Source organism: Pipra filicauda, unplaced genomic scaffold (genome assembly GCF_003945595.2).
Source record: "Pipra filicauda isolate LSUMZ 115617 unplaced genomic scaffold, ASM394559v2 scaffold65_size3143899_pilon, whole genome shotgun sequence".
Lineage (NCBI taxonomy): Eukaryota > Metazoa > Chordata > Aves > Passeriformes > Pipridae > Pipra > Pipra filicauda.
Genome location: NW_024104820.1, coordinates 2,696,442 through 2,921,256, shown reverse-complemented (window position 1 = coordinate 2,921,256; position 224,815 = coordinate 2,696,442). Strand labels below are relative to the sequence as shown.

The 224,815-nt window shown below is 38.0% G+C and overlaps 2 protein-coding genes and 4 long non-coding RNA genes across 7 annotated transcripts in view; 2 read left to right on the top strand and 4 right to left on the bottom strand.

Annotated features, from left to right (window-relative positions):
* Positions 1-6,510: 6,510 nt before the first annotated feature.
* Positions 6,511-12,503, bottom strand: LOC120324694. The gene is made up of 2 exons (XR_005566195.1): positions 12,471-12,503; positions 6,511-6,712 (listed from the first exon to the last, which is right to left on the bottom strand). It is a non-coding gene; the product is annotated as an uncharacterized LOC120324694 (long non-coding RNA).
* Positions 12,504-19,150: 6,647 nt separating this feature from the next.
* On the bottom strand, positions 19,151-33,363 carry LOC120324693. Its single transcript, XR_005566194.1, has 3 exons — positions 33,265-33,363; positions 32,129-32,249; positions 19,151-19,272 (listed from the first exon to the last, which is right to left on the bottom strand). It is a non-coding gene; the product is annotated as an uncharacterized LOC120324693 (long non-coding RNA).
* Positions 33,364-46,029: 12,666 nt separating this feature from the next.
* Positions 46,030-49,741, top strand: LOC113987618. The gene is made up of 3 exons (XR_003540595.2): positions 46,030-46,115; positions 46,519-46,666; positions 49,653-49,741. It is a non-coding gene; the product is annotated as an uncharacterized LOC113987618 (long non-coding RNA).
* Positions 49,742-54,816: 5,075 nt separating this feature from the next.
* On the bottom strand, positions 54,817-164,698 carry ITGA8 (integrin subunit alpha 8). The gene is made up of 30 exons (XM_027720540.2): positions 164,477-164,698; positions 164,153-164,277; positions 152,957-153,057; positions 150,412-150,535; positions 148,874-148,935; positions 147,846-147,891; positions 146,757-146,882; positions 145,595-145,639; positions 143,700-143,743; positions 142,673-142,729; positions 142,434-142,486; positions 136,766-136,971; positions 134,422-134,613; positions 121,631-121,676; positions 119,607-119,714; positions 113,742-113,797; positions 113,050-113,204; positions 111,813-111,950; positions 111,283-111,350; positions 110,187-110,334; positions 104,883-104,975; positions 98,484-98,563; positions 95,358-95,438; positions 89,642-89,747; positions 87,677-87,835; positions 82,646-82,771; positions 79,324-79,437; positions 66,925-67,026; positions 58,682-58,804; positions 54,817-57,436 (listed from the first exon to the last, which is right to left on the bottom strand). The coding sequence occupies exons 1-30, from the start codon at positions 164,659-164,661 to the stop codon at positions 57,350-57,352; spliced, it is 3,156 nt and encodes a 1,051-aa protein (XP_027576341.1). The 5' UTR covers positions 164,662-164,698; the 3' UTR covers positions 54,817-57,349.
* A 5,072-nt stretch (positions 164,699-169,770) lies between these two features.
* Positions 169,771-221,882, bottom strand: MINDY3 (MINDY lysine 48 deubiquitinase 3). 2 transcript variants are annotated; one of them, XM_027720541.2, is made up of 15 exons: positions 221,721-221,882; positions 213,387-213,466; positions 211,428-211,485; positions 210,812-210,985; positions 207,184-207,235; positions 205,167-205,281; positions 204,678-204,751; positions 204,149-204,228; positions 198,651-198,721; positions 197,404-197,484; positions 180,929-181,001; positions 180,040-180,112; positions 174,934-175,021; positions 171,701-171,772; positions 169,771-170,821 (listed from the first exon to the last, which is right to left on the bottom strand). In XM_027720541.2, exons 1-15 carry the CDS (start codon positions 221,815-221,817, stop codon positions 170,672-170,674), a joined length of 1,338 nt encoding a protein of 445 aa, XP_027576342.1. In that variant the 5' UTR covers positions 221,818-221,882; the 3' UTR covers positions 169,771-170,671. The 2 variants fall into 2 exon arrangements, with proteins under 2 accessions (XP_027576342.1, XP_039244440.1); XM_039388506.1 differs by lacking the exon at positions 210,812-210,985 and having other exon boundaries at positions 221,721-221,873.
* A 2,333-nt stretch (positions 221,883-224,215) lies between these two features.
* Positions 224,216-224,815, top strand: part of LOC120324695 — an 8,144-nt gene continuing 7,544 nt past the window's right edge. The window contains exon 1 of the long non-coding RNA XR_005566196.1: positions 224,216-224,559. This is a non-coding gene — a long non-coding RNA (uncharacterized LOC120324695). The remainder of the gene's footprint in view (positions 224,560-224,815) is intronic.

Genomic DNA, 224,815 nt, shown 5'->3' with positions numbered 1-224,815 from the left:
AATACCATGTAGACACAGCAACTTTGTCTTTGTATCCTGAGAATCTGGAGGACTTATTTGTAAAGTTAGGTCCTATAAGAGAACAAGGTACAAAAAGGCAATTCTGTTCCCAGAGAAGACCAAATGAGTGAATACAGATCATGTGATCTTACTCCTGCTTGTCATAAACAAAGATTTCAGTATTGTAAATTCATGGCATGTATGAACAGTTATCTTGTATGGAGCATGGCCTGAGGAGCCTAGTGGATTTATAAGAAAACTAATCATAGTTTAGGAGCTGTTAGTGACTGTGAGGCAACTCCTTCTTAAAGAAAGAAGGTTGGCCATGTGGCAAATAATCACATATAGCATCTTTTTTTGAGAACCTGTTTCCCTTTCTCTGGACGTGCATGAACTTAAATTAGCATAAATAGAATGAGCACAGAGCTAGAAATTTATATAAAACCTATTTCTGCCCATAACAAAAGCAAGAGCAATTTGTTACAGAGAGGAAAATGCATTTTTCTGAATATAGTTGTATTCTTTTCCTGAATACAGTGGTATACTTTCCACAAAAAAATAAAACAACAACAAAAAACCCCACTAAAACAAACAAACAAACAAAACAAACAAAAAACCCACCAAAACCAAATCAGACCAAAAAACAACCAACCAACCAACCCAAACAAAAAAACCACCCCCCCCCCAAAAAAAAAAAAAGTACAGATACAACAGTCCTTGCAACATCAGTGGATAACACTTAATGACTGGGTTGGAAAAGGAACGAGATATTGCACAGAGAAGACAAAGTTTGGGTTGGAAGGGACCTTAAAAATCATCTAGTTCCAACTTCCCTGCTGTGAACAGGGACACTTTCGGAAGATCATGTTGCTCAAAGCCTTATCAAACTTGGCCTTGAACACTTCCAGGGATGGGACATCCACAACTTCACTGGGCAACCTGTTTCGGTGTCCCATCACCCTCATAATAAAGAATTTCATCCTAATATCTCATCTAAACCTGCCCTCTTTCAATTTGAAGCCATTCCTCCTTGTCCTATCACTACAGACCCTTGTAAAAAGTCCCTGTCCAGCTTTCTTATAGGCCCCCTTTAGGTACGAGAGACTGCTATAAAGTCTTCCTGGAGCCTTCTCTTCTCCAGGCTTGAACAACCCCAACTCTCAGCCTTTCTTCATAGGAGAAATGCTTCAGCTCTCTACTCATCTTTGTGGCTTCCTCTGGACTCACTCCAACAGGTCCATGTCCTTATTTGGGGGCCCCAGAGCTGTTCACAGTATTCCAGGCAGGGTCTCATGAGAGTGGAGTAGAGGGCAGAATCACCTCCCTCACTCAACCAGCTGATCACACTTCTTATGATGCAGCCCAAGGTACCTCTGGCTGCAGATTTTGAAAACACAAGCTATATATTGTGCCACATACTCCCTGCATTATCACTCTGTATTTCAGACCAGATATATTTACAGACTATGCTGGGCACACAGGGCTTGTCTCCTACCTGAATAAGCTAAATTTATCTATATGATTGTATGGTAGCACTCTCATAAATGCACCCATTCATGTAATGAAGCTGAGCTATTCCTCCAAATAGCTTCTCTTGAAATGATCTTTTCTCCCTTGCTTCAGTGAGCACTGAAGTATCTAATACTGACATACTGGTAATGCCATTGATTCCTGGATGAAAACTCTCTGTGACACATGGGATAGTTGATGTCTCAGAGCTCAGTTCAAATCCTCCTCAAACTTAAGCAAATATCAGTTATACACCAGTCACGTTTTCATGCCTTGTTTGCTGACAATCACTGGCTAGACACCCTTAAAGAAAAAAAAAGAAGACAATTTACTGCAGCCTGAGTAAACACCAGAGGAGAGGTGTCAATAAATAACATTAATACAATAATATGACCAAAGTCAGGCTGTAGTGAGAGCTCAGCTCTGACTCCGGTCATGCATGAGCCAGCAGTGTGCCCTTGCAGCAAAGACAGTGAATGGTATCCTGGGCTGCATTAGACAAAGCATTGCCAGCAGGCCAAGGGAGGTGATCCCTCTCCTCTACTCAGTGCTGGTGAGACCAAACCTGGAGTGCTGTGTCCATTTATGGACTCCTCAGTACAAGAGAGGTATGGGAAGAGTCCAATAAAGGGTCGTGAAGATGATGAAGGGACTGAACCATCTCTCCTATCAAGAAAGGCTGAGAGAACTGGAACAGGTCAATCTGGAGAAGAGAAGGCTCAGAAGGGATCTGATCAATGTATATTAATACCTGAAGGGGGGGTCCAAAGAGCTAGGTTTGTGTCAGTTGTGCCCAGTGACAGGACCAGAGGCAATGGGCACAAAATGAAACACAGGAGGTCCTCTCTGAACATCAGGAAGCACTTTTTTATTGTGAGGGTGACTGAGCACTGCCGCAGGCTGCCCAGAGAGATTGTGGCGTCTCCATCCATAGAGATATTCAAAAGCCACCTGGACATAATCCCGAGCTACTGGCTCTAGGTGGCCCTGCCTGAACAGGAAGGTGGACCAGATGACTTCCATAAGCTCCTTCCAACCTCAGCCATTCTGTGATTCTGTGATTTCTGTCCAAAAAAAATACTTGACCCCTAGCATTGGAGGTGCAGTGGAAACTAGATGGTCGGACCTATTTCTATCCCAAGGTGGGAATTTTTTCCTTTCTACAGCATTTCCTATGTGAAGCTACACACAGTACATTTTTACACTATACAAACAATATAAATTATATTTTAAATTGTACAAACACATTTTCAAACAGTTGACCGTTCACATAATGAATACTAATATACTTGCAACATGACTACCTATTAATGAGGCTCTCTGTACCAATCATTACTAGACAGACATTTTCAATGAGTGCCTTGCAGAGTATACAGATTCCTTTGCAGTTAGGCTTATAGTTAACATTTGCAATTTTTAATTCTTCAGTTTTCAGACACTTTTGAATGGTGTATTGAATATACTTAAGCAAAAAGTTGGGCTAATTAGTTCTTTTCTGTTCTCTCTCACAACTTCTAGTACTGTATTTCTTGTGGTATTATTTCCACAGAGACAAATGTAAGTTATGAAAGCAGTGCTCGGACAGCCAACAACAAATCTATAATGGATTAACAGTTAAATATTTTCTATATAGCAAGTGAATTCATCGAACCAGGAGGTGCAAATGTTTGTAATAAAGGCATATCTCTATCGGGCTATTATCTAGCCTTTCTGGTTGGCAGCATCAGTCTGTGCATTTGAGAATTGCTTTGGAAGTACTTTTATTATTTTTAGAAGAGTTCTTGTTTACCAGTGGAGAAGTTACTTTACATATGGAAGATCACACAAAACTAAACCTAAACCAAAAAAAGAGTGAACATCAAAGTACAAAGCCCTGAAGATTATTTTGCAATGCTCCTGACAAACTGAGACAGCTACAGGTTATGTGGTATTACACATTTTACATGAAAATTATAGAAGCTATTTATTCCTTAATATTTCAAAGAGAAAAGCAAAGTTTTATGGCCAAGAAAACAATTAGTTAATATTCTTAGATGAAATCTAGCAGTGTTTGGGTACTCCTGTTGTTTTAGTTGTAGCCATACTGAATGTGGATACCAAAACAAAATGCTGTCTTTTGCATAAATAGCTTTTACCCTGAAGTTCCCACATGCTGTGCCATTAATATGAGTCAACTAGTGCCTACACATGCTCATAAGGTAAAGAAATGCTTGCCTAAGCAAGATCTAAGTACTTGTTCACGTAGGGAAGTCAGTGTGAAACAGTTGTGTGTGAAATAGATCCCCATACCTGACTGCACATTAAATCCCTTGGTAGACAACTGAATGTGGACCAGCTCGAGGCTTCAACAAATATTAGAGCCAAAAGTAGCTTTTAATGCCCTGTTTCTATATTAAATAAAATTATATGTATCTTGTGGGAGCTGCCAGAATAGGACCAGGCTGAGATAAAAAAAAAAAAAGCTCTGTAAGCATTGCATAAAGGTTGCACAGGAGAGGCTAGTAGGGAGTCTTGAAGTCAAAATGAGAGTTTTAAGAGGCTGGGTTCAGCAGCAGAGACTTGCTTAATGGCCTTGATCTGTCATTACAAGTTCAGTACAGATTTTAGTCTTTGGGGGGAAAAAAATGAAACCTCTTTACAAATCAGTGCAAACCTGGCAAACATTGTTCCCAGAAACCGTAATTTTACTAAGAATTTTGAAACAAAATTTCTCTGAAGTTTCCAAATCAATTGTGTCTTTCTGTGGCTTCCTTTCTTCCCATGTGCCTGTTACCTCTGCTCTCAGACCTCCTGTCACCCAGGACACTTCACTTATTCTCATGGTTTCAGCTACTGCCTCCATTTACCAAAAATCTCATCCATCTTTCTGCTCCAATTTTTTTTACTTCAAACTTTAGCTTCAAGTACATCAGTTTTAAATTGGAAATTATGACATTCTGCTCAAAAACCTTGTCATTTTCCTTATTATTTAAAACCTGTTTATTTTTCCCTCTCACCCAGACTTCTGAACAGCACTTTCTTGGTTTTTTTTCATTTTCTTTTCCCACTTGTTTTATCTCATACATTTATCCCAGTTCATATTTCTAAACTTTGCTTTATCCTAAACATACCTACTGCCACAATTAGTTTTTTGACTGATCAGAATTCACCCCTTACCTTTGTTTGGTGTCAATACACCTGCTGACTCAAACAGACAGTGCTGCAATAGTTTGAATCATTGTTTCTTCATAAGAGCTAGAGACTTGCCATTTTTAAAGCTCAGGTTTTTTTCCAAATGCAATTATGCAGCAGCTTAAAAATAGCTCACAGTTATTGGTAATTTGCAAATACAGAGAATTGTATTGTAATCCTTGAACCTCTGTAAAGTAGAACTTTCAAGGCTCTATCTAAGCTTTACTTTTAAAATATTTCAGGTATTCATTCCACCATATTATACCACCAGTTCTTACTGGAAGTAATTTGGGAAATATTTTAATTTTAACTACCTAGTTAAAAAAAAACCAAAGCATTGAGACAATTATTGATATAATTTTTCTCAAATGACTGTTCTGCTGAATCTGACTGCCACACACATCCCATCAGGGCTTAGTAATCTTTTAGACAGTCACAGCTGTGCCAGCAAATGCAACTAGTTTCTTAGCTCCCAGGGGCCTGGCTTTGAATTAGCTTGTGCTAAACACTGTCCCTCCTACAACAATTAACATGGCGCACATTTCAACATCATTTTCTCCCTTCTGTTGCTAAACTCAAGCTCATTACTAATGTCTTCAAGCTCACAGAGTTTGCTACCATGTTTTTTCACGTGACAAATAAGTATTAAATTCTGCGATATGAGCATGTGGAAACTGCTCATTTTTTTCACATGAATTTATGCTTACAAATGGTTCTGATGATTTACTTGCTGTTATTCTGAGCCTTATGGTTCCCAGAGCTCATTGTCTCAGGAAGCATCTTGGTGTACTTGTGCCTTTTCCTTGTCCTGCTATCTCCCATCATTTTGGAAATAACCAAAAGCCAAACCCAACACCCTTAAGATTTCACCATTCCCTGGAAGTAAAGATAATTGCAGTCCTGCTGTTTTTGGATTGCCCCTGAAGACCCGGAGTGCACTCATTGTCTGTGCATAGCACAGTGGGGTGAAGCAATGGAAATAAGATTGTACATAAAACCAAGTGTCAAAGCTGCATCTGGCAGGGAAGTAAGAAAAGCAATATCAGAAACCTGTTGGAGGAAGGAGATCAACGGACTGATGAACAATAGAAGAGTTTTTGTCGGGTAGGGGAAGAAGAGATGACAGTATTCTCTATGCCAGAGTTTAAGAGAAAATTAAATTAGTCCTTGCTCTAGTGAAAAGGAGATAGCAGCTCTTTCTCTACATGTTTAAAATACAAATGCTAAACTTAAAAATAAAGGGGATTCACCTGCAGACTAAAAAATTGAAAGGTAATTCATTATTATATTTAAATACCCTTCCTTTTTTTTTTTTTTTTTTTTTTTTTTTTTTTTTTTTTTGTGGTCCACTGCTTTTCTTTTCTGAGTGCACTGAAACTAAACATTTTATGCAATCTAGATTCAGCCAAGAAGTTAATTACCATACTGGTAAATATTTATACACTTGTGCCAGGACTTCTCAGGCTCAGGGTTCGCATATCTTCCACTGTGTTTTCCTGTATACTTATTAGAAGTGCACAGAACTCTGTCTGCACTTTGTTTTACCCCTGTGTTTGTCCAAAGCATGTGGATATGGTATAGGCACGTGGTGTGATTCTTGGTCCTGTGCAGGGCCAGGAGTTGAACTTGATGATCCTTGTGGGTCTCTTCCAACTCAGGGTATTCTGTGACATGACTGAATAGTCATTTGAACTGTGATACGTTTCACGGTAAGTTTGCATTATCCTTGATGTACAAGAGATCATATTGACTGAAGCACAAATACAGAACCCAATTCCTGACTGCTAATTAAACCTGACCCCTGTGCTGTTGATTACAAATGTACCGGAATTGAACATTTGCTGAAAATTTTATTAAATGACATTAAAAAAATAGGAGAGCAGTTGTCTCATTTGCTATCCAAGAATCTGCTCTTCCCAATGTTTTGCAGGACTCTTTGTCTGAATCAAATGCTGCCACAGATTTCCAAGGGAGGGGAGCAAGAATGAGAGAAGGAGCATCTGCAGGTGGTTTTGCCTGAATTACTCATCATCTGGAAAAGACAGAATGTAAGTACCATGCAAGATAAACACAGTAATATGAAATACTGAAATGATGGGCAGGACTGTACTATTTATATTCTCCAAAACAGAATGAATGAAACTTTTCTGGGGAAGCCCAGAAGATGACAGGTGAACTCATTACTCATGTCTTATAATGTTGTGATTTTATCTAGCTGGAGAAAATTAGGATAAAAATGAGTGGGTTTGACCCGAGAAAAGTAGACAAAAAACAGGATCGCGTACTTGCAGAGAGTGAGAGGTTCCCAGGAAGCCCTGCATTTGTTCTGGCACAGGGATGTTATTTCAGCACGAGAGTGACTCAGACTAGTCCCAAAAGCGAAGCTGTCAAAATGTGCCCTGAGTTTGTCTGCTTCTGTTTCAGACTGGCTTAGTGCATGCCATTCTGCTTTTGAGATGTGCTGGCTTTGGGTTGAAGGACTTCAGTACCTCTGACTGTCAGACACAGTGTTCGCAGGAATGTTTAGACACACAATTCCCATTAAAATGAAGGATTCAGGCTGGTCATAGCCTTCATAAACACTACTGAAATGATCACCAAAGGAAACTGTAACTCTTTGAATGGTAGGCCTAACTATGTAACCATGGTTGTAACCATGTAACCATGCATGCACATGTATGTGGATGCAAACTATTGAAAACTACTGAAACACAAACTATTGAAAATGAAAATCCGGTAAGACCAACATGGAAGTAAAATTCATTGTAAAATTCAAGCATGCTTTTCTTATATCTCCTCTCCATGAAAAGCATTTCTTTATGTGTTTGCAATGTCACTGTGGAGTGCTGTTCTTTTTCAATCCTTATGTACATATTGTAAAAGGATACATAGATATATATAAAGACACATAAATACGTATATGTATGCATACAATTGTATCTATGCTTGCCACTGGTAGGCACATATATTTATACATGTACACAAGGAAAGTATTAACTGAGTAAAAGACTTTCATTCTTTGTTCACTTTAAAGCCTATGGAGTTAGTTTAATTCTTTAAAAATTACTATACTGTGTAAAGGCACACATACATTACACTTTCAGCAAAAACATCTTGAAAAAACAAAAGCTCATGTTCTTACTTTCCAGTCACTCAGGTGTGCTTCAGAATAGAGTCATGACATTAGAAGCAAAGCACGGCAATGAGTGGAGTCCAGGCTAATAAACCCTACTGGGATAATTAGCATGACCTCCCTGCTATTGCCATTAAGAGACACTAAAATGAGGGAATGCACAAAAAAGAAAACAGAATTGGAAACCACCAGACAGACAAAGATGAAGTCTAGGGACTGGGAAAGTGAGAAGGTGGTTGCAGGAAGTTCCGGCTACAAAAATATTGGGAACAATGGTTTCATATTCTGTAACATCTAGTGATCCCAGCTGGCCCTAATCGTGATGGAAAGGCTTTGTTTAAGAGCTATAAAAAACTTCATTTTTTCATAAACTGTGTGTGTAATCTGGAAAGAGAGAGAATTTGTCTGATCTGAATTATGTGATCTTTGTTCGTATAGTATTCCTTGGTGAATCCAGGGAACAATATGAGAGCCCTCCTGTGGCCAGCTGAACACCTGTAAATTCCCTGACTGCAAAGACAAGACAGCCCACTGGGTCATTACCTAGTGTCTGATTTCTTGTTCAATGGGAGTAAGTTGTTATTATCACACTATTCATTGTGTAGAGGTGTGCATGGCACTCTCAGCAATAAATAAAAGATGACTGGCCTCAAGCACTGATCATCTAAGTTAGTGCACAGACATGGTGAAGTTGAACACAGAGGTAACACTAGCACAGAATATAATGACTTATTATCTGTTGCTGTAAGTCGGCACAACTTCACCAGCACAGGCAAAAGAAGATAAGTGGATTGAAGAAGAAGCCATATGGAATACTTTAACAAAAGGCAGCAGACTTGAGGTGGAAAGGATGTCTCTGAGCACCAGTCTGTCTTCATACACAATGCACTGACATTTACGCCAAGATAGAATAGATGTGAAATTCTGTGCTCTGACTGGGTATTTTTGATAGATCTCTTTGCACAGTGTAGATACTGCACAAGCTACAAAGCAGGATTCTTGTTAATAGTCTCCCACTCCTACACAACTTGGATCTGCCAAGCTAATCCTCATTCACATCAACTTGGTTTACAGAAGTATCAGAACAAAAAAATTCAATAACATAAGAAAGGCTGAGAGATCACGCTTTAAACGTCCATAACTTTCCCAGTAAAAAAATTCCTTTTGCTACAGAGGCAGAAAGAGATTCTATGCAGCCTCTTTAAAAAGTGAATAGCTGGTCTAAGTACACAGAGAACTTAAAAGGTTAAAAAAGAACCACTTACATTATAAAGAATATGAACCAAAATAATCCCTTTTAAGCTAAGAAATTTGACATCAATTTAGCGCTTTCATAATTATGAAAATGCCTTGCCATGAAATAATTATTAATTTATATAATCAAATTAAAGAAGTCATACAGAGAAGCAGCAGCTTAGCTCCTCTGAATAGATGTGTTCTGAGCTTAGGCTGAAGAACCAAGTGTGTGCCCTATGCAATGCAATGCATTACATTGCTGACTCCTTCAAATGGACATAGGCAGCCTTACACCTTGGGAGAGTTCTCAGAGATCATTTACAAAACACTGATGATGATTTTTATAAGCATGAGTAAAAGTGGAGGAAAAGAAAGCAGCATTTAATCCTTTCAGTGCAACATTAATGTGTTACCTTCCATACTATCACCATTTTTTCATGTTTCATAAGTCAAAGCAAAATACTATTTGAATAATCTGTATTTAGTTTTTCCAGCAGCAGCTGGAAACTGCTCCTTGAAATTTTTTAGTTTGATGGTTCTTCCAGACTCCTAAATTTAGCTGTCTTTGCTCTCCTTGTCAGGCATATTCAATGTGACAAATTCTGGTTCCGTACAAGAATTTTAATGTGTGAATTAAAATCTGCAAATCCAAATCAGTCCGAGTGGGGGTCTCTGTTGGTAGTACAGCCAGTTGATCAGTAGATGGTGGTGGTGCACTGTCACCTGATGCACTTGGCCAAGGACAGTACCCAGCTGTTAAACCATTTTTATTGTAGAGCAGTCCAGTAACAGTTTTGGAGATGACTGAATTTTTAATGTATCAGAACATTATAACACTAGGAAGCGAGAAATGCTAAATATCTGCCTCTTACAAATGATGGAAAAGTTGTATTTTATTTCTTTTTTTCCACCTGGAATTTCAGGAAAATTCTAAACTTCCTTTTCCCACATCATTTAGCTTTTGCTGGTTTTCATATAGTAATCAAACCGATAGAAGCAAGGAGAAATATTATAAAGAGTGGGAAGATACCTAATGCAATTGTCAAACTTCAGAAATCCTGCCAGCATAGTTATTTGCCACTTTGCCTCCCACATTGACTTTGTCACAGCAGCATTTTTCTGGAGGAGAAGGGAAAGAAGGAGCCAGTTTTAGTCTCCTCCCTCCAGGCAGGTAGGATGGAGAGGAGGAGCACTGGGGACATCCTCTGCCTATTCATGTACTGGATTCTGGCGTACCTGTATCCCTGAGGCTTGATCTGTTTTTACTGCTGCAGATATTTTAGAGCTTCCTAGGGATGTATATGGCATTATGCATTCTGGAGTCAGTGTGCTTGTCATGGTGATGGACTGTATTGATCTTGGGGCCTATACTGAGAGTAAAAGAGTAAAAAGTGAAGTCTTGGATCAGAACCACAAATGAGTGAATTAGAGCTGCCTTCCTGAGCAGTAAAGTGCTGAAGCTTTATAGCAGGACCTCTGATGGGAGTGACATGTTGAAAGCACTATATGAAATATTGTAGACTAGGGGCCACATAGCAGGGGCGGATCAGATTTCCAGTTTGCCACCCACTGGCCAGGCTGCAGATTTGCCTGTTGCTGCAATGGGAATTAGCAGCCTGTAGTTATAAGTGCATACATATTATGGATGATTAGGATGTAGAAAGCATAGTTTAGCAGTAGAGTATATTTGAATATTGCTAGGCTTCTGCTTACAATTTTAAATGTAATGACTCCAGAACTGGGCAATGATGGGGCCATACTAACACTTCTAGTTTGTGGCTCACACATGCCGTCAGAAGCAATACTTTCTCAGTTCCTAAGTCATACTGACTAAGAAGAAGGAGAGAGAAAGAAGTCTGACTAACTGAACAATCAGAACTAAAAGAGCAATGTCATTTGGGCTGTTCATAAAAACCTATTATGGAGGTAAAACCAGATGTTAAGTCGAAGCTGAATTAGTAGTTGAGAAGAGGGTGAGGAAACTGTTCCTTTTCCTCAAGTATCTGGTGTCAGAAGAAGAATCTGGTGTCAGAAAAGAGAATTGAGGGGGAAATCCAGAAGACTTGGCTTAAAGCATTTTCCAATATTATTTATTCTTATTCAGTTTTGGTTTTGGTCCTACCTTCACCCAGAAACAGAACTGCATCATGAAGGTGGATGAATCTTTACCTCATCTCAAAAGCACTAGTACAAAGCGGGCAGAGAAACAAAAAAAAGTGTGCCCCAGTGCTAGCAGACAAGAAACAAGAAATGACCTTTTCACATTTCCCCAACATGGGTTGGATTACTTTTTCTTTCTCCTTTCCCTCCTCCCTACTTCACTGTAATTTTTCTATCACCTAGAAAGTATAAGAAATGCATGTTTAAAGACGTAATGTAAAGAGTCATTCCCATGCTGCCCCTTTTGGATTTGAAAGCTGGTAAGAATTTATTGCTCAGTAAGTTAAACCTGATACTATGACATTTCTGAGGGCAATGGTTGTGTAAATGCATCCTTATACTGTCTCTGGGGTGCCACTGCAAACAAAAACCACAATCCCCACAGGGTAATGATTTCACATTTATGTGACTGAATACAGAAAATGGAAGATCATAAAAATAATCTTTTATGAACAGTTTCACCTTTATTAGGTCCTGGAAAAATGTGTATTGCTTCAAAACGAAACAGAGCAATGAAAGAGTGAGAAATTTAAATATTTTTTCATGGTACCTTCAAATATTAAAACCAGAATACAATAAAATACAAAGGAATTCAGAAACTTTAACTGCCCAGATGTAATTAATTTTGCACTATGAAGATGCCAGTGCAGAAACAATATAGATGTCAGAAAAAATCAAGTCTTAGAATAAAATTAATATCTTAAAGAAAAATCATACCATGTCTTGCACTATAAGACTTAGTCATTAGTGAAGTTATTAAATATAGCTGTTTAATCATTCAGTATAATTAAAATGATAGGTTAGCCATAGTCATGACAGTTCTACCTTGATTAGAGTATATTATTCCTATAATCTGGTGGTTTTCAATCTTAGAGTCATGAACTCTTCATAAACTGGGCCTAGAACCTCCATGTGGAGTCATGAGATTTTACATGCAAACGGCATTTTTAACCCTACAAAGAATGAAGAAAATTTACCTGTCTAAATTAAAGTATCTCCAGTCACTAGATGTAGCAAATAGTCCTTCAGGGCATATCAAAGTAATGAATATTGTAGGAGAATAAATATGTATTTGCTGTGTGTGTATATATATATATATTTGATGTAGTGTTAATGTTAGTTATCACACCTATCCATTTAACGTGAAATCTACTTTTCTTGTGTAATGCATGACAAAAGATTCAAGGACAAGGCACTGCCTAAAGAAAAATATAGCTATCAACACTGCAATAAAAAATACCAAACTCCCTCTGTTCCTTACCATGTTGTAGGGCATAATACTGCACTCCCTGATCCTGTAGATGATGCCTGTCTGTAAAGAAAGGCAGATAATAAAAGTCAAAATTTAATCCTTAACTTTGACTTGAATTTTGTAATTTATTTTGTGCTGACTGTTTCCTAACTGAGAATGTTTCAAAGAAAGCAGGATGGATTATTAAAGGTGAATTTTGTACTTTCCAAAGCATGCTATGGGAGCTTTCCCGTTGCCTGAAGAGCTAATGAATTTTTCAAGACAATACTTCAAAAAAGATTGCCACTCAGCTGATTACCTCTTTCTGCTGCTGTTGATAGACTTACAAATAGTACTGGGAAGACTTCCAGTGCTTGGAAGGACTCTGCAAGGTTGCTCTTACTATTTTTCTGCCTTGGACTATTCTCAGTCTCTGCAGCCTGTTCTCAGCTAGCCCTGTGATCCAGACCATACATCCCAATTCATTCCCTAGGGAATATGATTCCTATGCTTCACTGCTCTGCCTGTTCAGAAACACTTTCTAACATTTAACCTAAATTTCCCTAAGTGACATATAAACCTTTCTTTTTTTGTCCTATCCAACATGAACATGGCAAACCAACTACTTCCTCCCTCTTGCAGAAGCAATGTTTTACATGTTGGAAGCTTAAGGCTGTCTACTTCCTCAATCTTCCCTCCTTTTGGCCATCAATCTTTCCAGACAGCTAATCATTCTTCCTGCCCTCTTTGGACTCCTTCTGGATCATCCACATCTTTTTCAGAGTAACTGGAGTTGTCAAACATCCCTTGTAATGTGGGATTTCCCATGTTTAAGACTCAACTCTCTCTTGCCTTTATTAAAAACATATCAACTGCTCTTATATTTCCTCTTTATTTTAATAGGTGATATGGGTTTTGAGGCTGCAACATAGAAATCTGCAGCTGCTTTCCTGTCCCATTCTTGAGATCTGCCTTTAGCACCATAGAGTCATGACGTGGCCATGACTGTGACAGAAGTAAAAGTCAGAGCACCCCTAAAGGAGCTGGGGATGTCTGAAGAACAATGCACACCCTGAAGCACTAGGAAGGCATATCAGTGTTTTAAAATTCAGAACAAGAACACATCAACTCTGATATGCTGCCCACAGATATAATCCTCCTGCTAAGGACTCTATAATAAGAGAAGAAATACTTCCATGTTTTGTAGACAATGCTTTTGCTTATACAGCTCAGGAGATGACATTTTAGGTCCATGACTTCTGTTTGTCTTGGAATTCTCCCTGCTCTCTCCTCTGCAAAATGCTATCCAGCCAGTCATGCTCCATCCTGCATTTGTTCAGTTGCTTATACCTGATTACCTAAGCACCTTGTCTTTACTGTGCTTCATCTTTATCTTATCAGAACACCTTTTTAATATGCCTAGATAATTCTGATTTTTTGTCCTGTTTTCCATTATTCTTGTTGTTTCTCCCAGCCTGGGGTCATCTGTGAATTTAATGCCTGCTATCCTTTCAAGTATACAAATTATTTTAAAAAAGCCCTTAAAACTAGAACCAGACCTTGGACAGACCTTTGAACTGTATCTGATATATCTTTAATTTCAACAGAGAATTGCCTGCTCTGTTATTTGGAGCAAGACAGGAACAGAACAGACTCTATTCCTCAGACACCATTTCCATGGAAACAATGAGACACAGAGGTATGAGTTTGCTTCTTCCACTTCCAGATGTATGGAATTACTGTGTTGCTTGTAGAAGCCAATATCAGCTCTTGTCTCTGGAAGGAAGGACTGGAGAGGCGGTCTGAGTGTCTTCAGCCCTGTCCTCTGCAGGAGAAGCACTGGTTCATAAACAGATAACAAATATAGCTGGGCCAGAAGATAAGATCAACCCAAAGGAAGAACCATTTCCTCTCAAAGCTGAGAATAACCCAGCACTAAAACTGTCCTCTGCAAAATATCTGCTACAACAAATAGGAATGGTTTTTCTTGGGGTCTCTAGGTACCCTGAAATATAAGAGAGAAATTACAGCCTTTTTCAGCCTCTAAGACCTGTGACATTCAACTGCGGAAGTCTATCACCTCTGGAAATTTAAACTGTAGTAGATCCCAATTGCATAAGAAGTATTTACTTCAATATCTTCAAAATGTCTGGGATTTCTCAGTTTATGAAGAATTTTGGAGGAATCTTTTAATAATTGCTATGAATATGTATGAATCTTTCCAATCTGGGGTCTATCAGAGGAGTGGGGTTTAGCCTTTAGGAAATACTTGAACCAAACTTACTACATTTTTTCCCCCAGCATTCAGACTGATGACTGATTTCAGTGTCAAAGAAACCTTTGCAGTTGACCTTTCTATTCCTACCAAGGAGACCTCACAGGCAGTGGCAAATTCTGTCATTCCACAAGCTGAAAAAGATACTGTTCATCCTTGTCCAGTCTAAATGTCTTGTCAGGATCAGAAATATACTTCTAATTAATTTAGTCCCAATGCAAAGCTTCTGATAATGAAAGTGGGTGAAAGGAAGTGAAGAAAAGCAACCCAAACTAAGTTTTAAAGTTAATTTCACTCACTTATGTTATTTCCCACTTTATTTCTACCGTTTAAACCAATCGCTATTATTTTCCAGACCATTGCAAAAAAAAAAAAATAAATCCTTGTTTTCCCTTTTAAAATGTAGACTGTGGTTTATACCATCCACTAGCCAATTGTGAGAACAGAGGTGGCTGGAAAGATATGGAATGTATAGTCTGTGCTGATAGAACATGGGCTTGCAGGATTTATACGCACTCAGGGGCCACTTACGGGACTGTTTGGTGCCTGTGTGGCCAGATATGTGAATGTCATGGGCTATTTTTTCTTTGCAACGATGCAAGAAAGTAATAATTCCCACATTTTTCTCTCAGTGTCAGAGGGAAGGTAGCTTTAAGAGCAGGAAGGCTGAGGATTGGGACCTCTAGTTCCTCTAAGGTGATATTAAAAGATTCTTTAACTCCAGACACTTTGTATTACTAAGCTTCTTAAAGATTTATGGCCTTTATGACAATCATTTTCCCCTGTGAAATTTCCTTTCTGCTTAAGTATTTACAGGAAGAAAAAGTTTTCCTTTTTCCCCCCTCAAGTCAGCAAAGCTGATCCTGTGAGGATTTCTGAATGAAAAAGGGAGATTAGTGTTTCAGGAACAAACCTTAACTCACTTTAGAAGCATTTACTGGACTTCCTGCCATGCCTCCTGTCCAGCTGGCTGGGCAGCCACTGCCCTGCCTGCCTTTGTGCTTCAGCTTTATTTTGCGGGAAGGAATTGGGGAAAAAAAAATATCCACAAACAAGCTTTAAGATGCTTTACATCATAAAATCCCAGTAGAGACGTGATTGGTTTTGACTAAAGGAGGGAGCTTCACTTAATGGGATTAAGGAAATTTCGAGCTTCTAAGATCCTCCTTTTCTCTGCCTCTCATTGACAGGGAAAATAAGTTTAATCGTTGTAATTGTATTGCAGGATAATGCATCCAATGGCTTTTGACTCTGTGCCCACAGCTACCTCGGCCTCAGCTGCACAGAAGGGAGACAGCTGCCCTCGAGGATTTTTATAGAGACCTGTTTTTTGCCAAAACAGAGAATATTTATTTTGATCCTTGGGTACACCTTGACATTTGCCTGAAATTAACAGCTCCTTTCTTATGAAATGTTGTCCTGCTGGAGGTGTTTGGGAAAAAAGTGCAAAACATCACCCTTTGTTGTACATTAGCTCTTCACAGAAAATGACTTCAAACTAATTTCCTTTCCTACTTCTTTTGGGTTTGGAGTATGTTTCACTGTGATAGTGATGAATCTGCATAATGGGATCACACAACTATTTTGTTAGTACAAAGTAAGCTGTAGAAAGACAGGCAAACGTGACAATCCAGCTTAAAAATAATGAAACCCCACACACCATTGCAAAAACTACATACATTATGTTTTTGAGACTCGTACGTAGTGTTTGAGAGGGTCAGTCCTCTTTATCCTGTCACCCCACCCTACAAGTTCATAGCTTAGTTTCCCTGAAATATTTGGAGGTGGTATTAAAAGTGGGCTATTGGCTATTTTGAGACTGACAACTACATGATCAGTAGCCCTTTCTTTTTTGGTTTTTTTTTGCAGCATAAGTAATCTGTAGATGTACTTTTGGCATGTATGTTTTGTTAGCATAATTGTATCTTGCAGTAAGTTCATAGTTAGAAAAATAGCCCTACCCATAATGGTTTCTAAAATCAAACAGGTCATAGAGAAATGGTGTACTATTTTAAAAAGCAGATCAATACTTAATTATCTGCCAATACATGTGTAGTTACTTAAGGTTATTTGCTGTTTAACACTGTCAATGACCTTTATATGATGGGAAATTAAAATTCTGTGCCCTAAGGAGCTTGTGAAAGGTTGCATCAAGAGAAAAAGATGTGTTCATTAGTATGCCTTGTTCCAGTTTGAGGCAGAGAAAATATATGTGCCACTCTATGTACTTAAAACTTTTCTACTTTAAATTCTACTGCCAAAATCGGTTTTATATTTTCATTTCTCTCTCAAAGTCTGTCTCAAAGTCTGCAGACCTATCTCAATGACAATCTGTCCTCATGGAGGGGTAGAACTGGCAATGCTGACTGTCCACCAGGATGCTGAACACACCTGGTGCAAGGTGTGTGTGAGCACTGGGGTCCTCACAGGAGCAGCCCACTCTGCTTTTGAACCACCTCCACCATGGACGGCTCTGTGCCCTCTCCCCTCTCCTTCTCCTAAGGGCCTCTACATAAACACACATGATTTCTCTGTATGTGTGTTTAATCTTTGGTGTTTAATTCAATTTATGAAATGATTAAAGAAATTCAGTGGGTTTAATGAGTATGTCAGGTTTTTTGTTTTCCTTGATGGATCTGAAGAGAACTGGATAAATTGTGCTTTTACTTTAAACGTTTTCAATGGAAACTTTTATTTTCAAAGGAAATATAAAGCTCACAGAAACTTTTCAACAAAGTGAGGTATTCTCTTCTAAATAAGTTTTCAGTTTTTCCTAAAGAGTCCAAAATATTTGCCTTAGAAAGATCAAGAAAGTTGAAATTAGTATTCTTTGATTTTGCTGCAAGACTTGCAGGAAGACTCAGGGATTTTTATGAGGAGCTCTGGCATCTTAACTGCGTAATTTTTTGTGTAAATGAAGCTCTTGTTAAATGTTAAGTAAGGTTAAATCATTCTCTGCAGAGATTGCTAAGTAGTTTGACTTAAGTTTGGGCTTTCCTCTTGATTACCTGATTTACTTGTGAATTCATCATTTCAGTACTTCCCCAGTTGCCATAGATCTTAAACAATTTATTGAAATAAGCTAAAATTCCCAAATTAAAAAAAAACAAACAAACACCAAAACCAAAACAAGCCTGCAGCAATATAGAAGAGTAGCAAGAAAAGAAAAGGTTCTGACTGGGGAGGTAAAACCAGAAATTTCATAGTGTATTCTTCAGAGTGTGTCCCACTTGCACATCATTCTTCAAGTTAATCAGTGCTACATAAATACCAAGAAAAAGTAGCCAACCTCCACACTTCTTAAAAAAAAAAAAAAAAATCATTAATTAATTTCATTAATATATTACATTTCACTGCTGTCTCTTCACTGTTCTCTAGCTCTTACCCACCCACAAGCCTGATAGAGGGGCCTCAGACTCCAAAGTACAGCTTGAATGATGCCTGAATCATTTCATGAAGAATTCATCTTCATGCTGGCCTGGTTCCTTGGTACTTACACCACCTAAGCACATTTTTAATCCAAGTATCTCCCAAATGTTGTAGTATGAGACTTGGAAAAATGCCATTTTTGATCTCTCTGAAACCCTCCACGGATTATATGCTTCCCAAAGGAGGAGTTTTGTTATTTAGCTCTTGGTAATGACTCCTGGCCAACAGGAAAAAACAACTTAGGTTATATTCATATGGACAGGTTGAAAATTTGATTAGATATTGGAAAATATCATATCCAAAATGTTCAGTTTCCATAATGCAGCAGTCTCCCCACAACACCAGGAGAGAAGAGATGCAAGTCGAGTCTTTTATGTAGAAAATACTTGGCAAATATACAAGCCTGATGAAACATCCCTTGAGAGGCTAAACAAATTTAAACTTGTAATTCTCTTACAGCCTTAAAGAAGACATTTTCTCCCCTAAATATCATGTTGAAATTCTACTTTTAGCAAATATAAGAAATATAAGTTACATTTTCAAAACTGAAAGAGAAATCTCTGTGAATAAATAAATCTCAAGAAGTATAGCTACAGGGCTAAAAACACAGGCATTTCACCACTTAAAAATTTCAAAAATACAGTGTTTGAGCTTAATAAACACAAAATCATCTGCAAGCCAGATTAGTAAAAGGGTATGCTCTCCTGCCAAACTTCAGGGAAAGCTCGTATTTTCAAGAGTTCATAACTGCATTTTAAAATGTTAACAACTGTTTTCCAGATTTCTCTTTGGTATACAAGACACAGCCCAGAAATCCTTCCTTTTCATCAAGTATGGTTCAAGTATGTTAAGGGGAAAAAACCCCAACTTTAAATATATTTACAGAGTGTTCTTTAATAACACTAAAGTTCTACCACTGAGAACCATTGTAAGATATAGAATGCAAATAGTTATTTTTATTTGTACAAACTGAATAAACAATGTTAATTATATAAGCACCTAGTTTTGCATACTACTTTTCAGCAGTAGATTTCATGGTCAGATGTCATACTCCATGTTAATTAGAAGAGCATCTAGTTCTGTGTAGTGCTTTTTACCAGCAGTTGACGACAAGTCGAGTCCCCTGATCTACAATCAAAGAAATGAAGAAACAAGTTGAGTGACATATAAGCTGATCTACGAAACTGGCAACAAACTTTGGAAAATCACTGAGGGATCTTTAGTCCTAACTGGATCTGCTCACTAGAAAGCAAGTTACATGTGCAGCAAATAGCATAATTCACTCACTTAAACAGGTCCAGTCATGGGCACAGCCATGGTTTGCTCTGGCAGTGATCAATAGCCCTACATGGCTCCAGGGAGGATTTCATTGCCCTGCCAGGGGAACCGAGAGTCTGTCATCCATGAGCTTTGGACATGCCATGCTGGTATTTTTCTTTAACAGTAACAGGAGATAATTATTATACTGTTGAGGTATTCTAAGAAACAGGTTTCAGATGGAAATTTTGCAATTGACCTAAAAACCTAGATATCTAGATACTAAATCTACAGTATTCAGTGGTACAGAAATTCATTTCCCGCTCATCTCTCTGCAAAACAAAGCAGGGAACGAAATCAACCAGTATTGTGCTACCCCTGAACACCTCTAATGGTAATGGCTTTGTAAAACTCTCTTGTACAGTATCTATTGAGTATAAGCATTGTGCACTTCCTACAGCAACGTGTCATGTGTGAAATTGTTTTTTGTTGCATTTTGTACTTCTTAGCCTATGAAAAGAAATATTAAAAAAAAGAATTAAGTTCCTAAAAAAAAAATGAAGTAGTGGTCTGATTCCTTGCTGCAATATAAGGCTGAATCTTCAGTCTTCAATCACCTCTGTGAGTTTATTCATATCCCAGCCTAGGCACGCCTGGGACAGTAATGAAGGAACATCTGTCTATGTAGAGCATGCAATTATTACCCATTACAAAGACACCACTGGAACAGAGATATAATTAATTACAGTAAATTTAGCACCATGAATTGAAGGACTTGACTCCCATTAGCAAACAGGGGAGGGAAGCTCAGCAGGCAGATAACATCTTTTATAGACAGGAATCATATAAATGGCTATTTCACACTTATTTAATCTTCAAAAGCACTATTAGGGGAAAAAAAAGTTGTTCCTGAAAAGTAGATGAGCTATTTGAGGACATCCAGACACTCCCATACAGAGTTTGTGTTTAAGAGAGCCCTGAGCAGCCAGCACATCCTGTGATGGCAGACCTGCCGGGACAGGATGGAGCCCTAAGATGCACAGCAGCGCTTCCAAGATGTACACCTCACCCCTTTGGGTGTGTGTCAAGGTAAGGCTGTGCCAGTCCATGCTCTGCAACACGACCCCTTTGCACACAAAAGGCTCTCTGGGGTGAAGGATACCACCAGGATTTTTTTTTTTTCATAGTCTAAGAAATATAAATTGTAACAAAAGGCAATTTCACACGTGGCACGTTGCTGTATGAAGTGCATAATGCTTATACTCAGGAAAAGGATGCAGGACCACACAGGCACCCTTCCTAGGGTTTAAAATCTTCGGTAAAGTTCTGAAGTAAAAATCAGCATGGGATTATTGGCATATTGATATTCTCTGGAGATAACAGCAGCCACCAGAGTGGGTATGTTCTTGTGAAGATTCCTAAAAACGAGACTACCATATTTGGGGCCAAAGCATTATAACAACTTTCCCTTTATTTTCCAACTATGCAGCAGGACTAAGCAGAAAACAATTTACTGGGAAAACAGCAATGACTTTGAGATGGAAGTGCAAAAAACAAAATTCCAGCCCACTCTACCATAACTAAAAACCCAACCATTCAAAATTTCATCTGTGAAAAGATCTAAGAATTTATGTATGGACTGACCATCAACTGATCCAGCTAGGCTGGAGGCTAAATGTTGAAGTTTCTACACTGAGAACACAGCTAGAAAATATCATAAATGCAGTCTTTACCCAGGACTGTCTCTGAACCACAGGCTGTATCAGAGAATGTAGAGCAGGAAATACTTCCACAGATGAAAAGGTCTGTTACATTCCTTAAAATATTGGCATCTCGTGCTGGAACCTTTTTCCTCTAATAAGGTACAGGTGAAGAGAACAGCACAACCATGAGGAAGGTCCCCTGCACTCTCTCTGCAACACTATTGTCAGGGAAGAACTGACAAATGTGTAACTGCTGAGCCTTTGATCCAAGACTGAGTATTTGATGCTGAGGATTCTGGCAATGTCTGGAGCAAGTAGCAGTACTCTTTTGTATAGGTACTTATTTCATAGCCTGCAGGTGTGAAAACTTTAGCTTAAATCTTAATGGTAACATATAATAAAAACAACTATTGACTTTATCAACATGCAAGATACTTTTAAAAGTTATTTTGAACATCTTCTTTATCTTCACAGATAGCTATATTTCTATTTTGCTTGTGAAAGAATATAATTTAGGTGCAAAATGTTTCACTTAATTCCTCTCTGATACTACAAACTTTTTCTTACTTAAATATGTAATGTAAATTGATTATAAGCACCATCAGTTGCAGAATTATGTAATGTAATCATTAGTTACTCAAAACACACCAACATTTCTCCAAATTATTGTAAGTCATGTAAGGGTCTAAGTTAGCTGCTAACCCTGTGTGGAACTGAAACTTGGGCACCAGGGATTTTGTCACATGGTCTAAGTGTTTGTTAAAAATGACAGAAGGAAGCAAGACATGGAAAAAAAAGATGTAAATTCAGGAAACTAAAATTTAAATCCCACACTTGGTATTAGTCCCCCAAGATTAAACCCATTGTTTCATTTGGTAATTTTCCCAGGATATCAGTTAAAAGTCATTGTAAGTGTTCACAAATGAAGCACACATTTTGAAATGCTGCTGTGTCAGAGTCTCATCTTTTACCCCAGGCAGTGCCAGGCTGTGCATACTAAATTGTTTTGGTATTAGAGATGACACTGCCTTCCTCATCTTTCAGCCACAACTTCAGCCACATCTTTTCAGCCACAACTTCTCCTTGCCCAACTAGAAGAACCACCAGCAATACCAATTGCTGGCCTGGCAAGTGCACTGTCCAGATCAAAATGTCTGAAAAATTAGTATTAGTGATTAAAGGGAAACAGGTCTCCCATGGCAGCATCCACAGAACTGGCTTCTATGTTTTTCTATCATCAAAGGGCTAAACAGTGATCAGTGTCTGACTCCACAACTGTTTTCTTGGACATTTTATAATTCCAATATCATTCCCCCAAGAACCTGTCATAGGGGGTCATGTAAATGAGAAGGTGTATTTAAAAGCCTGGTTTTTTTTATGAAGCACTCAAAATCATGTTCTGTGCCCTACAGACAGTTACACTCAAACACTTCCAGGACAAGTAAAACGTACGTAGCAAAGTCAAACTGGGTATACACAATCACTCGTAGTTTCTTTAAGCGAGGCCACCTCAGAGAAGCAAGAATAATGGTCTAGGAAATGCTGAAGAGACTTTTTTCCAGCCAACATGCACAAATCTACAGTTACTTTGTTCCCAGGAGCCAATTTTCCTGTACCACATCATGAAAATTGTTGCTTAATTTGACCTGAATTTTGGCATACATCTAACACTGCTTTCCTAATGTCACTGTTCATCTTAGACTATTATAAAACATCACTTCTATCTTGTTTCCTCCACTAATTACATTAATATATTCTTCATAGCATAGTTTCCTACAACAATTCAGGAACTACCACTCTGCTAAACCAGAATGACAATCCAGTACAATCCTTCCCAGTCTGAATTTATTTCTGCAGGATTTCACCAGCAATTGCAGCCTTTGCAAATCTTATCTAACACTATCTCATCTCAGTAATGTTCTAAAATCAGATTCATGCACATGTAATTTATATTTTTTCCTTGGCTTTCCTGCAATTTCCATCCCGTAGCAAAGATAGCATTTGTACTTCTGACAGCTCTCAGAGTTTGTACCTTATTTAAAAGTTGTGTATTTGCAGATGGATAAAAAGAATCTCTGCATTTTAATTACAATATTTGCAAGTCCCTTCTGGCAATGGTAACAGCCAGTTTCATCTAATGATACTTTCCCATAAAGACATGACATTTTTACATCCATAGACCAACCTCTATTTATTTAATTTCTGATAGCACCTCTTGCACACATCCTTTTAATGTCCAGTTTTCACCCTACTGCTGTCGAAGGTCTCTATTAATGCAATTTATTGAAATCTACTTTAGACAATCTGGGTTTGCTTTTGCCATTGCTGGTGAATCCCAACAATTTCGTCTAGCACCAGTCCCAGATTTTCTCCAGTTACAGTCATTTTGCCACTTCATATTATCCTGCTTGTTTTAAGGGACCCACCTTGAGTTTAAATCTCTAATTGACTGGAAAAGCTCTTCCAGCCTTCAGGAGCTCTGTATTGACCTAAATGGTTCAACTAGTCAGGCAACTAACCCCAAGCAAGTCTCAAGGTAAGTATGGATGGATGGGAGCCCAGGGGGACAGGAAAGACAGTGAGCTGGAGAAAGAGCTCCTGGTTGTAGGCAGTCTGAGCTCTCAAGTGTCCTAGCTTTTCATGTGCATTGAAGAATTCCAGCTGCTGATACTCTCAATAGGCCAGAAAAAGGAGCAGCTGCAAGAGAGGGAAGAAGGGAAAAGGACTGTGTGGGACCTCCTGACTTGAACCCACACTTCTGGAGTGTAAATTTTTTCCTCCCTTTCCCCTGCTATACTTCACCCATAAAAAATTTGATAACTATGATTTCATGCAGGTGAAGTGAATTTCACTTTTAAAGCTTGAAAGTTGTTTCATTTTCAAACCCTAAGGTTTTACAGTGAAGGAGTGGAAATGAGCTCTCAGAGATTGTGGGTGCGATTTTACATGTGTGTGGTTTTTGGGCACTCAGGTTCAGAAGCTGACTTTTTAATACTGCTGAATGAACTCCAAACTGAGGATTGCAAGCTATCAGGTGAATGCCATAAAATGAAATGCAATCTCTGTAGGAGGTAGTTTGTCTTTTAAATTTTACATCTACCAGTCGTAATAACATCCTTGTAAACCTAAAAAAATTTCAACGTTCACGTTATTTTGTCTTTAAATACAAAACATTAATTAAAACCCTATTCTAAAATTTTAGTTTATTTATTCATGTCTTGCAGAATAAGCTATGAATCCTCAGCATGTATAATGACTATAAAAGAGGAACTGTAATTTCCTATGTAGTTAAATTTTTTCCTGAGTACTTATTGCTTATCTAATGTAGTTCCATAATCTAATTCTTACATTTCCAAAAGAATGTGTTGTTTCAATAACTGAGCTCTTGATTAGATATTTCTCTTGTAAAACAATTCAGAACTTTCTGTTCTAATTTTTTTCCTACAATGTAAGACTGCATAGATTGCACATCTAATTGGACATATTCATGTTTTAACAGATTTCAGTTTTTTCTTCAAAAAGCATTGATCTTTGTTATTATTTAAAATATGTTAATATTTTGTAGACAACTTTACAGCTGATTTAGATGGGTCTGTAAAAAGAACTGTAGCCCTTCATGACAGCATTATGCTTTGGGGACCCTGTGGGAGGCTGGGAAACAAGACCATGGGCTACTGGGACCACAAGTCTGCTCAGACAGACCTTGCTCCCAGTTAGACCAGAGTGCTGCAAAGGCTGCGAATGGCTCTTGGACACAGGAAGCCTATGGGCAGCATAAGAAGAGCCTGGGTTTGTTAGCTACAGTACAATCCAAAGACAGTCAGGAGAGATGAATGTGTGGTGGTCATTGATCCCTGACTGTGGAATTGGCTTGCATGCTCCAACATGGGCTTTGGTTTCCCATCTTGCAAAAAACACAGTGTATGGCAAGACAAAGAGGACTGGTCAAGACATACATCCACAGCTCATACTTACCAGTCTGGATGCAGGAACTTGTTTCAAGTCTGATTATTTAGATGTTGCCTAAGGACTACAAAGCCCTGCTGTTTCTTCCAAATTCCTCATTTTCCCTTGCATAAAAAAAGTTCAGTCCTTGAAAATATGTGGTGGAGTCTTCCACCCCAAGCCGTCCTTGCTGCAGCTCCCAAGGGATGGCCACTGCTCTCTGGCTTACTGATTCTTTATCTAGAGGGAAGCTGTTCTGAAAACACTGCTTAATAAAAACATGACATCTATCATACGTAGTAAAAATGAAATAAAGGGACATCAGAGAGCAAACATAAACACTCCCACAGACCTCCTGCCACTGTAAAATAATTTATGGGGTTGGAGCTAGACTGGCATACTGTGACTTTTAATGTTCCACACTGGCTTACCAGCACCTATACTTTCCTCAGCTGTTTGCACAACAGTCCCAGCTCTAGTTTCAGCTCAATAAGTTACTTTATTTGGGCCCTGCTCTTAAGAAAGTCTCAGATGTGGTCAACTCTCCCTCACTGAATGGAAAATTGTGTTCAGGTATATCAGAATAGCCATCATTAAGCTCACTTTAAGCATTGTGGCTTTTTACAGAATAGTCCCAAAAGAAAGAGTTTAACTGTTACCACCTCATTTTTTCCTTTTTGAAATGTCTCTCACAAATCACTGCACAACAAAAATCCATTTTACACAAATAAGCCCAAACAGAGCAAATAAAAATAGGCTATGTACAACATTTAACATAAACCCCAATACTCATCTACCTCTAAATCTGTAACTTTGTCAAGTCATATGTGAAACTACAAAACTTTCCATCTTTTCTCCTACAGGTGGTACATAATATTACACTTTTCATTGGGGCCCACATTTTTCTTGCCTTATGAGATTTTTTTAATGTTTTTATGGCTCTCCCATTCACAGTTGTTTTTTTTTTTAAAGAATGCTAATAATAGGTCCCTTAGAAAGTCAAGTCTATAGGAAAAAACCTGAATGGAAAGAGCAAAAAGAGGGTGTCCATTACTGTAAAACCCTTTTCTGAGGAACAGCTCTGAGTCCACATGAGAAAAACTCAGGCAATAAGTAGAGGAGTCAGTTTGCATACACTACGTCCCTAAGAAGATACAGCTAGATGTACAGCTAGATGCCAAAGAAATGTCTATTATCTTCTTTTACACACGGAAAAGTTTATGACAAAGAATGAAAGGAGAAAAGTGATACAGAAAGAAGGTGCTGGTGGCAGACTGGGCCCCCAGAACAAGAATACTGGTGTTGCAGTCAGAGATTCACAGCAGGATAACCACAGAGTATATCAAATATTTATGCTGAAGAATTTCTTCTCTGCTGTTTTTTGACACCATCATTGCCATAGACTTTTTGTTCCCATATGGACACAAAATCCATCAAAGGATGTGAGATCAAAAGGTCAACTGAAAGCACTCCTACACTTGAGTGATAAGTGGTTTACGCTAAGACACAACCGAAAGGTGGTTCTAATATATAACATAATATTGGGCTGTTATGAACATAAATCTGATGGATACACAATGAAATGCTCATTACAAAATCTGCATCACATGAATGAACTGCTTTTACTTGAATGCTCTTTCCTAGCTGTGCATGTCTCTTTATTTGTCTATTAAAACGAGGGGTGTGGTTGCCCTGAGAAGCTGCACTGCAAAAGGAGTTGCAGTGTGCATAAAACCCGCTGCTGTATCATTGCACATTTTTCCAGCACTAAAGAGAGAACACTTGAACAAGAGTCTGAAAAGAATTTTGTTCCATTATAAATTCATAAACTTTGAAGCTCAATGGATTCTTTATTCATTTAAATCCACTGCAAAAATAGGGCTGAATCCAGTGTACTTTGGACAGAGGGGGAAATGCATTGGCAACACATCATCTCAGAGAGTGTTTGCTGTGCCAGAAGAGCCTGAGCTGATGGGCAGAACCACGCTACGTAAAGCATATGGGGAGAGGGAAATATTTTAATGAAGTCACAGAAGTTCTGATTGGCAATCTGGATCCAAATCATAAAGTAACCAGCTTTTCAGTAAAATTATCTTGTAATTAAAATCCCCTAAGTTCAAAAGGAAAAAAGAATGCATTCTTAGTGAAAGCCAGGATATTGGAGTGTCATTACCTGAAAATAAGTAGGCTGAAATTTTGAAAGCCTCTGGTGATAAATATAAAAGTCAGCTTGCAGTGAGCCAAGACCAGACTTTCTTGTTGATAATACAGTTAAACAAAGTAATACTTATTTGATTAAGTGTGGCCTGGAATTTTTTCTGTTTGCATCTCTTGAGTCACATAAAAATACATTGTAAGTTAAAAATCAGAATAATTAAAGTAATGGCTATAAAAGTTGCTACTTCTTTTGCCAGGCCATTCAGAGTGTTTTGCAGTAAAATAAACAGATGTTGAAAATATAAACACACTAATATGAAAACAGCCTCTTAACATTTGAAAAAAGAGCCATTTGAGAAAAACACAAAAAATGAAATAAACCATCAGAAAGATGAAAAAAGAGGATAGAAGCAAAAACTATAAATTATGGACCAAATTTGACATAGCTAAACCATCTCTGGTGCAGAATGTGAGGACAGCCACAAATGCCCAGTAAGATGTTGTCTTTTGACAATGTATAGGAGAGGAGTAAAGCACTTACTGATGCCATCCAGTGCTAAAACTCATGAGAAAGACACACCTTGAGGTTGACCTCTGTCATTGCAAAAAGAAGGAAATGAGAAAAGATGAACATTTTCTCCCTTGCAAAGTGAACATTGGCATCCACTCTGCCCCCAGCCCACTGCCCTGCTCTCCAGCAATGTGTCACTGCCACAGCACATGGAGAAGCAATCTTCACAGGACAAACTATATCCTAATCTCCAAAGGAAAGAGATACCTCGAGAAGGGTCACTGCCTGGAGGGGACTTTCGTGTACCTTAGCCCTGCTTTACTCTCTTCCTTTCCCTGCCTTAACCTGCTGCAAAGCTGGAAGAGGGACAGTCTGATCCAGAAAATGTCTGTTAAGAATTCAAGACTAGAAGGGATTGGGAGCAGGTGGCAACAGATCACAGTACTCTTGACACAGAGCACATCTCCACAGCTCCTAAGCTGAGGCCCCTAAGACAAGGGTGAGCTACCAACCTGCTTAGCATTGTAAAAAGCCTGCAGAAAATCTCCTCTGACAGGGACCTCCCAGCATTGTGGATCTGCCACCAGCCATGCCAGTGCACTAACCTCTGAACACTCCAGACACTGCTTGAAATTTCCAGCTTCAGATATTGAACTTAAGAACAGAAAAAAAATCCAAACCCAAATCCAACCCAAATACGTACTTACATAGTTCTTTGCTTTTTTCTTCATAATTTTAAGTCTTCAAATTTAACCACAGAAAGTTCCTGTCCAAGAATAAGCCCTAAGTAATTCTGTGACACTAAACACTCTCACGAGTATCATTCATTCACCTTTCTTTAAAAGAGAAACAAGACTTATTTGTCTCTTCAGTAGTTCTGTGAGGCCTGAGGATCTCACCTCATGAAATATTTAAGCACTTGCTTAACTTCAAGCATTTAAACTCAGGCCAGGCCCAGAGCAGTAACATGAAAATGAGTGTGCAGAGTGAAATGTAACATTTTGTGCAACAGATAAAAACAATGTATTGTTTTCGTACAAACTCTGATAAAGAACAAATTTTTAAAAGGAAATACCAATATTCTGAAATTAAATTAGATCCAGATCTGAGCTTGATTCTATGTTCTGATACACATAGAGAACTCTAATGAAGTGAATAACTGTCATTAATCTGAGTGTAACACTGAAATTAGAAGGCTGTGTGAAGATCAATTAACTGCCTCAGAAGAGAAATTGAGCTGGCAATGTAAGGATTGACTAAACACAAGCATGAAGTTATCCTCATCACTGGTAGCACCAAAGCACAATAGAGTCTTGAAAGACACGTCTGAGCTATGGATAGAAAAACCTGATCAATGGTGTTTTTATAGAAGCTGTTCAAACTTTCGTTAGGAGGAACTTTCGCAGGAGGAACACTGGGTGCTGAGCGTACTGAGGCCTAGACTGAGTGCAGAGTTTCTGGCTTCAGAGTTTCTGGCTTCAGAAATTTAACTCTTCAAAAAATGCTAACAGCACTTTTCGCTGGCAAGTACCTGAATGAAACCTTGAGTAGCTTGAGAATACTCAGGCTAGAGTGCAGTGTCAGAGACATCACTGTACTTTTAAAAAGTCCTGATAGCCTGGGCACACAAAATAGGTTTGCTTCCATTTATACAATGCCTGAAAGATATTCTATTTGAATTTTACACAGTAAATTATCTATAAGGAAAATTCTGGGAACATTTGGTGCTCTGTATTCTTCGCTGCCTTCATGACAGTTCTGCTTGCTACATTTTAATCCATCTTCCCCTCTTAGGATCACTTATTTGATCTCTCTACCCCTAGAACAACTACGGTTACCACATTTGAGGTGGTTGGAGTGAATTATCACACAGTCTGCCTGGGCTTTAGCCATGCATTAACCCTGAGGGAGGGATGGGGGGATACAGCTATGGGGCCGTACATGCCTCCTTCTTCTGTCCCTGGCTCACACTGTACCAGGAAAAGTGCTCTCAGTTGTGGAGCTCCTGGTCAGAAGAGGTACCCAATCTTGAGTTGGTTAATTTTAAATAACCTCTTCCGAAGAATGGTTAGGGAAGATCTGTTAGGTGACTCCAAAAGATTGATCTTCTCATGGTTTGGCACAAAGAGAGACATTGATTACGGTAGAATCCCCACATGCCTAAAATCACGGGGCCAAATTTATTCTCAGTGTAGCTGTACTGGCACTAATGAATTTACATCTGGGATGAATTTGGCCCTTAGCCTGTGAAAATGGAAACCGTATAAATATCTATTGCTGAATTAATGACAATGCTGAGCAGTAAGCAATTTTCCAGTATGTTCCAATACACAGTGGTAGTAAATTGTTTTCCTTCTTTATTGGCAGCCAGCCCCGTTTGATCAGATTGCTAGAAGGTGAGAAGTCTCCAGAAATCATAGTTGCTTTTTGCTCCTCAAACACAGTATCTTTTAGGGCTGGAAAATCTGATTGTATGTGAACCTGTGATGTACCAGCAGAGCAGCCTCCCCTGACAGGTCTGCTTTGCACAGCAGCATCCAGACTCAAAAGGCTGGGGTTGGTGGAGAAAGTAAAATTGATATCCTGACAGAAGGGGAAGAAAGGGACAGCTCCGTAGTGCAGTATGGATTACTTGAATAAAAATAATGGCTGGAGAACAACTGTCAGGAGAGAAGAGAAAAAAATCTGTAAGAAGAGAGTCCCACCAAAACATCGTCTCTGCCTGAGATGGTAAAGCCTGGAAGAAAACCTCACCTCAGCAAGCAGGATAGGTGGAGAAACACTTGTTCCCACTGCAGCTCCATTTTACCCTGCACTCTTGAGAGCAACACCAAATGCACAACTGGCTTTGCAGAAGGTCTGTGTGAGGTGCAGATGTGTTCATCTCCCTGCCCCAAGTTCTCAGTTTTGGTTGGAAGGGGATCTGTTGCCATCTCAGTGGACTTTTCCACTGAAATCAATTTTACTCTGATTGCAAGATACTAGGATTCTTTGAGTTGCTATACAATATACCAAGGGAAGAATAAAATACTTATTCTAAAAACAATTTAATATAATGTTCCCAAATGTTGATGAAAATAGAATTTTAGAAAAAGAAGAATTTCTATCCATAGAAAAAAGGCATTCTAATAGTCTCTGTTTTTAACCTCTTTCTTACCAGCGAAAAGAGTGGCTTCTGTCTCACATTTAACCTTGCAGCTCCACAGAAACTTCAGCTGGAGCACTGAAAACCCATAGTATGTGCTGTTGCTTCACAGTAACCATGCTCACATTATTATGATACAAATGGATGTATTTCACAGCAGTCATCATACCTATAAAGAACACCAATGGCAGTAATATCTCTGAAGACCTCAAACAATATAATGAATTATAAACCATTCTAGCTTTCCTTAATCGGAGTGAACCTTTCCAGGTGTTCTTTAGCCAAATCACTTAAGCAGTGTTCAGGTTTATCTACAATGTTCCATTTGCTAGTTTATAGTTTCCTGTCCTTTGCCCTCTTGAAAATGTGAGATTCAAATCTGCTACTTCTTAATCTTCAGGAATCTCTTCCTGACTCTTGTGAACTTCTAGAAAATGTCAGTGAAAGGATTGCAGATGTGCCTCTCCTGAAAACTTACAGATATACATTATCTGGACTTCAGGCTCTGTTTGCTTTTAGTACACCTAGAGTTTTTATAGCTGATACTGCTGTTATCTCTAACACTGGGCAGGCTCTCACCCTCCCTTTCCTGTCTGCAGACAGCTACAAATGAGCTGCTCAACAAATGTTCTGTTTGCTATCACCCAATATCTATTCCTCACTATCATTTTTCATTGACCCCATGATTATACTTTGTCTGGTGTGTATATATATATAAGATTATTTACCATTTATCACGCTAACCACATATAAATTCCAGAACTGGACAGTTGTAAGACATTATTTTATGTGGAACCAAAGTCACTTATCTGAATGATTTGCAGATGTGATCTCAGAGCTACCTCCAAGTGCAGTGGGAGGAATGGTTACTGTGACCAAGAGCCTTCCCCTCCTGCTGGAGAGGGACCACTGTTTGCAGTGTTAGAGTCAGCCTCAGCCTCAGCTGCTAAGTAGTGTGATAATCAAGTTATGCAAAGTGGGCAAAAGAATCTTTTGATGACATAAATAGGAACACTTATTTTCAATTCCTTTAGGAAAAAAAGAACTAAAGTTTGTGCTTGGAGGACTATACAAAGAAGTACATGGTGGTTTGAGATGCTTCCATTGATGATGAATCTGTCACTTCATATTGAGGTTCTCCATGTGATTTCTGGAGCATGTTGGAAGAGCTGACAGTGCCCTAATTGCTCAATAAACGAGTTTAATGATGTCAGTAGCAATGGGATTATTTTTAGTTTGTTTTTGAAAAGGCTTGATATATTTTACCTTCCTCAGCAGTTTCCTGGAATTCTGTAGCCTGGATTTCTACACAAAATGTAGTGTATATTGTATTTACTCCTTTTCTTGTTTATTCTCAATATTTTGTCTGTTCCATATCTATAATAACCTGCAGTGTTAAATGAGGATGGAGAATGCAAAAAGTGATTAGTAAGCCTAAAATTTTGTCTGCTTTTTAAGAGGTATCTTAAGATATAGTAGATATATTTAGTATACATTATAGGAACTAATTTAAAAATCATGACTGACAAGTAAAATCATTTCTACTCATTGTGATATCCTTCTTTGTAGTTGCCAGTCCAAAAACATCCCTGTGTAGAACTACAGTTCATTGTTTTCAGGTAGGCATAAGCACCAAAAGCCAACTTATTTTATTTAGATAAATGTAATGAATATGTATTTATTTCCATACCTTCAGTGATGGATGTTTATTTGTGCAGCAACAAAGTAGTGATTGCCAGTATGAAATGGACCAATTGATGTAACTTGTGTGCAGCCACACAGCAGACACTAAGTAAATCGCGGGGGTAATATGACTCTCCTGAAAGGACTGACATTTACAAGAACTTAGCCTTTAAATGTTCAGTAGGTGTACAGTGGGATGTCAGCACACCTTTTCATTTTTCTAATTTTGTTCTTCATGGTTCTTCTTTGAGAGAACCTTGCTTTATACTGGGTTTGAATAATAATCACAGATGTGTTGCCATCTGATAAGTGACACGGTTTACAGATTAAGGGAAAATTTATTTTATAGTAATTAAAATGTAGTAAAGTCAAAAGATTTTAAAAGAAGTTGACTCGCAGCCTCATTATACGATTTTTTTGCAGTTCGTCATATTTTATATTCATGCAGTAAATGTGGCTTTTTCCATACAAAAACAGCAACAAAGTTGGTCATAGCCCATCAGATAAACCTATTTTTCTCCAGAAACACACACCCATGACTTTGCTTCAAGGTCTCTGTTTCTCCCTGACGAGAGTCATCTTAAGTTTCATGATAACAAATACGACCTGTGTTTTACAGGTAATATTTAAGCACGGACATTTGATGTGGGCTCCCGCCGGTTGCACTGCGGGGCCCGCACACTGTTATTTTCGCTGTTTAAAATGACCGAGGTCCTTACCGCCCATCCGGAGGGAGAGCAGGGCGGACACCCTGCGGAGACGGGGCTCGGCCCTCGCGTCCCCACGGCCGGGGCTGAGGGACCCGCCATGCCGGGCACCGGGGGCGGCGCGGCCGCCGGGGGGCGCTGCCACACCGGCCTTGGCGCGGCCGCCCCGGCGCTGAGGGCGCGGGTGCGTGTGGGGCTGGGCTGGGCTGGGCTGGGGCTGGGACTGGGGCTGGGCTGGAGCTGGGGCTGGGGCTGGGCTGAGCTGGGACTGGGCTGGGGCTGGGCTGGGCTGGGACTGGGGCTGGGGGGCTGGGACTGGGGCTGGGGCTGGGCTTGGCTGGGGCTGGGACATGGCTGGTGGGGCTTGGGGCTGGGCTGGCTGGGCTTGGGCGGGGGGGCTGGTGGGGCTGGGCTGGGGCTTGGGGCTGGGGACTGGGGGCGGGGGCTGGCGCTGGGCTGGCTGTGGGCTGGACTGGGGCTGGGCTGGGCTGGGGCTGGGGCTGGGCTGGGCTGGGACTGGGGCTGGGGCTGGGCTGGCGCTGGGACTGGGCTGGGGCTGGGGCTGGGCCTGGGCTGGGCTGGGGCTGGGGCTGGGCTGGGGCTGGGACTGGGCTGGGCTGGGCTGGCGGTGGGGCAGGCGCCCGAGGGCAGCGCTGGGCCCTCCTGTGCCCTGTCACTGGGCGGACAGAGCCGTGTGCCCGCAGAGCTCCCCCGGGCGGTGCAGGTTCCCCCTGCCCGGGGGTGGGCGCAGCCCGTGCCTGGTGGCAAAATGTAGGTAGAGGTGGGCACTAAGGACAGCTCTGGGCCTCAGGGCAGGCATCCCATTTTGTTGGTTCTGGTTTGAAGATAAAAGCAAATTCTTTGGTCTCACTGAATCCATTTAGAAATTATTTTATAGCTTAACATAGAATGTTTGTGGAATCGTCAAGGTTGAAAGGGACCTTTAAGGTCATCGAGTCCAACTGTCCACCCAGCACTACCACTGTAACCCCTAAACCACTAAACCAGATCACCCAGCACCAGATCTAGGCGCCTCTTGAACACTTCCCTAAACAGAGGGGTTAAGGGGTGAGAATGGACCTTAAAGATCATCTGGTTCCAACCCTCCTTGCCATGGGCAGGGACACATCCCACTAGACCATGTTGCTCAGAGCCCCATCCATCCTGGCTTTGAACACTGCCAGGGTTGGGGCATCCACAGCTTCTCTGGGCAACCTGTTCCAGTGTCTCATCACCCTCACAGTAAGAATTACTTCCTAAAATCTAACCTAAATTTCCTCTATTTCAATTTGTACCCATTACTCCACATCCTATCACTACAGGGGAGGTGCTCTAGTCCTCTTATCAACTTCATGGCCCTCCTCTGGACTTGCTCCAACAGTTCCATACCCTTCTTATGTTAGGGACACACTTCTGTGGGCTTTTTGCCCTCCTCTGCATTTTTATATCTCACTCTAACTTTCTTGCATTTTTTATTTCTACTCTCAAAGCAAACAGAGAAAGTGCTTTCTTCTGTTTTGAGTGCACTCTTTAGATACCGTTCCAAGTATTTTTATTTACTTTTTTTTTTAATTCTGCATATTTCATCTGTTTCTTATTCAGAGTGAAAACAAATACTTGAATATTATGTCAGTTCCTCTCAACTCTGCTGTTTGACTGTGATTACACAGCACTATCTGAAACATCCTTGAGACAGTGAAGTGGCTCAGAAGTGCTGTTTACAGCCCCTGACAGAGGCCCTGTTCCTCTTACAGCCCCATTTCCACAGCTGATTTAACCAACCACAGCATAAAATGGAGGTTGGGGTCATTTGTGCTACCATCCTGGTCAAACTATATGTGGTACAGAGTTAGAGAATTCTGACTTTCTGGGTATTATATTCACCTCCGAGAGTGAGTTGAGAGACCCACTAGTCCTGGGCAGCTGGCTATCGCTGTCAGCTTGGTTTGTGGCCAAAGCCGTTGTATATCTTTTTATTTTAAATGTAACATTTAAATATTATACATAAATATTTCATAATTATTTTTTTGCCCCTGAAACTTCTTGAAATATCATAAACAGGTAGAAATGAGATCATGTGTTGCTTGCTATTTCTAATATTTAGGCAGTTCTACTGAGTCTTTACTTTAAGCTGCACCAAGGAAGCACAACTTCAAACTTTCTGTAACTGAGATTACCTTTGTGTGAATTAAAATATTTTTATTGATACTACCTACCTGCCATGAGTTACATCATCAAGGGAAGAGCTACTAAATCAGAGTAAACATTTAGAAATATCAAGTTCCGGTGTTTCAATTCTGATTTTTTTCTCTCTTTCACAACAATCATAGCATCAATTAGAGAATCCTGAGAGCTGTCCCTTGAAAGAAATCTGAAATTTCCTACAGTCAGGAAAAGTTTTCTACTTATGTTTTACATTGGAATACCATGTTATATTTGCTGTCTTTTTATGGGGAAACTGTACAGGTGACTGGAGAGCGAGTAGGACTAGACCTTGAGAAGCAAGCTGAGAGCAGATGAGTCAGAAGAATAGCCTTGAAGAGATGAAAATTTAATTAAAAATATTAAGACCTTTTCTTCTTTTTCCAACTTAATATTGGCATGTGATTAACTCAGCAGAGTGTGATGCTCATGTATTTGATAACCTTGCAAAGAAGTTGTATCCATTTCCTATGTTTGACTGGAGTCATGGGGCCTTATAATGAACAATATGGAACTGTAACATAGACCAAGTGCTGGGAGGTGGGTGTGTGCATTAGGTGTGTCACAATGCCACACTACTGTGATGGTGCAACTTCCAGACGGGAGCTGACTCCTCTCCTGCCAGCTCAGAGTGCAGGCAGAAAAAACACGTGTCTGCCTGCACTCCTCTGCCCAAAGCCTCTCCGATTTCCCTGAAGGTAAGCAAATACATTATCACACAGAACATATGGATTGTCCTGTGCATTCTGGTTCACATTTGTGCAAAAGGTACAAATTTCCATATATTCCTGGTTCATCTTTAAAACAGCAAATCTTCAGAGTTTACTAGCTGAAGCTCAGCTTCTAAAACAGACTGTCTTGCTGATGATTTGCTGGAGTTCATGTGCATTTTCCTTCTCCTGTAGTGTCTGGGGAACTGGTACTTCACTTGTTTGAAAAGGCTATTTAGGAACCGAGCAACAGTGCTAAGATAATATGAAGCCATTTTTGTCTTTCGTGCTGAGTGCAATGCAGTATATGGGTTATGCCATCTTGTGCAATGCATGACCACATATTAACATACACAGAAACAAGCTGAACTGGAATTCCAGTTCCCCACACTCCCACACAAATGAAGCCCAACAGAACATGATTTTGCCCTCCTGACTATACCAATAATCATCCCACATCCTCTAGAAAGTTCTTTCAGAGTGCATTTATAGGATAAAGTTTTCCCACTAAAAATTGCTGCAGGAACATTCTTATTCATCAAAACAAGAAATCAAGTGGCTGCTGCTTCTTGAAAAACATGAAGACATTGTTGTGAACATTGTTCTAGTATTTATAGGGGGAAGAAAAAAATAGCAGCCTTTTAGAGAGGTTTAACTCAAATCCCCAAGAGCAGCAGTGTTGCCTCCAGCCTAAAGCTGATGTCGTTTTTGATCCTAAGCCTTGCAATCTGAAGCTATCCTGTGGTTCTGCAGTTGTGTTTGTTTTGGAAGACACACAACAAATAACAAGAGGAAGGATACATGAGTTAGCACAGAGAGCTACAGGGAAAGTTGTTGCAGCTCCAAGGAGGGGGGAACTTTGTGCATGTGGCCCCTGAAAACCAAAAAAATGTCTGTAGATAATATTTGCTTTTTCTACACTTCCTTGGGCAAACAAAAATAAAAGGCAGAGGGAAATGAAGTTTTTTTAAAACTATAGCCCTTGGCTACTACAGATCAGATACTGTTTTAGTCATTTGATCTACTGAGGAGGAGAGCAGAAAGTTTTAGCCTCAAACTCCTAGAGAAGGTTGTAGAGCAGACAGGAAATCCGCACTGTAAATGGGAATCTGTTGTAAGCTAGTTGAAATGTTGAAGTTCTGTTCTGGGGGAGAAAAAAAATATTAGCCATCTGAATTTGCTTCCATCTCAGTTGGATGAAAAGTTAGAATTCACACTCCCCCGTATACCAAGTATTCCCCAAAGTTGAGTTCTGGGAATACCAAAGTGGCCTTATCAGAACATTTCATTTGAGTGAAGTCACAGCATTTTGTCTTGATAAAGTCAACAGACTTTGTTTCAGCTTTTGATCTGGAAGTTCTTTGACACAGAGAATGATGGAAAATTGTTCTTTGGAGGATGTGTTGCTCCCTGAAAAATCCCATGAATTGTTTTTTCAAGCAAGCTGGGGCAGAAGTAGTTAATTGGAATCTAACTCTGCAATGACGGGCAGCTTTCATAGTAATCCAAAAGCCACTAAAGCATTCTAGTAAGGGGCAGTATTAAGAGTGGCAGCTGCTTGAAAATCCTTAGTGCTGGCAAGGAGATCAGTAATGACATTTTATATGTATATATCTACATATATCTATATAGCTATATATGTCTCTCTATATCTTTTTTCTGCTACAGTATCATGAAATCTATTGAAAAACTGACATATTTTTCAGTTGCATTTTAAATAAGCATGATTAAGCAGACAAGGTCAAAGAAAGCTAGTACCTGGGCAATTAATTGTGACTAGTCACTCGTTTTAAGTTGTAACTAGCAGTTGTTATCCTGAAGTCAATTCCTTCAGAAAATGCCAGGATAGCCTTGCCAAGCAGCCAACAGCCAGGGCTGTGGGATGAAAATAAAAGTGTTACAAGAAATAATAATGAAAGTATTACAAGTAGATTAAATGTTCATCAGTGGGAAGACGGTGAGAAAGAGGCCTCAAGGGAATTATAAAGATAGCAAGGTAAGGAACCTGCAAGCAAGGAAGAATGGGATTCTGACGAAGAACAAGTGAAAGGCCATTATCTTAGCCCAAGAAGTTCATCACTGCTAATTTTCATGAAAATAAAATCAGAGGCAGATCCAAATATTCACTAATTATTAAAGAGATGATTAAAAAAGGTTGTGTGACTAAGTGCAAGTGAAATTTCACAGGTGAGTGGGTAAGGGAGAGAGGGACTATTTGCCACAACTGATAAAAACAAAGTGCACAGAACCAGCAAAAAAAGAAGTTTGAGGACAACAATGAATAACTGCAGTTGAGCTCTTAGTGGAAACAGACTAATTTCATGTTCTACAAGCAAAAGACATGAAATATGTACTCTATTATCTGATCTGATACCGAGAGGAGGGCAGTTATTTTAAAGGAGATTCATATGGTTGATAGCAAGAAAGGAAATAAGGACAAGTTTAAATTAAGACATGGGAAACCAGGGAGTAACAAAATAACAAACGCTGTCAAGGAGATGGACTGGATGACCTTGCAGGTCTTCTCAATCACATGCTTCCTGGACTCCTTATGAAGAGAGCAGAGTCTCAGTAGCAGATATTTAAGATATCATGTTAGTAGCCAACCTCAGGAGACTTGTCCATCTACAAACAATCTGCTTTTCTGCAACCTCTTTGTAGTTTTAGAATAATGAAGTTACTAAAATGCAGCTCTGAGTTTCATCAAAGCATGTCTTTAAAATACTGGCAATAAGCAGAGGTGCAGCTTTTCTCTTCTTATTGCCTAAGTGTGGTGGTATCTGAATTGTGAATAATTTTGGTGTTTTTCCAGCTGCTTTGCGTGCTTTTGGCGTAACAGGCATTACTTCTGGAAAACAGAGCTGCGCTTCACCCCCTAATTTCCTTCTCTGTTGGGCAACCCTCTCACTCAAACCTCAGAACCTGCACAAGAAGAATTTTAGAATCCCCCTTCAGGGAGGGTAGGTGACCAGAAGGACCCTTAGCCAACTACTTCTGTCTTTTATTTTCATGCAAAGGCCAAAGCGTTTCAGTACAGTGGGAAATGGTCTTATTAAAATTCATGTCCAGCTCTGCACATGTGTGGACTAATCAACAGTAAAGCAAGTGCTTGTTCTCTCTCATCTGCATTAGCACCAGCCAGAGCAAAGGGTGATTCCATCTCATGGCACATGGTCGCCCTCCATTTAGAGGGAAGATCAACTGTTACAAAGAGACAGACTGGGTCAGAGGCTTTCAGTAGCCCCTATGGCCCGACAGAAGGTGCAGCTCCCAGACTGAAATTCACTGAGGTGTAGAAGGATGCAAAGCAAACCATGCACTTCTAGGACTATATACTCTGAAAACCGTGCTCTCCACTGTGGTGTAAGGCCAATGCCAGCACCAACATGTCTTGCACAGTGAAAGCATATGTAGGACGTCAGTTGACGTTGGCACTGCTGTGTGTTATTAATGATAATGGCACCTGTGGTTACTGACACCATCCTCTGCACTTTTCTCTAGTTCTACTATCATCATCATCATCATCATCATCATCATCAAAGAACTGAGTACCAGGCATGTCTTCTAATGAAGGAAATACAGGAAGTGGTAGACCAATGAAGGACAACAGGAGTGTAGTGTCGGTTTCCTGCAGGAGCCTGTCCCTGTTTTGGTTTAAACAACAGACCTTGATGATCTGGAAGCTGTTTTTCCAGAACCCTTTGGAGAGAGAGGTTTTGTACTAACAAACTCCAGACAACGACTCCAGGCAATGTTTACTAGTCCTGTGGTGCGTTGACTTGCTTGTCAGTGTTTGTAAACTTCAATCAGTTCCTCCTGGGTCTCTGAAAAGCTGCTACAGCCCCCCAGTGGTGCAGTTGACACTCAGCTCCTCCAATCTGTCCCTTGCTGGGACAAATCTCAGTAGTAAACTAATTTGAAACCAGGATCAACTATCAGAGAATTTGTGAGCAAGATGGAGGCACAGGCTAATCAATCTGTTGCAGATAGTTTGTCCAGCTTTAGCTTTATAAACAGTATGCACTCTGCTTCCTACCACTGTGTGAGGGTGTGGGAGACAATGTGTACAAACAGAACTGGAAAAGCCCTTGATATATACTGTCTTGTAATTGAGTATGTCCTAGAGAGGGAAAGAATAAACATTAGCAAACAATTCTGACTTTCTCCTAACCTTTGCAATGAAATCATCCTATAATTTATGGCCTGATTTTTTAAATTACTTTTTATTGGATGAACAAGCTCATGTGTGCATAAAAGTTCATCAGTCAAGAACACATATATATAAATATATATATATATATATATGCACACATAAGTCTTAAGGACTAGGAAAAACAGGCTCCTTTTTTTTATTTTATTTTACCCACAAAAAACCCCAGAAAGTCATGAAGAATACCTTGTGCATGAGTTGGAATTCAGACAAAAGTGGAAAAAACCTGCTCTTTTTGTGTTTTATGGCAGTCTGGTATCTTTTTAAAGTTACATTTTTTGTGTCAGCACTCAGCAGATTTTAGGTGAGATAAACTGCCCATTCTTTTCTTTTTGCCTCCTTTTTTTCCACTGTAGCATCTGGGACCTTAAAACTAGAAAAAAACTCCAAAAAACCCCCCTTGTGATTTATCAGCCCTAATTATATTGCAGTGGGGTTTCAGAGAGGAGATCATTAGCACACCCAGACATAAGGCAGATGTTCCAGTGATGACATGTCAGCAGAAGGAGTGCGTTTCTCTTTTGCCTCCCCCCTCTTTCTTATTCCTTATCTAATCTCATTCCCCTCAACACATTTGTCATTTATATCGGTGTGATGTCTGCTGGTGGAAGTGGAGGGGCAGGAGCAGCTCTGGCAGCTGTGAATCCAGCCCGTGCAGGGTGTCCTCTGCTGTGCCTGGCCATGGCACATCAGCGCACAGCATAGTGTGGATCAGGATGTTAACAAGGGTTAATAAGGCTGCTGTGGATACGCAGGTGAGTGGCTGTGTTTATGTGTCACACCTGAGAAGACCATCCCACCACAGTTAGTAAACATCTCAACTGCTGTCCTGGCTTCGTGTCCCAGCCCTTTCCATGAGGCCGTTCATTCGCAGGCTGCCTGGGTGGAAAAGGCTCAGAACAATTCAGTTTCTGTAGCACATTTATTTAAGCAAAGTATTATTTATGAAGATTTTCCATTAAAAAAAATAGATGTCCTCTGGCATCAGGGAAAGCAATAAAGGCTCTAAATTATGTTCTCAATTCAGAATTAATCTGGGTGACTGGACAAGGGAGTAAAGAAAGGAAGAAACATGAGCTTCAATTTATAAAGAAGCATTTTTTCCCCCAGCTGCCTGGCAGTCTATGTTGAGTAGGGTAGAAACTAGGGCACCTCTGAGTTTGTAAAGGTAAAGAATAAAAAATTGTGATTATACTTAAAATTTTAAAACATTTTCTTTAAGAAAAAACTCCAAGGAACAGAAAAGACGAGAAAGATCCCAAAAACCATCTTGATAAGAAATATTTCCCAAAGAAAAACCAATGGAAACCCAGCCAAATCAGGATCCTTAGAGCATGGTTATATCTAAAATCCGCCTCCTTCCCCCCTTAAACCTATGCTGCATGCAAGGTTTATTTTATTCTTGTCATGGTAAATAATTACATGGCTGCTTTCCATTTTAGGAGTAAAGGCCAAACTTTAAGTATGATTGCACCAGTTTTGTGTCAGTATGTCTGTACACACAGTTATAACACTTAACACATTTACAACAGAAATGTCATACAGAGGCATCCTATCTCCCACTACATTTTGTGTGTTTCTAATATGAGGAAACCAGAAATGGGGTAAGCTAGAATGCTTATCAACTTCCAGTTTTCAATTTCCCTTTCCTTGTTCGTTAAGAAAGCTGTGGAAGGCTTTGAGAAGAGCAGCTGCTCTCCCACACCAGTCAAGATATCCACAAAGACATACTCATCCTCTTTCTTCCAACCCCCACCACATGTGGAGAGAAGGAAGGTTTTGGTGGCAGCTCTGACTTTGTGATGACAAAGGGATGCAATTTTCTTTTCAGTGCTCCTGAGTCTTTTATAGCTTTTATAGTATTACCATTAAAATCAGTGCCTCCAAAGAGGAATTCTCTTTTACATTTGACGAACAAGTCCAAAATTAACTTTTTGTAGCATAAATGCTCACAAGCTTTTCCTGCTCTCTTTGCACACCACACCACCTCCCTGAATTATTTTCTTCAGCATTGGTTTCAGAACAATGCATTTCCCATCTAAATGCATTTGTTTAAAGCAGAAGAGACACCCACAAACTCAGGGCCCAGACATGACTGATCTGGGCAGGGCAACCAATCTCCTGCTAGACAAGGAAACAGGGTTGTCTTTATCATTGGGACTGACTAAAACTGTCACTGTCAGTGGTACACGTTTTCTAAATGTGGGTAAAATGTAATGATTTATCCCTTCCTTGCTGGATGTCACCTCAGTAGGTCAAGAAAAGATTCTGCATTAACTGTTAGGGTTAAGTTAGTACCTCAAAAGGAGGTTGACATGGAACAGTTCCATCTGGAATAAATCCTGTAGTTTCCTGAGTAACCCTGTGTTCTCTGTTGCTAATGGCTCTGGCTTCACATTAGTGTGTTAATAGTGCAGTGTGGGTAACATACTTTTTTGGTCTATCAAGAAGCATTGATGGGAAATCTGCTCTTGTGTACCTGCATCTCAAAAATGAGAGTATAAATGTGTTTGATAAAAGCTGCAACAGTGATGAAAGGCAGAGTTCTTTAAAACATTTGATTTTGTAGGGTTCTTTGACTGCAAAGTAGCTTCAATCAGAATCAGTGTGGCTCACATTGGGTGGATTACCAACTAAATAGACAATATACGACAAATTATGATTTAGAAGCAGGACAACATTGGCACTGAAGTGTCTTCAATGAGTGAGTGTATTTCTAGACGTATCCAATTCTGCTCCTGTGTTATTTGAAGTTTTTTATCAATAATTCTATAGGAAACACAAGCATTACTGTAATACTTATATAAAATATTGATATTGATATAACATTGATAGCAAATTCCCTGTTCAAAAGTAAAGTGTAAGAAGAGGAAGTAACTGCTGTGTGCTGAAGTAAAATAAATTTGGACTGCAATTGAGACACGAATTTTCAATAGTGAGGACAGCTAAATAGCTGGCAAATCAGAATATCTCTCAGATGAATTTAATAATTAATTCCTGCATAACTGGATGCTCAGGAGATGCAAATAAGCACTCAAGCATGAAGAATGGCAAAATCTGAGGTACAGCATAGTCTTTAGATTCATCATGATGGACTGTTAGACCCGTGCTTTCAATAGGGACCACTGGATTTGTTCCAAGAGTGAGCAAGGAGATCTCCATGTGTCTGTGCAAGCTTTTCCACAGTGATTTTCCCTGTTTTCCAACATATTTTCTCCTCTACATCCATTCTCGTGACACATATAACTACCAGGAATAGTTGCTGGAGATGCAAGTCAAGCACACATGGAAATGTTTGAGAAGTCAGTTGCTAGATGCACTACAGATGTTGCTTGTTTGGAACACTGGTAGCTGTTCTGCTCACAGTCCTTTCCAAAAATACACTAAACATCATCAGGAATAGCAAATTCTTTTTTTAATCAATACTTTCACTTTGGTGTAGCTTTGTTCTGTATTAGACACTTCAAAAAGGAAAGAAAAAGTGACTGCAAAGAGAAGCTAGAATATCTCAGGCAAAAAAGGGAAGATCCACAATGGGGAATGGTAGTTTTTGTTCTCCACTGAATGGCATTTTTAAAAACAAGTAGAGTTCAATATTTGTCACAGAACCTTGTCCTGACTCTGGCATGCTGGGGAAAAGCAAAACAAGAACAGTGTGCAGGATATTCTATATACAAACACTCTATGCCTTATGAATGGATAAAAATAAATCCATCACTCTAAATGTTACTGCCTCATAGTTTGTTTTATTATCTTCTCTGATTTTCATTATTCCAAAATTAATTTGTATATGAACTAACAAACTCACAAACTCTGTGTAAAAAAATTAAGAGGCAATAGTTTTACAGATACCACGTGAATTTAAAATAGCTTTGTAAATTTTGCTTAAATAAATATTAATGGTTTCAAAAATTGAGCCTTCTTAAGTGTCTGGATGAGTTTCTTCTTTTAAAACCTTATTTTAAAAATAAAAGCAGATGCAGATAAAACTTGAATTTCAGAACAAGAAATCAAGTTTTTGTTTAAAAACAATTTAATGACAAACTACATCAGCTTGGAAAGGGAGTGGTTTTGAACTGCATATCATTCACCTGTGTGAAAGAAAAAAAGTCAACCCCAACTCTTGAGAACTGAAGTCAGAGGGAAATCCTAGACATGTAAGAGATGTGAGCTGGATCCTCTGTATATGTACTCCCCCATTGCTAATTTACACTGAAAAAAACCATTTTACTTTCTTCATTCCACATGCTCCTCAAAATTTGGAGTTGAGCTTGAAGGTGGAAGATGTCGCCCTCCAACCTAATACCTGTAACAGGTGAATGAAGTTGTGAGGCTGTGGTGGACTCAGTGCCGCTGATCTCAGAGTTAACATCTGGGCAAAGGGTCTTTACCTCTGCCAACATCCCCAATGCCAGCTGACTTCAGTGGGGTCTGCAAGCACTCAGTTTGTCAGAAATATGTACCAAAAATTATGTACCAAGAATTAGCCAATTATAAAATTTGCTGCTACTATTATGGCTGGGGCTTCTTGTAATTAGTTTCAACACAGGCAGAGTTTCTGATGCTGAGATGCTCCTGATGGTGTCCATGAGGCTGAGTGGGTAGCACTGCCATAAATCACCACCCGTGCTCTCAGCAGGGATGCTGTTGGCATCCCTCACTGGAATTTGCACTGGGGCTATGCTCTGTGAACAGCAGCAGCCTGTATCTGTACTTCCCAAGATGAGGAAAGAAATGACTTTGTGGAAGGAACTTCCGCATTACAGGCATTCCAGTTGTTCCTTTGAGCCACAGCCATAACTCTTTCCAGATGTAACCCTTCACTTCTCCCTCTTTACAAGTTTATTTTCCTTGTAAGGAAGAAAAACATGGAAAAGATTTTTGGTTGGTGTAAGCCAAACTGAGATGTACTGAATGTAAAGAATGAAGAAGGCTTTATAGAACATCTGACAACAGCCAGTGAGCTGAGTCACACACACAAAGCCATGGAAGTGCTAAACCCCATCAGATGCTTCTGTCTAGGTGAAATTCATCTTCTTACCTAACATTACATGGGAAAGGAATATGCATGTGCTGGTGCAAACACAGAAAGGGAAATCTTTGCCTAAATTTATGGCTTGAGCAAGGAACTTTGTGGCCTCTGTAGCTCCTGCTGCAAATTCTGGGCCAGACTGAAATCTGAAGGTTCTGGACACATCCTGCTTGGGAGGATTTTATCACAGCAAACATGTATGTAGAAGGCTGTGGCAGCTCCACAACTCTCATTCTTCTCTGTAGCTTCTCTCTGGAGCAGGAAGAAGGTACACAGTGAAAGCACTCAATTTTCACACTTAAATGTTCTTCTGGTGAGAGTATGGTGATAATTCTGAATTTCAGTTAAAGTTTTGGGCATAGGCATATGCCCTTCCAGTCTTTGTGTGAAAAACACTTCCTGCTTTTCATGTCTGGAGGGTCACAGCAGCTGAACCACTTCCTAGGTATGATAAAAGAGTTCCCCAGCCTGAGAGCCCTGTCTGACACTATGACTGAGGGCAGGAATGAGGGGACCACAACTGGATGCTATTTTGGCCTTTTTGGTGAGTAACAGCATCGTGGTTAAAGCTGAAGTGCTGATAAAGGTGCTCTGTCTTTTAACTGAAATCCCCAGCCCGTGCTCTCCTCCCGGAGGAACTGTGGATGGACCTGTCCAAACATGCTCACAGCTCTGCTGTTCACCAGAGAACCACTGTGGAGAGAGAGAGGTAAGTGTAGTCCCCAGAAGAAATTTGGGATTTTTTGGCCTTTAGTCTACTGGATGGAGAAATCATAGCAGCAGTCTCAAATCATTCAGATAGTGTTTCCCCACCCCATTGTACTGACTCCGCTGATGTGGTGGTGTGCTGCCTGCCCCTATTAATGAAACAAAAAATGTGGGTTTAATTTTCCTGAACAAACTTAAAGCACAGCTTGTCAAGGGAGCTTCAGGCAGCTTTTTTCTGATGTTGAAGGTAAGCTGATGAGCCTACCATATTTGTAAGTTTAAAAACAAATCCCATTGGCAAATTGCAAATTTAAAACCAAAGTAATTTCTGATGCCAGCAACCCTGGGCATCTCCTCTGTGCTGCCAAACGTGGCATCATACCATTAACTTTTTCTTCACCCAGAAGCCCTCCTGAGGCTGTCAGTTTGCAGAGTGGGCCTGATGCCCAGAGCTGCAGCCCACTGATACAACAGCATAAGAACAGAAAACACAAAAACCTTCACTTATCAGTGACACCAAAATTCATCTTTGAGAAATGCCAGGAAAATAAGGTAAGGACATGGCAGCAAGTGAAGACGTTCTGTTGAAGCATGAATTCCACTGCAAAACATCTCAGTGTGGAGCCTGCTGTTTTGGTAAGTGTGAGATACAGTAGTTCTCTTCCAAGGACAGTCTGAACTACTGATTCAATAATTCACATTTGAAAGAAAACTCTGCACACATAGATGCAGTAGGCAGGGATTATTCCATATTTTATGTCAACACATAGATATCCTACAGAGTATTGTTTTTTTTTTTTTCCTTTCCCTCACTTCTCTCTTTTTTGGTCTGGTTTATGTTTAGATTGTTATTAAAAACATGTGAAAGTATCACAAACATGAATTTGGCTGCCAAAACTTAGGTTCCTAAAGCCATATGTAGGTATCTAGAGCGGCTGATTTTCAGACATGAGGGTTCAGAGCATGGCAGAGCAAGGCATTGATATACAAATACAGGTGCTCGTTGTAAGTGATTGAGTTTGAAAAATTTTGCCTGGTATATTCAGGAAATTAAACATGAAAATGGTGAATCTCTGAGCATCTGACAAATTAAATGCTTAAATGATCCACAGAATGTGGCAAGGCTGTAAACCTTCCAAGATATTCATTGGGGATCTCAGAGAACATAGTTGGAACTCCAGACTTCTTCAAGTTCATTTATTGACAAGGGACCACATTTAGACTAACTGTTAGCAAACCTAAGACTGATTTAAGAGGAATTTAGGAGCCTTATTCAAAAAAGTAATTTGGACCATATACCATTTGGGGCAGCAGCCTGTGGAGGTATCCAGCAGTGCTGCTTCTACTGCTGCTGTCTGTAAATGCTCACGCTTTACTGCACATACTCAGAAGTGTCTCAGCATGAGCACTTCATTGCCAGAGCTTTTGCAACTGGTGCAGAATAACTTAAAGTTTGTGGGAGGCCCAAAGCCACTGAGCCTGTTTAGATGACGCCACACATGGGCAGGCTCAAGAAAGGACCGAAGCAGAAAGGGACACTGCATATAACAGCCTCTTGGCTACTCTGCTCAACCACAAAGCAGTGCAAGTGAATGCTAGAAGTTATTCAACCTTTCAGGATCTGAACAACCTTTATTTTTCAGAAGAGCATAACTGTGTGATGGACATGTCTAGAAAGAGACATATGCTTCAACCCTCTCATGATATTAGTGTCTTTGATGCAGAAAAGGATGCTGGACACCCGGGAACCACAGGAGAGCAAGCGTCCTTCTGGCACTTAGGGAGAGAGGACCATCCTAGGATGCATGAAAGTCCATGCTTTGGGCCTCCTTGTGCATTTTTGTAATACAGACGATGCAAACTGCTCACTACTATGGGCACAGATCACAACTTTCCAGTCCCAGAATATCACTCCATTTGGATGACTGCAGCCAGAGACCCCCATTACTTCTACCTGCAGCTCTGTAGTCCCACTGCACTGTGGGCTACTGTGAACTGCAGCATGGCTGAGAGCAGAGCAGGCAACACAGGGCTGAGATGAGGTGGGCATAGACTCTGGCTGCTTGTCTACCCTACCTTGCACACCAGTGCTCTTCTGAAAAGTGGCTTTGAGACAGCACCCAGTGCCTCAGCCCTCAGCATGGCAGGAAAAAAAGCCCAACTTGGTGCGTGCTGTTTCCTCCTTGGCACCAGACTCGAATGTTGCTGGATGGGCTCAGGGGAGTTGCTGAAAAGTATAAACCCACAGCTGTCACTTCTACTGGCTGTATAAGACATTGGAGTAACTAGGAGAGATGCCTCGGATTGCCTTGATGGGCCAGATGGCTTCTATTTAGGTATTACGATGCCCAATTTAGGAATCCAGAATAGGAAGTCTGCTTATGGCCCTGGCATGCTATGACCATTGCCTATTATGCTGTTCATAATTGTGTCATTGTTTCCGTATGGTTCTGTTTTATTACATCCATCTGCTGCTCCATATTTTATATTTGAAGTGCAGGCTTTCTGTGGCACAAATTTGCTCAATGCTTAGCACATAGTACAAGCATGCCAACACCCCAATCCTGCACTTCCCCCACTGGTCCTGGTGGAAGCCCTTAAGAGTTGAATGAAGCACTTAAGATAGTAGATCATGTGGAAAAATGTCTCATTACTCCTTAGAGCACCAGCATTTGAGGTGTTTGTCTGCTGGTGTCTGCTATTTAGTGTAGCAAAAATTCAGGACTTGGAGGGCAAATTAAGAGATTGATTCTTCAACCAGTTTTTTAAGCTGTAGACATCCATAGAGTATGTGGAGAAGAAAAGACAGTTTTCATGAAAGCTTTACATGTCATCTTTACATCTGTGACACAAGCCAGGCAAACCAAGGAACTGCATTGTTAACACACAGGCTCCACTGCCACCCTCTTCTACTCCTGGTGTTTTCATGGCAGCTTTTGATGCCAATATGAAATGATCCCCCTAGGTTTCACAAAAGGCCATGCCTAGGCCAAGATTTTCAAGTGTTATAGTTTCTGACTGCTCAGCTTCAGGCAGGTCTGATTTTTTGGAGGGCACCTAGGAACTCAATGCTCTTTAAGCACTCCTTATTTGAGTCAACACACCAGCTTGGCTGTTGCTCAGGGACACACATTTTCATTCCTCCAAAGCCTCTTCCATAAACAGATTCATGGTTGCTTGTGTATTTGTATTCCCATTCTCTGCTGTGCATCCCTTCAGTTACAGAAACAAAGAAGGTGGTGCAGTAGAGCAAAGGTGACTCTACATTTCTAGCTTGTTGCTGAAAAGCTCCAGAGTAATTTCTGAGAAGTTCTAGATGTGACATGTAATTCCTAGATAATTCTATGTTCAAAAGAAACACCAGCTTGATCCTTTTAGTGTTCATGGATCCAAAGCTGAAAAGAGTATTTAATATTAATTGTTCTTCCCACCTGAATTGTTCTACACAGCAGCTTGGAAAACTATTATTTATATGACATTTCAGTGGCTTTATATGTACTGGATTGATGATAATGGAATACGCTCACTTTTTCTGCAGGCTTGAGGTGAATAAATGGCTCCAGTCACAGTACCCACTACTACTTTCCTCAGCAGTTTGGTTTTACTTTATTCTACCAGCTATAACCAGTGCCTCTAATAAAGCAAGCATAAGCTGCTAAAAAATAACCCTGTATGGTTTCATGAGTCCGTGGGGAAAGAACGGGAGCAGTCACATGCTTCTCCAATACAGGTACTTGAACTTGTAGCAGCTGGTCCATGGATGCTGATGTTACTCAGTACTGATATGGCATTTTAAGTTTGCTTCAGCCTTAGAGAAATAGGACAATCCTGGTTTCCACCTGAGGAGCTTATTATTTACAAGATGTACCCAGCACTGTTCTTTGGTGGCCTCACTGCAGATGACAAAGCAAGGAATGAAATGCTTTGCCCAAAACTGTGTAAGTGTGTGGACAATCCAACTGCCCAAGTTCAGCCCAGCACCCAACCACAAGGCCATCCCTTCCCTTCCATATCCCTGATGTACAGTGGCAACAAGCTGGAGAGCCTGGGGTGGTGATGGGGAAGATGTTATAAAGATACAAGGTACATGGGCAGATTTGGGGACTGGTCCTGCCTTAGCAGCCAAGAGGAACAGGCAGAGCTCAACTAGGAAAAGATCACTGGGAGAGGTGATCTGCAAGGAATGGGCCAGGGCATTGTTCTGGGACATGGGGGATAGCCCAGAAAGAAAAATGGTCACAAGACAGTACATGGAGCAACAAGAGCAGACCAGAGAGATGTTTTATATTTGAGAAGGCATATGTGTGTGTGAAACAGCAGGATATGAGTCATTTGGGGATGCCATCCCCGATGTGTACTTGGGTACCTGTGTGAAATGGCAATTAGAAGCTGCTCCTCATGTATCCATTCCATAGCCCTGTGAGAAGCACATAGTTGTTGTATCCTCTCTGACTGGACTGAGCTCAGCCCAAGCCTCCCTGGAGAGGAGGTAGGGAGAGGCCATGGAGTGAGATCAGTCTTTGGGAGACCTGTGGTACCCATCACAGTGCCAAGAAGAAGCTGGTGAAGTCAGAAGTGGGGAGAGAGGGAGAGAGAGCTGGGGAGCTGGTGCCACTGTGGTGGTGGTGGGGATTTACACCTGGAAGCACAAGGAGGATCTGTGAGGTAGCTGGAGGGTAGACAAGCCAGCAGCCTGCAAGAAGGAGCAAGGTAGGAAGAAAAAGGAAGAGAGTGCAGGGAGGAAAAAGGGAGGCCAAGCACAGAGCATCTCAGTCCTATGGCAGCTGAAGAAGCCCCTCTTCTGGGGAAATGTTGTATGCTGGAGTCAGTCTGCATCTTTCCAGGCACTGCTCCTCCTTGGTGCTGCTAACACCCCTCTCTGCCATCTCCCCTTCTCCTGCAAACCTGCCCAGGAGGTCCCTTTGAGGGGCATATTGAGGGGATGGTAGTTAAAAGCTCACCATCTCTTTCTGAACATCCTTGCAAAAGACAACTCACAGTTTTTTCCTGCACTTCATTCCCACTCTCCAGATAAAGCATTTTTGAGATAATAAAATGAGCTCAACGTGATCCACCTAGGATCAGTATATATTTGATACAACATACCAGCTGTAGTGATGACACTGAGAAGTCCACAACATGTTATGTAAGAAGATTTTCTCTTAAAGACATTGCAGTGAGTCAATGTAGTGGAAATCTAATGGCTTCACACAGATGTTGTTTGCTTAAAATGGCTGGAGGGTCAAGTTCAGGCTTACTTTGTTCTACTAAATTACAGAACAAAGACTTGTCTGGTTGCTTAGCGAAATAATCTGTAATAGATACCATAGGACTGATTTTTTTGTGTATATATGGGCATTAGAAAAGTGGGGTGGAGACTAAACATGCCTTATCCTCAAAATCAAGTAGAATAGATTCTCACAATCATATGGGAAGCAGTGAAAAGCTGCAGACATGTTCACGAGATGGGAGATATCCTCAGCATTTTAAACAAGAAGCAGATGCAGAGGAGATGGCATTGATTACCTGCGATCCACACCCGTTGATAGTGGATGAGCCAATGGATCAAATAATATTAAATCAGCTGCAACCAACAGAGCTGATCAAGATGCTCCAGAAATCTTTGAGGCAAAAGGAATATGTCCAAAGGACGTTATGGTGTCAGCATTTTCCCTTCTTGTGGGAGTAACTGCCCTGTCTGATCTGTTAGCAAGTATCTTGTTACATTAAACACAAATATCACTGTTTATAATGTCTAAGTGCTTCATTAGTACCATAATATATTAAATGTAGAATTAAAGAAACAGTAAACTTTGAAAATATCAAGCAAGACACTCACTACAGCCAAAATTAAATAGGACTGTCATCTTCACTACAACAATTAACTTTTCAATTCCATTGCTGACTTAATTGTGCCTCCTTCATCTGTTACTTCAGTTAAACTACTTAAAACTGTATATAAGGACTGAAGCTTCCTACATGCATGTAGAAGCTTCTTAGTGTATGTAGCAACAACTGATCAATAAAAAAAAATCCCACTTAAACACCACTTTACTCCTCGGGTCTGCTGGGTAAGCCAGACATAGACAGAAAGTTTCCACAAAAGATTTGGGTTTTACTGGTTTGAAAGAAATGTCTTTCTATTACCTTCGGGTAGCACAGTCTGTACTACTGCAGTGAAAGATGTCACACAGCCTCAGCAAATACTGAAGTCATTCTGAAACAGCAATGAAGCCAAAAGCTGGAAGAAATTCAAGTGTCATGTCTTTACCACCTCCTTCCCTCTCTCAAAGTCAATGAATATGGCCCTTCATTTAAGAATGAGAGAGATTCACAGTTAACTCAATAGTCCTGTCACAGCTGTAGATATTTTTTCTTTTCGTTATCTAATTACTAGGGAAATGGTTTTCCTTAAACTTTGCATGAGCAGTGAATCATTTGGCCATTGTGAAAAAAAATATCACTGTAGTAGATCATTAGTCTCATTATTTTCTGGGGTTGAAACTTCTCATATCCTGTAGCTGAGCCTTATTTCCAAGCCATCCATCCTACTAATCAACCTTCTTGTTGTTCCTGATCTACTCTGTGATAACATCTATGTGTTTAAAGGTTTGATTTCTCCTCTAGAGCCTCCTACTCCTTCTCTCTGTCATTTATAGTTAATGTAGTATCCTGCAGCCTCCTTAACTGCTTGATATCAAGTCCCTTGTGCCCAGACACCTTGTGTTTATGCTTGTACCCGTGGTGCTTGAAGGACAGGACTTCCGTGGTGTCATGTTCTCCCCAAGAAAAAGAAATCTTTCCTAATTTTAGGCACTGAAAAAATTTAGTCTTCGTCCTTCTCCACAGGGAAGTTTCTTCCTGGTGCACCAAGTCAAACTGTGAATAATTCATCCTACCCCTAGTTTAATTGTGCCATTTACCCATGCTCTGGTAAATGTGTATATATATATATATATATATATGTATATCTGTATATATACCCTCATATACAGGGCACATAGGAGGGGATGACTGTTGGATCCTCAAAAATAAAGTCTTGGTTTTCTTGTAGTTGGCATAGGAGTAGTTGTTACAAAAACGCTATAACATTCTTAGAAGTCTCAGCAGACATCTGAGATAACTCCTGATGCCTCTTCTGTGCCTAAAATGGAAAAAGATTAATCCAGATCTAAGCCTGTGTCTCCTGTGAGCCTTCACTGAAGTCTGCTTTACAAATCTTTACTGAAACACAGAACAATACACAACCAAATGAAATGTGGTTAAGTAGAGAAACATGTTGAAAACAAATGAAACCATCTGAAAAGTGAGTTGAACAATTATTTCCATTCTTCTTTTCTAAAAATCACTGTGTACAGTAGGATAGCATCTTGAATAGTTAAGTGCCCCTCAAATACAACACACAGGCAAAACAAGACCAGTCCTTCAATATTAAAAGCATTCCTGCTGTGTCACATCATGGCGCCTGCACGAGCTGAATTCAAGACTTTTTATTGTCAAGAGGCACTACCATTACACTACATTTTAATATGGATCTTTGCCAACAATCATAAATAAAACACGCACTCATAAACAATTCCTAAACGCAGTGTGTCAGACGGTATTTCATTAAAAAAAAACCTTGCTGCAATGTAGTGGAATACTATAGGCCATGGCTGGTTGGGGTTTTCTTTCCCCTTTGTATGCTTAGGTGATTTGTTGGTTTCAAAAGGCTTTTTAGTTAATGTATGCCGTGCCCACCAGAAGATCCTTCATGCTAATGAATGAGAAATTCACAGCTAAAAGGCAGAGAGAATCAGTGCCATTTTCAAGAGCTGTCTAACGTGGGAAACCTGCAAAAGCTGCCAGCAGAAGATAGAAAAACCTGTAAATGAGTTACAGAATGGTGACAACAAAAAACTAACCTGTGGTAAAATGAAAACTGTAAATATGCAAGTGAAAACATATTCAAATGTACTGATCCCTGTTATGTAAATTCTGAAATTTTCATGAAACAGAAAATGCCACTTGACACTAGATACAGTCTGTTGCATGGATTAAATAACCCGACAGCCTTTCTCAAACTCAGCAAGAAGCATGTGAAATAAAAGATGAATGTCTTTCTGTTTACTAGAGTGCTGTGGTAGTCATAGCAATGGAGTTTTAAAAGACTCTAATTTTTAAAGTACCATTTTGCTTTTCCTGCTCTCTGGACTACTGCGGTGTTCCCAGCCATCAGCAGCTCACCACATACATTGGGAAGCATAAGGCTGAATTACCAGTACACAAAGCTGCATTTAGTAACTCATTATAAGGCTGATGTCACTGAAACAAAAGTTCAGTCACGTAGGGATGTGGCAGAGGTTATCATGCAGCACATTACTGATATACTGGGGGGGAAGATTATGTCAACTGCTTGCTAGTGTCCACATCCAGGATGCAATCTCCCCAGGGAATAAACACTCTTGGCAAGCACTGAAACCCAGAAATCTTCACAAAGCTGTTTGCAATTTGCAGCCAAAGCTATCCACAAACGCTGGGAATAAAGACTACAGTCCTTGACAGCACACAGCTCCAGACATTTCCATGGGGGAAGTTTAATCTACAAGGATGTAGAAATATAAAACAAAGTATTGCTCAAAGTAACTGTTTGTCAGATCATGTGCCTCTAATTTGGTTTCCAGTGACATTACACAGCTGCAGCCAATGGATTCCAGCCAGGCTCAACAGTCACTGAGGTTCTTTATTGTTTAAATTTAGTATCTGAACATGTTTTGTCCATCATTAAAATGGAGAGTAATTGCTCAAAAGTGAACTATAGATGTTACAAATGCAAAGAACTTATTAGGTCACCTAGTCCCATCCTCAGAGCAATGTAGGATTGAAAACACATTGCAACAAATACTGAACAGAGCTGTGTTTGTTTTCATTTTTGTTCAAATCCTTTTTTCTTTATTGTAATCATTATCACTATATTCAAAAGTTTAAAAAACAAACACAAATGCCAGTGTAAACATGCTTCAGGTATATAAGTAATATAAAGTATTGCACATACAAAAGTCCTATGTTCGGTATCTCCTTATGGTGCTATCTCATCAGAGTAAGAGTTGTGCAGATGATGTGATTGCAATGAGCTAGCTAATCTTGTTTCAGAAGCTGCTACACACAACAATTAAATATTTACAAAAGCTAGAAGCTCACTGTCTTTCATGGAAGGACAATTTTGCCTGGAATGCATGGGATACAGAGGTGTGCAAATATGGGATAGGTTTGCTTTGTGGTGATATTTGTCAGTTGATCTCTCTAACCTACAAGGGGTCAGCTCAAACCCATTTAGGTGAAGGAGTCTGTTAATGGTTTTCTGGAGGACTGGGAAGTGGTCAGGCCTCCCCAGCCTTAGAAAATGGAGGTTCTTGCTTGTGTGAAGCACACAGATCTTTCACCTCCATTTTTGGAGGCATATGTCTCCTCCTCTCATTTAATCTCATGGGTACTCTGCATCTGAGAAGCTAAAGACTCCATAAAGGTCTTCTTGCAAATTTGCCTTGCATATGAAGACATAACACAGCTCCTGCTTGGATTGCACAGGTCAGTCTGCATGCAGGAGATGGTAAAACTGTAAAATCTTGTGTCAGACTGACAGAAGTGACAATGCCTCATGGCTACTCCTGTCCTGAAGTATTAGGAAGCAGAAGGGCAGTTTTCTAAAAGTGACAGAATGGATGAGGCCATTTGCCAATCAAGAAGCTGAGACGGAAAGGAAAGAAGAGGAGCTCAGGAGAAGGCAAGTGTGGTGTAGATTTCAGAAAATGAACAATTCCTCATGAAGTTTACACAATGTAGCTAATTTCACACTCACAGGCAGCACTGGAAGACTCAAGCTTTCAGGTACAAATTTGCACATATCAGAGCTTAAAGCCCCTATTGAGATACGGACCATTTGCCGATAGAACAGAAATAATGAAACATCTCTTCAGAACCCTTAACCGGGAAAAAAATAATTCTAAGTGTATTTTTTTACTCTTTAACTCAAAATATTTTTCCTTTTTTATGTTCATGTTTGGTTGGCTGGCATCCTATTTTTCTGCATAAATACAAATTCTGCCCACCTTCGCTGCAAGATTTTGCTTAAGAAATAATTATATTCAGCCCTAAACTTTGCTGAAGCCACCAGTTTAGAATTGTTGTCAGCTTGTAGACTGTAACACAAAAAAAGGCACATATTTCAAGTTACAATTGTGAGTAGCCATTTTGAGGCAATTTCAACAAAGTAACAGAGAAATGGAAAAGAAAATTTACCCCAACCCCAAACCCCGTAAGACTTCACAATATCACCAGTGTGGCTGTGATAACTTAAAACAGTCTTTCAGAAATGACTGCATCCTGTGTTGGCTGTACAGCAAGAGAAGAACAGGGTACCTTATCCCCTGCTCTATGCTGTGCATGGATTTAGTTATCTGGGAGGGATACTGCCAGCTCTGGGCTGAAAGAGATACAACATGTACTTGTTTGTCATATGTCTCATCTTGTAAAGCGTTGCATAGATCTTCTGCTTTGCAAAACTCCTTGTAGCCAAGAAAGTTGTGTTCTGCGTGTACAATGGGTGTACTTTTCTATTTACATGTAAAGTAAGGACATGATTTCTATTTTTTTTACTTTCTTCTCTCAAAATCTATGTTGATTATTATTACAGATACTTATTCCAAAAAGGTGGAAAAATAAATAATTGTGCCCCATCTATAAAGTTTTTTACAGACTACCTTTGTTTTTCAGAAGTACTGTCACAGTACTGATACATTGCTTGTCTCCCTGAGCAATAATTTCATAACAGTTCTTATTCTTAGGGAGGTTTCAAAGGTATTCTGTATGATACAGTAGCATTCAGAAGGTTTGTCCTGGTCCATCTTCTAGACAAAACAGCAATGAAGGCATTCTCTCCTTGAGAGATTTGGGCTTGTTCTGGAACCATCTCAGTATACCACACATGTTCACAGGCATCTGCTGAAACATAGACTGACTGGAATTGGGATAAACATTCTGTTCAGCAGTGAATATCGTTGTAAGGCAGTGAAAAAGCTGCTTTCTTTGGCAAGGAGGCCGTCATGTGGCATGTTATCAGAACATTGCATAGATCAGATTAAGACACCAGGTCAATTGCAGGTACAAAGGAAGGCTGCTGGAAGGAATCCTTCATTTAATCCTCACTGTGTTTCTAGTCTCAGGCAGGATTCTGACTTTAACTGTCGCTCTCTTCCTTTATGCATCAGTAGTCTTGTTATTTGTCAGCTGTTGCCTGTCAGCCATGTCATCTTGAGGAGGTCTAGCTCTGTCAAAGAAGCCACACTGCAGAAAACAATCAACAGAAACAAAGGTGTCATGGTAAGACAACCACAGGAAGACTCAGCTGCAGTTTGATTCTTCACTCAGTCAACCTGAAAGGTCAGACACAACCTATGGCAGGCAGATAGACTGTGAAGATATTGCGTTTCTATTCAAATCATTCCCTATGAAAAATTAGTTCTATGTACAAGGCATTGACTTCCAAAATATAGCTTTAAAAATTCAAATCATATGAAAGATGTCTTTGCAGGAGATGTAAAGTTGGTCTGAATGCTGATACGGACTGATGCTAATGAGAAAACTGCTAATTTCAGTTCAGCAAGACGCTCATTCAGAAAAGGTATTTAGATTGACAAGCAGTAACAATAACAGAGGTGGAATGTGTGTTGGGAAATGTGTACAGGACAGTGTTGTAAGCTAGACTAAAGATCACTAAAGATGAGATCCTCTCAACTGCCAAAAAGTTACCCTTCTAGTCACCAGGTTGAATGTTCACATGAGGTCAAAGAAAGGTACTGCTAAAATTCCTCTCATCCTTGCATGTTTTAGACATAGCTTTTTGCTGCTCTTACCTGACTAGATGAATTTGGGAAGTTAGCAGAGACTGCACACCTAACCATAACCTTTAGGCTGCTAAAGACAGATGAGCCATGTTCTAACTTAAGGAATTATTTAGAAGTTATTTTTAATGTGAAATGAGAGGATGGCCAAAAGCTGCACTTGCTCCCTGTAATATAGCAGTTTCCAGTAACTTATCTTTAAACTTGTGAAGGGAGTGTAACAACTAACACAGAAATAGAAAACTTTAAAACCAGAAGATATGACATACTAACATAAAAGGAAATCTAAAAATTAATTCTCAGAGCTGGGAATGTTGTTCCATGCTGACAAAAACTGGAAATCCCTGAATTATTCAGAGAAAACAAAAGTTAAAGTAACTTCTTTTTGAACCTAAACATCCTGAGAAAGAGGATCATAGGTCTTGGGAAACAGAGCCAAACTCTGTATGCCCATTTATAACTAGACTTCAGTAATAAAGGAGGACTTTGAAAACAAGTTCCCTGCAAAAAGGTCAGTGACACTAGCGTGTCAGAAATGCCAAAACAAAAAACCCACGTGTATTGTTGCTTTTGCTCCAAGCTGCTAAAGATCACAAGATTCCAGCCTTTCTTTATCTTCTCTTCTAGTATCTTTCAGTATCTTTCAGGGTTTTTTTAAGGCAACAGTAACAGTAATAATACAGCATACCTTCCATAAAGCTAGGGTCAGCAGAGCTAGTACTAGTAGTCCAAGAAGTATGGCTAGTATTATAACCCATAAAGGGATTTCAAAGGAGACATTTGGGGTGGACCAAATAACAGATGTTCTGATCTGAAATGAAAAGAATACATTAAATGAAAAAAAGTGAAGCAAGGAAAGCAAATCTGACAGTAGAATACAAAGGTTAGAAGCATTCACTTCAACACCATTTTGCAGATTAGAAATGCACATTCTCTGAAATTCTCCCACGTTGGCTTCTTTTACTGTAAGTTCCTTTCCACTTGTTCATGGTAACTTTTAGAAATGAAATCCACACATACACCAAATTCAGGTCAAATCAGACAAACAAACCATTTTCCCTTAATACAGTGTAGCAAAAAATACCCTTCTGAGTAGATGCTTCAAGAATATTCAAGGAGCAAAGTTCTGCTCACATCCATACTGACAAAGCCTAGGCCAATATAACTGAATTACACTGAACTACTCTGAAACAATGGTTGACTTCGGCCCAAACTCTTAATTCAAACCACAGTAGACACAAGTTACATTTTTTTATTTTAATTTCTGCTGACATACCAGTATACATTTTATCTGATGATTTGCATTTCAGCTAAGCAGTCCAAAAATGAAACTCAAGCAGCAGTTTATTGTCTTTGTGATAAAGCCTAATGCACAGTATGATATGATGTTCCTTAAAAGAAGTCAAGCATACAGACTATTATCTAAGTGGGAAATAAGCATGAAATGCACTCTTTCCTTGTAGGAGGCCTCTAGAAAGCAGCAAGTGTTAACATGAGTTATCAAAGGTTTTAACTGACTTGGTAAAATTCTCTCTTTAGACCTTCATGTGGACAAAGAGTAATAATAATCCTCCTGTTTTTCTCTTCTGGGGCCATCCATGCTGTCCTCCTCACTCTCCCTTACATATCTTTTAACAAATTTATTTTATGCTCTCAGACTCTGCTTGGAAGGTTCCTTGTCAATCTCACTGAATGTTTGCTCTGTCTCTTCTCCCACGGGGGAAGGAATGAATTTGAGCTTTCCTTAGCTCTTTAGTCATGAATATGTCTCTTCAATCTCAGTTTATTTTCTCAAATTTTCCTCTTTGTTGTTAGCCTAGGAAGTTATTTCTCTCTCAGGTTTTCTGTTGGACTTCTCTCATCTACTCCTAGTCTCCCTTAAACAGAGTAAGTATGTGACAGATGGAAGTTATTTTCTTTATGACATGATGAAATCAGTTTGCAAAGCAACTGATTACACAAACTCTCAAATGGTCTTCCTCTTCAGTGCTCAAGGTACAGTTAGGAAATCTACTCTTAAATTTCTTGGCTATTGCCCAGTCCCCGAGCTGCACTCATCGCAAATTCTCTTTCTAACCTTTTTTTTTTTCCTATTGCTATTAACTTACTGCTTGATGCACCCAAAATTTAACACAACACTGTTTTCTAATTTGTTCATTCATGGAACAGCAGCCTAAGTTTGAAAACTGGACACAACTCTCTAATTTAGCTCAAAACTGATTCCATTCCCGTGCCTCTCACTCCTCTCCCTGTAGATGGCCAATTTCAGTTTTTCAGTGACATCCAGCCCTTTCCTCTCTCCCTCTTTCTTTTGCTAGACTTTTTGTTCTGCAAGCACCAGTGGATCTGTCTCCAAGCTACTGTCATGCTTAATTGGAAGACACTTTGGAATAGTCCTTTGCACTCTGCAGCCAACTGCTCCATCCTCTGACAGGGTGTTTGCAAAGATGGCAGTCTGGTGAGCGTTACTGATATACATGTTTTTTTATAGTATTCTTCATTGTTATGGGGAACAGAAATTGGTGACAACTTTATATGTAGTATACCACTTGCCTTCTACCAAAGCTTACCCTGAGAGTTACGCAGAAAATTCCAAGACACTGCTGAGTCCTTCTGCTGTCAGCACTTTAACATTGGCCTGTACCCTGAGGATGAAGTGCTTGCAGTGCTGGCCATACCACCATTGATGTAACAAACACATTCACCTAATATGCATCTCTGGACCAGCTGTAAATACTTATTAGTATAAAATGTTTCAAAAGAATAGCATATACAAAGAATAAATATGTTGGCTAATTAAACTAAGAAAAAAATATTTCAACACATGAAATCTCACCCCTGTGTCCCAACAGATATCGTGCTGGTGCGATCAAGTGATCAACTATGCCACTGTAAGAATACAGCTCCCTTCCCCAGCCTGCTCTTTGGGTCACTTCTTAACCACTGCAGAATTTCATAGGTTCTCTGTATCATTAGATTCAGCAAGAGCAGTGCTCATTTAGTGAGGATAAAATGTTTTTGAATAGCTCTACTTGTGGCTCAGAGTGGCATTTAAATACAAGGGCAGAGAAAATGAGAAAAAGGTCATCTGAACTATCTGCAGAGATTCCTCCCAGAGAAAAACAAGTTAAGGAAAAAGATGAATGCAAGTAAGAGGTTAACTGGCCAGGGAAAACAGAAGGGATGCAGTTATGATGGGATACATGAAGCCTGTAGAAAGTACTGAGCTCAGCTGTACCAGGAAGAAAGCATCTCCCTTCTACTGCTTGAAAATCCTCATGAATGCTGTCCTGAAGCAAGCCTTGAAGACCTGATCACATACAGCACAAGAGCTGGGAAGTGCTGATGAAAATTCATGGGCTCCAAGACAGCAAAACCAGATTGATTAAAAAACCCCAACTCATCCATGCTGTGCACTTCCTCTGTTGGCAAACTCTGAGGTACCACATGGAGGAAGATACAAATTTTAATTATGGTTTGGAAGGAACCTGACACTGTCAACATACAGATTACATATATTAACGTTGTTGTGAAGCTGGAGCAGTAAAGCGATAGACCAGTTACCAAAACCATCTTAACAAATATTTGTAAAACAACAGCAAAAAGCAAACCCCAGCAGTATTTTCGGTCCTCTCAAGTTTGACAAAATGACTCAATTTTAAAGCAAGATCAAACCTGAGGGAAGATGCAAAGATTTTATTTCATCATTTCTGGTACTGATAGCTTCAGCCAAAGTCTTCTGAAATTGTTCATCCTGAATGTGGAAATTATGAGAATGGGCAACTACTTCATGGAAGGGGTTTTCTTTTACATATTTCTTCAGATAGTATTTGGCTGAATCACTCCTGTCTCCTTGGGCTACTCTCATCCAATTTGGGGAACTACTTCAGCTCCACAGGTGCTCTCAGACAGAAGTGAAGTAAACTGCTGCCTGGTGTTTGAATATTTCACACGACCACTTACTGGTAGCACAGCAACAAGACTCATGTGCACCAGTTCACTGTTCGAAATTTGGTATAGTCAATCCAGACTTCAAAGCCTGATTGAGATCCTGCTGAAATCAATGGAAACAGTCTATTTTATCAGGGTCGGTGGATTTCATCAGGTTTTGGACAAAGCTGATAGCAGTGTATGCAGCTACAAGTATCTCTGCTGCCATTCCATGTGTTCTTTTATGTGCCACATCCTAGAGGTTTGCTGTATTTGTGTGTTGTTTTCTTTCCTCAGGCTACGAAAACAATAAGGCAAGTTAGCTCTTATGATAGCTACAGAGCACCTATCAGCATGGATCCAGATAAGAACATGTGGATCTTCCTGAGGATGCTAACCAATTATGAGTGCTGCAGTAACACTCAGCCTTGCTTGTCCTGCCTGCGTTCTGAATTCTTTCTCCCTTCTCCCCTCTTCCTTCTGTTGCTCTGCCTTTGCAGACAGTCGAGTGAAATTTGCAGTGTAATTGCAGTGGCTCAGCTGGAGCCTGACAAATGTTGAAACATAAACAAGAAACTGTAATCTCATAGAAGTGCAGAGCATCATGTTTATAATCCTTAGATTATCAGCAATGAGCCAAACAGACGGCAGAAATTAGGTCTGTCTTGTATCAGGTAGAATGCTGCTGCAAAGCTGCCACGTCTCTCTCCTCTTTTAGCCTGAGTGGGGCCTATGCTAATGAAGTATTTGCCTGCTAAAATCTTGAAACCATCCTGTCACACCCATACCCTTTTTCATGAATCCTTCTTTGTCTTAGGTTTTGAAAGTAAGGAAGGGTTGTGCTAAGTGCTCGAGATTTATTTCCTGAGCAGTGGATTATTTGTAGACATCAGTCTCACTCCTGCCTATATACCAGTAGAATATGCAGCCCCTGGGCTGCCCCCTTTAAACTCTACACAAAGACTTGCAAGGCTACTAATGCAGTTGCTGTTGAACAGTTTGACAGGACAAGTCCTGAACACCCACAGAGTTGAGGCAGAAGCTGGAGGGGAATTAAAAAACAAAGCATCCCTTCAGTTTTGCCTGCCGTGTTTCACCATTTCCACAGAAGACTGTCCCTCCTCCACCCCATACTGTCCACAACAGTATTACATATGATTTTGATTAAAGACAAGTCTGCATTATTCAGCTTGGATTTCTGAAGTTCTTCTCCATGTGGTAGGTTTAGTACTGCAGGATCAGAGCCAGAGAATTTTTTTGGGGGAGATTTATCTGTTTTCATCTAAGGTGGCCAATGTGAAGAAGTGGAATTTTTACACAAGTGTTGCGTATTGGTCGTACTTCAGATGCATGTTTGCTTTCCTCTCTGTTCAGGACAAGATTTTCTTATGCTGAACACTGGAAACAGTGGTTGCTTCTCTGTCAGGAGGATGAAAAGCACAGTTCACAGACTTCAGAGGAGCCATCTGACTTTTGGTCTTCCATACTGCTGAATGTCTCACACCTTTTTGTATGGAAAGGGTGCCAAAGAATGCCATCTGGCTCAGGCACTGAGATGAGGGTGAAGCCAACCCAAGAGTTATGGACAGAGCCTTTGTTTGCAACTGGAAATAAAATCCACACACAGATGCTCTCTGATAGTCTTAACTTCAGAACCCCTGTTGTGGTTCCATGAAAGTCACTTGTTAATCATGAAAGTGTTTCTATAGGGGCTTTTATTTTCCTTTTTTTAAAATGTGACATGCTTAAGCACATTGTAAGTAGATAAAAGAACTATTAATTTTTTGCTGCTGGTTTTCGTACATTTTGAATTCTGCTCCTGATTTTGGTGCTACTCAGTGTGTCCTCAAAATTGTCTTTGATTCCTTTGGAAGGCAGCACAAGGCAGAGAAGAACATATATGGTAAGCTGCTGGTTCAATGGCAGTCCCTTGTGGAAAGATAGGAATTAGGTTTCACTGGTGCAAACATCCAGCATCTATAGTCAGAATTAAGTGCAAGCTAGTGGGATTGTCACAAAGCTGTTTTTTTCTCTCTGGTCCTTTAAAAAACACACTTTAAAATATAAAAATAAGTTCTCTGTAATTTATTCTGCTACTTTAAGAAACAATAGCTAAATTGATTATTATTCTAATGCTACTACTTTTACTGCCCATGATGACCTTTCTCTAGTCTTCAGTAATTTTGGTTACAGAGGGTGAGAAACAGGGATTCCAGCCTTTGAAGCATGATGTTCTTATGTGCTCTGAAAAAATTATCAAAATAGAATGTAAAAGCTCCCTTGAGCTTGGGGTCATAATTAATATTGAAATTTATGCTTACACTTTACAAATGTTTATGCAAATATATGTCATAAGAAATATAAACATGTCTAAAATGAAAGTACTATCACCATGTAATAGCTAAAAAAGGAGGTATAGGCCTTAGTCTGAAACAAGTTTTACTCACTGTAGGACACTGGTCAAAAAAAACCTGTAGGATAGGTTTACATTAAAGTATCCCCCCCGAAGATCCTATCAAACATTTAAGAAAAGCAATTATAATTTATTAAACTCCCAAACTGGCTCAAGAATCATAAAATAAAATAGAACAAATTGCTGCTTATTGTAACTCTGTACTTTTTGTAATAAAAAGTATTTTCAAGTTTCACATGAAATTCATCAAATAAGATAGTATCATTTACTATAATAATACTTTTAAGAAAAAATGACAAATTTCTTTTGAATGATAGAGCTGTTAGCAAGGAAATCCATTCAGTTGTATAATATATAGCTGCAATTCCCAGCATATGAAAATTAATAGAAATACTATTATTGATGTCAGTGGATTCTGGTTTAAGCTCCACTAAATTTCATGCTAATTTTCCATTTGATGCATTTTTACTCTAATGTTTTACTATAAAAGATTAAGATTTTCTTACATTTATATAACTTTTCACACACCTTTGTTATCATGGCCCTCTCTCTGTTCAAGATAAAGACCTACATTCCATGATGATGGAAATAAAGACTTCAGTGCTGCAAATATGACTACATGACTCTGTTGATTACTGAGTATGGGATTATTCATGCCATTAAAACTAAACATAAATATCAACTTGCATAATTGGAACACAGCATTGTATGAGTTAAATGAAGGACATATGCTCTGTTCTTTTAACGATATTATCTTCTCTATATAAACTTTAAAGTGTTAGTTGATTATGAGATACATACTTTTGGCAATTAATTTTAAAATATTAAAATCTTTATTCCTCTTCCATCCTTTCACTGTCTAAAAGAAAACCATAAACTTCCAAATAAATCTTTAGAAACTTTTAAAACACAACTAGTGATCTTTTTCAGAAGGAGCAAAAATATTAAGCTTTGCCCAACTTCAAGCAAATATTTCTTTTTGCAAGTGGAACATCAAAGAACTGGTGCATATAACACATCAAGCTGTAGAGCTGGCAAGTGTCCACTGCCATGTCCACATATGAAACGACATAAAAGCACTATCATTTTTCAACATTTTACAGTTGCCATTACTGGCATTTTGCTGTAAATCATCTGCAGCAAATAACAAGCATTATACTGGCTGGAATAAGAGAATAAAATGCTTATCTGATCATTTGGTAGATCATCTGACACTTGTTGAGAACAGCAGGCTATCACCTGGGATAAAGCACTTCAGTCCAGATGAAGGCACCACTACCAACAGAACTCTGCACAACATGTGTTTCTGGTATGGAACACATGCTGCAAGAAAATAAAAAGAGCCTGAGTATATCTGTCAGCTTGGAGCCTTTGAACCTTTCTGGATGAATACTGCATTAAGCACCAAATCTCTGTGGTGAAGTCATGGTTCTCCTGATGATGGAGGTTGGAGTCACTGTGCAGACAGGACCAAGATTTTACCTTGGGTCTTCCCCGAGCACGTATCAACCATGTAATCTGTGCATATTCAAAACACAACTTTATACCTTGTATCCTCTAAAATACACTCAAAGTAAGCTATAAAGTGTTTTATTCTGTTTTCCATATAAGAAAATATTTTGCCCCTACTACCACATCTCAACAGACCAGTATGATGTATTTTCACCATGATTTAACTTGGAAAAGTTTGAAAAGAGCTTCAAAAAAGAAGGACTGTAACTGATAAATCTTCAAAAAGATAAGAACAATAAGCCATAAAATTTCAGATTACTCATAATAGATCCAATTTTTGCACTCATATTTTACTTATTTCTACCATTAATGACAAAATAGAGTGAATTTTAACCATGGTATTAGATACCATAAGGAGTAAATTCCTTTAAAGTTCTCCCAAAAGTCAATGCTTTGTCACAAGAAAACAAGTAAATCAAACTTATGCCTCCAAGGTTTATTTTTCATATAGTAATTGAGGGCCATACACATCTCAGTCTGCAAATAAGGCAAGTACTTTAGCATCTATCTATCACATCAGTTGGTAAACTTATATATTGCACTTGATGTGCTGTGAGGTTGAAACCCTAGAGAGCTATGCAAACCTTTCTGAAAATCAGAGGGTATCAAAGAAGCTTAATACAGATAAGAGAGGAATTGCTGTAGATAATCCATATGCTTGTGTGAGAAAACTGCTGACTGGGAGAAGAGTGAGATCTCTAAACCTAACAGAAACGTGATTTTGGATTTTGCACAAAAATTTCCTCCAGACTTATTTTACCCCAAACAAAGTAACTAGATACTTGCTTTCACAGTTCTGTTGTTTTCTTCTGGGTGAAAAATCCATCCTGGTTGCAATAAAGCAGTCTGCACATTAGTGCAGCAAGAAGTTATTTAAAAATGTAATCAGTATCATATATCACCACCTTCCACAGGAAGCAATAAAGGTATTTCCTTTAGGTATTATTTCAGGAATTTACACTAGAAACACAGGAAAGGCCAATCTCAATATTTTCATCTACAAAAACTTTCACAGCTGTGATCAGAATGACCAAATACATATACTTCACACAAAGATATAATTTTCAGTTACTTACTGCTATGCTTCCTGTGGGGAGCTTTGCTGGTTGCACCTTGTATGGCATGCTCTTAACTTCGAAGGAAACATTGGAAGAAAGACTATAGAGATCGTTCTTTCTCTGGAATTACAGAACAAAAGAAATTATTAAAAACCACACTTTATATTTAAAAGTATTATAAAAAATAAGCAGAGAAAAAATACAGTGCACTGATTTCCTAAGGCAAAGGTGGTTTCTTTTGGTAAAGAATGTAGGAACACTGGGACCTGCACATGTCCATGGGATAAATAAAGCATAAGGCTGCAATACAAAGGCCACATGTTCAAATGGGGAAGAAGGGTTAGATATGCAGAAAGACACATACAGTTGTTTCTCTTATTTCTCTCTGAAATAGGTGAGTTAGAAGCATGGGCCCAGTTGATGGGGTGTCCATGTTTTAAAACCTTGGCTCTGTTCACCAAGCCTGACAACTGACATGGGTATCTTGAGAAAATTTCCTGGTCTACGTTGAGACCAGGTTGGTAGAGCTTCCTGATAGCATCAAAGAAATGGCTGTGCCTTCCCATCAAAGAACAATAGAACAAGCGTCTTTGCACTTCATTTACACAGGATCACAGAATCACGGAATAGTTTGGGTTGGAAGGGACCTCTGGAGATCATCTAGTCCAAATTCCCTGCCCACTCACCTTGCTTGTTTACTAAATTGTGCCACTGTGAGAGGAATGTATAGCAGCCATTGTTTAACTGGCTGCCTAATAAAATATTTATATAGTTGACATTAAGCATTTCAACAAACCCAAAGACGCAAAGATGGAACAAAATGCGTCTCTCTGTCAGTTCTCTGTGCTTCATTTATGATTGCTTATATTTATAAAACATTATTAGATTAGATTAGATTAGGCATTACTTTAGTAATGCCTAGTTTTTAGTTTAGAATTACTAAAAACTGTTACATCACGTATCTCATGCAGTGACTTAATTAATGCTTTCACCTCATTTGGTGCCAGGTAGGCAGTGACACACTACACCTGACCAACTGTAAGTCTCATTGTGCTGTTCTGACCTTGAGAATAATCTCCCACTCTGCAAAAACCGCATTAAATGATAGTTAAGTGCTGGTATGTCTACTGGAAGAATACCTGCCGGTATTTGTTAGGAACTGACTTAAGCTCTGATATGTGGAAAGTGCATATCCCTTAAAGGAATGGTTACAACATTTACTACAATGGATACATATATTTTCCACACCCATATTTTGAATCCTGTTGAGCTCTTGGCATCATCAATATCTAACTGGAGCTAGTTTTGAAGACTAAGTCCATCAGGTATCAAGTAAATCTTTCAGAGAGAAGATCCTGCACTTAGAACATTCTCTTTTTCCTTGTTTTTTTTTTTTTTTTTTTTTTTTTCCCCAAGGAAGGATGGCTGAATAGTTAACCATTCTCTTCTGGTAGTCAACAAATCTAATTTCATCTCTGCAACTGATTTTTTGGGTGGCACTACTATCTTGTATATCCCTTCCCATGTAAAGTTGGGGTACTGATACGGTTCTCCTTTGAAAGTGCTTTGATATTCACTGAAAAGCATTAGACAGTTAAGTGTTAATATGGTCAATGGAATCCAGATGGCTAGGAGTTATGGCTGTTAATATATCTCTTTTCTATCTCATTATTATTATTATTATTATTATCATTATTATTATTATTATTAAAATTATATAATTTTAATATTTATAATTATATAATTTTAATTTATATAATTTAAATATTATAAATGTTCCATTTTTGCTACCTGTATCAATTCTTTCTTAAATACCATGACCAGATTTGAACAGAAAGACAGAGCCTTGTTAGTAAAGCAGTCTCTCATTTTGTCACCAAGTTCTTATCGTATTTGGAACATTGCTGTCACTTCCTAAATGCCCTTCTGCAAAACTCTTTCTCCTTCCTTCTATTTCTCACACACTTAGGAGTTCTGCTTCATTGAGAAGATTTGGTTTCTATATGATTACTCAACATCTTTTCCTCCCTGGTGTTTTCTCTGGCATTCCCTCTTGCATCAAAGGCATAAACCCTCTCTAAGAATTGCTTTTCCCCTTTCAGCTGTCTTCCTGAAAAAAGGATGAGGTGAGAAGATCCCCTGATAATCTGGGCTACTATTCCTTTCCTTCACTGATGGAGGAAGCTTTGTTAGTGAAAATGACCTGAAAGAAGCATAATCTAAACCTGGGAGCCAATTTGGATGAAGTTGGATGACCATGGTTCAACTCAAAGTTTCCACTCCTGTGGTTTGAAAGAACATCTGGAGACTGTCTACTCTAAGTACAAGCTTAGAGTAGAGTCAACTAAAGCAATATACTCAGGACTACATCCAGTTGGGTTCTGAATATCTCCACAAATGGAGACTCCACAAACTCAAGAAGTAACCTTTTCCAATGTTTGACTATCCTCGCAGTAAAAAGTGTTTTTTCTTATGTTTAAATGGAATTTCCTGTATTTCAGTTTGTGCTTCTTTCCTGTTACTGGATATCATTGGGAAGAGCCTGCTCTGTCTTCCTTACTCCTTCCTATCAGATGTTTATACACACTGACAAGATCCTACCTGAGCCTTCTTTTCTCCAGACTGAACAATCCCATCTCTCTCAGTTTTTTCTTATATATCAAAAGCTCCAAGCCCTTATCCATCTTTGTGGCCATTGGTTCCAGTATGCCCATGTTTCACTTGTCCCAGGGAGCCCAGGATTGGACTCCAGATGTGTCTCACCAGTGCTGAGAGAAAGAATCACCTCCCTTGACCTGCTGGCAACGCTCTTTCTGTTGCAGTCCAAGAGGCTGTTGACTTACTTTGCTGCAAGGGCACACATAGTGGGCCACACATGTTCAACTTTGTGTCTAGCAGGACTCTGAGATCCTTTGTTAGAACACAGCCTTCCAGCAGGTCAGCCCCCAGCCTGCACTGGTGCATAGGGTTATTCCTCCTGTGGTATAGCACTTTGCATTTCCCTTCATCACTCTTCATGAAATTCCTGCTGACTCAGTTCTCCCACCTCTCAAGGTTCCTCTGAAGGGCAGTACAAACAACTGCTGTATCAAAGACTCTTTGCACTTTTCTATCATCTCCAAACTTGCTGAAAGTGTACTCTGTCCCATTATCCAAGTCATTAAAGATGTTAAACAGTATTGGCCCCAGTATTGATCCCTGGGGTATACCACTATTGACAGACTGACAGCTGGACTTCATGCTGCTGATCAAACGCTTGAAGTTCAGTCAGTTTTGAATCCACCTCTCTTCATTCATTTTGACAGTGTCAAAAACCTTGCTAAATTCAAGATAAAACCCAATGACTTCTCTTGCCTTGTTCACCAAGATGAACCTCATTTTTCTTATTGAAGACTATCAGGTTTGTCAAGCATGATTTCCCTTTCGTAAATCCACACTGACAACTCCCAATCACCTTCTTGTCCTTCAGATGTTTGCAAATGGCTTCCAGGGCTTTTTTCTCCATCCCTTTCCCAAGGTTGGAAGCTGACTGGCCTATAGTCCTCTGAATCCTCCTTCTTGAAGATAGATGTGACATTTGCTTTCTTCCAGTCCTCAGGAACTTCCCCCATCACTATGATTTTTCAAGGATAATTGAGAGAGGTCTCACATTGCCATGATACCTCCTTCAGCACTTGTAGGTGTCTTCCATCAGGTTCCTTGGAATTTTGTATGTCCAATTTGTTTAAATGTCCCCCTGACCTGATATTCCTCCATTGAAGGTAAATGTTGATGGCTACAGGTTTCCTCTCTGATTGCAGAGGCCTCAAATTACTGTATGCAGATTTTACCAGTAAAGACCAAAGCGATGGAGGCATTAAGTAACTCAGCCTTTTCCATGTCCTATTCAGCAGAAGACCCATATTTTCCCTAGTCTTCTTTTGGCTGCTAATATAGAAGCCTCCCAATGCCCTTTAAGCCCCTTGCTAGGCTCAGCTCCTGGTGGGCGTTTACCTTCTTAACTCTGTCCCTGCATGCTCAGACACTGTATCTATATTCCTTATCCAGCCCCTGCACCGGGTTAACTGACTCTTCTCGCACCTCCTTTATGTTTCACAGAATTGTAAAGATTGGAAAAGACCTCCAAGACTGAGTCAAACCTTTAGCCAATCATCACCTTTTTATGTTTGATTTTTACCATGTCAGGATGGACAGTTCATGAGTTAAAGGAGGTGATGGTGATCCTGGAGAATCACTGATTCTTCTGGACTCCTCTTTTTTTTCCAGGATCATCTCACACAGAGTTCTTCCAAGCAGATCCCTGAAAAGGCTGCAGGCTGCTCTCCTGAGGTCCAGGGTCTGGTATTTGCCTTGTCCATTCTGTCTTCTTTTTAAAAACTACTTTTCTCTGCAAATATGTGAGTGTTTACTGGTGATATAAAGCCAGCACATTTATTGCCTTCTGGAACTCATTTGGCTATGCCATAATTTTGTTCTTTTAAAATATTGAGAGCAGCTGAATGGTTACTATCAGAATATTCAACCTCTCCTCGGGGCTTAAACTAGGAAAGAGCAACATGAAAAAAACAGTCTTAAATGACTACATAGGGATAAGCAAATCAGCTCTTTAACACAGATGGCATCTAATGAAAGGGAACTACTTTTTCTATCAACATTGTTTGAAATAAAAAATTGGACTTTGTAAATAAATAGTTTTATACACTTTCATGGTGCTGAGCATTTATGAGATGATATTCAGAAAAATAATTTTTCCTTATCACATTAATTATTTTCCATTTTCAGACTCAGGCCATTTTTCATCTCTTATTCTTCAGCACTAGACTTCTCACACAAAGTTCCAGCATGTTTCTGTGGTTGTGCAACAATTTGCATTCAGAAAAAAGTGTGAATAAAGCCTTATGTTTTCAATTCTAAGCAACGGATATTAAGTAGGATTCTGGATATGATTTTTATGGTTTATAAATGTAATCTGTAATGGGGAGAGTAGGATATGTTATATTATTAAAGAAGTAGGCATTAGATATTCAGCCTGATTGGCTAAGGTACAGTAAAGGCATTAACTCTCTTGAAATTTCATATAAAGGAAACATAGCATTTGTGGAAAAATAAATCCTTTCACCTACTAGACATGGCTTATTTAATTTTCAGCTTATATCAGCAATAAGAACATCAGAGTAAGGTACTTCCTGTGGATTAATGCTTGGCTGGGGTTAATAAGCTTGGGTTGTGACCACAGTTATCAACTCGGCTCAACCCTTGATTAGGCTCCTGGAAATGCTGGAATACAGGAATGAAGAATATAACAGACTAGAGAGCATTTTCCTGCATTTAAAGACTTATGCATTGGTGCAAAGGGCTTCCAAACAATGACTGTGGTCAACATCAGTTGCAAACAGGATTCTTACTTATGCCAACACCTTGGAGATACAGGCAGCTGTCTCTCCTACAGCCTTGTTTATAATTCTCAAGCCAATTGTAAGAAACAGCATTTCTTTACCATATCATTTTTTAAATAGCATATGTTTAAATATTCAGTGTTTACTGGAAGCAGCAGGACCTGTGGTTTGAAATTCAAGCTGAGGACTTATGGCTCAGAGGAAGGGGAAGAAAGAATTTGGTATTTGTGTCTGTGTCTAATGACCAACAGTAGGGAGCCCAGCCCTAGTACACTGACCTTTTGAGGTTCCCCTCGTGTTAGAACAAGCAGAGCCTGCTCTTGTACACGTCGCCGAGACAGTAGTTTGCAATAATCTGGGAAGCAGGCAAAGCACGGCCATCCCCTGTGTTGCCTGGGTGGTAGATCCTGCTGGTGTATCTATTAAGGCTTCTCTCTCCCTGCATACTTTTGTTTTACAAATAGATTTTTGAACTGAAGCCTTTGTTTTCTTAAAAGTTGTGAGACAAAAAAGCAGCCAGAAATGAAGGAAAATATTCCCAATAAATATTCGGTTTAGTGTTTCCCTAAGTACAATTGGGACAGAAATTATGTGAGAAGTGCTGGAAAATCTTCGACAAATCAAAGGACAGTTTTCCAGATTCCAGTGGAATGCTGGTGCTTTCTGCAGGAAGCACAAGTACAGACCCCGAATTCCCCCCAAAGTATCTTTAAGGCATGTGGTCATCCTGGTCAGAGAGCAGACTGAAATGCAGGGACAAATCTGGCTCACAGGAAGCTGGACTGAGGGTAGAAGGAACAAAACCTTTAGCAGCTTAAAGTCTGACAGATCATTACTGTTCTGCAGGTTTGAAGAGTTCAGCTTCTGGAGAGACTCCCCAGAATGATTCTGTTCCATTGCCTCTATGGAGAATTGTTCAACCTCACAGAATTTTTTTCTGGTTAGATGTAGTCCAGTGAAGCACCCCTAACAGAAGGACACATACTTTCTCTATGGCAGGCTGCGTGCTGTGGTGGAATTTTCCCCCCAAGAACTTATGTCTACTGCATATGGAGTTCAGTGCTGTTATAACAATATTGGCCATACTTGATTAAAACTTGTTTCCCTTTGTGTCTGCTGGAATCTGGCACACTTAAAGGAGTAAGCAATAGCTTTTAAATATATGCTTTGGGAATTCATTAGCTTGCTCTCTTTGACCGATACCTCCTAAAACCTGAACTACTGCCAATAGAGTAGCTTACATAAATGCTGAGAGTAGAGGTCATATAACTACTTGTTCTTGTATTAATCTGTTTAAAAATGTGTATATGACTCTGCACATGGTCAAAAAATATTTGTGCTATTTGTAACGAGAGGGTATGCCCACACAAATGTATCTGTGACCAAAGACAAAATTCTGAAAATCAACACATCCTCCTCTCTATCATTAACTTTTTACACTTCACATATTATATCTTTTATATTCATTTAAACAGATTATGTTAAATTATAATAGAGACAGATATTTTCTTGTGATTCCAGAGGACTTCGGTATACAGATTATAATGGTTATTTATTTAAGATGTTTATTTCTTCATACACCTAACATTACCTATACTTTAGCACAACTAGCAAAAGTCTCATGTTCTGCTCTTGTTAACAATTAAAATATTTTAAATAACAATGACTGAAAACAAAACTAGCCCACACCCAAAAAACCTCATTAGTTCAGTCCCATGCAAATATCTCTTTCTTTGTAGCCTTCATTCCACATAAACAATGAAATCCAGTATAATATAGTATTTTTGGCCACACACAATTTTATTTTTTACTTATTTGGTTTTTCAAATAACAACAGTTGTTTGACGTAAAGGCAAATTTTGTTGGGCAGTTCATCAAATTTTTGGCTTTTAATTCTCAGTCTGAATTAAAACAATCTACTTAAACTCCCATATATGGCTTATATATGTCAATGAATGAGGGAACAAGATGTCTCTCTCACTAACTTCTCTGCTTCCCCACTTCCATCCATGGACAGGGAATTTAGGTTGGCTGCAGAATTATTCTTTGAAAACACTAAGCAACCTTCCTTTGACTGAGATGTTTTCCACTGGGCACAGAAATAGGTTCTGTGCTGGGGGATACTGAGGACAGAATTATTGTTCCTTGGGGTCATATCCCACTTATAGGTGGAATAATTGCTCCCATAGTAAAGATGAGAGGAAGAAAAGTGATTGAATAAAGGATCTCATACAAGAGCTAGATCTCTCAGACCACCTTCACCAATTCACTTCTGTTCTGAGTTCCAAGTCTCTGCTAACAACGTGTCCTGCACAGTCTGTGTGGCCCCACTGCACAGGCTGTGTGCATTCTGCCTCCAATAGCCTTTGTGCAGCTAAACTGAATCCTTGTCCCACAAACATTGCCTGGGCTAAAGAACTTCTATCACACTAAAGAATCTCTGAGTTCACCAGTAGTAAAATATGGGGATTCTCAACAAGATTTCTCATCATGGAAATACAATTAGAGCATTCACTCTAACAGTGACGACAGCTCCAGGTCCAGGCAATGAAGGCAAAGGCAGATGAGAGGACTGGAAGGACTTGTAGCTGATGGTCCAAAATAACAAGGCGTTATATCAGGCTTTTCCTTATTTTCTACACCTTTCCAGATGTCTCAATTTGTTTTTATGTTCCTGCAAAAGTGCAACTTCAGCAGAAGGGAACACTATCGTTTTTTAAAACAGGCCTCTCAAGCTGAAGAGAAATTAATTTTGAGTCTTCTAGTCACGAATTCTCTAATCACTAGACTGCCAGCTCTAGCTTCTCACACTGAATATTGAATAAAAAAAGTCCTCCTTAAGTCTTTCAACTAGTTCCACAGGTATCTCCCAAGTAGTCTTTGGATTCTGCGTTCTGAGAGGGTGGGCATATTCCCACTTAATCCTGATTTGGGTGCCTATCCCCCTGATAAGGGATAGCCCTCATGCACCACCCTGATGATTAGAGCAAGTCAATTTGTCTGAGGTACCTCATTGTCTCCATGCACTGAATAGGGAGCCTAGGTATTTAGTTCCAGGTTTTGGATACCAATCTGAGGCCAGGCACTTAAGGTACAGCTGTTGCAGCACACAACACCTTTATTTTGTCAAGCATATATTTCCATTTTTAGGCACTTAAAAGAAACAGGATCAGTGCATGTTCAGAAACACTGAAATAATCAATATTTAAGAGAGAAGCCAAAACATGACTTTGGGTACTAAGAGCACCCTACTGCAGTGTGGCTGCTGTGCTTCTCTTGCTTTTCAACTTTTTCTGATTTAAACTAGATTTTTCTCCCTTCTACCTATTAAAGTTCATGCAGTTAGGAGGGCCAAATTCACATATCTAGAACTGTCTAAAAGTCAAGAGAGAAACAATACAATTATATTCAATAACATTAAAAGAAGATAAAATAAACTTCAAACCTCTTGGGAACTTCACACACCCTCTGTAGTCTTTTTACATAACTGCCTCCCCAAGCTCTCCCAGAAAGAGATTTGTATCATTGTGAGGAATTTTCAGTACAGGCTGAAATAATAGCTAAAAATGAGCTGAGTTCCAAATCCCACAGTGTTATAAAAGTTCCAAAGAGCTTGGAGCCTGAAGGATGTCAAAAATCAGACAGATGGTACAGATTCATCCCTTAGAAATTCATTTTCAAAACAGATGTTTTACTAGACAACTCCCAAGTCTTATATTAAAAGATACCCACCAGAGTTCAAAGAACGCTGGGCCAGATCCCCTCAGGTCTCCCTCTGATGACTCAGAAATATCATGATTAGACAAATGGGGACATAATGGAGCCCCCTCAGAACACAACGTAACATGACCATGTAAGGTTGTTTCTCTTTTGCACGAATCAGGCTATTATTTGCTTGATCAGCAAGTCTGAATCCAAAAGTCAGCTTTACTAGAGGGTTCATATTTACAGCCAGGCTTTGAAGTTAATCCAGAAAAGTCTGTGATTCTTCTTGCCCTTTGCACAATGTCTGTCTCTATCTTTGCTGGCTGGTTGGGAAATTTGGGCTGCTTTATTTACTCAAACATGTCTAATCATTGCATGTCATTTATCTGTTATTTGTTATGGGAGTTTGAGTTTTAAGGTGACAGATTACAACTGTCAAGAGACAAGGGGTCAGCTGTTGTCAGTTAAACTAAGTGGAAGAGGAAGGAGTCACTCAATACATGACAGATATTTTGTGGCAACAAAATATACAGGCTGATCCATATAACTTTGATGAAAAACATGAATTATTTCATCCTAGCATAAATCAATCATTTTCAATAAAATCCTTCTCAGGTTTGCATTAACATATCTATAAGAAGAAAATACATCATGACAGTGTGTTCTTGGCTTTAATGAGCACAAACAATTTCTTCTGCAGATCATCATGTCTTCATTTAGATTATAACACAGTTCAGGAATGTTGTGTGTCACCATTATCCTGCTTTCTTTGGCATATGAAAATTTTGTACATTAATTGCATGTGCAAAAGAGGTTGGGATGTTGCTGTAGAGACTTTCATCTAAGCTTCTTTACAAAACCTTCCTGGTTCACAATCACCACATCCTGATTATTTTGACTGCATTTTAATCCTTAGTCTGAATTTGCAGCTTTCAGCCTAAGTAACAACAGTTGTTTTTTAAATATACTTCAGTTTACTTCTGGAACAACTTCAGGAACTACAAGTTTGCAGACTTACTAGGAGCAGATTGTGTCCTTTTTAGGAAACTGTGCTCTACAGTCTTTTATGGTGATGGCTGTATAACTGTTAATTTTAAAAGGGGCTGTGAAAATGGGAACTGTTTTGAGGCGAGTGGGAGGAAGGTAACCAGACCCTAGGACACTATTTACTGTCTTTCTCTCAGTTTGCATGGGAAGCAGGGATCATGTTATTCCAGCAGCTATTTAGACATAAATGGGAGGATACAACAATTCTCTGGGGACTACCTTTTCCTACTTAGGAAAAAATCCTGTCGCTTTAAGTGAAGTTTTCTGAGTCTTTATAAGACTTGCAAGCTACTATTCAAAGGAAACAGAAATGTTTACAGAGAAAAGGTAAAATCACGGCCCATAAAAGCCTTGTTTGATACCAAGGGTATGTAAGGCCAGTGGAGTGAGCAGAAGATGTTCTTGTAGGAGTGTTTCCCATGAGGTCTCTGTACCCAGGGAGTGTACAGGATGGCTCATCCTTGCCCCTGCCCACAGGCTGGTGTAAGGTTCCATCTCTGCCTGGAGCTCACTGAGTGAAGGGAGGTGCAGGCATAGCAAGCATGATTTATTAAGGAGCAAGGAGAAGCTAAAGGGACTGCAGCGCTGGCACTGTCTGGTTTGCACACACCCATATCCCAAGGCCCAGCTTTGACCCTTCTCCCCTATACAGATCAGAAGGAGAGCAGAAAAGACGTTTCAAATCAGCTGGATAATGCATGTTCTGAAGATACCTTTCTGTCTTGTCACTGTCTACAGTCAGGCAACCTGTTTTGGCATCTAACTTTCAGATTACTAAAATTACATGGTGAGTCCCACTGCTCCTGCTTTAAACGTGCTACTGAATTTCATGCAGTTATCCCTGTTCTGAACCAAAGTCAAGCTAACGAAGGTTACATCCAAGAAAAAGATTCTGGTTTTAGTAGGAATCATTAAGAAAAGGAGATTTCATGTCTTCTGTAGCTAGCTTGATCCAACTGTTACACATCTTCTGTCACAGCCAAAAACTCAGAGAAAACTCTCTGTTTCTCATTACAACTGTTTAGCTTTAATCTCTTACAGTTATTTCTTGTTATATACTAAACTGGACTTAGAAAAATCTTTATGAGGCTAATTCCCACTGAAATAGCTGTAAATAGCCTAGAAAATTGGCATCTAAAGATCGGTGCACAAGGTCTCATTTATGAGTTTGTTTTTCCACAAGACCTTGTTTTTGCCCCTTATGGAGTTAATTAGATTTCACCAGCAGAATGATGAAGACAAAGACTTGACGGGATTGGGAACAGGTTGGGTTCAGTTCCCAATAAGGTAGCTAGCTAAAGGAGCTAAGCTTTATCTTTTGCTTGGTAAAAAAAATTGTGAACGCTCACTGTGTTATTGCTTGCACACTGCAGTGCTCAAAATTGTCACACATTGTTCCAGTCAAAGATAATATCTCTGCATCTCTACTTGTCTCTGTGTGTTAGGAACAGTGAACTAGTGCAGTTAAGTTCTTACCTGAACTTAACAAGTACTAGCCAGTGTGCGACTGTCAGTCTCTTAGCAGAATTAGAAAAAACTGGAATAAAATTCCCATCCTATTTTCCAACAGATGCATTTTTCCTATCACTGCAGAGATGCTTGCATACTGGCATTTTCCATGCAAAATTTTGTAAGACCTTTGCAAAAGCTTGCACCAGAAGATGTCCATCCCAGTTCTCAGATTTGGAAGGACAGAGAGACATTCAGGCTGTCATGTTTTTGTATTTGAACCAGAATATGCCCTTTTTCCACACTTTTTCCATGGTCTGCACTGTCCCTTCCCTTTAGTAGCAAGACACAGATTGTCACTGTGTGAGTGTTGTATATCATATGAGTTTGATACATATTACTCTTCCCTAGATTAACAGAGAATGAATAACAATGAATTTTTAAGATGGACATAGTGTATGCTGTTTGGCTCCAAGAAAAAGCTTCCATTGGGAAAGACGTTACGAATACAGAGCACATCATGGGGACCTAAGATATTATTTATTTGGGCCAGTCCAGGAAAGATGTTTAAAATAACCTTGGAATTTCCAGGTAGGATTTAGGACATAAATTTGAGAGGGAGTGCTAGGGAAAAAAACAAAAGTAAGCAGCATGCATACAACCTGGACAAGAACCAGTGAGATGTTACCTTCAAAGAAAATGGTAGCAAAAAGCATTTGCGTTTGACCCATTTAATTCAATAATTTATATTTTTAAATATCTGGTCAAATAAAATATACAGGGGTCTTTGTGTATAGACAGAGAGCTTTGTGTGTATTACCTCCAGGAATGTTTGTGCCCAGAGCCGGGACCTGATTTTTAGCGCGGCACTCTTTCCTCTTTCCAGTTGTCCCACAGTGCATGAAATTAGGACACACTTCACGTTTGTACAGTTCTGTGCACAAAACAAAGGGAAGTCATACTCATGCTTTGAAAATGTATAAAACCATAAGTAAGCGAAACCAAATCAACTTTCCCTTAAAGAGCTAAGCAGTCTGAAATCATTGATTTCATGTAATATGAGTCATTGTGAGAACTATAAACCAAAGGGGAGATCCTTTTTGTGTCACCAATGGGTACAACCACCTATCTGTAATAATGAAGATAAAAGTAAAAATTTTCAATCTGCTCCAAAGAACTCTTAAGATGTCTAGGTATTTACCAATCTTTTGAATCATGCTCTTAGTCTTCACCTATCAGTAATTTTATGATTTCAACACTTTTTTTCTGCTCTTATGCATGGAAAAGTGTTTATTTATGTTCCTAAATCTTTTCTAACTCTCCTGATTTTCCCACTGATATTTACATTATAGCAGCCAGAATATTTGCTGAGATTCATTAGTTGCTTTACTTCAAACTTATTGTCCATGAAACATTCCTGATGAACAGTGATTCTGGCTCATATACAGGTTGGAAAGCAAAAGCCAAGCAGTGCAACTCAAAACTATATACTCTTAAAGTCTGCCAGAAAAATGTTACAAAAAAGGTTAAAAGCTAACTGGAAGCCACTGAAGGGAATGAGCAGAGTCTTGTGGGGTAACCACAGAAATTATGTGGTTGTTTAGTGCATAGAATGGGAGAAAGATCTCAAAGAAAAATGATTAAATGTGTGTACAAAAAAATAAAAATGTTTTATATATACAAATGGGTTTTACCTGAAAAGTTTTTGTTTAATTCAGGAGGAAGGCTGAGGTTTTAATTGATTCCTATTTTTATAACAAAGCAGAGAATCCCTCCCATGACAGAAGGCCTTGTGACCTCAAATGCAAAGCTAAGTTTTCACAAGTAAGTATATTCCCTAGTGAGAGTGAGAATGCACTACCAGTGCCCATATTTCAGGAAATGAGATGATGATGTATGGAACCGATCTGAAAACACCCTTAAGGAATCCTCTGTCTTTATAGACAGCTTTCCCACAAATCTCTATCTTATTGCAGGATAAGCAGAAGCTGTATGCTTAATTGCTGTTTTCTATGTCTGCTTGAAAATGAAACTGTAAATTCTGGAACTTGCAGCTATAAACTTTTTTTTTTAAATGAATAATTTAAAGTATCTGTTTATTTGGCCTTAAATATCCTCCACCAGATTTATTTATGTTGCAGGACGAAGAAGAGCTGTTTTCATTAATATAGGAGCCAAAATCACATGCAAAATAAATCATTAGTATGCAAAAAGTCTACTTTTGGCTGACATTTTAAGACCTGAACACATATTTCTGTTTTTTTAAGTAATGTATTTAGCCTGTAGTGATTTTCAGAACAATGTAACATTAGAACTAATAGAAGAGAAACCAAATGTTTAATAAACAGTATGAATAGAATAAGAGGTTCTCAGAACATTTTGTCTGTGAAAATGCTTTGATGAAAATAACAGAACTTCTTCTAAAGAAAAATACATATTTTAACAAATAATTATCTTTGGCCAATCAGTCTTTTCCGAGAGCAGCATTCATTTTTCATGTATACTTCTACAGTGTCAAATAAAAAAAATTTTTTTGCATCCGTAGCACATAATGTTGAAGGCACACAGAACTGGGACACCTTTTAACTGAACTAATGACATTGCTTTTCTATGCTCATCTGAAAAAGTCCTGTTATACATCCAGCGGTAAGCACTGTACCCAATCCTATCCTAATTTGTGCTAATCAAAAGCACATTGTGGTAGAAGACTGCTCATCAAAGTGCCAATTTCACATCATTAAGTTCTCAGCTAAATATATTTGATCTGTCTACATCAAGCAGCTGAAAATTCTCTGCTTCATATTTTAAGTTGCAGGCACAGTGCATACTTCAGAACTTTGTTAACCACTTCCAGTTGCTTCAGTAATTTTTATGTTCGCAGTCTATGGGCCTAATCACCAAGAAAGATAACGGATAATTAAGGTATTACTGAAGAATAGATTATGTGTTCTGTGATATTGACTGGCAAGTCTTTGAGAGCCCAGGCATTTTTCCTTCAGCCCCAGTGGAATCAGATTCTTTCCAGGGTATTGGGTTGATGAAAGAATGACATAGGAATCAAGTTATTATTGTTTAAAATGAGTTCATCTGTGATTTTGTTCTTAACAACATTATGGTATTCATTACTTTCAGATTCTATCTTCTTCCTGTTACAAAAATTGCCAAATTTACTTTCAGAAGCACTCTAATTATTCTATTACTCCAGAAGACTTAGGTCTGTGAGGTTCTTTTCTTCCTACCAAAATTCTAGTCATGTCAAGGAATTCAAACATGAGCTTGCAGTAAACAGCTTAATAAGAGACTGGAAAACATGAAAGAAACTCTGCCTGAGATTCATAAAAATAGATGGAAAGCACTGACTGCATGAATCCTTCGACTGACCTCAAGGTCACCAAGTTTGAATGCTGCCTCTAGGCAAGGGGAGCTGATACCTACAATGCTGAAGTATGCTAAGGATGGGACTCTGAACAGAGGAATGGAAAAAAACAACTTCTCAAAATACAGCAAAGTCTAAATACTGACTAATTAAAGCTATTTAGCTGGGAGAGAAATCATTCCTCTTACTCCAGCATTGTCTGGATTTTTAAAAATGCAGTGACCTGTCCCATTTGCCTTGCTTGTGGTACTGTAAAGGGAGAGAGAGAGTCTCACTTTCCCATGTGTATGTAAGTACTTACTGGGGGGAACAAATATACTGCAAACTATTTGTCTATCAGAACTGTTATTCTACATGAAAATGTTAAAGCGTGAGCTACTCCTTAAGAAAGAGCCAGAATGCTAGGAGTCAAGAAGAGACCCAGTTTTCAGAAGTAAGAACTTGAAATTTATTTTGTGGATGAGAGCCTCATTCTCTAAATCAGTGATTAAATTCTCTGTGATAAGTGTGCATGACCACAGAGGTTTGTCTGCAAACAACCTGGAGTCAAACAGCCAGGAATTTGGCATGCATGATCTCTAATGTAAAAATCTGTCAAATTCTCTAACCTGGGGAATGGTGATATGTAATAAACAGCATTTTAAATTGAGGGGTTAAAATTGCTTAGAAAAATATTCAAAAGTTTGTAAATAAATTGCAGTCAAATCAACAGCCACCTTGATACACTGCATGCACAGTCTCAGTTTATAGTTTTTAGACAGCTCACCAATATTTTTGCAGAGTTTTTCCTGTGAGGTTCTGCCACTGCAACATCCCTTCTCCTGATATAATGAGAAATTGTGGAATTATACAAAAAAGCAGCAAGTTCAGGAGTGTCTTGTGGAATAGCAAACTGCAAAGACAAAAAATGTGAATAATAATGACATGCTTAGGAATGATTCTAACAGATTTATTCCCTCTCAGAGGTCTTGAATTTTGGATTAACACTGTTTTTTCAATTTAACAGCACAACCATGAGAATATACTATCTTCAACTAGGAGCACAATGAGTAATAGCACAGCAAGATATTGCTCATTTATAGGAATTACAGTAGATAATATTTTTTCCACTTTTTACTGTTGTCAATTTCATTGTTTTACTGAATTTTATTAGACTCTTGGGGCCAGATTCTGATATATATGACAGGATAAATTCCAAGTTGTCACACAGAAATCTGATCATTAGTTCAGATCACAATCTGCCTATTGAAATATAATGATTTTACCAGTTTTAGAAAGTAGAAAAAACAAAGGGAAATCTGACTTCAAACAACACAATTTTTGATCATTATTTGTTACAGATTTCTTTTCTTCAGCTTTATATTTACAGATTTTTATTCTCCAGTTAAAACCTACTTTTTTTTTTTGTTGTTGGCAATTTGTCTTTAATTTCTACACAGAGCATTTATGGCTTCTTTCATGAAGCCTCAAAGAACTCCTGGGAAACAGATGGAAAGATGAATTTTAATTCATGACAATCTAATCATGTAAAATCAGAATAAGATAGATGTGGAAGTTTCCAGTAAGATTTCAATAGGAACTCCCCGAAACATAGCCAAGACTGTTTCTTAAGGATCTCAGATTATCAAGAGTTACATCAGATCCTTCTTATCAGTTCCTTTAACCTTGGAACACAAAATATCTTAAACAAATTCCTAAAGAAAATGTTTGTAATTGTAATAAGTGTTGTAGCACTAAAGGGAAGAGAATAGCTGTAAACACACAAAATCTTCCACACATTAATGCTGTGTAGTACTAGATTTGGAAAATTTGTACCCTTTGACAGTCTGAGATCTTCAGTCAAAGGATTCTAAAAAGTGAAAGGCACTGTAATTCATTAACAGATGAAAACCATTAACAAAAGCAAGAATCCTCTTTTTTCTGTTGTTTAATGAGGTTAACATTGTCTATTTGCAATAAGGGAACCCTTAAGTAGCTAGTACATCTCTCCTTTTCAATGTGGTAACATGGGAATTCTCCTTCCAGAATTCTTTCACCAGCATATATAGGCTTCTTTAATGATGAAAAATTAAAAAAACACAATATAATGATACGCCCGTATAGAAGTCGGCAATATATGATCAGAACTGATGTATATGTAGATCCATTTGAACACAAGATGATTTTCATATTTACTTTTTTTTCATATATCCTAGAGTGTTATCCTCTTCAGTAATGAATTATTACAGCAAAGGTTCGAAAACAGCTCTCTATGGTTAAGAGAAAACATAGCTGTCCCCTGAAACAATTTAAAATTAGAATTTCTACAGTGGCCTAGATGTTCAGTTTAAAGATATTATTTTATCCTTCTTGAGCCAATAGCATGGAATTGTACAACTCTATAGATATTTTATATGCCACATACTTAGCACACTATATCTTAAATGGACTATCGCTCCCTCCCTTTAACTACAACAGACTGTCTCAGCTTCCCCACCATGGAAAACTGTACTGCTTTCTTCTCCTGAGCCTTATGACTTTGAGCAGGTTTACAGATCTCCCCAGTTCTTCACTTTTCATTTCAAAACACTTTTTAGTTTTTCTCTTTTTCTAGCCAGGCAATACCCTCTGCTGCAATGGGTAACTCCATCAGAAATGTTCTGGAAGAGGACTTTAAGTAAAAGCTACTGTACAAGAGGTGTCAGTGACCATTGAAGAGCAATGCACTGGATGGTATTATTTTGTTCCAAGACCAAGACTTACACACTATAATAACAGTTTGGCAGCGTGAGGAGACAGTGGCTCTGGGAGATGTTAGCTCCTGCTGGTCATGCTGGTGGATGTACCTTGCCCATGTGGTGGATTTTAGCTGCTATTTCACTGCTTCCCTGACAGGTGCCTCACTCATGGTACTTCAGTTCTCAGCTATTGAGAATGTGCCATGTATGTCACCTTGTATAGTCTACCATGGAAGCTGGAAGCCTATACTTGTGGTATAGGTTTCATAAAATTGCTTTTTGCCATCAGTCTGGGACTAAAAAACCAACTCATTAGGAATACTGGCTCAGGCCATCTAGCTGAGCCCTCTTCTCACCTCAGCTGCCTTTAGGAAAAGTAAGAACAGGGCATACATACACAATACTCTCCTAATAACTTTCAGCTCCCAAATGTTTTCTGCTTGGGGGCTTACTTATTAGTATGAAGTTTTTAGTCATTTACTAATCTTCACTGGACTTCTCTTTTGTGAATTTGTTCACTTTCCTCTTAAAATCATGTAAACTTTTAACCATGACTACTTTCCTTTGTCCACAAGTTCCAGACACTTAAGACCTGTCATCATGAACCACCACTTCCTTTTGCTTGTTTTGAATCTGGCTCTCCAGGCTTCAGTAAGTATTCCAGTTCCTGTGCAGGAATAGGCAGAGGACAGTAAATCCACAGCCATGCTCTTCCCACCACTACTCATTTTGTGGATCATATTTGTGCATAGTCACCTCCTTTCTAGATTGATGCATCCTACTGTACTGAGTTCTTCTGCAATGGAATTCATTCCGTATCTTTGATAAGTACTTTTGCTCCTCTTTACACCTTTTTCAGGATTCATAATTTTATTATCCTTTCAAATCCCTCGCTGCCTTCAGAGAAAGCTAAGCTACAGAAAGGGAAAAGTCCCCAGAAAAGAGTCTTCCATGTGTGCACAGGTTTGATTCGTTTTTGTGGATGAAACAAAAAAGCACGAAGGAAACTTTTTTACAAGATAAGAAATTCAGCAATGGGGAGGAATATACTTCTTTGACTGAAACTGAACAGTCTAAGTAATTTCAAAGGGGAAATGACCGAGTGCCCTCAGAGAGCTGAGTTCAGAAATCCAAGAGAAACCAGGCAAATAACATCCTCGGCCTTATTTGGAAATTTGAGCCAAGCATCTTGCTGTTTATACAAAACCTGAAGGAAGCTATCTCTGCATCCTCTTCCCATACGAAGTAATAGATAAGCATTACATGTTTAAAACCTGATTGGTGTATTCATGCTGTTCAGTGCTTTGAAAAACTGAAGTAACAAAAGGATATTTAAATTCTTGAAATAATAATCGTGAATCTAAAGCCATATTCTGCTAAAACAAATGGACGATTTTTATAGGAAAATTTCTCACAAGCTTCACAAGAATTTAGTCTTGTTTATGTAACATATGCAATCATTATCAAGTAGGAGAAGCAAGAGCAAACTAAAAAACAAACAAAAAACCAACCAACCAAACCAAAACAAAAAAAAAACACCAAAAAAACATTGCCTGAAAATGTCCTTAAGAACTGTGGCAGTATTCTACTCAGCTTCTTAATTCAAAACTAAAACAGAACACAGCGGCTAGGGAGGGAGGATGCTGAACTTCTTTACTCCTTTTCTTGTGCTTGCAACCTGATCTGAGCAGTGAGATCGAGATGCTACTCTTGCAAGAACAAATGCAGCACCTCAGCTTCTTCCTTCTTGCCGCTTTTGAAAAACATGTGGAAATGAGGTGGAAAAGATAAATAAAAAAAAAATCCGTTTCCAAACTTCTTGTGCTTTGGGTATAAAAGGCAAACATTTCCTGTCCTCTGTTTCCTATCACTCATATCTCCTCTACAGAGCTAAATAAAATGGTGGAATCCTAATCCCTCTCTGGTTTCCTGGGTGAAACACAAAAAGCTAGCCATAATGTATTTGGTATACATAAATTTTTCTTTATTCTTTTAAGTATGTATTGTTGTTCTCTCTCCTTAATCTAAAGATTTGACTTGTAGCTGCTGTGGTTATGAGCAATCCCCATCACTAGAAAGATGTCTCCACTTTCATCCATTATACTGAATTCAAAACCCTCCTGGTGTGCAAAAGACGTAAAGCACTTTTAGCACTTAGAATGTAGGTCTCTCTGTAAGATGTTTAATAGGCTACTGGTTAAACTTGAAAAGTGTTATTTACTTCAGAAATGTCTGGCATCAGTTATGCTTAATAAATTGGATACCTTGTTTTTGATGGGATAATATGTAGAGCTGTGTTTTGCTTAATCTTCTGACTTTGAGCCAAACCAAGCTCTTTTGGGGGGATCTGCCATCACAAACATAAATCATAAAATAGGAAATTGTCCAAGCAGCCAGGGATCAGGTTAGAAAACTAAAGCCCTGACAGAATTAAATCTGGCAAGGGACATCAAGGGCAATAAGAAAACCTTCTATGCATACATTGGTGAGCAAAGGAAGATAGGGAAAAATTTAAGCCCTCTTTGGAAAGAAACATGAGACCTGGTTACCCAGGATGGGGAGGACACTTAGGCAATCAATGCCTTTCAGTCCCAGTTTTCACTGGCAAGTGCTCCAGCCATGCTGCCCAAGTGACAGAAGGGAAAGGCAGGGACTGGGAGAGTAAGAACTGCCTGCTGTAGGAGAAGGTCAGGTTCGAGAACATCTAAGAAGCCTGAAAGTGCAGAAGTCCATGAGACCTGATGAGACACATCCGCAGATCCTGAGGGAATTGGTGGATTCATTAGCTAAGCAATTATACATATTTAAGAAGTTGTGGCAGTCTGGTGATGTTCTCACTGACTGGAAAAGGGGAAACATAACCCCTTTTTATAGAAAGAGAAAAAAGGTAACCAAACATGTACCATGCAACACAACTGTCATACTAGAAATATTATAGACTCTTGCTTTTTACCCAGGAAAACGATCCTAGGGTCTCTGTTAAAAATTCCCCCAAAGCTCCATCCCATTGTGAAGTGTAGGCAAAAAAAAAAAAAAAAAATCGAGCATATTACAGACAGAGATAGAAATAAAATACTTACCTTTATTTGCATTGTATTAATGGGAGAGCTTGTTTGACAGTGCAGTGGTCCATGTGTCTGAACGTGAAGAATATAAAGAAGAAATTCTTCTCGACTGGACACAGGCCAACCGACATGGAGAACTGTATTGTTGATGGCACTTGGTCCTATATTGTGCAGCTGTCAAAGAAATATCATCAGTACTTTCCAAGGCAGTAAATAACAACAAAAGACACAGCAACAACCACTTAGGTATTTTCAAATTCTTAGTGTCCACAGCCTTGGAGTATTTTGGAAAGAATGTATAGATTATTAACATTGTTTTATTGATGGAGAATCTCTGGCAGGTAGGAGACGAGGACCTCTGTACATTAGTCATAAAGCCAGTGGCAAATCTGGGAGAACAGCATTTTCTGTCAGTCTGTATTCAAGAAATCCGACCCCTTTCTAATTTTTTCCTACATATGAAGAGTTGAAATTACCTAAAAAAAAACCCCAACACAAAACACACTAGCAAAAAAACGCTAAAGAACTATGAACAATGAACCATAACAGATCATACTTGAAAATAGTAGTCAAAACTTCAGAATACAAAAGAATCATACTTCAGGGCACAGGAATAGAAAGTATAGCAGAACTTTAGCTTCTCTGGTTAAGAACTCTATTTTCAATACTTGCCAATTCAGATTTCCTCAAAAGAAGAAAAGGAACCAGTTTTCCTAAGGTAACATCCCAGAACATTATTATTTCTTGGAAAAAAGAGCAAAGATAGAAATAATAACATTTTAAAAATCTGGGCTATTAAAATAGTTGCCTTATACCAGTTTACAATATGAAAATATCTAATGACCACAGGAAGTCTGGATATGTGTTATAACTGGGCATGAAAATCTAAAGAAGCTGAACACCATGGAGATTTATGCAAAGTTTCTAGAGATGTGACAACCTCCTTTTTTTAAATGTGTAGAACTTTTGTGACTGATGAACTTTATTTAGAACTATATAAAACCCATTTTCAATCTTACATCTTCTGGGAGAGTGTTTGGCCTTTTTTCTGCTTTGCTGATATAAACCATGAAAATGGTTTCCTTAATAAGTGTAACTAATCACTGTAACTATTTTAATAAATTTGAAGTCACGTATATAGTTTCACAAACAATCCAAATGCTTGAGACAGAAAGATTTTTTAGGGATTTTTCAGTTTAGAGAAATGTGTTAAGATGAGGAATTCACAAATGATAACTTGTATTTTGCAGTCTGATTCATTACAGTTTAGTATGTCATGCAAATTGTAACCTTACATTGCTGATTAAGCTCTGTTGCTTATGTTTTCTTGAGGGCTAGTTTGTGAATTATAACCATATGTGAAGCACTCTGTTTTACCCTCTAGAATAAAGGTCATCTATTAGATTCTAAGGATGGCCTGTATTCCATGTAGTTTACTCAATGCCCTTTTTCTATGCTGAACTCTTCTCTTTTAATTGACAAATCATCCATAGGAAAAGACCAACAACAATAAAAGGTAGAAACATGTGTTCTTCAAATATTGAAGGTTATTTTCAGCAGATCATCTTCTGAGCAATGAGGTAACAAGTTACATGTATGTCCACAATTTTTTCTCAGTTAGCTAAATGTCAAAGGAAAAATTTTTTCCTGTGCACAGCACTCACAGCTTCTAATGAGAAGGTATTTGACATCGATTAGAATGAACTTTTAAGCACTGTTTTTAATTCTTGTCTAACACCCAAAATGTTTATAAATCCTTTAAATATCAAAGACAGACTCCTAACATAAATCAACATCTCCTCCACTCACATGAACAGATAATGGGGTTGTGAATTCCCAGATTAAATTTAGGTCATGTGCTAAAGTCAGAATATTTACATTTGTGGCTTTATCTAGCTGCAGATAAAGAAATTAAACCAAATTCATCAGGATTTCAATGGGGGCAGTGTGGGATCCTGTGGCAACATATGTAATTTTTACCTCATAGATGTGTTCTACTAAAGGACCAACTTCTTCTTCTTTTGTAGGTTCATCTTTGGGTTCCCAGTTGTGAAGTGGCAAAATAATTGTTGGGGGGTGAGACACTCTGTAATATATAAAACAGGTTAAAAGAGTAATTGTTACCAGTGACTGACTGTATCACTTTTAGAAAAAAAACTAAGGCCAAAACTGAGCTCTCAAGGGCTTGTTATTTGGGCACATTAATTCGAATTAGGTGAGGTGAACACTACATTGCTTTCATAAAGTACTATCCAGTCCTTACAGATGACTGGGGGTGTGCATTTATTTTCATACTTCCTCTGATGGATGGTCCTTTCCAGACAAGAGAGTAACTCTGTTGGTAGAGAGGACACCAGTCTCTTGGGCATTTACATCATTCTCACTGATATTCAGATATCTGAATATATTATCCAAAAAACTGGAGTAATGATACATAAATAAATGTATTTTCCCACTCCCATTTAAAGCCTGTAGCTGTTTCTTCTTCATTTTTAGGTATTTAACTGTTCTGATTATAAATTTCTGTAACCTCCGTTCTTATTCCTTTAAAAAACCTTGCAATTTAAAAACCCTTGCAAAGTAGTCTATCTCATTTTACAGGTGGGAAACGGACACACTGTGACTTTCATGAAGTCATATTGGAAATTGGTGTATTGAGAAACTGAACTCAAAACTAAAGCCTGAAATAGTGCTCCAGGCTTTCCAACTGCTTTGCAAAGGAAGTGACAGCTAAGGCATTCCCTGAAATACTGTTGCAACTTGCAACGCATGAATAAAACATAAATGAAGAAAACAGTGACTTAATATTTGATATCTTTCTTTCGATCTGCTATTTTATCTTTCCTTCTCTATCCGATTGCAAGAAAGTAGTCGTCTGTTAACATTTCTATTTGAATCACAAACATTTTACTTCCAATAAAAATTGGAAGTTCCTTGTACAGATCCCATTCAGATGCCAATCTAACCTCACTCAGGTGTTCAGAAGTTGGGGTATCAGAACCCAAGAATTTCTTTCAGCATGGTAGGTGAGTTTTGGCACAGACATCTGTCATCTGCTAGTACCGCAAGTAGATCTTGGTGCTAAAATGGTATTACCCTTTCTTTGCAAGGGTGAAATCTCACTCAGTTTTGCTGGTTTACAGAGTCATAGAATCATAGAATTATAGAACCAGCCGGGCTGGAAAAGACCTCCAAGATCATTAAGTCCCACCCTTGATCCACTACTACCACGGTTACTAGACCATGGCACTTAGTGCCACATCCAGTCTCATCTTAAAAACCTCCAGGGACAGAGAATCCACCACCTCCCTGGGCAGCCCATTCCAATGCCTGATTACCCTTTCTGTAAAGAATTTCTTCCTAATATCTAACCTAAACCTCCCCTGGCACAGCTTAAGACCATGCCCTCTTGTCTTACTGATAGCTGCCTGGGAAAAGAGACCAACCCCCACCTGGCCACAACCTCCTTTCAGGGAGTTGTAGAGAGTGATGAGGTCCCCCCCGAGCCTCGTCTTTTCCAGGCTTTAGCTTAAAAGCCATACAATTTCAATGCTTGTTCTGCCAAAGCAGGAAGTTTGCTGACAGAAAACTGTTAAAAAAAAATCACTAAGGACTTTTTTTAGAATATAACATTTGAATAAAATGATGGACTTCTAGGCACTGATGTTAATCACTTTGCACTGCTGCAGACTGCCCCTTGAAGAAGAGAATATTGGATGGTTCTGTTGCAAATGCTGACAAAATACTTTAGGAGGAAACAAACTGTTCTTGCTTACAGTTCTTACGTCACATACAAAGAATGAAATGTCTGAAAGAAAGTTTCCTACAGCATACAGTTTCTCAAAGCACCAAGGAATCCCAGAGAACAATTTAATATCATCCAGTTAAAGTACAACTCTTTGTGAAATTTAGGGTATCCTAAGTAGTTCCTCAGACTTCAAAAGGCCAGCAGTTTGTACTAACAAGTATGTCAGAGGACAAATTCACAAGCTAACCCAAATAATAAAGGAAATTAAACATATTTATTAAAAAAGACATTTCACAAATGGTCCGGTTTCCAATACGAATTTTAATTATTGATTGTTGTTGGAGAATAGGAAATTTCCTGTGTTGATACAACAGCCAAGGTACATAGATTCCCAAGCTACAGCAAAAATTTGCAAATCAGAAACTCTACACAGACAAAAAGAAGCAGGCATGGTTTCAAAAACCAGTGGTTTCTATTGCATTCCCTGGTAAGTGTTTTTCTTATCCACAGAATTATAAAATTCAGAGTGTAAATGTAGACATTCAATTAAAATTATTCTAAAATATAAAAGGACATTTATTTTAACAGATTTCAGAGTTATTTTAAGGACTTCTGCTATTGACATAAAAGTAGAAACACCAGGTCAAATGAAAAAGAAATCCTTTCTTTTGACTATTTTATTTTGTATTTAACTGAGAATATTTTTAACATTTGAATGATTTGTTAGGCAAAGATTTTTCCTAGACTTTTATGTGACAATTAGTAGTCAAACAAGAGCACCGAAAAATAAGATAAACAAAGTATGGTCTACAGAAAAGGCTTATGTGGGATATACAATAAGAATTCTGCCAGCTGCAAATCCTCCTAATCCAAATGACTTCCTTCCTGAATTCCTCATTCCTCTGGTGCTTTTTTCAGCAGTGGTAGATAACAATTACAACACTAAAACTCTTACATTTTTATAGAAAAAAAAAGATAAGCAAAATAATCAAATTTCACTTATCAAAGCAACTGCTTATTGAACTATCTAAGGAGTTCTCTTAATTTTCTTTAGAAGACGATATTGGAGAAGATTTCTTCCTATTTCAGAGAGGAAATATTTGCATGGTTCCACTGTACAGGTATACATGCATGTATGCATATTCAAAATTTCCTAACTCCTTACTTTTCCTCAGTAAAATATCAACATATCCATACAACATATCCATTCCACTTCATGGAACTTTGTGCAGAGCAGTAGAGAAACCAATGCAGGATATTTTCCTGTCCAAATGTGGACATAGTCTGTTTTATTTTTATCTAGGAAATAGTGAGCAATTCCCCTGGAACTGCATGTTTTAGCATCTCTGAGTAATTAGCAAAATCTGTGAACAAAGCACTTTGTACATGCATGCTATAGCTAAGAAAATGAAAAAACTTAAGAGGAAAGAAACTAGAAGTCATTCAATTAAGTAATTCCTCTGTATTTAATGACCTGTTTCTTAGCATTACAGGCAGCAATTCAAGACTCTTTTTCTGCTTGTTGCCAAGCTCTTAAAAAGTGAGGATGTTTTGGTCATTTTCAGTCTATCTATTTACCTGTTACAGAACTTTTCATTAAAAGGAACACACTATGGTACAGAGAGAACATGTTGGAGACAAAAAGTTTCCAAAAAGTTTGTAAAGAAAAAATGGTTTGCAAAATTTTTCTGTGAAAGTGACAAGAAACCTCACTAAAAGACCAGAATCCACAGCACTGGAAGCAGCCCTTACTGAGAAGTCCTGTGTGTGTAACCACAACTCTTCTGCTGATACACTGAGACTCCAGCCAGCCTGTAACCTGGGTGTTCACCCATGGCAACATCTGAGCTGCTGGCTCCCAACATTTTCTCACACATCTGTAGCCCATTAAATAACACCTTTGATTTTTATTTCCTCAGCCTCTACTTCTGTTTCTGTATTACCCTCATTTTGTATTTTTCACCTCTCTTCCTGTCCAGCTCATTTCCCTAGGTCACGACTAAATACAGAAAATGAAATAATATTCTCACTTCTGTTCTTATTAAACATGTTGTTTTTCAACTGCTCCTTTTCAGAAGTTCAATCATTAACATATATCCACACAGTCTTTGAGTGCTAGTCCTTCTTTTTTCCACCTAACTCTAGTTTTAGGATTAGTCTTCTTTACCTGGAATACACTTACAAAATATGATGAAAAATACTTTTAAAATCTCACTGATTTAGCTTGAATATTAGAGAAGAAAACATGGTCTCTGTGATCTGCACAGTTATTTGACTTATTGCTGGCACTATGTAGTTATATTGTCTTAAAAGAGATAACAATAAATAGTTTTTATAAATACATACATTTTTATTTGTTTGGACCTAAGGTAGTCCCTTGAGGTGCATTGTATAAGAGACATCTAGCCCTCTTGCATCAGCCAAGCCTCATGGCCTGACTATGGAAATGAAGCTGGTCATGACCTTCCTATTTTCCCCTTGCAGAGCTGATAATGGCTAAGGTCTTGAGCTGTACTTTGGAAGAGGAGATATAGGAGATGTAATATCTCAGCCAAAAAGCATTTGGGGCAATTATGTGCTTTAATAGAGTATCCTGCCAAATTCCTCTAGGATGCCAGGATAGAAGTCTAGTTCCAAGATTTTACAGGGTAGTCTGATATTCTTATAGAATTATATAATTTAGGTTGAAAAAAAATCTTGAAGATCATCAGGTCCAACTATAAAATTAGTACTATCATGTCCACCACTAAATCATGTCCCTCAGTGCAACATCTACACAGCTTTTAAATACCTCTAGGGATGGTGATTGAACCACTTCCCTTGGCAGCCTCTTCCAATGCTCGACAACCCTTTCTGTGAACAAAATTTTCTTAATATCCAACCTAAACCTCCCCTGGTGCAACCTGAAGCTGTTTCATGTCATCTGATCTCTTATTACTTGGAAGAGGAGACTGACCCCCACCTGGCCACAACCTCCTTTCAGATAGTTGTCTCCCTGAGCCTCCTTTTCTCAGACTAAACAACTTCAGCTCCCCTATCCATTCCTCACAAGACTTGTGCTCCGGATCCTTCACGTGCTTTGTTGCCCTTCCCTGGACACACCCCTGTATCTCAATGTCCTTCTGGTAGTGAGGGGCCCAAAAAATGATCCCAGTATTTGAGGTGTGGCCTGACCAGTGCCGAGTATAGGAGGAAAATTAACGCCCTGGTCTTGCTGGCCATGCTATGTCTGATACAGGCCAGGATGCCACTGGATGCCTTCTTGGTCACCTGGGCACAGTGCTGGCTCATGTTCAACTGGCAATTATCAACTAATTGCATTTTATAGTTTCCAAAACCAAGCTGTATCTGAAAATAGACATAGAAGTCATCATCTTTTTCATATCCTGTGCCTGTTTAGTTTTGGTATCCTTTGTGTCAGTGGATTTGCACTTGCTTCGGGCAGAAATGAAAGAATCCTACAGTAGTAGCTGGTTGACTTGTTGTCATAACTCATTCCTTACTCATTCTTTCTCCAAAGGCCTCACTCTGCTCCCTATTAGTATATGCCTTGCCATAATATGTTTCACATTTCCAGTCACAAAAGCAGTAGATTGTGTTTTAGTATTCAGCATTAAGTGTCCAAGAGGTTGCACAAGCAGACCTAAGCATATGAAGAGGCATTTTGTACTAGTAACATCCATGCACAATTTGAATGCCCAACTAAAATGTTGGCTCTGAGTTGTGTTACTACAGTGTGAGATTGTACATGTTGCTGTATTTGCACAGAAACTAAGGAAGTCCTTAGTAGCTCTATCCTGCAAGGCTTGCAGGGGTGAGACTCAGGTGTACTAGGTGGACAAGGTATTTGCAATTATAATATGGCAAAAGATTCACTACATGGGATTATGCAGAAAGATTCAATAAGAAAATACTTATCTTAATGAGTTGAAATAGTTGAATACTTACCCTCTGATCTGTACTTGAGCCACAGCACTGACGTTGATATGGAGGTTAACTAAATTGCTAGTGGGATTTATCTTGTTAGAGCTGGAAAAGATATGTACAAGTGTTAACAAAGGTTATTTATCAGAAGTCTAGATTGTTATGATGATGAGATTGTTATAGATACAGCACTGAATACCACAAGGCCCCAGTTAGGATGCAATGCCATTGGACATGTTACAGCATGGGCTTCCCATTGCCACTCTTTAGTCTTGCAGGACACTGGTATTTAAGTCTGATATTACTGGAGCTCATCACAAGCTTAATAATATAATCAGCTCAAGCTTCCTTTAGAGAATCCTATGATGAATATGATGATATAAACTTATGCAGCTCAGAATATCACGTAAATTCCCTTGTTCAACTTGGCTATCTGTCTGAAGTATCTTAATAAAATCCAAGTTTATTAATGGAGTTTTTTTCTCCATTAACACTGGAGAAAGGCAGTGTTAACGAACAAGACAGGCTTTTAATAAAAAAAAATTGGTTTTATGGCTCTCCAAACTTGTGACTTCTGAATGACAGAGTCTTTGAGGAAAAAGAACACAGATCAACTGTTTCTTTACTTTTCTTATTTTCTTCCCTCCCCTCCCCTATCAAGAGAGTGTTTACACTCTTAATCCCACTAAGCAGTGAAAATAGATCCCTATGTTTAAAGTCTAGTGCTCTCACTCACTTGATTGTCTTTCCTTATTGCAAATCCTTAGTAATAAAGGTAGTTACTCTTACTTCAAAAGACCATTCCTATGACTATAGCCCACTTATGTAAAGGAAGGTTTTCAGGTTCAAATTCATAAAGACAGAGAAAATAAGTAATGACAGACTTAGAATTTATTTAATACTAAGTTTGGATGGTTTTTTCAAGCAAGTGTGTACTTCCTTGCTTCATGAAGACTAAGTTTCTACTGCTGTCACAATTTGCTGTTATCACATCTGGGTAGCATCAGTCAAATGGAAACATTCAGGGGAGGCCAGCATTCCCAGTGACTGACTCTTGAGAATTAGAGTGCAATACTGCTTTGATCCAGGCTTTCTGCTTACAGATTTCTAAAATTAAGAGCAGCTTTAATTTGTTTGTAAACTAATGCAGATTCACCCCAAACATTATTTGAACTTTTAATCTGATCCTCTATAGCCATTGTTTTGAGTACAAAAGTAAAGAAATTGTTTAAAGTATAAAAATTACTAAACCATTACTTTGTTAGAATAAGCTGCTCTCCGATTTGTATAGTGGCCTCACTTTCCATGGACCTAAAATACAAATTTTGAGCATATATATATATATGGTATTTAAATCTTGGTCATAATTTATGGTATTTTTTTAGAGAAGAAAATAGTTTAAATAAAAGTGCCAGGACATCTCCCTTTCTAAGGAGTATATAATTGCCTAGCAAAGTCCACATCAGAAAAGGAATCAGATTTCAAGACACTACTCAGACTGTTGCTTTTTTACTGTAAGTAATAAATATTTATTTTCTACTTGATGTTTTGAAGTAAATGAAAGGTCTCTCTTTTGAATAAATTAGACTAGGACACAAATTCAGATGTGTTCTTCCTTTTTCTTCCCTTTAGGCAATTTCCTCTTTCTGCCTCATGAATTTCTGTTCTCTTTTCCTTTCAGGATTCTTTTACCTGTTCAGTAAGGACACAGAAATGCTCAAACTGTAGTGCTGCTTGAGAAAGAATGTACCAAGCAGTGAGTTTTAAGTGTAGGGTACATTCCCAATGCAAGATGTTTTACTCTTTCTTTTGGTTTTAAAGTAGCTGGGTGCTCTTCAGCACTATCATACCAGTTTCTGAAAATCTTTGGTTTTGGTAGCCCAACAGATTTCCTCCCTTTTCATTTTAGTGAGCCACACTCACGGAGGAAGCATGAGATCCTGTCTTCTCCTGAGGTTCAGACTTATTCCTCAGTAAATTCATGTCACTTTTTCTAAAACAGTGACCTACCCTCAACTCTTATCACCTAGACAGATTTAGCTATCCAAAAAGCTCTGAGCCTCCACAATTTCATAGCATGAAAAGGGTTTAGAGCCATGAGCCTCTAAACATACCCATCTAAAACTGTATTGCTTGCACTAAGAAGTGACCAGTGGCATGGACAGGAGACCTACAAGTTACTTGCTGTATCTCTCTCTGGAGTAGCCCATGTCCAGGTTTGCATGATCTCCAGCTCACCAGCTAGATCTCTGGGAGAGGCCTGAGCCCTGACCGAGCACCTCACTGACTTCTGTGGCATCGCTGTGCCCTTCCAAATTTCTGCATGCTCTTTCCTTCAAGGGTTACATTAGGGAAACATGACTTAGATATTTTAAATGTCTCAGTTATTTACCATAATGAACATGATCAAGGCCCTCATTAAAGGCCAGACATTAGCACTTAAGTCTCTGTGTGTGGGTCAGAGAGGGCAGGAACTCCAGCATGTATTTGATGAGGACAGATGAAGCAGAAGCCCTGCCACCTTCAGAAAAAGTCCCAGGCTTGTTCTTGCTTTTATCCTAACCCAGCCTGCCCTGTGCTTTTTGTCCCTGTGGAAGAAGTACTGCTCAGCATAAAACAGAAGATTCTCCAGCAGTAGTATGTGAGGCCCACAAGGGACCTGAGGGAGGAAACTAATGGAAAAACGACAGGTTCACCTGCATCAAACTGAAGCAGTTCTTTCTCTTCATGCCTGCAAATTCGTTGAGCAGATTTTAACTGCTCTCCTTTTATTTTCTAAATTGCTGAGAAGAAGAGGCATGTCTTTTTTCTGAATTTCATAGCTGATATGTTTGTACATATGCAACTTTGTTACAAAGTTATCACTGTTCATTAATTTGGAAGTGGAAAACAAGGTAAAATTTTGGCAAAACTGTGGAAGATCCTTGGATTACTGACCAAAGTCAGTTAATCTGAATTTTAAAGAAATTATTTGGCTAAAAGCTAGCAAGGTTCCAACACCACAAATCCTCCTGAAGTAAGCTACCATAGGAAAGCCCATGAAATTATTACTGACACTCAAGAGTTAGAGTGACCTTCTTATATATTAAAGTTTATGTATCAATAGAAATTCATAATTTAAATAACCATGCTCTTGATAAAATATCTAACCTTTTTATTTGCAGCTCAAAACTGATGCTGGACTCTGCATTTTCAAAATGCTGAACAGAAAATCGAATACCTGTGGAGAACTGAGAAAGAAACAAAACAGCAGGTTATTAAAAATGGTCAATAAAGCAGTACTGTTCAACATTGCATTTCACAGACATACTGGATACTGTTGCTTTTTAAAATTAGTATGAAATAACATCATCTAGTTTTTCTTAAGAAAAAATACCATCCTGCCTGTGTATGTCACCAGATGGAAAACTTGGCTGGACAGAGGAAAGATCAGAGGAACAGAGATGCATACTCCCAAGAAAACAGTGGTGGGTCCTTCTTCATTCAGACAGTCTTTGCTTTACTTTGCTAAGCCAAAAGAAAATAAGGGCTGTCTGGCACCTCTCATCCCTGCCTCCATCTATGCACGCCTTTGTCCAGGTCTCCAGGGCTTCCTGCTCCCCACCTTGTCTCTGCAACTGTGACCTATGAGATGCATGCTTTAGGTGTTGTGGGGCTGACTGATCACCTAAGGCTAAATTAGCAGCAGTTTTAATTTAATTTGATTTGGTTTTATTGCAGTTCTGTTAAGAGGAATACAGATTCAAAGTTAGATTTGCAATTTAGTTTGCCACAACTTACACTGTGTGAGCAGAGGAGATAGAGGGTAAAACACACAGTTCCCAAAACTGAAGGAGACAAGTGCTTCCACTGGTGCTCCCCTGTGTTTCTGCAGATGTGGCTTCCTCACTTTGACAATTTCCATTTGCTTCTCACTCCCTGTCTACCTCTCCTATGGCTGAGTCTTAATCCATCTCCAGAACGAGACTTACCTAACATGTTTCAACTACTACTTTCAGCTGGCCTATGCTGAAAGCAATATTGTCATCATAAAGGAAATGGCAAGTTCAAATCTTTGAATTCTGGTTATTTTAATGTCACAGTTAAAGTTGATCTCTCTTTTTGGAAGCAGAATCTTTCAGATGAAAAGACAGGGCTCGTTAAATTACTCAGAAGTTGAAAACTGAGTAATAGAGATGGAATAGAGATGTAAGCTCTTTATAAGGTCTCTTTTTGGAGATGATGTTAACAACTGTATTGAAATTCCATTCACCTTTAAAAATATAATGACTTTCTTTAGTCTTTTAGACAAAAATTTCCAAATATTCAATTCACCATTTCTCTTACTGTTTTTACTAACCAGTCTAAATAAATTTATTTCCACTTACAGAAGAAAAAAGATGTGGTGAACCAAAGATAAAATTTTCATCAGACAGAGCAGACATGAACTGTAGTTTTGATGATCTATTACTCCCCTGAGGCTTAATCCCCTATTTAATGGTGAAACACACTCCTACTGTACAACTCTAATAAGCTGCAGATGTTGCCTTTGTATAGTTGCATGACTTTGTTAATGTCAAATAACCCTTGACACTGCTACTAATAATGGGGCAAAGATGCTCACTTGCCCTTGCTGAAAACCCACTGAGGCCTAAGAAGTTTAATTTGCTTGAACTTGTAGCTTAGCAATCACTCAACCTCCTTATTTTACTAGGACATAAATTTTATCAGAATAGTTTAATTTTATTTAAAATTTTCCAAGTGAAGTTAGTTTCATTAAAATTGCAATTTTTCCATGTTTGTAACATCATGTGTCTTTGAAATATATGACATTCCTGCTATTAGTGATCAGCCTTAATCTGTTACCATGTTTGACAGGATTTAGAAGTATGTTGGGAGGCAGAGGGAAAGCTTTTTTTAAAGTGTCTTACAGTGCATAAGAAAGATAAAACCTCTGTGCTCTTGAAGAATTAGTTTGGTACATATCAAGAAACAGGTAAGATCTTCCAATCCTCCAGTCTTATAATCTTATTACTATTATTTCCTATTAACTTCCTGATTTTTCTAGCAGAATTTTTAATAAAACCTATTTTCACTTGCTAACTCCACTGAACAGGCATTAGGAAGCTTGTCGGTCTGATCCATTTAAGAGTCAGAAATAAGTACATTGAGCACTCTTTGCCAGTGAGATGGTATCAGCCATTTAATTTGCATTCTGAGTCATGTGGTATTCTGATTTTCCTTACCTTTTTATATTCTTTTTCACTTTTTCTTAGTTTTTTAACCTCAAAAATAATACTGAAAAGGTTAAGTATTTTTTTGTGGTCAGTAAAGAGTTTTAAGGACACAGATGACAATAATGCATTTTGAAGATGCGAAATGTCAGTCAATCCTGTAGTCCACTACAGTAATATCCCATGGGTTACATCACAAAATCCCAACATAACCCTCATACCCAAAAGTTGATCTTAAAGAGTTCAAGAATTCTAGGATTTCAGGGTGCCAAAAAGCCATGACAGTGACTCAATAGTTAAGAACTTCAGCAATGTTCGATTTTGACCTAACCCTTCCTTTCCACTCACAGCTTTCACAAAGAGTCCCTTTCTGACTGAGTATTTTGAGAATAACTGATCTCCTGCCAGTGCAGAATTGTTTTGCAAAATTGGAAATAGATCAGAGCAACCTTTTGTGATTTATGTAATTTGTGCAAAGGGCTGGTATTTTGCTTTTGGAAGTACATTTGCCATCATAAATATGTTTGGACTGAAAAAGCAAAAGTCCTTTCACCTTTTCTGAGTGTCCAGGAGAGCTGGTTTCAAAGACAAAGTTTGGATTTAAGATTTCACTCACTATAATCAAACAATTTAGCCATCTGTCTTTGTAATACTCTATCTTCACATGCCTCAATTTTAAAGGGTTGGATTACTTTGTTATAAACCAGAACATCCTTAAATATGTTATAAACTCTGTTGTTTTATTCTGCTACTTCTAAGTCACTCTTTACAAAGTATTTTGCTTAGGAATATTTGGTAACAGCAATCCATAAATGGCAACTCTAGAATTGATTCTGAAGAAAAGAAGGATCAGTTACATTGTGAAAATTCATAAGGACACAGGTGAGAGTAGTACTGCTTTAATAGCCACCGAAGGGCATTCCTGAAGTCTTCACACTGCTAGCATTTTGAGTCAAGGATGATGTGGAAACATGGCCTTGGATTCAAAGAGAGGAGTCTGAGGGTCTGCAGTCTAACATGTGAGAGTCTCTTGTGTTTAGTCTTCCTTTTCTCTTCCAAACCCAAGGGGGTTTATGCTCTCCTGCCCTCCTTCACTGCATCCTGATCATCCACAAGATTCTTGTCTACTTCCATCTGTATCTTGAGAATTTGCTTCTGCCTTGAGATTAACTGGGAAACCACTAAGCAGGTAACTAAAATTGCTGGTTTCTCAATACAAGAGACTACAGAATCAGAATTACAGAGTATGCTGAGTTGGAAGGGACCCACAAGGATCATCGAATCCAACTCCTAGCCCTGCACAGGAGTCACACCCAAGATTCACACCGTGTGCCTGAAAGTATTGTCCAAACATTTCTTCAACTCTGTCAGGCTTGGTGCTGTGAACCACTTTCCTGGGGAGCCTGTTCCAGTGCCCAAACATCCGCTAGGTGAAGAACCTCTTTCTAAGATCCAGCCTAAACCTCCCTTAACACAACTTCAGGCCATTCCCTCAGGTCCTGTCACTGGTCACCACAGAGGAGAGATCAGTGCCTGCCCCTTCTCTTCCCCTCATGAGGAAGCTGTAACTGCAACGAGGTCTCCCCTCAGTCTTCTCCAGGCTGAACAGACCAAGTGTCCTCAGCTGCTCCTTATACAGTTTCCCCTCCAGACCTTTCGCCATCTTCATCCAAAGGCCCTCCTTTGGACACTCTCTAACAGCTTAATGTCTTTTTTATATTGCAGAGACTAAAACTGCACACAATATTCAAGGTGAGGCCACAGCAGTGCAGAGCAGAGCAGGATAATCCCCTCCCTTGACCGGCTGGTGATGCTTTGCCTGATGCCCCCCATGGTTGGCCCTCCTGGCTGCCAGGGCAGTGCTGACTCACGTTCTACTTGCCATCGACCAGGACCCCCAGGTCTCTTTCCGTGGCACTGCCTTCCAGCACCTCATTCCCCAGTCTGGAAGTACACCTGGGGTTGTCCCATCCCACGTGCAGAATCCAGCACTTTCCCTTGTTGAACTTCCTATGGTTGGTGATTGCCCAGTCCTCTGATTTGTTGAGGTCTCTCTGCAGGGCCTCCCTGCCTTTGAGGGAGACAATAGGTCCTCCCAGTTTTGTGTCATCTGCAAACTTGCTTAGTATCCCTTTCAGTCCTGCATCCAAGTAATTTATGCAGATGTTGAAGAGCACAGGACCCAAGATGGAGCCCTGCAGAACTCCACTGGTGCCAGGTCAGCAGTCTGATGTTACCCCATTCACTATTACCCTCTATGCTCAACCTGTGAGCCAATTGCTCACCCATCACATGATGTGTTTATCCAGCTCTGTGCTGGACATTTTGTCCAGAAGGATCCTGTGAGAGACAATATCGAAAGGTTTACTGAAATCCAAAAAGGTTACATTCACTGTCTTCCCTTGGTCAGCTGGGTGGGTTACCTTGTTGTAGAAGGAAATCAGGTTTGACTAGCAGGACTTTCCTCTCATGAAGCCGTGCTGGCTGTGACCAGTGACTGCGCTGTCTTTCATACTTCCCAAAATAATCTTCTCCATAACTTTACCAGGTGCTGAAGGGAAACTGACAGGCCTGTAGTTACTGGGGTTCTTCTTCTTCCCCTTCTTGGAAATCAAGATCACATTCTCCACCTTCCAGTCAGCTGGGACCTCTCCAGCTTCCAAAGACTGCTCAAAAGTCCTTGAGAGAGGTTTGTGATGACATCAGCAGCTCTTTGAGGATTCTTGGATGAATCTCCATTTTTATTTGACTTGACTTGGAATTTATCCAGTGCTTTGGCCCATCATTGCCTCCCATAATCCCACTATGAAAATTCCATTCCTCAGAAATGTTTTCAATTATTCTTACCTTTTAGGAGTTTCATTTAGTAGAATAAAACAAAACCTTCAAAATCTTTTATCCCTCTTGTCTATGTCCTTCCCAGAAAATGTTTGCAGTATTCTCTTCAGACTTCTAGTTCACAGTGGTTCTATGGAGAAAGAAACTCACCAGGAAGATTCTTCTTCCCAGGAGGTCCGTTACCGAGAGTCCAATTTTCAGTGGTTTCCAGCTCCTTGTAATCCCAAAGAGTCCCTGGGACTGTTTGTGACCACGCAAGCAGATGACTGTATGAAACACCTGTTTGCATTCTCTTTCAGTTCTGTGGCTGATCTGAGGCTATCCCTAGGATCCAAACAAACTTATTCTAGTCCCAGTCTCCCATGGGGAGTATGACTCTTTGGTTCTTTTATCGAGGGTCAGACATGAACTACTTCAAGATCATAAGAGACCAGGAAAGATCCCCTCTGTAGAGAGTCGGAAGAGTGAAATACTGATCTTCTGTAGGACAAACCTTAACTTTGTAGGAATTTTGAAAATACTTAGGAAATTTGCTTTAGTTTCTTTGCAAAGCCACAGGCCCAATATGAAATTCAAGCAGTGGTAGTTTTCAGTCAAAAACTGTTGTTTATTCCTGATATATGTTCATGCTGTTGACCACTTCGTTTTTATTAGGACAGTTTTTTATCTAGGTATAAATGTTTGGATTATTTGCTTTTAGTTAAATATTTGTAACATTTACAAATTTATAAGAAACACTAAATTCCTCTGCAAGAGCATGGATGGCTGAATATTCCTGAGTTTACAATTCTGGGATTTCCAAGACTGTTATGTCATGAAATAGGGACAAAGGATGACAATTGTGGAAAAGGTAGCTCTTTTTTATCTCCAAACCTATTTTTAATCCTTACCTACTGTCCATCATTAGTCATTATTCAGTTCCACTTTTGCCTAAAAGCAAGGCTACCAACATTCCACCTAATATGTAGTCTGATTAATGAGAGGCTGTCTTAGGAAAATCTTTAGATTTACAACAATAACTTGAAGTAAAACTTTTTTCCAACCCCATTTTCCTGGATATAAATTGTGATATAAACAGATAAGACAATCCTTATGCACTGAAGATAAGAATCAGACTAAAGAAGTTGTCATTTACTATACATACCTTAAGTAAAGGCAGTACTAAAAAAGAAAAAATAAACAGATCACATTGCAGACTGGGATTCTCTTCTCATTATAGTAGTGTAACTTCTGTGACAAACTGAGTCACTCATTTTCTTTACAATAAATGAAATAAAACACAGGTTCTAGCATAATTAATCTTTTAGAAAAACAAATTGTTAGCTCTTTAGAAGCACAGTTCTGCCTCTTATTACACAAACAATTTCCTGTCCAACTAAATAATTTGGTTTATATGCTGCTTATTGGGACTCCTTCTGCTAATTGAATAGATTTCCATTTGTTCCCCTTTAAAATTCAATTAGATAAAAATCAGTAAATGCATCTGGTTTTCCCTTACATTTGCGCCAGCCACCATGGGGTTCCCAAGATCACAAACCACCATTCTAGTTTCATTTTCCATCTTGTAATCACAGCTCAATACACGCAGTGCCTGCAACAAAAGGACACCAATATGGAGGTCAGAGATCACAGTGAAATGTATCCAGTTGGGAAAGTGATGCCTTTTTGACTGTGACATTTCTTTTGATTTCGGACACCTGCTCAGTGCACTATCAAAACATTTACTTGCTTATTGTCAGAAAACAGGGGAAAACTGATGCCAGGGAAAACCGAACAGGATAGTTTCCCAGAACCTTAAGAATCAGGATGAGATCACTCTATGTCTAGTTTTAACATACCGCTCTGTTTTTGTGAATCATTCCTATAGCCATAATGACTCAACAGAGAAAAATGAGCAGGCAAACCTGGGTGAGGAAAAAGGTCTCATTCTAATTGAAATGGTTGTGTTGTCCACCACCAGAAGTCTCTATAGTGAATTTCTGGCATTGGCAGAACTTTATAATGGATCAAGTCTAGACCCTTATTTTCCAATCTATGTTAAAATACTTAGAACATTAAATATTACTGTAAAAACATAAACTGTTATCTGTGTTTATAAATTGGCAACAAAGGAGATAGGTTTTCACATTATCAGAAATTAAGGTTTTTGTTGTTTATAGCAATCTTTATCACTAGTAGTGTCATCGGTAAACAAAACAGACTGTATAAAAGGAGGATCAGCTATAGAATAGTGCAAATTAGGAGATACAGAATAAGATAAAGCAACAAAATGCGGGTGGTTTTTTTTCTGTTTTCCTCTTTGACATATTCAATAAAAGAAAGTATTTCCATATATGTGCAGAAGTAAGCAAGTTACACTACCTTTCCTCTCATCTGTGATTTTCATGGATGACGCAGTATGTGTAAGTTATATAAAAAGACCTGGGAAATCTCCAGACTACTGAATATCAATTTGTCTTATCTGTAAAAGCCAGCATGGACATGCTGTCCTCATCATTTCCTGAATTTAAATGAAAAGATAGGGCATGCCCTAAACAGAGCCCCTATGAAGCATGCCCTCAGCACACACCTCATTGTACACTGACACTTTTACAGTTTGCTAGGAGGAAACAAAGTTGGTTACACAGCATGTCCAGTTCACTAACAGCCTTCCCAAGCCTCTCTAGGGTTGGGAGGGAAGGATTTTTACACTCTTTCCAGCTGGTTAATTAGAGGTGGGAAGCAACACACGGGAGAAGAGAGGATGTTAACACAGTTGAAACCAAACTTGTCTGGAAAACTAAGCATTTTAGCTTGATGCGTGGGTTTATAGTTTTGCTTTTGTTAGGCAAGAAGGGTTGAAATTGAGGTCTAAATGTTATAAAATAAATATTCATCGATATAGGACATTTGGCAGTTTCTTTTAAAATGCTGTATCATAGAGCTGTATAGAGTAAATTAGCCCTTATCACACATTTTTTTGTCCTTCTAAGGCTGAGAAAATAGGGAAGTTTTGTGAGTAGGTTTTCTGCAGTTTGCATGGCATGCTCTTAAGACAGAAAATGATTAATGGTACAGAATTTATACGACCAGCAACACAAAACCTAATTTGTGCAGCATAAAGATGTGACAAAGGGTCAAGTTTGGTAGAATTCTTTCAATAATGAGATTTACTGCCTTCATTTTTGCACTGATCACCTTTTTGAGGTGGCTAAATACAAAATAGGAAAATTAAAACCAGGCAGGAAGCAAGCAAGCTCAGAGACTTGTACACCTACTATTGTCAGTATCAGTGGGTTCATATGTAACTCAGTCAGATGGAAGTGTTTGCCACAAAACTCTTCTACCTGCCACTGGTAGCAATTTATATTTTTATAGCAACACATGGTCTTTTTGGCAGTCTTGAGCAGAAATAAAACCCCAACAATTAACACATGTGCTCCCAGGGTGCATTTTAACTAGAAAATGATTGGATGCTTTAAGTAATCCAGGCAGTCTACAGACTTGAAACTTTTTGGTGGTCGTAGTGATGAGTTACTAACTGATGCCAGAATAGTTAAGCACAATAGGCTGAAGAGTAAAACACTTCCTCTCCTTCCTTAATCATTACATTCCAATTTTATTTTCTGAGAAGAAGTGGATGGATTAGGTACCAGGTGCCAGAATTTAGCTTCTCTTCTAGTTGATGTATAAAGAAGTAGTGTTTGTCCTTATAAGGCTCAAATCACATCTCATCCAGCCAGCCATTATGTACTTATTCTAAGAATTTTCAGATAATACAAGAAGGTTTCAGGTTGTTTTTTTATTTTATGAGTGTCATGCTTTAGTTCAGAAAGAAAGTGGCTCAGACCTTATCCATTGCAATATGTATCTGGATGTGAACCCACCATTCCACAGTTTCCAGCCTGAGCAGAGACAGTTCTGCCAAAATACATAATGTTTTTTGGTGTGGAACAAATATCTATTAGGGCTTTGCATTTGCCTAATTTACTTCTAGTTATATGAGGTAATATAATGTAGTTATATGTTTTTCATTGCAGCTAATTCTAGTAACTCTACACCTTATCCATATGAACAGTTATTACAAGCCAATTGGTTTCCAGTAACTACTAAAGCTGTAGTAATTTATTCATTTACCTGGTCTCTGGACCTTCTAAGTGTTTCCACAATACAACTAAAAAACAACACATTTGATTTCATTTTAAGTCATTCTACTTCAATAATCAGCTTCTACCTGAAGTGTCAGCATCTTCAGGAAACAATGAAGCTCCAAAATCACATCCTTGACCTCAAACTTTAAGATTATGTACATTCACTTCCCACTCCACTTTCATATGATCACATATATCCCTGCAAAATGTTACTCATTTTGGTACAATTGCACAGTCCGTGTACAATATTCTACAGAATCAGTCCTGAGATAACAAGATAATGACAACCGAGGCAGGTCAAACACTGTATTGCATAAAGCTGAACGCAGGAGATAGAAGGTAAGTGAATTTTCAGTTAAGTTGTTGACTTCAACAGCTTCTGAGTGTAATTCAAATGATATAGAATAGCCCAAAAAGTAGTTAAAATAATAAAAAAAAAAGTAGGTTGGACAGGAAACACTTAAGGGATAAATGTGTTTCTCTATTAGGTAGACTAAATCCAGAGTAGCCCCACAATAAAGTAGATAAATATCCTCTATGAGTATCATAGAGGAAATTTTTTGGTTCTAAAGATTTTTCAGTTCATCAGAAATGTATCAAATGATTTATTCAGCTGATTACATTTCATATATTCTGGTCTCAATCTTTCTGTGTTGCTGGCTGAGGTGAATATTATCTCTGCCTTAACACCAGGAATCTGCAGTTCAGAGAAAAACAGCTACACGGAGGACTGTAAACACAGTAGAACCAAAAGTCAATGAAATGTTAGAGGAAGAGCTTTAAGAGCATCATTGCAACAGGCTCTACCACAAATCCACCTGTCTGCTGAAATTACTCTGTATTAAATTAAGTGCAGAGTAGAGAGGAACAATCACTTCCCTCACTGGCTGGTAATGCTTTGCCTAATGCCTGGGCTTTTACAATTTTCTATTCAAAAGAAAAAGAATGTTAGCACTCTTTCCTAACCCATTCTAGTTTCTCTTTAGTCTTCCAAAGCACCAGAATATTTCATGTCTTTTTCCTTTCTTTCTCCGTAAGTCTATCCTGCTGATGCTGTAAAATTTAAATTTTCCTAAAATAATATAAAGTCCTTAATTTTCTCCAGTCCAAATCATAGAATGGTGTCATTTGGAAGGGGCCTTAAAGATCACCTAGTTTCAACTACTCTGCCATGGACAGGGATACCTTCCACTAGACCAGGTTGCTCCATCCAACCTTTCCTTAAACACTTCTGGGGATGGGTCATCCACAACTTCTTCAGGCAACCTGTTCCAGTGTCTCACCACCCTCACAGTAAAGAATTTTTTTCCCAATATCTAATCTAAACCTACTCTCAGTTTAAAATCATTCATCCTTGTCCTGTCACTACGAGCTCTTGTAAAAAGTCTCTATCTTTCTAGTAGACTCCCCCTTGGTACTGGAAAGCTACAATTAGGTCACCCTTCTCTTTTCAGTTCTCTCAGCCTTTCCTCACAGGAGAGGTGTTCCATCCCTCTAATCAGATAGTGGCTCTTCTCTGGACTTGCTCCAGGAGGTCTATGTCCTTCCAGGGCTGAGGACCTCAGAGCTGGATGCAGTTCTCCAGGTGGGATCTCACCAGAGCAGAGTAGAGGGGCAGAGTCACCTCTCTCAATCCGCCGCCCACACTGCTTTTGACGTAGCCCAGGACACGGTTGGCTCTGGCTGCAAGCGCGTGTTGCCGGCTCATGTCTAGCCTCTCGTCCACCACCACCCCCAAGTCCCTCAAATGATAGACGTGCCAATATGTGCTGTGAGTTTTGGATTAAGTGCCTCCCCTGACATCCTTTGTAATGTCCAAAAGAGCAGCTGAATATTCCTGAAGAGCAACAAATGAAAAATGTAACCATGTGTAGTATATCAAAGAGAACTTTTGTTTTGTAAATCACAGTCAAAAGAACCAGAGGCTTTGCTAAGAGAACAAAAGAATAGGCAATAGAAAAAGGCTGGTTTCTTTAACATATGCTTCTGAGATGTGAAGTTGCAGAGAATTTCCATACTGTCATCTTCGATGACATCATTACCTCTTGTAATTTTTTTTCAAATTAGGTTAAAAGCCCATTAATAAAGTCACTGACAGAAGGAGAATAAAGAAATACCTTGTAAGTTACTTTCAGCTTCCTTAAAAACATTTACCTTTAGAAAGGAAATTAACTTGCTTTCTCCCACTCTCACCCTTGAGGCCCTTCTGAACATTCCAGGCACTAACAGAAAAAAGCAGGCTCATGTTGCAACAGCTTGGGAGATTTATGTGCAGATGAGGTGATTCAGACTTGCTGTCCAACAGAGAATACATGAACACTCTGCTTGTTTGCAGGATAGTGTTTCATCTTTGCTCTTAAAAAACAAACAGACCTCAAAAGGAAACACTGCATGTTCAGTACTGCTCAGCAGGACTTCAGTCAACATTAGTCCTCCTGTGAACACTGGCACATTTTACATTATGACTGAGTTTTTGGCCCATCCATAACATAAAATAATTGATGACAAAGGAAAACAACTTTGTCAAATTTATACTGCAGTTAATGTTCAACTGTTGAGGATATCAGACTGGGACACCCTTAATAATGGTAAACCACTGCTGTGCTGGGAGGATAAGACAGCAGTGTCCAAGTTTCTGCTTTATTATTGCTAATATTTTGATTTTCATTTACCTTATTGTTGCGTTCAACCCCAGTGTAATCTGCTTCAGGGGGAATCTTTATGTGTAACTCAGCTTCATAGGCTCCTTCCCCATCATTCCTTGGATTTATTATGAGCATGACACAGTTTTCTTCTCCAATTATTAACTGATCTGTATCTCTGTATAGAAAATACTATTTGTCAGGAGTTAGAACATGCACAATTTTTATTTACATATGAATAAAGCAGAAGGACATTTTGCTCTCCCAACATCTGTTCTGGAAAATATTCTGTGAAACATAATAAAACATTTTCCGAAAGAAATGACCCCATGGAAAAGTATGCCAGCACCTGTGTAGAAAAGAGGTAAAGAGAAAACAGTACCACAGACAATCAAAGCAGACTACCACAGAACTTCTCAGTTACTGGTATAAAATTTCAGAGTCTGACTAGTTTCTAACCAGTAAGAAGTATTTAGTGGAGGAATTACTTGCCACAAGGGTGCCATCAGCATTGTTTTGGCAGGGTACAAAGGTGGTAGTTTTTCTCTCATGTCCATTGTAAAATGAACAATGACAAAAATTCTCCTGAGATCTACAACAGTGCTGTGCCCTTTCCTTTCACAGGAATGATGGATAGCACAGAGTCAGAGGTTCCCATTTTTCCTGCTTAGCCCACTTCCTCCCCCACACGAGATATTGTTTCCAAGTTTTGAAATATTTTTAGTCTGAAATTCATTTACTTCACTTTATACTCTCGCTGTATACTGAGTTCAGGAGGATTGTGTCCCAAGTTCAAAGTCACTGGCACACTGAAATAAAAAAATTTGAAACCTCCTATGAACAACAATTTGCATTATCTCTTGGCATTCAGAGAACTAGAACCACCTCTAATGAACACCTGCAAAGTCTGTTTTCTGTGACAACCATTAAACATCATAAACGTGATTTGTAAGTGTATATTTCTCCATTTCTGAGTTTTCTAGATGAAATGGATGCACAAATTAAAATCTGGAAAATTATTAGCTCTAGTAAACAACAGAACTGTGTTCTACATACTTCATTCTGTTACAAGTCAGCAGTGTTTGGACTTCCTTATTCACAGCGTCATTTATTTTATTTAACTTACGGCATAGCAGAAAGCTGCAAGTCAGGAATGCACAAGTTGTCCTCTCCACAGTCAACTAGAATGTAAGCCTGTATTATTGCAAAGTGAAAAAATGATAATACAGTTAGTACATGCCTCAAAGTCCAAATCACTTCCTTAAAAATCACTAAACTAAGTGTCTTAAATATCACTAGCACTGACTTCATGAGTTAATTCTCTGTCTCCTTTCTGTAAGTTCCTTTCCACATGGTAGTTGGAGACTAGACTGTCAACTACATCCTTAGCAGAACAGTATCATCTTTCAGGCCCTTTCCCACACTAACTTGGCTTATGTATTCTAGAAGGCAATCAAAACTAAGAGCACAACAAAGTTTTGGAAATACTTTAAAGGCCTGTCGGTTCTATATTTATATTCAATTTACATTTTGAATTAATTAAATCCTTGTTGTGTAATTTCTGGTCATAATTCTCTGTTTTAAGGAAAATGACACATAGCAATTGTAAATGCTTTCATGTTTATATACAGAAAATGTGGCATGCAAAATTCGTACCTGCTCTGTTAATGAGCTTTTCTGGTAATAGTTCAATATTGGCTTCACAGTCAAACTATCTTCAAAACTGGATTCATCCAAACTATAATTGAAGTTTATATTAATGGGAGATAATTTATCTCTAAATTCTGTTTCATCCTGTGAGTGACAATCAGACAATAAAAAACAGTGGTTTAATACAATTATTTCAGATTAGTATGGTATGTCAACAGTTTCAGACTTCAGTCTTTATTGAATGTAAAGACATGGTTCTTTGACAGCTGCTGGCCAAATTCTGGCTGCATGTAGTGTTATTAGGAAAGTAAGGTGACTCAGCAGTGACTGGAATGCCCAGAACACATTGCCTCCACAGCCCCTTCTGGAAGAAGCCGGCTTAGCTGAGTAGACTCAGAAATTTTTCAAAGTCATTAGCCTAAAATGAAGCTGTTTAAAAGAGACACACAGAACCAACTCCTATCAGCTGCTGCTCACCTTCCTTTTGAACTGGAGGTAGGACATGTGTGGATTTGTGGAGATAATACTGGTGGTTTGTACTATAACCAAGAACTTATGTGAATTAGCAATGGTAAAACTTTCTTGCCTAGGTACTTCCTTACATAGTGCTTGAAACTTCTCCACTTCAACTCCCACTGCATTTCTTGGACCAGACTTGGAATCTACTTCAATTGCATGAGGTAATTCCAGCTGCAACTGAGTAACTATTGACCCTTTCTTCTTTACAACTTCAGATCCATGGTTTTATTTTTTCTAAAAGCATTTTTAAATACCTTCAAAGTATTTTTTAAAATATATGAATTTTAGGCCAATATTTCTAGTGAGGTTCCTTTGAAATATCTGTTGCAACTGAATTGGCATTGACATGACTAGTTGATTATCCCACTGTGAGTACTAAAAAATAAAGGGATACTGAAAATGGAAAGTAATCTCGCATTTTTGTATCAGGAGATGCAGTATTTGATCAAAATTTCCAGAAGACCATGAAATTAATGTATTTTTACACAGAAAAACTGTACATTCTTCAAAAGAAGTCTTTATTTTATACTTATATTGACAAAAGATCAGCCAAAGATTTATATAGGGAATTTTTTTCAAGGTAGCAATATGTTCTGGACATTCTAGACATACAGATAAGGCCTATCTTATCTCACATTTCTGTAATTTTGGAAATTGTTCTTCCTTTTCTGGTGGCTACTTTTTTACTACTGTATGACAGTCCAAAATCTTTTAAACTACTTACTCTGAGATAAACAAGGAAGTCCTGGCAATGGAGCTGCTTCTGTCTTTCTATCACAATGGAGAAGTAATGATGTGACTGATGGTAGTCAAAGAAAAGGGTCCTCTTAACAGCTCCTTTCTGTTTCAGTGAATCTAATTGCAATTCACCTTTCAGCACTAAAGGATACAAATGAATCAAACATTTATTGATTTAATATAGAAAGAGAAAATACTAATCAATTAGTTATTATTGTATTATAATATTATAGTATTATAACATAGTATTACAATTGATTAATCTAACAAAGTCTTCCAAGGAAAACTAATCCATGCTTTAAGTGCCTGTCTCTTTAGCAGCCCACTAGTTTTTGATGCAAAGTATGGAAGATGTGTAATTTAAGCTTTCTGATTTCACTGACAGATCATACATGTACAGGACTTCTGTTGCTTTAAAGTTGTTTTTTTTTTCAAAACAGAACATTCTCCAACAAGGTACATTCTTGATTTTATTTGGAAAATGGCTTAATCTGAATCAAAAATCCTTTAACTCAGTTATAGAAGCTTTGTGCCATATATATACATATACATTTTTTTTAACTGCATTTTCTTGCCTTGGGAGGATCTCACTCTTATCATCTTTCAAAGTGTAAGAAAAAACTACATCTGAAATGTAGCAGGACACAGTAAATTATACAAATAGAAAACATTTCTTACCTATCTCATCTGAAATACTTTGACCTTCAAAGTCTGCGCAGACTCTTACAGTAAAGCTACATATAAAAGAGTAAAAGTGATTATTAGCAGAAATAAAACTCCCCTGGGAATCAGCAGTTCCCAAGTTGTATCTTTAAGTTATTTTAATTTTCTTAAAAAGCTGTAATTGAGATCTGTATTTAGCTACCTATTATATTAATTAAGTTAGCAAGTCTCCTAGGCTTCAGTAATCAAAGAAGAGTCTCTGAGTATCTTCCTGGCAAAAGTATGGAGAAGAGGCTCTGTTACCAGTATTTCTTGAGACATCCTACAGAGATTACCCTTCTAATACTATTGTGAAAGTTAATGCTGACCGTCAGCAAACCACCTTTGTAAGAGGCTGTCTGCAGAAGTCCTTCTGGTTCATCATGGTCAAATCACAAAAATCTTTGAGTATGTAGTCAATACTCAAGCTGTTTTCTAGCAAATCAAAAAATACACAGGATAACAATGTGTTCCACTGGCATTATTATAATATCGTTACTATTTCAAGAGGTTAAATAAAAAAAAATTGCATTAGCCATTGCTCTTCATCTTCTCACTATTGTTATGCTATATACTAATGTCCCCATGCAGTGGATGCAAAGCCAGTAACATAACCTTTAAAACAACCTGTAATCACATTCTATTTGCATGTTTGCTTCCGCTGATCAATGTAATGGAACTGTGCCACATCTGGGATACATGTCACTCTCATGATCTTAATAGACACTTTTTTATCATGGGGTTAAAAAAAGGCATTTATTCTTGAGGAAAAAAATGTCACTATGCCACTAAACTACTAAACTGTAGCTTTCAAATGACAATCCAGTCCATGCAGAAATTGCAAATTCAGTCATATTCCTACTTCTTTACAGAAGGATGAATTAACATATGAAGAACCAATTATTTCCTAATACATAAGGACGAAACAATAAAATTGAGGAAAGCTTGTGCAATTGCACAAATAAAATTTAGAAATCAGGCTTCACAGGCCAGTCTTGTATGTCAGAGCATAAGTGTATTTTCTCAAATGCAAACTCAAGAAAAATATACTCAGTGATCTTGACTTGGAGAAGGCAAATAATTTTTACACTACCATGTCTGAAAAAAGGTTGGGTTAAAACATCCAGTTTGGAATGCTTTACTTGTTCAACAGAACAATTTCAGTGTACATTTTATTTACTACGATGAACAGAATAGTTCATCATACATACTTGAAAACTGAAGTTATGTTCTTAAGCATTACTTAAGAGTAAGAGTCAAGATTTACTCCTTCCACTCCAGGCAGAGCATGTCAAAAAGGGAATGGCAGTGCCAAAGAGCAAATATGTGAAGTGAATAATCTCCCAGATTCTGGCCACACAAGAGGCAATGCTATGGCTTTAGCAGAATTCTGCCACACATTTGTGATTTTATTATTTAGTTCAGAAACTGTTCTAAAGACATCAAAGATTTCAATCACAAACCCAGATGAATTTAGATATGCTCATCACTTTGACAGGAAGATGCTGTGGAGAGGCTGAGGGATGCTTCAGCTTCAAGAAAAAGAAAAGCAGGGGCAAAGACCACAAAAGAGGACAGCAGTCTAAAGGATTTATGGAGATTCAAGATCTGACTCCTAGACACAGTAAGAAATAAAATAGCTGAGCTTTTGAGCTTTCTCATAGGAACAATCAACCAAACAATGCAATTAACAATCAAAGGAAGAAAATTTCAGCAGATAAGAAACAGCTGGGAAATAGTCCATCGTCCTAAGGCATATGAATTTTTTATGTGCTATCAATCTTGTCTCTCCAAAGAGATCCCCACATCACATTTATTCTCTGCTGAGTCTATCATCACTATAAGCTCACGGTTTGAATAGTATTTGACTGTAATTACAAAAGCAAGGAATTACCAGATCATTTGTCATTGTCGAAAATTTCTTTAGCACACAGGTTTGCAGATGGAGAGAAAGAATGGATAATGCTTTATCAGAAAGGCCATTTAAGCTTTAATGCTATGGACTTCCATTCTGTTTGAGGCTGATACCCATCCTGCAAGGTCACAAATCTCTACAGAAGAATGCAGAGACTGTTATTGTCTACTGATAAACAACCTTTAAACAAACTGTTTCCTCTCTGAGGTATAATATGTAAAAGCAAGTCCATATATTTCTATTATGATGCTCTAATACTTGCCTTGCTTCTAGATTTTGCTATGCCAAAGTCTAAGACAGTGACCAACACAGAGCTTTAATGCTGAAGGCATCCCATGGCTAAGCTACACCATGTGGACAGGCCATGGTAACACTAGGGCTGCTGGATAGCTCAAAAGACTGCCTTTTGGATGTCTCCAGGGCTACCGAAACTACTACCTGGCTCAGAGATCTCCCACATAGCAATGCAGCTGTGTTGGTAGCTGTCACTACCTGCCTCCTTCCCTCTGAGAGCTGACTCTCCATCTTCTGACTCTGGGCCACATGCCTTTGCTGCCTGATCCATGGAGTCAGGCTGGCCAACAGCCTATGGAAAATCTCACACAAATCCATCTCAACAATGGTCCTTAGGTCCATATCCATGGGGTACCAATCACATCCTGTTTCAAATTAGGCCAATGGGAAAAGAAAATACTAGCAATAGAAAGGAGCCAAATTAGAAAAATCTATGCAGTTAGGATAGGCTGAAATATTATTATATTTGGATTTTACATTTTCTGTAGGCATTTTGTATTCAGGTTTTTTTTAAAATGTATGTAGAAATGTCTCATTTACTGAATCTAGCTGACCCAAGATTATAAATGTTTTATTACTACTTTAATAGTAGTACCTTTGGAGATAAAAGAATGACAATTTTTTTCAGAGTATTTTTGATAGTAGGAACTTGAAGATCAGAAATTTTAAACAGTCTACCTCTGGTTTAATGGGTTTAGAAAATGTGGATAGCTGGGTTGCCTAAAGAAGCCTGCAAAGCACATCTCAAATCAGACATCCAAACCCAAAAAGTGCTTACAAATAAAAAAATATATTCTACAACTTGACTGTTTATAATGATTGGACAATTCTGTACTACTTTTGGTATGTCAGGTAACTTCTTGGAAATAACAATATTTACCTGAAATTAGTGCAAAGTGAGTAAATAACACTTTCAGATACAATTTAAGCACAAAGTAGCAATAAGGTACCCAGGGGATTATCTGACCTCAAATAGTAATAAAAATACCAATGCATGGGTAAACTAGACATCTCAATAGCTAGAACCCAGTCTTGGACATAATAAATCACATGATGTGGAAACAGTTTTTGAAAACTTAAAATGTTTGATTTATTTACCCCTTTTTACAGATACTAACTTGAATCTCTCACACTTAGGAAAAAAAAGTCTTTTTCCCATATTCTTTAATAGCTTCAAAGTTGCAGAATTTGTTCCAGATTTGCTAGTTTTGGGAACATAGAAACAGCCCCACTTTACACACGGCAGAGAATGAATTATATGCTTCTACAAGTTCAGGACAATTCCCCTACTGCTGTGTATAGAAATTACTTTTTGTACATGTTTCCTCTGTGCTTCAGCTTTTCAATCATGGCAAAAATAATATTTTCCTAATACTTGGAGATGTACAATAATCCACATTATTCACACACACACTTCCTGGAACATTTCTGGTAGGAGGTTTCCTTTCATTCTAACTTTGCTGTGTCAGTCAGTAGACTTTTTATACAAGTTGCGCAGCTGTCACAGATTCATCCCATGGGACTGAGGAATTCTTTGCTTGTTGGAGTTTCCCTACTTATTGTTTTAATATGTGCAATACAAGCTTATATCAACTAAGGAGAAAAATTACAGTGTGGAAAATAGCAGCTGCTCTTCAGTCATTTTGTAATACAAACTAAATCTTTAGGGAACAGTATTTTAGAATTAAGCAGACAGAAATTAAATTATGCTCCTATTAAAGCTCTTGTAGATATGAACCAAACATCTTCTGGCTTACTGTAGTGGAGAAATTAAAAGTAATGAAAAAAATATGCTACAGGAGTATTCGTTTTTTACTCCCTTTTTTAAAAAATACCTCACAGCAGGAGTATTTTTTTTAAGAGATATTTTTATTTATTTCTCTTGTGCAAAAAACCACCTTTTTTCTTTCAATACTCTCTTGGTAAATGTTATGGTTCCAAAATCTTTTTCAGTATGACATTAAGCATTTTTTAAAAGTCTTAAAACCTGAAGTTGTGAGAAAAACAGAATTTTGATCAATGAACGTGCTTCAGCCAAGAGTTGATATTTTAAATTCTGTATTAACTATTAACACAAAATGTACTTAAAAAATTAGAGTGGATCTTGATCTCTCCTATTCCATGTCTTGTCCTTAATCTTGATCCTATTCCAAAAAGGCCAAAGCTTTGTGGAGTTTTGGGACTGTGTAGTTCTACCAAGTGCCTTCTACATTGCTCTGTAGATGGGCAATTTTCTACACTGGGTGTAGAAATGAAGAACATTATGACAAATATGAGAAGTCCTATAAAGTGTAAAAGAAAAGTGCAAGAGTGAAAATCTCTTGACAGCCCCATCCCATATACATTGAGAGCCCACATATATAGGGGTTTAAGTGTACCAGAGTTTAGTTCCTTTATGGTTTTTAAATGAACTGCTTCTGGTCATGATTATTTTTTACGGTTCATATTTATCAATGTATTCTAAAGACTCTTTTGCTGACTTTTACATTTGAGATAATTTTCAGAACTCATCTCCTATAAAGAACATCTCCAGTGTGAGGAATCCCTCTGACCATCTCTAGTTTAAAAGCAGTGAAAAATTTCTGCAGTCATGTATCTTCTGGAGTCCTCCTTTACACTGTAATATTGTTTTCATCCAGCCCATGTCCTGGCAGACTTTCTGTTTCTAATGTTTCTATGTCTGAGAAATCTGTTCCTCACAGTCTCTTTGGCAAGACATACTACTATTTTATATTCAACGTGCACATGTTTATGCTCTGTTTTGATTTTAGCTTCCTCATTTGTTATGGTTTCCACTTTTAAGTAGTATCTTTTTTTTTGTATTTGTAATAACCTCTTTTATCAACTGTTCTGAGGTCCTCTCTAAGTGACCTTTTTCTAGTGCAGTAAATGTGCCTTTATGTGGTATTATGTGCTATTAGATAGCCTCCAACTGTCCTGCAAGCATTTTTATATTTGTAACTGATCTTAAATTGTTTTAATTAACTTCAAGTTTCTTAATGTTCTTTTTCTTTTCAAAGTTAGATGCTACTGTGGTGAAGGGTTTCTCTTTTAAAGATAGATGAAACATTGTCCTGTGTGGTGTACTAAAAAAAAAGCTTTCCTCTGACCAAAGACAACCAGAAACAACATCCTGTGAACTTCTCTCAGAATTGTCAGCCAGATATATTCTCTCTTCCACAAAGGACCAAGATCTGTCTTTCTCCAACAGAAAATGGTAGGCCCACAAGTTCTGCATCATTTTCACTGTTACATTTTCTCAACAAAGGTATGTTTTTTGACAGATCAATGCTTATGTGTTTCATCTGTTTTAGCTGGTTTATCTTTCATTCATCCAAACATTGCATATAATTTTGCAGCTTGACCGTAAGAGACACTGAGCATCCTCCTAAGCAGAAGGAGACTCAGTATATCAAAGGACTCAGCTTATAGCTGTGACACAGTTTGACAATCTGTGAAGTATTGGAATATATAAAAAAAGAACTCTACATAGGAGTTTTTTTGTTGTGCTCAGAGCATGTTTGAACATTTTGAACTTCGAACATGTTCAAAAAAAGCTGCAATAAAAGTTATTAATAAGAAGTTATTTGAGAAAGAGGATAAGGATGGTTTCTGAGTAATCATGAACTTACCAGGCCACTAAAAGCTGAGAGTCAGGGAGCTGACAAGTTTTGTTGTCTGGATTCACAATCATAGGGTTCAGAATAAGATGAGCATTCACTGTAACAACAGGTCTGGCTCTGGGGGACAGAAATAATGTTCACTGCACATAGAAAGAGCACAAGAGTACCCAAGTTGAAGCAGAGAAAACACTTAACTGAGATGGCCACAAAGAAGCCAGAGATGCAGGCTTACTTAGGAGAACACACTATTATAATGCTGCTCCTACCCAAAAGAATTTTTATTTGTTTTTTGGTGCAGAAGCTGTGATACGTCCTACTGAGATTTTGGCAGTTCTTCATGAAAAAAATCACAGGTTAACACATCACTGAAACAGTATCCTATAGTTAACCAGTAGATGAGTCCCAGGACTAAAGCACATCAGACACATTTCATCACACTGAGTTTTCACAAAGGGACAGAGCCTGCCTTTTTGGGATTTACAGCAGTCCTTTGGACATTTGTTTTGTACTGTCTCCATTAACAGTGACATATTCAGACTCGCTAGCTCTGTTTAAGATTCTTAAAAAAAATAAAAATAATTTGGTTAAAGTAGAAGTTGATGTAGGGTATCCTGAGAAAACAATGAAGTAAATTCTGTCTGATATTTCTTGAGAAAATTGACTTTGTAAATCAGGAATAATTATCAGTAAATTCTGCTGAGTACATGGATATATAGTTGTTGTAATGGGAACCACCCCTCTGAAACTGTTATTTAGTAATGAGATAATCTAAAACCGTGAGTAATTTAGAAGAGAAATGAAAACAAATAAGGGTCCAGATTCTGTTATTTTTAAGGCAGAAGTACTATTTTACAGTAACTTACGTAATTCTGGCTAACTCAGCTTATTACAAAATTACTTTCTTCATATTTTAATACACATTTGAGCTTTTATGATTACTTATCTATATTACTTCAGCAAGACATTGAAAAATAAAATTACTCTCTTCATTTTTGTGCGACAGGGAAACCTTTTTTCCTAGCAAATTTTGGTTAACAATATTCTATTTCACCAAAATGACAGATTGTATATTTGGTACGTTCTGGCCAGGAAATGGCCACCTGCTACTCACTGTCTTGAACTAAATAGAACAGATTTTATTGTTATTGAAAATACACAGTGGATCTAATTCTCCAACATTTCACATCCTGTGCAGTCATTCATGACACTGCAAAGTGATGCATTGCAAAGCATTTGCATGATTCTTTAACAGGGAAGTAGGAAAATCAGGTCTATTCACTGCATTCTACAGTGTTAGTTGAAATGAGCTAACATTCCTGTTTTACAAAATTCTTATGCTTTCACAAGCATTCAGTTGAGAAGTAGAACATGCCTTCTCTCCGTCAGGTGCTGCTGGGAAGACAGACAGGAATCAAGAAACATGACTACTTGGTTGTAGCAATGGATGGTGAATATTCAAATGTGAACAACTGTCAGCCTGGCTGGACAAAGAGAGCAGTAACAGATTTTTGTTTATGTACTTGGTTTAGTTTTAAATTATAACTCTAAATAAAAAATGCATTTAGTGGAATTCCATAGTCAGCAAGAACTTTTTGTTTTGTAAAATGGGATCTTGTGCATTTTTTTTAAACTGAGGCTAAAAGGAGCAGTCTTTATTCTCAATAAATAGTTCATCTTAACACATATGACCTCTGAAGAACCAGTCACTTTGAAATTTCTTACTAGCACCATTCCCTGTGAAAAGAAATTAATTTTCAATTCTATGCCTTTTAATTTTTTTATTTAAAATTAACTGAGGAGTCAAACATTCCAGAAGCTTCTTAAGCTACGACTAAGCATGGGAATTTTCACTAAAAATTACAAGTTCTGAGCATGGGAAAAAGCATTTGTTTCTCACAAGATGTTTAATTTATCATCTCTAGTGATCTGTTTTTATACATTGCAACAGAGAAACACAGTAATCTGAAATTTGTTTATTTTCAAATCTCTCACCAAAGCTGTAAAATATAAAATCCATTGTATTTGCCACATACCTGTAAACAACGGCTTTCCCAGCTCCAAATGCACCCACAATTAAATCTGGAAAAAACAATGGCTTCAGAAGAGATATATAGATATCTCTCACACATTTTTTCCTGCCTAAATTAGATTATTTACGTTAAAAATGCAGTAACATAAAACAAGTACAATATTCCTTTCTAAGCAATTTTTTTCAAAAGTGTGCCTGAAAGAAAACACTTCACATTGCCAGAGACCGCCTCAGAAATGTCTCAGTTGTACCCAGTAAGTGCCAATCTATTTAACCCAAGGTCACCCAATCCACAATCTCACTTCTCTCCAACTTGTATCTCAAAGAGATGCAAATCAATTCTTGTCACTTTCATACAAGTCATGTGGAAAATTTATGATGTTCCTTCCTCACAATCTTTTCCGTCCTGCTTTGCGTTTTAAGTAATTTGGTCATTAATTTAAGCATTACATCTCTGTGCACATAAAGACAAGGCAAGGTCAGAGGATGGCTGTTTTCAGAGCTCCTAATATTTCCAGTATTGCAGCAGCATGTACTAAGGCTTACAACAGTTGTCCATCTAAAGCCGTCTTTTTCCCCAACACTCCCCGTTCCAAACAGATGGAGTCAACAACACAAATGCTATACTGGGACTTGGGCACTTCTTTGTTAGTGGTCGTCATCTTGGGTTTGGGAATCTACAGGACCAAATATTTCCTCTTTTTGCCTCGAGCCCTCACACAGGGCTCCCCAGAAAGATCCAGACTGGTTTGCTGGATCCATTCAGGCCTGCTGGAGAAAAACTGGAGCCAAGCAGTGATGAAGATCAAGTTTCCTGCTGCCTCTGACTTTGGAAAGAGCTTTGTTTCATTTTCAAAGCCCCCAAATGTCCATCTGGGCACTCCTTTCACTCCACTGTTGTTACTATACGATTTAATTGACACGTGTCCGATTCAGTACACTGAGCCTTACAACAGACCTTGCAGTGGTACAGACTGGCAACCTAAATGGATTTAAATAAGTTAATTAAACCAGTACTCAGGGTTGTAAACAAAGCCTTACCAGTTGCTTTTATAGTTTTAGCACTGGTTTGCTTAAGAAACCCAGAAGTAATCGAGCATGATGCAAATACAAAGCTTTGATGTTAATTAGCTGGATCGGTTTGATCCAGGGCTGGCAGTCTGTTTTCTAGTGCTCCTTTGTCTTTCAGATGGCCGGGATTTCACAAGTTTAAACAAGTACTTCACATGGGCATCAGCTGGTCCTACACTGAATTCCACTGAATAACATACTAATAGGAGAAGGAATGGACAGTTTACGGGTCTGATCCTCTTTTTGTACAACATTTACATTTTTCTAGTTTCATTGGCCTTAGAGAAATATGCTTCAGGGTCAGGAACACTTTAAATAGCAGAAGAAAATGAGTGTTGTTTTTAACTCCTTTTTGGGACATTTATGTGTACTTTTAATTAGTAGCTTTTTTAGACAACTTGCACACAGTACCAAATCTAAAGATGTTTAAATAAATAACTATTTGAGACAAAGCCATCATCATAAAGGCTACACCACACACGAGGCAAAACTTTTCCTGGAAGCTCACTGATAGCAGCACCCATAGTAACCCTCCAGAAACATTTAATAGTTTGTTGATTTTTTTTTGTGTTTGAGGTTTTCTGTGGGTTTTGTGTTAGTTTTTTTTCCCTGCTTGTTGGGGTTTTTTTAAATGAAAAAGAAATGTTATGTTATTAACAGAAAGTGAAAGACAAGAAGGAAAGGGTTTCTGTTCTGTTGTTCCCAGGTGGATACTCTTTATGAATTCTGCAACAGACTTGACTTACAGCATGTACTGTTTTATACTAGACTTGATAAATCAAAAAGTTTCAGGGCTATGTTACGGCAGAGACAAAACAGGTAGACATCCAAGACTTATCCGGACCCTGGTCTTGGGATGATTTCATAATCCAATCTTTCATTAAAAAATCATAGAATCACAGAACATATTGAATTGGAAGGGACCCACCAGGATCATTGAAGTCCAGCTCCTGGCCCTGCACAGGACACCTCAAGAATCACACCATGTGCCTGAGAGCATTGTCAAAATGCTTCTTGAACTCTGTCAGGCTTGGTGCTGTGACCACTTCCCTGAGGAGCCTGTTCCAGTGCCCAGCCATTCTCTGAGTGAAAAAACTTTTCCTGATATCTAATCTAAGTCTCCCCCAACTCAGCTTCATGATGTTTCTTCAAATCCTGTCACTGGTCACCATACAGAAGAGATCAGTGCCTGCCCCTCCTCCTCCTCCTCTCATAAGGAAGTTGTAACTGCAATGAGGTCTCACCTCAGTTTCCTCTTCTCCAGGCTGAGCAGACCAAGTGCCCTCAGACGCTCCTCATACAGCTTCCCCTCAAGGCCCTTCACCATCTTTGTTGTCTCCTTTGGGCACTCTCTAAACAGTTTAACACCTTTCTTACATTGTAGTGCCCAAAACTACCACAATATTCAAGGTGAGGCTGCCCCAGTGCAGAGCAGAGAGGGACAATCCCCTCCCTCACTCAGCTGGCTTTGCCTGATGCCCCCCAGGACACGGTTGGCCCTCCTGGCTGCCAGGGCACTGCTGACTCATATTCAACTTGCCATCGACCAGGACCCTGAGATCCCTTTCAGTGGCACTGCTTTCCAGCCCCTTGCACCCCACTGTATTCACAGAACCAGGGTTGCCCCATCCCAGGTGCAGAATCCAGTACTTGCCCTTATTAAACTTCATAGATTTCTAACTTATCAAGGTCTCTCTGCAGGGCCTCCCTGCCTTTGAGGGAGTCAACAGCTCCTCTCAATTTAATGTCGTTGGCAAACTTCTTTCTGGTTTTCCATGAGCAGTGTTTCCTCACTGCCACTTCAGCCAGGTTTGGTGACACAGTAAAAAAGATGAGGACCTTCAATCATAGCACCACCACAAAGGCCCTGTTTGAGCATATAAGGGCAGCCGAGACTGTGCTTATCTTTCTTTTTTGGAAGCTCTTACTTTTACCCTGATGTGTCCTTTGTTCTCTGTTCTAAACCACGCTTATTCTTGATCCAAAGATCTTGAATGAGTGAAACCACTCAGTAGAGAAAGTGGAATTAAGAATGAATATGCAAACAATAAAACATATTTATACCCAGTAGTGACATCTACGATCTAATGCAAGGACAAAGTGATTATATATTCAAGCAAAGTATTTGTTGGAAAATTCATTAGGGAGTTTTCTTTGCTTCTACTTGTTCTATTACAGAGCAGTAGTTTTATTCTTCTTTCTTTCATTGCTTTGTGGCATGCAACTCCTATACCTATCACTGGAAAAAAACATTTTTGATGTTGATACAAATGCATGAGATTTGAATATACATCCAATCAGAGCACTTCTATAAGCAGAAGTTTTGAATTTGTTGTGTGTTCTGCAGAAGAATGTTACTAATCATTTTTACAAAAAAATGCATGAGACGTCTAAATTATCTGAAGTTTGGCAACTTTCCCCTCCTAAAAATAGAGAAAAGTTGTCCTTATTAATACTTGCTAATGCTATGCATGTAACGTCACTGATGCAAAGGTCACTAGCTTAAAAACAAGGCTTTAACAACCAATTACACAGCAAAAAAAAAGGCCAGCTTTAAAAAAGCAGCTTAACTCCTTATAACCCTTCCAAACAGAGCCTGAAGAAAAGCATATGAAAACCTTTACTCCTTTGCATTAGTGAGGGGTTTTTTCAAGCTCAGATTAAAATGTGTATATATAAAGAGAGAAACAAAGAAGGAGAAGTATCAGAATCACGAAATCTCCTTCACTTCTTCTTTTCTCATATTTCATGTTTTCAGGATGATGAGGGGCCTCATCAGTTTAGGTAAATGACCACTTTGCCTATGTTGTCTCTTTCAGAAGATTTTTTATCAGCTGCTCCCCTTCAGAGAAGCCGAGATCTGGAAGAGGGAACTGGTGGCAGCAGCCGTGAGCTTCTGCCTCATTGCTGTTGTGGGATAAATGAGCTGTGGGGTCACAGTCACACTGCAAAAACTAAGAAAACAAGCATGGAGTGACTCCACAGGAATTCTTATCTTCCATTTCAACACAGCTTGTGGGTTGCATGCATTAGTGTCCCAACTGGTAGAGTTCACAGAGCTTAATCCTGAAACAAGTGTCTTTGGCATGTATTTAACTGATGTCAAGGGGCACAAAGCTAAGCAATCCTAATGCTTATTTCAAATTTTACTTTGCTCTGAAGAGAAGGGTTCCAAGATGCCCTCTGGTGAATCCATTTTCCGAGATAAAATTATCATAAAAAGTTAAGGAGATGGCACTGAAAGGCACACTGGACTTTGCAAGCTGGTCTGTTTACCTGCACCTTCTGCCATGTGGCTTTTCCAGACCTGAAACACCATATGATAAAGGGCAGAAACTTGCCATGATGCTCCCTACCTAGATCTTCAACCAAATGAAATAGGAAGATCAACAAGGTCTTACTTCCAGTCTCAATTAATATATTCATTTATTAACTTGAGAAAATTCTTTGATACCCTGGTATTTTTAAAGGACATCTCCATTACCTGTGAGAGACACAGGCTCAGGGAGGAACATGTATCGTGTTCAGCACCCTAGATTTGGTTTGAGTTCGTCCAGTAACCCTAAAAGAAATTGCCAAGGCATGGTATCTCATCTTGCTTCATGGGGGACAGTGACCAAGGAAAACAGCCACGAACAACTACGTAACTGGCACTCACCTCACTTCTGAGAAACATAAAAATGAAATGACAGCTGGGTCACCTCACCAATGCAACTCTATCAGGATAGGCAGGAAAACATTAACTTCGGGGAATCAGAATGATTTGCCGACAGCTTTAGGTATAACTTTATGTAGTCTGTCAGTTTAATTGGACAGTATAAAAAGGGACTGGAAAATAATTAGGATTATATTCTATCTGAGTACAGGTGCTAATAGAAATTTCATGAAAGCGAGTGAGAAAACTGCCTAGCTGCAAACCCTGTTAAAAAAATCTTTGTGAGCCTTTTTGCTTTTTATTTTCCTCAGCAGATCAGCTGCCAAAAAGGCCAATGATCATATTTCTATTTGTTTTCTAGGATTTCAGCATCCATTATGATCTCAAATCTCAGTAGGAAGGGTCCAGAATAAAATTTCCTTTAAATGGCCATCACTTCAGGCTTGACCATAGCAAAAAACACAGGACCATCCAGTTTAGCCAGCTTTACTCAAGAATTTTAGTTAAATACTACAAACAGCCACCAAACAAAACAGAGTCACTTTCTTCCAATCCTACTATTCTCAACTGCCTTGATCCTACTCTGTTTTTCAATCATTCTGGTAGCAGGTCTGTTAAGTATACCACCTAAGGCTAAGTCATATCTACACTTCTCCCTTTTGTCTGAATGAGTCTCTTTTATAATACAACTATATTATTTATTATATTACAGATAAATCCCAAAGAGGGCAGTTAGTGTATCATCACTTCAGTAAAACACTGTTTATTGGGATCAATGGCTTTACTCTTATATTGTATTGGGCCCAATACGGTGATTTTGTTAAGTATCTCGAAGAATTTTAGAAAAGCACACCTATAAATTACATGGATATTAATTTGCCCTAAAATGAACAAATTTGTAGGCAAATCTGAGGTTCTCTCTACAGTTTTGATTGATTACTCATGTGAAAATGTAATTAACTGGTAGAAGCAGTTCAGCTTTTCTGCATTTGCTGGCAAAACCCAAGCCGTTGTTCTGGCTCCTACACACAGCAGTCTGCTCTTGGCAGAGCAGATGCAGCTTCTCATTGATTTAATTTGTTTGTCTTCCACAAAGCTCCTGGACCAACTTCATAATTTAATCATGACTAGATTCCGATTTGTGATATTTTTGGCACAATGCCTATTGTTCACAAAAAAATTTATGAATCTGAAGAACCCTTGCCTCTAAGAAAGAAACTTGAGGATTTTCTTCCTGCTGTTTGAGTTAACGTACTCAGCAGATGGAGCTGTTAAATACTCCTATTTTAATAAGATTAGACTGGATTACTGAAGTTCTGAGGAAATTTTGTCTGATTATCACACTTCTTTCCTTCTTAAAATGTTTCTAGAGTAATCTGTTTATATTAACTACATGATATTCTTAAGCTAGTAATGGAATCCAAAATAACAAGGCATGAAGGTGCCTTACCCATTTCCCTTTGCTGACAAAGGCTTGACTAAAAAGAACAACCAAAAGAACAGGCCAACAACTGTATTTGAACAGAATATCTTGAAGATGAAGCTTCAGTGGCACTGACTCCAGAATGACTCTCTAAATTACTAAGGAAGAGTTACACAAGCATCTAAACAGCTAGGGGGAAGAAACAACAGTGCATAATTTATTTGAGCAATTAACTAATTAACTAATCAACAGTCTTTGAACAATGATTTCATCTAGAGTATTGTTCTGAATCCACCCACATGGTTAAAAGAAACTGGATAAATCATCCTGATTCACAAACACATTTGAAGAAACCACAATCTGCGGGAGGATATGCCACAAGAAGAAAGTAACTTTAATGAGTAAGTTTTTCATTATAAACTATTTGCTTAGCTATAATCAGCCATCAAGTGACTGAACATATGCTGAAATGTGAGGGTGGAAACCTTACAGCCTCCAAATGCCTGAGCTGTGCACAGATAGATGAACCAGCTGGAAGTGCGGCACCATCACCTAGACAATCACAGGCTCCAAGCACTCAGTGGGGACTAGCTTTGAACGGATGCCCAGAAGCCAAAAAAAACAAATTTCTTTCCCATTAAAGAGATTTATGGATTTCTTTGGTTTCTATGAAAATTGAACTATGCTAATAGAAAAAGACAAATAAAATTATAAATAAAATAAACTATAATGCAAAATGCATGCCTTTGCTTCATTCCCTGCTCCAGGCCTTGATGACACACATAAAGCTCAGGATGGAGCAAAGGGGCCCTAAAAGTCCCAGAATTACAGGAGAGTGGAAGCTGTCTTGGAAAATTACCATCATGGGGTTCAGATGTCCCAGAGGAGAAGGGAGCCAGGAAGACTGTGCTGAGGAATTTCATAATACCTTTATGCAAACCTTGAAGAGTTCTGTCACAGGGAATCCCATGGTTATATAAACTGTGTTACGGGCCTCACCAGTACGATCTCAGACACAGCACAGTGATGCTTTGCCATATCCTAACCTCAGCACTGAAAACAGCAGCACAGAATCTCATGCAGAATTCCAACTACCACTGTAATTGCACTTAACTGATGGAAAAAGCCAATCTTTTGCACTTTTTCACTCCATTCACCTCCTTTTTTCTTTAATCCCATTTATTCTTTTTATATGACTGACAATCCAGAGTAACAGTGTTGTTAGTATTTACTATGGAAGCAGAAGTGAGATCAGATCCCCTTCTTTGAATATGACCTTAGACATGAGCTGTCAGAAAACAGTAAAATGGATCATCTGTTGAAAGATGTTTACAATTATGTCAGTGTTAGTAAATTAGTGGCAGAGAATGTGCCTGTGTGCTGTACCTTTACTGTCTGCAGTGGTATCATTAGAATGTCCCTAAAGCAGTTGGCCTATGCCAATTATTAGTCTCCAAAAGGGAGAATGAAGTAACCCTGTTTTGGCAAAAAAGTGAGTTTGATAGTATGGACAAGGAGTGTTCAGTGACAGTTCAGAACCAAAGACAGCATATTTCATTTACTAGTGTAGATGTAGCTTAAGAGGATTAATTGGTCTTTACCTTCTAACTCTTACATGACTACAAAGATGGGAGCATCCATCCATTCATTGCCACCATCACCCCTGTTTGGCACCGCAATCCTTCTAGGTGAGGAAGAATACTCTATTTGGGGCCGAAGGTGATGAATACCAACACAGAGAGAGGGCAGCTGCAGCTGCATGTCTTTAGAACTGTTAGGATGATCAGCATAGCTTTCTGCCTCTGCTGCTTCCCAGGGTTGAAAGTTTCCCACTACCCCCAAAGCCTGCAAAGCAGCGACTACCATGTTATCACCCCTGTCTCTGTTGATAAAGGAACAGATCTGTGCACATAACATCTGGAGTGTCTGTAAGTATGACACAATTTACAGAACTCCTTTCCTGGAAAGCTGTGGAGATGTAAACCAAAGGTTGTGCTTAGTAACAAAAACTCTCTTCCCTGTTGAAAGGCTAGAAAAATCTCCGTATTTTCACAATGCTGACAGTAGAGGTCTGTTACTCTTGCAGTGGTAACATCTGTGCCAGGACAGCTGAAGAGAGATGGTCATTACACTGACAGGACTGCTAATAAGAGGGGAAAAGCAGCCCTGTCTGCATGCTGACCCTACCAAAGAAAGTTCCATTTTTAGGTACGATGTTGAACAGGTAGTCATTCAACTGTCTGTATCCTGTGCTTTGTGCAGTGAGTGGCTACACAGTGAAATTAAAGTCAGGGCATGAACTTGAGCACTGTGTTGGTACTGTCCATATTTTTGTATTGTTAGTACAGATTCAGCTGTGATTTTAGCATGTGCAAGCTAGTACTCTTCCAGATAGTAGCCAAGAAAGGTCTGAGGAATAGCCTGGGCCAAAGACCTTTCCAAAACGGCAGTTTGGGTATGGTCATCCTGTTCCAGTGGGCAGGAGATTTCATCTGAATACTGAGCTGTGTTGTGCCATGCAACTTCAAGGCCAGACCACAGTTCCCGGCTCACTTAATTTTCTTGTACAAACATAATTACTGATACCAAGGAAAAATATTTGGGACTGCTGTTTTGTCAAGTGTTAATTCTGATTTTCTTCTCAGTAGGGAAGATGACAACCTTTTTTTAAATGTCGGTTAAGTCTGAAATCCAGGTCAATGGTATAATCTTTATTAGAAGCAATATTTTACCCAGATATAAGTCACATATTACTAACTGCTCTTTACATATGAAGAAGAGGCAGCAGTGGTGGCAAGACTGAACCATCACCTGGTACAGCAGGACGGGTGTGCCATTTTCCATTACGCAAGGAACAATTAAGTAAATTAGGGTTCCTTTCACAGGATTGGTAAAACACATGGCTGAGGGAGGGAATATGGCAGAAGTATGTAAAATAACAGTGCAGTAAAGGATTGTTTACTATCTCTTCACTATCAGAACTAGGGCACATCCACAGAAACTGTCCAATGGAATGTTCAAGACTTGAATGGGACACAGTGGAAAGAATTATTTCTTCACAAAACATTCAGCAAGGTGTAGGGTCCCTTGACGCATGTTGCATGTGTCATAAGTTTACATGAGTTCTACAGCTGATTGGTCAAATTAACGGAAGAAAAGCCTGTCAAGGGCTACTAAATTTGGATATACCACCTCTGATTCGGAGCCACCTTACTCCTCTGGTTGATTAGTGCTGGATGAATATTCTGGGAAATATTACAATAACTGTATGTTTCCCTGGATATCTGTTGTTGGCCACTGCTGGAAACACGCTACAGTGCTAGACAGATCTTTCATCTGTATAAATATGGCTGTATTATGTTCTTTCCTGCCTGCTCTCCTACTCCACCATTAAACCCATCCGTGGTCTGTTTTATCCCGTATTTGTTATACAACTGGGCTCATGGGGGACAAGAGGCTCTTCCTCTTCTTTTCCTAAATAAGAGCAAGAAGTAGGAAGGGGACTCTCTTCTCTCGCTGGCCAGAGTTGCAGGAAGAGAAGGAAGGAGAAACCACTCCATCCACAGGAAAGTTGGAGGATATGAACAGCACTGTGTACTAGAGACCCTTCATCTGCTCCCTCTTTTCTTCTCTGTCCCTGAGCTTATACTGGCATTTGGGTGAAGAGAGAAAGATATCACTTCCTGTACCAAATGGCTGCTGTTCTCCAGAAGGCTAACAGGTTAAATTCAGACTGAATTGAACTCCAAGCCAAGAGGGGCTTTAACCTTTCTCCAATGGGAGAAAAATTAGACTGTGGTCCACCCTCACTTTTTAGGAACTATATTTATTCCTCAACTTGTAATCGAAGAGCACTGGTTCATGGGCTCAATACAGTGATCCCAGGATGAATCTAAGTAGTTGTGACAAGAAGCCATATAAACTGGCCTCCAGGTCAGTGACCTGGTCCAAAACCATGAATACATGATCTGAACTAATGAAGGTCTGAACCTCTAAAAGCTCTGAAAATGTTACACAGTGCATTAAAAATGAAATGGCAGATTAACTCCCATCTCTCAGCCTCTCACTTGCTAGCAGGTGTATGCCTGACTCATGAACAATGTTAGGCACAAGGGCTAGAGTAAACTGTACAAGAACAGTTACAGTTATACAAGTCAGTCCTGAACACTTGAACTCTAGCCATGGAAGAGCTAATTGCTTGGAGAATCTCACCTTAGACAGTGGCAATACATGTTTATGCCTGCAGCCAGACATTACAACTGGCTCTCATTTCTCAGTCTATAGGGTCAGAACTTCTGAGAGTGATGTGTCAGCATAATTTGGTTTTATTACATTGTTCTTCTTATAAAATACAAACATTAAAAAGCTTTAATTAAATTTTTTATTATATTTTTTCCCTAATCTTTCACAATCCTTTTTGAATTACAGGCACAAACTGTAAGTAGTTTGGGAAGCATGGAATTAAAGGCTAGTTTTCTAGACCTTCTATAGTCAGCAAGACTCAGTTTATCTAAAATAAAACTTACTTCTTATTCCTTCCAACTTCAGTACCTCACTTCCTCCTTGTACAAGGATTGCCCTTCAGCACTTCCGTCAGGAGGCAAAGAAGAAAAGCTCTTTGACACAAGAAGGATTACTTATTTCATCGCCTAGCATATTTGTTCTGTGCTCCCATTTCCCCATATTATTCCTTTCTTTTTTATCCCTTTTTCCCATAGGAAGGCTATTTTTGTGCTAGTACTGTACCATGTTTGTGTTATTTTTACAGCTCTGTTTTGGTGCTTCAAGACTTCGAGAATTAAGGAAGAGGTGGTTGACTGACAGTAAGGGCTTTTTCTTCTCATTTTCTGAGAGATCCTCCCCAGTACTCTGCACTGCTCATCTAGATACTCAGCTGAGGGATGGAGGGAAAAGCTAGTTACAGTAAATGCAGGGTGGTGGATTTTTACTTTTTTTTTTTTTTTTTTTTTTTTTTTTTTTTTGAAAATGAATAATTCCTGTAATAAAACCGAACCATCAAACACATAGTGAGCTAACACCACAATGTCAAATTCTGGTAGTAGGATGCATGGTGGAGCCAACAATGACAAGTAGAATAATTCCAAGAAATCTCACAACTATAGTAGTTCCTCAGTACATATTAGGAAGATCAAGACTCATTACCCAAACTTTCCACAAGTTAGCTGAAAAGATGCTCCATATAAAGTATGCTAATACAGTAGTGAGATTTCTACTCCACTTTCTTCCCTATGTGAGTCAAAGAATCTCTCCCTTCCCTCTATCTTTTCAATCTTAGAAATGTCAGGAATGCCATATCCTGTTTTCTTTGGTTTTGGTGGGGGGCCTTGTGGGTGCTTGAGGAGAAGTTTAAATGTTGAAACTTTAATAAAGAGCTCTGTTGTCCAAAAGAACCTCATTAGTCATGGACAATGAAAGACTATTAATAGCAACATCAACAATATGCATACAAAAAGTCAAAACAGCTTTAAAAGCCCTTTCTTCTCTCAAATGCTAAAGATCCTCTTACTGCAGTCTTGTGATAGCCTCACTTTATTACTCTGTGGTCAGCTTTTCTGTTTGTGAAACTGTGATTTCTATTGTAAACACCCCTTCCCAGAAATTCCCTTCTGCGTTTTGAAAGGCACCCTTTTCAAGGTTTTTACAATTCATCACAAAAAGGTAAAAGAGATCCCATTTTTGTCCTTTTGAAAAATTTTTACTTTTGAAATAACACAACTTTTAAGAACTTTAGCCTTGAAATAACCCAGGATAACAAAAGTGATTTTGTAGTAAGTCAGGGAAGTGCAGACTATTAGCATTTTACTGCGGATGAACCTTTCACAATAACAAAATACGATGTTTTACTGCATGCCCTTGCTAAGGCTTCTGAACTGTGAAGAAAAGAAACAGAATATATTTGCTTCCAGAGGAGAGAGAGTAAATACAAGTACACTCACACTACTTTGGTGCTAGAAAAAAATTTCTTTAAAAAATAAATACTTCCCTGTGAAACTTAACTAGTGTTACAAACTTGATAAATATAAATACCTACTTTATTAGATAAGCTAATAAGGAAGAATCAAAGCTACCCTAAAAATGAGGAGTCCATCTAGCAAAATGAAAACAGAGACAGAAAGGTCCAAATAAAGTATTTACCTTTAAGCAATTCGTATTCTTTCTGCTTTTTTGTAGTGCAATCAAAGCCATTAACTATATATAGCTCAGTGTCTCTTCCGACAGCAAAAAATAACTTAGCAACACAACCAAGTCATTCCCTTATTTACAATACAACATGTTTTTAATTAAGAAAGAATGCCAGGATGAAGGAGACCTTACAAGTTGAATAAGCTGAGAGCTTTCAATTTTTGGAAGTGGGGGGAAAGGGTTAAGCTTTTTATTGTAAACTTCACATGTTTTATGTTAATACAACTATTTAAGCCCTTTCTTGACTTTCTGATCATGTCTTTTGACAGGAAAGGGAGTATTTGTTTTTGTCTGATTTTAACTCTCAGGAAAGTGAACAAGAACTATCCAAAAATGTCTGTTCTTTATTCTGACCTTTGCCTTCCAAAAGGAGCAGTGTAGGCATGATGCATTTTCCAGAGAATGGAAGTATAAAATTCCATTTCTAATGGAAAAATCTTACCTGGATAATCATTCTTGTCTACATCTGAGTCTCCCCTTAGAGTGAAGCCAAATCCCGAAGGCATGGACTGTGAGGCCCAGGCTCCATTGAGAACCTGGGAAGGGTTAGTGTTTAACCCATTACTGTATCCATTGTAAATGAGAACTTTCCCTCTTCTGTCTTCTCCTGCAAATGGTGCACCAATAGCAATGTCTGCAGTGAAGGAAAAAAAAAAAGTAAAAAAGAAAAAAAAAAAAAAGAAAAAAAGAATGGGTACAATTAAAAATTAACTCCCTGCAGGAAAACTGACACAAACGGCTCCTGCTACAAACATGCAAGATCTTCAACATTCTATACTTCTAGTTTTAAGGCAAATATACAAAAATGTTTGCAGTGTCTTTTCTGTGTCAAAGTTTCATGACAAAAGCTTATAAAATAATCCTTTGAAAATGTTATTGAATTATACTAAATAGCCAGTCCACACTGGATTCCTCTACATATTTCCAGGGCAGTTAACTAGCTTTAATAAACCAAGAACTAATGAATGCCTGCTTCTACTTTAATATTTTTAAACAGGCACAAATTTTCCTTGATTTCCTCTATCACCTAATTAAAAAGGAACAGCTGTTAGATAAAACTAATTTTCTTTTTCCAGATAAAATATTCTACATAGACAAAAATATTCCATCCCTTAAATATGCAGTGCTCTAGTATACAAAAGAGAACAATGGAATATCATGTTTTCATTTGTACCAAGCCATCATCTTATTGAGAAATAAGAATATTTCCAAGTCAGGAATCTAACAGGAGAGTTTGGGCACTGTGCAATTAAACACTTCAGCCCTTAAAAATGAGGTGCCATATCCAAGAAGCAGAACTCACAGTGCTCTTCTTACTTCCTATGCATGGGATGTGGAGACGGTCATGTTCTAGACTGAGATTCAACAGCCACACTATCTGAGCTAGCCAACAGAAAACACTAGAGGATACATATCTACAACTCTAATTTTTAGGTTCCGATGTAGAAGCTGATGCTGAATTTCTTTGTTAAACTTAAATCGAGCACCTGGAATCTGTAGCTTCTCTCTAAAGGCAGAAATGCACCAATGCTCTATAACTGGCATCTTCAGTTATGAAGCAGAAGACTTTGGCTCAAGATTCTTCTTAGTCTTTACACAGTGACAGAGAAAAACAGCAATGTCTCCTGCCTGCCTTATCTGAATTCTGGAGAGCAGACCAACATTCCCTGCCCAGAGTAGCTGAGGGCATCTGCTATTGCTCACAGGTAGAAAACAGGAAGTCTCCACCATGGGGTTCAGCTGTCTGAACTCCAGTGTGGGATTCCAGGACAAGCCAGTGAGAGTATTCTCAGCAGTCACAATCCAATGGCTTCTACCCACAGGGTGGTATTCGTATTTTGTGCAGTCTGAACCTCAATACAATCCTATGACTCCCAACATGACTTTTTCCTTGCACAGCAGCCACACAATGAGGACCTTGCCCCAGAATCTAGTGGCTGGAACACTGTGAAAAACAGCTCTCAAGTTATGAAGGAGCAAAATCCATTAATTTTTCCTTTGTGGGCCAACTATCTTAAATGCTACTGTGCAAAATAGCTCCTCTAGGAAAAACTTCTTGCTGTTTTAGACGCAGAGATGACTGCTTTGAAGATCCCTAACACCCTGAAAATAAGTAAGGAAATGCATGCAGAGAAAACCAAGGTGCTACTGACCACGTCTAGGAAACTAACTCTAGGTGCTCAAGGCATCCCAGTCATCGCAGTTACTTTACTTGTACCTTTTTCTTGAATGTAGGCTGCCAGTTAACTTACATGAACATTTTGTTGTGTGTATGTGCTATAAGCATTTGAAAAAAGGATCCATTATGCAAGTGTTTCTTTTGGTGCCTAAGTACCAATGGAAGGTTGATTCCAAAATAGTATTTCTGTACTTGTCCAATTCTTTCATTGTTGACAAAATGCTTCATGTGCTGAGCCTCATTCAATTCTCAAACTCTTCCCAGCATTTGAGAACTCTGCTTTTAAACAAGTGCAAACAGCTTAACTAAGTAAATAAATGAAATTATAGTCATAAACCAAAGAATAATATTTTTATTCAAATGAACATACTAATATTTAGTAAAAGTAGCACTATAGTCAATATGACTGCCCTCTTATTGGGAAGCTTTTCATGATTTGGCTCTCAATATCAATTTCATTAACATTAGTGTAAATTCTCATGACCTTCAAAGGCTGTTACAAGTTAAAAAGCCTTTATCAGCCACTGCACAGACACTTCATATTCACTGCTTAGCTATTTTTAATTTTAATGTTATACAGAGATATACTACATTACATACAAATTACCATTATATCCATCTTGATTGAGATCTCCAAGGTGTGTGATTGCACTGCCAAATCTACCAAACACTTCCATGCCTGTCAGAATTTGAGGATCTCTGAAGAGGAATGCACTTTCTTGCAGGTACAGATAAACTTGCCCAACTTCTTTAGGCTTGCTCTCGAATTCTCGTTCCATAAAGAGAGGGGCACCAACTAAGATATCATCTAAACTGGAACAGTCAAACAAAAAGCAGTGTCACTGAGAGACTGAGTGCAAACAACACACTTTAGGCATTTGCTAAAGAGGAAGCTGATAATTATCATAGAGTCATATTCTGAGGTAAGAAGGCAATTTCTAGATTTCTAGTCCAAACACTTGTTAAAAGCATGGTCAATTAGGGAAGGCTGCCCACAGTTATGCCCAGTCCAGTTCTGAATATCTCCATAGATGGAGACTCCACAACCTCTCTGGGCAACTGCTTCCAGTGTTTGATCACCATCACAGCAAAAAAAATTATTTTTAGATTTAAACAGAATTTCTTGCACTTCAATTTATGCTCACAATAGACACTGAAAACTTATACTTTGCAGTTAACAATCCTGAAGTCAGCAACTTAACTAATGGGGAATCTGTGTTACTAGAACAAATTCTATAGATCTTTTCTGCCAACAGTGCTAGTGAGAGACAAATCTTAGTATAAAATTTAGTTTCTGCAACTTATACATCAGTAAGTGAACAACAGAAAAAAACCCCTGCCACTTTACAGCCAATTTTTGAGTAATATACATGAAATACAAGGTGAGCATCAATTCACAGAGAATGCCTCATCACTAATTCAAATAAAAGTTGGGAGACAAAGCCACAGCTTTATTTCTGAAAACACTTCTGTTCCATATTAGGCACATGAATAGTTGCAGTGTTCACATAATTTGCTATATGGAGTTTTAAAGAGAAAGGACATTATCAAATCACAAAAATATGATACTTAAAGGGAAAATAACAGAAAATTTCTGTCCATTTTGTTACTCCAAGAAGAATCAGTCAAAGAATACAGACTAATCAAATATAAACAATATTTCGCATGTTGTTGTTTTAAGTAGGTATGTTTCAAAACGTGTTATCAATATTTATTTAGTGGGAAAACAAGACATAAACAGTGAAGAATAAAATCAGTGAGACTGATAGATACATAACAAGCAGAAGTATTTTTAATGGATTATTCTGAGATGTTAAATGAGAGTATAAAACTGCTGAAGGCTTCTCAAGCCCATGCAAACTAATAAAATAATTCCCATTACATTCAGTGGACATTGATGATCTGTATTAACTAGTACTATTTGATACCAGAATTTTTAATTTGGAAAAGCATTTTCTCTTGCTTTAATATGAAACTTTGTTCAAACTTTGTAAAACTCATAGAAAAACTTTTACTCCCAATTAATCTTATTCCCAATGCCAACATTTTCCTGAGGCTTTATCTATTAGTAAACCAATTTAGTAAAATTGCACTACATTGTTTTTCCCAATCCTGGTAGAAAAAAAACTGTATGATTTAGATCAACTACTACTTTACCAGAAGTATGTATTATGATTCTAAGATATATACCACAGAATTTAGCACAGAATATCTCATCTAGAAGCCTTTTAATCACATTGTAGAACATACACATTTTATAAGATGTGACAAAGTACTTCTAGAAATGTTATTTTCTTATTAAGTTTTATAGTATGTTTCCATAAAGGAAATTGTATTTTAAAATGTCATGTCACTTTGGTACAGTTGTTCGTTTTTTATGTTGGATTTTTACCCTAAGGCAAGAATAACTAAAAAAGGAAGGAGGCAGATGCTGACTCGACATCTGTGGTGGGAATTTTCCTTTTACATCGAACATCAAAAGTCCTCCTCTACTAATGGAAGATATTTGTGCTTGGGACAGAATATCAGCTGAAATGGTTGCCATGAAACAATAGCAATAACAAAACCCAATCCCAAATACTATTTTTAAAATAACTTATTTTATGTATGCCATGAACTGAAAGCATTACACAGTAGCACTATCAGCAATTACTATTTTATTACATTGCAGTCCACATATTCCCAGTAAATTGGGACTCCATGGAGTTATGTGCTTTATAAACCATAAAGTAAAAGATGAGCTTGGCTCCTATGAATATTCTACAAATGAACAGTGGTAAGACTAAGGAAAGATTTTTTCAGAGGTGGTAAGGAACCAAATAATTGAATCAGGAAGCTCCCAGTACATTGATGTAAAATATATAGATACCCAGGTAACTTTATAGTTCATAAAGCAATATCCAGAGTGCCTAAAATGGTGAAAAGAGAGGCAGACCATCTATCACGGCCTAAAATTCTCTAAGCAGAAGCCTAATCCAGAACACAAGATCCACCAGCTGAGACAGAAAGCAAGCAGACAGGAGCTGGAGCTTGTTGTGCAGAGAGCACAGCATCTCAGCTAGAAGCACACAGTGCTGGGTTATTTCTCTAGGAAAATTTGTACTTTGCTAAAATAAATGACAATGACTGTAAAAAATGCATGAATAGTCCAGAGAGCAGGGACCAGAACTCAGTAGCTAAGATGGCTCATCATCTGATGTACTGAGGGAAAGATGGAAGGAAGGCACTCATCCAATACACCTATTCTAAACTGGTTTAGACCTATTTCTAAACTGGTTATGGGCAGCAGAGCTCCCTGGAACACCCGCAGGACTTGGTTTGCCTTCCCTCCAGGTCTTCACATGTACCACCCCTACCAAAGCCTTCCTTTCCTTACTCTCTTGATTTTTCTTGATTTTTTCATTCTCTGCCAGTGCTGAACTCTGTAGGTCAAGGCGAGCTGCTTCAGCAAGTCCTCTGCAAGATGGAATTCTCCCTCAGGCAATTTTAAAGGTTTGTGTTCAGAGTTTAGGTTTTTTTTGAGTTAACACAGAACTGTACTATAGCTAAAAAGGAAGGATTTGTCAGCTAGCCAGCTCTCCCTAATCCTCATTTACTTATTTCTCGTTCCTCTCCAAGTGGATAAAATGAGCAAGCAATTGCTTCTTACCATACTTTGGTCAATTTTGCCTCTCAGATTCTACAGTTTAATTATTTCGATAACAAACAGCCAAGGAGGTGTGGGGGTCTGTGTGTACTTGTGTTCTAAGTACCTATGTGATCAGTATTATGCATTTTTGTTGGTGAAGGAGGGGATTTCAATTGGTCTTTTAAACTGGAGGAATTTATGTTTACAAAATTGAGAGTTTTGAGCCAAATTCAGGTTGATGTGATTCCTTTTAAAAAGTATAAGAGCAAAGCAAAACCAAAAGCCCTTGGACAGCCATGAAGTGCAGTTCAGTTTGCAGTGGTATTTTGAACTGGTTCATTGGATTTATTTCATTACTGCATTAAGATGTTACAGTTAACATAAATTATATATTATTTTTTGTTCCAACACAGAAAGGTAACCAGCCAGTATGACTTCCCTTCTGATAAAAAAAAAAAAATCTTTAAAAAGCACAAAGCTGACCACCTGCTGAGACTGTATGCCATTCCTTTGTATCCTGCCGAGTAATAAAAAGCAGGAGTATGGGAAATGTCAAGAGGTCAAAGTATAACTACAGAAAGCTTTGATATAGGCCAAATAAAAAAACCCAGTAAACAGTTTATTTCACTATTTTTATTGGACTGTTTCAGCCTAAATTGAAAGTGTTCTCTTTTTCTCTCTTTACTAGGAATGTAGCCTGTGAGTTGATGGCAAATCTTGAGTTGTTAAGTTTCATTGTGGATTTCTCATTATTAGCAGGAGACAACTAAACAGTAGTTCAAACAGTATCCTCAATTTCCCTGTCCTGCCCGCAATCCTGATGTGGTACAGATAAAACTGCAAGAGTCACCGTGGAATACCTGCAGAACTGCTGGAGCAGAAGGTATACAGAAGGCTTTTTTTCCTAGGATGAGCCTAATCTTTGAGCTACAGCAAAGCGCCATTCCTATTAATCTTTTATTAATCTTTTCAGCAAATAATTAGGTTTCTCATACTGATAAGGCTATCACTACCTTCTTATATTTAGCTGCAAAGAGCCTAAGTGCATTTGAAGTGTTAATTTCCCTTTTGCGTTTTTTTTCCTCTCTTTTACTCTTCAGATAAATATTTCAATTGACAATATGTGCAAACCAGCAAAGACAGACTACATATCTAATCAGACATGTTTATCAAGTAGAGCTTTTTGTGTTTTGTTTTCTGTGGGATGTTTGGATCTCAGGAAGAGTCATTAGATTTCTTTTAAGATATAGACTGGGAGACCACACAGGCCTCAATAACAGTTTGATTATATTATTGACTAAACTGTGGTTTTAGAGGTACACAGAAAATATGAGACCTGCCAAGCAACCCTACTGTTAACAGGAAATAACCTGCCAAGGAAATAGTTTGGTTCAGTGAGAAGTTAAATAGCAAGTTCCCTGGAAGTCTAATGACTGTCTATTGGAACTTAGATTAATGTTTCTCCACCCTTTCACATTCGTAATACATTAGTAGGACAAAATTAATCCTGACTCTCCATACAATCACAAAAACACAAATTTTCAAAAGCTGTGGTACTATGAAAATTTGATCTCAGCAACTTGAAAGATCTGAGTACAATGAAGCCACTACTGAAGCTGCTGAAACTTCTGGTTTTTTGTTGTTTTGTTTTGTAACTGCAATAAGATTTTACCATCTTTTTACTTTTCTCTTTTCTTGTACCCCTCACTCTTTAAAGGGTCACTAGTCAATGACGGGAAGCAATGATTTAGCCCAGAAAAATTATTTAGTGCTCTACATTTAAGCACCTATTAAGAAATGATCACAAGAAAAAAATATGAGGTAGACACATCTGAGACATTTCGCTATAGACAAGAGTATGCCACATCTCTAAATCACGGTCCTGGCTCACCTTCTGTGCAGACTACCATGACTCTGAGCTTCAGGGATCTTTATCTCTTTGCTAAAAAGCCACTATCAATATTACCTTACTAAAGTCCTAATCTTTTGAAATATTTAATCAAACTTTACATGAGTTGAAAGTTAACAAGTGTTTTGTTCAACAGGGCCTGAAATACCCTAGTGTCTGAGGCATGACCCTGGGAGCTGAGCAGTGTTCTCCCTCAGACACGCAGAATGCCTGCCATAACAGCTATGGGACACAGACACTTGTTAGTCCTTGGGATGATAAAAATGGATGGTCAACCAACAGGTGCTGGAATGAGGAATGAGGAGCTGATGATATTGGAAAGATTTAAAACTGAGAAGTGAAGCTATGGATGGCGCACATGTGAGAAGACTTACCTGCTTTTGAGAATGGGAGAATGAACTTTTCACTTTCACCTATCTCTTCCCAATTGTAGCTAGTGCTGTTTATTCACTGTTTCCCTACCGGGATCTGTTTCCTAAGACTTTGGACATTCCCACTCTGACACACTCCTTTGAATAAATATTCCAAAAGACAAACTCACACAAACTAGGCCTGCAAATACTTGTGCCACTGTGATTACACAAAGATAAGCCTATGTGAAAAATTAAAACTAGAAAAGCAGAGAAGCCAAGAAAAGCATTTTGAGGTATGAAGCACCTGAAAACCTGCATTTATTAATAAATATCAGGCATTGCTTCTATGAATGTTCAGTGGAGCTGAATATATTTGGTAACCTACCCATCATTGTTAACATCAGATACTGCAACTGTGTACCCAAAATAAGACGCCATCTGGAAATAAAAAACAACAGATAGGCTTTCATATCAGATATCAATTTTAAAATGTTTTTACTGATAATCCTCTTTGTTTTTATGGTCATTAATACCAAAAATTATTTTATATATTCTTGAAACTATGTTAATGAAACTATATCCTCTAGAGATATAATATTTCATCACGTAATTGCTTGACATTACCTGTTCACCAGTGAAGTTCTGGATAAAGGTCAAGTCTGAAGAATTAATAATTGAGACCTGGTAACAAAAAAATACAGAAAGTTTCAAGCCCACATGGAGATGCTACAACATGACATCAGTGCAAAACAATTTGACACGCTGCAGGATGGTCCAAGTGGCCAAGAAGAAAAATTATTTTCTGTCTCACTACGGTTTGCCTGTATGATCTTGAACAAATCACTAAAATTTTATGACTCAGGTTCCCCATGAATAAAATAAGGAAAAGACTACTTCCCTTCCTTATTAATCACCGAACAGCAGCAAATCACAGACTATCAGCTAATCAGTAACTAGGCATGAAAACATGAACTTAAAACATAAAGAAATATATACATACATACATAAATACATATATACATATACATCTTTCTTCTGAAAAATTTTAAGAACAAGTTCTAGAGATACATGGAATTTTGGGTCCACAAAACTAGAGAATATGTCTGTGGCTGGGATCTCTTTTCCCAATCAGGTTAGTTGTGAAACTTTTTTTCCTATGAGGTAAAAGCTGTATCCACAAATGTGTATTGTTTTCTCCCTTCACTTCTAACTTCCTATCATGATTCTTTGCATCTGGTATTCAGTGTATATACTTACAGCACTGAAGGTAAACATTGGGTATGAATAATCTGAACTTGGACTCCTTTCCACTGCAGACACAGCCTTGCACATGAAATGTGCTAACCTAAGGGTAAGCTTAGGTCTGATAACACTCGGTGAGTATAGAGATACTAGTCACACTCTAAGCATTCTTGTAATTGCCTACTGAAAACAGACTTTGGAAGGTACTAAGTGCTTACCATTCAAAGCCTAAACCAGTAAGGCATTCTAACCCAGCCAGGTAAGACCGAGGGTGAAAATCAGTGTCAGTTTTCTCTGATTTAGAAGTGTTTTATAAAAGAGACAGAAAATATAATGTAGCTTTTAACCTTTCAAATAGTCTAATTGCTTTCTCACTATAAAAAGGATAAAATGAGGGTCCAGTACATACATAGCCAAAGTTCTGTGCTCCCCTCGGGACTCCAGCAACCAGCTCTGAAAGGATAAATGATCGACAGTAAACTGGTTATGCTATCTGAATGGTGCATGCAACAACTTAAACTCTCGATATCTATCTATCTATCTATCTCAAACTCCTAAGGATTTTGATTTGTGATATGTATCAGATCTGTAAATCACTTCAAGACATTAATTCATAAGATTTTAACATTCATTCAGTGCATCTGCTTGCATAAAAAGTTACACCTTGACTTTTGAACACACTCATCCATAGGTCTCCTTCTGCCTAGCATTACTTAGCAGAGCAGAGCATAAATGAAACTTTTGGTACAATTCAGCTTGCTACCTGACAGCTGTGGATTGCTGGAACCAGAATTAGTCCTAGCATCCCATACTAGAGTACAGAAGCTGAATACAACTGTCCTTACAAATACTTTTTGTTTTGGCTACACAACAATCTGTCTCATCCGTTATTTTGCTTGATGCCATGGAAGTGTTTGACAAGTTCTGCACAGGCTGTCTAAAAGTGTTACGAGGAAGTTTTTGTGAGCAGCACTGGAGACATCCATTGAACAAGAACATGAAACATTGGACCAAGGTGCCTTCTACAAGTAAATCTGCTCAATGGTGAAATTTTAAACAACCAGTAGAAAAAATGGGTAAAAAAATCAGAAGGAAAAAGCTAAGTCACAGCCTGCAGACTTATTGTCTAAACTTTCCTTCATTAGGATATCCTTGCCAGAAGATAGCCAAAGGAATTTCAGATAGAGCACCACAGACTCCTGTACTGACCTACCATTCCTCTGTTCCTCTCTGGGTTTATATATTTCCCTGTGATTGAATGTGTTTGGTCAAGGGGAAATGGAAGTAATAAAGAAGGACCGAACAGGACGCTGGCTCAGGTCAGCCACCTCTGCAATTTTCACATGACTAACTGATTCAAGAATCATCCATTATAAAACTTTGAATATGCATTAAAAAAACAAACAAAAAAAAATACAGCCTTCCATTACCAGAGATATATAATTTCACATATCATAGTGTTTGGTTCAAAACTGTGTCTTTTTTTACTTATTTTTTAAATGCTTCTTAACGCAGGACAGGCAATTCTAGCTTCAGAGGGATTAAGCAGCAGTAGTTCTGGAGAGCTGGGTTCATTTGGGAAATGTATTATTGGCTTTGTGAGTCTGGACCACATAGCTGCTCACCTGCTCAGGAAAGGAATATTTAAGGAATATTTTCTGACTGTCAGCCTTACACAAGAAACACAGCTCTTCAGGTATGAAACACCAGAGATCACAGGTATTTTTAACTAACTACGTGTTTTTAAATCCTTTGCAATATCAGAACATCTGAAAATAGCTAAATCATGAGCAAGTTTCTATTTATAAATTGTTATATTTAACATACTTTACTAAACAGACAGCTCTGACAGGAGCTTTTCTTCTAAACTGGAACCAACTTGCAGAGACATAGGGAAAATACTGTTCAGTTTCTGAAACACAAGCAAAACTTACTTTGCAAGTTAAAAATTAGACCATGTTCAGCTTGGTTATAGTTTTCCTGCTACAACACTTCATGTTATAAGTTCAGCACATCAAGCTGGCTAAATTAGGTGAGACTGAATGGCTCCATTTAAAATGTCACAGCACTAACTTCTGACCGCATGCATGAGCATGATACCATAAAAACAGATTCAGATTTTTGTGTACTTACATTCTATTTTGTTATGCTACACTGTCTAAGGAAATATTTGCCTTAAAAATAAGCTTAAGTCTCACAAGTGTTTCAAATGTATAATAGGTATGTTCCTGTGTAGAGACCCAAACCCAGGAATTTAATAGGTGCACGGCCATATGGTTTTCATTCAACTACATAGCTTCTTACCTTGTTCAGAATCACCAGTAAATTCCCCAGCAGCCACTGAGTATCCTGTTTAAAGATAAATTACAAAAAAAAAAATCCTTGATAAACAATTTCTTTCAGAAAATACACAAGACCAATCAAATTTGTATGTTTAGCTGATCATCTGAATGCAAATTTTCTATCATTAGTATACTAAAACTGTGGGGAAAAAAAGGAAAATTTTTAATCACATAATTATGACTAAATTAATGGTAGGTCTGAACGTATAATAAATTGATCCCTCTTCTCCAACAATGAGCTTCTAAATCATTAATAATTTATCTGAAAAAAACAGCAGGTACTATGGTGTTTTACCCCAACACCTGTTGACACAATTTAAGTCTTCATTACTGTACTATAATGTATGAGTGCCCTGATTGAGCTTTATATGGAAGACAGATTTCCATAGATGCAGTTAAGCACCTCTTGGAACTTTAGTAAAACTGTGAGATAGTTGCTATTGTCACAGTAAAGACTTTTGGATGGTATCAGAGAGTGTAATTTCAAATCCATGAGCAGGGGTGAAAGGATGCATCTTCACCTTCCAATTCCACTGACTCTTTTCTATAACTATGTGAAGAAAAACCTGCCTTACATAAAGAGACATGTGAACATCACGAAAATTCTTATAGATTAGTACTAATACAAGGTAGATAAGGAGCCTTTTTGCTATATATTACACAATGTCTTCAAACTGACTTTTATTATTGCTTACTTCAATTGTATCTTTTAAATACCAGTAAGAGTAAATTAGGTATTTGTGCAGCACTGTACAAAATACCACAGAACTGAATTTTCATTTATCTATTAAAAATTAAAATAGTCTTTGATTAGTTTAAGTTCAATCCATCATCTTGGAATGAAAAAAAAATTGTATTTCTGATTAATTATTTAAGATCAAATAATAAGAACCCTAATGAGTCATTTAAGATCTCAACCCTCAAACCCTGTTGCTGTGCATAATTTTAAGAATGTTAATAATCTTACTGAAGTTACCAGCAAACTACTGGTTTGCTATTGCGCTTAAGGCAAAACATGTTCAAACCCTCTCACAATTGTGACAGTAGTAATTTAGGTTTGTTTTCATATTTATATGACTCATGCTTTTAGAACATATTGTTATCTTATGTAGAGCTTAGCTTACCCATGTAATTGTCATCATACGAGGGTGGTGCCACTCCTGTTTGTTTCTCTCGTGCCAGTTTCCTCAGAATATCCTTGAAGGAATAATTTGCAATGATGTCCGCAACACTTGCAGTGATTACCTGACCTGGATTCAAACAGCTTCATAAATAAAAGGAGCATAGAAGAGAGCCAGAGTCTATAAAATAGGGCTGGCAGAAGATCAGAACAGAGTTGAAGGGATAATACAACATGGACGCAAAGAATAGATACCTTCTCTCAATCTTTGTCCGTTATTACCCTGAAAGTCTCAAGAGTACACATAAATCCATACAATAAGGCATTGAATTTCTATTGAACCATCACAAAAACATCTCCAGACCCATTTCAATGGGTTGATTCAAACTAAAGTCACTGCACTGCATGAATGTAGTAGACCAATGGAAGCAATTTCTCAGTGGAGAATTCAGAGCTATGAATTCCCTACTACAACAATCAATTAGCTCTTCCTTCTTTAAAGACAATGCAAAAGCACACATCAAAGAGGCTGACAACGGGCAAGTTGGGAGGCAGAGGCTGGGAATCAGCTATATTATACATGTCAAAACAGGTTAAAACAAAAATAACCTTTTAACCCTTTACCAAAACAACTTTAGGTTTTATCTACATGAGAAACTACATCTTGGAAACTACAGTGATTGCCACAAATGAACTTCAAATATATGCAGATAACTATAAAGGGTTGTGCTCAGAAACAAACAGTAACAAAAACTTTAAAAAAAAGTACATTTGCTGTATAAATACTAGGTATTTTTGAATCTGCATTATTTCTAGGGAAAAATACAATTTATTAATTAAATTACAAGTATGCTTAAGTGCCAACATAAAAATAGTTATTTGTATTTGTTTCACTTGCTATATAACCTACATCCTGAATTTTCCCTGACTTATTTTTATGCTCAGTTGTTTGTTAAGCAATTCTTCTGATTTACATTTGTTGAAAATAAGATCACGGACCGGTTATCTTAAACCGACAAAACAATGGAAATCTAGAAGAACAATACTTTCTGCTTCACTTCTTAGATCAAGTTACCCATCCAGATGAACATACCTTGCCAATAAAAACTACCGGGTCCGCCTACGATCAGGTCTCCATTCTACAAAAAGCAGAATTGAATAAAATTACACAACAAAAGAACATCACTAAAGTAAGCATGCATGGGATAAAACTATTTAAATGACCAAAATAATATCAGAATCATGATAAAGGAGAATAGCCATGTTCAAGGAAAGGATGTACATGAATGTACAGAAAAATTCAGAGTTAAAAAAAGTTAAGATCACCCGGTGCAACTTGAACGAAAGTCGTAATTTTTTTACTGCTAACATAGCATTCTAAAAATTGCTCCTTATTTATAACAAAACAAAGTTATCATAAAAGAGTGTCTTTACATTCAATGAAGCAACAGCAATATTTTATAGAGAAGTATACTTTTGTCTACCCTACAAGGAAGTCTTAACCCCATAGCTATTAATAATGTAAATAAAAATGCAGCTGCAGAACACTGAAAACAATGACAATGGTCAAAGTTATGTGAGGCCCTGGTGCTGTAATAATGGCACAGATGATAACAATAGCTGCAAAGTTTATCCTTTGTCCCACAATATTGGCATTAAGAAAAACTAATTCTTTCCCTTAAGCGCTTTCACCGCCACATGAATGGTCTTAATAACTACTCTGCCTCCAAAAGCATCATTATACAAGCTATTTAAACTTTTTAAAACTAGCTGGTGCCTACCCATTACTTTCTGAAAGTCAAGTCCCTGTAAAGCACTGTAAGTGGGACAGACTGAGATCGAAGCACATATAAATGTTTGCCTAATTATCTATTAAGATAGACTGAGCAGAGTTAGATTGGAGTGCTGCAAAGAGATAAACAGGTGCTGACTGAGTATTTCTTCTATTAATGAAACCAAAAGTTTGGAAGTTAAAAAGCAGGAAAGACCTTGCAATAACTTCACGAAACTTTCCATATGCAACAGCATGGGGATAAACTCATGATCAGTGAGGCAGCATTTGAACACTAGGGATATATCACAACTACATTTCATCAAAATACTTCAGAAGCAGAATCTCACCTTGTAAAAATCTAAGCTGAAACCTGCTTGACAAAAGCCTTGTCCTTCAGGATCTGCATTGCCTGCAATTATGAAGGTAGAAGCATTTTATTGATTTCCCAGTGCATGTGGAAGATAGCATACACACCTCTGGAGCTGTAAGGCTGTAAATGCAAATCTGCCAAAATATGTGAAAATATGTATTCTTTTTGAGAAGAGGCAGAGCAAATCAAGACCTTCTACAGTACCCTGAACACGCAGCCCCTTGTGAAGATTTCGAAAAATAGGACCTGCTGCTTGGGGCTTTCTCCCCTCACTGCCAAGGAAGGATCCTTGCAACAACTATCAGGGAATAAGTTTGAATTTGGCTGGAGATGAAAAAGAGACCTTTCAATTATGCCTAATTTTTCTGTAAAATGCCTGTTACATTCTTGGCAAAATAATCCATGAGAAAGTTTAAGGCAGGAGCACAGTTTGCAGCAGAGGAACAGTTAAAAAGTGTGATTTCAAATTAGCCCATGTGCACACAGCAAGAACATTATCTGCAGTAGCAGGGTCTCTTACAAGGGGTATCATGACAAGCAACTACATTCAGACTCCCTGTGTTATCAGCTGGTGCACACAACTTGAAGCAGCTACTCATCAGTGAGACTGAACACCGCCATAGCTTTCCTGTGAAGGGACAGGTAAGCCCATCATATTTGGTATCTTACACATGCTACCTTTAGAAAAAGAAACTGAAGAAAAAATCTCTGATTTGTACTGTAGAAATTGCCATAGATTCAGCTCAATCCAAAGCTCAGTAAAGTCATTGGATACTTCATATTGCTTTTAATAATATGGAGCACTGAGGTAATGAGGGTATTAATAATCATCATAAACACTTAGACATAGGATGCTGAATGAGATGAATGACTGATACAATCTAATGTGTGGTATTTTCTCCAGATTTCTAGGTAACTGAATGTGGTTCTAAATATACATGCAGTTTTTCCCTATTCCCCAAGAAGCAAGGCCCAGGGATGGCTACTGCATCCTCAGAACAGCACAGAGAAGAGTGTGTAGCAGCAGTGCTAATTTGCACATCTTTCTTCCATGCTGAAAGTTCTTCACAAATGAGATATTGTGGATGGTATTGGCATGAATGGTGATACAGGCTTGTGTGTTTCTGTGCAGGGTCTGGTCTTCAAATGATGATCTTGTGATGAGAGATTTATACTCAGCATAAGTAGGAATAATTGGTTTAAAATGCTGTCTGGTTCTCATCTAGATCTGTCTTATCTAGCTACATTTTAAAGCCATTCAAATTGAACCAATTATAGCTCATCACTATAACTGCACACAATTTACTTGATTTCTCCTCTTTCAATTAATTATACAATAAAGCATCCAATTACAGGAATATAATTTAATGTTGATTTTTCTTTACACTCTCATTCAATGCAATAACATCATATAGCAACATTCATTCAACTAAGACTGTGTGAAGACTAAAAGGATGAAAACATTAAGTGCAATATCAGTTTCTTCAACAAAGGATTGTTCATATTAATACTTACTGTTGCGACAAGGTGAATATTCTGCATAAGCACTGAAGTTCTGAATTGCTACATAGCAGGTGCCAACGGGGTCCTTCTCAGGGCTATCTTTAAGGGTTCTCCAATGATACAAAGGAGCACAAGCCTATCAAAGTAGAAACAATGTCACACATAGCTTTTACATGCTCATGCATCTGGCAAATGCAGTTTTTAATAAACTGTGTACAAAGATTCTCTCAGGTACTGAATCATTCATGCAGCAATGATCACAAGACATTGACAGAAGAAAATGCAGGACCACTGTTTCAGATAATTTCATTATTACCTGAAAAGCACACTGATTTTTACTTATAGCCCTTGGCAGGTAAAATCTGTGAGGGACTACAAGGCACATTTAAGCATGTTACAAATATGCTCTAAGCCTGCTCCACAAGTAATATCTTTGTTCTATTACTGCTCATTGCGCAGGACTTGATTCTGTAGCTTAAGATGTAAATCACATATATGTGGCTTAAGGCAATCCCAGTTCTGTGCTGGTATGTCTTAAGATAGAAGGTATTGCAGCACAACTACTCTACTCCACTTAGCAGAAGGAGATTTGTCAGGGTTTTGTGTCATATTATCTATGACAATCATCAGATTGTCTTCCTTCCTATAAATCCCTGGTTCAAATCTTTGTAGATATGATACAGCTATAATGCATTCAAAAGTCTGAGCAAACAGTTTTTTGCTACTTACACTTCAGCTAGAGAACTAATATTTAATCTGTGTTACACTAGTGGCATTACAAACATGACAGTATAAGGATAAAGGATATACAAGTTGTGTAGAGAGAGGCATCTTTTTGGAGGTAATCCAGATAATTAGAAAAATAAAAATAATAAACTGTCAGGTCTGCAAGTCATGCTTCAGTGGGTCCTGTGCCCTAAAACTTTTCACTTCCTGGGAGGGTGAAGACACTACCTCTCCCTACAACTTTGCAAGATACAAATAAATTCTTCATTCATGTCCTACCTTATCCTACTTTTTCAATGAGAAATCTATCTCTGGCAAAGTATTGCTATTATTTACATTATTGTATAAGCCTTTGATTTGCAATCAATTCCACCTAGATGAATCACTGTGCTACTCAGAGCTTGCCATAAAAGTCAGAGCTTCTGGAGCAATTGCTGAAGGAACAGATACTCTTAACATGCCCCTGCCTAGAAAGCCTTACATATTAAAACAGCGAGCAAAACTGGAGGCAGGAAAGAGGAGTAAGTGTCATGTGTGGGTGATTTTAGGTCCATTTGATATTTGTAGTTTTAAAAAGTTCCTGACAGTTTGATGTCATTTTCCTTCCAGCCTACCAAGATTAACAGACAAAGTTTTTGAGCTTTGCTGTCCAAATTTTTGCCTGAAAAGTATTGACTCTATCTCCGTTTCAGTCAGAGAAGAGTTATCAGAAATAAAACAGTTTTGTTGGTACAGAGACAGCACATCAGTTTGTCTCAGGTGATGAGGTTTTCTGCTCACTTAATTAAGACCTAGCAAATGGTGGTAAAGATTTCCATTGGTGAATTGTTGTACTTCAGCTATTTCTAGAATTTTTTAGAATTTTTATGTTTACTTAGCTCTGTAACAGAATAGGGTGATGTTTTATTCATTACCTGTTTTATGTCAAAATCCTTCCATAGGTTAACCACAAGGCACACGATACAAGGGAAAGCATTTTCTTTTGGTACTTCCTCCCTTATGACTGCTTTTTAAAGTAATAATTGGGAGTTTTAAGCAAATCCAAAACCAAATTATTGTTTTTGTAATTGTAAAAACTAATAAAACTAATGACCAAACTAATTTTTCTTATCACAATTACTTCACTGCCCTTTTCAATGAGTGGATAAATTGGAAATATAAACTCTCTGTGTATAAGAAGCATAAAAGCAATAAGCAATAAAAATACTTGCTCACTGCTAAAGGCCTCTATCAATACAGGAAAAATGTTCAGTGAAACTGGAAAACAGACATTACAGTTTGCCAGCCATCTTGTTCGAAGCTTTTTTTGGATGACTTTTTTTCAGCTGTTTTAGCATGACTATGACATAGTTGCTGAAAACAATGTAAATGTGACAAAAGAGATCAGTGCTTTCTCCTACTAACTGAACTTCAGCAGAGGTTCTTGGCTTTCATTACATTTCATTACATTCCAATACATATAATTTCTTTACATTCTGTATTTAACATTCCAAATATACCTTCGTAATACAAAACATTTTATAGCATAGAGCTATCAGTAACTTTGTATCTCTAAAGTATGTCCACTATCTGTTTAAAAAATATCATCATTCACTTCCATAACAATATGGCATTCTGCTGTTTTCATATGGCAACAGAATCATCTTAGCTTGATCAGTTCAACCTGATTCTGTAAGTTGCTTTCATTTTCTGAATTATATACATCATCTGTTTTACAATTCATGCATAATCAAAGTTATTTCCACAATATACACATAGAGAGCTACTAAAGATACACATTTGAGAAAAATAAATGTTATCTCCAAATGAATACTAAATGCATGAGACTTACCACAACTTTTTCTTTATGAGCTTTGACTGTTGCTCCAAACCACTGATTTGTCTTAAACTCAATAGGTTCCCTGGTGCCATTGACTTTAATTTTCCTGTTGTCTGACAGAGGAAGAAGCAGTATATTGACAGCTTATTTTTAAAAAAGTATTACCCTGTGAGTTACAGACACAAGTGAACAGACTAACGGATATATTACATTGCATCCACTGTTATCATCCAACCTGTTTAATAGGAAATGGACATCCTAGTATCATTTAAGCTTTTCACTGGTCAATGGAAAACAGCTTAAATTCACATGTGAACATTCAAAATAATTACACTTAAATTTTAGAAAAAAATACACAGGATTGCAATAAGAAATGCTGTGTTTCCCCCTGACAAAAACCTCCAAAACAAACTAAAAAACAAATCAAAAGGAGACAAAACCCCCCCCACTTTACCTGGAATTTATGATGAAGAATGAAAAAGAATCTACAAAAATAGGTGAAAAGCTCTAAAAAGTGTTTTTCAGACGTAGTAGAAACTTTCCATGAAAAAAGCATGTTCCGTAATTAGTTTTTGTCAAACAAATGACATTTCTCAGCACGCTTATTCAAAATCCAACACTACAGATAGCAAGCGGCTTAGTTTTTAACAGAATTACATGTGTACACAGTGTCACAAGAGACAGCTTCTTAATGTTGCTTTATATACACTCTTGCAGATGTCAGCATAAGAGAAGCCATCTGGGCAAAGATTCAGGACAATTATAATGCATTTCAGGTTTTAATAAAAAGCAGACATCCCTTCCTTTCGCCCTCAGTTTTCTGAAGTAAACTGATTTCCCATATGTTCATGAGCCATGCTCTTCCCTTACCAGTCATTCCTAATGAACTTTACACATAAGCCGGGCATTACTCCTTCCCTCTTGTATCTGCATTCTCTTATGTTTGTTTCTGGTTCTTATCAGGAGGGATTTCAGAAGAATCAATCCTTTTTATTCACTCTAAGTGAAAATAAAGCCATATACTGTCTATCTTGGAATGTTAAAAAAAAAAAAAGTAGTGTCATGTTATAGCCTATGGATTTCCACACATTTTTAAATAACAGAAAAAATGCAACCAACACTTTAAAAAGTCACCATTCATTGGGATTTCCACAACAGGAATACAGGAGATACCTGAATGCTTTTCTAGGACATCTAGATTGCAAGTGACTTCAGTTCATAGTAACCTCATAAATGTAAATATAAACTGAATTAGGAAGAAAAATGCATCATATTTGGAGAAAAAAGGGTATTCTCTCTCTGTATTTTTTTCTAATAAACATGAAGGAAAGTTGAGTAAGAATGAATCTTTTAAAGTTTGAAAGTCTCTGAGGAAACATCTTCCTTCATACAAGTATTTGTTGTAATTGTGCCAATTACAGGAGCTACTATGGAAGTCCATGTTTAGTGAGAAAAGAGAAATAAATTTCAGGAATATTTAGATCTTAAAAATTCAGGAAGTAGAATTTAAAATTACTCTAAAAATATTAATTTTAAAAACACATTTTATTTAAGTTAGGCCTAAACTCGTGTGAAGTGTGAGACAGTGTATCTGACACACCACTTTTTAAGAGCTGCCAACTTCTACCTTGTAGTTGGCAATACTTCTTTTGATTAATTTTTCCAGTGAAGTCAGACCTTTTCAAATTTTAAAGGTTTCTCTTTTCTTTTTTTAACGCTCCAACAGATCTGAACATGATCAATGTCCACAGATGAGGTCTTGATAGCAACAAAGGCTTTGAAGCTCGAAAATCAGCCATGGCCAGCTTACGGCAGCCAACCCTACCCTGGCTCTGAGGATAGTCATAACCAGTATTCTAATTTAAAAGGAGTTTACGTTTTCAATCAAAACAACATACTTGTCTACTGGCAAAGTATACCAACATTTGAAAAGAAGTTAAATTTTAAAACTAGGACAGCCATTCACAGGGTTTATAAAACCACAGCTGAATTCACCAGTAAATCTGCAAGAACTATAGAGAGATACATACACACTCCCACCCTGTTTAGTGGCCCATGGTGTAGTAGGAATATTTTGTCACATGGCATGGGATTTTCATTATAAAATTATTAGCAAAATATCATAGACAAACAAATTAATAAATAGTTTTTTCCCTAGATAATCTCTTCTGATAGAAATTTTCTAATCACCTTTGTTTGGCATCCTTGCTGGAGCTATGGATTCATACTCCCAGTTTCTAAGGTTGTGCCTTAAAATTCAGTTCAGTCTTTTGTACGTAAACACCAGCCAGTATTTCGGATTTCTGTAAACCATTTACTGCTTTCCCTATAATTTTATCAAAATGAAGCTATATACACAACTAACTTGTCTGAATACACATGGGCTGTCATTACTGTGCTGTACTATAATTGTCCATTTCTGAGCTAGCCATCCACTTGCATCTCAGGACATGATCTAGGCTAGTTCTTCTCCTAAAGCCAATACCTGAGCAGGTCAGAAGAATCATGGCCTAAAAGTACTTTTTTTTTTTTTAACCAACTGTAGATAACCGTGGATGACCAGCTTAGATTAGACTCAGATTAAAACTATCCATTTACCCATAAAAATCCCACTCCAGCTACAAAAATAAAAAAATCTGTCTTTGGTACATTCCTCAAAACAGCGTTACCTAGGCATTTCAAAAAGTAGCATGCCTGTATCCTGACAACACCTTTATATGATGGAGAAATATCTTTCCTTGTGCTATTTATGGGGATCTGAGGCCTACAGGATGTGTCTATACTGTACCTTACCCACGGACTAAGCTATATTTCTGTGAACAGCAAAAAGTTGGCTTGAATTCAGATTGTGTTCAAATGTCATCTTCTCTTCTGGGAGAGAACGCCTGGCCCCATTTAGGAAGGAGTCCAAGCTATCTTGTATCACGATATGTGACACTAATGCAAGGATAGCTGGAATACAAGGCAGCAGCTGGGCTGGGCACACAACGCCTGAGCCTGTCCACAAAGCGGTCCAGGGAGTGCCTGAGTACCAGCTGGACTGCTTCAGAGCCAGCCAGGATCTGTTCCAGATGGTCAACAGTCTGGATGATTCGCAAATTTGGCTTGAAACGCAGCTCTGGAGTCACTCATAACTGTACTGCCTAAGACTGTATTGCAGACTAAGGCCGAGACAACCAGGAGTATGCAAAGAGCAGAGAGACTTATAAATAGGAATTTAGGTGCAAGGACATCCTTAAACTGCATCTCAGCAACCCAAAGGACCTTATTTTCTACTGCAGGAGCCATGAATCCTATCCATGGTACTTCCCCACAATCTAGCTTCAGAAGCGTCTCTGGAGATAGTGAAACATGATTCTTTACCCAGTCTTTTAGTCTTGAGGTACCTAAAGGCTACCAAAGGGAAAAGGGGCCCTTTACATTGCCAAAGCAGTAGCTGGACAAGTAGAAAAATTTGACTTTAGACATTAAAAAGCAAACCCATGTTAAGAGTAACAGTACAGGGATCATTTGCAGGAATTAAATCCTGAACATGGAGCAAGTGTTAATGCAAATCCATTATTTGCACACATTAGACTAAATTTGGTGCTTTCTCTGGGGATTGGTCTCCTCTCAGTCACTGAGTCAGCACATTATAAACAGTTTAATAAGCATGAATCAAACATTATTCTTACAAATATTTCCTTTTTTTGTACTAATCAAGATCTGCATAAGAAACAGATGTATTTGTGAACACTGGTAGTGCCTTATTGTGATTCATTCGGATCTTGAACACAATAAGTAAAAAATGCATCATCTTTTATAATTTGAAAATATTCAAATGAACAAAAGCAAATCAAGGTGGTGATGGGTCAAAGGTTGAACTTGAGGATTTCAGAGGTCTTTTCCAACCTAAATGATTCTGTGAAAATATTTTAATCAAACAACACAGGAAAACAATGTTTCTAATCAAAGCAACAAATCTGTCTGTGCAATAAACCTGCAACTCTTTCAAGTAAGTTCTCACCATCCAGGAACTTTGAAAAGTATTGTCTTTACTTGCTCTATGTGTATTTGCCTGTATGTGCTGGATAAACACAAATGGCTGTTGATGAGGCAGCTGCAGCAGGCTCAGTTATACTCTTCCCTCAAATCTGTACCTACATCCAGGATGGCAAATCCCTTTCAAATACCTGTTTTGAAATATGTGTGTACGTACCTATGCACATTCATACATACAAAAACATAGATACCATAAAATGAAATATATATATTTCATATATTTCTACATAATTATATATATACAGAGTAGAGGTGAATAATCACCTCAATCTGTTCATATTTATATAAAATGGGAATACAAACATATAAAACCAACAAACATTTATATAAATTTACACAGGTAAAGGAAAAGGAAGATCCCTCTGAAACAGAGTCAACACCTGGAATGCTATGTACAGTTTTGAGACATCAGTAGAAGACTTGGCTTGGAGGCCGTGGTATCTCCACCCTTGGGTGGTTTCAGACGTTGACTACACAAGGCTCTGAGTAACCTCATTTAACGTGGAAATCAGATCTGCAGCATCATAAGGGTTCTGGTTTATAGAAGGGAAGAGAGAGAGGGAAGGGTTTAATCTGGCATACATGCTCCCATATTCTAGAAGTGAGGGAAAAGAGGGAATCATGTCAACCCTATTACCAGTGATATCTTTTTCATATCACTACAATAAAAGAGTTCAATGATACCACCTATTACAAAGCAAAGGTAACTCAGTAACCTTCACAGGGTCATTGATATTAGACCCTCACCATAGGGTCAGAATTCAAATGCAAAGCCAAACACTATGTATGGTCTAGGGAACCAAGTAAAGCAATTGCTTTTAATTGATGCTGAGGGGAAAAAAGGACTCCATGGTGTTTAGAGACAGTAAGGATATGCAAAATGCTTGCATGATGACAAAAGTTGCTTCCATTTTTAGATTTATCTGGTTCTGCAAACATCTATTTAATTCCTGGTTTTTACTGCGACTTAGCTGCTATTCATATGAGTTATATTAATTTGATAGATCATATCTAGGGAGCTTTATTAGGACTTTCATTCCATGAATAAAAAAAAAAAAAGAATCATCAAACCCAACAGGATTTTTTTTCCCGTAAGTAAAATATGATCAAAACCAAATTAAGACCTCAGGGTTTGAACTAACATAGCTAAGAGTATTTTTTTCCCTTCTTCAGATAAGGCTGAGACTTACAAAAGAAACTCATGAGAGTCTATTATAAATTGGAATGCTACAAGTGAACCATGAGGCTACAGATAAGGTCTTATTGGCAGAGTGGACTGAGAAGTGTCAACGTTTAAAAGCACAACAAAGTTCTCCCTCAGCAATTTCTCTTGAGATGCAAATTCTTTTTTTATGACAGGATTCTAAGTTTTCCCCAGAATCTTACCATCTCCTCAGCTAATGATTTTTTCATGTAACTAAACCTCGAGTCCCACAATACATCTTTTCCTTATACAGTACCTGGGTTCTGTTACAATCAGCTCAACTGCTGGCCAGATTAGCTCATGTTTTTTATCAACTGCACGCTTGGGTAGAACTGATTTACATCCCCCTCCCCTGCTCCTCTTCAGAGGTTGTTCAGATTTTTCTCCAGCCAGTTTAGAAAAATATAACCTATTTTACTAAAATTGGTACAGTTACCAAAGACAACACCTCAGTGAGTTCTGGAAACTCAGAGGAAGTAGGATCTAAAATTCTGCCTTAGGGAGCTAACTTAAAACATAAGAACTTGATGCACTCTGTAATGTATTATAACTAACAGTGACCATTATAATGAGTTTCTGAAATCTGAACTAGTAGCTTTTTACCAGATTTCAAATGCAATAGTGCATTTTAGGGGCTATTTAAGTTTGCTTCTGGCTGCAAGAGGTTTTGAATGGTTCAGAAGTTCCCCAGTTAATCAAGTGGGGAGAAAGTTTCCTTCATATTGCTCTCCTGCTACCTCTCCTGGCGGCTGACTGGAAGAGCACACAGCTCAAACAAAGTCTTGGTAATTCTACCTCAATGCTAAAGCAGAAAAAGTCATTGTAAACCTCACTTCATCCAGGTAAAACTGAAAAGAACTTAGCTTTGTGTAGGTAAGAGAGGAAAGACAGATCACAAGCCTTTAATATGATGCCAAAGCTTGTTTCTCTGTCCTCTCATTGAGTTTCAAAGAGTATCACAGCTGTACACTGCAATACAGCCAGATAGCTTTACAAAATAGGGAAACAAGGGAGAAGAGTCTCTGCCCTTCAATCCGTATCTCCCGAAGTAAGTGGATACTAAAAGCCCTTCCATTATACTTTACCTCAGCTACCTGCTGCAATGGAGCAGGTTAAAGCACCCATTTGCTCTCAGGGGCAGGTTCTTCCCAGAGTCTTGACCCCGGCAAACAGACTTATGGAGCTTTAAAGAACTGCAAACATGGGACTGCAGAGTCAGTGCTGTATCAATAGCAGGAAACACAGAGTTCCTGTTAAAGCCCCTTCTTGGCTGGAGGCCATATCACTGGCAAACCCATATGGGAATGTCCAGTTACATGACTTGCTTATGGATGGGTTGGCTCAAATCCTCAAAACTTTATCCTCCTTCCCTCCTCTGCCCCTCTGTTGCATTTCAGGAACTATATTTCAGCAATAGGACTAATTATTGATGCAATTAAATCATCTCACTGCTTTGGAAATCTCTGGATTAGCTACTATGAAGAACAGAGATATGTTCCTTGTGATTTGAGAAATTAGTGACAATCTGGGACAACTACTTGTAGAACAATTTCAGTTAGGTGGTATGATTTTTTTGGAATGGCTGCAGATACTCCTGCACCTCTATTAACTTCAATTAAACCATCTTCTCAGCAGAGTAGTTTAGCCCATATGCATTTCCACATTAACACAAGTTATGTAGCTGCCCACAGCACTCAGATTAGCTTGGGCTTCCTGACATATGCACAGGGCCACAGAGATGATTTCAGGAGTACTCTTGGTTTTGAATATCATTGCCGGTATTAAGGTGCCCAGACTCATCGGTCTGTGTTTGACAGGTAGAACATGGCACTCAGAAGTAATAACACGTTTTCTAAAGTTTTTTTGATATCTTTCATTGTGAATTGGGTGAACACTGTGTATTCCTGTTGGGTATATGTTATTCAATGCAATGTCTACTCCCTCATGTGATCTTAGTTTCTGAGGAGAAAAAAAAGAGCAAGAGGGCTTCACAAACCATAAGGATTTTTCTTTTGTCATTTAAAACTTACATGAGCCAGAAAAAAAAAGTTTAGGACTGAGTGCCACAGTCTTTGTGGTGACAGGTAGGTTAGCTATACCTTGCCAATGACTCTGGGTGCAATCCTTGCAGTGTCATATGACACTGTGTCCCTGATCTCCATTGGGACATGGCAGTTGTTTCACACCAATGTCAGAATGTCATGTTCACTTAGGCTTAGCATTCGTGTTCTCCCTTCAGGACTCCATGGCATACAGGGTATAGAATAAGGTTCTTTAAACTAACACTTTAGTTATTTTAATAATAATAGCAACAACGACAATATAAATAAAACTCCTCAACAAAACAGCCTTTACAGGACCAAAGACCATCCTATCTCAGCACATAACATCATAAAATTAACCTAAGCACAACTAAATTTTTCACTAAGGTGTCTGTTACTTACTTGGTTCCCTGATACCACTTCTCGAAAAAATGCCCCCTCTGTCTAAGGCAACATATACTTTAGAAACCCAACACATCGTTTTTTTTCTTCTTTCCCTTCCCTGACTCATGAGCTTGTTCTCGTTCACTGTTGCCTCTTAACAAGCCTTAAATATTGGTGAAGAGAGATTTTGCTCTTTCTTGGTTCGTTATACTTTACACCTCCATAACAAGGCATATCTACCCTTTCGTTACATAAACACCTCAATATCTGTAAAACACATTATAACTATAAATTACTACAAAGTAACCCCACATCTGTAACACCATGATATTTGAAAATGTCCAGAATCTTGACTTAAACCATCACATGTTACTAGTCAGTGTTCTCACTATTTTCAATTAGTATAGTTAATATAAATAACGTCAAAGTATATGCAAAAAAATGAACCTTTCTTGAAATTAGGTCTACTGGTCTTGTGGAAAAAGTGAAATAATCTGTACAGCTACACATTTCTTACCAATTAGCTGCCCACTTGCACACTTATTTATGGCAGTAGAAGTACGAACACAACTTGCATTGAATGTAACATACTTGAGCTTCATTTGTGCATCCAGTCTGCAGAAATGGAAGACATGAGCCCTCATGCTCATATGCAATTTAAGTCAGTGGTTGTCAATCTCTTGGACTGAATCTTTTGAATTTTTATGTTATAGTGGAAATTTCACAGTTTCTGTTACCTGAAGCAATTTCACACCTCTAACGTTGGATACAGTATGTATCTGCTTTACTTTTACAAATTCTTTAGAAGTCCTCCATTGAACTCTTGGCTGAAAAATACTGATTTAACAAATTCTTTATCTACTTGTTGGTTCACACCGTCTTTTAAGTGTTACATTATACTCTCCCTTTCTTTCTAGTTCCACTTAGTTTTTATGTCTGAACTTAATTTAGAATGCTTCCAATTATTCAGCAGTTTTGTTTCTTTTATTGTGCTTAGCGAATCTAACTGAAAGAGCTGATATTATTTAGAGTCAAGAAAAAAGTACTTAAAAATGGAAGCTTTGTATAAAAATGCATCAAAGTGAAATCTTCCAGCCTTGTATCAGCCTCTGTCGTTTTTCTGTTTTGTTTCAGAAAACATTCCCAAAGCTTTAAAAGACTTTTAAAGATCTCCTATGAGGCATGAAGCATTAATCTTTAAAATTAAAGCTGCTAGAGCTGAATTTTCAGTCTTCTAACAACTTCTGGGTGTTTCTGCTTTGGGAGAAAGAATTATCTTGTGGTTCAGGAACAGGAGGAAGAAGGAAAAAATCTCGAGTCAGTTATCAGTATCATCACCAACTTCCTGTATGATCTTTGACAACCCAGAACGACTCTGTTTACTAGAATAAGTATTAAAATGGAATATAAATATGAAATGGGAATAGCAACATTTATGAGTGATGTTGTAGGGAAAACACATAGTGAGTAGAAGATGCCTGTACAAGAAAGGGTCATGAACTGAAAACACTCTCCACATTTACTAAGGACTAAGTCCCACTAGGCATAAAATGGTTAAAGGCTTCAAAAGGAACTGTGTGTCACAGACTATTTGAAATAGTTTCATCTAGGATAGAGCTCATGTGGACTATATGTCTGCTTGGGGGAAAAGTGGAAAAAAGGAAAATTTGCTCCTGTAAATAGTGGATTTTGGAGAGAAAAAAAATTACCTGAAAACACATCCATACATCAGCAAAACCTGTCATCTAAGGCCTACTGGAGATGGTCCTTCTGTTGCTGGCAATGAAGAATAGAGGTTGGTACAAGCTATGCAAACCTTCCTGGGGTCCCTGTCTATAAAGGCAGCTGGACACTGTGGAATTGTGTGAAATGACACCTTAACCGCCCTTAGAACTGGAATTAGACAGCCAATGACAACACTGCTAAACCTGCCTATGCTGCTGCCCCTTCTCTAAGGACCATGCACTTTTATCTACACAATGGGCTCCTTCTGGTTAACTTCAGCTGCCTACAAGTCAGGATTGTATCTAGAGGACACAAACAGCCATCTCTGGAAGACTGAATGAACCACGCTTTGGAGATTCCAAGCTGAATAGTTGTGTGATACAGTCCAAAGCCTTACTGATGTACTTATCAGTCTGCTTGTGTCATTATTCAAACACAGTATCTGCAAAAGGACATCTCTGTCAAGAGTACAGAGTTGTCCTGAGTTTCCCACAGGAAAGTTAGATGTCCTTGTATGTTTCATCAATAGGTTTTCATTCATTTTTCCAAAATGCCTCTTTGAAAATACGACAGTTTTCATTTGGTCTGTAAGTTTTCTATTCAAACCTGCAATTCGTTTGTATAGATAAAACATTCCATTTTTGTTACATGAACTATCTAATCATAGATGGAAATACATGAATATTTTCTCTATTTCCTGGTTTTATTTAAAATATGTACACTCAGGGCATATTACAATAAAAATAATGCATGCATACTGTCTGTGCACATTTACATTTATATATATTACAAAATGCTGTACATAGTTTCATATGCCCAAGTAACCATATACACATACAGGAACTACCACTTACTCTGTTTTAAAGAATTCCCAGCGTGATTGGACAGTCATCCTGATCAGAGTTCCTAGACACTAATATAGTAATAGGATGTGGGTGGCTGGAGCTGGGAGGGGTAAAGAACCGCACTGCTTACTTGCTACATTTAAGTAAGCTTCTCTTATTTAACTTGTGCTCTCAGAAAAAAACAGAGTTATATTGTGTTTCCATTTCAATAAACCACAAATATTAAGATTAAATATAACCTAAAGAATACCAACTCTTGCTTAATGGTCAAACTACCAAAGTCTATCTAAATAAAGGAATTGGTTTTAAAGTCTCTGCAAACACTAGGTTTAAATTATTTTCAAGACCTATAAAGAGACAACAGAAAACATAAACAGCCTGAATTGTTTAAAATGTGTGTTCCCTCCAATTAAATAAGAAACATCTGTCTTGGGATTTTAGAAGTGGATATCATCTATCCACACTGTGCCTAAATGGGTTTGCATCTAGCTTCCAATGTTCTGAAACAAAATTCCTGCTTTCTGAAAAGAATTAAATAAGCATGCCGCATGAGGTCCTTCATCCATCTGAAGAGCCGGAAAGCCCCTTGCTGAAAATAACAGCAAAGACTAGAAATCCTGTTATTTCCAAGACTCAGAGAAGTGTGAGATGTGGGTTTTGGGGCTTTGCCTTCTGAACATTCAAAACTATTTTCAAAAGGAGGAATCTGACACAAATACCTTTCATTGAAGAAAAAGAAAAAAGGAAAAAGAAAGGGTAGTTATTAAGATGAACTACGTGCCGATCCTGGAGGTCATACTCCTGTTATTTCCCTGGGGACCATTAAGCCCTTCTCTGCAAGCGCACATGCATTCGGACCCCCAGGAGGGGGGTTTCTCCGGCCAAGTGCAGATCCTCGGATCAAAGTGGCCCAAGTGAAGGGACCGCGGCACAGCGAGCGCTGCGCTGGGACCAGCCGATCACTTACTGGTGTTGTCGAAGGGGATCTGCCGGCAGCGGGCGGCGGGCCAGGCGCAGTAGTACACCGCTCCTCCTTCCACGATGTCGGGCTGCGTGGTGTTGGCTTTGGGGGCTCCCACCAGGACACTGACCCTGCCAAACAAACCAGCAGGTCACCGGGGCGATGAGGACCGGCGGGCGGTGGGCGCTGTCACCCCGTGGCCGGGCCGCCACTGTTCGCCCACCGCCTTCCCAAAGGCTCCTTCCCAAAGCGCTCCCCGAGCCCGTGAGCCCCCCGGCCCCGGGCAGGGCGGGCGGCCCGGACTCCCCCACCCCCGGCGGCGGCACTCACGTGCTGGGGTCGGGGATGTAGAAGTCCACCGAGTACCCGAAGTAGCTGCCCGGCGGTCCGCTGTACACCGTCCGCTTCTCCTCGTCCAGGTTGAAGGCCACCAGCGCCGGCGCCCACAGCAGCGCTGACAAGAGGAGCAGCGGGCGCTGCCGGCGGCGGGGCCGCCCGCTGCTGAGGCGCAGCATCCTCGCCGGCTCCCGCTGGCAGAGCGGACCGGAGCGGAGCTGGGGAGTGCGGAGCGGAGCTGAGCACTGCAGAGCGGAGCTGAGCGGAGCAGAGCGGATCGGCGCGGTGCGGCTGCCGCGGTGCGCGGGCGGGGGCGGCGCGGGAGGCTCGGCCCCGCTCGGCCCCGCTCGGCCCCGCTCACCCTCCGCGGGGGACGCGCGCTCGGGCGCCCCCTGGCGGCCCGCGCCAGGCGCCCACCCGGCAGACCCGGGGCAGCGGCTTCGCCCTCAGGCGACCGAGCGAGGGCTGGGGGTTTCCAGTCGAGTTTCTCTGGACCTGTAGCATTTTCAAGAGTTTCAACTCTTGAGTTTAAACAAGTATCAGAGCCTGACACTTGAAAATCCCTTTTGGGAAACTGGAGCGCGTTGAAAAAAATCGTAGACCTTCATCAGACTGTTATGCCCGGCGTGGCTGTTATGAAACAAAAACCAAACAACCACAGCAATGAAAAAACCCCTTCTAACCACTGGAAAGGTGTCAACCCGGTCACACAGTTTTGAACGCACTAGAAAACGCATTCCTCTCAAGTTTCTTCGTGGGTGCCCGCCTGGCCACGTAAAGCTTTCAAAAGCTGGAGGGGGCACCTCACAGCGAGGAAAGCCTTGCACTGCTGCGAGCCCTCAGCACGGCTCCGTGCAGGAGCAGGTGTCCTGCCTCTGCTGCCGCAGAAATAACCAATACCAGTACACTGCACGTGGCATACAACGGCACTTTTAAAAGGCTCCTCTTGTGATTTCTTCATAAAAGTAATTAAAACCGATGAGGCTGCGTAACTCCTGTCCTGAGTTGTTCTGCCCCCTGCAAGCCCCACAACAGAGTTTTAACTGCTTAAGAATATATAAAAAATCCCTGACTGCCTGAAATGCTCCCTTCCCCTACAAAGCTAAATGGGGTGTCACATCCACATCTTGAGGTGACAGCATGATTTGTATTTTTCCTGGCCAACTCAAAGCTAGGAAGAAAAGGAGAAACATTTTATTTTCCACGTAATCAACTGTTACAAGGAAAAAAGAATTGTTTTTCATAATTTAAAACACAGATGTGTCCAAAACAATATCGGAGAAAGATCAGAAGGACAGAGAACCCATTTATAAACATGTTACAGTAGAGCATACCTATGAAAGCAGCTGAGAGTAGTTTTGTTGTGAGGTTCTGGTTTCTTCTGTGTTTGTTTTATTTTAAGTGCTTTATGGCAAGATTGTTCAGATAAAACTAACATTCCTTTTCACAAAAATAGAACTGTGTGTTTATTTCCAGCATTAACTGTGTGACCCTTAGCTGTCCTCACAGGCTTGTAATATTCCTTAATTCTGCTTGCCTTACAGTTACATGACATTTACTTTTGCCATTGGAGTGAAACATCACCATTGATGCTATTTCACTCTTTTACATTGAACAAGTATCTCTTAGAGATCTAAGCACCAGTAATAAATTCAGAAGGACCTCAATCACTTGTAGGACTAAAACCTACTCTTAAAAATCATTCAACTTTAAGGCAATTGAAGACATTTAAAAGTTGCGTTGCCTTATGCTAATAATAATGCCTTGTTATTTTTCAGCACAACAACAGTCCATTACAGGGCTGAGTGTTACAAAGGAAGTTTCTGGGGCTTGGAGCACTGCTCAGATTGCACTCCAGGCACTCAGGAGCGAGAAGGCAGCACATTCTGGTACTGTAGCCATCTTGTAAGACATATCCAAAACAGAGTTAAAATTCAGTAACGAGCACAATAGGAAATAGGTGAGTATTCCCACAGGTGAAAAGCCAAAGGGGCATAGTTAGAAAAATATGCCATCTAACCTGGTTGGTTTGAGCTAAAAGAGGAAAAAAGTGCTTCAAGTGGCTAAAAGTACTAAAAACCTGCATGGAGGGCAGCACGGAATGAAAAGAAGGAAATCTCTTTCAAGATCCTGTTACCTCTAAAATGTTAACATAGAGCAGTCTCCCTCCCCTTACCCCTTTTTTCCCTTTTTTTCCCCACTCTCCCTTCATATAAAGAAGAGATATATGAGTGTAGGATATTCTAAATCAAAGAGAGAAATAAAAAGAATATTATTTTTTGTTTTTTAAGGATTTGCAGTGTTTCTCTAAACAACCTGGACCTGTTCTGATCACTGGAACTTTATTCCAGTTTCCTCAGACCTTAGAAATGTTTGGAGTGGACACTGATCTGCACTACTTCAAGGGTAAGCAACTGCTCCAGTTATTGGTAGACTGAAGTTTGGACTTCAGCATACCTGTGGCCTAAAAGATACATTAGCTGCTTTGAATATCAAACTAAAAAGTCTTAACAGGTTCTAGGACCAGACCTGAAGCCAGAACAGAAAGCTTTTTTATGATCATTTAGCTAAGAGTCCAAAAGTCATTATCTATCTTACAGAATAACTGGAAAGCCAGATGTGGGACCAAATAATTTAGGCAGATAAATGTAAGATTCATGGTGTGGATTTCTATAGCTTAGACTATGTGCAGTTGGTGAAGTTAATATGTCATTATGATCTTTCCAATCTTAAAAACAGATCAGTCAAATCTTCTATGAAAATTTTTGCTCCAGCAAAACTTAAACATTAATATTTCATAGATTATTATCAGAGCTTTAATATTTTTTATGCCATTATTTAGGAACGTTCCTGCTAGCAGAGGAAGAGCAAGTATTTCAAAGAATCATAGGGGCTTTTAAGATGAATCTTATCAAAATTAATGACAATTCTCTAAATCTTTTCAAAACATGGCAATACAGAAGCTGAAGTATCCAAATTCCATAAAAAAACCCTACCTTTTCTTTGTTTCCTAGTTTTGTCTCTGTAGGTTGGTGCCATTACAAAAAGACAGTATTTTGTACTTATTATCCTGTCTTAAAGCAAGAGGATAAAACAAGGATGTGACCATGCTCTACAAACAGAAGGAGCTTGTGGGATCCAAATTCAGGATGACATGCCAACAGATGATGTTCAGCTTTCTGTTTTGAACCTTACCTTTGTGAACATTGCCCAAGTTAAAAATCTTTGCAAAGTAATTCATATGTGAAAAGCACTAAAGTTAATTTTGGAGAGAGCAGACTACATCTTCTATCAATCAAAGCATATAGACTGTAGAAAATTTTTTTTCAAGAGATCTCTTCTTTGCCCTAAACTCATACTCACAGGAGAGAATAAAAAAGCATACAGATGGACCAGATAAGCAGAAATTATAACTATCTGAAGGATAAAAATTATCCAGAAACCAAAAAGCCCAGCCAGTATTTAAGTGATTCCCTGCTTCAAAGGGCTCTTTGTGTGGACTATAACAAGGGTATTTGGATTTGGCTGCTTACCTTGAACAGTTCAGACTTTAACAAAGCAAATACATATTTGTTAGCCTTCAGTCTTCAAATATAACTCACCTGGGTTAATATGATGCACTGAAAGTAGTCTTTCCATTATTTATTTAGGTAATTTATTTAGAGTACCTTGACTGTGAACCACAGTATACACTGAAGTGGGAATAATTTCTTTTACCTTTTAGCCAGCAGTTGACCCCAGGACCCTTCTTTTCCCCCCTCATCATTTTATTAAGAAAGTGAATTTAAAGCGAAGAGCCACCAACATGTATCTGAACAACTTTCTGCCTCTAAAGGCTTTGAGACATGGGAGGAAGAACCCAGTGTTCCAGACCACCTGTCCAATGTCCTGCTAACTGTACCATGTTGCCAGTTGGGACACCAGTTGTTTCCCAGAAGATACTGATCTTTCCTCTAAAACTGAACCACCGTGCAATATGAAAAAAAATCATTCACCTAGAGTATTAATCAAAATGTAATTTAACTGCATATTTAGTTCATGTGCTTTCTTACATTTAGCACAATCAATTTGCTCTGATTACTTAAAGCATGTATTTAATCCCATAGAATGCTCTGGTCTTATTTATTGACTAGGCCTCAGTTGCAAACTGCAATATATACACATACACAAACGTAGCACCTGGAGCACATCAACTTCTGAAAATTATTTAGGTTTCTGGTCATTTTTCCATGAAAACAAATCTAAATTACCAGACATTAATACCCCACATATTATATGAGTCTGTCGTTTAAATAACCACACTCTTAGGGGGAAAAAGGTGAATTTTCATAAAGGTGGAAGCTCTCCCATCTTGTTTATCAGGGAAGAAAGGACAGAAAGGTTCACTTGGCAGAGGCTCAGACTAGCTAGTTAGCCACTGTAGTCCAAAAATAAGAAGCCAGGCCTCTAACAACTAAGCAGTATGAAGGAAAAGGGATACAGGAAGAAGGTGTTATATACCACACCACCATCAGCTACATTTCTCTAGAGTGCAGCAGAAGTTTTAATCCAGAGTAATGCTTATACACAGATCTCACATCACCAGGGCTTCTAATTTTTTTTTTCCTGTGAGAAAGAACATAAATTTTATCTGACAGTGGACTAGAAAAAAAAGGATGTTTATTCTAACAATCAAGCTATGATTAAGTGCAAACTCTGGTGTGAGAGACTCTTGCACAGGCCAAGACAGACAACAGAATTCGGGAGAAAGAGCAAGAAAAGTGAATTTTCACCTTCCAAGGCATCAGTAGAATGCTGCCTAAAGACATTTATCTTAAATGTGCAAAACCACTTAAAGGGAATATCTATCAAGTTGAGTATTTACTGAAAAGCAAAGTTTCACACTTGCCAAGCAGATTATCTTCATTTATTATCCATACTTTTGAGCAGTACTACCACTGTTGCACAAGCCTTTTCACATCAGGCCCACACCACAAGACAGGAAACTTTTGTTCAAAGTAAGTCCTAAGATGAATTAAGGAATCTTCTCAAATTATTGTTATCTGCAAAGGAATTATTTTTTTCAGAAAAAGAAATCTGAAAAAAAGTTAAGATACTCTGCTGTCAGTTTACATTAAATAATGGTCATGGTAATTTCTGAAGTTAGGAAATTACCTTTTGGTGTGGTTTTTTTTCCACCCCCCCGAGATGTATTCACATTGAAAGCTGACATTTCTAAACCTGTGGTCCCTTTTCATAATCTCAGAGATGCAGCAAACAAGTCCAATTAAACCAAACTTTAAATAATATATGATTCAAGGAAAAGATTTTATTTTAGGGCTAAGAAGTTGATAATAAATAAAGGAATATAATAATGTAATACCAGATGTTCTCATGCACTTAACACATACAGTAACGCTGGCTTACACTGCTGTCTGGACAAATTAAGAGGTATTTGGCAATATTATAAGTTTGAATAGTTTATAGAACAAGAAATTCTTTCTGCTGTTTTTACATTTCTTTTATACAAATTCAAATAAATATTAATACATCTATTTTTTTCTCAGAATTTCTCTTCACTTTTAACATGCCCAATAACTAAGCCACAGTAATATACAACTGCCAAGAAAGAATATTTAGAATTATACTTATTCCTAAAAATGTATCATATTTATGTCACATTGTGCAAGCTCTTTAGGTAAAATTAGATTTTAGGAAAAACTGCAGAAAATTTAAACTCATTAAAACATATCCAGTGCAAAGGCCAGTCTAGTCCACATATTATGGTACTGTAATGTAAGCTAGTATAAATTAAATAATAAAACATGCCTATATGATTCTGAGAAAGCTGAATATGTTTTATGTTTTGAAGATCTGACATCTAATATGCAGATTCTACAATATTAGAATTTTTCAAATCTTCATGAGATGGCAAATGGTAAGACTTTATAAGAAGGCTTTTTTTTTAGGATAACTCACATTAACAGTACTACAGTGGCCAAAAAAGACAAACTATTATAATAGAAATAAATCTGATTAAAAAATTAAATATTCCAATTAACACTGAAAAAGTGTTTGTAATCATTATTTACAATTCATCAATGATACCAGTGTATAACTCCACACAAAGTATACCACTTCCAAGCAAATACCAACTCCTGCATCCCCATTCGAGGATCCGATAGCAGTATGTTCTTTATGGGCAACATATCAGTTTAGAGAAGGAGATCGATCTGTGGTCCAGAGCAGTTCTATATATGGCCATTTGGTTTGCAAGCAGCGTTTCACAGGAGTGTCGTCGGTCTGTAGCATTGGTTCTTCAAATCCCATAACAACTGCTGTGCCTTCTACATACATGACCTGTCAAAATAAACCCCATTATGTCAGCCTGGTTAGAAACTCTAAGATTAGGTGACTCTTTTCATCACTTTAGGAGGAGAGTTGTTACAATACACATTTTTTCTTACTAGAAAAATCAAATCTGTGAAGTTTTACATATTTTTTTTTTTATGAAACGGAAGTTTGAAATTGAAAACCCTTAATCTTTGAATGCTTCTGCCTACATTTTGGGGTATGAAACTGCTGGAGATTTCACAGGAGTAATTTTAAGGCCTTAACTAAAGCTATTCCAAAGACTGAGTATATACATTTTCTCAAAGAGTCTTTTTTACTTGAAGTAATTTTTTTCTTATGTCTACTAATGCCTCACAATCTTTTACCCTCAATTCTGCTTCAGGAACTAACTTAGAAGCAGTCATGGTGTGTCACATATACCCCTCCTTTCACGAAAGCTGAAAATGAAATAGGTAGTTTTTGTCCTCCCACTAAGTGGCTCCAAAAAACACTGATTTTTGATGCAAGTCTGGACTACTAAAATATTTCATAGAAAATTCCAAACATCTTAATTTAGATGTAGGGTTACTTATAGAAGTTGCACTTTGTGTATATTACGTCTCCATTGTCCCTTACAGTTCAGATTCCCTTCTGACAGGTAAATGCCCTTTTCAAAACACAGAGCTTAAGAGATGTGTTCTGGCCAAGTGATATGCTAGCTCAAGTATACTAGCTCAAACATCATCAAGGGTACAAAGCAGTTCCCAATTCCAAATGCATCACTTTGGAAGAAAATTATCAAAATAACAGCCTTGTAAAAAGTCTGTTTCAAGTTAGAGTATTTTGCCTGTAACTATATTCAGTTTTGCACACCAACTGTTATTAGGGTTTAATTGTAAATCTTACCTTTTCGTTGTAGTTAGATTGCTTCAGTCCATTGTAATGGTAAACAGTGAATGACTCTGAAACCCTGGAGTCCTAGTAGAAAGAGGACAGTTAACTGCATGGGACATATACATTGTGCCTTAAGTCTCCCCTCTTTACAACTAGACAGATGCGTTCAAGCAGGAAGACTCAAGGAAACTGTAAAATAGTACAGTTTCTTTTCAGTGGCAATGTTGAAAATTTTGTTAATTTCACCTTTCACATCAGAAATAAAAAGAACAGATGTCAGTAACCCAAGGGGTAATGCCCCCAAGGGCAACTTTGAACTTTAATTTCAGTACTGACCATGTAGAAGCTGTCCTGATTTTTCATGCAGTAGTCATGTTCACGTGTATTTACGACTGTTTCGATGAAGTTTTTTACTAAGGACCAGATCCAATCTCCGGCCCTCCATTTAAGAGCAAAAAAGTAATTTACACCCATGCCTGCTTGAGTAAACTAATTTTGAAGACACCCGTTCAGTCGAGTTCTAACTGCAAATGTACTGCAGTTGCTGACCTAATGCTTTAATCCTAAAAGGACTGAAAAGCTTTGGATTTAACTGCATCAGGAACCACAAACCAGGTGTAGTATAATCTCTTTTATGCCTACTGGACCAGGCTTCAAACAAAAGCTTATCCCTTTTTTAAGCACATGGAGGTAAAGGCTGGAATGAGAATAGATCTGCTCAGGTTACAGTACATCCATCAGATTACAAAAAGCCCTCATTCATTTTTCTATTCTTGAATGATTCACAAACTATCAGTGTATGGGTCTCTCAAAGCAACTCGTTATTCAGTGGAGGGAGGGTAGCAAAAGGAAGGTTAAGTGGTAACTCTGCTTACAGAAGTGGCTTCAAAGAGGTAAGTAAAATTAAGCTTTGCTCGGAAGGAAAGACGACACTCACTCTTTTCCCTGAGGAAGTTATGCTCACCCTGAAGGAAAAGAAATGCTGTTTTCCACTTCCTGTCCCCTGGATATTAAGAATTTTGTGCAGTTATTGTTCCCCCCAAAAAAGGGCTACTGGGGAATCCAGGAATTCCCCTTTTCAGGTGACTGCCCTAAGCAGTGAAGAGTCAGGCTTGCTCTCTCAGGAATAGCTGAACAGCTTTGAATAAATTTCTTCTAAGCCAGCAGCTTTGAGAAGGAAAGCTAAGATACCTTCCTGCTTTTGAGGTGGAGTTTAGTACTTTCTAAGAGAGTAAGAATAAGGGTTTGAATATTCTCAACAAAGAAGGAATTGAATCTGGATCTCCCGAGCACTAGCTACGTGGTCAAATACTGTATAAAGGGGAACACAACAATTCCAATTATAACCGGTATCTGCTATTTACTCACAGCATTTTAAAGAAAGATATTAATCTTCATTTCTGTAGAATTTCACTTTCAGAAAGAATTCTGAACAAGGTGTCAATATGGGTAAGGGCTATGGCTACCTGATCCACAGAGCACAGAAGGACTGGATATTGTATCTATGCCCTCAGCACTCAGTAACGGGAACTGGCAGGTTCCAGTCCGAAACACCTGATGGTTCAAACTGTACTCTTAAGGCAGTAACACTTTCCATATTTTGTGCTGGAGTCAGCAAAGGTTTAGCAGCACAGGCAAAACCGGTGGGAAATCACATAAAGCAGGGAATTAGCACTTCACAGACAGGCATTGGCTTGGGGGCTCAACCACACAGCAGGTAAAGAGTTGCCCCACCAGCTCTCTAGCTAGTGGACAGTTTAGGCACAATTATGGAGGATGTGCTTGGCTTTCTGAACTTCATTTTAAGCATCTGAGGCCTAAAATTAAGCAGTGGAGCCTTCCAGATTTGCAAGTGTAATATAATTTTTAGAAAAAAACTATATTTAATTGTACATATATTTCCACTTCTGGATAAACAAATGAAAGGAACAAGAAAACAGCTGGCAAATATACAATGCAGATATAATTCTAAAAGTCCAGAGAAAATGAACACTAACTCCTTCTCTTTCCCCTGGGTGATGAATAACCTCTTAATGATATACTCAGTCCCTATCAACTTTGGCAGCACAGTTCTAGCGTCTTCTAAATGACCAGACTGTTTCATAGTACAGAATGCTACATCCAAACAGTGCTGTACAACCTTCAACAAAAAGAGTCTTGCTGCAGGCATTTAAAAATATTAGTTTCACATTTCCTGGGTTGTAAAAATTAGGTCACATAGTTTCAATGACACGTTAGGCTACAAAAGCCTCCAAAGAAGTACTTCTCTCAGGAGCATTTGCATGGCCATGGAACAAGCCTCCTAAACCTGCACAGAGAGCTCTTATTCCGACCAGCTCCCTCTTCTGGTTTATCACATATCTGTACAAAGACGCTCCTTGTGGTAGGACAGAGGCAGTGTAAGGGTAGGAAAATGTGATCCAGGGCAAACGGAGAAGAGGAATAATAGAATCAGAGTATGCTGAGTTGGAAGGGACCCATCAGGATCATCGAGTCCAACTCCTGGCACTGTGCAGGACACCTCAAGAATCGCACCATGTGCCTGAGAACATTGTCCTTCTTGAACTCTGTCAGGCTTGGTGCTGTAACCACTTCCCCAGTGGCCTGTTCCACTGCTCACCCACCCTCTGGGACAGCAGTGCTAAGTTAACACATGTGTCTCAGTGGTGGTGCTGTCTCAATGAATATATGGAACACACAGAATTTGAAAATAATTTTCGATTACCCTGGCAGATACTGACTTCCACATATGCTAAACATAAGTATATCATTACTTTTTGTTAAACTGTCACCAACTTCACACTATTAGAGACATACATAAAAACAGTTATAAATATGTTTGTAACCTTTTTCCATTTGCTAGCAACATTTGTAATATTGATTACTGCAAACATTGAGGTCATTTATTCTCAGAAAAAACAAACTCAGATGAACTTTCTGAGTAGGAAACCAACCAGTTCAATTCCATATGCAAAATGATTATGTATTTCTTGAAGATAAATTTAGAACTTGTCACTATAATGGAGTTTCCTTCCAGTGTAAAGCTGACAAAATCATGGCCATGTTATGCAAAACAGAAGTCTCCCATTTGTTGTGTAATATAGAAGTTATTTGCTGGTCAGCTGTGTCAAAGGAATGGAATACTTATTAAAAATAACTCTTGTGATATTGACTAAAGTGTTTAATGAATCTCAAAGACAAACAGAATAGACAATGCTCTTCAGCAATAAAACTATATTGATTACCTGCTCAGGGAAAAATTCTTGCAGAAAGGGACCCAGCAATATGATGCCCAGTCCTTCTGGGTCTAATTTGGTCTTCATGAGGTTTACACTAGGACAAAAACATTGAATATAAAAGTATGAGTAAGACACTTTTATTCTTGCATGACTAAGTTATGCTGTGTTACCACAGTACTTACTGCCAAGTATAGCAATACAATTCTATTTTTAATCGTAAGTGACAACTGCACCAGAATGGCATGCAAGTTGCCAAAACATGGTTATTTTTAAATAAAAGTAATCTGTTATTTTAAATTAAATAAGTGATAATTCTGAAGGACCGCCATATTTGGCAAAATAATTTGAAACCCATATAATCTAAAACCAGGTTTACAACCCAAAAGGCATTTTGCTGTCTTGGAAGCATTCTTTAAAGATACAAAAACCAGTCATCTTTCAAAAACAGCTCTGTAACTGCCAAACAACCTGTTTTTAAATAGAGATTTGAAAAACTTCCAAGATTTTCTAAGAACACTGAAATAAATTCAAATTTACCAGATACATTTCATATTTACATCGCATACTTGATATCAAAGAAGCCAGAACCAACAAACAATGGAAATACTAACAATATTAATCCAAAAGCCTTACTACACAACTATGGCGTAATTCCAGGTCCCTACAAATGAATATCAATTATAACTCTATATTTCTATTTAAGCAATATATTTCTACAGGCATGAGATCACATCTATTTGCATCTACACGGCCTTTTGCCTAAGTTACAAGCTGTACCGTACACAAGAACGTCCTCACTGGGTCAAACCAACAGAGCGCCTTGCCCAGTGTCCTGTTTCTGACACTGGTCAGTAGTGGGTGCTTACGACAAGAGTACAACAGGGCAAACATACATCCTTAGTTTACCCTCCCCATTTCCAGCAGTCTGCTGCTCAAAGACATCTTCAGTGACAGGCAGTATCTAAAACACAAAGATATATATTTTTCTTTCCATGCATGTGCCTAATTGGCTATGAACCCATATATACTTCTGGCACTTATTAAACTCCACTCAGAAAATTCAAATTGAGCTGTAGATTATGGAAATAAGTATCTTCTCTGTTTTGAACCTGTCACCTGATAATTCAGTTTGACACCTCTTTTTTTGTATTGTGTGGAGCAAGTAACAATCATTCCCTATTTACTGTGCCAATGGTTGTCTATCTTTTCCAGGTCAAACAGTACTAACCTAGTTTCTCCTTGTACTAATGGCACTCTGTATGTTCAATAAGCCTTGTTGCCTTCCTGATACTCATGTACAATATTCTTTTTTTAAGATGGAGTGAAACGTCAGACATGTATATAATGGCATAATTCCTAGAAATCCTACTCCATATGTCTGTCTATCATAATCAGATGAAACCTAAGATCTGTTTCCTGACCAGCAATATCTAGTTCACAGGCCAACAACGCGTATGTAAAATCAAGATTGTTGCTCGGGGGATAAAACAATTTACATTTACTGTAGTGAGACTTCTCTGTTACTGTACCTTCTAGTAACTTCTACTGCTCTCATGTATATTTTTTTTTAACATCTTGAACACTTTTGTATCAGCAGCAAACTATTATACAAATCCCTACTACCATATCCTCACTGGTGCCACAATAAACTTCACAGATGTAACACAAAGTCCTGTAAAATTCCTCTAATGATCTCTATGAAAAATTGTTATTTTTTTTCTTTGATTAATTCTTTATCTACAAAAAAAACTTACTTCCTATTCCATGTTTAGACATGAAATATTTACATGTGAATTTTCCCCAGACTGGCCTTTTAATCTTTTTCTAAGTGCTATTCTCCATTTGTCACTTCTTATTCTGATACTGTTTGGTACCAGCAGAGTTCACAGTGGTATGTAACCTAAAATAGTTCAGAAATTTCATTCTGATGTTTCTTCAGGATTTTGTTTTTTTTTTTTTACTGTCCTGACATTTCAGAATCTTAATTAAAAATGCTGAAGTGTGGAAACCTCTCTGTAATCTTCCCCAATGCGGATGCGAAGGGATCCCTAGCATCTTCCCCAGGGAATATGAAGAAGTCACTACACTTGTCTAACTAATTTTGAATACTTTTACACACTGAGGATCATCTATCTGAACTACAGACTTCTTGCAAGTCTCCTGCTTCTGATGGACTCATTTGAATACTATTAGTTTTTATAACTTTATTATTTTATAACTTTGCAGATTAGTCTTCAGAAGATTTTTAACTCTGCTTTACTTTGTATTTTACATTTAACATTTCATAAATCCAGATTCTTCCCTATTTTTGCCATGTAGGCACTACATTTTCCTTTCAGAAGACACATTTAGCTTCTCATAGATCCCTCTTTTACCACCTAGGTCTCTAACTGCCAAAAGGTGCCTTTTGCTGGGGGCTGCAGGCAGAAGGTATAATTTCTAAAGTCTTTTTGTTTGTTGTGTGGAAGTATTTTATCCTTTGGACAACCACTTATGTGTCTTCATTTTCAAGTAACTTCCTTTCTTGGTCCTACCACAGCACTAGTAGTAAATGATTTGGCTTATTTTTGTTTCTCCCTCAATACACACAGAATACATTATGCAAATCTTAAGAGAGTGGCTCTGTTAAGGTCCTTGGAAGAGTAATTTTAAAATCCATAAAACTGAACGTGATATCCTATAAACTGTTAATTTAATATCTTAAAAAAATTTACTACTCAAGTGAAACTGCAACAGAGGATTTGCAAGATACTGGACTTCAATCCTTCTATTCCTCATTCTCACTGCTCTCAAAGTACAAAATTTTGGATATTTCAGCGGCTGTTTGAAACCTGCTCAAATTCTTCAAATGCTGTAACAGTTGTAAAAACATTTGTGTTTGTAAACAGAACCATGGCAGTTCATTTTGAAAATGCACTTAAAATCATGTAATAAAATTAAAGCAAGCTATATACTCACTGATGAAATACAAGAACTGTTTAAAAATACAGAGCCATTTTAAGTTTTTAAGTGTGGTCAGTGTACAAAATTCAATCAATTAAGCAGGAGGGAAGATTTAATAAACTTTGTGATATGTTTTAGCTGAAGCTTTTTCATTCAGCAAATCGCTGATGCTGTTCAGTGCTACTGGTATTGCAGCAGAGCTACAAACACGCGTTTGTGCCTCGGTCTCCTCAGGCACCTGAGCCGAACAGGTTATGGATGTTGGGGTGATGATACCGATGGCCTTTGTACTCTCCTGGCTGGGAAGTGCGTGGGGACAAAAGCCTCCACTACTGGTCAAATACAGAGACAGGGTAAAATGTTTTAAACAAGCTAAACCTAGATTGATAGATGTACTGAAATCGGTGCCCTGAAGAGCATCAAATGATTTTTAGAAACAAAAAGGCAAAACGAGACAGCTGGATTCTCAGATTATTTACTAAAAGACTAGAAAATTTTACTAAAATCCCATGCAATGGCATTCAGTATTGAATAATCCACCCTTCTAATTCACATCTGCTCTACAGAGTTTTCCCCTCTATAGTTCTAAAACTCTAAGCAGGTCTGACCATATACATCCTGAGATGCTGAGAAGCTTAACACCTTGAATTAGACTAACAGAAATGTAAACAGTATACTTAGAGGCAAGGCCTTTAATTTTACTTTAAAACAAAAAAAACCCAAAAAAACAAACAGAAAAGCCTATATGGAATTTGAAATGTGTGATTTATACTTGTGTTCCACATTAAATAGATAGGACATCCAGGACCAGAACAGAGCAGGTCCTCCAGACAGTAATATTAGGCAATATATTTATTTGAGAGGAGATGATTCAAGGCTACATATTTCATGGTTTGATCATGGCTTTTCAATATAGCTATATTCATATCAAGTATCAATATTCTGACTGAGTCTTCCTATGTCAATTTATATTTGATGTACTATGCACAATAATATAGGACAGGTCTATGCCACAAATAACCTAAAAGCCACACAGCCAAGTGGAAACAATGCTAAATGAGGAAAGAGGTTTTCTGAAGATTTATTGAGACAGCTGAACAAAAAGGCCAAAAGAAAGCTTTTCAGACCTATTAAACTATGCCTTTTTTCTTTCCCTCCCTTTAAAAAAATATCTTCTGCAGATTTCACCACTTATTGTTAATATGAATGCGAACCTTTTGTCTTGTACTTCCTTTTGGTTTAGTTTCATGGTATCTCTTTATTTCAATTTTCACTTCTATCCTTTAGAGAACAGCTCAGTAAACTTCATTATACTTTAACATTTGAAAGGAGAGAAAATGGCATCAATCACATTTCAGATGGCTGTGTTAAGTAAACTTGCAGTCTCCACCACAGCCATTCTGCAGAACAACCCGTTTAGTCCCAACTAAACTAGGCCACCTGTTTACAAAAGGGCAGAAGCATCATTTGTAGCAGTAAGAAAGTACGTAACTCATCTTTCTGGGTTAAGCATTTAGTGGCAAAACATGGTAAGTTTTGACACCAAAAGACAGTTGTTGTTACTTAATGTTAGTCCTGTCTGTCCACATTAGATTCAAAATAAGTTACCTTTTTAATTTGAGAGTTTTAACTCTAATCCTAGGAATCAATGTGTCATTTCTGGAAACAAATTACAATTATAAACACCACAAGGTCCTGAATGGTGGTAGAAACAGAAGTGTAACTGAAACAGTTTCAGCTACAAACTCTGCAGATAGATCCAATGGTAATATAATGCAAATCTGCCTCTGAATACCTTGATTGTTTGGCTCTCCTGTCACACAGTTTCACCCTTATTAACATACAGAAATACATTCATGACTATCTCCTCAATAAATAGTAATGCAATAGGTCTGAGGGTTTTTTTGGCTTCTAGTTATCACTACCAAAGTTAGAGATATCTTAATTTTCATTCCTCCCATTTAATTTAAAGCTGACTTAAACACTTCAAAATAACATTCTGTTCCCAGAATGCAAGATAGGAAGAAAAAATCTGAATTATGAAAAAAAAAAACAAACAACCTTGAAATGATAATAAATATATGGTTAACTGAATCCAGAAAAAAGGCCTATATTATAATTAATGTGGTTAATTGATATTTCTGTATATTTAAATTTTATTATACTTACTATTCAGGATCTGAAACAAGGTCCAGAGCCTTCATTACATCTTCTAACAGAGTGTCTGGTATAAAACCATTATCTGAAGAAACAGCAAAGATTCTTGTGAGGAAAAGAAACAAAATGTTTTCCAGGAGTAAAAATTTCACTCAAAAATACAGACACTACATATTACATATTACATTTACATCTGTAAAACTTGCAACCAAACGGTGGGGTTCTAGAGGGAACACAGTTTTCAAACACTTCTCTCCCACTGTATTTGATCCAACAGAGTGCAATACAGAAACTGTGGGTTTATCATTCATACACTTAGAAGCTTAATACTTGCTAAGAATTCAATCTTGTATAGTAATCTTCACCTCCACTAAATACCTAGGGATAATAACTGTACATTTTTCCCCTTTTGATTAGATAAAACAGTACCTGAATGTCAGATATCCTCTGTTTTCCAAACCATGAGAAAATTCTCAGTGTATGTCATACACATTCAAGAACAAAATCTCATGAAGAATGAATCACATCAGATCAGTTGTGTTATGAAAGTGTAATGAAGGAGAAATCAAATTCATTTAACTTTATGCTAATTACAAAGAACATTACAAGGTTAAAAAATGTATGTTTAAGAACTCTAATTCCTATTGCACAACTTCCCTTACTTCAGAAGTGTCAGAGAATTTCTTCATAGTATCATGGAATGGTTTGGGCTGGAAGGGACCTTAAAGATCATTTAGTTCCAACCCCTGCCATGGGCACCTTCCACTAGACCAGGGTGCTCAGTGTCACTTATAGATTGACTACTGTATTGGACATTTCTTAAGTACTCAGCATTTCATTCCTCTCTTAATGAGTACATTTCTATTAAAAATCTTACTTCAGCAAGAAGTACAGCCCTTACCCTCAGGGTCATACGTCTGGAAAACCCTTCTAGCTTGTTCTGAAGGCGCTTCAGGAGCAACAAGGGCCATATCCTATGGAGGGGGGAAAGAAGAAAACCTTCAGAATATTCTTACTTCACATACAGATTACTAAGCCATATTACACCTGATTGGGACCTAAATTAATGGAAATTTAAATACAACAGGAAAAAAAATTAAGGTAATTTGGCAATTTTGCTTTTAGTGACATAAAATGATCAAGAAACACGCTAAAAATTATGTCACAAATTTCTAGACAAATTTTATGCAAGTATTTTCATGCAGATGTTGTAGCACAAAAGTTAATTGGAAACTACAATTCCAATCATCCTGTACTCGAGAGCCCCAAGTGAAAAAGCATATGGAAGAAACCAATTTGGGAGGAATCCCTTCATCCTGCTAATCTCTCCTCGTGAGAACAACTTGAAAATTCCTTGCTTTGCATACTGAAAATAGAAACACTAGATTTTTATAGTAATTCAGTATCATAATAATGTAATTTTAAAGTTCCATAAAAATTACTTATTTGGAACAAACCCACTATTTAATGAAAAGTTTTCCAGTGATTTCACAAATTAATAACTAGAACATCTACAGAAAACCAATACTTGTATCCAATACAGTGTATCTTCAAGTTCTTGAAAGTACTTTCAGATAGAAAGACCATTAGTTTCATGATGCTAGATGATGCATGAAGTTGTGCAATTGTTGACCACACACCCTGTCATAATAGGTAACACTTATGTGATTATATAAGCTACATACATAGACTGTAAAATTTCATAATATGTGATCAACTCTTAAATAATTTAGAATACAAAACATACTAAGCAGGAGTAGATTTCACTATCACAGTGTATTAAAGTAAACTAATGCAAATAGTTCTCAGTTTACAATTGATGCCATAGCATATAGAGCTTATTAAAAACAAAATTATCAGCAATTTTAACATTCAGGATTTAACTCTAAAGAAGGGATAATGGGAGGTTCTTATTAATGAATTAGCAGCTCATGGAGCCAACGTAACAAGAGAGAACTATTAAAATGTCCAGTGGCATGGAAGGATATAACCCAAAGTAACTTCCAACGGCACATACAATTTCAAATGTAAACTCCATATTTCTACTTTGGTTTATGAATATGCAGATCTTTCCATACAATCTTAATGTAATACAAGAATAAAGACTATAATTTGGGTTGTCTACCCTCCCTGCAAATTACCTTGTTAATAAAGTACTTTCTACAGTGTCATGTGATGCAAAATGGATTTTTTAAAGTAAGTTTTCTGCAACTACCAACAATTTTTTTTGATAGTCCAATTGCAAATAGTGTATATTTCCATTGGCATTTTAATTTTCCAGGTCCTCCAGGTCCTTAGTTATTTCAGTTCACATACGTGTACGCAGGAAAAACTTCAGAGATGAAGTCACTGAATGCATTGCCCAATACTGAAAACTGTGTCTGTCAACTGAACTTTTAAACACGGTACAGTATCCAAGTTATTACATATTACCAATTTTTGTTCATCAAATGTGATTTACTGATGTTCTAAGCAAGTAGTTTCAGAAGGAAACTCAGAAAAGTTACCTGCCTTGGTGAGATGACCAAAAAGCCCACTCCTTTATCCGCAAAATAATTCTAACTTTTCACTGAGACTGTTGTCTTACAAAAAGTTAAAAATGCAATATTTCAATTTTTTATATACAAATCCCATACAACCTCTAACTTAGCATATCATTCACTTACACTATTCATAAACCTTTGAAAGTTCAATTAGTCCATATATTTGTATCCGGGGGGAAAAAAATACCATAGCTCCTTCATGTAATAAAGCTGAAAACGTGATAAACATCTAACAAAAACATAGTTCAGCTGCCCAAGCTGATATTTCACCATATGTGCCAAAATATATTCCCCATCCCAGCCCTACGAATTGTATTTTGATGTAACCCATGCATTGAAAGTTCCATATAAGGGTATCCCATGAACAGTCAATTACAATAATTATTTCCAATACTAAGTACAACATGTCCCAAAAATCATGTTTCACTCGTTGGCTTTTGTGATACACAAACAAGTCATTTTATATTACTTTGAAAAGTTATTCTCATCAGTAGTACCAGTTATTTTAAGATCCCATGTTTACCCTTAGAGGCAAAAAATATTCTTCATAAGTTTTAGTGAAAACATACCAGAAGTTTTCATTCTACAAACCAAAAGCAGAACATAATGGCTAAGCCACACAGAAATCCTGGTTATGAATTTTTACAAAGATTGTACCCTGAAAGACTTGTATAATGAAATCAGCCCTCATACACACTCCTTTACAGTTCTACACTACCACTGTTGAGTGATACATGGAAGAATTATATATTGCAGTACTTTCTTCTTAAAAATATGCGTAGAGACAATACAGAAACACTTATTATTTATCAACTTTTTAACTTGCTATAATTTAATCAGATCTGGAGGACCGAAGTTTATTTATTCCAGTCTTGTATTACAGAGAAAACTGTGTATTTTTCAATGCTATAATCAGTGGCTTTAAAGGCATCAACTTTTCCAAAATGGTTTCCTAAGAAAACAAGGTTGATGGGATCTCTGTAACTGATTCTCATCTCTCCAGCTGACTTTTGAATCCACTGCCAATTTCAGTTTTACAGAGGAAATGGAGTCTCACAACTGGTTGTTGAAACTGGATGCCAGGCAGGGCATCTCACTGTGGAGTTGGTTCAAAAAGAAATTTGATTTTATATATCAGTAAGGTTCCTTTGGAGATTATCTTTTGAAAGAGCAAAGACACTTAACACAATCCTACTGATGTACTAGGTAACTGTATCATTATAATTTGGATGCATAAGTCTTTCACACATGATCAGAATGCATTTCAAACTGGATAATGCTCTGAAATAAGAATGTGAAGCTTCAGTTCCTCCTGTGGCTGTAATCTTTCATTTGAAATGAATCTCCACATCCTGTGTCAGTATCCTGGAGGACACAGAGGTTTCTTCTTTTTAAAGGTGAGGGAATCCTGCTCCCAAGCCAGAATAGAGGAAATGCTCTTTACAGCCTGAGACAGAACAACCCACTTAACTGAGAATAGATTTGAATGCAGCTTTACGTGGAGGCAAGGGGCAGAAGTGCCGTTTGTATCACCACACATACAAATGAGGTTATGTGTCCTACAGGTGTCAGATACTTTTTCACTTGTAGAGACTGGCTAAGAAGTAAACCAAAGAGTAAAATTTAACATAGGCTGGCATCAGTTCACAAGTGGGAAAGCTATCATCACTACAGAAGTAAAAAGAGGTTCAAAGTCTTGCAGTGATATAAAATCTAGTTGTTGATTCTCATTAAGATGGAGAAGATTAAATAGAACTTGGGCATTGCTTGAAATTAAATAACAGCTTTATTGCAGGTCTTTCTAGGAGATAATTATCAAATCAAGAAAAGGAGAATCCTTAAGACCTGAATCAGGAGGCCATTATTACCCTCATATAAAGAACCGAACAGGTATGGGAAGACCATAGATCTTGTTTCCTCTCAGGCACCAATGAATAGGTATTGAGATTCCTGAGGCATGAAGTTACTTGTTCTAAAAATACTCACCAACATTCTACTGTCAATTTAGGCAGACTATTGTAAAGAGTCTGTCTGGAAAGGGACAGAGTTGCAGAATTATGCCATGGCAACAAAGCAAGTCAAATCCTAGAGCCCTAACCTGCAAAGTCTGTCCTAAGGCATTTGATGCTATTTGACATAAAAGTAGTTTGAAGGAGTACAAGTCTGGCTCTGAATAGGCAGATTGCCAATGAAGACTAGTTCAAAACTCCCATTTGTTTTCAGGGAGATCATTTGCACCAATAGTTTGGACGGTCACTGGCCCATGGTTGTAGCAGTGATGGGAGTATCCTGTACAGACTGCTTACAATTTCTTGTGCTGGCCAGTGGAATATGAGATTACTCTGCTACATATTATCTTCTATGAGAGAAGGCATTAAAAAAATGACAAACAACTGGAACACACCCAAAGAATACTTGAAGGAGTATCAGATTTTTTTCCCCCTTGAGAGCTGTATATAGAGGAACTGAAGGAAAGGTCCTCGACTCATCTGTCACTATACAAGAACTCTGCAGCCACTTCAGAATGGCACGTGTTAAATGTCATATACTGTATCCTCCTCAGCCTTGAAGAAGGGCTATGAGTCTATCTGGGATTCAGAAAATGCCAAAAGAAAATCCTTTCCTTGAACAAGAGAGGAAAGAGGCACAAAAGGAATTATGCCACACCCAAAGTAGCTGAGTTCTTATCAGGGGTCAGAAAATAAAATACAGGCCTTGTAATTCAGACCAGAAAAAGATGACACAGTTTATCTCAAAGTGTTCATCAAGGGATAGATGTGGTGGGAGGAGAAACATTCATGGTAAGCAGTTTGTTGCAACATGGTCGTTAAAAAGAAGCAAACAAGAAGTTGCGTGCTGTCTTGTAAGAGTGAAAGGACTGCATTTACTCGACAGAACCTGCAGTACCTTGCTGAGAACAGAAGAGAGTTCTCAATAGGGCAGAATGAAATGCTACATGTGGACTACTTCTTCAAATCCTTTTTCACCTTCATCCATACTACCCTGACAGAAAAGAGAGCCTACTTGATCCAAAGGTGAGGTGAGGCTGAGGAGGAAAAGCAAACAGAGCAAGAATTAATAACAGGAATCTGAAGACCCTGTCAGCCTACCCATCTGGAAATCTGGGCTTTTAACATACACTCAAGTTATAGAAATCACAATATGTCCTCCATTCCTGTGGGAGAGGATGGTTTAATGAGACAGCCAACAAAAAAAGCCACAGCAGTGCAGTTTTTAAAAAATAAGAGAAACTCAAAGTACAGTGAATACATGTTAACAGTTATATTGCCGAAGATGGTTGTGGTTTAGTTTAAAATATTACAAGAAGGCAACAATTCACTTGTTGACCCATTAAAAAATTAAGAGCTTCTTCAACATGTTCCTTGCTTTGACAGACATATTACAAGACATTATTGTAAATCGATAAAGATTAGGTAGTGTTTTTATTAGTTACTAGCTTGTTTTGCTCAGCAATACAGAACAAAGTCTTTATTTTGAAAGCAAAAATACATTACTGGAATTATAGACAAGAAGTCAGCAAATTTGAGTTTACTGGAATTCTTATCTAATTACTAAATTACATACTACCCTCCAATCACAAGCCTAATCTGAAAGGAGCTTCTCAAATTATCTCTTGCCTAAAAGGGATCAAGTTGTAAGTGGGCAAATTCCATGTTTTACAACTTCCAAAACCTTCACAATATTATTCACTCAGTATTAACTTTAGCTTCTATTATCATGTTACCTTTTTTTCTATGTAAAAAATATAATATCTGTATTTTATACTATTTCTATATCTAATATTATTTCAGCCTATAGACATGAGCTGATTGCTATACCAGCTGTGGTATTAACATACTAGTTCTATTTGGCAATTACAATAAGGATGTGGGAAATGAACAAGTACGTCAGGAACATCTGATAGTGAAGTTTAAAGCCAGTGAAGATTTACTGCAGAAATTCAAATCTTCCTAAATACAGTTCTCACAGTACTAAAAGCTGCACTTAATGTTGGAAACCAGCTTACAGTGCTCAGTTTCCCACTTAAACCACATAATTCTCTCTTGGCATGACGAAAAACCTCTGGTTTGCTTTAATCCAGAAATGATGAAATGTTTTTGAAAACAGACCAGATTACTATTTTATAGCTCAAATAAGACAAAAGTGTTTCTAAAGGACAATTATTAGCCTGGTTAATTATTCTAACAGTAATATTTTATGTCTTTACATGTGAAATGTATGAGCTCTATGAAGCAATGAAGAAAGCAAAACACTAAATATTCACAAACATCACAGTTTCACATATTACTAAAACAGTGTTGCCTTTGAGTTTTATATTTGAATGTGGTATCTCAGGTAGCTAATTTCAGCAGCAGCAGAATAGAGCAATTAGCTTCTATGAAAAACAGTATCATTCTTTTAATTAATACAAAAACGGTGATTTTTTTCATTAAAGCTGATAAAGCCCATCTCACTTCACACCAATTACGAGCTTTCTTAACTACACGTAGGCAGTGACTGAACTTGTTTTCTAAGTACATCTGCGCTGTTTCAGTATTTCCATATCTAAGTGTCTTATCTATGTCTTTGACTGACAACTTTGGCACTACTCTGTAACATAAAGCAGCTATTTTTAAAGTACATATATAAATGTATAAGTATATAAGGATACTGTAAACAATTCACTGGTAAACGAAAATGGCATTGGACTACCCATAACACAAATTACAAAGAGAAAACAGATTTCATACTCTTATATAAAACAAAGCAATATTGGGAAAAATGCACTTAAATATTGAAATGAGGTTACTACAGTCCTAGAAACAAACAAATCTATTATTCAGATGTGACTTCCGATGTTATATAAGTGGAGAAGTAAAGACAGAAAATGAAGGTAAAGTCTTAAATATCACTAGATATGCTTCACCTTTGCTAGGAAGAGTTCAAAACTTCCTCCACCACAGACAATCCTTGTCCCCCTCTTTTTTTTGGTATATTTTTCCTCCTCCCATGTTTAGACTTTCAATTCTTTCATTCACATATATCCTAACCTGAAAGTAGAGCTGCCTTATCAAAAGAGGTAAAGATGTTATTCTGTACACAAAAATGTTGCTATTGGTATGAAAAGAGTCAATAAAGGGATTAAAAACTTATTTTTAATACTTCTTAAAAAGTGGTTAGAAATGGATTACTAAAGGTCTTTGTGTTTGTACTTGTAACGGATTAAATCAGATGCTGTATATGGATTCACCCCAATGTTCCTGGGGATTCAACAGCTCTCATATGCATTAAGGTTGTGTGGTTCAAACATCAGCTACAAACCAAACTGATTTAGGTTCCTGCTGTTCATAAAATTAACTTAAGTATCATGACACTGATTCGCTATACAAGTTCAGTCTGTCATGTCACGCATTTCTTAGGCAGTTTGTGAGTTCTGCAAAACGCAGAACTTGGCATATGGCTTCAGAACAGGACCACAAGAGTTACTATTTTAAAGTATATTTTTATTATTGAAGCATATGGTATGTTGGCCGTCTCATTCACTGTTTCTAGTTCCCTGCATCTATCCCAGTAGGGTTTGGGAACATGGGAATAAAGCAGGCTGAACAAAGAATAAAAAAATATGTCAGCCTCCACTTTCAAGGATACATGGTGCCCTGCTCAAAAAGAACATCTGGTCTTCAGACATTTTGGAGAAAAAATATGCAGAGACAGAAAATGAGAAAATGGCCACAAAATAATTTCCCTGTTGTTTAGCCCAAGAACACTTCACTTAAAAATATCTTTAATAGGCATTCAATAACTATATTTAAAACTCTATTTCCAAAGTTCTGCAATACATTAATGCCTTCAGGACATCTTTTTTTTTTTTTTTTCAGGAAGAAAAATTGTAAGGGAAAGAAAGAATCTGAGGAATCAATCTAGAACATGTATTTATAATGTGTGCACAGATTAACAGCCACTTGTGGACATTAATTTTTTCAAACAGGAGATACGACAGGCAGATAATCAGTTCACACACTGGAACTGCTGTTTGGTAACATAGTGAATACTAAAGTCCCAGTTATAAGTCTTAATAAAAATGGGAAAAATAGTATTCCCAGTATCATTATCCGGTAATAAAAATCTGCAGTTAGCAGGCTGCAATTAAAAGGTAAGGTAAAATAAAAAGGAAGATGGCTTGTAGAGCAAAGACTCTGCAGGCTGACTGGTGTGAGCCTGGCACTATCAAGGTTTATGACATCTACCTACTACCTCGTCTAAAGGTACATGGAATATTCATTCTACTTGCCTATAAAGTCTCTTCGTTGTGATACTATAAGCATATTAAATTAGGTAACTTGGAAGAAAGTGGTTTAGATTTTAGGGCTCTTATAAAAAATTCTGTGTGGAAATGACTCAGTAACATTTCTCTTTTAAAATTCCATTTCTGAAATGGTTGAATGAAGATAATTCTGTCTACAAATACACTATTTGCTACAAATACACTATTCATTTATTTACTGACCTGCATTGGTTTAGAAACTTTGACATCTATGCATACAAACATTTGTTAAAATAAAATAAAAAAAAAAGGAAACAAAACTCAGCTTTTTTCCCCTCTCCATTTGCTGAGATTGCATCTTATGACTAGAACAGCATCTTTGACCTCTGCCTAATCTCCTTCATAAATACACCATCACGTCAAAGCCTGATATGAACACTGGAGCATACCATTGCATTTACAGAATTTCTGGAAAGGAGTGTTCTACTGCATAAAACTAACACCCTTCTTTCCATTCTTCACTTGTTGCCAGATTAACTATTAAGCTAATGTCTTCTTCCTAACTGTTTGTGTACCATTCAATGACTTGTAAACTAGTGGGAAATGAAAATGCACTAAATTTATTGAAGTCAAAGCTTTTGGTCTAAGACTTTAGAAGGCCTTTGAGGGAATCAATGAGAAGTTTATGCCTCTCCCCTCCACTTACTCACAAATATTGAACAAACTACAAATTGGTTAGGATGTAATAATACCTCCTCCACTATCAGAGGGCTCAAATAAGGACAGTATTATTATTTTGGGGAAATTTGAGAAGTATCCTAATACATGCAGAAAGCTAAAGTGTAGTGCAAAATAATTTTGAACACTAAAAACCAAGACATAAACATCCAAACAAGCAAAGGGCTTACGAAGAAGAGCTTTATTTTTCAGGCCAAGATCTACTATAAACTAACCATTAACTCATTCACTATCAGACACCGGAAGGATTCCTAGTTGTGCCTCGTAATATTCCATAACAATGACCCACCGAAGGAAGGTCATTGTAAAACAATTATGCAAAGACATATCTATAAACAATACCTAATTTCAGAACATTACCAGCAGACTGCAATAGCTACAAACATAACACGCGCCAAATGCAGATTCAAGTGGTAAATATTAATGCATTAAGTGAGGTGGATATGCTTGGTGCCCCAGCAGGAATAAAAAAAGAAACACAACATTCAGGAGGACATCATATTACAAAAGGTGTTTTTGAGGAAACTTCAGGTGAGTTCTCTATGGATGGCTGCATCCTACTGCCTTGCTATCCCAGCAACAGCAGAAACAATATTTTGCTATTTTATGTAGCTGAAAATAAAATAATTGTGTCAGAATTAAGTGAGACATGTACCTGGAAAAGTGAAGGCACCTGACTAGTGGAAGAACCAAATGATGGAGGAAAAAACCATCAGTATTCTGTTTTTCACTTGATTTGGAATTACGAATAACATTTTTTTATACAACATTTCTTTAAATATCAATTTGATTGATATTTAAATACTACAATACTATTAAAAACTCTTATCAATTTATTAATTGTGTTTTAACAATGAGCCAGTATGTCTTTCCTCCAGATTTCAAAAACAGAATATCTACCCGTCATGTGATGACTCAGGCCCAATGTCTTCGCTACTGTATCAAATATAGCTGGAACCAACATTGTTTTCACACCTAAAAGGGATACAGAATGATACAAGTTCTCAGCCTTTGTTTCTATGCAATACTTTTACTTTCAGAGTTTACTTGATACAGTGCCTTATAAATTATAAAATTGCATTTAGCAATTTCTTTGATATATTTACTATTTGCAAGCCACTCTGCATAGTCTACCAAAAAGAATGAAACAACTAAAATGTATTTCTTTAAATATCAGTCTTTCACTTCATAGGCTAACATACATGCAAACTAGATGTTGTTCGTACCCTCCTCCTTCCAGAAATAGGAGGCTGCAACTCCTTCTAGATGCTAATAAGTACTCCTATGGGGTAGGACCCAATCTGTTACCTTCCAATCCCCAATTTCAGTTTACATATGAAAATCATACATTCTAATATGAAGAAAAAGAAAAAGTATTCCTCAGGACAGCGCTATGAACAGGGAGTAAGTGATCCACCATTTCTATACCGCTCTCTGCCTTTTTTACAACATGTGCTTTACACGCTCACCACTACAAGCTGTTCAACTGAAAAAAGAGCCAGCTAGTTGACAAGTTATTGTCAAAATACTGTCTCATGGAGATGACTGTACTACTAGTCTCAAATATGTTCCCATACTATCTTTAAAAATCAGACAAAAGTTTGGTTTTTAACCAACTGATGTATATTCAGCAAGGGGAAGGTCAACAGAGCACACACTTGGAAGGGAACTAGGAAGCTGGAAAAGTGAATTGATAAATGACCTCTAGAATCACTTTTCATCCTAACTGTATTTAAAACAGGCTTAAAATGATTAAGGAGACTTTAAAAATATCCTGAAAATGTTTAATGTGATATTCATGGTCATTATTTAGGCATATTTGCTTTCTAAGTTTTCCAATTCGGAAGTGCTCCTACAACATATTAAACTGAGAGCTTAGCAGCTCGTAGGTAATTATTTTTTTCACTTGTGGATCTAGAAAAGGTTCTTGCATTGCACTGGCTTTCTAGCCTTCCATCTTTCAGGCCTCCTTCCTTCCTTCATTTCAAAGGGTATTTCATTCAACAAGTGGTAGTGTTTTATTTTGAATTTTTATAAGCTAAATTTTGGTGGATAAAAAGTTCCTACTGGAACTGCTAGAACTACTCCCCACACCCCATTTTACAAGTTTTCATCTAGGCTTTGAAACTGTGTGCCCTGAGTCAGTACAAAGGTGTTCTCATCTACCTGAGCACAGAACAGTATCAAAATGTGTAACATTTCAGGATGAATTCTTTTCAGTGACACAAAAATTGGAACAACTCAAACACATGACAAGTGGTATCCAAACAGACCTACTCTCAGCTACTTCATATATAAAAAATGAACCTCCCTCTCTGAAAGAAAACAGATGGATGAGAAGTTTTTTCCCAAAAGGAAGTAATCTGCTTATTTGCTTAGGGGCACATACAATTACATTTCATGGACTGTACCACTCAACCATGAAAAAATGCCCTTAAATGATCATTGTGAAAGCTGTATATAATGGGATGAAAGTTAAAAATTTTCTAAAACTTTAGAGAACATATAGATATGACTAAATAGCTGAAATTAGTCAGACAATTGGGGTAAACACAGCAAATAAAACTCTTTTAGGAAGGTAAATCCCAAATAATTGGTTGGATTAACATGCAGAGTCTTGTGTCTCTCAGTTTAATGATCTCTACACTACAATTTCTGTGTCTAAGAACAAACAATGCAAAACCTCATGACTGAGTTACCTCTTTATGATCTGAGCAGCAAGTCCTCATAATTGCTACTCATTACAATGGTATGCACAGCACTTCTGACAAGAGCAATACAATCTGGGCCTAATTTCTAAATGTTCTCGCTTCAGAGCTTTGCCACAAATTGTCAAAATGCCCACCACTGCCCAAAGATTCATTTCTCTGTTGTTCAAAGACATTGAGTTTTTTACCCAACCTCAGGAACTGGAGGACCACCAAAGTGCTCTCTAATACTTTTTACATGCAATTTCCTCAACATCTACAGGTATACAATTGTACTCCAGTCTTGATAAAAGTCAGCCATGAGATCTTAGATTCCATGGTTATGGCTTGCTCTTCCTAGTTCAATATTTTTAGCTACTATACTAGGCTAAAACCTAAATAAAATCTCTACGTCTAGATCTTCAAAGTCTATAACTGTGTGACAGGAACTTATATCCCACTCCATCCTTCTAATAATACCTGAAACATCCAAAAATGCTGAGCAACTAGAGTCCTGCCTGACTCTGGAATAAAGAGTGACCACTGACTCTAAAACTTGAAAATCTAAGTCAGGTCCACTAAAAATCCTGGAAATTTAGTACGGTCTCTTGACTCTCTGATTTAAGATGTAACAATGTATGTCATCATCACAGTGTTTCCAGCATTAGAACATTATTTGGCCTCTGTAACATGCATTACTGAATTTCTTATAGCACAGTGATCTATGAGCCCTACCCCTTAGCTCTGCAGATCAGCCCCACCTGTCTACCAGAGACATAAACCTCAATCTTCCCACTCAACCTTTCTGTTATCCTCCACATATCTCTGCTCTTCTTGGAAGTCGAGTTCTGCAAGACACTTTGTAGGCCTGAGTGGATGCCAGGGAGGTGGTAAAACCAGAATTAGTTCTTTATCTCTTGGACTGGAGAGGGCATACCTGGGTCTTCACAACCTTTTTCCTCTCTCCCTAACTTTGTGCAAGACGTGAAAATGTTCTGTACAAAGCTGGTAAAGCCACTCAAAGGAGCTTTGCTTTCTCCACTATTTAAAAATTCTTTTAGTAAAGCTGAAGTACAGACCATCAAAAACTACGAGCATACAGGGAGATCTGGTATTTCCTAGCAGCTATCCAGATTTGTTACCTTCAGAGAAGATAAAACCACAATGACTTTGGATAAATTGATATCATGAACTGGTTTCATTAGAAACAAATATACTACCACACACTGCTGCATCACATATAGTCTCTTTTACTACAATGAAAAGTGTAGACAAAATCTGAAAGTTACTTGATAATGCTGGTTTGAAAATCACTTACATGAATGAAAAAAGCACAAATTCTCCCACAGAAAACATCTCAAATAATCAATAAAGAAACTGTCCAGAAGTGCCTGTTCATAAAAAGAACCACCTGTAGCAGGAACACATTCATGGCAAGTAAAATTGGAGTAGACCCACAAAGAGCAGAAAAAGTTAAGCTCTGTGAGCTCACAAAGAGCTAGAATAGGGTAGATACCTTTCAGAAGTATTTTATTTTGAGGTGCCCCTTGCCAACTGTGATTCTTCATGTCTAGAAATGCTACAATACCATAACTGAAAATGGATAGCCAATTCTGTTGTGTCCTGTGTGCTCCAAAACCTAGACACAAACTAAGGGAATTTTTTTAAAACTTAGACAGTTGAAGTGTCCCCACAGACAGTTTCAATCACCAGACATTCATTCCATGCTCTTTTCACTTTCAAAGAGTCTGAATTCAAACTTCCAGACTGTGTGGATTTGCATGTCAGCAGATAGTATTTAGAAAGCAGCTGTTAACCTGCTGTTGGTCTTCCTATTGTTTGCACTGGAACATTTTCTTACTATATTTTGCATAACATTTCAACCTGTTGGTATTCTTTTATAAAGTGTCTGACCACACTTAGACATTCCTTAAAGTTCTCAATAGTCTCAGCTTGTCATAACTTCCTATGTTATGAGTATCATAAAAATAATTAAGAACTGCCCATACAGCATTTCATCAAAAACATCACAGCCTTAAATAGAGCTGCCCCACTTCTCACTCCTCTTCCCTACAATAAAGAAGACAAAAAAATAAAAAACCCCTGTAGTCTTAAAGCTGATTTTTAGAGGACATTTACAATACCATATATCTGCCTTCGCACCATCTGTCTCAGCGTGTCAGACTGAAAGCTATCTTGTTTGCTTTTGTTGCACTGAGGCCATTTGAAAGTTTCCCTATTCACTGAAAGGAAGGGAGGGCAGGGAGAGGCAGAAATGATGGCTGCTTTGATTTAGTTGCCTATGAAGAATCTACATACTCACCTTTACAGGGAAACTCTACCTTGTTGCAAAATGCAGAGTCCATGACCGCTAAGAGTAATAGCCATGCTAATTTTTTCAGAAAATGTTAAATTGGACTGCTGAGCATTAAGCAACTTTCTGACTTTACACACACACAGTTGTAATTGAAAGAAAATGATTGTACTAGTTACTTAATAATTAATTACTAATTAATTCATTGCTAGGACTTGTCTGCCCTCCCAACTATTGATGTTTTTTCTGCTCTATTACGACACATATAAATATTAGAGTTCTGAAGAACTACTTAGGTAATACAGATGTTCACGTGGCCTTTGACTTCATAACATACTCGTCAGCAGAACGTGCTGTAGAACTTTTGGCCAAGACAGTCAACCTTAGAAATTAATACATGGAAGACGGGAGGTTTCATTTCAGATGTTTCCAGATTCTATTTTCTTTCCAAAAGATCTAACTACAAAAAATTATTTGGCTGATGACAGGTCAACTAAGTGCCAGGTAGCAAAACTATTGATATTCTCTTCAATAAAATGTGCTTCAGTCAAAATTGCACTTCTAAGGAAGAAATTATTTCTTGTTATTTCTCTCTACATCCAATTCTTTGTAGTAAAATGAGGCTAATAATTCTGGTATGTACAAAATGCTATGACAATCAAGATACGGAGATGAAGACCGTGCAGATAGAATAAAACTTGTTCTTTCAGCAACGAGAGAAACTGCGGACCCACTGCAGACTTCTGTTAAAACTAGGAGATGACTCAGCTGTCTCCATTTAAGGCTATTTCATGCAGCAGCAGTTGCAAGAGAACTTAAGCCAAATCACATACTTCAGTTAATTTTTTTTTTTCACTTTAAGCTGTGTGACCTTCAGCTCAAAGATACTGTGCTTCATTTTGCTCATTTATTACAATCCATTGAAAATACAGAAAGTTTTAGAATGGTAGCTATGAATAGATTTAATTATTTTAGAAAGTATGACTGAAAAACATTTCTCACAGTCACTGCTACAGAGGAATGGTCCACAGTTAGAGAAGTGCAAATATATTCTTGCATTCAGCAATAGATGTCTACAGCATTTAAATCAAAATGTTCCAAGATACAAAAGATGGTTTATCATTCATTCCACAATGTTTATCATTCATCAAATGTAAAAAATCTGAGTATTAAAGAACAGCAGCCAGTTTTTTTAAGTAGGGTAGTATGCAGAATTTGAGTAAAATCTTTTGCTTGTTAAACCTCCATGCTCATGAAAAGTCCCTGGGATAGCAGTGAAGACCGTCCTGTTGCCTCATTTTCCCATGCTACTTGTCCATAGTGACAGCAGCCTAGGAATATTGCTGTTTCTAGACTTCTAGACCCAATTACTCAGCTAATGACAAAAGTGACTACCATTATGCTTAATAATTGCCTAACATTCTTCTACTTAAGCATAAGGGGTTAGGCTCCTGTAAAACATACACAGTTTGAAAGAATTTAAGTTAAAAAAAATACGCTTTATCAGCACTGGTTTCGACTCCACAGTTCATTTTTCTCTTTCCATTCTGAAAATTTCTTTCTCATGTAATCAAACTCGCCATCAAACTAGAAGCTACATCCTCAGTATCAAACACCATCTACACAACTACACATGCTATTTTAACATCTTGCTGACTAGCCATTGGCAATTAATTCAAGTTTCTTCCTGTAGTTTTTGGCATGTAGCTTCAATTGATACAATAATGGATTGTCAACATGATTCATATTTCCACTATAGTCAACATCTCTGCTCCACCTGAAATGCTCAACAATCACTACTTTACAAAGGGTGAGGTCAGACATGCAAATTCAGGGACTCAAGAGCTTTTACACATCTTCAGCTCCTGCTTTGTTTAATAATAACAAAAAACCCCCCCCTAGGGAATTCTTTGCCAAGACCGTGTCAATTCCTTATTCTGCTTTTTAGTTCCTAAGATATTAACCACAAGCTGAAGTTTTCCACAGCCTAAGTAGAGTTTTTTAGTAAGAAAAATCTTAGCATTTGTGTTGTCTTTTTAAAGATTAGGCAAAAATTTTACTTAAGGAAATTCAACAGCTCAAGAATTTATAGTTTTATCTTTGTCATATGTTTTACTATCTATTTTTAAGATTTATACCTAAAATATTAATTTTTAAGGTATTAAGTACAGGGAAGTTAATTCCTAATAAGTACTAATAAATACAGTAGTAAGTACCATTTGAAGTTTCAATATAATTTTTAATCAGAAACAAGTGTTATATAAAAATAAAATGTAGGGAAAACAACTTGCAGTTGTCCAATAAAGAAACAGAATTTGTCTCCTCGGAAAACCTGGTCTAAGATTTTAAACTGAGAGGTACGCTCAAAAGGATGTCTCACAGATTACATACCTGACAGTGTAAATATAAGGAAATATCACAACAGTCCTGATATCTATTTTTAATCTAGAACAACCAAGTATCATTATAGATTAAAAATTGTGTTAGGAAGATTAAACTACTGAAGTCACCTACACTAACTACTTTCTTTTTATATTTCTCTTGCATTGTAGAAATTTAAGATAGTACTTACCCCAAGCATGGTGTTCTAAAGCATACCCCACCCCCAGCCCAATAAATTAAGCTAAAACCAAAAGACTTCACTGAAGTTTATGAGCTATCACTAAATTATGTGAACAACTCTACCTTCAAGGGAAGGCTTAATTGAAAGGTTTGGTGACTATATTTTTACATTAAAGCCACATGAAACTCACACGGTAGCAAGATTTGTACTTTGAATTTATGTGGTGTTTATCTGCCTGAGGTTACCAAAAATCACATCTAACATACCTTGGCAAAGAAGACTGTGAGGTGCGTTTCACTGCCAAGTATCCAAATAGGAAATTTTGGAGACTTCAAATAGGAACCAACCTAAAAAGACACAACAAAATCAGAAACACAAAGCAAACCCAGAGAAGTCACCTAGTTAGTGACCAAGTTAATGAAAATTCAGTCAGTGCTCTGACAACTAACATAATATGTTCAATAAAACGACATAACTGTGTAAAATACTTAGGTTCCAATTTTGATCACTGATTGCTGTTTGACTTGGAAAACAACATAGCTTAGGATATATAAGACATCAGACATATATAAGACTGTGGTATCAATGATATCCTTCACTTCAGCCGTGGTGACGTGCTCCGAACACTGCACACTACTCCTATGCTTAGCAATACTAAAATCGGATGCTAAATGAGGTAGAAGTCCACTTGACTTATAAGCTGGTTTTGGATGAATCAATTCAGAATTGATATTTATTTAATAAACGAAGGGACAGCCAGTTACAGTCAACACACCAACATTCTGCCACCTACATTAACCTCTTTAACCCTGAGATAAGCTAAAGGAATTCAATAGAGATTGAAAAGACAGCAAAGAACGACCAAAAAGGCTTTTGAAACAAAGAGTATTAACACTGTTTCAAAAGCAGCCTTTGCTTTCCCTATTAAACTGTCTTTATCTCAACCCATAAGTTTTCTACCTTTTACCCTTCTGATTCTCTCCCTGATCCCACTGGTGTGTGAGTGGGTGCATGGTGCTTGGCTGCTGGCTGGGGTTAAACCACAACAGTAAGGCACAAAAGTTCTCAAGTAAGAACCTGAAATCAAGAGATTCTGTGTCACAACAGGAAGACACAATACGGACTAGGGTGTCCATCAGTTACTTTCAGATGTTCAGAGATAACCACATTCACAACAGCAAGCCACTTTGGGACCTCACAGTTTTATAACCATCTATATAACTTGCATTAAGAGTTATTTCAGTAAAAACATGAGCTTCTAACTAGCTATAATAAATGAGTGCAATAAAGTTCTAATTTAAGTAGCATCAAACAACATTTACTCAATAAGATGCATTTAACAATTTTATTATATTTCTACTATTTTAATATATTAGTCTCAGTTTTAATTTGAACATAATTTGAAAGTTAAGATCTCAAATTGTACATAGTAAAGTTTTCAGTAAAACTGTTAAAAAAAGCCCACAACACCTTAATGAAATAAAATTTTTAAATTATATAGAAAACAGCTTACCTTACAATATCTCAGAGATTCCATCAATGTCAAAAAGCCTACTGTTGCCTGTTTGTGTATGCCAAGAAGTTCTGTTCAAAATAAAACAACATTTATTCGAGAAAAATCTGCAAATCCTATTTTAACCCATTTTTTCTTACTTTTAAAATTAGTCAAGTAATAACTTTAAGGCATGCACTTTTAGTAACAATGGCAAATCATTAAGGTACAACCAAAATTATAAAGGTTTAATAACTTCCCTCTCTATAAAGTAAGAGCCAAACTCATGGTTTTAAAAGCTTACTGTTGATAGCCTCTTTTCAAAAATTTTTGGAATTAGTAGGAGATGAAGTACTTTCAACTTACACCACAATTATTCTCAGAAAAACCTATGAAAAACAGCTATCTTGGAGAGGAAAAAATCCTATATATATGCACATATGTATTTTTCTTCCTCCCCCACTCTTTTTTTTTTCTTAAAGAGTTCCTTGGCCATATTTATCTAAACATTTCACATTCTGAGTAATAAAACACAATTTTGCAAAAAAATAGTTTCATTAGTAGGAAAATTAATTTGATTTTCTGTACTGACTTCCACTTAATGTATCATAGAACTCTCAAACACACACACAGCTGTCAGGAATAGCTCAAATATTTACGTACTACTGATTGAAAGAGCACTTACAGAGCCTTATTTGAGGTTCTCTAATAAAGAACGAGAAAGTACTTCAAAATTCAAGCTTTGAAACGAATTATAAGGATTTGGAAGAATGTCTGGGCTTACATATACATCATCTTAACAGTTCCAAGTACTGTCTGCTTGGAACAGCTCTGCTAGGTCCCCAAACACTGCCTAAACAAGAGCAACACATACCTGGAAACATACATCATGATCAATTTAATAAGATCTGGATTTCCTTTTTTTCCAGTGAACGTTGACTTTCGCATTTGAAAGTTCCCTCTAAAACACCAAGTTGCAACTATATTTTTTAACATTGATGATTCATGTACAACAGCATAAAACTATGAAGTCTTTATGAGCTAAAGCCTCAGGACAACAGCGAGTGTAAGAAACCATTCTAAATCTTAAAAAATTCTGGACTGGAAGAAATCAACTCTGCATTTCATTGTAACTCACAGCACTAGGCATGGTATGCCATGCTCCCTTCACCAACTCCAAGTTTACTGAATTTTGCAACAGTGCAGTACAATTACTATAGTAGTGGTTTAACTTTTCCCTCTACTGTTAAGTGAAAAAAAATTCATCCAACTCTGAAAATCAAAACCCAAAAAACTTACAAACTTGTTCACTACCTTTGTGGCCTGGAAGCACAACTCCTTCCTTAGAGTGTTGGCTATACATATTAAAAGGCTCTTGCAGTGCAAAATTCTTTGATCCGAAACTGTGCTTTCATGGATTATCTTCAAATTTGCTTGGAATTAAAACATTCAGGGGTGCACAAAAACACTTTGCAGAACCCCATTATCTCACTGACTTATAGGAGTGTTGCTATAAATTGCCATACACTGAGGCAATTCATCCTTTCTTTGAGCCGAGAGCAAGAGGAGCTATAGCCCAACTAAAAAAAAATAGTGAAGGATCCTTCAAACTAGTGAATAGCTATCATACAGAAATAGTACATTTATATGTGCAGTGACAGGAAACAAGTGGCAAAAGTAAGCAATAGTACGTTTAAGAAATAATTTTACACATCACATATATTTCTTAAAAATATCACATGTATTTCTCTAAAACAAAAATCAATGTAAGGTTCAGTCTGCTAAACAAAGGTTTCAGGTTTAGGATCCAATGCTTGGAACAGAACAATAAAGCCACATATAAACAGTATTTAATATTCAGAAAATTACTTTAAAAAATTCTATGATTCTATTATCACGTACTTTGTTCCCCGACAGATAACTACATGAGAACTCTGACTGATAAGGAGAAAGATGGGATTCTGGGTACAACAGTAGCCACAGAGCGTGAATATCCTGAATAGTTAGTTCAATTAGTTCAATTGTTGTTCAATTGTTTGTGTGTTAGTTAGTTAGTTCAATTGATTGTGTGTCTGGAAGCTACTACGTTAACTTCAGCATGTAGTCATTGGTGTCTACTCATGCCTCCTTCAGAATTAGCCAACAGAGAAGACAGACACAAAAGCAAAAATCACTTCTGGATGACTTATGAGCAAAAAAAAAAAAGGAGGACTAGCTGTCCTAAATCAAAGTTCATCCTGTGAATATCCTCACTCCACAAAGAGAAAAGACCCCTGGAAGAGATCTGATAACACCACAGATCACCTACGAAAATCAATAACTATGCCCCTTGCAAGAAAGTTAGTTTCTCTTTTTTGGAAAAGTATTTTACAAAGTACTCAAATTTTTAAACAGGTGGAAAAACGGAGCCTTTAAAAAAAGTCAGGCCCAAACTAAGGATGGTTTATCAGTCAAACTAAGGACGTGAGGATTCTGGTACCAACCGCACCGGCACATCGCCACCCAGCGGCGACACCAAACACCACAAACTCCGGGCACTGCCTGGGAAAAGCAGCTACAGCCTCATCTGAACTCACAGGAAATTGATACACTGCACATAAGAATGACGGTCCTGAGAAAAAGCAGAAAAAAATCTACTTCCCCATATCTTCCCACTGTGCATATTTGTGGCAGGAGAAGCGACTACAATAAGAAGAAAGGTTTAAAGGAGAATATGTAGATAGTCAAAGAAGAGGTATTTTTACCACTGGTGGCCAAGAACAATTCCAGCTAATAACTCCTACTGTATTTGGAAAATATGCGATAGTGTAAAAGTCAGAGCTCTAAGTACAATCTGCAAACTACCTGGTAATTCCTCAAGTTTGCAATTCAGTATGTTCTTTGTCACTGTTAAAATTACTGACAGTACCTTTAAAGTGGTTTATAAACTATTTTAATGATTTACTATTAATTAAAAACTGCTTATCTAAACAGCTGAACAAGAGGTCAAGTGACTTCAGATAACTTGTGAATAAAAAAGTCACCAAACGTATTCAGTCCTTGTTATTTTGACATCTGCAACTCTTCCAGGTGAGAAACTCACAGCACTGGCCCGAAAAAAGCTGAAGGGTACAAAGAGACACAAAATACAAAAGAAACGATGGAAGAAAAAAAGATGACAAAAAGGATTGTTAGATGCATCCAAAATTTAGTCTTGTCTAAGAAGTTGTGAACAGTACTGGCTGCTCCTTCTTTTTGATAGACTTGATAGATCTCTTGATCAGTTGATAACAGATATGATTATAGACTTAAGACAGTGAATAAGCTGGCTTTGACTATAATTATCCCAAGGGCTTGAAGAAAATGGAGAGCTCCCAATAGTAAAGTCCAATTACTTGACTGGTCAAAAACTAACAGGTCACATAACACCAAATCCTCAAGAAGTACTACAGATCATTTTCTGTTCCCCCCAAAAAGAGAGAGATGTTTCTTTGGGAATTCTGCTTCTGGATTTTTAGGGCAGAATTGACTGAGAATCTAAATGTGGAATATTACTCAGTGCAAAATGAGTTCAGCATTCTCAGAAAAGGAAAGAATTCCAACTTGAAGAACTACGGAATAAAGCCTGCCAGAAAGATAATCTGAAAGACAAAAAAGGGAATGAACTCACAGGTTTCATAAACAGTTTACTGAATTGCAGAAGACAAAATTATCCCAATGTAAAGGAAAGCTGCAAGAACAATTCAGATTGATTGATCATAATCTAAACATTCAGAATGATAAAAAATAATCTAACTATCAAAAAGGGGAAATTAAAAATACTTAAGAGAACACACAGATAAAACCCAGAAGGCTAATGACAACAAATTTCAGTTAGAAATAGGGGGGATAAGTGACAACAATATTTTATACATGCAGCAGGAATCAGGGTAGGAATTGAGTGATAAAACACAAAATGAAATGAGATAAAGAAAATACAAGTATTGAAAGCCATCTCTGCTTTAATTAACAAAAAGGTATATGATATACCTTTATATACTCAAGACGAGTAATGATGAGATAATGCCGTCGGCCATAAAAAAAATGAATAAAATTGGCTAAAAAACTGCAAATAAGACAGGCCTGTTCAAGTTTGGAGATCTTAATGAAATTCATTATATAATACTCAAGTAGCTAGACAAAGTCAGACTCTGAAGCACTAATGATTACCTTACATATCAAAGGTATAGGAATTGTAAGAAAACTAGAAAAGGGAAAACTGGGTCCTTACCCTAGCAAAAACAACATAAAAAGCTAGAGGAGAAACCCACAAGAAAGGATGATTTTAAGCTCTAAAGGGTTAGTAATCAATTTGCATTACTAGGAAGAAAAAAAAAAAACAACAAACAAAAAACCAAAACCAACCAAACCAAAAAAAGCAGCCACTATTGGCTCATCAATAATACACTGCAATAATCCATTCTGAATGCCCTGGTAAGAAGTCTACCAAATAGAAGAATGTTAGATAAAATACCCAAATGACATTCTATACATCGAAAAATACAGGCTGTAGGGAATCATAATCAAGTGCAAGTCTAAAATGTCTCAAAGGAGATTATACTACTCATTCATTGTCAAACCAGAGCATTTAACTTCAAGTCTTTAATGGATCTGTTTTGAACCTCAGTTCAAGTCAGTATTTTCAGTGATGACTGAGATGATGGAAAATCATCGTAAAAACATGCTGAGATGTACTTTGAAGAGACTGAGATGGCTCTTTGAAGAGAGAGAAGATATGAACACTTACACAATTCGAACTCTTTCTGCTTTCAGATGACCTCTTTGTAAGATGAAATGTGAAAAACCAAAAGCCCCCTAATCATCTTGGTGAGCCTCTATAGAACTCACTCCATGATGTCTATGTCTTTCCTGCACTGGGGAGCCCAGAGGCCACCACTCAGAGGTTGTCCCACAAGTGCCAGAGGGAAATAACCACCACTTCCCTCCAGCTGCTGTCTACCCTCCTCCCAGTGCAACCCATGATGCAGCTGCCCCTCTTTGCCAGAAGGGCACACTGGTGACTGTGCAACTGACTGCCCACAAAGGACTTTGGGTCCTTTCCCACAAAGTTGCTTCCTAGCCAGCCAGTGCTGCCCTGTCCTGTTACATGGGCATATTCCATCCCAGATGCAGGACTCAGGGTGAATTTCATGATGTTCCTGTCAATCCATTTCTCTACTCTGATGTGGCTGCTCTGAATAGCGGCCCTGTCCCCAGTACTCTGGCTAACCTTCCCAACTTGCAGAGACTGCACTCCCTTCCATCATCCAGGTCATCCGGTACCTTATAATTTCAACTTGTAGCTGACAATCCTTTATTTCCAGATACTAACATGAGAAATTTCATGCAAGGATGTTTTATTTCCATTTGAAGTCTGCTTAAATCAAAGGACAGTAAGCAAAGAGAATGTCCAAACAGAAATGGAGCATACTCCAAATCAGTAGGTCAGCGTCTCATAGTATGTAAGAATTACAAACAAGCATAAACCAGAATCAACTTACTCATTCCGGAACATTCTCTGTCTCCATCCCACACGTTAGAAACAGCATGTCCCGTCAAGAGCAGGTTAATCAAACTTTGGCTATATAACAGAAAGAAATTATATAAGAAATTAAAAGAGATGTATAATTTATTTCTGAAAATGTGTTTATGTCTAACAAATGAAAAAATTATTGCATTACCCAGCTAATAATTTTGGAACTATTTGCCATTAGTTAGCATGTGTTTGTAATTCAGCAACACTAATTATCATCTCCATTTTTCAACTAAAAACTTCATATAAAAATGTGGCCCTGAATTTGAGAATTATTCCTCTGAAGTTCAGCAATAACAGAAGTATTTCCTCAGAACTGATGCACTAAACGGAGTTAGCAGTGAAAAAGGCACACAGTTTTCAGTGTGGTTTTTAGTTAGTTATAACTGAATCTGTGTCATGTCAGTGATTTTCCAAAAGAATGATCAGTTAGAAAAACATAAAAAATTAGCCCACGAAGCTGTTTTAAGTGGTAGTTACCATATTTTGCAGCTTACCTTCCATGACCATAGACAGGATCTATCAATGGCTCAGTTGCATCTTCAATTTCATTTTTTATGTTTTCAATACCCTGCAGAAAAATTACAAGTATTTTTTTCTATCTGAGGGAACAAATTAAAATATTTATACAACAGCAGAATTCAATAGTAAAACACTAGGAGGCTGATGTTCTTATATGAATTGATAACTAAATGGGCAGCTTTCTCTTGATATATATAAGGAAGGATGTTTCCAAAACATGTAATTCTCAGGTCAGAAAAGGAAAAAATCAAACCAAAACCCAAAAAGCAAAGGACTGAGCTTTTCAAGCATTTAGGCTGGAAATGTACAGCAATATGGGTGAAGATACCATTCCATACATTTATCTAGATTTGACTTAGTTTATCAGTTTATTGTTCACCTTTTACAGAAAAAGGGTTACAATCAAATTTCCTCTTAAAGAAATAAAAAAAACTCACACAAAAAATATCAAACAACCCACAAACCTTTGTCAGTATTACAGAATACAGAAAGAGTAATACTCCAAATCTGTTTGTCCATGCTGAATATTGATCCCAAACAGCATCCTTCAGTTCAGGGAAGCTTTTGAATGCTCGTTTGCTAAAGATAAAAAAACCAACAAACAAACAAACAGCAGAAAAGAAGAATGTATTTAGATGAAGCATTAGAATAGTGTCACAAAGCACAAAAAAGAACTACTAATACCTAATATGAAAATATCCAAGTCATAGTAGATCTGCTGTTATATACAGAATGACAGAACAGCTGTTCTGAAGTTACTGTAACTGTCATAGAGTCATTAGTATTTACCCATCAGAAGATGATAAATAATTCTGGAGCAATATGCAAAAATGAATGTGTTTTTTTTATGCAAACACTAACCATGAAGATACATTTACTTGTGAAAGAGCTGGGTGGCTTTAACCAGTAATTCTACAAAACACTGTTACTGAAATTGCAAATAGACTGTATGTCACCAAAACAACATTTGCCTTATGTGTTCTGAAAGACATTCAGCCCATAAACAGTAGAGAAAAAAACCCTTCTACTTAACCAGGTAAAACTATCTTCCAGGCTTTTGAAGAAATTATTACATTTCCCATCAGAATTTAACTTTGTTAGACTCTAGCTTTGGAAAAAGCAAAATGTTCACAACCACAAGTGGTACATTAACATTTGGGACACTATCTGGTTGCGAAATATGGTGGCTGCCTGGATGGCAAGGTAACACCATGGGATCATATGTTTGAAAGGAATAAAGTAAAATAAAAACAGAGGAAAGGAAGATACCATCAAGATTCCAGTGAAGCAATACACTTTCTATTTCTTGAGATATTTTGAGCTAAATACTGCTTTTCAGAACATGGACATTAGTTTTTATTAATTTGAACTAGATCATACTCTCTGCTTATCTTACACAAACTTAGATATATTATTTTCTTTTTGATTTCTTGCACTTTTAGTAAGTTTTGTTTACAAAAGAAACAAACGTCTGCAAAAATATATCCACAGATAGGTTTACTCTGGCTAATACTTGAGATTTTTAAACTACCTTTCTGCATCAGTGGAGTATACATGGCATACAAGGTACACAAGGCAAAGCCAGTTCTGAAATCCACTGCTCTGCTTGCTCTAAAAGCAAATGCCAGAGCATTCATTTCCAGTGAGAAATACAGAAAAATTAAGTGGGTATCACAAGTCCAAAGATTGAGGGAGTGAGTAGGAGAGAGAGGGAGGGCAGGAAATTACTGTTTTGATAAGGTTAAAAAAAAATATATTCTCCTCTTTCTCCTTTCCTTATAGAGTAATGAGTTTAAAAAATAAATTATAATTACTAATGATACAATAAGAAATGCTAATTTCAGTTCTAGTTAGCAACATTTTCCATCTCAGGTGTTTTCTGGAATTCTATTGCTCTTTATTTCCTCTTTGGGAATTTATTTGTCCACTCTGAAAATAAAAGGCTGTTCCCTTTAAATATAAACTCACTAGAATTGTGAGCTCTCTATTTACACCCCAAAAAGAAAATAATTTTTAAAGTGTGAGTCTTGTATATGAAATAGTTTTACAAAAGTTTCTTATGGTATCTCAAATCAAGAAAAATACTACATGACTTTTTTTTTTAGTACATATATCACAAATATTTGAGATAGAAACATCTGAGAACACGGTGCATAAATATAGAGAATTAATATCTTTAACTTAAATGTGAACCTTGATTGGCTGTGTTCACATACTTGAAACGCACAAGCTCTCTGGCCAATACTGCACATTATATTGCTCCAGTTTTATTTGAAAGCCCAATACTTACGCTTAAAATAATATTCCATTTCAAATGGCAAAATGCAAAGAAAAACCACCAAAACCCCCAAACCAGAATTTGAAATCCAAGTTTAACCTGAAGTTTAAGACACCAAGTTCCTCAACATACCCCTTTCAGGCCTGTGAGTATTAACGTAACTTCAAAATATTGTATTTTAAATGTTCCAACATATTACTTACTGAATTAATGCATGAAATCGCTCAAAGCCAAGCTCTTCGACAGCCAAGGCAGCTATACACAAGAGACACTTTTCAGCACTACACATGGCAAAAAATGACACAAGATACACACAGCAAGCTAGTATACTTTCAAGCTCTAATTATATTTTTAATCCTCCCTTGACATTTAACTGATTAGTATAAACTAATTTACTGCAACATTAAGATTCCAGCATACAAATTAGTGAGAACATTTCTATTTGGACTAATCAATTTATTAAAAGCACTAAGCCACTGGAGTGTATAGCCTTGGAAATATTTGTCAAATAATAAGCTGTTGATTTTGTACAAAACGTGGCTGTTACCAAGTCACCAAGCATATGCATACTAAGATATAATTTTGCAGGTCAGCAAGAAGTATTTCTTCCTAAAAAAGCAAGCATAATTATTTGGATCATTTTATTAACGTAGGTAAGCTGTATTTTTTCTTCAAATATACATTTCTGTTACTAAAATTTAGTAGGCTCCTTTCCCTTTAGTGTTCATTATTACAAATGAGTAGAATTATTCTATACAGCGTTACACATTTTATTTGTAAACAAATTCTATTTTCTTTTAATAATAAACAGCCTTTCAAATAAGTGTTGTGCCCAAGAAAGAAAAAAAATACAGCATTAGTGTCTTCCCAAGTTCAACACAGGCTTTATACCTTTCTTTTATCTTTTCTTTACCTTTCTGCTAGTAGAACAATACACAAAACAGATCTGCTTTCTGATGGAAGCCACTTTATGCTGAATATTTAAACAATGTCTGATCATCTAGCTACTGAATTTGACTGCATACAATTTAGTTAAGACCTGAAGCCATTAGGGTTAATACTAATGATCAAATCTTACCACAAGATTCCAGAAAGGGCTTTTTATGCCCATTCCAGTTGTACTTTGACAGATGTACTTGATTTGCCTACGTGCAAATAAAACTGATTCTCCAACAATAGAATACTTTAATTTTCTACTTCAGAAATATGGTAGCAGCAGTCTTAAGAGTGTTAATTTTTATCTGTTGAAAAACTACAAGGAATTGATAAAATTTGGTTACCACAGCAAAACTAGACTTAAAAAATGTATTTTAAAGACATTTTTAAAAAATATGAAACAATGAATCCAAATTGCAGAAAATGCTGCAGAAACTAAACCTGCTTCAAGAACATATGTTTTTGTAAGCAGAAAGTTAGAGGGACTACATCATATAAAGCAATTTTGAACCTGGGAACTTGCACTACTAAAGCCAACACATGGCCAACAAGTCACTGCTATACACCACAAAAGCAGATGAAAAATGCTATTGCATTCAGTAAGTGTGCTCGAATCCGCCTTTTGTTCACACAGCAGGATGACAGGCAGTTTCATTCTGTTACTAAAGAACAGAGTGAAATGGTAAGAGAATTACTATTTGAAATAAAGGGAAAGAAGTAGAAATTCTAAAGAGAAGTGTAGCTATACATAACCCAAACAATGCTAAATAGAGACAATACTTAATGGAAAGAAAAAGAACTAACAGCAAGAGAACATGAGATGTATGAGAAATTCATCTGTATAGAAGCTCTTTAAAATGATACTCTATCATGCTGTGTCTAACCACATTTCATGGGTTTATTATAAATATATCCCCATAATTAATTCCCAAATAGTAGTAGCCTGCCATATGGAACTGTATCTGTAATACTCCCTATCCTCCCAACTCATCTCTTAAGTCCTACCAACTATGACAATGCCAGTTTCTATTTTTATTGAGAACAGTAGCCAAGCAAGAAATAAATTTATTCTTTTGCACTAGTAGTTACACAACTCTGCATTAGTAGCAGTATCTTCTCCTCCACATCTTCGTCCCACACCTAACCAGGTTAAGAAGCTGGTTTACAGTTAAATAGCAGGACAGAAGAGAGGAAAAAAATCCCAAACCTAACAAATGTGTCTTAAATCAGTAAGTGTATTGCATTATATGTATAGAAAAAATACAGTTTGATCTGTAGAGTACATACAAGAGGTACATTCAGTGTCTAGCAGGGAATGTAGAATAGGAACAATGAAAGAGATTAACGTTGTCCATGACACAAACACACTGTTAGTGGTAAATGCATCCTGCTCTTCCTAAGCACATTCCATGATATTAAAGACAAGTCAGGCAGAACTTGGAAGACTTGTACAGAAGCATGAAAAAAGTAGTCATGCAATAGAATGGATTAGGTCACAAGTGTCAGTGTTGAGAGTTCTGAGTGTGTATTTAAAAAGACTTTCTGTTGAACATTTTCTACAGTTAAACATCTTTAGGAATAAGGCAATGCATTAAAAAGCACGACAGTAAAAACCTATAGACAACTAGGCTCTGCTTCACTTTCTCTTCAAAGGAAACTTCATAATATCAGCAAGAGTTTCAGAGACAATTGGAAAATCCACAGAAATTAGGAATTTGAGTTACAATTGCCTTATCTTGCAAAGGAAGATTCTTCTTTTTTACAGAAGAGTTGCAGATACAATTTTCTATATAATACTTTTTCTTACTTAAAAAAAATGCTCAGTTTGGAACACGTAAGTGCTGATATTCTGTTTTTTCAATTAAGTAAAGATTTTTATTCTTATTGTTTGAGCCTTCTAAAGCACATGGAGCGTTTGCTAGAAGCAGATGAAGATGACTTGTAACATAAAGAGCTCCAGCACTACTAATTGCTATAGCTAGCTGCACACGTATAAATCTATTTGTACAATTCTTACTTTGTAGTTATGCCACAAACTGCTGAATAACATATTCCTTCCATCAAAAGATGGCACCTTTATAGGCATGTTCTCATGTGAAGAGTTTTTCATACTTCTTAAGGGACACATTGGGGACAAAAACTAAAAGAAAAAGAAGCTTATCTTTTAACACATTAGATCTCTCCCATTAAAAGATTAATAAATAAATGTCTCTCCGATCATATGTGCACAGATAAACTTTCCATGTCACTGGCTCTGCAGCAGTTAGATATGACTGGATGCTGTATCTTAGTGCAACAGATGATGTTCCCTAGATTCTTGATGCCAGTAACTAATGAAGGAATCAAGACGTTTGCAAAAAGTAGGCAACTGAAAAATTCCAACCTACAGAAAAATTCTGATAATCTCCTAGAAGGTGATTTAAGTGGTTTGGTACTGCACAGGACCAAACAAACAGAAAAAGGTTACTTCTCCATAGCAGGGGATCCAAAATATTTTAGAACAGATAAAGCACTGCAGAATTTCCTACAAAAGCTCCTCTGAAATAAAGCAACAAGTGACAAGTTAAAGTGTTATTCCTGTGTTAGGAAGCACGGATGTTTCAAAATGAAAAATACATCAGGTGCCAATAAATTACAAAACAAAATTGAAAAGATTACAGAAATTGCTGAAATTCAAAAGAAACATGTATGTTAGCACTCCAGTGATAGATAGCACATTGCTCTCAATAAAAAAGGATCAATGTCTCTAATTACAAGAGAAAAAAATCTGTCTGTTGCTAACAGAATTACAAAGGCAAAAACCCCATCTGTGAATTAATAAAAAGCAGCAGTCCCTCAAAAACTATGTAATAATTCACTAAGTGATGGGTAATTGAGTATAGAAATACATCTTACAAGGTTGTTCCTCTTGACGACTAGATTCTGCAGGACTTTCAGAAATACTAGCAGTTTCTTCAGTTGTTTTTCCTCTTATCCATGTTGCCAGACAGTATGACTCAGAATTATCAGAGCAAGCCATTTCCAAAATATCACATAAAGTATGACAGAGAAGGTTCTTCTGCTCCTCTTCTGAAAGATCAGAAACCTACTTGAGTTCAATTGCTGATAACCAGTGTTGTATATAAGATACTAGTATCTTTTTTTATACATTAATGCTACCTAAAAAATGGAGTTTAATAATGAGATAAAAGCAATAATGTTAACTGTTCTTTGACCATACTGGACCAAAGAATTAAAAAGTTGTCATTACAAAAATGTAGTTTTATATGATTTCTAATCCATTCTCTTTTTTAATAATAGATTTCAATTAAATAGATTTATAAAATGTAGAAGTATTATGAACAAGCACAGACCTCACAAATGGGAATTTAGAAGCATTTACTATACATATGACATGGGAGTACACTTAAACAAAAAGAAAGTGTGGAATATTTTAAATTCTTTGTACTAAGACATGCTTTACAAATATAAAATGGAAAAATAAAGAGGGGGGGAAAAGAGGTCTCAGTACCTGAACAGTCTCTCCAAGTAGACTTTTCACTGGTAAAAAGCCTCTTCAAAAGGAATGCCTTTGTTATCAAAGAATAAAATAATATTAAAATACAAAACACCAACTTTTACATTATGTCACAAACTTTATACCAAAGCATTTTTGCATGTTATTAGAAGGGTTTCAAGCTGCTCATCGTTCCTGAGACCATGAGCCTGCACTGTTTACTGACTTTTCCCAATCAAACCAGCTACAAAGGTGGCCTCATAACATTCAACACTGTTGAGTTTGATCCTTCAGTACAGCTCCAATGCACAGAATGCATATTGACACAAACACCTCCACACTCACAGGACTGCAGTAATGGAGACACAAATATATTTCTGGATAACTGACCAGTAGTACAAGACATCCCTAGTTACTCAGACAAAACCCTTTAGCAGTTAACAACCCCACCTCTTTTAAGCCATTGCAAGTCATAACTTGCTGATCAGGTTAAAGAAAACCTATGCATCTCCACATCCCTGCTTTGTTTTTCCATCAACACTAATGCTGCAATTAAAAAAAAGATATGCTCTAAGTTATAGAGAAAGAATAATGAAAGAACAAACTTTGAGAAGCAGAGTCTTGGTCTTTCTAATTACTCTATTAGATATCATTTCAGTTAATCACAGTACCTCAAAAACAGCTGGTTCAACTTTCACTTCTTTCCTGACACGCTCACCCTGTTTTCCCATCAAAGATCTTTTGCCCACCTTTTTAGTAATTCACAGCAGCAGCAGGCACTGCAAGATCTGTTTGATCCTTTCCTCCTTCCCTAGCTGGAACTCAGTTCACTTTTAATCATGCTTTAATCACTTGATTTCAAGGAAGTTGAACTATATATAAATCTGAAAAAAACACTGTCTATAAGAACATTTGATATGGTAAAGACTTGGCATTGCCTTAGAGGAGCTGACTGGTCCTATTCTTTACTCTCTCCACTCCCCACAAATAAAAGACTTTTAAGTCTAACATCAGAGACCAGACACTCTGCATCTGGTTTTAAGACCACAGAACTAGGCAGAGCCATACTGTGAAGTGTAATTCATAATTATTTTTTAATTGATTGTTTGCCACTTAAACAAGCAGTGTTCCTTCCTGTAGTACAAGTTTTTTGGTGGGACCAGTGTTTAGAGTGTCTTGAAGTAGCCATAACAGAGGTTATATGACAATTGCATTGTACACACCAGAGGTGCAAACAATTCCACAGTGTCAATTGTCTGACCCGGATACTTCCAGTTCAGGATCAGATTCACTCTGCTACATCACTTCAATATGTCCCCTGTCAGTGGACAAGGCCTCCAATCAGACTGAGACATACCTGCAGAATTCGAATTGTCTTTAAGAGAAGTCAAGAGTAAGTTACCAGAAAAAGTAATCTGGTCCATGACTCAACACCTGCCTGTCTCTGCAGGGTGCTCCTGGGAGAATGAAGAGCAGTCACAGTTAGACAAACTGCTCTACAGATCAATTATTCTGCTAGGGCTTTGAAAGTATAACATTTCCCCTTTTATTACACAGCAAACCTTGTTAGGTTTGAAAATCAACTACTTCAAGTATTTCTAATACAGTTTGCTAAAGCATTGTGACACTGATACTACCCTTTTAGGCAGGGAGTTCAAGAGATGAGAAGGGATGAGGATTACTTTTACATCTGATCTTTTCCTTCTCCTCTGTATTGTGCATTCCCCACTTTGAAGTTACTTTTGCTTGGATCAACCTGCTGCATTTCCTCAAACAAATGTCCTGCAAAATTATGGCTCAAAATCAGCCCATGCCCATCTCTGCTTTTTTATAGAGTTCTTTGTTTCCTCCACACTTCAGTTATGAAATCAAAATACAGCTAACCCTCCTTTTTCATATTTATTTTAATTTCAAATATATAAAGAATAAATTTTGGTCTAATTTTAAACCATTCCTATAATAAAGGTATCTTACCTGTACAGGTGCTATCACTGCACAAGGGCCACCTTCAAATTGTTCTAATGCAGTTGATTCAGAGTCACTAAAGACAAATCCTGCCAAATGAAAAGAGATTATATTTAGTGAAACATGTAAATAAGAACATGTTTATGTATATTCCTTCCCTAACAGAAATGATACCTGATTTATTCACCTTTAAAGATGACGTAAGTTTTTGTTTCCCTGATAATGCAACAGAATATGGTTAAGCTATGAAGAAAAAAAAGTCATGAGTCAGGTGAAAAGGACAGAAATTAATTATTTATCTTACCAATTAAATCATAACGACCAAGCACCAACAGCTAAGCTTTTAAACAAAAGAATTTCTACTTAAACCATAGGTTTTATTTTATGATAGTGTACTTTTTATCGATACATTAAAATCTGTTTGTGATAATATTTTGTTTCACATCTGTAAAAAAAAAAATACATCTTTGAACCTTCACTGAACATGCATAATACATTTCTATTCCCTATGAAGGGCACACTATGCCTCCCACTGATCTAATTTTTGGCCTATCAGTGTGTCCTATTAAGACTGAAATATGCTGAGTAACAAATATTTTCTTGTAACCACTGACTCAAGCCCCTTAATGGTATTCTTTCACAGAAGATACACTAGGTTTATTGAGAGGCAACATCACCTATTTTCCCTCTCCATCTTTAATGCATTTCAGAATTATCTTACAGTCACATAATAAAGCAAATGCCATAGAAATTATAGCAAAATTGTTCTGTAACCATCCTGGCCTTAAACTTGTCTTTAAGGTATGGTGATTCATAGTTTTCATTTATCATAGATAAATGCACATACATGGACAATTAATTTGATGAAGCTGATACATGGACACTTACAGTGAGTGATATTTTGCATTATTCTTGTAAGTGCTGAGAAGATTGTGCCAAAGTGACTCTAGTCCAATGTAATCTGGAAACCATGCAACTGTAGTCAGCAACCAACGGGCAAGTGGGGGCAGGCAAAAATACACATGCATCTTTTCACAGACAGTGTCAGTCTCAGCAGAAAGAATATTCAACTGTTTCCCACAGTTTCTCCTTTTCCCAGTTCTGTATCATTACATGCTGCCATATGAAAAGCATCTCTAATCCCTGGATATGAATTTGAGCTGGGGAAATGCATCCCCCCCCACGCTGCAGCATGACAGGTACATCACCAAAGCGGCAAGAGAGAACTACTGCACGTTTTGTAGGCCACATTTCATCACAGAAATGGTAGTTGTTTCACAACAATGTGAATTTTTTTATTCTAAAAAGGATCATTGTAGCCATGGGGTTTCCCCTGTATCTGACAGAAGGTTCCAGGTCTGTTTTTAAGCACACGTGCAAATGTGCATTACAAAGACGTATTTTATATCCAAAACCCAGATGCATGTCAAGCCTACATACATAGATCTAGCTTCATCTAATGTAGCAACAAAGCTTCACTAATTCATACTTCAAGAAAAGTTTGCAGTAGTGTCATTTCACTCCTCCGTTAACATGCCCTAATAAGAAATATCACCAGTCCTTTAGACTTTCTGAATTAGTTTGTGCAGGCTTAGCATACTAAAAGGTAAGTCCTCCTCTACTTTGAAGCATTACTGCAAGCCATCTAAACACACTGCAACAACAAGACTTTTTTAGTTGTTTTAATGATTCAGTCACTGCAGAAAAACAACATACTTGGATGTGGTACCATTAAACAACACTTTAGAAATCTTGAATTTGCTTCACATTCTTCAGGTTTCTTACAGAAAACATGAACTTTCTCAGTTTAACCCTGCCCTCTTTTTCACAATTGCTTCCTAAAAATAAAGAACATTGAGCATGATGATCCACCAGAACAAATACAAATTTGAGACAGACAAGGCAAAGTTGATACCACACAGAATTTGACAGAATACAACCACAGAAAAAATAATACTTGAAGAAACACCTTTTTTCTATTTACTTAAATGCTTTTTAATGCTTAATAAACATAAATGTTCTAGAAGCTTTAAGAAGCTTAAAGAAAAGTAGGCTTCAGACAGTATGGTCATGCTCTCTTTTAAAAAAGTTCTACAAAATCTGAAGTCAGCTCAGATAAAATTTCAGAAACCAGCAGTCTGAAGTCCAGCTGGATTCAAGTCTACCTCAGCCTGCAATCAGACCTACTTACCTTTTTAACCCTCCACAACAGTCACATCTTGGGCAATCTCTGTAAATATTCATCAACTCCACAGTCTTCCTTATGATTTGTAAGAACAGCCTGGCCACTCTTCAAGCTACCAACTAAGATGAACATCTCTGATCCAGACTAATTTCTACTTACTCTCACTCTTAACCAGTCATATCTATCATACAGCTCTTTTCACTCAAGATAAAATTTCATGAAGAAAAGAGATGTAATGCAGCCAAAATAATATTCTTTAGTTGATTTGTCTGCCTTTTAAGGCAGACATAAGTGCAATTATCACCATTTATCTGTAAGAAACATAAAATAGTACCATTACCATTCATCTTCTGTGTCATTTATAACATTATTAAATGCTCCATTGACACAATTTTTTCAACATCACTACAGCTCTACTGCATTTGGGGCAGAAGGGGGAGGGAGTAGATCTAGATTCATGTTAGTAATCAGTGTATTGCCCAACATTTTGAGCTATGACATTCCCAAATCTGTCTCTATATCTTTACATCACAAAAAGATTTATTCTCCTTATTTCCCCCAAATATAGCATTTACCAAGGCCCATGTTTCTTGCTCACACCTAATTCTCAGCTCTTTTATGTACAGTTTGCCAAAATTAACCTACGACTTAGTTACCTACTCTTGTCCTTCATCTAATAAGCCACATCATGGTCCAAATCACTACAAAACCCATTCATTCTTCTATTATGACTACTCCATCACTTTTCTGCATCTTTGTATTATTAGCCTATTTCTAAAATTATTTTTTCCACCTGAGGCAGCTTAGACATTAATAACACCGTAATTTCACAGACGATGCTGTGTCTTTTCAGTATTTTCACTCTGTGCAAGAACCAACTCTAACTGAATAAAAGAGACAAGGGAATAGCAAAGAGCATGCAATGCCAACCACATGAGAAAAATCCTTGCTCTCTCTCTGATCAAATCTAGCTATGAAGATCCTGTGCTACTAATTTTTTGTCCTATTCTCTGCTGAGCCGGCCTCTCACATGGAACTCTAATTTTTTTCTCTCTTTTGGGATACAAGAACTGCCTGACAGAAACACTAGAATAACCCATTATTACCCAAGCATGAAGTTTACAACACATCCTAATGTTTCACCCTTTCTTTAGAGCTAGATGTAGAATCATAGAGACATTTTGCTTATGGCTTTGGGTGTTCCAAGTGTGTCTTTACAGTAAAATAAAACTTCTGAAATTTTCTGTAGGAAAAAAAATCCTCAACAAACCAAACAACTTCTTCCCACACACAAAAAGAAAGGAGCACTTACTAGCATAATACTACAACAAAACTCCACTTAATGGGTTATGGATAAAAAGCCAGGAAGTCCTTGGAAGGGTTTGAGGAAAATATTCAAACTACCTAGTAGGCTACTACTAAACTGGGTAACAAGGTGCCAGAAAACAAGGTAAGATTTCAATGTGTCTTCCTTTGTTAACACCTTTGAAAAAAAAACAACCACGAACCAAAACAGCTACAGAATACTGATACTGCAGAATTCAGATATTTCTGAAAACTTCTGAATCTGTATCCTGGTAAGAGCCTTCTATGTGAGTGCTCCTCTAGGTCTTTCATTTTCTTTAAGCCTGTCAGCCTTATTCAGAGTAAGGAATGGACTCACCAGCACCATATTCTTTCTTAAAGTAAGGACAATAGCTTCCAGCTATTCCTTTTTGGGCTCAGGCAGCAGAAGAGAGTTTCAGGTTCACTAATTATTCAGATAATTGTGTTACAGGGCATTTCAAATGCTTACTGCTCTATGCATATCCCAACTACATTGGCCACCACGCCCACTAGCCAGAAAATACAACCTTCTTAGCAGCTTAACTTATATGTTCACACCTCATTTTTTTCCACAGTGAATGCTATCGCCTTTTCTCCTTCCAGTTTAACAGTGCTGAAAGGGCTGTTACACGACACAATCCCTCAAAAACCCCCATATTTCCACCTAAAGCCTAACTTTTCATTCAGCAAGCTTCACATGAGGTTTTGCATTCTTCAAAATGAATTTATCAAGATAACTCTGCATTATGGAAGTATGAAATAAACACTTAAATGTCATATATAACAGAAAGGGATTGGACAATCTGTCTAAAACAGCAAGATGTGGTTATTTTTTCTGTAAAGACAGTATCACTATCCCAAAACCAATACCTCACTCCAAGGAAGCAAAGAAGAAAAAAGCCTACAAGTATAAAACTGAAAACAAAAACTTCCCTGGAGAAGGCTGTTAGGTAGCTTGTCCCTGCTGTTTTTCCAAAAACTGCTGTTGTCTCACATTTACTAACAGTGCAGCCTGTGTTAGCGGGACAGTCCGCCTCCTACTGTCAAGTACTACCTACTTCTATTTAAAGAGAAGCTCAAAGTCAGTAATCATCAGTACCTCTGTGCTTGAAAACCTCAGTATTTTTTCCCCATGAGGTGCAAACTCCTGGAAGCAGATTTGGCATCTAACTTCTTGCCTAATTTCAACAGATGCCTTAAAAGCTGTTCACAAACCATGACCTGAAGACCACTCGCAAAGGCTTCCTTTGCTAAGTGTGACCAGCATCAGTAAAGCACAGGCTCCAAAAGCAGTTCCACCAAGAGATCTGAAGAGGAAATACTTATGGCAAACAAGCAGCAGCAAGTAGGCAAAGCTGGGCCAACAGGTGTAATCACTTCCTCCAGCTGTCTGCACAACCCATACTTCTCTATACCCTAACTGTGAATATTAAATGAAAAACGCTTTTCTCCTCTTTGTGATTAACTGATTGCACTGAGTAATATGGAACTTGAAGAGATGGAAAGCACACAAATACAAATATTCTACAAATGACAGTCATCAAAACATTAAGAAAATTACACAGATACCAACAAGCAAATGAATTAAACATTACTAAATTAAACTCAGAGGAGCACTTTCAAATTGCTACTTCTCCTTAAGACTTTGAAGAACGGCAAGTGTATTCTTTTTACTCAAAATGTATCTGCTTGTCTGGTAAAAATATTATTTCCTACTAGCACCGCCGTGATCATAGTCTAACAATATTACAAGTCAAATGACTTAAAAACATTACAGGATGCAGCTTCTAAACTAACCATGTAATAAAAGCCCATCTGGTGATGTTTGGTCAGAAAGAAGAGTTCCAGGCACGTAAAAAAAGGAAACGTGGAAAGAATGGGAGAGAAAAAAGGAAGCCTGGAAAGAAGACCGGAGAAGAAAAGGAAAGTTTCAGCCCACTCACCCAGCTTTCAACCTGGAAACTGGAAGAGGATCCAGATAAAATGGACATTTCAACATTGTACATCACCCATATATACACAAACTGTACTATTAATACCTTCACACCATGCTTTTGCAGATAAATGGTTGTTTTAAAATGACTGTCCCATACTTTTACAGCTTATGCAATTCTGAAAGGCTACTGTGCTCAAACCTGCCAGACATTCATATTATAGATACGTGATGCCTTGGGGCTTATCTGAAGAGCAGCTTTATAAATGGAATTTGTCTCTTGGATCAATGAAGAAAATTACTCCTAACATGGGTATATTTCTTTAGGGTTCAGTGCTCCTACTAACTCCTTCCCAAATCATTGTATCTATGCCAGGAAACACCCAAGCACAGACCGAAGCTTTTGCACTACATTCTTGTGTCTGCTTTGAGGATTCTGGTAAACAGACTCCACAAGGTTCAAACTGCAAATTCTGCTGCAATCGTAAAGAAAAAAAATTCTATAAAGAAACCCCCCACAAAAAACCTCACAACAATTGCAACAGCAAATCCGTAGCCATGCCTTTGTTAAGTCAGGAATAAAACCAATATACTTAAAGTTGCCAATGCAGCAAACTGAGGGAATCACTGTTGCTAACTTCCAACAGCACATGCACATGAGTGGGGGCAGTTCTGTTTAACTGCCTGCAGATCAGCCCATCTTCCTTCAGTCCTGACCAAATGAGGTCACAGAGTTTGATGCATGAGGGGGACTCCTGGAATACTGCTGTCTTCACTGAAAAACTGATTGGTTTGAGTCTTATATTCCTCAACATCCTCTCTACTTTTCTTTCCTTTACTCTCTACTTTTTTTCCAAATTAAAAACACAGTTCCCAATTTCCAAAGGGTTTGAGAAAGGATCAGACAACATCTACCAAGTATCTGAAATAATTACATTACATATGAAAAAAAAACAAAAACAGATACAAAAAACTCCCAACATCAAACTAGTTGTTTGATGCTTTCTGCACATATGTGAAACGAGGGCCTATCTTTTAAACTCCGAAGTCTTTGTAAATAATACAGCTTGATATTTTTATTTGTGGTTTTCTTCTGTTAAATCTTCATGAGTCAGTGTTGACGTGACTGCTTTGCAGTAAGCAAATGGTACAGAACTTTTTCAACTGCATAGAAACAGAAAGTTGGGTAAAAGTATTATGCTGCTACACAAGTGACTCAAACTTATCATTCTGATTCTCAGCACAAGACCTCCTAATGCCGCACTCATAGTTAGTGGGTTTTGCTACACAAAATTGATTACACTAAGGATATAGAGAAGGTAACAGATACACTACACAGTATAGTCACAGGACTTTCTCTGAAGACAGATAGGAAGTAACAGCTCCTTTGAAGAAGCCACCAAGAACACCAGAGACCATTTCAATTAATCCTTCACTATAATACACCTTTCAATACATTATAATACACCTTTCAATAAATTTTGAAACTGCTAAAACTTTTCATACAAATTATCTCCAAAACGTCAATTGTGGCAATCCAATATTACCAGTTAAATAAATAATTAAGCTTTTTAATACCAATTCTTCTTTTCTGACTTTGCACAAACCTTGTACTGAAACAGCAACATTACTAAAACTTAAAAGAGATATTTCAGAAAGTAATTATATTTCAATAATCAGTTCATTAGGAAAGTAATGGCTTTACTATGCCTGTTTAAATCCTAGATCTTGGAAGAAATTTAGCATTTTCCCCCCCAGATATTATCACTGAATTATCTGAACACAGATAAACCTAGGGAAAAAGATATGAGTTTGGTAATACACTGTGTCCTGTGATGAGGAGTAGCTGTGCAGCTCCCAAATCAACACCACACATGCATCTACTGAAACTACGTAGATGACAACACTCTTGTTACCAAAAAAAAAAAAAAAAAGAAAAAAAAAAAAAAAAAAAAGGAAAAAAAAAAGAGCAAGGAACAGAAAACACCAAGAAACTTCTGTTTCAACCAACTTTACCCTGAGACCTGAATGCAATTTTTTTTTTAATCTGTAAATTCCACTATCACTTGTGAATCTTCTCCAGGAATTAGTGGTTTTTTCAGGAACATTGTAACCATTACTAGAACTCTTCAAAGCCCACAGTCACTTATAGAGAAGGCTATTATTCCCTTCTTTCAGCCAGGACAGGTTCACAAACCGATTTCTTGTGTATCATCTTTACAGGTAAGCCTCCATATTACACCTTGCAATTGTAGTTTTAAGAGAACACAGTAAGTCTCCACCAAGAAGAAACAATGCATAGGCTGCGTAATTTAAATATAGAAAAAAACCCCTTACAAATACCCCAGGTCCCATCAACTGCTTTATCTCTTGCCACATCCTAAAGACGGTATGCACCTGCTTCCTTGGCCAAAGAACCCGTTTAAAAAAAATCTGTGGGTCTCTGTCCCAAGCCTGCCCCCACTTTTGCTAAGTCTATTTGTGACTCACATATTTTTAGCAAAAGAAACAAAAACCAACGAAAACCAAAGCAGACCTTAAGCTCATGCTTCCACAAGCTATGTAAAATCACGGCATGAGACGAAACACCCAAGAAATGCATTTCCTTTTTTTACTCAATTTTAAGTTCCCTTGGAGATTTGTGGCTAAAGACGAGCGAGCTGTGAAAAAATAAAATAATTATTTAGCAAGGGAAGCTGCCGCATCGTTCTTTTGGCGTGGGCCACACGCCGAGGTGACACAGGAACACGAGCAGTGCCCGGGGCACGGCGCCCCTCAGGACACGGACACGGAGCCACGGGCGGACCCCGCGAGGGCGGCGGGGGAGCCTCGGGTGTGACCCGGCGGGCGGGCCCCGGGGCAGCGGGAGGGCCGGGCGGGGCACGGCGCACGCAGGTACCTTGCGCCCAGCGGCAGAAGATGGTGTCGGCCAGCCCGCGAGGCCCGGCCTTCTTGCCCCACACCAGGTGGACGAGCTCCTGGCCCGCCTCGGACATGGCGGGGCGGCGGCGGCCGCGGGGCCGGGCGGGCGCGGCGGCTCCAGCGGCTCCGGCGGCCCCTGCGCAGGGCAGGGAGGGGCGGGGCCGCGCGCGCGGGGCGGGGGCGGGGCCGGGGCGGCCCTTCCGCTTCCCCAGCAGCCCCCGCTGCTTCCGCGGGCCCGGCGGGGAGCGGGGCGGCTGCTGCGCGAGGGGCAGCGTCACTGCAGTTTGTGATTAAGCATTGCCCCTGACAAAACCGGGGCAAAGGGGTGCTCTTAGGAAAGAACCTTTCGAGGGGAAGGTTCCCCAGGTGAAACGATTGTGTGTCCACACTTGGAATTCTTCGTGCGGCGTGCAGCCGAAACTGAGCTGCGGTGTTGCGCCCACTCACTTCACAGAATCACGGAATCGTTAGGGTTGGAAGGGACCTCTGGACATAGAATCCTGGAGTCATCAAGGTTCGAAAAGACCTTTATTATCCTCAAGTCCAACCAAAAACCCAGCACTACCACTGTAACCCTTAAACCACTAAACCACATCACTCAGCGCCACATCCAGACGCCTCTTAAACACTTCCAGGGACGGTGACTCCATCATCTCCCTGGGCGACATATTCCAATGCCTGACGACCCTAACAGTGAAAATTGTTTTCTAATACCTAATCTGAATGTCCCCTGTGATGATCTTCATGTCATCTATTCCAAGGCAGGGTCACCTAGAGCAGGTGACAGGAATGCATCCAGGTGGGTTTTGAGTGTCTCCAGAGAGGGAGGCTCCACAAGCTCCCTGGGCAGCCTGTTCCAGTCCTCTACCACCCTCAATGTACAGAAGTTGTTCCTCGAATTGAAGCAGAACCTCTTGTTCAGTTTATGGCCACTGCTCCTCGTTGTATTGCTGGACACCACCAAAAAGAGGCTGTCACTGTCCTCTTCACATGCTCTTGAGATATTTATATGCATTAATGAGATCCCCTCTCACAGTCTTCTCTAGACTGAACAGGTCCAGCTCCCCTAGTCTTGCCTCATAAGAGGTGCTCCAACCCCTTAATCATTTTTGTGGCCCTTCTCTGGACCCTCTCCAATAGTTCCTTGTCTTTCATCATATAATTAGTGCTTTTATGGAGATTGAGCACATACTGAGGCAATCATTCTGAATTAAGTATGAGAGCAGCCAACATCAGGGGTGTTTATAAGTTTTCTGACATGTCATACCACAAATTCATCAGAAGGTGGGGTGGTTGTACTTCTGATTTTTAAACATTTTCAATTATGTGTACAATTAAGCATTTTTTTTTAATAATTACTGAGAAGTCATCACTTTCCTTCAGTATTGATTAACAGAATGGATCTGGACTTGCATAACTAATGCCATTATAAGGACACGTTTTCACTTTTAGCATAAAGAAAGAACTCTGAAACAATGGGAAGGAATTTATTTAGAATTAAAGGCATCATAACAGCAAAATTGTGTTCTTTACATACTGTAATAAAGGCCATCACGTTGCTAGTTTTTTGTGCATTTTGAATCGATAGTGCAGTAAAATACAAATTTTTTTGTAGTACTTTGAGTTTAATACTGGGTATACCAGACTTGAAATTGTAAACATTCCACGAGCAAGAGGAAAATAACAAAGTACATTTATTTTAAAGTGTGGTGTTGTATATACACTTGAAATATTCCAGAGAAGTACGTATCAAAATGGTCTGGTGGTGCAAGTCTAAGTCAGCTAGCTCAACAAAGTTCAAACTATACATTGATAGGAAGGCTTTATGAGGTGGAGGAAAGAACTGCAAGTTTTAGCCCATCTCTTTAAGTTCCTGGGCTTGTTCTAAGGAAGCAAATTTATGTTGTCATGGATACTCAGGGTGCAATCTGAAAAACACTTCAGTAAACAAGTGGAGAACGGAGAGGAGAAGGCACTGTCAAACAAGGATGCTGAACCTACAATTGGATGACACCCACTGCTGTATGGCAAAGGAGTTGTGTGGCACCACCCAGAGGAACCAAAAGTCTGGAAAAGCTCCTCCTCCACTTCCATCTCTGATGAATCATCAGTTCCAGAAAAACATTTTGTGTGTCCAGAGAAAGGCAACAAAGCTGGTGAAGGGTTTGGAGAGTAAGTCATGTGGAGAGCAGCTAGGGGAGCTGAGGTTGTTTAACCTGGAGAAAAGGAGACTGAGGGGAGATCTTGTCACTCTACAATGACCTGAAAGGAGGTTGTAGCCAGGTGGGGACCAGCCTCTTCTCCCAGGCAACTAGTGACAGAACGAGAAGACATACTCTAAAGCTGCACCAGGGGAGGTTCAGGTTGGACATCAAGAAGAATTTCTTCACAGAAAGGGTTGTCAAGCATTGGAATGGGCTGCCCAGGGAGGTGGTGAAGTCACCATCCCTAGAGGTGTTCAAGAAATGACTGAATGTGGGACTTAGTGCTACAGTTTAGTTGACACGGTGGTGATCAGTCCAAGTTTGGACTTGATGATCTTGGAGGTCTTTTCCAACCTAAATGATTCTATGACTCTATGATGATTGTGGAAAGCAAGTTAATTAGAATGAGAGTGCCCTTTGATTTCATGAGTGCAAACAGGTATCCACAATGAAACATATGGAAGTAAAAGCTCAGCCACAACCTGGAGAACTGTGAGCAAGAAGAGATCCTGCAGTTTAACGCACTCTAAATTAAAGTGCAACAGTTTTACTTTCTCATCATAGAGTGGAATAATGCTTAGCAGCTGCAAATCTGTAAATACAGACCTGCAGGTGAGCTAGCAGCTAACACTCCTGTAAAGTCACAATATAAAATTAGATCTATATTTCTGACCTGAATTATAATGATGAATAGCCACATTTTGGTGCAGTAGCAGTATTTTTGCGTAGCAGTGACAAGCTTGAATCTAATGCCTTGTGTTGTGTAAAAATGCTTTCACCAGCAACTGATGTGTAACTAATATTGCTAATTTGCTCCATATAACTTCATATGAGAAAACGCTTCTTCAGAGTTAGTCACAATACTGAC

What these genes read in the sequence shown, in the direction of transcription:
- ITGA8 (XM_027720540.2), bottom strand. Translation starts at nt 164,661, where the DNA reads ATGCTGCGCCTCAGCAGCGGGCGGCCCCGCCGCCGGCAGCGCCCGCTG. An exon ending in TACATCCCCGACCCCAGCAC is followed by an intron (nt 164,278 to 164,476) that starts GTGAGTGCCGCC and finishes TTTGTTTGGCAG; the next exon opens with GGTCAGTGTCCTGGTGGGAG. An exon ending in CAATCAAGATGGATATAATG is followed by an intron (nt 134,614 to 136,765) that starts GTAATTTGTATG and finishes CCTTCACTGCAG; the next exon opens with ACATTGCTATTGGTGCACCA.
- MINDY3 (XM_027720541.2), bottom strand. Translation starts at nt 221,817, where the DNA reads ATGTCCGAGGCGGGCCAGGAGCTCGTCCACCTGGTGTGGGGCAAGAAG. An exon ending in TCACAGTCTTCTTTGCCAAG is followed by an intron (nt 181,002 to 197,403) that starts GTATGTTAGATG and finishes CCCCCTCCATAG; the next exon opens with GATATGGCCCTTGTTGCTCC. An exon ending in AAGAATTTTTCCCTGAGCAG is followed by an intron (nt 171,773 to 174,933) that starts GTAATCAATATA and finishes TCTTTCTACTAG; the next exon opens with GACTCCAGGGTTTCAGAGTC.